Genomic DNA, 288,358 nt, shown 5'->3' with positions numbered 1-288,358 from the left:
ATTCAATACTATGATAATTTTATGATATAGGTATCCCTGTGTCGAATCAAAAGGCTATTATTTTTGATGAATTATTGGAAGAACCTCGTGAAGTTCATACTCTTCATGATACTAGTAGTGGTAACTTTTTAACATAATCATTTTATATTATTTAGTAATAGCTGATAAAACTTCATTACTAATAATTATTTTTAGTATTATAATTAGGGCTCAGAATTTATTGCACTAAAAAGTACTAAATATGCATGCACTTATGCAATTAAAAAAGTACAAATATGCTCTAAAAATATGCACTTATATTTAATTACTTTACACAAAATTTTTATTTGCACAAATATTTTTTTAAATTTGTAAATAAAAAAAAAGCAGTTATAAAAATAATATTTATTTTCATTTTTTAATCATAATTTAAACAAAAAAAAAAAATAAAAAAAATCGCTTTTATAATGAAAAATGTTCCTTGAATTAAAAATGCACTTCTGTTGAGTTATATTTATATAATGTATTTATATATTATAATATATACATTATATTTTTTTTATTAATATTATTAATTATATTAACCAATAGGGGATAAACATTATTGTTTTTAATGTCAAATGGAAATTTGAAAAATAGATACAAGAATAATCTAGTAAGGTCTCTCAATATGAATGTATTTATTTTTTTTTATCTACAAATTTACATATGGAATCTCCATAAATTATAAAATATGCTCTAAAAAATTTTAAAATTAAGAAATATGCTCTAAAATCTAAAAATCACCAATAACCAATATAATATTATACAATTTTATTTCATGAACTAATGCTTAATTAATTAATTGTTAAACCATGTACAAGTACTTATTATATATTTATGTTTTATTAATATTCTATTATTCAGGAGATATTGAATTCCAAAGTTATGTTAATAAAAATATGGCTTTTCTGAAAATAGAATTGAAACAAATTCAAAGCAGTCAACTAGTTATTTTAGAACGTTTAGACGCAATACAGTTACAACTAGAAGATCAGCCTCGAGTCTATGATAAAAATATTTCAATTAATAAGTTGAATGATTGTTCATTACCAATTGATAATATCACAGATTTACAAACTTTTGAAGACAAAATTGCTGGTGATGGCGAATTTAAAACATGTTTGGTAATATTTATAATTTGTATTAATTAGGAAATTGAAAATATGGTACGTTATTCCAAAAACCAAAAACAAATTATTTTTAGGTTAAGGAGCTTACATATATAGGTGGGAAGCATGTCAAGGCAATGGTAAGACGAATAATGGCAAAATTGTGCACCGATGAACTACTGCAACACTATTCCTACAATGGAAAAAAAGGAAAAATTCCATTTTGTTCATTGAGTATTTGTTCTGTTATATTTGGTAAGATTATAATTCAATGTTTATGTATGTAAAATATTTACAATAATAGTGCCTATATTAAAATATTATATATTATTTATAATATATAATATTATTTATAATTATTACTAGAATAACCATATGCATTTTTTATCCAAATATTTTTGGTATTTTATACACTTTATTCAATATAAGAAGTGATCTAGGTGTGACTATAATTTTTATTGTGACGATCAGTTTATACTCTATATATACAGGGATATATACTGATTCCCCTACATATAATTCAACCTTAAGTAGCCAAGCCATATACTTCTCTTTATACTTTGTGTACAAGTTAGCCGCCAGGGTCTTTTCTTATGTTGAATAGAGTAATATGCATTTCTAAATTTATAATCCATAATTTAATGCTAGTTAGCGACTATTGTCTTCTTCACTATATAATCATATTATAATATAGCATACATACTATTACTATAATATTTAATAATATATTAGATAGTCAATAAATATTTTTTATTTTGATAAATAAATTAAAGTAAACCCAATAACTACTATAATATAATATACTAGCTATAATGTATGAAAATATATTAAAATACATTTTAAAGGAAGAATGTGTCTTATATTATGAAATGATTTTGTCTAACCTAATTAACGCATTTTTTTTTTATATATAGATTGCAAATATTTAAAAAAAGTTCTATTTAGTTATGATTAAAATCTTATATAATAAATTATATTTTTTGTACAAAAAAATGTAGATTTATGATTGAATGAATTCTTTTTTATCACAATTTATGCATATTGTGTATTCATTGTAATATGGATTATATACAACATATGTATTTTAGATTGACTAGTTCAGTTAAATAATATCTTATTAAAAATTCATTAAATACATTCTAATTTTATTAAACATTAAATCATTAATCAGATATTTTATTTATGAACCGTGCAGATAATACATAAGATTGTATTAATATATAAAAAACGCAACTTATTTATTGAAGATTTAAATATAGTTGTTAAAATTTTTTTAATTTTACCAAATTGTTATGTAGTTGACAAAAACAAGCTTTTATTTACTCGCCCTTATCCACATAACATGTACATATTTGTCCGATAATATATGATAATATGATATTATTTTACAATTTCAGAGGCTGTAAAAAAGCAAGCAAAATTTAAAAATGTATGCCAAGATGAAATTGAGGAAACCATAAAATATGTTTTGGTTCAAGCTCCATTTACTATCAAAAGATTACTACAAAAGACAAATACAAAATCCACTAAATAATTTTTTTATAGTATCAATCAAGTTGATTTTGCTAATTGTTATATAATAAACAAATTGAATTTAAATAATGTGTTCTAATTAATTCAAGATCTATGATAACCCTATCATATAATATAATTGTAATTTGTAAATTGTAAATTTCATAATTATTATAATAAGATGAAAGTATATCTTTTTTCATTTATAATTGCAGCATTAGCATTATGTTGCTTAAGGTGTAAGCCCATAAGTTTAATACCTAATATATAATATAGTATTATTAATATTTTAATATAATAAATATGTATTACTAAATACTAATAAAATTAAATTAACATGAATCACAATAATATTTATATCTTTCCATGTATCTACCATATTCAATATAACCATCCAATTTATAATCTGCAGTACAGCAAGCATTGCAACTGCAATGAGGTAGGGTTAATTAAATAGGTATAATATAAATCAATAATTAACCTACCATCAAGGTCAATTCAACATTTATAAAAATAAACAAATACATAAATTATTAACATTTAATCAACATTGATCTTTAAAATTTATAAAAGGTTTTTTTTTAAATTAAATATCAACATTTTTTTTCTGTTCAATTAATGTTTATACTGTGTTTCACTAACCTAAAAAAGTATATACTAAATCAATTTTTCATATTTATTAAAGGAACTTGATTAACTTTAAATGTTAAATAAACATTTAATGAATATATTTGTGCTGTGTGGGTATATTAACATGTTGTCGAATTTGAGGCGGCGTTTGTGCAGCGCGGGCCTGTGTTTTATGAGCACGTCTAAATTCATTAATGTTTCTTGCATTACGTGTACGCCGTCCAATGTCTGTTCTTCTCATAGGAGGCATGATTCAAGCATAAAAATTGTCTCCAAAAACAAAATTCGTTTTTGATTGAAAAAATTCATAAATAACATAAAACGATAGAAGTATATATGTACCATTCCTGGCACAGTCCTTAAATCCATCAGTAAAAGATCACAAAGAAAACAATGTGCAAAAAGATCAGACAATTGAAATGCAATAATTATTAAAATATTTTTCGCAAAACTTATAATATAAATAATTAAAAATTGAAATGCAATATTTCCCCAAAAATAATTTTCACAAAACGTATGAAATTAATAATTAAAAATTGAATTGCAATAATTATTAAAATATTTTTTACTTTTTTTTTACAAAACTTATGATATTAATAATTAAAATTGAAATGCAATAATTATTAAAAAGAAATTGAATACCTTAGTTAAAGGAATTGAAATGTATAATAAAACAATGGATACAACTATCAAAGATTTTAATAAATTACAAGAAAATGAAATGCAAAATGAAATAGAAAAATCAATATTAAATAATAAAATATTTGTTAAGCTTTGTAAATATGAATATTATATTACTAATAATAAAAATATTAAAATCATGAAATATAATCTAAATGCAATTCCTATTAAAGGAAATATTACAATCGTCGATAATGGACACAATATTTCTGGAAATGGAAAGCCTTATGCTTCTAAAATACTAGAATCACCAACTTGGCTCGAAATTTGTAAGATAGCCAATGATATGATAATTACAACAGGTACTTTTTTATTCAAATATCTTCATGATATTTGTGTTTTTCAAGATTTAGGAAATATTAAAATTTGTTGTCTTGGCATGGGAGGTACAGATTCCGATCACAAATTCCTTAGAATATAACTAAATAATCATCATTTTTTTAATAGAAATATTTCTATAAAAAAAAAATCTTAATATATTATATTTAAATAAATTTTTTATAATTGTCAATAAATTCTAAACATAAATGTCCACATATAGGAGGATCATTATAGTTTTGAAACTTGTCATTGTTATACCACAGATTATCATCACCTAAATAATTTAAAATTTCAGGAGGAGGAGTACTCGAAAATGAATCAAAATATATTTTATAATTTTTTATTTTTTTCCATGCAACCCAATGAGAACCATTTTGAGTAGAATTATTTAAATTAAATATCCCACATTCATTTAACCAAGGTTTTTCAGGTAATTCATTTATCATGAAACAACCTCTAAAATTATTTATATTATTTCCAAATTTTATTATATCAAAATTACTTAACGGTTCGATATTTATATTTTTTACTTTACTCCAAAAAGTTGTATAACAACCTGGATAATTTTTAATGTTTTTTCTAAATATTGATATATCGAAATAAATCATTTTTTCGATTTTTTTTTATTTGTCTTCAATCCAGAACCTTTATTTTTTTCCATTTCTTTATTGTGTCGAATTATTTCCTCTTCTATTTTTTTCTTATGTTTACTATCTTTATAACTATCATACAATGCAATTAAAGCTGGAGTAGCTACTGCTGCAGCTTCTAGAAAAGGTAAAATTAATGGTAAAAATCCACCTTTAATTTGCTTCGGTGTAATCTCCAACCTTACTCCAGAATTTTTTTTCTTGGCATTTTTTAATTTATCTATTTGATTTTGATCTAAATAATATTTATTTTCTCCTTTATATATTTTATCACTAGCAATATGAATTGTTGCATTAGAATTTTTTTTATGAGCTTCAGCCAACTTTTTTTTATGGTTTTCAGTTAATTTAAAATGCATTTTATTATACAAAATATTTATTTAAAAATATTAAATTTTATTCAAATATTAAATTCATTCCTAAATATCTTTTTGTTTTCATTACATTTGCAGTTGTCAAAGCAGCAATTTTTTCATTCAAAGAACTATCAGAAGCATAACATTTTTCCATTGCTTTTTGTTGTAAATTTTTATCAGCGATATGTCTTGTTTTAGTATTGTTCGTCGTGTAATTTAATTTGAATAATAATGTGTAAACTAACAGGAATTTAACACTAATAATAATCAACAAATTTGGAGTGGTAATAATATTAAGTGGACTGTATTATAATGATATATCACACGACATAACAAACATGGATAATATTTACAAATAATAATAATAGTAATAATGATCACATATGAAACATAGGGATGTAGGCGCCCACCTACTATATAATATAAAAGCGACTAACCACTCGTCAACCGAGAATAATAATTAATTAATAATACGAATGCCGTAAATACTAAATTTATAATAACATAATAAGTGCCTCAGAGGCCAAGATACAAAATGTTGATATAATATCAATCAAAACAATACAATATTAATAAGTGATAATGTGATAATATAAAGAAATTAATCGAGGAGCGTCTAAACACAGAACTGAACCGTGACCGTTTTGCGCATGCGCTAGTGACATTTCATAAATTGAAATCTCTTATCTGTTATCAGGTTATTACAACCATCTTATCTTATATCTATGATTACAACTTTAAAAAAATAAAAATCGTTTAATTATATTCAAATAATATTGCAATTTTGAATTTACTTGTATTAAATATACCATAATGTTGGTCTATTTGCATACATTTGTTTGAAATATAGTCTAAAGTCTTTAGTTTCAGGATCATTCATCAGTTTTATTTCATCAGATTATTTTTCATTACACTGCCTGTGAACAAGACTTATATTATGATGTATAATATTGTTAAATTTGTATCAGGTAATAATATGTTATAAACTTATATTATTATATATTTTTAATTATTAAGTTTTTATGTTTTATAGGAAAAAATTGAAACTAAATGTAATGAACCCAAACTAACAATTCTTTATAAAGATGGAAGATTGTATGCTTTAAAGAAACAGAAAAGTAAATAGTAAATTGTCATATTATTTTCTAAATTAATAATAATGGTAAAAATATTAAAAATTATTTCTCTATAACAAGATATAGAGTAAATGTATAGTGTTAATATAATGTCCCTAAAAAGTATAAAATGGTTTTAATTATAATGTAATACATAAAAAATAATTGAGTATACAAATTTAACAATATTATACATCATAATATAAGTCTTGTTCACAGGCAGTGTAATGAAAAATAATCTGATGAAATAAAACTGATGAATGATCCTGAAACTAAAGACTTTAGACTATATTTCAAACAAATGTATGCAAATAGACCAACATTATGGTATATTTAATACAAGTAAATTCAAAATTGCAATATTATTTGAATATAATTAAACGATTTTTATTTTTTAAAAGTTGTAATCATAGATATAAGATAAGATGGTTGTAATAACCTGATAACAGATAAGAGATTTCAATTTATGAAATGTCACTAGCGCATGCGCAAAACGGTCACGGTTCAGTTCTGTGTTTAGACGCTCCTATTAATCGCGCATCAATTATGATACTGCGTTACCGTTATCTGGTTATCTGGTTACTGCCGACCGCTCGACTGTCTAGTGTCCATACTCCATGATATTATGTCCATATGACCAAATGCGTATGTATATATATATATATATATATATGGAGACCGCACCGACGTCTGCTCGCCTCGCTGAGGTCCCGCGACCTACACGCTAATGGCTGCCCGAATCTCCGACGTACTTGTAGGTAAATGATCGAATCGTGCCCGCGCACGATCACCACTAACCCGCTCGTTGTTCTTAACGTGCACCCGCGTGCACTAGAAATCCGAACGATTAATATTATACAACAAAACAGAGAACCGCTCGTTACAATCACGGATTTAAATAGATGCCGCAAACAACCGAACTCGAACTTAATAACGAGTTTTATTTACCATTAAACGGCGACGCGGCGCGTAACTAGCACAAAAATCATAAACCGCGACAACAACGACACCAATCATATAATGGCCGGCGCGATTTACTTGTACGGCGAGAGACTTAACATAGATCAGACTCGCGAACTGTCTAGTACGATACTGATTCTGATAGACGGCAGACTAGTCGCTAATACTCGCGCCTCCGAGGCGGTAGGCCTTTGTTGTCTGCGATGACAGCCGGTTTTGCATGGTACGGCGGCGGGGGGTGGGGTTTTCTTCTCGAACATTCTTTGCCTTATCGGCGAAGACCCATGACAAAAATAAATATTGTCGCCGCTAGAGTCGGTACCGAACAAGTATCTTTATGATCTTTATAAAAATAATCATGTTCTCTTGCATATTCGTCTAACTTGTTAATCGGGGGAATATTTTCATCTAAATTTGTAAATGGTCCTAGATAATTATATCCAGGCCAATGTATCGGAGGTAATTTTGAACAATTTAAAAAATCATTAAAAAACCCTGAACCTTTTATAATATCCTTTGGTAAATGTGAAATATACGACATTAAATATTCAACACCTTTTTTGGGATTATCAATCAGTGTTTCCATGTTTTGTTTAAACAAATGAACAATACCAAGTTTTTCATTATGAAAACCATAATTTCTCGCTATTTCTTCAGCTAATATAAAATATAGTCTGTCAATTATTTTTATTATATTATCGATATAAATAAATTCAATAGGATTATTTGTATATTTTATTAAACCTTCTCCTATTGGTTTTGTTATTAACCTTTTATTTTCATTCATTTCTTTCCAAATATTGCTAATCATTGATACATATTTTGCGCCACCTTTTGATTTAGCTCTTCCTGTTGATTTATCATTGTTTTGATATATAGAATCTGTTTCAATTAATATTTCTTTATATATTTTAAAGTAATCATCTGTATAATATTCCGGATTGGTAACATCTAAATGAGTTAATAATCTCCACAAACCTATAGTTCCTTTATGTTTTTTCCCATTTAAAAATATATCATCATTTTCAAATGTTACTATACATTTCCCGATGATATGATCTTTAAAATCATTTTTAGAATCTTTTATATAATATATTCCAAAACAGTTATTGGGTTCTACTGTTGGTAGATATTTTGTTGCAATAGGACCTAATTTTATAATATTTACAGGCATTGGAGAATTAGCTATTGATTTTTTACGAGAATTTTTTGGAGTTTCGAAAGTCTCTTCTGTACTCATTAATCGTTGTAATTCTGGATTTTTAGGTTTATAAGGTGGTATTATCATTTTTTGAATATCATTATCAGTTTTAATAGCAACCTCTTTAACATCATTAACAGATGATTCAACATTTGATAAGGCTTTTAATATTGGTTCATAATGTTTTACTTTTTCTTCTGATGTATATTTATCGTTTAAAACTGTTTTTCTATAGTTATTTTGTACATTTTTTTTAAGATTAATTATTTTTTGGATTTCTTTTGGTGTATATTCAACGTGTCCCTGAATAGGGGACGTGTTAGTATTGTCACCTTCATCTTCATCTTCATCTTTTTTTATAAAATTTTAAATTTTAAAATCTGATTTTTTAAAAGTTTTTTGTAAATTTTGTCTTAGATGAATTAATTGTTTCATTTTTTCCGTTTCGTTTTCTAAGTTATTTCCGACCTTGGAATTGTTTACATTATATTTTAAAGGATCACCGCCAAGTCGCTTAATAGTATTCATTAGTACTACTGTAGCTTTCCGATCACTTAATTTTGCAACATCAAGACTAACAGCCAAATTGCTGTCAAGAAGTTTCTTTCTACCTCCTTTTTTTTTTCTGGTGATTTATTAATTAACGAGTCATCAACAGTAGAAGTATTGCTGTCAGATAAATCACTATCATCTTCACTTGAACATGAAGATAGCAAAATGTGAGACTGTCCAATTTGTGATTTAATTATTTCGTCTTCTTTATTCCGTCTTTTTTTAATATTATCGTTTTTCTTCTTAATCTCAGCTTCCTTTTTTGTGAGATGTCTATCAATAATTCCAATTTTACCAGGTCGTCCTTCTTTCGTTGTAAAAGTAAAAATTCTTTATCCTCCAGAATACGAATTGTATTTAAGGCATCAGCATGGGCTAAAATTACAGTATAGGGGGTATGATAAAAGTGGAATAACTCACCTTCTAGATGTCGGACCTCGACGATGGCGGTACCCAATAGTCCGTCTCAACGAACTGCATGCGTCCAGCCACCGCGCGCGAACATTCAACTTGTCGATTGTCGACAATTGGGCTGTAGGCTGGTGGGTGGGGGTGACGCGATTCCCCGTGAACGGGGGGTCCTAGGTAGGCACTCGGTACGTCGAAAGATGCGGGGGGGTGTGGGTGATTTTTATCAGGTCGACTCAACACCAACACCGACCCGATCTCGCACTTTTTAAACAGAAAATCGTGATCTGCGTAACACGGTAGCAGATGCGCGTGTGTATCGTGAAAAATTGAGTTTTCTCGGTGAAAACTCAACCAAATTAGACGCGGTTTGCACCAGTCGACGTAGGACGAACTAGCACGTCGATTTGAACTGGGCGCGCTAAAAACCGTGACGTATTACCGGAGAAAAGAGAAAAAGACTCGGGAGCGACGCACGGGCACGTCTATTCGCCACGACAGCCACCGCTGAACTAAACTAACCTAACCTTTTTTGGAGCACAAATGTGAGGCCGAGAGGACCCGGAAAGAACCAGCGACGGGAGTAACCTAGTTAAGATTAATTAATGTAGGTGAAGCAAAATGAATAGGGCTAGAACCCCCATAATATGTAATAATAAAGTATATATTGTAAAGGCTGGTTGGGGGGGAATGTCCCCCGGACTACCAATTTACCTAATTCGCTAATGTAAAGTTTACTCTTGTGTTTTCTTTAATAAAGGATAGGGGCCTGGAGGAAATAATGCTAATGCAGTTCCCTCCTGGTTTCCTTTAAAAAAAAAAAAAAAAAAACCTAACCTAACCTAACCTAACGATATTTCTACTGACACGATCAATTTTGCTTTAAAACAACTCGAAAAGTTTCAACCCAGAGATGATTTTAAAGAATTATTGAGCCCAAATATATTTAGCAAATATTTAGAATATAAGCCATATATTCCTTAAAAATATAAGTAGTATAGATGTACCATTCCTGGCACACTTTTATTTTATCAATAAAAGATCACAAAGAAAACAATGTGTAAAAAGATCAGACAATTGAAATGCAATAATTATTAAAATATTTTTTATTTTTTTTTTTTTTTACTTATGATATTAATAATTAAAAATTGAATTGCAATAATTATTAAAATATTTTTTATTTTTTTTACAAAACTTATGATATTAATAATTAAAATTGAATTGCAATAATTATTAAAAAGAAATTGAATACCTTAGTTAAAGGAATTGAAATGTATAATAAAACAATGGATACAACTATCAAAGATTTTAATAAATTACAAGAAAATGAAATGCAAAATGAAATAGAAAAATCAATATTAAATAATAAAATATTTGCTAAGCTTTGTAAATATGAATATTATATTACTAATAATAAAAATATTAAAATCATGAAATATAATCTAAATGCAATTCCTATTAAAGGAAATATTACAATCGTCGATAATGGACACAATATTTCTGGAAATGGAAAGCCTTATGCTTCTAAAATACTAGAATCACCAACTTGGCTCGAAATTTGTAAGATAGCCAATGATATGATAATTACAACAGGTACTTTTTTATTCAAATATCTTCATGATATTTGTGTTTTTCAAGATTTAGGAAATATTAAAATTTGTTGTCTTGGCATGGGAGGTACAGATTCCGATCACAAATTGCTTAGAATATAACTAAATAATCATCATTTTTTAATAGAAATATTTCTATTAAAAATATCTTAATAAATTATATTTAAATAAATTTTTTATAATTGTCAATAAATTCTAAACATAAATGTCCACATATAGGTGGATCATCATAGTTTTGAAACTTGTCATTGTTATACCACAGATTATCATCACCTAAATAATTTAAAATTTCAGGAGGAGGAGTACTCGAAAATGAATCAAAATATATTTTATAATTTTTTATTTTTTTCCATGCAACCCAATGAGAACCATTTTGAGTAGAATTATTTAAATTAAATATCCCACATTCATTTAACCAAGGTTTTTCAGGTAATTCATTTATCATGAAACAACCTCTAAAATTTTTTATATTATTTCCAAATTTTATTATATCAAAATTACTTAACGGTTCGATATTTATATTTTTAACTTTACTCCAAAAAGTTGTATAACAACCTGGATAATTTTTAATGTTTTTTCTAAATGTTGATATATCAAAATTAATCATTTTTTCGATTTTTTTTTTTTATTTGTCTTCAATCCAGAACCTTTATTTTTTTCCATTTCTTTATTGTGACGAATTATTTCCTCTTCTATTTTTTTCTTATGTTTAGTATCTTTATAACTATCATACAATGCAATTAAAGCTGGAGTAGCTACTGCTGCAGCTTCTAGAAAAGGTAAAATTAATGGTAAAAATCCACCTTTAATTTGCTTCGGTGTAATCTCCAACCTTACTCCAGAATTTTTTTTCTTGGCATTTTTTAATTTATCTATTTGATTTTGATCTAAATAATATTTATTTTCTCCTTTATATATTTTATCACTAGCAATATGAATTGTTGCATTAGAATTTTTTTTATGAGCTTCAGCCAATTTTTTTTTATGGTTTTCAGTTAATTTAAAATGCATTTTATTATACAAAATATTAAATTTTATTCAAATATTAAATTCATTCCTAAATATCTTTTTGTTTTCATTACATTTGCAGTTGTCAAAGCAGCAATTTTTTCATTCAAAGAACTATCAGAAGCATAAAATCTTTCCATTGCTTTTTGTTGTAAATTTTTATCAGCGATATGTCTTGTTTTAGTATCTTTATGATCTTTATAAAAATAATCATGTTCTCTTGCATATTCGTCTAACTTGTTAATCGGGGGAATATTTTTATCTAAATTTGTAAATGGTCCTAGATAATTATATCCAGGCTAATGTATCGGAGGTAATTTTGAACAATTTAAAAAATCATTAAAAAACCCTGAACCTTTTATAATATCCTTTGGTAAATGTGAAATATACGACATTAAGTATTCTACACCTTTAACGGGAATATCAATTATCTTTTCTATTTTTTGAATACAAAAATTAAGAATTTCAAGTTTTTCATCATGATAAGTGTTTTTTCCCGATCTTTCTGCAGATGATATAACATGTAGTCTGTCAATTAATTGTTTAATATTATATTCTAACTTATTTGTTGTTTCTTTTGGTAAATTTAACAAAGATTGTAGTAAATATTCAACACCTTTTTTGGGAGTATCAATCAGTGTTTCCATGTTTCGTTTAAACAAATGAACAATACCAAGTTTTTCATTATGAAAACCATAATTTCCCGCTATTTCTTCTGCTAATATAAAATATAGTCTGTCAATTATTTTTATTATATTATCGATATAAATAAATTCAATAGGATTATTTGTATATTTTATTAAACCTTCTCCTTTGGGTAAACTTTGTGATTCTTTCAGTGTTGGTGATTTATCTTTTTTTGATGTTTTTGGTTTACTTTCTTTAGTTTTTGTTGATGTTAGTTTAATTTTTTCCCAAATAGGTTTAATCATTTCATTATATTTAGCACTTCCACTTGATTTAGGTTTTCCTGTGTTAATATCATTATTTTGGCATATTGAATCTGTTTCAATTAATATTTTTTCATAATTTTCAAAATCTTCTTTTGTATAAAATTCTGGTTTTGTAACATCTGTATGAGTTAATAATCTCCACATACCTGGTGTTAGTATATGTTTTTTTCCATTTAAAATTATATCATCAAAGTCAAATATTATAGGGTATTTTCCGATCATGAATTCATCAGTTTTACTTATATGATTTATCGACGGTTACAGGGAAAAAGGGCGTAAACGACATTTTGGCCGAAAATGAGTTAATATAATTTTGGCGTAAACGCCATGATTCTTTATCGATAGAGCCAACGATTGTATCGATACGATTTTTTTACGAATAACTATCGATGTTTAAATATTTAGCGTAACCGCCATTCAATATTAGGTGTGAAGTTGTTATCGGGCGTAAACGACTTTTATTAGGTGTAAACGACTTCTATTAGGCGTAAACGACTTTTATTAGGCGTAAACGACTATTAAATAATTTAATATGATGTTGTAAACGACATTTTGTTGCTAACATCAGAATAATGGTATTTATGCTAATTTATGATAACGAATAATAATTGATACGCATTACGTATTTGCGAGCTGCTTACAGTTGCTACACGTTCCACTCATTCAAGATCCTTGATTTCAAGTAAGTTTTATGTAATAAATACTATTACATAAATGCAAGTATCATAATGGTCATCTTTAAATTTACTATCAGTCTTTATGGTGTGTTATATTGTCTTACGCCTAGGTATAATATTTTAAAATTATGTTTCCCATTATTAGTAGGTAGGAATGTCTTACATGATAAGTTTTGTTGTCCAGTCCACGACTGTGTCTAAATGTCACCGTAGTAGTTAAGCAATAGTACAAATATTATAGTAATTGATTAGTTAATAGTTATAGTTTAATTAACTGTTTGTACCTTTTATAAAGTTTATTTAAAAATGGGTTCAAGAATAAAAAAAATGATGAATGCTATAAATAATTCGTCTAGCACTATTGAAAATAACTTTCCATCAAAACAAAACGACAACTTTGATCGTGCTAATTTTTTTAATGGTCTAGTTTATAAAGATATTATGGCAGTTGAAAATAAAGAGTTAAACGTTTATAAAAAATCTGAAGTTCCCGTTACCAAAAATAATATTACTGCTAAAAATACATTATTATCTGATAAGTCACCGACATTATGTCCGTCAGAGTGTACTAGAGATACAACAGATTGGTTACCACCAGGTATGGTGTTGAATAAAAATACTTCATTTACTGTTTCTGATGTTAGTGATAATATTATAACTAATTGTCAAAAACCTAGTTGTTCACGAGAACTTTTCAAAATTCCATCTATAGAATCCGATAAAAAAACTTCAAGTTGTGATTTAGAATGCAATGATGTTGTTATTGTTGATGAACTAACACAGATAGGAAAAAGTGGTTTGAAAAAGCCAAAAATTATTAATAAAAAAATAAAGGAAAAACACAACCGTGTCCATGGTAATGGTAAGAAAGTTCAAAATAACCCTTGCGCTAATTCAAAATGTCCTAACAAGTGTACGAATAAAATAACCGAAGAAGAGAGACAAATTATTTTTTCCAATTTTTGGGGATTAGGTAATTATGAAAGACAACGGGATTATTTATTATCATCTACCAAAGAAATTGCTATTAAAAGGAAAAGAGTTGAAGGTACTAGTCGCCGTAATGTAACTAGAGAATATTATTTATCGTGCAATAGTGAACCAAAGCGGGTATGTCAACAGTTTTTGTTAAAAACTTTGGATATGACACAAAAATGTTTAACTTATACACTTTCAAAGCGATCCCCTTCAGGAACTTCGAAAAAAGATGGTCGTGGTTCAAGACGTCCAAAAAATAAAACGTCTGATGATGTTATGGCAAATTTTGATAAATTTATACAGCAGCTCCCAGCGGTACCATCACACTATTGCCGAGCCTCAACGACTAAAAAATATTTACCGTCAGAGTTAGGAAATTGCTCTAGATTATATAAGCTTTACATTGATTTTTGTAAACAAAGTAACGGTACTATCATAAAAAAAACACTTTTCTATCAGCTGTTTAAAGAAAAATATAATATCGGTTTTCATGTCCCTAAAAAGGATAAATGTACTTGGTGTTGTAAAATTGAAAATATTATTATGAGCCGACAACTAAATGAATCCGAAGATACAAAAAATCAACTTCATTTATACGAAAAAGAAGAATGTAATTCTATGTTTTTGTTTGATCAACAGATTTCAAAGTGTAAAGGGAATTTTTTGTGCTCGAATTTTGATTTACAAAAAGTATTGAGTAGCCCATCAGGTCAAAATATGAATTTGTACTATAGTAGGAAGTTTAGTTCTTATAACTGCACCATTTACGAGTCGGGAACGCAAAATGCTTATGCTTATTTATGGGGAGAAATAAACGGAAAAAGGGGATGTAATGAAATTGTGACATGTATACACAACTATTTAACCGATATAGATATCAAAAAAATATATGAATACGTAGCTTTATATTGTGACTCGTGCACCGGCCAAAACAAAAATCGTGCTATGTTAGCTATGATTTCAAAATCACTCAAAAGTCAATTCACGTACATTAAAGAGATAAAAGTCGTTTTTCTATTGCCGGGTCATACTTACATGCCGGTAGATTCAGTGCATGCATCAATCGAACGTTTTGTTAGGGACAAAACTGTTTGGGCATCAAGTGAATGGGCTACACTTATTAGAAACGCACGTATAAATCCTAAGCCTATAGAGGTAAAACAACTTGCTTATTAAGATTTTTATAATTGGAAATATGAAGCTGATAATAGTAATATACTCCCAAAAGTTTTAAAAGATATCGATGGTAATATCATTCAAATTTCAAAAGTTCGTTAATTTGCTTTTTCACGTTTGAATTTGGATAGTGAAGATGATAATTTTCATTCCATAAATATCCATGCATATTTTTCATATAATCCTGATTGTGAACCAAAAACATTAAAACTTAAAGGCGGTCAGAACAAGAAAGAATCTCGGTCCACTACAGAAGTCATTGCAAAAAAGTTGTATAAAGAAACCATTGCAATCTCGAAAGAAAAATATAATGATCTTATTAAATTATGTACATCTGGAATTATTCCTAATGAGTTTCACGAGGAGTATCTGCAAATGAGAAATAGTACAAAAATCCAAGACTGTTTACAAGAAACTGACGAGGAAGATGAAACTGACAGTTTAAAATAAGACTGATAAATTATCAAATTTTATTTACTCATTTCATCATTAAGTATTATAACTTAGTTGGTTACTATTATAATTATATCGATTTGTTTTTAAAAAAGTTGTTTTATTTTATTTTAAGGAAGATTTTACTGTTTTTTTTATGTAATAATTAAATACGTCATGTTATTTAATTTTATTTCGAATACTTTTTACTAAAAAAAGTTGTTTTATTTTATTTTAAGGAAGATTTTACTGTTTTTTTTATGTAATAATTAAATACGTCACGTTATTTAATTTTATTTCGAATACTTTTTACTAAAAAGATATGTTTTATTTTATTTTAAGAAAGATTTTACTGTTTTTTTTTTATGTAATAATTAAATACGTAATGTTATTTAATTTTATTTTGAATACTTTTTACTAAAAAGAAATGTTTTATTTTATTAAAAGAAGTATTGTACTGTTTTTTTATAATGTGATAATGATATTATACGTTATTTAATTTTATTTTGAGTACTTTTTATTGAATTATTAATATTAAATCATATGTTCACGAGTTTAGGCGTAACCAACAATGACCAGGTAAGTTGAGAAACAATGGGCGTAAGCGCCATATTATCGTTTATAAGGTAATTTTTACCGTAATTAGCGGTAAATTTCATAGTTGTAAGTAAAATACATTAGAAACATAATCAATTAATAGATTGATACAAGAATTATACTTGTAAGTGATATTTAGATAGAATAGGACAGAAAAATGTATTGTATTTTTATTTTGGCTTTCCTGTAAAATTACGAAAATGTCGTTTACGCCCTTTTTCCCTGTAGCAGTCGATATTCCAAATGGATTAACACCTTTAGCTTCATTTGGTAAAGTTGGTAAATATTTTTGCGCATTTTCACCTAATATAATTATATTTTTAGGCATAGGAGATTTATTTGTTGTTATTCGTGGAGAACTTTTAGGTGTTTTCATATTATCTTGATCTTCTGTTAATCGTAATAATTCTGGATTACGAGGTTTATAAGGAGTAGGTATTATCATCTTTTGAATATCATTATCGGTTTTAATAGCAACCTCTTTAACATCATTAACAGATGATTCAACATTTGATAAGGCTTTTAATATTGGTTCATAATGTTTTACTTTTTCTTCTGATGTATATTTATCGTTTAAAACTGTTTTTCTATAGTTATTTTGTAAAATTTTTATAAGATTAATTATTTTTTGGATATTTTTTGGTGTATATTCAACGTGTCCCTGAATAGGGGACGTGTTAGTATTGTCACCTTCATCTTCATCTTCATCTTTTTTTATAAAATTTTAAATTTTAAAATCTGATTTTTTAAAAGTTTTTTGTAAATTTTGTCTTAGATGAATTAATTGTTTCATTTTTTCCGTTTCGTTTTCTAAGTTATTTCCGACCTTGGAATTGTTTACATTATATTTTAAAGGATCACCGCCAAGTCGCTTAATAGTATTCATTAGTACTACTGTAGCTTTCCGATCACTTAATTTTGCAACATCAAGACTAACAGCCAAATTGCTGTCAAGAAGTTTCTTTCTACCTCCTTTTTTTTTTCTGGTGATTTATTAATTAACGAGTCATCAACAGTAGAAGTATTGCTGTCAGATAAATCACTATCATCTTCACTTGAACATGAAGATAGCAAAATGTGAGACTGTCCAATTTGTGATTTAATTATTTCGTCTTCTTTATTCCGTCTTTTTTTAATATTATCGTTTTTCTTCTTAATCTCAGCTTCCTTTTTTGTGAGATGTCTATCAATAATTCCAATTTTACCAGGTCGTCCTTCTTTCGTTGTAAAAGTAAAAATTCTTTATCCTCCAGAATACGAATTGTATTTAAGGCATCAGCATGGGCTAAAATTACAGTATAGGGGGTATGATAAAAGTGGAATAACTCACCTTCTAGATGTCGGACCTCGACGATGGCGGTACCCAATAGTCCGTCTCAACGAACTGCATGCGTCCAGCCACCGCGCGCGAACATTCAACTTGTCGATTGTCGACAATTGGGCTGTAGGCTGGTGGGTGGGGGTGACGCGATTCCCCGTGAACGGGGGGTCCTAGGTAGGCACTCGGTACGTCGAAAGATGCGGGGGGGTGTGGGTGATTTTTATCAGGTCGACTCAACACCAACACCGACCCGATCTCGCACTTTTTAAACAGAAAATCGTGATCTGCGTAACACGGTAGCAGATGCGCGTGTGTATCGTGAAAAATTGAGTTTTCTCGGTGAAAACTCAACCAAATTAGACGCGGTTTGCACCAGTCGACGTAGGACGAACTAGCACGTCGATTTGAACTGGGCGCGCTAAAAACCGTGACGTATTACCGGAGAAAAGAGAAAAAGACTCGGGAGCGACGCACGGGCACGTCTATTCGCCACGACAGCCACCGCTGAACTAAACTAACCTAACCTTTTTTGGAGCACAAATGTGAGGCCGAGAGGACCCGGAAAGAACCAGCGACGGGAGTAACCTAGTTAAGATTAATTAATGTAGGTGAAGCAAAATGAATAGGGCTAGAACCCCCATAATATGTAATAATAAAGTATATATTGTAAAGGCTGGTTGGGGGGGAATGTCCCCCGGACTACCAATTTACCTAATTCGCTAATGTAAAGTTTACTCTTGTGTTTTCTTTAATAAAGGATAGGGGCCTGGAGGAAATAATGCTAATGCAGTTCCCTCCTGGTTTCCTTTAAAAAAAAAAAAAAAAACCTAACCTAACCTAACCTAACGATATTTCTACTGACACGATCAATTTTGCTTTAAAACAACTATTCAAATTCAATCCTATGTATAAAGTTTTATTGTTAAATGATTTAAAAACAATTTCTCAAGAAAAAAAAAATATTTTTAATTTTAAATCATGGCAATGTATTGAAGAAAGAAATATATCAGGAAAAACTATAAAACTCGATTTAACAACTCAATATCGAAGTCTTAATAGTCCTTTCTTTGCCGGTGTGGTATTTCAAACAAACAAGTTAAATACTCAAGAACATGATCCTTGTGAATTTGATCATTGTAATGTGAAAAATTTTAGGTTTGAAATAAATGGAAGACGTTATCCTGAAGAAACTCAAGATCTAGATTTTAAGAATGAAAAATATTGTGAAGCTTATGATAGTTTGATGGATTATAAAAAAACTTTTCATAAAACTCATCAAGAACTTCCTTGGATGTATAATGATCCAAACGATTTTAAAACATTTAGAACAATATATCTTGTAAACATGACTAGACAACCAACAAATATTTCTGCAACTAAACAAAATATTATTTTACATGTGGATTTCAATGAAGATTTACCTAAAAAGTACAATTTGCTATGCATTTTTCGTCAGAAATGATGAATTTTTATTTGATATTGAAAAAAGAACAATTGAAGAATCTTTTACTGATTAAATTAGATAATAGATTCACACTTCTTTTAAGAGAATTATTTTCATGTCTTTCTGACAACAATAATAGTACTCCACCTCTTTCTGGAATAAATTTTTGTGTTTTGAATAGAAATATTTCTATTGAAAAATAATTTTAATATATTTTGTTTTTCTTCAATTACATCAAGATAAACAATAAAATCATCACCAAAATTAACAATATCACCATTTTGATCAAGAATATATATATTTATCTTTTGAATTGTTCTTACATTTACTTGTCTGTACATTATTGGATTACATCTTATAAAAAGATTATTTGAATCATAATAAAAAAACAAACAAAAGCTCCTCTTCGATAATTTTTTCATCAATAGATGAAACATACTTTTCAATTATGTTGCAATGTACTTCTAATAATTGTTATTTATATTATTATCTAATTTTTCAGAATCTCCTACATGTTAATATAAAAAATTATTATCAATCCCTAAACTTAATTTTAAATTTTCGTCTATCAAACAAGTATTTTTTGAAGTTAATTTAATAAAATTATTATCATTTTGTAATTTGATATTTAAAGGTAATAAACTATTCAATTGATCAATTGAATAGTTACCTTCAATTTCAGTTTTATATATTTTGTCAGATTTTTTTATTTGGCTAAATATAACACCGTTTATTTTTTTTTAAAAACATTGGTTTGTTTGATCCTGTTATTTTATATTCAATACCAGGAGCTAATTTCCATCAACCAGGCCATACCTTATTTATAGGGATTAAATATCCCATATGATCAAAACCTAAACAATTTGATAAATATTCATCAAAACTTAGACCCATTGAGGCTGTAATATTTAAAAAATCATCAATTAATTCAAGACTTATTTTAGGAAAATCATAACCATTCATTAAATTTTCAATTTCATTTATTGTGTATATTCCTATTGGAATTTCAATCTTCGGTATTTCACCATTTCTACCTAATCGAATTGTACATTCTTGATCTATATTTATATATTTTTCTTCAGAAGTAGGATAATATATTAAAGTATTACCAACTATTGAAAAATCAAATTCTAAATTTTTTTTAAATTTTTCATCGAATTTATAATAACAAGGAGATTCAATTTGAATTTTTTTATTATTATAAGATAAAAATACCGGTTCAATTAATTAATTTAAATATTAAATACTATATACCTTTTTTTATATATATTTCTCTATGTTCAATTTCTATTTTACAATCTGATTCAATATTAATCAAATTTAAACTTTTTAAATACATTGATTCGAGACCTATTTTAAATTTATTATTATCATTGAATTCTGGTTGTGGTAAATGAATATAACCATTTTTTTTTACTTTTATAAATACCATTTATAAAAGTTTATATATTTTTTTTTTCTAATTTATTCAAAATCAATCAAATGCATTGATTTTCCTTTGTTTAATTTTTTCATTCCTTTATAAATAAGATTAAATTTTGTTTTCGAATTTTTATATAAAGATATATTTTCATCTGTCATTTCATCATTATCTAAATATCTATTTGGTAAAAATACTCTAATTTAATTATCTAATACAACAGTTATTGTTTTACCATGCTCTGTATCAAAATGTTCGAAAAAAGTCACCTCATATTTTTTTCCTTGTTCTAATGTATCTAATTTTACAAAATCATATTGAGTGTTGCCGCATTTATTTAAAGATGCTTTACAATTTTCCATTTCTATTATTTATTATACTAAAAATAACAATGTTTAAACATCGAAACATTAAAACATACATTTAAGCATAACAACATAACTACGTAAATCAATTAATTATGTTCACGTCGACGTTTAGTGTTTTTACGTTGTCGTTGTTGATTTTCACGTTCACGTTCACATTCACGTTGTTCTATTATCTTTTTTGTCACATTGTGGAAATTTATAAGCATATTCTTAAGTTTCTTGATTTCTTGTTCATATTCTTCACACTGTTTTTTACGTAGTTCGATTTGAGATAATACCAGGTCAAATACATTATATTCATTATAATCACTATTTCTATCACTATCACTATCATATTTACTATTTTCACGTAGACATTGTTGATTTTCATGTTTACATTCGATGATCAAATTAGTAGAACTATCACTATAACTTTTAACTTTTTCATTTCCCATTTCTATTATTTATTATAATAAAAATAAAAATTTTTAAACATCGAAACGTTAAAACATATTATATTAAAGCATAACAACATAACTACGTTGAATAAATACGTATAACTGTATAAGTATAAGCTGAATAATTACGTATAATAATAATAATAATAATATATAATATATCAACGTTTGTGTAGCTAGACTGATTAGTTTTTTAACATCCGGTATTGCATATCTTATCATATATACATATATATGTATATTATGAGGTTTTTATTTATCGTATTATTTAAATAGTGTTTAAATATCATTTATACATGTCCAAGTGTTGTAGCCTGGTCAGTTAATGCGATTGTTTTAAATGTATTCTTAGTAAGATCGTAATTAGTGGGGAATGTGTGGCGCCGCATATTCTCCTGCTAATTTAATCATGCTTTGAAGACGTTTACAGTAAATTGGATAGGTGTAGGCGCCCACCTATCTAGTTCTACTGAAAAACTGTAGTTGACGATCAACAACACTTGGATAATTTCTCCCTCCCACGATAGCTTTACAGATATCTGTAAAAGAGTTCCGGCCTCCTTTTTTCATAACGGGTATCTGTAAAGCTGAGAATGATTTTACCGATTTTTTGCATTTTTTTTTCCAGATTTTTTTTTCAATTGAAAATATTTGATATTATTATTATTATTATTACTATCATTAAATATTTTAAAGTCTGATAATTCATTTAATATTTGATATTATCAAGTCGGAACAGCACATACATGTTTTATATACTTATCTACACTACATATTAAAAGTTTACCCTCCACTTTATGTTTTTGATTTAAGTATAACTCCGATGCTATTTATGTTAGAATGTTCATGTTTTGATTAAACATTTTTAATTTTAATTCTCTTTAAGTCCCCCTCATAATCTGATAGTCTAAAACCATTTCCAAAGATTTTTGAAAAAAATGTTTGTAATATAAAATGAGCTATGAATTATTACAAACTATACATTGCCTTAAATGTAAAAAAAGAACAAACAATTTTAATCCTATTAAAATTCAAACAGTTAATGGTCGATGGAGAATTTCAACAAAATGTTTGGATTGTAAAACAAATAAAATTAAATTTACAATATCACCTGAAATTGAACAACCCATCACCAATAAATCTATAAATCAAAATATTTCAAATAATACAGACAAATTTTTATTAGCTAAAGAACTTCATAAACCAGCCAGATTAAGATTTCCTAAAAGAAGGATTATCACTAAAGGTATTGATGATTTATGGGCTGCTGATTTAGTTATAATGAGAAATTATTCAAATGAAAATGATGGTTATTGTTATATAATTACTGTTATAGATACTTTTTCAAAATTTGCATGGGTATTTCCACTCAAAAATAAAGATGGTATTAATGTTTCAAAAGCATTTGAAAAAATAATAAAACAAGCTAAATCACAAAAACATCAACCACCAAAATTACTACACGTTGATAAAGGCTTGGAGTTTGTAAATAAACATTTTAAACAAACTTTGGAAAAATATAATATTCATATGTATCATACACAAAACGAAGAAAAATCTGCAATTATTGAGCGTTTTAATAGAACATTAAACGGAAAAATGAGAATATATTTTGAAGTTCAAAATTCTAAAAAATGGATTAAAATTTTACAAACATTATTAGATGAACATAATTTCAATGATATACATAGAGCTATTGGTATGAAACCTTGTGAAGTAAATAAATCTAACGAAAACAATGTTCTACACAAATTATTTTCTACAAAAAACAAAACTAAATCAAAAATTTAATTTAATGTAGGTGATAGAGTAAGAATAAAAGCTTTTAAAAAAACATTTGTTAATAAATATAGCAATAATTGGATAAGAGAAATATTTATAGTTAATGAAATTTTAAACACAAATCCTATAACATATAAAATTATAGATTTAAACAATGAAGAGATTGAAGGGAGTTTTTATAACGAAGAAATGCAAAAAACAAAATTTTAAATGATATTTTTAATAGAAATTATTCTGTTAAAAATTTGAATGCAAAAAATAATAACATGGAATATAATAAAGAATGGATGGATTAAATAAAATTGTACCCATAGTTAAAGAAATTGATAACAATAATAAAATGAATATCAAAAATTGTGATAAATGTAACTTAACAGTTGATAGCAAAAATTGGGCTGCTCATTTGAAATCTATTCGTCATCAAAAAAATGATATAGATCAAACAATTGTACCTTTAGATATAATAAAACATACAAAGGTATACCAATTAATCAAGAAAAACAAACAAATATAATTATTTGAAATTAATGAAAAATTATATAAAAAAATATATGAAAAAATTGTCAAAAAAAGATAATTTATATGTTGAATTTTGTGCTTTTGAATATCATGATAATACTGAATCAATTAAATATAATCTACATACAATTCCAATTTATGGAAATATTTTCATTATTGATCAAAAAGATGATAATACTAGAAATCCTTATATTTCTAAACGATAACATTCACCAAGTTGGTTAGAACTTTGTAGAATAGCCAACGATATGATAATTACAACAGGTGATTATAGACATCGTTTTCTAGAAGATGTTAAGGTTGTTCAAGATTTAGGAAATATGAAAATGTGCAAATTTATTATGGGATCTTAATATTAAAATTATATTAAATTAAATAAATCGACTATATGTTTCACATTGTTTTTAAATGACATGAGTTAAAAGAAGTGATATCTATAATACAACAGACGAGAGGTGGGATAGTAAGTAGGTCAACTCTTATCAGATTTTAAAAGTGTATTTTTAATAGAATAATTTCTATTAAAAAATTGATTGTAAAAAAAAAATATATATATAATATGATAAAGAATGAACCGTTTAAATAAAAATGAACCTTTAGTTAAAGGAAATGTTAACTATAATAAAATGGAGAACAAAAAAACATATCCTAACAAAACTTGTGATAAATGTAACTTAACAGTTACTTACAAAAATTGGTCTAGACATTTGAAATCTGTTCGTCATCAAACAAATGATGTAGATCAAACAATTAAACCTAAATTTAATAAAATGTACAAAAAAATGTCAACAAAACCAATAAGAACAAAAAAAGAAAGAATACCAAAACCTCAACAACCAATAAGATTAAAAAAAGAAAGAATACCAAAACCACATAAGGTTTTCAATTTTAGTGCAAAAATGTTTGAAAAGAAAGATAATCGACCTATTCGACCTATTCTAAAAATTGAAGAAACTGCATTTAAAAGTAGATTACAAACTTATGTTATTGAAAATAACATGGGTATTGGTGACGCGTGTATTATATTATTATCATTATTATTGCGTTTATCTGTATTAAAGATTATCTGAATCGACGTCCAATTTTTTTATACCTTTAGCGTTTATTGTGTGTTCAACCGTGTATCAGTGTACATATACTTGTCACTGTGTCGGTCGCAGCAGAATAAAATAAATAATACAATAAAATAAAATCTGTTAATCACATTTACCAATACCTACAGTCCACTAAGAAATAGACGTTAACATTGGTCCATCGAAACCGGATGCAATTAGTATAACTCACAATTTAAAGTAAAATAGTAATTTTTTTGATTATTAATTAATAGTTATAGCATTCCGTAAAAAAGTTAAATGCGAGTGATAATTGGTCGTGTATGTGCAGCAAATATTATATATTCAAGTGGGGCGAAAAAGAAAAAAGAAAAAAAATCAAACAAGAAGACGGCGAGGGCGTGAGTTTCAAGGTGGTAAGTAGTATCAGTTCTAAGTTACTTATTTCGTTCCTATAAATAAATCCTATTAGCGGGTTTTTCTCCCAGGTATTTAAGTCAAAGGGGAAATGGTCGTAGATAATATAGCTCGGTACCTATAGATAATAAAATAATTAGCTTTCGCATAGGTACGATACCACACAAACACATATTTACTCACAAAAACACAGCTGTCTATCTTGATCGGCGATCCCGTCCACTTTAGGCATCAAGCTGTCACACACACACTGACAAGTATACACACTCAAAAAAGCGTAACTCTGCAATAATATGTCAGATTTAATGTCACTAAAAGCCCGCAAAGGGAAATTAAAGGGACAATTAACTAGGTTAAATATATATCTAAATAAAGAAGGAGTGGACCCATTAGAAGTTAAATGTAGAAGTAAAAAGGTCGATGAATTATGGTTGGAATTTGATCAGGTGCAATCGGAAATAGAGTCGTTTGAGGACGAAACGGAGGATTACCGCATAGAATTCGAGGAGTTATATTTTAGTGCTATGGCTCTAGGCGAGAATATAATGCAGCGTGTAAGCACAAAAAAGGATAATGGTGATCAAAAATCAGCTTCTATAGGCCATAATACAGCACACGCAATTAATTGTAGCGCTAATTCTTGTTGCACCGGTGCAACCGCGGAAATGAAATTATCACCGATAGATATACCAAAATGTTCGGGTGCATATGAGGAATGGTCAGCTTTCCACGATATTTATATAGCAATGGTACATAATAACTCACGTATAGACGATATACAGCGATTTTTTCATTTGCGCTCGTGTCTAAAATGTGAGGCAGCACAGGTTATAATGTATATAGAAACAACGGCTGCAAATTATAACATAGCATGGAATAGCGTGGAAGCTCGATATAATAATAAAAAAGTATTAGTACAATCGCACACAAAAGAGTTGTTCGATATACCGGCGATAAATGAAGAAGCTATGCAATTAAGAAAATTAATAGATCAGTTGAACGGTCATATGAGCGTGTTAGAAACATTAGGTGAGAAACCTAAGGAGTGGGGCTCAATATTATTACACCTTATAGCAACTAAATTGGATTCTAGTACACTTAAAGCGTGGGACACGGTATCCCCTAAAAATGAAATACCCAAAGTACAAGTGTTACTTGAATTTTTAGAAAAGAGATTCAAAATAATGGAAGCAGTGGAGACCTCTTCGAATATAAATATTCGTAATGACGAAAAAATAAAAAATAATATGATTAACGGTAAGAAAAACAAAAATAACCACAAATCGATAGCGTTTCCGGCATATGGTGGGATGAAATGTTTTAATTGCCAATTAGCGCATTCAATATATAAATGTCCGTCTTTTCTAGCTTTACCCATTCCCGATCGAATAAAAAGGGTGAGTGAGCTTAAGTTATGCATGATATGTATGCGGACTCATATCGGAAAGAAATGTGATGGAAAAAAATGTTTTCAATGTCATAAGGCGCATAACACATTATTACATTTAAAAATAAATAAGACGGAAAGTAATGTCACTTCGGAGCAATATGAAGAAAATAATGAGGAAAGTCCCACAGCAAGTAATGTAAGTGTGTCGGCACACGCATCGGCGATAAGCTATGGACAGGTGCTCCTATCAACCGCAATAATTAATGTATATAATACTGATGGCAAGCCGGTAAAGTGCAGAGTGTTGTTGGACTCTGGCTCGCAGAACAATTTTATCACAGAGCATATGGCACAAATGTTAAAATTGCGATGCAAAAGAGTTGATTATGATATAGCGGGAATCGGGCACACATTGCATAGGTAAAATCCGAGATTACGGTAATGGTGAGTTCTTGTAGTACAGATTTCAAAGCTAATATATCATGTTTGATAATACCTTGTATAACAAACAATATTCCAATAAAAGCGATAAATACTGAGTCCATAAAGATACCGAATAATATAATACTAGCTGATAAAGCCTACAACAAACCACAACGTATAGATATGTTGATGGGTGTAGAATTGTTTTTTGATTTATTGGATAAGGGTCAAATTAAATTAAATGAAAATGGACCTACATTGAAAGAAACAAAGTTTGGTTGGATTGTGGCAGGCCCGGTCAATAATAAATCAAATTTAAAAGAGGCACAAAATATTTCTTTAAGCACGTATCAAATAAATGATAATTTAGAAGAAAAAATTGCAAAGTTTTGGAAAGTAGAAAACGTAGATAAAAATACTCATTACACTTTGGAAGAAAAAACTTGTTACGATCAATTTATTAAAACAGTGCGACGCGACGAATCTGGCAGATTCGTAGTACAATTGCCGTTCCGCGAAGAAATTAGTAATAAATTAGGTAATTCTTATCAAAGCGCGTTCCGGAGATTTCTGTCGACCGAAAAACGATTAGCACTAAATACAAAATTAGGTAAAGATTATCAGCAATTTATTGATGAATATCTATATCTCGGTCATATGGAACTGCTGTGCAGTGCGGGGGAAAGGTCGGTCAATGAACCCGGCTATTTTCTACCGCATCACGCCGTAATAAACGAAAATAGTAGTACCACTCGCCTGCGCGTAGTATTCGACGGATCTAGTAAAACTGATACAGGCATTAGCTTAAACAATGTACTATTAAAAGGGCCTACAATACAAGACGATTTAGTTAATATTTTGGCTAGGTTTCGTACACACAAATATGCGATATCCGCGGACATGTCAAAAATGTACCGTCAAATTTGGGTTACACCGGAACATCGCAAATATCAAAAAATATTTTGGTGGGAAAATAAAGAACAACCTATGCAAATATTTCAGTTAAATACGGTCACTTATGGCACTATCTCGGCATCGTTCTTAGCTACCGCGTGCTTGTATAAATTAGCAGAATATGAGTATAGTAATTTTTCAGAAGCGTGTACTGCTACAAAAAAATGATTTTTATATGGACGATTATCTAGGTGGAGCAAATACGAAAGAGATGGCCGTACAATTGCGTAATGACTTGCGAACAGTGCTACAATCAGGTGGTTTTAACTTACGAAAATGGACTGCAAACGATTCGGAGTTATTGAAAAATTTAAACCAAGAAAATAATGATGCTATGTCGGTATTAGAATTAGAGGACAATATGGCGAAAATTCTCGGGGTCCTGTGGCATCCTAGTAAGGACAAATTTAAATATAAAGTGCAGGACACAAAGACAGATAAATCAACAACCAAAAGAAACATATTGGCGCAAATAGCCTCATTATTCGACCCACTAGGTTTGGTGGGGCCGATAGTAATAAAAGCAAAAATTTTAATGCAAGAGATGTGGAGATTGAAAATTGATTGGGATAAACCGGTACCAGCAAAAATGCACGACGAGTGGACAAAATATTTACATGAGTTAGCAAACTTGCGTGAATTGAATATACAACGTTTTATAGGTACGGAAGATAATTGTAATATAGAGGTTCATGGTTTCGCTGACGCCAGTCTAGCCGCCTATGGCACATATATATACATACGCACGACAGATAATAGTGGCGTTTGCACGTCGCATTTATTGTATGCAAAATCTAAAGTTTCGCCTTTAAAAGTTATATCGCTACCGTGATTGGAACTATGCGCGGCCATAATTTTAGTAAGGCTGTACAACAAAGTAATACCGAAATTAGGTATAAAAATACAAAGTCGTTATTTTTGGTCGGATTCTTCAATCGTCATAGCTTGGATAACTTCACCCACTACGCGTTGGCAGACATTTGTTGCGCACAGAGTGGGTGAAATTCACGATCTTAGTTCAGTAAATGAATGGCACCATGTTGGAACAAAGGACAATCCTGCGGATATTATTTCGCGAGGATGCAGTGCAAAAGAAATCATAAATAGTTCGATATGGTGGCACGGACCAAGCTGGTTAACTAACGATCATAAAAGTTGGCCAAAGACTGTTTGCGAGTTAAGATATACCGAAATACCGGAAGATAAGGGTACACAGAAAACTGCTGCATTTGTAGCGCAACCGGTAATAAACGAACAAATATTAAGCAAGTATCCATCGTGGAAAAGATTATTACGTATTTTTTGTTATTGTTTGCGTTTTATAAAAATTTGAATAAAAAAAATGAAGGTGGTTGGTCCAATATTATTCGACGAATTAAAAGAAGCTAAAATAATTATAATTAAAATAACTCAAGCGTCCTATTGGTCTAGTGAAATAAAGGATTTAAATAAAAATGGCAGTTTAACGGTAAAAAGTAAATTACATAATTTACAACCATTTTTGGAAGACGGAATTATACGAGTTGGCGGTCGCATAAAAAATGCCAGGCATTTGGACATAACACAGCGACGCCCTATTTTAATACCAAAGGATAGTACAATGGCAAAATTAATATTGCGCAACGAACACGAATTACTTTTACACGCGGGCCCACAAGCGATGTTGGCGAACAGTCGATTAAAGTACTGGATAATTGGAGGCCGAAACATCGCTCGGCATGTATTTCACCAATGTGTAAAATGTTTTAGACTTCGACCAACAATAGTTGAACCTATAATGGCAGATTTAGCAACCGAACGATTGGAGCCAAATCGACCATTTAGAAAGTGTGGGGTCGACTACGCCGGTCCTATTTCTATAAAAACAAGTTTAAGAAGAAATGCGGCTGTGCTAAAAGGTTATATATGTGTATTTGTATGCTTTAGTACCCGGGCTGTCCATATCGAGTTAGTTGCTGATTTGACTACTGAAGCCTTTTTAAATGCCTTAAAACGGTTTATCGGACGCCGCGGTGTATGTTCCGATATATTTAGCGACAATGCTACCAATTTTGTGGGGGCTAACAATAGGTTACTGGAACTAAAAAAAATGTTTCATTCTGAAGAGCATTTAACCAAAATGTACGATGCTTTATCAACGGAGGGTATAAGGTGGCATTTCATACCCCCTCTCCCCTCATTTTGGCGGGTTGTGGGAAGCTTCTATTAAATCTATTAAAAATCATTTATACCGAGTTTTAGGTACGACTAATCTAACTTATGACGAATTGAATACTATCCTAATTAGAATAGAGGCTGTCCTTAATTCTAGACCTTTGACTCCCTGTTCCTCTGATCCTACTGATACTACACCATTAACGCCTGCTCATTTTTTAATTGGTGAGCCAACCTGTTCTCTACCCGAACCAGATTTAACTGGTGTACCGGACAATCGCTTAAAACGTTGGCAGCGAGTATCTCAGTTAACTCAAACACTATGGCAGCGCTGGAATAAAGAGTATTTGTCGCAGCTCCAAACAAGGCGAAAGTGGCTGGAAAACAAGGGTCCTAAGTTAAAAGTCGGTACTGTAGTGTTGGTGAAAGAAGACGATACCCTCCCGATGTCTTTGTCCATGGGTCGAGTTGTTCGTGTCCAGGCTGGGGACGACGGTGTCATTCGGGTAGCTACTATATTAGTAAAAGGTAAAGAAGTATCTAGAGCAGTTCGTAAGCTTTGTCCTCTTGCCCATAAAAAAAAAAAATGAATAAATATTTTTTGTAATATAATGTTATGATATCTAATTACCTATTATATCAAATTCTAGTAATTTATTTATATTTAATAATTTTCTAACTTATATTTAGATTATTTATGTATTATATGTTATTTATCAATTTATTGTAAACTTTTTGTTGAAAAATTATTTATATGTATTTGTTCTTATTATGTATGAATATTTTAATTTTTCAAGGAGGTCGGCATGGTGAAGCGTGTATTATATTATTATCATTATTATTGCGTTTATCTGTATTAAAGATTATCTGAATCGACGTCCAATTGTATTATACCTTTAGAGTTTAGTGTGTGTTCAACCATGTATCAGTGTACATATACTTGTCACCGTGTCGGTCGCAGCAGAATAAAAAAAATAATACAATAAAATAAAATCTGTTAATCACATTTACCAATACCTACAGTCCACTAAGAAATAGACGTTAACAGGTACTAAAGATCCACAAGTGTTTTTAAATCGTTTAGATAACCCAGCAATAGGACGCATTAAACGTGAATTAAAAAAGAAAGATTTAAAAGTAAATATTATGATGTTAGCTATATATAAGAAAGGTAAATCTGAAGAAGATATGATATATAAAGAATGTAATTTTAAAACACAAAATTAAATTTTAACAAAAAATTCTAACTTAAATGAGTTTTATACAAATGTAAAAATTACAATTGTAAATGAAATAGAAGATTTTGTAATGAAAGAATCTCAATGGAGACTTGATCAAATTTTAAGTTTGGGAATAAATATAAATAAATATGTTCCTTTTAAAGGTTCTTCATATATTCCATTACCTGAAGATATTCAAAATAAACACGCTGTTATAAATGTTCAAAATGAAGATGATAAATGTTTTCTTTGGTCAATACTCTCTGCTTTACACCTTGCTGAACAAAATGCACAAAGAGTTACAAAATATAAAAAATGGGAAAATGAATTTAATGAAGAATTAAAAGGTATTTCTTTTCCAGTAAAAACTACAGACGTTCCAAAATTTGTTAAAAGAACAAAATATATGTCTATTAATATTTACTATCTAGAAGAACAAGGACAATATATAATTTTACCACTAGAAATAACTAAAATTGAAAAAACTAATCATATAGATTTGTTGTATTTAAGAGAGGATAATGAGAATAAAGGTCATTATTGTTGGATTAAGGATTTATGGAAACTTGTTGGGAGTCAAATTACAAAAGATGGTCATAAAAGAAAGTTATGTAAAATGTGTTTAAATAGTTTTGATACAGAAAATAAGTTAAATGAACATAAACATTATTGTGGTGATAATAAAGCTGCTAAAATGAATCTACCAGAACCTTTTAATAAAACTTTAGAATTTGAGAAGTATAATCATTCTTTTAGAATCTCTTCTGAGGTTATTGTTGACTATGAATGTACACTCGTACCAATATACACTTGTCAACCAAATGATAAAGAGTCTTTTACAAAATTTTATCAGAAACATATACCTAATAATTTTTGTTACTATATTAAATATAGTAATGGTGATTATAAAGCTCCTGTAGTATATTCTGGTCCAAATGTAGCTCAAGAATTTTTAAGATGTATGTATGATGAAGAAATAGCTATTTCAGAAATATATGATAAAATAGTTCCTATGGAATTAATGACTGCAAACCAAAAAATAATTTTAATAATTCTAATAAATGTCATATATGTGAAAGATTATTAAGTGAATTACCTCCAAGATAAGAGAAAAAATTAAAAATCTTTCACAATGCTATTGAATATTATAAAGAATATAATGATGATGAAAATATTAAAAAATATCAAGATCTAAGGAAAAAAGAAATAAAAAATAAAAACATTAATATGAGAAAAGTTTGTGATCATGATCATTTGACAGGAAAATATAGAGGGGCGGCTCATTCTATATGTAATCTTACTTATCAAAATACTAAATTTATCCCAATTGTATGTCATAATCTTTCAGGTTATGATGCTCATCTATTTATAAAAGAATTTGGGAATGATGACAATGATATAAAATTAATTCCAAATAATGAGGAAAAATATATTTCGTTTTCAAAAATTATAAAACGTACACAAGTTATCAAAGGTGAAGAAACAATATTAATAACAGAATTAAGATTTATTGATTCATTTAAATTTTTACCAAGTTCTTTAGATAAACTAGCAAATAATCTTGAAAAATATCAATTTAAAGAACTTAGTAAATATTTTCCTAAAAAATTTTTAAATTTAATATTTAGGAAGTTATCTTATCCTTATGAGTATATGGATTCTGAAGAAAAATTTAATGAAACATGTTTACCACCTATAGAAATTTTTTATAGTTCTCTCACTGATAAAAATATAACCAAAGAGGAATATGAAAACTCACAAAAAATTTGGAAAGTATTTAATATACAATATCTTCGTGAATTCACCAGATTATATAATAAGATCGATGTTTTACTATTAACAGATATAATAGAACATTTTAGAGACATTTCTTTAAAAAATTATAAATTAGATCCCCTGTGGTATTTATAACACCAGGATTTGCGTGGGATAACATGTTAAGAATGACAAAAATAAAACTAGATTTATTAACAGATATCGATCAAATATTGATGTTTGAATCCGGAATAAAAGGGGGCTTATCTCAATGTAGTCAAAGATATTCTAAAGCAAATAATAAATATATGGGAAAAAAATTTAATACTCTTAAGGAATCAATATTCTTACAATACTTGGATGCAAATAATCTTTATGGATGGGCAATGAGTAAATATTTACCTACTGGAGATTTCAAATTGATTGATAATCTGAATAATTTTGATGTAATGAATATTTCTGATAGTCACCTAAAGGTTATATTTTAGAAGTTGATTTAGCTTTTCCTAAAGAACTTCATGATCTACATTCAGATTTCCCTTTAGCGCCAGAAAGACATTTTGATGGTGAACAACTCCCAAAATTATTAACAACTTTGTATGATAAGACAAAATATATAATACATTATGAAACGTTAAAATTATATATTAAATTAGGTTTAAATATAGAGAAAATTCATAGAGTGTTAGAATTTAGTCAATCTCCATGGTTAAAAGTTTATATTGATTTCAATACTAATCTTAGATCAAAAGCTAAGAATGAGTTTGAAAAAGAATATTTCAAATTAATGAACAATAGTGTTTATGGACGTACCATGATGAATGTTAGAAATCATGTTGATATAAGATTATGTTCTAATGTGTCAAAACTAGACAAATTAATTGTGAGACCAAATTTTGATAGAAGGACAATTTTTACAGAAAATTTAGCTGCAATCCATATGAAAAGAACACAAATAACTTTCAAACAACCAATTTATATAGGAATGTGTGTTTTAGATTTATCTAAATTATTAATGTATGATTTTTATTATAATATACTAAAGAAAAAATATGGAAATAGAGTTAGATTGTTATATACTGATACAGACTCATTAATAATAGAAATAAAAACAGATGATTTCTATCAGGATATGAAAATTAATTTAGATCATTTTGATACATCTGATTATCCAAAAGATAATATGTATGATCTACCTTTAATTAACAAAAAAGTTTTAGGTAAGTTTAAAGAAGAGTTGAATGGAAAAATTATTACAGAATTTATAGGTTTAAGATCTAAATTATATTCACATACAATTTTAGATAGTGAAAAAGAAAATAAAAAAGCTAAAGGTGTTAAACAAAATGTAGTGGAAAATAAAATATGTTTTAATGACTTTAAGAATTGTTTATTTGATAAAACCCCAAAATATGTTAAACAAAATTTATTTAGAACAAAGAAACATGGTATTTTTACTGTAGAACAAAATAAAAAAGCTTTAAGTGCTTATGATGATAAAAGATTTGTTTTGGGAAATGGTATTTGATTGAAAATATAATATAATAAAATATTTTGCGATTATATATTGCATTTCAATTTTTAATTATTAATATTATAAGTTTTGCGAAAAATATTTTAATAATTATTGCATTTCTATTTTTTGACGCTCACCTTATTCGGGTGAGCGTTATGGGTATTTATGATATTTTTATGTAATTGAATGATAGTTTTATTTTGCATTTGTATTTCAATTTATTTTTTTTCAAAATTTTTCGATTTCATTTCGTTATTTCATTTCTAATGTTATTCTGAACTTATATCAATTATTTAATTTATGATATTTTACTGAAGGAATATTAGTTATGATATTTCTGATGTTGTTAACATATTACTAAATTTTTTTTTGGGGAATATTGCAATTCAATTTTCAATTATTTATATCATAAGTTCTATGAAAAATATTTTAATTATTATTGTATTTCAATTTTAATTATTAATAAGTAGTATTGTGAAAAATATTTTGCGATTGTATATTGCATTTCAATTGTCTGATCTTTTTGCACATTGTTTTCTTTGTGATCTTTTACTGATGGATTTAAGGAATGTGCCAGGAATGGTACATATATACTACTAACGATAATGTTTTAAAATAAAATGAATAATGTGCCAACTATTATTATTATTATTATTATTTTACTCTAAAGTTCTATGTAAGTGTCTATAATAAAAAATGTATATCAACCAGAACATAAAAATTTTTTTTTCGATTTTTATCGATATTAATCGATTTCAAGCCCTGCTATTTTCGATATTTGTATTATTATTTATATTATATTTTTATTTTTATTTTTATCTGCTAGAGGGCGCCACCGGTGTAACTAAGTTTTTGTCTCTAAATCTCTAACTCACAAGAGTTAGGTCCATAATTTATGCTATAAACCTGCTCCCCGACATTCTTTATCATTTAAAAAAAAATTGAGCCAAATCGGCTCAGCCGTTCTCAACTGATGCAATTTCGAATTTTTTGTCTCCATTTTTATATATATAGATTTTTCGTACAGATTTTTCTCCTACTCTATAGCTGAATGCAATTGTGCCAAATGTATCTCCAGTAGCCAAAAATCTAAAAACCATAACTAATATTAGTATAAAAATAATAACTATTGTGTTTTATTAGAAAATAATATTAGTAATGGTTCTTAAAAAATGTGTGTTATGATAGTTTTAGGAATTCTTCAATTATAAATTATCACAAAATACATATTATTATTATTGTTAATTTTTTAGGTGAATCATGCAAAAACAAGTGGAAATCACTAAGAGAAAGCTATAGAAAAGCAATGAACGCCAGGAAAACAAAAAGTGGACAGTCAGCAAAAAAATAAAACCGTGGCATCCTGAAAGTCAGATGGAGTTTGTTAAGTCATATCTATTTTCAGAAAGTGAAGAAGAAATGAGTAATTTTCCTGGACTTAGTCAATCACCTCCAACAACTGCAAGTAAAGATTCAAATTCTAGAACTAGTGGATTATTCGAAATAGAAGAAAATTAAGAACAACTGGATAATCAAAAATCAAATGAACTTGAAGATAATGAAATAATTAACAATGAATTTGTGAATAATCAAAACAACAAATCTTCATTTTCAGTTGGTAAAAAAAGCATTAGTGAAAAAAAAAAATCAGTATAACTAGAAATCCTGGAACAGCAGCAGAAATACTACATGAGTATATGAATATGAAAATGTCAGCTTCTTCTAATCCTCGAGCATCCGGAAACCAACTAACAAAATACTTTCAAAGTATAGAAGAGACTGTCCGCACTCTTCCATCGCTCATACAAATAAGATTAAAATCAAAAATTCCCCAGTTAGTTCATAATGCCGAAATAGAAGCTATAATTACATCAACGCCAACCAATTCTCCTTCAACATTTGTATTCGTTCAACAGCCCAACACTGTTCAACAACAGCGCAACACTTTTAAACAACAGCCTGACCCTATTCATAAAGAGGATGTCACACTGGTCATTTTCAGCGGTAAAAACACGTCTACGAAAAACAAACGAAACGGCATTAAAAATTGTTTTTAGAGTAAAAATACTTATTATGAAATGTATAGAGAACAATATTTAGGAGGGAACTTCATCGGTGTTTTTCGAAATATTAGGTAGTAAAAAAGTTACAGTTTTTTTAAATAATGTAAAAAAAAAGGTTTTTGTGCCTTCAATATCGAGCTTTGTATTTGTATTAATACAAAACGCCGATGAGGTTCCCTCTGAAATATTGTTCTTTATAAAATTTATTATAGGTAATTTTACTCTAAAACCACTTTTTAATTGCTTTTCGTTTGTTTTTCGACAGCATGTTTACGTCGTTAGATTTGATATTTCATTGTCATAATGTGCTGCCACCTACATGCCGCGGCCGTTGTGACAGTCTCAAATTCCCCACTACGCCAAAAAGTAACTGTCTCGTACGGTCGCCGGTAATCGGCGACGACACTGCGGCTAACGCTTCTGAGAATGGATTATGAAACTTTTAACTTTATAATAGTTTTAGGTATATGAATTATTGACATTTTATTATAGAAATAACAATAATGAATAAATACAATTATTATAATCAGGCAATCCACAATCATAGGCGGAAATGGGGGGGGGGGTCTTGGGGGACTAAGCTCCCCCCCCCCAAAATGTTGTCGTGTTTCATGTGAAAATATTTCATATAATATATTAACTAATTGTACAGTAGCAGCTGTATTATATTTATATGTCTGATCGTTTTAACAAAATTGCAATACCTAATATTGAAAAACATATTTCAAAACTCCATCATTGATAAATTTGCAAAAAAAAATCAATTGTGTTAACATAATTTGAATACATTTTATTCTTTTAATAGTCTTTTTTTGTTGTATTTATGTGTACTTATAGGCTGTTTAAATGTATTATGATCCAATTCAACAATTTATGCGACACAATGAGTTTTTTGTTTTTCGATTTCTATCATATTATTTGAATATTGTTTTTTTTTTAAATTAATTTACCCCCCCCCCTGAAATTCAATGGATTTCCGCCTATGTCGACAATCATAGACACGGTATTCCATCAGTGACCGGATAAGTGATAACTTATTTATTAAAATACCAAAAAACCAGAGAAGAATTAAACATAAGCCACGACATTGGAGAAAGTCTAGGTCCAAATCCTGAAAACGAAACAAAAACAATACATTTCTTCAAACAATCACAAATATTAAAGTTATTATAAGTTACCAACAACAATTTTGACATGTACATAATTATAAGACACAAAATGTCCAAAAATTTAGATATTTATTTTGTATATTAAAATTAACAATTTTTTTTTCTATTCCTTTCTAATTATATAAATTAATCCAACGCTAATGGCCCATAGTTGTCGAAGCGGAAATTCTTTGTAAATTTCAGGACCAATAAAAAAAAAGCGGGTAAGTGGATGTCGCTCTGCTGTACATTAGGTGGTGGGGTGGACCTCTGACTAGGGTAGGTTAGATTTGAATGCAATGATAGGTATCATTGTATACGAAAAACGATTCTGAACGGAGATGATTTGTCAGTCTAGAATATATAATATATTATAGATTAATAAAAATTTTCAAATGTTAGATTTAAAAAGAAAATTTTGTATAAATTTCTAGCTTAAAATAATTTGCGAATTTTCGTGATTTTTACGTATGTTGTCAAAATTAAAATTTGAATGCATGTAAAAAAAAATTGTGCCTATATATTTCTTTTATTTTTCAACTGCTATTGTAAAAATATATTATGAGCCTTGTATTAAATTCTCAAATCTTAGAATTAAAAAGAAAAACTTTTATGAATTTCTATCTAAGATAATTTGAACATTGCCGTAATTTTTATGTATTTAGTCAACATTTGAACTGTAAATGCTTATAAAAAAAATGTATGACTATATATTTCTTTTATTTTTCAACTGCTATTGTAAAAATATGTTAGGAGCCTTGTATTAAATTTTCAAATCTTAGATATAAAAGGAAAATACTTTATGAATTTCTAGTTTAAAATAATTTGCGAATTTTCGTGATTTTTATGTATTTTGTCAAAATTTGAATTTTAAATGCTTATAAAAAAAATAATAAAAATTAAATAAATATTTCTCTGCATAATAGTATAATATTCGTACATGGTATAAATTATTGTAATGGTATATTGCTGTAATGTAAAAAACTTGAATCGATGTTTAAATTAATTGAAACGATTATTATTATAATATGACCATTATGATTTATGACTATGCAAAATAAAAATGAGTTAATAACTAAAAAATTTATAACTTATAAATATTAAATATACACACCGTAATTCTTAAAATTAGTGATTACGAATTAGGACAGCGGAAGTAACTATATGAGACTACTAATAGCTGTATTTCCAGAAATACGTATAAAATTAAAAATAAATATTCAAGTATAATTATTACTATAAATATTGTAATACTTGAATTATTGTAAAGTGAACTATGAAAAATAACCATTTATTCTGGATGATTCAACGTGATCACATCAGTTTTGAACACTTTTATCATTTTCTTTTTACAATTTTTTGGCTCTACTTTGTTCATTATGGCAAATAAAAAAAATGTGCGAAATCGTAAACGATCGACTAAAAGAATGGTCACTAAGACACTTTCACTAAGACGATCTAAAAAACCAAGGTAAGTGCCCTAAATTACATATTATTTATTTTAAAAATTAAAAACATTTTATTACCAATATAAATTTAATTTTATAAGCTTAGTCTCCCGGTCTAAAAGGATAAAAATTGTTTTGTTATATACATATTATATAATATATACGTACCTACATATTATGAGTTTCGACTATACCTCGTCATAGAGAAGGTCATTTGTAAAATGTCGATAAAAAAAATTATACCACCTCAACAATCTTGAACATATAAAACAAAGAAATTATTGAAATTAAAAAACGTGTTAGGAGTTCATATTTTAACACATCAATCAAAGTAACCTATGATTCAATTATAAGATCCACTCGACATCTACTATACAGCAGAGCAATATTATACTTACTTTTCTTTTTAAATTAATGAAACTATAGTGGTGTTGTTGAGGACAGAGATCCTGAAGAATCTTCAGTTCAAATTCGATTCAACAATGTTGATCAAAATTCGAGGTAATAACATTATTTTAGAACCTATAAATTGGTGTGCGTTAATATAACATTAAAAACAGTTAAATCTAACTATAATACATTTTATATTATTCATAATTTTGACACGATATAATTTTACCTATTGAATTACGAATAAGTATTACGATATTTAGTTTTATTATTTATAAATTTTGTCAAAATTTGAACTTTAAATGCTTAATTAGAAAAAAAATTCGAACTTTTAACATTTCATGCATTTTAACTACAAAATAGCGTAATAACAGTTATATGCAACAGTTCAAAAATAAAAATAAAATTATCTAAGATTATACTTTATGTTCAACAATTATTTGATAAAATATACTGACGAATTTACTACAGTTTCAGTACTTGTGTAGTTGTGTTCTTGATTGCTTTTCGTATTTTTTTACACTTTTACTTTAAATTGATTAAAATTTAATTGTATTTTAATAATTTAACATCATACCTATTTTTGAATTTTTTTATTACTCATGTTTTAATTTTAACCATATATTATATTATTTATTGATTAGAAATTAAAAACGAATTTCAACAAACAATTCTAAACGAAGATTTTATCATATTTCGTAAAAATTTCAACGTTTTACGCTTATAAAAGAAAATTGTGACTTACAATACTACCTACTTACCTACTTTTGTTATGGCGATAAGTACAACTTATGAGAAACCATGCATTAAATTTTTAAAAATTTTAAGGCCAGCCAAATTTTTAATATATGTGATATATGTGATGTTTTCAACACAAGTGACATTATATCAAATAAACTATTCAAATATCCTACAATTTTTATCCCAACTCAACACCCCTGAGACCCTCCACCATGAAAATTATTTTGTGACCTAATAATGATTTGAAATGACCAGCAAAAATGTTGGCATAAACAATAAAAAAGTTGAAATGACGGCACTGCAATTAAATCGATATTATACAATAAAATAAAAATCATAAATTTAACAAATCAATATATTATTTTAAGTTTAAATCAGAAAAAAATAAGTATTGACAAGTGAAATTGAAATTAACATCAAAATATTTAATTTAGAAATAATATACAATCGAATCCTATTGAAAAACCATCAGCTGAAACGCCTGAAACTAAAGTCATGGAACACAGCTTATTTATAGAATTCAAAAATTCTAGTTCTGATGTCACAATGTTAGAGTAAGCCCCTATTTGTAATTTACAAGGTTATATTTTACAACGATGGTTAATTTTTTGGTCTATCATCACTGACCCCTATTTTTTTACATGAAATTCAATTTACATTTTTCGTTCCGATGGGGGAACACCTATATTTTAGATGTAATCCAACGTCAAGCATTTTGCAACCTATGATATCGGATGATATTCAAACGAGTGATACCGAAGTATCTAAGCAAACTGTAGTTAGCCATGTACAATATGATGCTGTGTAAGTAAATACATGTAAACTACAAATTTTAATTTTAGACTCTGAACTAGTCAATAAATTAGTAGAAAATCAGATATAGTTTGTATAGTGGGGTGGGTGGGGGGCAAGGGCGTATTTAATGGAGGGCGAAGGGGGCATTCATTGATTTAATTAAAACAATTTTCGTTTGATAAAGATCGTAAATCGTAATGATATCATACTTAATAACAGGGTTGGCTTTGCTGCATATTCACAGGCATATTGCAGTTATACCAGTTGATGACATAATCGACAAATTTTCTAAAATGAAGAAAAGGAAAATTGAATTTGTTATTTGAGAATTTCAGTATTTGACTGCCTACCAACCTTATGTTGGTATATATTTGCTATATATATATATATATATATATATATCAAATAAATATTTAATAATTAAATTTGTGCTCATATTTTTATTTATTTACGCGAAAAAAGAAAAATTAGTTTCGCCCTCCGTGGTGTCGTCTCAAATACGCCCTTGGGGGGGGGGGGGGGGGTCAAAAGTAAAAGCTACTGAAGTCAAAAATTGAAGCATTATTTTAATTAGTTATCGTGTACACAGACACAAAAAATAAAAACACATCATTGTAAAATCAATACATCCATCAACTCCGTTCAGAATCTAAAATTTGGGAAAACAAAATAAAAAACAAAATACTGGAATACTTGAAATTTTCACTGTTTAATTATAATATTTATTTTATTTTGGTTCATTAAATATACCTTAGTTATACTTCTACGCCAGCAAATAAATGTAACATAATGGTGAATAAAAATAATTTAGTGTGGCACACTGATACATCTTTTAATGACAACATCAGCCAAAATATTTCGCGGGTTAACCAAGAACCATTTGGTAATGAAGGAAATAATACCGCAGATATTGCGTCGTATAAATTACATTGTGAAAGTATAGACAAAGACTCGTTGTACGTACAATATTTCAATTTTTAAGACTAAATTTTAATTTTAAACTAAAAATTTCATAATAAAATAATTAATATAGATGCACGACAAGTGTATTGACTGGTAGGAGAATTGTGGATATTGGTTACATTTTTGAACAAATTAAACTAACAAATAAACACGAAGGTGGATTTGACTGCACATTCAATGACATGGAGTTTATTGAGGAAAAACGATATGGATTTTTTTCGAAATATATTAATATATAAATATATATTTTTAAGTGTAAAATGTGCAATTGCTATGTACTGACGTCCCGCTGAGACATCTAAACACGCATATACACGTAGATATGTATAAGTGACCCTGGGGCGTATGATTTCGCCAACCAATTCTATTGTGTAGGACCTCAATAGTTATATCGAAGGCCAAACTTCTAGCCTTTCCAAAATATTACCATAATTGGAATTAAATATACGAAATATTAAATATGAAATCGTGGTTTTGGCAGGCGTATCTAGAGATATGATTAATGTCGTCGGGTTATTGAGATTACGTATCGCGAATAACCAGGATGTGGCCGACCGGTCGCATGGGCGTGGGAAGCTGCGATATTAAAATAATACACGCGTACGCTTTTGCACGACTCGACCATGGACACATACGTATCTTATCGATAGGAGAGGAAATGCAGAGAGTAGGACTATCTGGACTATATAGGAGAGCCCCGATTAGACCCAATTCAGACGTGAGCCACCAGAGTCAGAACAAGCACCTTCACGCCAGACACCAGTCCAATTTAATTATTTGGACTTAGAATATTTTGCAACCAAATCATTTTGTGCAGTAAAAGTGTTTTATTTACATAGTAATCAAATAAATATCTAATAAATTAATCACAAATTAAGTTGTTATACTTATTACACCCAAACCATCTACCTCAACACCAGTCGTTTGTCCTCCTGTATGCTGGGACGCTACACAATATTCAACAAATCATTAGTTCAGAAGACAATAATAATGATTCTTATATGTCGATAAATCAAGCTGTAGTAAATGGAACAATATCAATTGGTACGATTTTTTTTATAATATTATATTTTATTAATTTAAGATACATTCTTATATTTAAAATATTCCTATATAATATGATAGTGTTTAATTTAATTTGATATTTACGTTTTTTTTATGTGATAACTGATAGGTATTGGTTACCGACAGTTGTCTGAGTTTGTCGCTGCATTAGAAATACCCTGTATTGCGAGTACTACTTATTCGAAAGTACACGAAAAATTAAGTGATAGTGTCCACAATACGGCTTGGGATGAAATACGAAAGGCTGGAGAAGAAGAAAGGGAATTAGCGATACAAGCTGGAGATGTTGATGAGGATGGTGTACCATTTTGTACAGTAGTTTCGGATGGTCAGTGGTCAAAGCGTAGCTATAAGACAATTATGATGCGCTGTCTGGAGTGGTATAAATAAAACTTTATTAGAACATTTATATTTTATTCTTATTTTTATTTCTGTATATAAATGATCATAATTTTCAAGTAATATACAATGTTTTTAGGCAACTATAATTGGATTTAAAACTAAAAAAATTCTATTTGTTGGAATTCGAAATCGTTTTTGCATAATTTGTCATCGTGCTGAATCAAAAAAAGAAAATAAACCACCTCATAACTGTTTTTTAAACTGGAATAAGTCAGCAACATCTATAGAAGCTGACGGAGTGGCTGAGGGTTTTATGCGAAGCGTAGAGCTACATAACTTAAAATTCAATCGATTAATTGGTAAAATTTATTTTCTGTTATACATAATGAAATAATATAATATTCCTATAATTTATTTATGATATAATTTAATAGGCGACGGTGATAGTAGCGTTAGTAAAAGGTTGAACGAAATATTACCCTATGGACCAAATATGTTAGTGGAAAAGATTGAATGCCGCAATCATTTATTGCGGAATTATATGCAAAAATTGTCAATTATAAGTAAGAAATCTTCATTTCCAATGCTTTTAAGAAAATTTGTGCAAACACACACAATGCGATTTAGAACTGCAGTTATTAGAGCTATAGCTCACCGTAAAAATGAATGTACATCTACAACACAAAAAATTGAAGGTAAAGGGTGTACTTACCTATGCGTTTTAAAAGTTATGGGTTTAATAAAATTATAATATTATATTTAATGTGTACGTAATAAACGCTATTATTCCATGATATTTTAGATTTAGCTAAAGATTTGCAAAATGGGCCATTTCACGTTCTTGGGCAACATTACAATTAATGTGATAAATATTTTTGTGATGATAAAAAAAATTGCGGAGAAAATTGGGTTCCACAAGCAATAGAAAGTGGCATGTTAATGGAAATTAATAATGCGGCCAATCGATTAGTTTTTAATTCTAAAAGCTTAATCATAGATGTTGACAACAACATCTGTGAACAATTTAATAGTGTGATAAACAAATACATCGGTGGCAAAAGAATAAATTTATCTCAACGTAACGCCTATAATACTAGAGTAGAAGCAGCAGTAATTTCTTTTAACTCAAATCAGTATTTACGTGCTATAACTAAAAAGGTTATAAATAAAAGTCCAGGTATTATATATATATTATAAATATTTATTTAAATTTTCAACATTTTAGTTTAAATAATTTAATTTTAGGAAAATTTGGTAAAACATTTTTGAAAAGAGTCAATAGGGTAAGATTAAATAATCAAAGAAGGCGCAGATTGTTTCAAGGGAAATCAAAAAGAAAATCTAAATTTATTGGACCGGATGAACATTATGGTTTAGCAGATTTGCTACAAGACGATATAACTACGGAAGAACTTGATGTAAAAAAAAAAACAGTTTATTGATAAATTAATGAAAGCTGATAGAGGTATTTACAAATTTCGTATTCCAAATTAAAAATGTATGTTGTTTTTCAAATATATATATATATATATGTGTGTGTAATTTTTTTATGTTGTTTTATTGCGATTTGTAATTATGTATAAGATTATTTTCAAAAAAGTAAAAAATTTTCGAAATTATGATTACCTTGTATTTTATATATTTATTTGGCTACAAAATTCTACCAATGAATTATGTAATTGAATTTTAGAAATGTTGGAGAAAGTAACAAGATCTCAGGCAAAATCTCAAGTTTGGCATACTGAAAGAAAACATCGTCTAACAGCCTCAAAGTTTGGAAAAATATGTAAGATGAGGCCTAATACTTCGTGTAAGAATACAGTGCATGAATTATTATACGGAAACATGAACTGTAAAATAAAGGCAGTTGTATATGGAAGAGTTATGGAGCCATTCGCTAAATTACAATTTGAAAAAAAATTTGGATTTAATATCGACCCAGCTGGTCTGTTCGTGGATGATAAAATACCTTATTTGGCAGCAAGTCCAGGTAAGAATTATAACAATATTTAAAAAAAAAAAAAGGCTGTAACCAAACAATAGTGTTAATAAAATAATATACCATTCATACAGAGCTTACTATAAATAAACCTTTTATAATAAGTGTATTTTTTACTTTGTACATCAATTATCCATCATTCATCAATATAGACATGTAGTTAAATTATGGGTACGAGCGGATATTTAAAAGGCCGAGTATAGCGTGGTAGTACAATAGAAAATAGAAATAGGTCGTTGGCCTAAATACGCTACTGTCGTCAACTACTCTGACGCATAATACTCAACACGACGGTCTTTAGAATAATAATGTGCCTCTCCCGTGACTACGACGCGAGGAGCCGAGGACCCCGTCACGGAGTCAATGGGCGTGGTTACGGCCTGCCGCGACGGCGGCGATATGGCCACAGATTAAATGAAACCAGATAGTGCACTTCGGAATATAACAATAGATTTCCAAACAACAGGATCTGATTGGTTACTGCGCGATGCAGTAGGTCCAAAAAGGAGTAACAAAAATATTGTAATACAATAATTTACAAAAAATATTGTTCACAGATAAAAAGACACAATTTTATTCCAATTAATTAATTTGTTTATTTATTAAAATTACACAACATACAAACATTTACAAGTAGATGAAAAAAAACTACAGTTAAATTATATTTAAAACAAAATTCTAACATAATTATTCTATTTTTATTGTGCTGTAGTGTCCACTAGTTTTCAGTCGTTTGGCTCCAAATTGTATAAACCACAGAAATGTGCAAAATTATATCTAGATAATTATTCAAATACATTTTTATTTGAATAATTTGAAAATATTATTATTGGAATAATAATGTTTTCAGATTACTCAAATTCATTTTTATTCTAATAAATATCTAGATACAATTTCATTGGAATGACGCCCTACTCTGGTAGATCATTGTTCCATATTGATCCATGTTGATCCATATTGATACATATTAACAAATACAAAATAACAGTTATTAATAATTAATAATTATAAATGTTTTAATGTTGCTAATTTTCTATTTTTCCTTATTTTTTCAGAAGCCATCTCTCTATTTAAAAATTTTAATGATGAATAAATCCTAAATCTTATGAATAAATTTAAAAGATAGTCTTTATTAAAATGTTCACACGGGTGAGAATAGTAAATTTATAGCATACTAAGTTTCAATTTTTCACCTACTTTATTCTCAGCTGCTAATACAGGGAAACGATTAATAAACACTGTTTCTAAACTATTTATATAATTATAAAATTCTGAATGTGGCATTGATAGGTTTCCAAAAGTGGATTTTTCAGAATTTTCATAAGCTTTAAAATAAGAAAATAAAAAGGATGGTTCTAAATTTTTTTGAAATTTGGCATAATTTAAGCAAATATCGCAAATATGTGTTTCCAAACATTTTTTAATCAAATAGCCACAAATATAAGTTAGTATATTTTGATCAGGCAATTCTAAATCCCGATAATCAACAGATGTTACCGGTATTGAAGATTTAAATTTAAATGGAGTTTTATCTGGAAACATAATATTTTGAACCTCAGAATTGGTAGGGTCTTGAATATTAGATAGAATGTCATCAAAATCTTGCAGGCAATTAGCATTGTTGGAATGTTTAAAATAATTCATGAAAAATATATTTTTAAATGAATAATAGAATTGTACTGGAGTTGGATTGAAATTATTTCCTTGTCTCTGCCTAAACGTGCAAAACAAGTACTCAAGACAATTTTGTTTGATCCTGTTCGTAAATAAAACATAATTTTGCCTAGTATTTACAGAAGATAAGGATTGCCACAATAAATTTAAGCTAGCAATAGAAACTAACCATCCTCTTATAAACTTCATTCTATTAGTTACATCTATATTATTTTTGTCTAAAACTATTAAAGAATTAAACATTTTTTTCATTAATAATAGGTGTGATTTTTGAAGCTGAGAATTGATAAATGGTCTATTATAATCTTTTGAATTCGGCCTTTTATAAGAATTAAAAATGTCAAATAATTTATCAATATTTTCTATAAATTCAATTGTAGGCCTAGAATTAAAAGGAAGTTTATCTAAGGCTAAATATGTTTTCATGCCGGCTGCCACTGTGGCACTAAACAATTGTGCCGCCAAATATACACGCATCTTCTGAAATGCATTAGGATAGACATGTGAGTTAGTTAATTTGGGAGCTAATCTTAAATTGCTTTCACTATCTTCCTTGTAAAACGACACAACATATTTTTTGTCAATAATATTGTCATCTACTTTAAATTTATGTTGTAAAAACATATTTCTAGTAGCCTTGAGAATGTGTGGTGGATCAAAAATATAAAAAATCTTTTTGTTATTGATTTCAAAATACGGACGAGAAGGAGAAATATTAAGATGATTGCTTAAGCCTATAAAATTTGATCCCATGTCCGTAATGAAGGCTTTAACATCCAATGGTGTACTTTGTAGTTTTATTAGTGTTGTAAAAATTATGTCTTGTAAATCATACCCGGTACAAGTACTTGAAACTAAATAATACGCTAAAGGCAACTTCCAATTCACATTAATACCCCTGAGCATTAATACTAATGCAAACTTCGCAGGTTCATAAGTCTTGCGATAGTTTGTTATGTTGAATCCCATAATTTCATCTTTTTTTATCAAATAGTATAAATGACTTTTTATAGACATTTCGTCTGCACAAAGTATGCACTGTACTGCTTCAGAAGAATAATTTTTGGTTTTAAAGTTTATAAAGGAAAATAGGAAATCATTAAGACCTGGTTGAATTTCAAATTTTGAGGTAGATCGCTTAAGTGTACTTATACTAGGCAACGATAAAGTTGATTTTTTAAAGTTATACACTCTGGGGCCTAAAAAATAAATTGTTAAAGCAAATTGTTTTAGAGATTTTGAATACCTGTAACCTTTTTTTCCCTAAATTTACACATTAAATGAGACCTGACAATTAAGAGTAATGTAGGAGATAAAAATGTTTCGCATTGTTTTAAGAAAATATCTGTGGAATCATTATCTGCTAATACATTACTTAGAGTTGCAACAGTTTTTTCCAAATTCTTAATTTTTTCCTTTGCTTCTTTCAATTCCGATCTTAACAAAATTTTCCTGGGTGTAGAATATGATAAATGATCTGGAGTCTGAGAAGAAGAGTCAGATGTATTAATTAAAGATGAGCCTAAAAAAAAAAAAAAAATACAAATTAATAACATATTTATGAAAGAAAAATTATTGACTAAATAACCTAGAACGAGGAGCTTACATCAGCTCTGTTCTTAGAAATCTTTAATTCATTATCATATCAACTCACTTGTACTAGGACATGAAATTGGGCTTGAGCATGCCATTGGTGTTGATAGATAATTTGATTCATTCATTGTTGAATCACTCTCGGATTCTCTTTTCGCAAGAATTTCATCTAAAATTAGTGAGAGCTAAATTAATACATTAATAAGTAATAAGTTCCTATTTTAGCCAAATATTATACAGTGAGCTATCTAAACTATATATGTTTTAAATGATAATATTGAATTGAGGTCCAAGATACATCTAATGATATCTCACCACTGAATAATGTTGGAACTGCAAAATCAGTCAGCCTGTTTTTTTTGTAAACATTAAGGAACATTTTGTCTTCAAAATGTTCACTACATATTCTCAGGTTCTGAACAAATGCATTTTTATCAACATATTCGGGCAAACATTTCTTAATCCACTCGGAACGTCTAAAAAATAAAATAATTAGTAAGTTAAGTTAAAATTAAAATATACAATATAATGCTATTTACCTTTCTGTATTTTTTGGCATAGTAAAATAACTAACACCAACAGAGGTTCTCGACTTATTGTTGCAGTATTTTACTGCGCATGATGAGCCATTTCCCTTTTTTGTTTCCATCATAAAATAGTTATGAAAAGTTAACAAAAATTTTGAAATTTGAAAGTACTTTTAAAAATGTAAAATTTAAATTTTAAGCACGTGACCAAACACATAAACTAGAACATACACGCGCCAAGTCACATAAACAAAACATTATCATGAAATATGTTTGATAACATATAGCGTACAGTATGACCAGTTTTATGAAATATGGTAAATTTATTTTTTCCTTTCCTAGCCAGACTGATTTGAGAAGTACAAAAATTTGTTTACATATTACCGACTTTCATGAGTGCACTATCTGGTTTCATTTAATCTGTGATATGGCGATCAACGCCATCTCTGGAGCGTTGCATGCGTACAGGTTTTGGTGTGACATCCTCTTAACTATACCACATAGTATCTGCCAATTTACCTTTTCATTCACAGTCAGAGATGGTTTATCCCACTATCCCACGTATACTGACCTTTCTTAACAACCAAACATCAAATATCTAAAAAAAAACTCAATATACATATATCTTTTTTCTATAATATATAATTAACAAGCCAAGGTAGGCTATATAAGTCAAGCATATAAACCAAGTTAGGTTTTTAAATGTTTTAGTATTAATATTATTTATAAAATACTGAGTGGATCAATAACTAAGATAGTTTACTACTAATATTAATTGAAATTAATGAGACTGCTTGTCATTATAAAAGTTACTATATATATATAAGTTTTTTTTTAATAATATAAGCATTTAATTGTATTCTAACTTTTGATAACTTTTTGAGTTTAGTTGTTAATGTTATATATAATTATATTATAAATATAATTAAATTTGTTTTATATGATAAACCAAGTAGGGTTTTTATATGTTTTTGTATTAATATTATTTATAAAATACTGAGTGGATCAATAACTAAGATAGTTTACTACTAATATTAATTGAAATTAATGAGACTGCTTGTCATTATAAAAGTTACTATATATATATAAGTTTTTTTTTAATAATATAAGCATTTAATTGTATTCTAACTTTTGATAACTTTTTGAGTTTAGTTGTTAATTTTATATATATTTTTATTATAAATATAATTAAATTTGTTTTATATGTACCTTAAACATATGAAAATCTTTCCTCAGGAGGTATTGCCTTTTGAAATGTTGTATCCTTCTTTTCAATGTCTTTCTTGATAAAATCAAGAAGTTCATAAAATTTCTCAAATCTCAGGAGTCATTCTAAAATATTTCAAAAATTTTTTTTGGTCTCTCAAAAGATCCGGAAATAAATGGTGATGTTCGCCAAATTTATTTATTTTTGTGTTAATTCGTGCACCCTCATGTTGTGTTTTCGCTTATATTGTTCTTCTTCTTCTATTTCAACAATTGTAGCCAGAAACAACATTTCTTCTTCAGAATCACTTATATTACCAATGTTTATAATACTATTATAATTAATGTTATATAGACAATAATAAATAATAATTATAATAATGTTCTATAACTATAATTATATTCTATAATAGTTAAGAATCTAAGACTACACAGGAAAAATATTCACTTAGGTACTAACCAACTGAGCTTTGACATTTAGAAAATAAATATACCTAATGATAAAAGTTGTTAAAACTTTGACAGGGAGTCAAAACCTGTTAAAATATTTCTGATATCATGTTCAAAACTGGGAAAAATGTTAGGTGGTAACCATGTTTTATTATCCTAGTTCAAACCCATTTTGATACCCTGGATAAAACTAATTATACATGACGTACCGATATCGCGCAGCACCGCGATGCAATGGACGAACGTCACTCAATCGCATCGCGCCGCGCCGCGCCGACCGACCGACCGACCTAGTGACGCTCAGCTTAATAATAATAGCATTGATTATAAATACTATAGATTGCTCACTGGCCGGTTTTTCGGTGGCATACAATATTAATCCCGGTAGATGGCGATAAGAACAAACAACATTTATAAATTCGTATTTTATTGCAGCTACGGGTATTATGGCTAAGTGCGGTGCGGTGTAAACCAGTTTTTAGAACAATATTATTGATTATTAACGACGGTCGCAGTCGCAGGCCACAGCCAAATATAATAATAATATTATTCACTGCCAAGTGCCATCGCGACGCTTGAAGAAATTACAATATTATTATTATTATTATTAAATACCTAATAATATTATAATATGTATAGTTTAATTTTAGTTTTTATAATTCCAATGCCTAGCTGATGTCAATATTTCAAATATATAAAATAATTTAGATATAACTTGCAGTGGCTCCGAAGTGTTTAAAGTATATATTACGACATAGTACATCAAGCCCCCCCCCCATATCATCTTCCCCTAACAATTAGATCCAATCAAAGCACCTACGTAATGCAATGTTTAATAATTTATTTTTACGTTTCAACGTTCAATCAATTACCAAGATTAAGTCTAGACTGACTAAATTCATTGATCTCATTGTTCGTTGTATTGGGTCCTTACATAAATAATTGGTTTTACGAGTGATGATTTCAAAAATAGGATTATGATGTGTTATATAATCAATGAAATCTAAAATAGCTTTAAATAACTTCACGTGAAATACTTGTTATTTTTAACTAGTTACCTATACAATTTCTAATAAAAATGGATCTATTTGACATTTTGGTTACATACGTGGTACGACTAACATTCTATTCTAATCAAAATATTTGTCAATTTATTGACAAATTTAAGTATCGACTTTTTAATATTGTCAATTTTTAATTTGCATGCCTATATTTTATTTGGTTACCATTCTTATCAATATTTTGTTGTTTTTACCGATATATTAACATGTCTGGTGGTGATAGATGTATGTTTTTAAATTGTAAAAACACTCGGAAAACGAGTAAAACGGTTTTCCATTCAATTCCATCAGCTAATCGTGAAATATCAAGAGAGTGGATAATTAATTCAGGTAACCAATTTTTAATTTTCATTAAACTAAAATATAGCTTAAAGTATAATATGCTGTACTTATTTATATTAAAAGTATAATATCTCTTTATAAATTGATGCATTAAAATGATTTAAGGAAACATATGCTTAGCTAGTTTAAGCCCGAAAGCTTTGAAAAAAAAATATATTTGTTCGGATCATTTCCAAAGGCATATGTTTATGAATGCTAACGATCCAAAATCACGTCTTATTCCAAAAGCTGTTCCGATTAAATACTCAGGTAGGTACCTAACTAGATTGGAAAAATAATTAAAATATTGAAAAATCAGAATATTTTTAATTAAAATATAATAAAAAACATTTTTAGAATTAAACATTGATGATAGTTTAAATCAAAGTCACGGAATCGATGATAATTTATTGAAATCAATCGAAAACAGATCAGTCGAACAAGAGCCAATTATACTCGTCGACGGCAAGTACATATTTATAAAATAATGTATGTATAAAAAAAAACAATGTAATTATACTGGTTTATTTTTTTTTTTAAATAATTAGAACACGATAAAGTAAATGAAACGTCAAATACAACTCCAACTAAGTATAATAGAAACACGAATACAATCAAAGGTATGTAATAATGAAATATACCTAAAATTGTACCTATAATAATACAAAATTTTAAATTGCCAGTTGCTATATAATTTATACATGTAGTCATGTAGTCATTGTACTCGTATAACTATGTAACTTATTAGTATTCCTAAAAAGTTGTTCAAAATTGGAAAAAAAAATAGGAAACATACATTTTTTGTGAACATTTGAAGTAAAAATTTTTACAACATATTTACTCGCTTTATAATTGAATAATTTTCTTATTTTGTTGTAATTAAAAAATTTTATCAAGTATAGGAATTAATTAAATAAATATTTGGTGTAAATTTCAAGTTATTTATACAATTATTCGTTTTTATTTAACAACAAAATAAGAATATCGGTACAACAGAAATTGAATGAATATCCAATATAATTGTAATTCAATTGCTCATAAAAATTTAATTTGACTTTTCCGTAAAAATTTTTATTTGATACAAGTAGACAAACTCATGAAGAATCATGTATAGAATTTTCAAACCTTAGATTTAAAAAAAAAAAATTATGAATTTCTAACTCAAAATAAATTGCAAATTTTCGTGATTTTTACGTATTTTGTCAAAATTCGAACTTTCAATGCTTATTAAAAAAAATTGTGACTGTATTTTTAATATTTTTTAACTACTATTGCAACAATATATAGAATTCTAGTATCAAATTTTGAAGCTTTTTTACCCAATGAATAAAATTTGATTGTCATTTATAAAAAAATAAACTAAAAAGATTGAAAATTTCAAATGTCTATAAATAGCTACAAAGCGTTACCCACTTACCCGTTTGTTTCAATGTTGAAGATCTGATAACTATAAATAATTTTAATATTTTTAATAATATATTTCAATATATTTATCATCAAATGGATTTCGTGATTATATGACTGTTGTTAAATTTCTAACTTCAAACGCTTATAAAAATGATCTGTTAACTTTTACTTATCGGGCGTAGTATTTCCATATTTTTGAATAGCTAGAAGATCAACTTATAATTCTCAGTTGCTCAGATAATTTTCTGTTTTGTACAGATGACGTCTCAAATATACCTATTCATTCACCAGCTACAACATTGAAAATATTAACTCCAAAAAAAAAGTACAGTTCTAGTTTATCTAGTCCTAGGTTTTCTATATTTGACCGAAGTCCTCAGACACCATCTGTGTCACCAAAAACTAAAAAATGGATATCACAATTGATTGATTTACCTACTCCTCCAAAAAAGTTCAAAAACGATAAAAGTACTACATCAGATTACCATACACTCACACAAAATAAATTATTACATTTGAGAAGATTACTAAAAAAAAAACGTGCTATTATTAATTCATTAAAACAATCAAATAAAAAAATAAAAAATAAAAAGATTAATGTAAGCCAGTTTTTTGAAAAGGCAAACTTTCCATCAAGAAACTCCAAAGCTCTAGTCTCAATGCAACTACTTCATAGAAAACGAAAATCGTGGTCAGTGGCGGAAAAAAATATGGCACTTTCACTGTATTACAAGTCTCCGTCTGCTTATATGTATATGAGAAAAAATGGCATAATCTTACCAGGTGGAAGTACAGTTCGAAGATGGTTAAACTCAATTAATTATACGACTGGGTTTTCGGAAAAATATATAAAACAACTAAAACTAAAACTATCCGATATGACATATTCTGAAAAAAAATGTGTAATTTTACTTGACGAAATATCGATTATGAAATGTATCGAGTATAATTCAGTTTTAGATGAAATAGAAGGGTATGAAGATTTAGGAAGATTAGGAAGAACCGATAAATTTGGCTCACATGCTTTGGTGTTTATGTTACGTGGTCTTTATACTAATTGGAAATTTCCTTTAGCATATTTTTTCACGGGTAGTGGCGTAAAAGGAAACGATTTAATGATTATTGTTAACGATTGTGTAAAAACAATTTTAGATATTGGTTTACAACCAACATCTATCGTTTGTGACCAAGGAACACAAAATCGACGTATGTTTGCATTGCTTGGAGGTACTGAAGAAAACCCGTCAGCTATAATATGCGATAAAAAGTTACATTTAATCTATGATATGCCACATTTATTAAAAAGCGTGCGTAATAATTTGTTATTAGGAAACATTAAAGTTGGAGATAAAATTATTTCATTTGGTGATATTCAAAAAACTTATGAGATTGACAAAAAAAATACAGTTCGAAGCTATGTGTAAAATAGCTCCAACACACTTGTCTCCAAATCCGTTTCAAAAAATGTCCTGTAAATTAGCCGTACAATTTTTAAGCAAATCAGTTTCAGCAGCAATTAAAACATGCGTATCGACTGGGGAACTTGAGTCAAATACTGCAATTAATACAGCTGAATTTATTGATATAGTTAATGATATGTTCGATTCATGTAATAGTAAACATTTATTTGAACCAAATCCAAATAGAAAGCCAATGTGTGAAAAAAATTCAACTGTTTTTAAAAACTTAGAAACAGCTCGGTCCATTTTTAAAAAAACAGAGAAGATATGTAACAAAACAAAAAAAAATAGTACACCTCCTTGTTTCACAGGAATTGTTTGGACTATAACTGCGTTGCTCGAACTTTATAGTTCTGAAAAATTGGATATGACTAATCATCAACCGGAAAAAGGATTCTTTTTACTAACAAATCGGCTAACTCAAGATGCTTTGGAAAACTTTTTTTCAATAATGCGTCAGAAAAATGGGTATGTAAATAATCATTTCAATAATTTCAGACATTTCACAATGTCACATTTTTAATTTATTTTATTCTAAATATGAATTTTAACCATTCAAAAAAAATTTCTTATATCTTACTCGTATTTCATGACAAACCCAATTTTTCGTCTAATTGTATGATTTTAATTTAATAAAAAGTTTAAAAAGTGCACTATTTTTCCACATTTTACCTACATTTTGTACGCCCACATTTCAATTTAAACTGTTCAGTAGGTACATATTTTAGGCTGAGTTTTTTAATCATTGATTATATAGTCAATGGTATTATCTATATTTTTATATTTTTACAGATACAATAAAAATCCTACAGCCCGAACCTTTCGTTGCTGTTTTGGACATATCTGTTCATTCAGTTTAATGAAATGTTCTACGACATGTAGCAACTGTGAGCCGGATACCGATGAGTTTATCAACGTCGATGTTTTAAAAGATATTGAAGTAAATATTCCAATTGAAATAGTTAAACCACATGAAGACGCGGAAAGTGAAACTACAGATATAGATTCCGATTCTACAGATTCTTCATCTGCAAGTCAAAATAAATCTCAGATAAATAAATCTCTTTTAGAAACTTGTTCAGAAGTTTATTTTTCCGGATACTTGGCAAAAAAATGTTTAATCAAATTTATGTGCACAGATTGCCAATCACATTTAATAAGACCAAATCATGAATTGAACAACGAACAACAGCTTTTAGTTATGTACAAGACGTACGACCACGTTGGGCAAATGCAGGGTCTCAAAGCACCATCTGTAAAACTTTTAAATATTTCAAAAATGTGTTTCAATATTTTTTCAACAAAATACACAAACATTAAAACTGAAAAAAATGTCTTAGGCAAACTAAAAGAAAAAGCACTTCAAAAAATCAATAATTGGTATCCCGATTTACAAGACTCAACATGCTACGCTCATTATTTGTATGTAATTGAACTACTTTTTCGAACACTGATTTTCAAACAATGTAAGAGGGAGAATTGTAATATACATTTAAAAAAACATGCCCAAAATGTTGCAAAATTACGCATTTTTCAAAATAAGTAACAATCAAATAATTTGTTATTTGTGTGATGTATAATATTATAAAATGTTATCAATTAATCATTATTTATTAAAGTCAAGTTTTTATGTTTTTTTTTTTATCCTAGAAGAACTTTTATTTGGATTATTAATTATAATATTATAATTAATATTTATTTCACCAATTATTAATTAATTATATTATTTTGTTTATACAGATAATCAGTGGATATTTTATTATTTTAAACTTTTTATTTGTCACCTTTATCACCTAGCTAGTGTTTAAAAATGAATACAGTTAAAATATAAACTGTCAATTAAAGTTAATTTTGATTACCTATTATACTATATCATTGTATTACTAATATAAAGCTGGGTGAGTTAACGATTTTTTTAACTCAATTAATTTAAGTTAAATATTTTTTACTCAATTAAGTTTAAAGTTAAGTTAATTATAAAAAAAATCATTGAAAAGGTTTTAAAATCACTTGTATAGTAGGTAATATATTCATATCTATGAATATAGATGCATTTATTAATATTATATTATTATCTATATAATTGTTTTCCAACAATATTTTCTAATATTCTACGAATTTTAAATCGACGAACCGTTATAGGTAGACTAAAATATATTTTAGAAAACATGAAAATTCAAAATTAACTTGGTTGGTACCTAAAATTAAAAATTAGAAGTTGATTTTAAGTTAACGGAGATATAAATGAGTTAGGTTAAAGTTAAGTTAATCAAAACAGTGAACTAGTAAGTTAAGTTAATAGGTAAAAATGAATTTAATTTTTAACTTTTTAACTCGTTAATGCCCAGCCTTGAGTAAACCAGTAAACCATTGACAACCTAACGGATCTCGAGTACAGTACACGAATGTCGAACTATACTCTACGTCTACGCCCTACAGTACTACTGTCTACTGTAATGACGTGTAAATTGAATATAAAGGTTATATGGGGAGCCGATTATAAACTGATGCGCCTCTCCTGAATACGCTACGCAGTTTGCCTACAATCGGCCAAATAACGTGACTACTAGCGTTTACAGCGTTATCCGATCTAACTATCCACGCGTCCGCAGCGCCTTGTAGCGGCACCCGATTATTACCGCGCCACCGAAAAACCGGCCAGTGAGCAATCTATAGTATTTATAATCAATGATAATAGTAATACAATTCTTACATGAATTGTTAACAGTTAAAAAAGGACTTCTAAATTTTTTTTTGAAACATACATTTTTTGTAAATGGCTATAAACACATTAATTTTAGATTGAAAGCTGATTTCTGTAAATAATAAGAAACTTTTGGTGTTTACATAATTTAAGGTAAAATTATACTTAAGTATTTTTTTTTTATTAGAGAAAATAAATTATAAATATAAGCAAAAATTATTTGTTGTACAATATATTATACAATATTACGTATAAGTTACTATGTATTTATAATATATGTATTTACATTAAGAAGACGTCACACCCGCATGTGTTGTCTCCGTCTTACAAATGTATAACATAGCAAAATCTGTTTAGCGCGAGACAACTGTTCTCCCTCAATATTTATAATTGAATTTTCAAAATTTCACAACGCATAGGTAAGAACTTTATCTGTGTCATAGCGTCAATATTTTTTTGATAACATATATATAATTAAAGTTATAAGCTTAAGAAAATTTATTTATTTTTATTTTTTCATTAAATTACTTAAAATTTGTGGTATCAAAAAAATAACGACGCTATGACACAGATAAAGTTATTACCTATGCGTTGTGAAATTTTGAAAATTATATTATAAATATTGAGGGAGAACAGTTGTCCCGCGCTAAACAGATTTTGCTATGTTAAACACTTGTAAGACGGAAACAACACATGCGGGTATAGCGTAGTGATGGGCTCTATCGAATAGTTTATACTATCGAATGACAGATTTCTTCACTATGAATTATTAAAATAAGGAAAAAATGACATCTGGAAACGTTTTTGAATCATATTATAATAATCTAAACTAATTTGGTATAAAAATTTTTTTATTTGAATGGTAAGGTTCAAGAGGTAACTTTTTCAAACAGTAACCTATTTTTGAAATATGATTCGGACACCGCTTAATTTTTAATGAATTTTGATGGGTCGTTTACATTAATGTCATAATAATTGATGGAACTATCGACATTTGAATATTAGTGTAAATTTATAAAATTCCATAGTGGATAGTACTAAAAGTGTTACCTTTGTTCAATCTTAGGAACATTTCTACTTTACTGGGCACCCTTTTTTTTTGCAATTTTTTTGGTGGACTTAGTCATTTTTTGGCTGAAAAAAACGTTAGTGTAATCAGAATTTGGCGCACGAAGTTAGTTTCGTAGTTATAACTAATTGAAGTTTTAACATAATATAATAGCCCTTAAATACCTAAAATGCCAAAAGCCTAATAGTGTTCGATGATGGCGCAATGGTAACATCGCATTTTTATTAGCATGGTATCGAGAGATCGATACCCGTTCCACCGGAATTTTTTTTGCACTTTTAAAAAAAAAAAACTAAACTAAGATCTTACAATTTTAATGATATTTATTATTAACATATTTTCTTTTTTGAAAACGGAACTAACAGTTAAATAACAAAATTATCAAGTATAGTGGCTCCCTTCGCCTACCGGCTCCGGTCGCCAAACTCTCGTTAGATGGGGGCTCGGCCCCCAAACCCCCCGGGGCTAAAACAGCTAACCTAACCGGGAGGGGGTTGGCGACCCCTACGGGGTCGCGGAGGGAGGGTATTCCTGCCATTCAGGCAGACGGGTAACTTAACTTAACAGCCCTTGATCTTAACTTAACCTAACCAGTCACCAGATTCAACCGACTGTCAAAGTAACATATTAAGTATTACTATACAGTGGCTACCTCCGCATGACATTAAACTTTAATGTATATAGTAGACATTCGTTTGGAAGAATAAAACTTTTCGTGTTGAAATACATGTTTCAATTTTTCAAAAAAAAATCGCTTGCGTGCTAAAATTCAAGTATACCAGAAAAAAAAATGCATTTCGCATGAACCGGAAGTCCAAGCTTGGTCACTCGTTCGCTCGGACATTTAAATCAAAAATATCCCTCGATTTGCTGTGAAATACCACCTCAAGTAGATTACACGATTAAATAAAATCGTGAACAATGTATAATCCGCTCCGCAAATTGAAAATATATCCCTCGACTTGTTGTGTAAAATCACCTAAGGTAAACTTCAAATTTCACCACTATTTTTTTTTTTAAGTAGGTACGTTTACTTCCAACACAACGTGTTTGAAATGGAAAATATCGTGTATTAATTTTATCTTAACGACATCTATTAAGATTGATAGTAATATATTTTGAGCAAAAACAACTTAGATAAGATTACAAAAGTTAAATGATGTTTAAATGATGGTTAAAGACTGAACAGTGTCGTACTTACTGTGTACCATTGATAGCGTTTCTTTATAAATTGTATAAATTTAATATTTTACTATAGTACTGCAGTAATTATTAGTCATAATGAGTATCCCATACTTAAATTTATACGACTTAAAAGAATTGTCTATACGCAATGACGGATTAGGATTAATAGAAATGCTACAACGTGTCGGTGCATTACACACTGAACCGAAATGCGTAAGAGGTCACAAAATGAAATTAACACGCGATGAAGCATCCCTCGACAAATATAAGTGGAAATGAAGGGAAAAACAAAATAAAAAAAATAAAAGTTGTAACTATAGGTAAATATTAAAACTAAATTAAACTACTAAATTATAATTACTACTGTTAAAACTAAACTAAATTAAAATAAATACAAAATAATTATAATACAATTTATAGCATGTCGTTGAGAAAAAACAAGTTTTTTGGAAAGTCACACCTGTCGTTGTTAGACATTTGTGACTTCGTAAATTTATGGGTGATGACTCATCACCGATGAGTTAGTAGTATGAAATAGCCGATTCTGAAACCTGAGCCAACTGAGCCTCAACCCTCAACCCTCAACCCTGAACCAACTGAGCCAACCGAGCCTCATCCCGCACCCGCCACTGCCACCGCCGCCGCCACCACCGCCTTCCGCATCCCGCTGCCACCGCAACCCGCCACCACCGCCACCACCACCATCGCCACCGCCACCACCGCCTCCCGCATCCCGCTGCCACCGCCGCTATACCATTATAATTGAAAAATGCCCCCACCTATTATAGAGACTCCTGGCTGAAAGAGCCGTTTAGTCCGTCTGCTGCGTTACACCGTTGTGCACGTATTTTTTCTTTCCAAGTCTTTAACATTTTTAGTGAGTTTTTATTTTCAAAAATAATTTTAATCATGGCTAGTTCAATTGGAAACATGGCTGCAGTGTACAAGAATAATTTTACTTATGTACCTCCATCACCACCGACCGAACTTATCGAATCTACATATTACACACTGGATTTTGCGAACCGTAAGTTTGTGCATATCGGTATTGACCCGAACGAAAAATTCCAGGTCGTTGTGCATTTTTTAACCCCATCGCGGCATGTCAAAATAACACCAGATTTTCTAAAACGTATATTTACACTGATGGGTAATATGCTGTCATTCGTATTGGAGCAGACACTAACATATAAGCGCACGTTATTTTTGGAAACCGAACTTTATAAAATATCCAGTATGGTGTATGGCGGAGAAAATGTGATAGTGATAAAATCAAAAACTCAGGACGGATGCAGAGTACTGTTGAATCGGAAGGACCTTATACAACTTCAGTATTTGGAATAGTGCATATTTGAAACGATTACACGAAAATCAATTATGACACAACCAGCTGTCTTAAAACAATTCGAAATGTTTTTAAACTATATCAATGTTGAATTCACCAAAGTTGATTCACCACCGAAAAATCATGAAGAAATTGTCACATTTATCAAAAATCTACGCGACGAAAGTGTAATTTCAAAATTTCCAAAAAATTGTGTAAATTTCATCAGTCAACTTAAGATGTATGTTTCATCTCAATTAGCCGAACATTGGACGTAACGATGGAGCGGGGAAATGTCGCCAGAGGTAAATCTATATATTATATCACTTTTAAAAATATTTAATGTATAATTATTATTTTATAGTTATTCACCGAATCCGAAATGAGGCTCATATCACCATTGTCGCCGCCTCAATACTCGAGTATGTCTCCAATGTATGATGACAATGATTTCGACCCTTTGCAGGCACAGCTAATTTATAACTTATATAAATATATATTGAAATAATTTAAGTGTTTTAATTTTATAGGCAGCTGACGAGGATCGTGGTATAGATGATTTTTTAAGGCAAATCAACCTTACACAGGCGACATGGGCACCAACAAAGTCATTGGTAACATTTAATTTTCAAAATAAATAAATATATATATATATTAACAAATTATTATTTGTGTAGCCTATTGATGATCCTTGCAGCTTACCACCGGTGATCATAGATAATCATTCTAAAGAACATGATTCGGACAATTTTAAGCAGCACCCCCTATGGTACAATAACCATATAAAATCTCCGACGACGAGCCTCGCAGTTGATGAGAACGACGGTCCGACGTCTTTCAACCACTCGCCATCTCTTCTCGGCTTCACGGGTCAAAAGTTGACAAAAAAAAATCAACCAAGCGGAGCGCAAAACGCAAGCTGTTTGAATAATTATTGTTTAAATAATTTTTGTGTAAAATAAAAACAAGCGTGGTACTTAAACAAGTTTTTTTATTTACTAGATTAAGTTTTTACAATTTATATTTAAAAACAAGGTATAAAATTTTTCCAAGGTATAAAAATAATTATAAGATATTTACAAGGTTTATAATTTTCTAACATCTCCACTAAACGGATTGTAAGTTATAATCTGGTCATGTAGTATTAAAGAATAAGCTGCAGTTTTTTCTGGAATAACTGTGTCCGTTTCAAAGTCTATTCGTAGGTCCACGGTCGATGATTTCACGTTATCATTTTGGTACGACAATTCAACAACGACGATTGGCACATAGTTTTGAAAAATATGTTTTGATAACAATGGTTCGCAATAATCTCTTTCGTAATACGATTTTTGAAAGTCTGTATAAGCTTTGTAGAGTATGCTAGTGGTATTATTTTTAAAATCAGCTCGAAAGTCTTCATATGGATACACCTCGGAATTTAAGTGCACCTTAAGATTTTTTAGTTGACAGTGATGAAACCGCCCAGCGTCGGTTTCGATATAGTTTTTTCTACTTGTTTGTAATCCAAACAAAACAAACCTTGGTTTTTCCAGTAAGCTGCTAGACTTAACAGTCCACGAATGAGATGTGTTTCTAGGGAGCACCGGATATTCGCATAGATCCCAGGTCCTGAACGCGCACGACTGTGTTTTATGAGAATCTAATACTTTCAATAACTTTAATTTTTCTTTATCACTGACTTTGATAATAGGCATCTTCCAAGTCACCTTAGTCAGTTCAATTGTAATTTTTTTATTTTTATCGACGGCAGCGGTTGCGCCTTCGCCCACAACATGTATCGCATCAAGGTCGGTAGATGCGCGATTTAAAATCAGTTTCTGATTGCAATTGAGTAATATTTTTTTGTAATCTTCACAAAATCCGAAAACAGTTTTAGAGGAATACACCCGGAAAATATATTATTGGTCATAAAATTGTTGTTATCTTCACTATCCATTGCCGAGTCCCAAGCCACGTACTCTAGCGCATTCAAATCGTTTGGAGTGTACGAGCAGTATACTTTCAAACATGATGACACTCCAGGTGATTTCAATTTTTATATTTCTATTCCGTTTATTTCATATCGCATCTCGGAGAATAAAAATGCCAATCCGTTATTTGAAAAACGAACTTCCCCCGCTGCATCTGCCGGTTTGTTAACTTTACCCTCGATGAAAATATAACTCTCGCACGGCAAAGTGTAAGAATCCATGTCTTGAACATTAATTCTAATTTTCTCATTGTATGATAGAGCTGAGCTTGAATACGGCGTGAACGAATGGTAACTCTTTTGAGCTATTTTACAATCGTCGACATAGTCGGCCGTCACGTCTAAATATGACTCATCCATCATTGTAAAGAACGAAGAAAATTTAAATTATTTTTCGTGAGCTTGATATTTTTCGGCTTAGATGTTGATTTCTTAATGGTGGGTGGTATACTGACAGGTTTTTTGATTGTAGCTCTTTTTATATTAAATTTGAGTGCCATATCCACGGGTTATTTGTAAACGAACAGTAACCGCCTAGATTAATCAGACAATCGTTCTGATATTTTAGGGCGATATTCACTTTAGTTATTGAAGTCGTATTGAGACTGTAAAAAAACTGGATGCCTAGGTACCTCAACGATTTTATATCCCGCAGGTACAGTAGGATAAAGCTCGTGTATGATTTGGCTCGGTTCTCCGTCACAGAATGAGCCGGTGATTAAATTCACTCTACTTTTATACAGTTTATTTTCATTATGTTGACAATATTTTCAGATTCGTGAGTAGTGTATAGCACATTTCTAAAACCTAACAATTTCGCTATGCTATTCTCAACCTCTAAATCGACTTCATGACTACACGATATACTACACTTTAATGTTCTGCTGTTTGCTTTTAACTCAAAAAATCTGACATAGCCAGGCATCATGTTTTGTATAACAGACTCTAACTGATCCAACTCATAAGTGCCTGTAGGTATAATAACGTTATCGTTATTATTGATTATATTACGAAATCCGATAGTATTGCAACCAGGTTCTATGTTTGGTATAGAATTATTTGTCTGTAAACTCAAAAGACATATCTGGGCAGTATTTTCTACTTCCAACGGTGGAAAGATCTCACACGACAACTCGCTCGAGTTTCCGTTTAACGTTAATGTGAACATGATAAACGGACAAGTGTCCGCAGTTTGTAGTATTATATTTCTGCTCTCTGCTGTAATTGAAATGTATGTCGCATCCGTGAAAATATTGTTGTACTTCAATTGGAGGTGGTAAATTCCCAAAGCTATCAAAGTATTTGACTTTTTTTCCGATTTTTTTATACGCTACCCCCCAATGCGTTCCTGTACCACTTTCAGCGTCCAAGTTAACAATCGCCGATTCTTGACGTTTAGGGCGTTTAGACAACTTATCTCTGGTAAACACTCCGATGAAATGAGGTATTTTCATTAAGCGAGCGATTTTTATAAGTTCGAAATCGTACAACGCTCTTCTGGGTAACGTGGCTATTAGTTTTTTGATTTTCTATATTTTTTTTGCTTTTGGACCACTTTTATGCGGTGTTTCTATTTTATACGAGTTGCCTTTATACCCAGGTAGCAAAATAACAATATTATAACATTATAATAAAATTACAAACGTACCCACCGTGCAAGAAACTGTTACAAATATTACAGGAATATACATTTTTAGTTCCAATATTAACATAAGAATGGTACATTCACTGAAAGTGTTTGTTATGTTCCAGAAAAACATGAGTTCTATACATTTTAAGTTCCAATGTAAACATTACAATGAAACATTCCCCGCAGACCTACATTTATGGTTTTATAAAAATGTTATAAAATATATGTATAATGGTTCCCAATATGTCACGGGAATATTTCAGAAAAACACAAGTTCCAGGCGATCCGATAACGATGGGTAATTTTTAATCGTATTATATCTAAAAATAAATATTAGTAAACCCGTAATTCGTGGAATACAGCGGCTATCAGCGACTGGCGGGCGGCATCGTCATATTTTGTCATTGCACGCTGTCGCATAATCCGCGGTCCCGCCATTCTGACTCTTGCAGTCCTGCTTTTTCGCTGTCTCCAGTTCTCCACCATCGTTATACCTAATTACTTAATATTTGTTTAATATTTTATTACGTTAAACTGTGGTTATAGTCTTAACTGGTGAGAATAAAACTGTTAACGACGACGTCGATTTGTTTGATTGTTTTATATAAAGTGTTTTGAATCGTCATTACTTAAAGTTATTAGTTATTACGATTAAATAATCGCATAAACAATTACATTTTCGAATACTATGGCCGATGTGAATAAAAAGGTAAGGCCTCTTTCATATTTCATTATTATTTATAAGCTACCTATCACCTATGTCTATTATAACTACGGCATGTTCAAATGGTTGGCTGGCACTCCACTGATGAGTAATTTTTACCTAGAGGGCTAGAGCTTACGCCTACGTTACGCCATGTTATCGAGTTTTTTGCTTTACATTATTTTATTGTCAATCATAACTTATTATAATGAAATTCCAGAATTGGCCTATGAAATGGGTCGTAGCAAAATTCATAGACACTAAAGACTATAGTGTTCTTCCCATAAATTGGCTGGTGGAAAATAATACAGAAAAGTTGATCACTAGCACTATCAAATTTTGTAAATGGCCACCAATAAGATCTGTGACTAGCGATGATCTGAAGAAAGCTGTGAAACCGAAAAATTCTTGGACACGGTATGAAATTAAGATACTTGGCGGTAACAAAACTTACGGTAAGAATAAAAACCATATTTAATTTACAGTATTTTAATAAGTAAACAAAGTAAAAATATAAACTAATTAGTGCAATGTTTAACTACTAGAAAACTTTGGTAAAGCATGGCATTTTTGAGTAGTGACATCTGATAATGAAGAACAACCAGTAGCAAAAAAAAGATGCACTACTCCAGAGATTGACAGTACAGATGATGAAGGTATGGTGAATAATAGCATTTTATTTTTTTAAATGTTGCATATTATTATTATTTACATTGATTCTGAAAAAAACTATACAAAAAGCATTTCAATAGGTATCTAATAATTAATATTTAATTTAAATTTTTGTATTTAGATAATGGTTTTGTTATTGCTCCAGCTGTATCAAATAGTTTATTGATTGGTTCGCACGATATGGCTGCTTTTATAGACTGTGCACCGCAATTATCTACAACTCCGATATATACAGGTATGTCAATAATGACAAATCAACATTCGGCAGAAACGTCCATTTTAGAACAGGTAATTAATTAATAAATATAAACAAATTATGCCTAATTTATGTAACAAAATATGTTATTACTTATTATTGTAAAATGTTATTTATTATTATAAACAGATTCCTAATTTTGAAGGATATCAAAATGATTTTAGCACCTCACAACAGTCACAACCCTTAATATCTTCAAATGATGCCAACACAAGTTCAAGAACATATTATGAAGGTAAAACAAAAATCAATTATAATTTATAACTATATAAGTGATTATTTGATAAACTAGTAACTAATAATTATTACTAACTTTTTATCATTAAATACCTAGGGTGGTTTTAAACTTCAAACTCGCATATATTTTACTCTTTTCATTATACATATCCAATTTTTTTGGTAAAAGTTTACCCATATACTGCATATTATCCATTATTCATATACCTTAAATATTTTATTTTACCTAAGTTGTATTTATGGTGCTACAACTTGGACCAGTTAACTAACATTTCTCAAAAACCATAGTTTAAATTCTTTTTGCAACTTCAGACTTAAAAAATATTGAAAAAAAATATAGTACTGTATATTTGTATGAATGTACTTAATTAAAACATACTCTAAAAATATTTTCCAGGTTTTTTGGACTTTAAGTACATTAAGTAAATTTTATTTAAAAATTTTGGGTGGACATCAATAAAAAAATAGATTTCTGTTCATCTTGATTGCAGACTATGCATAGACCATAGTATTAGAACTGAGTAATAGTGTATTTTAATAATTATGTACCTATGTTATAATTTGTGGGTCACTATACAAAAAAGTTTGAGAAAATTACTCTATGCTAAATTGCTATCACCAAAATAGGAAAATACCCTGATATAAATAAATAATTTTAATTGGTATTGTATAACAGAAAATCAGCAAAGTATTTTAAAAAAGATTCTGGATGAGATAATAACTATTCGCTTAATGAACGAACGTATGCTGAATCAAATTAGTAGCTTAAGAACTGAAGTAGCAACACAAACTTCTCAAATGGTACCAGTTTTGTCAAACATTCCAGATAAACAATTCATAGATCAGTTTCCCTTTACTTCCAAAGTGAGCGTTTTGGAATGTGAAAATAAATTAAATTCAGATAGCGATATGAATGAAAAATTTGTAAGTAGAAAAAAAGTAGAAAAATCAGATAATCTTATTTTTTATTTATTTCTGTTTTTCTTGTATTCATAACTTATATTTCATAGCAAAAGATGCTTTGCTCTGTCGGTGGTGTTGATGCAAAAAATAATATCAGGAGAATTCTCTCCAAGCTATTTACTAATAAATTGGCAATTGAATGTTCGTGGACCGGAAGAGCTTTTGAGAAAGACGTAACAAAGTTCAGAATTCAGGAGTTAACAATTATTGCTATAATGAAAAGTGTGTAGTGTTATTTTTGTGCTATAGAATTGTGTACTGAAAAAACATTTTTTTAATAGGTGTAATCAAAAATCAATATTTCCAATATTCAGATTCTAACTTTGAATTAGATGTCCAGTGTTGGTTTAGAACCGCAAAAACTAGATTTGACAGAGAAAAACAATCTGAACATTTACAATAATAATAGTTTCAACCTAACTTTAAATTGTATCAACCTGTAAAAATTGACATTTTGTAGTTTTTCCAACCAAGTAGTTCGGAAGTTTAATATTTTATTTTATACACAATAAAATGAGTTGTTTTATTATAATTTGTTGCATTACCAATCTCTACATTTTTTTATGATTCATTTTATTTTTGTTTTGAATAAATACTGATATTCAATTTTTTCTTTAGGGTCTATAACATCTTGTAGAAGAGTTAAAAATATTGGATCCATATCTAATAGACAATTTAAAAGGCGACTTAAGAATGAACTTGAAGTAAGAAATAATTATGATAAAATTCTTAAATCCATTGTAACCCTATTGAATTTTCAAATATTTTTGTTCGAAAGTTAATAATTTGATCTAAAACGTGAAATTTTTCTTTAGATTTTTAATCAAACATTTGATTCAATAGAAGTAATAAAACCTTCCATTGAGCACAACAATGTAATGCCAACCAATGCAGGAATAAGTTTGGAACCATTATTAAATCAACATTTACAAGAAGAAATTATGTTACCTATAATGTCAAGTGCATGTTATAATGTTAGTATTGATAAAGTTTATTTTTTCTACATATTATTAATAAATTTGACTATATTGTTTTAGGATATTTCAAAAAAAGTTCACCCAATTTTTGAAAGAGAAAATGTTACTAATGAAGATTCAAATCAAGACTTAATAAAAAGACTTCGTAAGTGGGCAGTACATTTTAATGTATCTCATGGAAGTGCCAACGAAATATTATCCATTCTACGTAGTATTGGTTTGAAGGTTCCAAAGGATATTAGAACTATTATACATGATGGACATAAGGCTAATCATCCTATCACTGAAATCCAAAATGGTTCATATCTAGATATAGGTATATTAAATATAATTAAACCACATTTAGTTAAACAGATAAAACATATTCCTAATAACATAACAATTAAATTAAGTTTTAATATTAATGGCCTACCCCTAGCAAAAAGTTCAAAAACTCAGTTTTGGCCTATTTTAATATCATTTATTAATTTACCTATTTTTGTAAAAAAGATTTTTCCCGTTGGTATTTACCATAGTTATAAAAGCAAACCTGGGAATGTAAATGAATTTTTTAGACCATTTATAATTGAGCTACAAAACTTATTAACTTGTGGTATTAAAATTGAAAATAAACAAATAAACTTTGAAATTGTTCATATTGTGGCTGACGCGCCAGCGAAATCGTTCTTATTAAATGCTAAGAACCATAATGGGTATTTTTCTTGTAATTCATGTGAAGTAGAAGGAGATTATATAGAAAAAAGAGTATGTTTTTTAAGTTTATCTGCTCCGTTACGTAGTTATGATTCATTTAGGTCTAAATCTAATCCCGAGTATCATAAAGTTGGTGTTAGTCCTTTAATAGAACTTCCTATAGATGTGACAAGCACAGTTGTCCTCGATTACATGCATTGTGTTTGTCAAGGGGTAATGAAACGCCTTCTTGAGTTTTGGATACGAGGGAAAAAACCAGTTAGAATTATAGAAGAAAAAAAAATCTAATATTTCTCAATCTTTATTCAATTTAAGAAAGTTAGTACCTTCTGAATTTGCTCGCCTGCCAAGATCCCTTGACGATCTTGAATATTGGAAAGCTACAGAATTTCGAGAAATTCTTCTGTATACAGGGGTTATTGTATTGAAGTCGAATTTAAAAAAAGAATTTTATGAACACTTTCTTCTATTAGTTGTATCGATTCGAATATTATGCTCAAATCATATTAGTAATGAAAATAATAATTCAGCATTAAAGCTTTTAAGACAATTTGTTGAAAACTATTCATCTCTTTATGGTCCCCAATTTATTAACTATAATGTCCACAGTTTAATCCACTTACCATATTTTGCACATTTGCATGGATCTTTGGATAATTATAGTTCATTTAAATATGAAAACTATCTTCAGATACTAAAGAAATGTATGAAGTGTTGTAGATACCCACTATCAGAAATTCAAAATAAAATAACTGCATCTGAAAGAGAAGAACTGATTGTAGTTTCAACTTATGATGAGGATAATTTAATTAAATCTTTTAAGATAAATGAAAATATTTCAAATTTTGGGACTATTTGTTATAACCAAATTACATTAAATTCTAATAATTATGTTCTTAGCTGTAATAATCCGAAGGATAAATGTATTATCTTAGATGATGGTAGTATTGCAATAATACAAAATATATTTAAACCAAATTCAAAAATTGATAATACTATACAATTAGCTGTTGTAAAAATATTAACCATAAATGATTTATTTATAAAGCCAGTGCCCAGTAGACATGTTGGCATTTATTTAATTAATACCAATCATATATAAAATCCTTATAATATTGTATTAAACACTGTAAAATATAAATGTTTTTTCTCTCAGCTTGTTAATAATCAAGCTGTTGTGATTTCATTATGTCACAATGTTTAAAATAGTTTGTAGTTGTACAATATAAATATGTATATATATTTAATTGTATTTCAGCAAGTAAATATATTATATGTAAATTAAATGAATTAAGTGTAAAAATGTATAATATTATTTACCCAACTATTTTTGTGTGGAGTTATTAAGTTATTGAGTTATAAACGACTAATAGATAATGTAATACAGTGATATACATTATTATATAGTTTTTACTATATTGTTTGAGGTGCCAATTCAATTATAATATTAATAGTTATTGGTTAGATATTATTGTAGCTGGTATATAAATATATCAATTATACACCAGCTTGTTTATGAATATAAACATACATAAATTTCCCATGTATTTTGTTATGTATTATTGATTATTGAACAGTTTAGGATAAATAAATTCAATACATTTTCAAATTTTTTAACTAAGAATTCTTTTAATTTCAGGTATTTCTTATTACCTTTTTATACATTTTTTTAAACATAATAGAAAATATAACATAATTATTGCCTTTATATAGTAGATTACAATTTTTAATAAAACATACACATACATCATTTTTTTTTCCTAAACGCTGCTCCGGCTAAATATATTTTTATTGGCATTTCGATATCCGAATTTGACATGTCTTGAAAACTTCTGGTTTTTCTTTTTGCTTCTAAAAAAATTCAATACAGATTATTATTTTAATAAACTGATTTGAACATCATATTATGCTATCAGTGAAGTGGATATTGAACAGGGGATTTTAAGTAGGTGTATAAATATTGTGAACCTACTTAGAAGTATAGGTTATATAACAGAAGTGCACAGAAGTGCAAAGAAGTATTAGAAGTAATGGTGTATAAAAAAAAAGAACCATTTATGTGCAAAAACCACTTATTATGCACAAATTAAGCCTCATTTGGTAGGTAGGAGTGTATTCCCACACAGCAATCAGAATATGACAATATTTACAAAATATTCTCTCATGATCACGAAGAAAATATTTCGTAATATTATATTTTTTAAATGTATTTAAAAAAACCATTTGCGTAATTTATATTTTTTTATTGAAGATTCATATTTTAAAAATATTTTAAAATGATCATTCTGAAAATATATTTATAAGATACTTTTTATATTTTTATAGAATATTAAGTTAAAAATATTTTCTAACTTAAGTTTAAATATATTTTAAAAATATTTTCAAATTTGATAACCGTAAATATTACTTACCTATAATAATAATAATTTATTATAAGTAAATGAAGTGTTTGTGTTTATATTATAATAGGTAAATAAGGTATAATATAATTATATTTATATTAAAATCATGGGTGTACTCACAGGGAGGGTTCTTGGTGTTTAAACCCCCCCCCCCCATCATAATTGACCGTATTTATAATATATTAAATATCATAAATCATAATAATTAGGATGCGTATCTGCCACTATACCGCCCAGAGCCCCCTACATATATATTGTTCTAGAAGTCATCATCCAAACTCCACCCACATTGGAAAATTTCTGACAATGCCACCGCGTAAAATATAATACCTAGTTCATATTAATATACTGGCATATCTATCTGGGAAGACTTAAATAAGTTGATAGTAAAATAAATTATATAATAAAGAAAATATAATTATTATTTCAATTTAAATTCTTATCGGTATAATTATCATTATGTAGTAGACTAAAAAAAGTAAACATGTTTGAATTTTTGATTCTGAGCAGAAAGAGATGAATAATATGCATGATAATGTAGGCTAATCTAGGTTTTATGTGTACAGGATTTCTAAAAAAATATACTTCAATATAGGTACTTGTGTTCAGATGAATATTTGCGTTTTCTTTATTATTATTGTTTTGACTGGTTTTATGCTATTCATAAACAATTTATATTTTTAGTAATAATATATTATACATATATATTTATTATAATTTTCAATATAAAAATAATAAAATAGTAAACTATCGTCAACGTTTTAGCAAAGCAGTTAATATTATTTTATCTAAAAGTTTGACAATTCACTCCAATATTATAACTATAACATTATAATATAGGTATATACTATAATTAGGGCCCGGAATTATATGCACTAAAAATGTGCAAAATATGCATGCATTTATGCACTGATTTTCATTCAAATATGAACTTAAAATATGCAAAAATATGTAAACAAAAATGCATGTTAATTAAATTTATTTAGTTTAAAAATGTATATAATTCAATAAATAATTATGTAATATGGAACAAAAAAATGCATTAAATGCCTAGTTGAAATAATTTAACTGTATCTAAATAAAAAATGGTCCATCAGTCCATTATTACTATATAGTTTTTCATTATCGAGATCATTATCGACAATAAATCGTAGTGGTACCTAAATTAAACTTTATTTAGTTATAGTGAAGTATAGCGTTAGTATATGTAATTGTAAATTGTAATGATTTTTTTCTCTCCACATTCGCGGGATTTACATATAGGACATAGTGTTAAGTACCTATTAGTATTAATATAACTTAATATTCTTTTTTTTTGTAAATATGCATTTTATTTAAGAAAAATGCTAAAATATGCATACAAATTTAAAATGGTCTAAATATGCAAAAATATGCAACATTTAATTTTGCACATCAACACATTAGTTTAAGATTCAAATTTGTAGCTTATCTAGCTACTTTTTGGACTGTTAAAAAAAAATATGCAAATGCATATATAAATCCGGGCCTTAACTATAATACTATAATATGTCTATTGTCTATATATGAATTATATTGAATCTAGTAAATGAACATTTGCTATATAATGTCGACGTTTGTACGAAAAAGTAGACTAGAGAGAGTGAAAGTTTGACAAAAATGAATATTATCATCATATTATTTTACCCTGGAGGAAGCAAAGTAACCACAATAATAGACAATAGTCAATAATAAACGACGGTATTCATCATATTAATATAATATTATAATGTACATGGCTAGATATATTTTATATTAAATATATTTAACCATGATAAAGTATTTTATATTATATCGTAAATCATAAGAAGTTTATAATAATAAATTCTATAATATAGGTACTTTAAAATATCATACAATTTACATAGAGAATATGTAAAATATAAAACTATAATAAAATTTATTTATTATGTAGACCGACAAATTAAATGGAAATACCTATTATATATAATATCCTCAAAAAATCTACTTCGGAGAAGTAAAAAAGGCTTTCTGTGCGTAAGTTGAAGAGATTGGGAGAAAAGATAGAACTTTGGTGTTAATAAAGATGTGAAATCAATCTCAAAGTTCTGTGCCAAAAAGGGCCACGGTTGAAAAAATAGAATTTGGAGCTTATTAAAGAAGTGAAATCAATACCCAAATTATGTGCCTCAACTTGAAAAAATATCTTATTCAAAAAAATGTCAAGATGTTCAACTGTACAAACATTGAAAAAAAATATTAGCACAGATGAACGGCGTGAATTACAGATAATCAACTAAAGTTCTAGTCAGACAATTAAACTCGTAAACAACTAAACAAGTCAACATTATTATTGTACGCCGTTCTGTGCTAATATTTTTTTCAATGTTTGTACAGTTGAACATCTTGACATTTTTTTGAATAAGATATTTTTTCAAGTTGAGGCACATAATTTGGGTATTGATTTCACTTCTTTAATAAGCTCCAAATTCTATTTTTTCAACCATGGCCCTTTTTGGCACAGAACTTTGAGATTGATTTCACATCTTTATTAACACCAAAGTTCTATCTTTTCTCCCAATCTCTTCAACTTACGCACAGAAAGCCTTTTTTACTTCTCCGAAGTAGATTTTTTGAGGATTTCAATTATTTTTTCGAAGTACGTTTTACTTTGATATCTCGGGACAATTTAATTATTTTGTAATATATAATACGAGTGAGAGGTCCGAGCGCCGAGACGAAACTTAATGTATAATAGTCACGTTATCGGTCGGTGTGCTGTTACTTATGCACAGAATATAATATTTTTTTAAATTAATAATGCAATTATTTAATAATAATAATTATTATTCCCATATAGCAAATGTGATGTATTGATATATATTTGATATTCAGTTTATATAATTTTTTGTACATTCGATAGTTAATATACATACAATATCGTAAAGATAACTGAAAATCAATGTACGTGTTTATATATCGGTATGATAACTTCACAATATCAAGATTCTGATATCAAAAACATGATTTTCACGCAATGTGAATTAGATATTTTTTTCACGATATTTGCTGTACATGTTATAATTAATATTTACTTGATATCTAAAAATGTTTATCTTAAATCACATATGTAAGGTGTATCTATTAAATATCAGAAATAAGATATCAAATATCTGATTTATGGACAATATTCGTTGGATATTTTATTAATGATACTTACAGAATATATTGTCCCAGATATTCATAAGGTAAGGAAGACCGGGTACAATTGTAACATTTCCCATACTATTATTTATTTATAGGAAAATTTAAACTTTCTAGCATTGATTTTGCACTAAAATGATTCAGTAACTTGTAATCTTAAGAAATATGTGTAAATTGAACATTAACTTCCATAAGTGAATCTGTAAAATCTGATCTAAAAAAAAAAAAAAGATGTAACAATTGTACCCGGTTCTGGGTCAAATGTAACAGTAGTAGGGGACAAATGTAACACAATTAACACATACATAATATATTAATCAAAATTAGTTTTTTAATAGTTTAAGCCTTTATAACTAAATATAAATATTTAAAAAACAGTGGTAGAACATACCTAATATAATAATAAACAACAAATTATAACATTTTTATAGTTTGAGCCTTTATAACTAAATATTAATATTAAAAAACAGTGGTAGAACATACCTAATATAATAATAAACAACAAGTTATAACATTTTTATAGTTTGAGCCTTTATAACTAAATATTAATATTAAAAAACAGTGGTAGAACATACCTTATATAATAATAAACAACAAGTTATAACATTTTTATAGTTTGAGCCTTTATAACTAAATATAAAAATTTAAAAATAGTAGTAAAACATACTTTAGTAATAAAATTAAAATAATGAAATATTATAACTCTTAAAATAACTAATTAAAACAATATCAGTCTCAATGTTACAACATTAATAGTTAAATATCATCAGCCTCACAATTATCACAAATATAAAATACAGTAAAGTCATTTTTAGTACAAGCTTCGTGAGACCAAAGTTTGCACTTATGACATTGAATCCATGACTCTCCACTTTTACTTTTTGAATAGAGTTCTGAGCAAATCATACAAAAAGCATCATCATCTTCATCACTTTCATCAACTATCTTATTTTTCTTTTTTTTTGTGGCTTTGGATGTTTGTTTAATTTTTCTAGCCTCTGTATACAATAGTTTGCGTTTAGCAATTTTATTTTTTTTGTTAGCATTTTGTTCAATTTCATTTTTTTCTGGTGTGTCTGTTAGTATTTTAGTTGTTCCTTTTTTTCTCCCACCCTTTCTTGCCATTTTTTGTGCTAATTGAGATTTAGGATAAGGTCTAATACTTTCAGGTGATATAGTTATTGGTTCTTGACTTAATGTTTCAGTTATTATGTTTGTTATAACTGTTTCTGTGTTAATAGGTGTTTCATTAGGTTGCATATTATCTGTACTATTTAAAACAATGTTTGTAACAGTTGATGGCGCATATTCATCGTCATTAAACACATTTCTATTGAATGGCCATACACCAGACACAGAAAAACCATTAATAATATTTTTTGGTGTAGCTGCGTTTACAAGGGCATTAGTAGTAACAGAGGGTAAATCATATATAGTAAATCTTTTCCCAGGGTTGCTCTTCATCCAAGAATCCATTTCTTGGTTAATTAATTTTTTGAATGGACCAAACACTGACCTGTCTAAAGGTTGAAGTTTGTGGGAGCAGTGAGGGGGGAATGAAAGCAACACAATACCATTTTCTCTACAATAATCAATTACTGGTAGATATAAATGTGATTCGTGGTTATCTAGAAGTATCAGCACCTTTTTTTCTGGTGTGGGTCTTACATGGTTGACAAAATGTTGCATAAATTCTAAGAATTGGTCTCCTTGCATCCACCCTGATTTATTTGATGTGCCTATACACCCTGGTGGTCCTCCTCTAATAAAATGATGTTTATAATTCACTCTCGGAAAAATAAACATAGGTGGTATAGTATTGCCTAGAGCACTTACTGCTAAGCACATTGTAACCAATGTTCCACGTTCGGATGATGTTATTGCTCCTACTTGTTTTTTTCCTTTTTGTGCTACTATTTTACCAGGGTTTTGCACAGTAGTTATCCCAGTTTCATCTAAGTTATATATCTGATGTGCTTCCAACTTATATTTGATAAGAACTGAATCATATTTATCCATAAATTTTTTAACATTTACTGGGTTGAAGTTCATTGCCCTAGCTAAACTTGTAGCCTCTGGTTTTCTTATGGATAATGTATTGTTGCGTTTTAAAAAACTAGAAAACCAATCATCACCTGCAAATTCATGTTTGGTCCAACTAGGTGGTATTTTTAAATCTAATTTTAATGCAAATTCATAAGCGAGTTTTTTCACATCTTTGGTGCTCAAACCAAAGTACATGTCAGCACAATTTTTTAGATAATTTGTTAACATGACCTCTTGTAAATTGTTAAATACTCGGGTGTGAGGGTGATAACCACATTCAGGTAGAGGACCACCAGAATCACGGTGAGCTTTCAATTTTTTTATGTAGCGATTTAAACTTACATGACAAATTTCAAATTGATTTGCAACTGATCTTTCAGATTTATTTTCGTTTATACAGATTTCTGCAGCTCTCTTTAAGGTTTCACTATCAGTGCCTCTATTTGTTGTTCTTTGTCTTATTCGTGGCATGGCTATTACCTATAACAAAGAATAATGAATAACTTATTCTTACAAATATAAATTTAATAAACAATAATAAAATGTTACATTTGTCCCCGTTTAACTGTTACAATTGTCCCCAATCAACATTTATGTAAGAAAGTAAATATAAAAATAAATACTTACTACGCACAGACCAGACAAGACAATCAAGTTAAAGAACACTTCTTTCCATATATAAATATAACAGTAACTAAAAATTATAAATAAATAACAACGTTTAAATAATAAAATACCACAAAATATTTTATTTACAATCTGATTTGATAAACGTATTTTATTATTTTTCTGATAAGGACAATATGATATCGGTGTATTGATAAAGGGGAACTAGTTGCTATTATAGTGGGACAACTATCGTATTTTCGCCATATTTTTAAATCGAACCTAGAAGAGAAAATCAACAATGTTACAATTGACCCGTGTTACATTTGTACCCGGTCTCCCCGGAGACCGGGTACAATTGTAACATTTCCCATACTATTATTTATTTATAGGAAAATTTAAACTTTCTAGCATTGATTTTGCACTAAAATGATTCAGTAACTTGTAATCTTAAGAAATATGTGTAAATTGAACATTAACTTCCATAAGTGAATCTGTAAAATCTGATCTAAAAAAAAAAAAAAGATGTAACAATTGTACCCGGTTCTGGGTCAAATGTAACAGTAGTAGGGGACAAATGTAACACAATTAACACATACATAATATATTAATCAAAATTAGTTTTTTAATAGTTTAAGCCTTTATAACTAAATATAAATATTTAAAAAACAGTGGTAGAACATACCTAATATAATAATAAACAACAAATTATAACATTTTTATAGTTTGAGCCTTTATAACTAAATATTAATATTAAAAAACAGTGGTAGAACATACCTAATATAATAATAAACAACAAGTTATAACATTTTTATAGTTTGAGCCTTTATAACTAAATATTAATATTAAAAAACAGTGGTAGAACATACCTTATATAATAATAAACAACAAGTTATAACATTTTTATAGTTTGAGCCTTTATAACTAAATATAAAAATTTAAAAATAGTAGTAAAACATACTTTAGTAATAAAATTAAAATAATGAAATATTATAACTCTTAAAATAACTAATTAAAACAATATCAGTCTCAATGTTACAACATTAATAGTTAAATATCATCAGCCTCACAATTATCACAAATATAAAATACAGTAAAGTCATTTTTAGTACAAGCTTCGTGAGACCAAAGTTTGCACTTATGACATTGAATCCATGACTCTCCACTTTTACTTTTTGAATAGAGTTCTGAGCAAATCATACAAAAAGCATCATCATCTTCATCACTTTCATCAACTATCTTATTTTTCTTTTTTTTTGTGGCTTTGGATGTTTGTTTAATTTTTCTAGCCTCTGTATACAATAGTTTGCGTTTAGCAATTTTATTTTTTTTGTTAGCATTTTGTTCAATTTCATTTTTTTCTGGTGTGTCTGTTAGTATTTTAGTTGTTCCTTTTTTTCTCCCACCCTTTCTTGCCATTTTTTGTGCTAATTGAGATTTAGGATAAGGTCTAATACTTTCAGGTGATATAGTTATTGGTTCTTGACTTAATGTTTCAGTTATTATGTTTGTTATAACTGTTTCTGTGTTAATAGGTGTTTCATTAGGTTGCATATTATCTGTACTATTTAAAACAATGTTTGTAACAGTTGATGGCGCATATTCATCGTCATTAAACACATTTCTATTGAATGGCCATACACCAGACACAGAAAAACCATTAATAATATTTTTTGGTGTAGCTGCGTTTACAAGGGCATTAGTAGTAACAGAGGGTAAATCATATATAGTAAATCTTTTCCCAGGGTTGCTCTTCATCCAAGAATCCATTTCTTGGTTAATTAATTTTTTGAATGGACCAAACACTGACCTGTCTAAAGGTTGAAGTTTGTGGGAGCAGTGAGGGGGGAATGAAAGCAACACAATACCATTTTCTCTACAATAATCAATTACTGGTAGATATAAATGTGATTCGTGGTTATCTAGAAGTATCAGCACCTTTTTTTCTGGTGTGGGTCTTACATGGTTGACAAAATGTTGCATAAATTCTAAGAATTGGTCTCCTTGCATCCACCCTGATTTATTTGATGTGCCTATACACCCTGGTGGTCCTCCTCTAATAAAATGATGTTTATAATTCACTCTCGGAAAAATAAACATAGGTGGTATAGTATTGCCTAGAGCACTTACTGCTAAGCACATTGTAACCAATGTTCCACGTTCGGATGATGTTATTGCTCCTACTTGTTTTTTTCCTTTTTGTGCTACTATTTTACCAGGGTTTTGCACAGTAGTTATCCCAGTTTCATCTAAGTTATATATCTGATGTGCTTCCAACTTATATTTGATAAGAACTGAATCATATTTATCCATAAATTTTTTAACATTTACTGGGTTGAAGTTCATTGCCCTAGCTAAACTTGTAGCCTCTGGTTTTCTTATGGATAATGTATTGTTGCGTTTTAAAAAACTAGAAAACCAATCATCACCTGCAAATTCATGTTTGGTCCAACTAGGTGGTATTTTTAAATCTAATTTTAATGCAAATTCATAAGCGAGTTTTTTCACATCTTTGGTGCTCAAACCAAAGTACATGTCAGCACAATTTTTTAGATAATTTGTTAACATGACCTCTTGTAAATTGTTAAATACTCGGGTGTGAGGGTGATAACCACATTCAGGTAGAGGACCACCAGAATCACGGTGAGCTTTCAATTTTTTTATGTAGCGATTTAAACTTACATGACAAATTTCAAATTGATTTGCAACTGATCTTTCAGATTTATTTTCGTTTATACAGATTTCTGCAGCTCTCTTTAAGGTTTCACTATCAGTGCCTCTATTTGTTGTTCTTTGTCTTATTCGTGGCATGGCTATTACCTATAACAAAGAATAATGAATAACTTATTCTTACAAATATAAATTTAATAAACAATAATAAAATGTTACATTTGTCCCCGTTTAACTGTTACAATTGTCCCCAATCAACATTTATGTAAGAAAGTAAATATAAAAATAAATACTTACTACGCACAGACCAGACAAGACAATCAAGTTAAAGAACACTTCTTTCCATATATAAATATAACAGTAACTAAAAATTATAAATAAATAACAACGTTTAAATAATAAAATACCACAAAATATTTTATTTACAATCTGATTTGATAAACGTATTTTATTATTTTTCTGATAAGGACAATATGATATCGGCGTATTGATAAAGGGGAACTAGTTGCTATTATAGTGGGACAACTATCGTATTTTCGCCATATTTTTAAATCGAACCTAGAAGAGAAAATCAACAATGTTACAATTGACCCGTGTTACATTTGTACCCGGTCTCCCCTATCTAAAAAAGCTTATCTTGAATATATTATAATAATATAATATAATAATAATTATATTCAATATTGATATAATTATATATATTATTATATAATATTATATAATATTGGTATTATATAATATATTATTATTTATATTGGTACTTCTTGAATTTTATTATTTTATTAATATTTAATAATTATTATATAGGTACTTCAATTTATTATATAGACAAGATGTTTCAGGCAGATCTTTTAGGCATGATCATATCCTAATATGTTTTGTATTACTAAATTATGCATATTATACTATAATATTATGCATGCATTTATATTTTATAGTAATGCAAGTTTTAATTTTTGGAATTTTTAAATACTTTATTATAGATTTTTTGTTTTACTTATAAGGAAGATCCTAAAAGAACTTCTGTTATTTTTCTAATATAGTCCCTCCCCTTTTCACTTCTAATTATTTAGTAAATAATTATTGTGGGAATTTTTATGTATATAAATCAAAATTTGAATAACTATAAGTTCTATAAGTTATGGGATTATAATATATCTATGGAAATAGGTAAAATAGATATAATTATTATAACTTATAAGGGCTTATATGATTTTAAAATGTAACTATAATTACAATTGATCTATCAATATCAATATCAACATTGAATGTGTATAATAAGCTTATAATATAATAATTCAAAAGTATATTCTAATAAAACGTTAAGATCTTGTAAATATTAATTAATATAAAAATATACATATTCAAATTAAATGTTTGATTACATACGATACTTCTTTAAAAAAAACTTTAAAACTAATAATTTCAGTATTTGTTTTGTATTGAGAAGTTATACACATAATATAATATGTTTAAACCTTTCTTCAATTGTTTTAATTATAAAATTTATTTGAATACTTGTGTTAAGTTTTAATACCTCCATTAAGATTTAGATCTAATTAAATGTTGGAACGTATTGTTCAAAATATATCTACCTTATTATGATATATTAATATATTATTATTAATCATCCTATACTATATTCTAATTTTGTTGAATATTTCTGTTACTTTTAAATGCAACTACTCATTTTAACTTTTAATGGATGGTGTTACGTTATGGTTCACTATGGTTGGATACTTGGATAGCCAACAGAGTATAGACATTATAAACTAGTAACTAATAATTTTAGTCTAATACCATGGTATTAATATGGGTAATAAGAACATTTATTGTTTCTAGTATCATCATTCTAATTTCTAATTCATTTGTATTAGCTGGTAATTAGGAAATTGTATCAATATCTAATATTTCAAAACGCGCGCTTTATTTTGCGAAACCATCACAGAAACCCACCACCATGGAGCGTGCGTATTAGCGCTCGCCGCAACGTCGATCAACGGTGATGTCGCTTGATATATATATATATCTTAATTCACTCCTCGTTATCACTTTATCAGTCGCCTGTATACAGTGAACAATGAAAACCTCGTTTTTGTATTACGCCACAATATTATAATTTAAAAGTTATAACCTCACTACAGTCTACAGTTAATTATTTTTTCCGCCAAAACGGCTGGACGTTGGTGCGAAGTGTGAACACTGAAATTGTCTTGTGCATTGTGCTTGTGCTATTCCTAGAGCTATTCCTTAGTTTATTGAACCAAGTCGCACACTCAGACGTTGTTGATTTTATGCTGTGTTGCTGTGATTTCAAGTTTCAAAGTGTTGAACAAAATGTAAGTATAATATTAGGTATTTCTATATTGGTGCAGGTATTACACTTATAATATATTATTTAATGTTCATAGCTATTATAGCTTTAAATAGGTTGTAGGTACCTATATTATATTAGTCATTGCTTTTAACTTTCATTTTTTTTATAATTTTGATATATTTTAACAATAGTTGAGTATCTTATTTACAATATTATAAAATATAATAGTCTGGTATTATATTATTATTAGTTATTAAGTTTTAGTTGCATAACACCCAACTATTAAGTATGTTTCGTAAAAAAGGCTTAAGTAAGTCTGCCAAACGCAGACGATTGTTAGAAGCAAATAATTTTATTGAACATTTATCTGTTGATACTTATTTAGACATATCACCAAATAATAATATTAACAATACTATTTCATCTCTAGTTTCATCTGAGCTAAATAAAAAAGAGGTTAATACTGTTTTATTTAAAACCTCTACTAGTTCATCTGTTGGTAATAGTTTTGATCAATGCTTTAATGATGATGGCTGTGTTGGTTTAGAATGTGAAATAAAGTCACATAGTGAAGTTGAAAGTTCCGAGGAAAGTGATGATAATAGTGTGCTCGCAATTAATGATGAAAGTACTCCAAAGCGAATCACAAATGATTTAATTGAATGGGCAACTAATCACAATATACCTAATAATGCATTGGATAATTTGTTAAAAGTTTTAAAATCTCATAAATGTTTTGAAGATTTTCCCTCAACAAGTAGAACATTTTATAAAATACATTCTGGAGTTTTGTATGATAAACCTATTCAAGTAAAACCCGTTGCACCTGGTATTTACTATCATTTTGGAGTAGCTAGTAGCATTAACAAATATATAGACAAACATTTTTCTTATGAAACCATTAAATTAGTCATAGGAGTTGATGGTTTGCCATTAACAAAAAGCTCTGGTAGTTGTTTTTGGCCTATACTAGGTTACATACGACAAAATATTGAAACTGTATTTCTCATTGGAATATATTGGGGGTACAATAAACCAGTTGATGGCAATTTATTCATTAAAGATTTTGTTGATGAAATTAGTAGCTTAATAATCAATGGAATTTATGTAGACATTATTATTGAGAACACTTTGAAAACAGTTCATAAAAAAGTTAGCATTGACAGTTTTTGTTGTGATGCACCAGCAAAGGCGTTTTTATTGAAAACAAAATCTCATACAGGATTTTTCTCATGTACCAGATGTACAGTGCAGGGAAAATATGTATTACGACGGGTTTGCTTTCCTGACTTAAAATGCTCAAAAAGAACTCATGTAGATTTTGTGAATAAAGTTCAAAGACAATATCATAGCACTGATGGTAATATAACAGAAATATTAAATATTCCTGGTATTGATGTTGTCCAACAATTTTCTTTGGACTACATGCATGCTGTATGCCTTGGTACAATGAAAAAAATGCTTATGTTATGGAAAGGTGATAATATTGGCCGAGGAGATGCAAATAAACAGAAATTAAGTCCTGGATTAATTAAAAAAATGTCTGAACGTCTCTTGTCATTAAAAAATGATATTCCTCTTGACCTTGTGAGAAAACCAAGATCATTAGATGAACTTCCAAGGTGGAAGGCCACTGAATTTAGGCTTTTTTTATTATATGTTGGTCCTGTTATTATTCATTCTATCGTGTCAAAGCAAATATTCCAAAATTTTTTATTTCTAAATGTAGCCATGACAATATTTCTAAGTCCAAATTACAATCACCTAGCCACATATGCTAAGTCATTTATGTTTGACTTTGTCAAAAATTTCGGAATATTATACGGTGATCATTTTATATCACATAATATCCATGGGTTAATTCATTTGTATGATGATTATCAGAATTATGGTATGCTGGATAATATTAGTTGTTTTAAATTCGAAAATTACATGAGCCATTTAAAAAAAATGGTTCGTAAAAGTGACAAGCCTCTTCAGCAAGTTGTTAGAAGGTATGAAGAGCGTTCTAAATATATTCCACCCACAGACTCTTCTGCAAATATAAAAGAAACAGTCCAATTTAAAAAGTTGCATAATGAAGGGCCCTTAAACACACATACTTCTTCTCCTCAATATAAAATTGTTGTGTTAGACAAAATTAAAATTAATGTGGACTCTAATGCTGACTCTTATGTTGGTTTAAAATTAAACGGAACTTTATGTATTGTTAAAGTTGTTAATGTATGCTATTGCCAGGAGCTAAAAAAACAAGTTTTATTAGGTAAGAAAATTGAAAGAATGGAAAGCTTTTTTACTAAACCTTTAAAGAGTGAAAAATTAGGAATTTTTAAAGTAAATAATTTTTCCAAACAACTTAGTGTTTGGAATATTGATGATGTGATTACCAAATATATGATTTTAAAAGCTCATGATTTAAATTGCATGATAGCTTATCCAATTATTCATTTTAATAGGTAATTAAGTTTTACTTATAATTTTAATTTAAAAAAAACTTAGTTATATTTTGACAATTCTTAATGATAAAACTAATTTTAATTTTATATACCTCCTATCAATATAGTTTAGCCTATAATATGTACATATTTTATAAAAAAAATCCTTATTATCTATTTTAATATAGGTACCTGCAATGCTTTACATACGATTTTTAAATAGATGGCTACCAGTTTTTTTTTTTCAGGAACGCCTAAATAAGGAGGGAATGATTTCAATTTCTTATCCTAAAATTTTTAAATACCTACCTAAATACCTATTATTATATTTTATATTGTTCTTTTTACATTATTACACTTCAACAGTTAGTGCACTAATAATAATTGTAATGATAACATTAAATAATTATAACAATAAAATAATTTATTTTAATTATAAACTGCTTCTACCCGCTTCACAGCATAAAACATGTGGTCAATTGTTCATTTTGATGCCGATAACTCTGTTGAACCTATTCCAACATATTGGTTGAATAAAGATAAATCTAAATTTGCCTGGCCAAACAATGACTCAAGTGCTGACAGATTAAGAAATAATAGAGCGAAGCCAAATGCATTCGATTTTTCTTATTTCAGCTGCCGAGTACTGGCTAATAATATTGGTAAGTATTTTATATGTATCCTTTTATTGTTCTGAATTTTGAATATTTTAACTTATTTTATTTTATCTATATAATAAATTTACATTGGCCTTCAAGTCTACAATTCATCAATTTTATTCTATTTGTATAATTCATCTTTTTAAACTCAAAAAACTTGTAAATATTACCTATATAGTTCTAATTATTGTATGTTTAAACATTTAAGGTTCATTAGCCAACGCTGTAAAAAAAGTGAAACTAGCTATGTATACTTCAGATTTGTCAGATGTAGAAGATAAAAAAACAAAATCAGATAACCATATATGTGAAAAAAAAAGAAAAGTTTTTAGTTTATCAAACAATTCATCTAAACAACAAAGTAAAAAACATTTTACTTTACCTCTCATGGAGATTCTTTTAGTTTTTAAAGATGATCTGTGTTTAACTAAAAGTAACAATACCTTAAATTTAAAACTATCTATAATAAAGTGAATAAGCCACTTTTATTCAAAATTAGTTATTATTTTCAGTTTAAAAATTTAATTTTTAGCTTAATGTTCAATTAGTCACAATTTAACCACAAATCAACAATTACAGTCAAGAGAAAGTGAAAAATAAACCTAAAATAACTTAATCACAATCTTAATAATATTAACATATATTAGTATATCTAAAGTAATATATTATATTATTCAGTGTACTACCTAGCTATTACTATTGTTTTTCATACCATATTAACACCTGATTAATATTCAATTAAATATAATTTTCTTCAAATTTAAGTTCTTCAAACACCAAATTAATTTTAATATATTGTGGGTGCTTATAATCACATTCCTTTATAGTTTTAAATCTATAATGACACATTGTGCTGTGTTCTTTCTTCATACATGTTTATTTGTTTGCATAGATTTCAAGAAAGTAAAAAACGATGATGCACTGAAAAAAGTAGACATAGACATCACAAATAATAAGTTGTCTAATGATTCTGACGAAAGCTCAGAAAAATGTAAGTCTATTTTAATTAATACATTATAATATAATAATGTGTACATTTGATTGTTTTTCAGCTTTATTTGATGATAGTGATACTGACAAAAATTATGAATTACCTACAGCTACAGCTGAATGTTTCAAAAAAAGTATACTTAATTATGGTAAGAGTAAGAATAAGACTTAAGTTATGTCCCTAAAATTTATGTTGAAAAAATGTATATTTAGAATCTGAAAATGATGAGCAAAATGATGATACTATTTTCGTTGCAGCTAAATCAACTGCAGTTTTAAACAAGCATCTTGGTATGTATATAAATATATTATTTATTGAAACTTAAGTATCGCGTTAATATTTCCAGTTACGTATTTTTTTATTAGATGAGTATAAAAAAAGTCCAACATTGAATATGAATATTACGCCTATTTCCAAAAAACATGCTACAGCAAACAGAATTGTTTTTCATGAAAGTATACAAATTTAAGATATTTATTCTATTATAATAAAACTAATAATAATCTATACCTACCTTATCTATATGATTTTTAAGTTAATTCTTTGTCTTCCTATGCACTTAAAGATACAGAAAATGATAGTGCCCCTTCAACAAGTTACCATACAAATATTCAAAATGCTCAAGTTTCATGCTTAACCAATGATGCAACAAATACACCAAGTATATCTCCTTTAATAAACGACAATGAACAACATTTGAGTAAGCAAAATATTTTTTATACTTACTATAATTCTATAATTTAGTATACTTATTATATCTACCTATATTAATAATATTATAATTAGGTAGGTATTACTTATTAAATTTAGTATCTTTAAAACTATAATATCATTGTAGTTTTGAATTATTCTAGGCACTTATGTTTAAATAGTGATTTTACAGATTTTCAGAAACTCATTTTGAAATATTTGGCTTCTTTAAAAGTTGAAATTTCTAATATTTCTGACACTCAACAAGAAATTATTAAGATGGTTAGTGATATCCAAAACAGAACTTCAACTCAAGAAGATGATTCATGGGCACATGAGATCGATTATTTTATTTCTAGTTGGCCAATATCTGACCAAGAGGGTCTTAATGATATGGAAAACAAAATTAAAAGCGATTCCAATTTTCGAAAACAAGTTGTAAGGTTTTATTTATAAATTATTGTTTATTTTTATTTGTTTATTTTATTTGTTATTACTTATAGGTAAGTGAACTCGCAAGGATTGGAGGGAAGTCGCTACAAAATTTGATATATAAGATGTTAAAAAAAGTTTTTGATGACACTATTTTACTTCAATTTACATATTATGGCTTAAGAAAGAAGGACAATTTTTCTTTATTGGCTATAAATAAAGTAATAATTGGTAAGTTTAATATTTGTAAATTTTTGTATTATGTTAACTCTGAATTGGTGTGAATATATTAATTTATATTACATCTTGATTAGAAAAATAATTATAATAATATGTATATTAAACATGTCCTAGTAGTTAAAAACATAAAGAATAACTTTTTCTTAATATTTCAGTCAGTACAACAAATTTTTCAAAAAAAGTTAAGATAATATATTTTGTTCATTCATTCAGGTATAACATGACAATACTGATTAAAATATTAATCATCAAGTTAAACAATTTTAGTAAAATTATATTATTCTTAATTATTTTAATTAGGTATGTGGAAATATTATCTTTTATGGTGTTTTTTGTAAGATTAAAATTTTAACTACTGTTACTTATGATAGCTAAATGTTAGACAAAAAAAAATTAATGATGATAGAGATAATATAGGTAAATTTATAATTATTAATTATTGTATATTTTTCTTTTGGCTGAATTAAATCAATATTATATTTACTTTTATTAAATTATTATAAAATTATAAACTATTTTATGTAAATACTAAATAACGTAATAATGTATATAACTAAACCTACTATTTTTTTTTTGTTTTCTTAAGTTTTCAATCTGTATATAACTGAAATAATAATACCTATTACCTAGTAATAGTTACCTATATATAAAACGTTTATTTAACTAATATATACCACAATATTCATTCCTTCTTTTTATAATAATGCAAACACAATATGTTTATTCTCTAATATAATTTCAACTAAATATTTATTAACTTTTAATCTAATTTTTTCCTGATTAATTTAAAAAGTGCATCAGAACCTAATACCTCTACTAAATAACAAATAAATAGGTTCCTATATATTTATATTATATTTATTAATTTCTTATTAATAACAGTGAGAAAATGTCTATTTTAATAATGTTTATATTTCAATGTATTAAATTAAGTTAAGAATTGTTATATGTTTATAGAAGCAGTATTAAAATCAAAATTCAAGAGTCATTCCAATGATGAAATCATAACAGCGATTAGCAAATGGTTAACTGGAGCAAAAGGAAGATTATCCAAAAAAGAAAATGAATAATATTTAAATTTTTTAATAATATAATATTCTTATTAATTGTAAATGAAATATTATAACAATAATAATAAAAAGAAGAATATCAATTAAAATGAAATTAATAAACTTTATTGCATTTTATCATTCTATTTATAATGTCATCACTATACCTAAATATTATGATGTATATAAACAAATTAATATTTAATAATAATAATATGAAAATTACTAATTATTTTTTATATACTATAAATAACCAACACGGTATATTGTTTAGATATTTAAACATATGTAATATTGAGATATCCATGAGATATTATTAAATCATTAATAACATATTAATTAGATATCACCTATTTGATATATTTTAGATATTGATTTTTGGTTCATAAGAAATCTATTGGATATTCTATAGATAATTAAAAATTTTCTATAGAGCTATTTCAGATATCAAACATATATGTAAATTAAAATTACAATATTGCTTAGATAACTGTCAGATAAACTATTGCTATCTGGGTTATAGTATTAAAATAGTGTGGCGGTCCTGGACGGATCCCACAAAGGTGAGCGTGATGGTGTTAACAAAAAAAAAAATTAAACACACGTTGTATTGGTCGTAAATTGGTTGCGTTGTATTATTCTTTTTTTACAAAACAGAAACTATTACGACAAGCAGAGATTAAATTCGAAATAACGAAAAAAAAACACAATGTGTGGTTTTGGTGAGGAGCGTGCGACACGGCGAGGACGGTTGGTGCGTGGTGTGCGTGTCACTCTTAGCGCGGTCGTAGAACTGACTTGCTACAACACGGTTCGCGGTACCGGCGGTCGACATCTCCAGGCGCGCTTATCGCGTGTCGGTGTCGACCGCCGTCGATTGGCGGTTGACAGAGAGAATAGACGGCGCGGATTTCCGCGCACAGGCCGTTTGAATTCAAACGGCTATTACGCGGGACCGCGTCAATAGTTATAATAGGTACATATAATAGCTCCCTATAACATAAGGAGTTGCACCGCACGTAGCTGTTGTTTTGTATAACAATAAACCGCGTAAAATAATGTACAATGCAGGAGACGACGAGACCACGGTAGTATGTTGAATGTTCCGCGGCGTTCGCAGAGTGAATAGCTGTTGTTGTGTATGAGGTTCGCGGTACGGTAGCGGTACCAAATACTATAGATAAGAATACGTGACAGTCAGTGTTATAATACTTGCGACATATCCCCCTAAAATCGTGGTGGTTGCCTATATGAAAACTCCTTGGGCGTAGTCAACCTATGATAAAGAAAAACTGTTATATTTTAATTTTTAGTTTGATGGTACCAACCATGAACATATAATACAAACTACAAATTAATATTTAATATTATCTGTTGTAGTATTTCTACTGGAAACTTAATGTCGAAGAAAAATTAGTAGGTAATTATAAAAAAAAAAATAATATAATAAACATAATAAGTTTGCTATAAATTGATAATAGTTTTTTAACTTAAAAGGAAAATTATATAAATAGAAATATTATTATTTACATATGTACTATTTTTTTTAATTTTTTGTTTTTAACATCTTTGTAATAATTATTTTCTTTTTTAATGAAAGAGTTAATAGTGACATTTAAAATTTTATCGACTAACAAATATTGACATTCTAAACATATGTCCAGTGTCTTAAACAAAAATTTATTTATTAAATTGATCATTCTCAATTTTATATTTACCCTACTACTTGAAATTAATTTGTAAATATTATTGTTAAAAAGGCAGATAACTTTTTGGACATAAACTAGTGTTGGTTGAAGTGGATACAACAATTTAGCACCTTCATACTGTTTCATTGAAATATGAATATATGCCAAATTCACTTCTGGTTCCTTGGTTGCAAGCTTTTGAAGACATTCATTGTGATTCAATTTTGAAACACTCCACCCAGCAACATATGCTACAGCATTTTCTTCGTGGATATTTTGTGTGATGAATGTTTTGTTCATATCACTAAGAATATCATCGTCTTCAGGGTTCCATTTTGGAGAAATTTTCAAGTGTTGTAACTTAAGGTGAAGTTTTGGTTTATGTTTAAGTAATTCATCACATTTAGTTAAAAACGTATTGCTATCTATTTCACAGTTTGCTTCTTTTGATGGATCTAATAACTGATTTGCCATACAAATGCGTACTGCTGAGAAGAATTTTGTAGAGTCAGGAGTTGTATTATTTCCTCCCTTAGCTCGAACTACTGAAAACCAACTTTCAATACAATCTTGGGTTAAATTGCGACTAAGAAGAAACTCAAAATCAAAATTCAATTTCAAATCTTCAAATAAATATCTCAAACATGATATGTTTGCAATCCAACCTGTGATACATGGTGGTTGCTTACCCGTTCTATTTTGTACATGTATTTTTGTCAATACTTCGCAAGCTTCATTCAAAAGTTGCCAATGACTAGAGTTTTCAGTTAATGGTTTTCTGTATATCTTTGATTCTTTGAAAGAAATAGAGTTAAATGTATCAAATAAGTTATCCATAAGTTGAATAAAGTTTGCAGTATTAATGGCTTTAGAAGGTAGCATATTATGGGCAATTAATGTCATCATCCCTGAACTAACTGAGTGACTTAAAATTTGAGAGGCCAGACATACTCGCATGGGTGAAAATGGTGGCAATTGTATATGGATATCCTTAATTTTAGGAGCAAGTCTTGGAGATTTGTTTTTGTCTAAATTGTAAAATTGTACAATATCATCCCAGGAGTAACACTTGTTTTCATAAATCAAATTATATTTTTTTAAATTGTTTCGAACTGATTTTAGTAGGTGTGGTGTGTCATACATAAAATAAATGTTATCTTCATTATGAGTTATAAAAGGAAATTCGCTTGTCACATTCAAGATTTTACGAAGTTGTTGATTATTAGTACCTTGATCACAAACCACAATTTTAGGAATCAATCCAATGGATTTTAGTTTAAATATAGCATTCATTAGCACTGATTTTAGTTGCATTCCTGAAGTAGCTCCACATGAAAAGTAATATCCAATGACTTGCTTCCAAGAAGATTTAATGCCTTTTATCATAAATACTAGTGCTTGATTACATTTTTTAGTCATTTTTAAATCAATTTCTGGACCATAGTCTTCAAACCCATATAGACACACTATAGTTCTGTGAGTTGTATGACACTAATTGTTTTAACGACATTTCATCAAAAACAATTGAGATGACTTTTTCGGATTTTGGCTGAGACTCAAATTTCTTTTCTAATATTTGTAGAATATTGTTGTTAATACCACAAGAAACATCTAACATCTGCAACCATCTTCTAAAACTTCTAACTGAAGGTAAACATAAATATTTGCTCATGAAATTGTAGGCTTTTGGTGAATTATAATATAAGGCCAAAGCAAAGCATTTTTCATTATCTTTATATCGTCGTCCTAGTTTTTTAAATCTATTTAATCTTATTTGTATTTTAAATAAAATATTATTCTGGATAGAAGAATATGCGAGTTCGTAACTTCTCAGTTTTTTCAATTTATCTTTATACATTTTTTTTAGTTTCAACAATTGTGAGTTTTTAGTTGAAACTTTTTTTTGATAGGCTCTAATAGTTGTCTTCAAAATGTCTGTTTTATTCTTACATGATTCCAAACTGTGATCCTTCATTAATGGTTGACCTAAAAAATATATTACAAATTCTTTAAAGTGTAAAATCAAATACTATAGTTAGTATTTGGTAAAATTATTGTTATTGTAATTATAAATAGTTACAGTCCATGTCACCAAATACTAAGGTATGTGGTATTTTAAACAACTTTTTGGTCTTTGAATGTTTGTGCACTGGAATCTTAAAACACTGACCTAGAAGTCAAAATTAATAATCATGTAAAATTTATTCTTTGTAGATTACAATTGTTTCAAATACTGGTATCAAACGATGGGAGTGATGTAAGTGATTCATCCATTTTATTTTCTTATGGTCCAGATTCTAAGTTCAAAACTATAGAGGTTTGACCATTTTCAGAATTATGTACAGATGATGTTTCTGAGGCGTAACTTAAATCTAGAAGGAATAAACAGATACACTAATTGTGGTAAATATATCAGATTACAAAAAATATTTTCTTTGTATTATATGTATTATAAATGTAGGTACCACTGTAGATTTTCGACTTAATTGGACTCCAACCAGGTTTTCTGGTTTCCATTTGGTCTGATACCTCATTAGCTGGTAATGAGTCTTTGTGTAATATTCTGGAAGTAGATAAGTTTTTACTCTAATTCAAGATTAGGAACAGTCCCATTTTTTTTTTCAATTGTATTTAAGTACATATTGTTTAAAAGAAAGAACTTGCTTAGATTGGTTCTTAACTCTATAGTATATAAATTGTACTTAGGAAAATAAAAATATATAGAATGTGTATAAATTATGTTTGGAAATATATCATTAAATACATTGAATTTAATATCAATTGTTTATTTTATATTATTTTGAATACTTAAATATTTTGCTTGGTTTTAAGAACACTAAATATAAGGTTATTGTGGTTTGAATTTTAAATTTAAATGTACCTAGGTACATCTAAATATAAAATATTATTTATAAAATGATGGGTTATGTATATATTTCTATATTAGTTATAGTGTTGTAATTATGTGAAAATATAAAAAGGAAATGTACCTACAAAACATGTAATAACAAGCAATATGTTAGTATTTAAAATACTTAACCATGGAGACATATATTTTGTATAATATGCTATAATGCTATATTTTTTAAATATTATATATAAATAACTACTTTACCTCTTAGTATCTGTCCAAATAATATAGTCTTCTCTTTTAAAGTGTTCTGAGCAAATTCTATAATTTTTTTGGATTTTTTGTAATCCAAATGTTTACTTACAGTTAATTAATTAAAATAAAATTAATTACAGTTTGGTTCTTACATCGATTAATCCATAATTTACAGCTATATAGTCAACATTTTTAAAAATACATGTTTAAATAAATTTAGGGGATCTAGTTTTGTTCAACTTTGAACTTAAAATGTCTACAAAATAAAACTGTGCTTAAATATTTTTCAGATTTTTTGGTTTAAGGTATGAATTATTGATTTCATATTTAATACCATCTATTTAGTTACCCACTTTTAACCTTCTGTACAATAGAATAACATCCACATACCCTCTTTTTTAAATATTATATTTTAACACTTCTATGTTAGAAATAGGTAGAATTGATTTGTAAATTTTTTTTTACTACAATACTTACAATTTTTCATTTGCTGGAAATTTATGGAACGTTAATTCGGGATTTTTTTTACTGCTTTTATTGCAGTTCCAGTATGAACAAGTTACGTGAGAAGGCATATTATATAAGGAAATACACAAATAAACATAAAGTCATGAAATATGATTGTATAAAGAACAAGAAGCATATATTTGGCATTTAAACAAATCATTGTTATCATTGTTCAAAAATATCTTATATTATAAAAACATAATACAGACACATATATATAGTATTTATTAATAACTTTAACAACTTTGGTATTGGTCGATAATCTATTTTTAGTTTTTATACATGTTTGAATCATAAAAAAAAATTAGGTACCAACTTAATGTCTTTTCTCTATGGTCTATACTCTATAGTATTTGATTCAACGCCGTAAAATGTTTTAGATAGGCAACCTATACGTTTTTGGGGGGACAAAATGTGTCGCGATTTCTTATCGAGCTGTCCCGTATTCTTATCTATAGTATTTGGCGGTACTGCGCGTGGCGGTTGCTACGGCGTTGGAAGGGGAAGTTTGGCCGGCCGCATCTCGCCGTACGACGGAACGAAAGAAAAGACCCACAAAACTACAGTTTTTAGCTCTGTCTCTCTCGCACTCCGCATTCAACCAACGCGTGCGAGTGAGAGGTCCGAGCGCCGAGACGAAACTTAATGTATAATAGTCACGCTATCGGTCGGTGTTACTTATGCACAGAAAGGAGTCTCTAGCAAGACTCTTCGATCTATTGATATTTGATAATAGTCGCCGTTCAACACGATATTATTAGCTACAATGTCTTGCGCCACGCTGCAGCTACCCGCATCGTCCAACAGGCAACTACAGCCGAATGGATTTACCCACGTTTTATTATTCGCGTATATCATTCATTGTTTGTGACCGTGACTTTAATACCAGAACTCAATTTACCAGATAATATGATATTATTTATTATATTATTATATTGTATTTTAATTTTATAACCAAAAATTCGATTGACGACTGTATGTATTTGCGCTCTGCAGTCTGCACGCATTAATCTTCGACTGTGTGTCCGTGTGAGTGTGTGACCGTGCTGCGCGCCTGTTCACTGTTGAAGACTTAAATAGTAGTATTGAATGTTTTTTATTGTGTCATTTGTTCAGTCAATTTAGTGCGTATCATTCGTATTATTATATAATATATTCTAATACTTCAAGTACCTTCCTAACTTTGCTATATAATTATACCTACCACCCATACGTCATACGACTTCTTCAATAATTTAAGGTAAGTTAATTGTTTATAGTATATTTAGCTTAAAATGGATGTTAAAATATAGTTACTAGAAAGTAGCAAGAAAAGTAAAAAACTAGTAGCATAGCTAAGTAATATACTTAAGAATGTTAAGATGGTGAAGTGAAATATTTTAATAATTTATTAAAAATTAATACAGTTGACAAATTAGGTAGGTATAGTGGTATATGACTAAAAATATTATTTTAAACTTTAATTGAAGTAAAAATAATATCAATTTAAACTTAATATAGGCATGTTATAGAATACACAAAATCAAAATTAATATTATGAAGTACTAAAAATATGTATACTTAAGTACTAAATATCACAGGTAAAGTGTATTATCTGTGTACTACACCTACCCATGATATTCAATACATAGGTATGTACTATCCCACACAGCACATTAATATTTTCTATGTCTTAAAAATATTTTGCTTTAAATAACATACATCTTATAAATGTTTTGAGATCATCAAATTATATTTCACCAATATCATAAAAATATTTTTTGGCCACCTTTTAAGTCCTACAAAACATTTACAAGTTATTTTTAAAATATCTTGGTATATCTTATAAATATCTTTTTTAAATATCTGAAATATATCTACTAAAATATATTTTTATGATATTTTGATAATTTCAAAATATATTTTCTATATATATTTAATATATCTTACAAATATTATGATATATTATAATGACGTGATTTAGAGGAATATTATATATATATATATAGCGGTTGAAAATATTCTATATTCTATATAATATACCAAATTACCAACATTAATACAGTAAATATATTGGCATAAAGTATTGTCTAAACTATTAGTAAGCCCTATAGATATAATAAAATAATAACACCTGATATTTATTATATATTTTATTTAATAGCAATATTCTTTTATGATCATCACTGTATATTTTAATAAAAAATTGCATACATTCATATATATAACACCAATGTGACTACTGTATATATTATATAATATAATCTTTTGACATTATAAATGCACAAAGAGGAGGGATAATAATATAATAATTAATAGAATGATGTAATAATATTTACATAATATAACACTTTAAAAACTTAATTGTTAAATAGCAAAGTTAAACATTTAAAAAAACCCTTAATATATAGATAGCATTATTAATCTTTTCTTTTTTGTTTTCCACGGACAGTAGCATTAGCCAAGTAAGGCTTTAATGGCTTTATTATGTCAATGTCAGTACAATTTTTATAATTTTTAAGACTTCTAACAGCAGCTAAATAAACATAAAATAATACATAATATTTAATATAATCTTGTAACTCATTATATTTTAATGCTTAACAAATAATATGGAACATGTGTTCAATACTGAAAATACTGTTTTTCCTTTTTGCCCAACATAAGAAAATTGTGCCAATAAGTCGTTGTGAAATAATTTTGCTAAAATCTCCCTAGTCATCGCTCCAATTGTTGGTTTCTCCAATCTTCTCAAATAACTGATCTAAATTAATTTTGAACACTTGTATTTAAAAATTTATTTATGTTTACAATAAAGTGAGACATCATAAAATGTCAATTTACACACACACAGTCATATATATATATTCAATATTGACATAATATCATATTTCAATAAATTCTTTAATAATAAATAAATATCTTTTATTTTTACCAATTTAAGTTTATAGCCATCATCCAACAACTTTTGCTCAAAGTCATTCAACTCATCAAAAGAAGTAAGAGGGAAATTCCAAGTTTCTTCAATACTATTAGAATGTAAAATATTACCACTACTATTAGGTTGATAATCATTACTGCAGAGCATCATATTAGTTTGTCTTTCCTCAATCCTATCAATTTTTGCTGTCATATCTTTTAGTTCATACTTGATATTGGTAACAGTACGTATAAGAGATTTCAGCATTTCTAAAAATGAACAAAACAGTTAATTATGAATACAAATATATACATATTACATATATGTATATACAATCAAAAATGTATCCACCCTATTTTAGTTCCACCCATTATTACTACTCATTAATTATAAACAAATAAATTAATAATAAAGCCAAATATTTTTGATTACCATTAGTGGAACTATCACTGGTAACATTATTATCTTTAAAATTTGAGTTGGTTAACTTCTCTTTTTTTTGTAGACTGGATTCTTCAAAGTTATCTGTAACAATAAATATTAAAAATAACAAAAACAATTTCTAACATTAGTATAAGACATCTGTTATATTTAAATAATATTATAGTGTTGTTATTAATTATAATTACATTCAGGTGTTTCATTGTCACTGCTTATATTACATTTGAATAAGTCATCATGTCTTTTCCTGCCTGCAGGAGTAGATGTTTTATCAATATTTTGATGTGCTGCATTGGAATTCTTTTTGTAGTTAAAATCTGGATCATTATCAACTGGGCCTACAATTTAAAAATTTTGTTCAATTGAATTTTAATCAAAATAAGATTATATGTGGGTATTCACTTAAATATATCTAATTTGCTTAAGTAATTTCTGATATAAAGAATAAATGTTAATTACCTACATTACAAAAATGAATGTTATACATTTAGGTATAATTATTTATATTATTTATATAATTATTAAACTAGACTATAACATTAAGACAAACTAAATATAAAAAGTTTATATAATTATACATACTCAAAAATAAATCTGGAGAATGTTTTCTTAAAAACGGCTCATAAGTTATATCAGCATCTGAATCATCATTATTGTCATCACTACTGCTACTATTGATTTCTACAATATAAATTGTCCAACATTATTAAATTTATAAAATTAATATTCAACTAGGTATCAAAATTAATTATCTTTATCAATCTTTTCACCATCATGTTTATTTTCAGTTTGTTCAATACTTTCGATATGATTAACAATAATTTCTGGAATATAAAATAAACCATAACAGATATAATTTATCAAACAGCAATGTTAAATATTAAATCACGTGCCTTTCTTAAATACATTATACATATTATGTTAAAATGTACAATCTAAAATATACATTTCAATATATTATTTACCTTTGCTATTACATTCTTTAATTTGTGTAGTGTTGTTTTTGTTTGATTCTGAAAAGATGTTCTTTGCGCTTAGGTTACCATTATCATTGTTAATATCATTATTTCCTATCAAAAATTTCAATAATTTGTAGTATTATAATAAATTAATAAAATAATTTTAAATAAACAGATATTACTTTTTTTTTTATAATCATCATATTTAGGCGGAGAATTAATAAGGGTTGACTGGTCATTATTATATTTTCCATATACAGATTTACAATTTTCGACTCGCTTTTTAATAAGTTTTTTATTACAACTTTGATTTTCAGATTTCAATCTTTTTATACATTTTTTTTTACTAGAACTTTCTACATTTGACAGCTCAGAAGTGTCTTCTGCCCGTTTCAATTTCTTATATGCTTCATTTAAATTAGCTAAAACATATTTTAAAATAAAAAATAAATAATTTAAATTGTAATGAATTCATAACGATACTCACTTATATCTCTTGCTAATAGTCGTGCTTCATAATAATCAAACTCAATGGAGTTAGGTGCTAAACGGCGCTCTACAGCTAATCGAGATTTAATTTTACAATGTTTATTTGGCCATGCACATAATGAATTTTTAAACCAAAAGTTTGGTATGCATTCAATAGTATTTTCATTTGTGAAACAAACTATTGACCACCTGATTGAAATATCTAAATCAAATAAACAAATTTAATTTCAACACAGATTATTTAAATATACTTTAGTATATATACATAAAACACAAATATAATATTCAAACTATTAATTAAGTGTTTAATATCAGTCCAAATAATGTACCCATCCAAACACAATTATGTCATAAACAATTTTACAAATATAACACCCTATGAATATTACATAAGATAGGTAAGAATGAGTTGAGTTATCTATAACCCATGTATTATTATTATAGCACTATATTAGATAAAACATTTAACTAAACTGGTAGGTATTCTTTAATAATTTTTATATTAGTTTATACCTGCATTTGTTGTTTGGATTATAAAGATGATGTGTTTTAATATTTTGCAATGTGCATTATAGGAATAGCTACTTTTTGTTTGTCCAATGTTTCAAGCAGCATCATTTTGTTTTTAATATCTTTTATAAAAACGGTATATAAAGTATTAGATAAATGTTCAACTTTGTATATATTTAATATTGTCGAACAAATAGGCTGTTCATAGTAAGGGCTTTTTGTTAAAAATTTTTTCCCCACTAAAACTGTTGTGTTTGTATTTTTGGTATGTGCAATATTTACAACTTCTATAATGTCGTTGCTATTAGTTAATACAAAACGATCTGCAACATTGGTTATTTGAATAGTTATATTTAATTTTCTTAAATAAATAGTACTATATTGAGGTCCAATTAAATCATCTAGTAGTGGTCCATTCAAGTGCACTTTTTTAAAATGTATTTCTTCAGGAGAATTAATTATTTTATTAACTTCACTAAGATTAAATTCTTCATGGAATCTTTTAATTAATTATTGAAGTGGCATTTCGTGTTTTCTAAGTTTTTTTTTCAAAGTTTTCATAAAATTTTCAAATGGGAATGCACTAATGTTATCTAAAGGACCGAACCGTTCATAATCATCTGCAATGTGAATAAGCCCATGAACATTATGAGAAACAAGATGTTTTCCATAAATTATTTCGAATTGTTTGACAAAATAAATCATAAGTTCACGAGCATAGTCTATGTAATCATTCATATTCATACTCAATAAAATAACCATCGCTATATTGAAGATCATAAAATGGTTGAAACAGTGCTTTTTCAAAAATGGTTTAAATACAATTTGGCCTGTGTAAACCATTATTTGGCGAAGCTCAGTCGCCTTAAATCTAGGCAATTCGCTTAAAGCTCGTGGCTTACGAGCGAATTCACATGGTATATGAGGACGTAATGACAATAATAATGATGATATTTGTTTTGTTGTCAAACTTGGTAAGCGAACATTAACAGATCCTTTCTCAATCCATAATTGCATTAACTTTTTCATTACACCTAAACAGGTTAAATGCATATAATCTAGTCCAATAGAATATACAAGGTCTAATTGAGGTATTTCTGATAAGATAGAAATAGCATTCCCAACATGATGTTCTTCATGTTTTTTCTTTATATAATCGTCATGGGATCTTTTCACTGATGAGTTGGATGTTAAAGGAAAACAGGTCCGATTTTTTAAGTATTCACCTTCTTCGAGGCATCTAGTACATGAATCAAAACCAGCATGACCTTTTACTTTCAAAATAAAAGACTTAGCAGGGGAATCCATAGAAAATCCATCTATTTCGACTTTTACTGTAATTCCTTTGGTATCAGTTATACCATTAATTATTAAATGTTTTGCTTCTAAAACAAACTGTTCAAGGTATTTATTTGAGTCACAAGGTTTTTCATGGCCCCAATATATTCCAATTGGAAAAACAGAATCAGAATATGGACGAATGTAACCTAAAATTGGCCACAATTGGCTGGAGCTACTTTTCGAAATAGGCAATCCATCAATTCCAACAACTATCTTTAGTACATCAACATTACAAATAGAATATTTCAAAAAATGTTTCTGAATGGCTGAAGTCAATCCAAAATGAAAATATAAACCAGGATCTATAGTGACCAAGTTATTAGTTTCTTTAAATTTTCTAGTATTCAGTATTTTTCTGGAATCTTTTGGAAGTGTTTCTAAACCAGGTACTTGTCTTAAAATAGGTAGCAAGCCATTTAATGCACTATGTGGAATATTGAATGTTATAGCCCAATTAGCAAGATTAGTTTTTACATTATCACATAAAAAAATGTTGTTTATATCATCTTGTGTTTCATCGACTATGTTCTCAGTTTGTGAAGACTAAAAAGTATAATATGTAAAGTATTTATATAAGACCTTAATGTTAAATCAATTATTTATTTTTTAATTTTGCTCACTTCTAAAGAATTTTTGGAAGTTCCATTGTTAAAATGGTCATTAAAAAATAAATCTGAATATGGAATAGAATCATTTAAATTGGGACTTAAATCAGTATTGGAACCTTCTTTTTCAATAGGAATATTGGTATCATTTGAATTACAGTCAAGTAAAAAATCAATTTCTTCTTTTACCCTTCGGCGCTTTGTTCTTTTGCTTATCATAGCTATACATTTATAAATATATACAATATTATGAAGTACCTATGTAACTATAATTACTAGATATTATAATAAGAGTCTAGGTATGTAAATAATAAGTATTTTACTTATTTTATATAATTGAAAATTAGAGTAAAACTAGTGATATGATAGAGGTACTAATGCCAAATTACCTAAATGCCTAATACTATTCATAGCGCATTTATTATATAGCTAATATGGAATTATATAATAACCATACCTACCTACTTATAATTTAAAATTGTTATACCTTATCAATAATTCAAAATTTTTATACCTAATCAATAATTCAAAATTTATTTTTATATTGTTAATAATTTACCTCTTCTCATAATAATATAATAATGCTATAGGAACTCAACAAATATTATATTGCAGCATTATAGGTAAGTACTTAAAAGATAGTATTAAGACTTAACACCTAATTAATAACATAGATAGGTCACATCACATGTGTATTAGTACAAACTACTAAAACTTTTAGTTGTAAATAATAATAGCAGGAAGGTACCACCATCTACACCATCTTTTTAAGCTAACAAATTATACATATTTGATGCTAAAGAAAGATATTTAAACATTTAAAACATAGAATAATATTATTGTAACTTATTGTAAGCAAGTAAGTGCTATTAAATTACTATAATTATATTATATTAATGTTAATAAGTGAACAATACTATAGTTATATATGAAAAATATAAAATATGTATGTAGGTATGATAATTAATTATAACTATTGTAATATAAATTATAATATTACCTACCTTTTCGTGGTTGATGATGCGAATAAAATATAATATATTATTCAAGTATGCGACTATTATGTCTGAACGTCAAGTCACTCAGTCGTCTGGCGACAGGGCACAGGAATGAACTGAATGAAGTCTGCAGAGTATATCAAAAAATACAGTGAAAACAAAATCTTCGTGCTTACTTGACTACTATATTGAGCACATGGAAAATTTAAAATGCTTGACGCTAAGTCACAAATCACGTAAATCGTTCATTGACGAAAGTCAAAACAAATATGAAATAATAAGTAATGAATTAAGGTTATGTGAATAAACAATATTATATTATATCGGTAAAAATGCGCGCAATAGTATAACTATGATAGAAATAACTATAGGTTGGCAACTCCGGCCGTAGGAGCCAGGCACCGATATGGACAGACCCCGACCAGGCTGGATCCAACAGAACGCAACCCGGAGTAGAGCCCGCTGAGGGCCGGAGGGATCAGGGCTCTTGAAACCCGCAAACCTGGCAGCAGGTATAAAATGCAAGGAGTAAACCTCAAATCACAATATGAAAGTCCAGATACCGATTATTGTTACCGCCTCAGTGGATTCGGGTGCCACAGAGGCCGTTGGTGCCGGTTCCCCGACCTGGCCAGCACTTTCGTTACCAGGCAAGGGTTATGAAGTGGAAGCCCCACATTATGACGCGCCTTTGGGCAAGAAAAATAATAACCCTCTTACTGACACACCTAATGGTACTATCGACCTCCAGATGGAAATAATATCGACGGAATATCTGACGAATCCACTACGACTCAGAGGCGGAGGTGATGACAATAACCCTCCGTCCTCCTTGACACAGCCCATCATTAAACGTAAAAATACGGAACGTAGCCCTGAATCGGTCAGACTTCAAGACCACTTTCGTGAAATTGATACCTCAATCAGCACCACTAGATCTATCCTGGATGAGATGGTGACTGTAGGCAAGGTAGGTCGTAAATGGAACGACATGGTATCGCACCATTTAGACGAGATCCTAATCTCGTTTAGAAAAATAGCGGAGGAAAGTGCAAAAGCCATAGGGCAGGTCGACGCAAGACGTGAGGACCTACGGGAAGCCTTAGATAAAAATGGCGAGCTGTATCAGGATATTGGACCCCACAAAGAAAAAATTAGAACATTAGAAAATGAAATCGCCCGGCTAAATAAAGCCATGACAGTTAGTACGAACATTGAAACTGAATCGGCCATGGTCATAGGATCCCCGACTTCTCCTTCAGAGTCGCGTACCTATGCAACCACAGCCAATGGTCCTAAAATTAAAACAAAGCCCCAGAGAGGTAAATCGGACTATCCCGCGTTAGTTACGCCCGTTGTTACATACCATCCAAATACAGCTAAGACAACTGAAAGTACGCCCAACAATAAAGCCAAAGTACTTAAAAATAATAATAGCAAAGCTAAACCATCAAGTACTCGCAAAAAAGAAATTAAAGACATGGCACGTAAGGCTATCACCACGCCACGTTTCGTTACGACGAATGGAGTGCCGTGGTTAGACCTAAAAAAATCAATCGAGCAGAAAATAAAGGCTCCTAAACTGCACTCCGTGAAGAGCAGAACTGGCATGATCCTCTTCCCTGGCAACGAAGAGACAAAAAGAGCTCTAGACAGAACGTCTAACCTGAAAGAGGTGAAGCCACTTGTACCCAGAATAATAGCAAGGGGCGTCGAAAATGCTCTAGACCCAACAGAGATCCCTTGGGCAATTGTAAATCAAAATGAGGAGTTAGGGCTCTCCGACCAGGACATAGGTAATATAAGTCCAATTTACAAGCTAGGCCCACGTGATGAGCACGCAACAAACTGGGTGTTGGAAGTCCGCCCTCCGACTCTACAAAAACTAGAGGGCAAAAATGCATATATCGGCATGATGAGATGCAAACTAATGTTATGGGACAGAAGCCCTCAATGCTTCAAATGCCAAAGATATGGACACACTTCGGTCAAGTGTATAAAGGAAACGCCTACTTGCAAATACTGCGCTGGTTCGCACGACAGCCGTGAGTGCGGAGACCGAGCTAATATTAAGTGTGTCAACTGCGGACTAGCACACCACGCCTCGAGCTCGAAGTGCAAAACGAGAGAGCAGGTACGAATTAGTCTCCTTAGGCGAACGGATTTCGGCCCGCAATGACCGTACCCGTGAAAATTGTACAGCACAATGTCAATAGACAAAGAATAGCAAGCTTACAGCTTAGAGACTTCTGCATCGAAAACTCGGCAGATGTGGTGCTGGTACAAGAGCCAGCAACAATATCATCTATGGCTTCGAGAACTTTCGACAGATTAGGTGCGGCGACAAAGCCGGTGCGGCCATTATAATAATAAATACCAAGATACAGATAATCGAACTTACAACTATGTCCAGTCAATATATATCAGTGGTCAAGCTGAGTCGTGGCAGAGACTCTGAAGCGATAACAGTGGTTTCGGCTTATTTTAAATATAACATGCCGACCACCTACTTCATTGAGAAGTTGCGAGCGGTCCTTACACAAGAACCTCGCACGATTATCGGAGCCGACGTCAACGGCCACTCCGCTCTGTGGTACTGCCCAAAAAATAACAATAGAGGCCTTTTGGTTGAAGAACTAATAGAGGATTTTGACCTCACGGTGGCAAACAGGCCGAGCAACATTCCAACATACGATCGAGAAGGTATGGGCTCTTCAAATATTGACTTGACATTGCTTACGTCACAGACAAAGAACCTAATCAGCGACTGGACGGTTCGCGACGTCACCGACAGTGACCATAATGTAATAACGTTTAACATTAAACTTCGCGGCAGCGTCGCACGCGTTTCTACAAACCATCGGTTTAATACAAGAAAGGCAGACTGGGATGCCTTTACACGTAACCTATGGGCACTAAAAACTACAATAGATAGTTCAAAGATCGATTTGTATTCCAACACTATCATAAACGCAATACAGGAGGCTGCGAGGATAGCTATCCCGCTTTGCAGGCGTTCAGACCGCCAAATTGGCAAACAACCCTGGTGGACTAATGAGCTTACTGTCCTCCGAAAAGAGCTCGCCAGAAAGAGGCGCATGGGATTACACCGCACTAACAGACAGGAGTACTCTGCAGCTCGCAACAATATAAGAGTGGCAAAGATGGCCGCATGGCGCGATTTCTCCGGCCAAATAAATAGTAACCCTTGGGGCAAGGCCTTTAGCTGGGCTAAGCGAGGATCAAAGCCGAAAGTGGTGCCCTCGTCTATGGTCCGCCAAGACGGATCCCTCACCCGCACAATAGGAGAAACTGCTGACCTGCTCCTAAGCACCTTCTTCCCTAGCGAAACGGAGCCAAGAGAACTCCAACGCGAAGGCCCGTTAAATAGCTACCTAGGTGAGTTAGACTTTAGTAGAGTCAAGTCGGCCATTTGGCGGATGAGCCCATCAAAAGCACCTGGCTCGGATGGCATAAACCCGGCCATTTTGAGGAAAGCATGGCCTATAGTAGGCAAGGACATAGCAGATCTGTTCGGAAAATGCATAAGCGAAGCTGTGTTCCCAAGCGCGTGGCGCAACGCTAGACTGGTAGTGATACCAAAGCCCGGGAAGAAAGACATGACAGATCCCAAATCATATAGGCCGATCAGCCTACTGCCGTCGCTTGGCAAGGCTTTGGAAACAATTATAATACAAGACCTGGAAAGAGAGACCAAGTTGAACGACTTTGAAAACCAGCACGGTTTCGTACCCGGCAGGTCAACAATAACGGCCATGAGGCAAATCCATGAATGGGCGGATGCCACTAGCTGCAGATTTGTTTTCGGTGTGTTTCTAGATATCACGGGAGCGTTTGATAACGTAAGATGGGCACCAATATTCGACAGACTTGAGGAAATGGGGGCCTCCCTCAGAACAATAAGTCTGGTCCATAGCTATCTTGAAGATAGAAAAGTCAACTATGACCTTGAAGGAGCCAGCTACAATAAAACTTTGGAGCGAGGATGCCCGCAGGGCTCACAACTTGGTCCCACATTATGGAAGGTCGCCATGACTGGTATAGGCAAAATTAAAACAGATCGTACAGCTTCTATCATAATGTATGCGGACGACATTGCCCTGTTGGTCGGCGCTGCCAGGCCACCAACAGCCTTTAAAAGAATTGAGGGCTACTTGGAAGAACTCAAGACGTGGGCTGCCAAATATGCGTTGAAGTTCTCCCCTAGTAAAAGCCAAATAATGTCTATAAAGGGTGGCTTAAAACCCTCATACTTAGTTAAATTCGGCACCGGCGTTGATGACCAGATTATAGCAGCCAGTGAAACCGTCAAGTACTTAGGGGTAGTACTGGACCCCAGGCAAAGCTACTGGGAACACATAGCATCCCTCAAAGAGAAAAACAAAGACTTATATAAACGCCTTAGACGCATGACCTCCGCCAATTGGGGCATGGGTAGGCTGGCAGCTATGAAAATATACAGAGCGGTGTTCCTCCCACGCATAACTTATGCCGCGGAAATATGGAAAGAAGCTTGTTACCTGAAAAAATCAATAAAGGCACTGGGTAGTATGCAGCGAGAACCCATGATCGCCATAACAAGCGCTTATAGGACGTCATCTACGAATTGCCTTACGGCAGTAGCGGGCGCACTCCCGCTGGACCTAGAGATAAGGACGCAAATCAGCAAGCAGGAACTAAGAAAAGGCCAGATCTCCCATGAGGAACACGAGATTGTTAAAAACGGCCTCATACGTGAATGGCAAGCGCGTTATGACTCCGAAGACAAAGGAGAATGGACTAAAGTCATGATCCCAGACTTGAACCGGAGATACCAATTGCCAATGACGCTTGATCATTATACAACGCAATTCCTTACGGGACATGGGGATTTTAATGGGAAGCTCCATCAATTCAAACTAGTCCAGAGCCCAAACTGCGCTGCGGCAATGGCTCAGAAACAGTCAGACACGTGTTGTTATTCTGCAAAAGGAATGTAGATCACAGAAAAAGACTTATAAAAGCTCTGCGCGGCGAAGGGGAAGCATGGCCACCAAGGAACGGTGCCTTCCTTCATTCAAAAAGAACTTACGAAGCCCTGCGAAAATTTAGCAAAAACAGTCTATGCAATAGAAGCGATAGATAGGATCTAATGGGTCAGGACGCTGCCACACCAGCATGGTGATTGGCTTAGACTTGGGGTGACCCGGGTGAGTACGCACGGTGTAAGTGGCACAAGCGGCGGGTCACGATCGAGCGCGTCCTGACCCGGGGCGTACTCACGCGTCAAAGGACGACGAGGAGTCTGGCCCTGTGGCTGGGGCCGAAGACAGAATACCGCCACAGTATTCCCTGCTTGTCGTAAAAGGCGACTAAAAGGGACTGGCCAGCCGGGGCCGACGCCTGGAGCGTGGACGCACCGAAACCTACGGGGATTAGGGCGTCGTGGAGGTTCTGACCGCGACCTCAAGAAGAGCGGGTCGCTCTCTTCGGGGAGGCCTCTGGGAGGCGGACACACCGAAACCCTCGGGGATTAGGGTGTTGAGAGGTTCTGACCGTGACCTCATGAAGAACAGGTCGCTCTCTTCGGAGAGGCCTCAGGGAGGCGTAGTTTTAAGACCACAGGCTACCGAGCCTCAAACTTGGGGGTCGCGGCCACCGCGTCGGCAGCGAGCGCTGCCCGGTAAGGGCCCACCGTGAGCCCGCGGTACACGGCCCAAATCTCGGGAGGGTCACAGCTGAGGCATCACGCCGACGAAGCTCGGCCCGCGCATCTCACCATTGATGTGCTCTCCTAACGGGAGCGAGAATGGTACTTCGGGATGCGAGGGAGCCCCACGGCGTTGAGTGATTGACGCCGTGCCCTCGCACGACGGTCGTGCAGCGGCTATGGTCGTTGCGCGGTCGGCGGCGGTTTGGTTTCGGAGTGGCTGTAGCGGGAGCTACTATGTGGTTACAAGACCGACGCTTGGGGAAGGCTGCCGAGTGAGTACTCTCCTTAGCGCCCACCCAGCTTACCGGTGGAGCTATATGCACCGGAGGTTGCCCGTAACCAAAAACGGGAAGCGATGAGGATAGCTCGCGACCCGACCAGGGTGGCGAAGGGCACGTGCACGCCTTAGTCGAACGGTACGGGCGCACTCTCTCCCGACTTCGGTGGGAACGAGCGTGCGCCCGGTGCTCGTGGTCCTTAGACGACGCGCGGCCGACGGGCGGATGGCTTTGCCGACGTGCGCCGGCCGTGAACCTCCACCGCTCTCGACTAGCGCACAGCGCTAATGTGAGGTCGGTGGTTGTAGCCGCAAGGCATCAAACCCGGGAGTCCTCGTGTCATGATGATCATCTTCCTGTAGTGCATACTGACCTATGTTCAAAAATTAAATGTAAATTAAGTGAATGGGCAGTTAATTATAATATTCCTCATAATGCAGTAAATGGTCTGTTGCCTATTTTCAAGAGTATCCCTGGCCTTGCAGAAATGCCAAAAGATGCCAGAACAATATTAAAAACTAGTGTCATCAATTCTACTGAAAGTATACATACTGTTGATCCAGGGTTTTATCATCATTTTGGCTTAGGTTTGGCTATACAACAACATTTTAGGTATACTTCAATAAATAATATTGAAGTCATTAAAGTGGTGATTGGTATTGACGGATTACCCTTAGCAAAAAGTAGTAGTAGTCAATTATGGTCAATTATTCTAGGTTATATACGCCCACTAAAAAATAAAGTTTTTCCCATTGGCGTTTATTGGGGCTATGAAAAACCTAAAGATTCTAATGAATTTCTTAGAGAATTTGTTAATGAAATCATCGAATTGACCAATGATGGTATAACTATTGATGGTACTATTAAACAAGTTGAAATAGACGGTTTTAGCTTAGATGCTCCAGCAAAAAGCTTTATTTTAAAGATAAAGGGACATTCTGGATTTGATTCTTGTACTCGCTGTACTATAGAAGGGGAGTACTTAAAAAACAGAACTTGTTTTCCTTATTCTTCTACCACGATAAAACGTTCCCATAGTGATTATATTAACAGAAACCATGAAGAACATCATGTGGGAAATTCTATTTCTATATTGAAAAAATTGCCTATTAATATAATTAGCTCATTCGGTCTCGATTACATGCACTTGACCTGTCTTGGTGTTATGCGCAAATTAATACATTTATGGGTTGACAAAGGTCCTTTAAATGTAAGATTGCCAAGCTCAGTATCAAAGAAATTATCATTATCACTTTTGTCACTAAGTGACTATGTACCTTGTGAATTTTCCCGAAAACCAAGAGGATTAAATGATTTAAATCGATTTAAAGCTACCGAATTTCGACAAATATTAATTTATACGGGTCAAGTTGTTTTCAAAAATATTTTAAATAATGATTGCTATAAACATTTTATGGCATTAATTATAGCTATGAATATTTTATTAAATAGCAATATGGCCAACTATGTAATATATGCTCAAAATGTATTAAACTACTTTGTTCAAACTTTTGAAACTTTATATGGACGACACTTTATGTCTTTCAATATTCATGGATTAGTTCATATTAGTGATGACTATAAACGATTTGGACCATTAGATAACATTGCAGCTTTCCCTTTTGAAAATTTTTTAAAAAGTTTTAAAAAAATGATACGTAAACACGACAAGCCACTTCAACAAATTATAAGGCGATGTAATGAAAGAAATTTTATCGAGAGAAAAATACTTGAACAAAATTTGATAAACTGTGAACAATTAAAACATAAACACACTGATGGACCACTTTTAGAAAATCTCATAGGAGTTCAATATAGAAAGTTATACTTCAAAAATATTAAAATTAAGGTTGGAGACAATGCTAACTCATTTATATTAAATGATTCTAATGATATCATCAAAGTTGTAAATATAATAAGTCTAAACAAAACAAATGAGATTTTTATAATTGGAAAAGTATTTGAAGTGAAAAAAGCGTTTTATGAAAAACCTATTCCATCAACCTTATTAAACATTTATGTAGACAATAACCTGTCAGTAACTCATAAATACTGGTCTTATAATTGTATTAAAAACAAAATTATGTTACTGGAATTAAATGAACAAAAAATAGCCATTCCAGTTATTCATGATATTGATGGACAGTAATGAGAAATATTATTGTAAGGTGAATAAATTTATTGCAAAACTATTTAGTACTTTATGAATTAAGATTTGTTTAATACTTTTAGATTAATTGTAGAGTTTAATTTTATTGTAACTGGTAAAATGTGTTTTTAATTATACTAAACATTTAATAATCAACTAAAACTTATAATAATATTACCTTACCCTAATAACACATAATTTTTTTGACAATTGATTAGGTACTTAATTGATTAATATATTGAATAATAGGTCTAATTATTAGACGATATTGTCTCAAATGTAGGTACAATAGGTACATTCCTTTGTTAAACATTTAAATTCTTTTATTTTAAACACTAAGCATATACCTATATAGTATATTACTTGTTAATAAATTTTTAAATGTAAATTTATATTTTTCAGATTTGTAAACATTGTAAATTTTAAGTTATTATGTGGATTATTGTTTGCTTTGAAGAGGAAAACTGCGTTGAAGTAGTGCCTGATTATTGGTACAAAAATGGTCATTGTGCTTGGCCGAAAAAAAGCATAAAAAATTATAAGAAATACATTGATCGCCGTATTAAACCTAACGAAATAGATTTTGATTATTTCAAAGCAAGGGCTATGTCCCGTAATATCGGTAAAGTCTATACTAATTATTTACATAGTTTCACTTTTTAATGTTAATATTATTATTATTATAGTTAATTTACATGATGCACGCTCCAAACTTAAAATTGCTGAAGAAACTTCAGAATTATCAACTTTTGAAAATGAAAAATCTACTCGAAGTGAACGGCATCGTCTACCTGAATATTCTTATAACATTAAAAAAACAAAGTTGCCAAATAATAGCAGAAATCATAATGATTCTTCTGGAATAATTGAAGATCCTCCTCTACTTGACATTAGTGATGATAGTAATACATTTTATATTTTAATTTGCTTCTTAAATGTTTGATCCATTATTGATAGTTAGATAGAAAAGTTTGTGAATTAATATGTGTCATAATTATGTGAATAATATTTTTAATTATTTTGTTCTTCTAAAGATTTGTTATTTCAATTTTATAATTTATAGTGATACATTGTAATGAAGAAAACGTTGCAAGTGACTATGATGATAGTGATGCAGACAAAAGTTATATTCCTGATAATAATCAAAAAAATCTTTATTCAGGTATAAAATCAAATGTATAAATATACTTTACCTTAATTAATTTATATACAAAACTATATTATTTGTTTTTATTATTCTTCAATGAATTGGAAATGGGCTTATTATTATAAAACACATTTCTTAGAGGGGTAAATGTTCATCTCAATTGTTTTCATTAACAATTTATTTTAAATCATCAAAATCTGTGAGTGTGCATTATTAGTTATTTTTCTGTTATACTCAATAATAAATATCCTTTGTAATTAAGGTGGTTATAGAATTAATTGATTGTCACAATTATACAACTTTAACTTGGACTACCTATATAATTTACAGTTTTTTTTAGTGCCGGATATATAGAGGAACAGTAATGTGTGGATCACACCCTCATGGAGTTTTTGATTATTAGGAGAAGGCATTGGTTGAACCCTATAAACAGAGTAGAAGGGGGGTTTTCTTACCTTTGAATTTAAAATTCCCCCCTCCCCAAGACTGATATAACTGCCACTGATTCTATTAGTATATTGCTTATATTATTATTATATATAGTAAATAAAAAGAGTTTTAATTGAAATAATCTTAAATATATGTATGTATATTTTTTAAATATAGGTGATATAGATGATGATATTATATTAAATTCTCCATCAGGGAAATGGAATGTTACTAAAATGGATAACACTAAGATAACTGCTGGAACCAGTAAAAAAAGACTTGATTTTATAAATACACCTACATCTAGTACATCTACGCCTACTTTAAATAAACCATCATACTATTCACCTAGTATGAGAAAACTAAAAAAAGGTAAGGAATAATTATTATAGTAATCTATTTAAGTGTTTATAAATAAGATTTATGTTATTCTTATCATTTTAAGCTTCATCTAACTCACCATCAGACATTGGAATTATTACAAATGAAATAAAACAAAATGAAAACAACAAATCAGTATTGTTTTCTCCTAAAAAAAATTACAACAAATTTAAAAGTGATGGAAACTTTAAATCTCATTTTCCTTCTATAAAAAGTAACTATACCTGCCTACTCCTTTTAATTTTAAATATAATATCAAATATAAAACATATTATTTATTTTTTGGTACCTATATATAAGTAATAATCCAACTTTAGTGACAAACTTCCTTTTAGAATTATCTACATATAATTTAATATATTTGTTACACTATAATAGTTACTATTGTGAATTAAATGTTTTTAATTTTAAAGGTGGTGATAACAGTGTGAATATGAATTCAAATTCTCAAACAGGAAACAACTATTCGACACTTATAGGTAAATATTTAGTCATCTATTTTTCATCACAATATTCCATTATAATTCCTGTATCCTAATATGTTAATATTTTTATTATATTATTTCTAAGATTGTATTTATTATTTATCATATTATGTTATATTACTTTTATTTTCCAGATGTTGTAAATCAACTGGTACGATCAACAGGAGATCTTAAATATGAAATAAGAGAACTGAGTAAAAAAATTGATTCTTCAGAAAAAACTATAATGGATATTGTAGAGAATTTTCAGTCTGTTCCGCATTCACACAGCGTAGATAATAATTTTATAGAAGAGGTATATAACTTTCCATTAACAACAATCGAGGAATTAAACTTTTTTGAAGAAAAACTTTCTTCCGATAATATATTTTGTAAAAAAATGGTAAACAATTTATAGTATTAAATATTAAATAATTAATAAAATAGAAATAAAAATATTTTTTATAATTGTATGCAAAACAGGTCATTTTTGTCAACTAGGTAGTTAATGTTAGTTACTTTGGTATTTCTAACTTAGGTAATTAGAAGTTGGTTTGTTGAAAATAGTATAGTAACTTGAGGTAGAGTAGAAAAGATACTATCTAACTAGTTATTTATTTTCCAGCTTTGTTTTTAGTTCCATCAATTTTTATTTCAATACTTATATGTTTTAATAATTTTTCTATGGGTTTTAACCAATAGAATATAAAATATATACTTAATGCTGAGATGAAAAACATTTTCTTAAATCATAAGTTGACTAATGATTTCTTAAAAATATCCATATTAAATGTTAATGAACTATAATAAATTAATAGACATTTTTTACAATAAATTTAACATGTGAAGTTCTTAATGCACATAAAAGCAATTTAATAAATAATATTGGTACCTATAATATATTTACTTTATAATATTGTTATTTATACAGATCAGTGAATTGGCAAGATTAGAAAGATCAACTATTTCAGAAACAACAAGACAAATCATGTCTAAAATCTTTCATGATAACTTACTTGCACAGTTCTCGTACCAAGGCCAAAAGAAAAAACGAGTGTTCTCTATACTGAAAACATGCTCTATTATATTTAGTAAGAATTTCAATGTCTGGTTATGTTAATAACTGAACTAATTATAATTAATTAATTTTAGGTGCAGTAAGAAGTATTAGAAAATATAACAATTGTTCGGAAATAGATGTATTAAAGCCAATGAAAGTGTACATGGCTAATGCTAAAAGCCGAGAAGATGGAAAACAAAAGAAAAACTTCGATAATCAGACACTACAATCATCTCCATTATTATGTAATGATTAAAAATTAAATAATTTTATTTGTCTTATGTACAAACAAACTAAATAAAAAATTTAATTGCATAACAGATTTTATGTATTACAATGATTAATAGTGTATATATTTCATATTATAGCAATAAAGATGAAAAATTATTTAAAATATTTTGGACTAAATTTATTTATCATATACTAACCTAACTAATTGGTCATAAATCATATATAAAATAAAAGTATTAGTAAAATATGTATGACATGTACTAGTATTTACTTATTCCTGTTATAGGTGAAGAAAAAAATGTATTTAAAATGGTGCATTTATTTAATTATGACTATAAAAATGTATATTATATTATATTTATATTAAATATATTTTTAAAATATTGATCATATTATAATATGATATTTTTAAAATATTTTGCAAGAATATATTTTTTCATCTTTACAATGATATATTTTCAAAATATCATCAAAATGTCTCGCAAATGATTATAAAAATATTTCAGAAATATCAAACCAGCGGCCAAAATATATTTTGTACATATTGTGAATATATTTTATTATGTTCTAAATACCATCTAAAGTTGTTTTAAAAATATTTGTAGTTTATGAATGATATTTTAAAAATAAGTAGAATTTATATTATTGCTATGTGGGTTATATTTTACTCCCCAACATTGATAACAAAAACTTTTTATTTTTATTAAGGTTATGGGTTATATATTTATTATTTATAATTCAAAGTTATATAGCTACACGCTTTGGTAAAAATATAAGTTTATTTGGGATCAGCCCACATTAAAAAGTAAATTACAAACAACTAATTATAGTTACAGTTAATATTTGAAATACTTTTCTAACAGTAATCAATTATTTAAAGATGTATATTGTATAATATATCAGATAATAGGTTTATTATTCAATGGTACCCAATACATATTGTATTCTATTGTTTATATAGGTAGTTATTAAAAATACCTACACATATGGGCATTAACTCATTAAAAAGTTTAATTTTTTCATCAACTTATGAACTTAACTAGTTTAATTGACAGTTTAAATAACTTATCATTTAACAGTTAGTTTCAAAATAGTCCATTAAGTTTAAAAAAAATTAAATTTGATGATTTCATATGTAAATTAATAATATTAAAGTTAAAATTAAGGTAATCCAATACTATATAGTACGAACATTTTCTTGAAAAAATAATTTCATATATTGATATATTATAGTAGATTAGATATTAACCTTAAATGAAATTTTATATAAAAAAAATTAATATTTGTTAAATTATTAATTGAGAGATTGTGTATATAGTTTAAAAATTTGGTTATCTCGTAAAGTAAAATAAGTACGTAGATTAAACATTATGATAAAATTGTTTATAAATTAGAAATAATAGTTACTCTTTATGTAATCCACATAGTAGTTTAAAAAAAAGTAGATTAACCTTTTTTAAACACAGTTAATTTCATTTTTTTTTCATACAATTTTAACTTATTGAGTCAAATTTAAGATTTATTAATTTTTAACTACTAACTTATCAATTTTGATTTCTCTTAACATACCTAACTTGAGTAAATTATTTTTATTATTGCTTGCCTACCAACCTTTGGAAATATATAATAAAATACCTCTAATAATAAGTTCTTATTTTTTAAAAATATTACCAAATATAATAGCACATGAAGCTAATGAAGAAAATATCTTTTTTTTCTTCTGTCCAACATAACTAAATATTTTCAAAAATTCATCATCGAAAACTGTTCTTAACATTTGTCTTATTGTTGATGTCAATGATTTTTTCACCAATCTTTTGAGACCATTAACCTGGAATAATAAAATTAATATAGCTGATTTATTATTATTTTTTATTTGAAAACAAATTAAAGGGAAATCATACATTTTTATTTTTTTTTATTTTTTTTAAATTGCCTTTTATTAAAAAAAAAAAAACAAAAAAAAATACAACATTTTAAATAAGAAATATTCAGAGTTATTATCAAACTTATCATTTAAAAAACTATTTTTAAATAGTACTTACAACATTTAATCTAAAAGACTTGTTTAATAATTTTTCTTCAAAATTATTTAGTTCGTCCTCGTTATGTAGTGAAAGTAACAAACAATAATCATTATCATCATTAATGTTTGAATTTTCATGACAACTACTGGGAAATACTACCCATATTTATAATAGTTTCAGTTAAAATGTTGTCTATTCGTGTTTGATTATGCCCAATGTTCTCAACATCATATTTAATTTTCATGACTACACTCAATATTTTTTTCAATGTTTCTATATCAACATAGATAAACAATGAAATGATTTTTCAAGAAAACTATAAGAATAAAAGATATTAATATAATAATTATTACCATCAGAAATTGATTCACGTTGAGAAGCATTAAAAGTTGGTTTGTTTTTATCTATAGCACCATGAAATGAAGATGTCCCTGTAGAAATAACAGTTATTACATAAAAAGTAAAATAATATTCATGCACAATAAATAAATATGTATTAATATTAAAATAGTTACAGTACAATATTATAGATAGTAAAATGAATGAATTTATGTTTAATATAGTTGACATTAATATTCCAAATAATTAAATATGATAACTAATCAATTTATAATAAAACAGACTAATTTGAATATGTTTTAAAAACATTTTAGAAACTAATTAATTTTGAAACTGTTTCGAATGCAAGTACATTTATTGTTTTTTCCTTACCGGAATCAAGCATCCTGTAACTTTTACTTATAGGTTGGTTTACTTCAATGATTTCATATTGATTAGAATCCACCGGAGTGACTTTAAATGGAGATGCAGTTGTGTATACAACAGTTGACCTTTGCATTGTTCCTGATAAAAAGTATAAATACTATATTATATTGTATATACTATAAAGTATATATTAGGAAATAATCTATTATTGATTACCATAAGTATTAGATGAATCTTTTAAATCAGTTAAAGAGTTAAAAATATCTGGTGAATCAGGAATATCATTCTGGTTACTATTTTTTAAACCACAAAAATCATCTGAAAAATCTTTAAAAAAAATATAAAACATATTATTTTATAATAAGGCATATCATATAATGTGTATACAGTATTAACTATTATTATTATTAATAAGATATTATTGTTATTAATAAGATATTATTATAGAATTAACTTATGTTATTAACTTTTATTATTATTATTATTAATATATAATTATTATAACATAATTATTAGTATTTGCACTATCTCAATTCTCATGTCAAAATTATATTTGAGCTTTAATTAAAATAAAATCATTATTATTTTTAGAACAATACCCTGACTAGATGAAGTTGCATCAAATAATCTTCTTTTAACTGGAATTGTGAACTCATCATTTTACAATTTTTTAATGTTTCATAGTCATTAGCAGATTTTGATAAATTACCTATAGATAAATGTTTATAATTTATACTTAGATTTAGTTAGTATTTATACTATCTTCATTCTTATGGCATAATTATAATTAAATTTCTGTTAAAAAGCAGTCAAAATTTTTTTTAGAACAATACCTGGACTAGGAAAAGTTGTATTAAATAAGCTTCTTTTAACTGGAATTTGTGAACTCATAATTTTACAACTGTTTAATGTCTCATAGTCATTATCAGATTTTGATGAATTACCTATATATAGAAGTTTATAATTAATAGTTAATTTAGTAACACTAAAATTGTATAGTTTTAAATTTACCTTCGTTTAACGATTGATTAAAAATCGGAGGATCTTGAACCAATACTTTTTTTCTTCTAATCTTAGTCTGAATTTCATCATTAGTTGAAAGATCAGATGTTTTCTCAGCTTTTTTTACTTTTGACTTGGCTTCGAAATAACTAGCTATAGAAAAATCAATTGATAACTGCTCTAAAAAAATATATTATACTATCCATTAAATGGGTAAATAACTTGTAATTACCAATGCCTTTTTTTAACGTTCTAGAAGGAAAATAATCAAAACCATATTTATTAAGGATTGTTCTAGATTGTATATGTTTTTTTATATTATTTTTTGGCCAACCACAAATGTCTTTTTTTACCCAATGGCTAGGAACAGCTTCAACCGCATATTCATTAATGAAATGCACCACTGTCCACATTTTTATCTACTGAAAAATAGAAAAATTTGATTATTTTTCTTTAATAACTTTTTCAAAATGATAATGCTCTTAATTTTTTTTTTATAATTATATCATATAGGTATATAAATAAACTTATGATATTTTAACCCTTATATAATTTAACATACTAATAAGAGTTAAGAATGTTAAAATAAAACATTTTAAAATCTGAAAGTTGTCACAAAATTCTTGAAAGAAAATTAAAATTGATTTGAATAGTGAATACTTATTACAACATGTTTTTGTAAATTTATTAAGGAACGCAATAATATATAGCTCCTCACAATTTGTTTTCTGTCTCTGATCCACGTGCAATATTATGTATAAAAAATTCAATTTTGTGTGTTGTTGGCTTTGATGTTAGAGTTAATTATTATTATTATTATCAAAATTAAAGGTGTATACTATCTAGGGAATATCATAGGCTATTATTGATATTTTTATTTAGAAGTTTGTTATTAACTTATAGGTTAACTATGTAAAATATTAATATGTCGAATGCCCCAAAATTTGTATTAAAAAATAAAATATGTACCTAACAATTAAAATATATGATGTACCTTAGATAATATTTTTAAGTTTGATAATATGACCTATTGTCAATTCACTATAATATTAAAGCTAAAAACATACCAAAATGTTTTATGTTACTTATTGTCTATTGATCAGAGAGAGAAAACAAATTATGTGCTAACACGCTGACGCGGCCTCGGCGATGACAGAGTTGAAGGCCGGTCGAGGGTATGTAAAAACAAATAACCACTTGTCGTTTACTTGATCACTGTGGCTGGGCCACGTTTATTGTAGCAACAAGGATTTAAGAATTCTTTTACAAAGAAAAAAATAGAGACAGCGTGTGTCGGCGTGTGCGTATCGGCGCACAGGTGTCGGCGTATCCGAATCGACGTGTGTGTTTCGAAGGTCGGTGAACGAGAGAGATACCGGCGACGGCCGGTCCGCGTCCGGCGCGACTTCTCTTCCCGTCCCGCCTAGTGCCTTTGCGGCGTGGCGGGAGAGTCGACTGTCGCGCGGTCGTACCCCGTGGTGGCTGTTGACAAGAGCGTAGGCAGGTCGCTGCGGCACCTGTACTTTGTACTGGTTGCCGTTGCGGGCCGTGTCATACTCCCCCGCCAAACCGCCAACCGGGGTACGGTTGTACCGGCAGCGCCGGTGTACCCTTGTGAGCAGGTCGGCTTGCCCTACCTCTTGCGCGTGCTTGAGGTAGGCTTGCCTTCCCCGTTCGTTTTACGGTCGGTTGGGGGACCCGGCCGGAGTGAAGAACGACTTGTTGTCGTACTGTATCTCCGGCAGCTCCTCCAGCGACAGGCCCGGTGCGGCCAGCCAAGCGTCCACGACGGCTGAATCCGCCGTGGGCGCTGGTCAGGCTGCACCTGGCTGGTGGACGTTTCCGGCTCCTTGGGGTTCTGTCCCTTGGTCACCGGTGGGTCCACCTCCATCGCCGTTGGTGGTGTGGGTTGTGACGTTGGCGAGCCGTGGTTGCTGGCTCGCGTTGCGTTCCCTTGCCTGTCTCTTTTCCTTCAGCTTCTGGAACTTCCGCTTGTTCCTCGCCTGCTGTGCCTCCGTTTTTACCTTTACCACCGATGTCGAAGCTACCCCTGACGGCCCGGGCGACGGTGCTGGTTCCCTGGGTGGCAGGGGTACGGGTCTGGTCGGCCGTGATCGCAGCGGTCGCGCTGATGTAGTTGGCGGCATCCGTGTGGACCTTGGTTGTTGCTTAAGGTCCGCTGAATGTCCGCCGTCCGATCGTCCCAGCCCCGACGGTAGATGGCCGCCCGCACCGAGTCCTGTAACAGGTGGTGTGTGGTCATTCTGTTGACCTGAGCGGCTGTTGTTGGCTGGCCCGCGGCCACTAGCCCGAGCTGTGCTATGAGGTCGGCCACCTGCTGCCACTTCTCCCCGTTTTGTCCGCTTATGTTGTCTGTAAATACATCGTTGCCGTACAGGAAAGGAGTAATAGGTGGGGGGGGGGGGGTACAAAAAAAAAATAACAATTTATGCAATCAGTTGGTGTGGTTGTGGTGACGCAAGCGGAACAATAATATATTTTAATTTTGTCCCGTGGGTGCGCGTTTTAAGCAAGACACATGTATTTTCCGTGGTGGCTGCTGGTCGGTCAGGAAAACTCCTTTTCCGACTTGCTTCGCCAGCCCTACCGGTCCCCACCATTTCGGTGCGAACCCGGCATGAAAATTGCAATGTGCCTTTGATAGGTGGTGAGCTTTGTAGTATACTACGTCGCCCTTGCTGAACTTTACCGGTGTCCCGGTGTTCGCGCTTGGTTGTATCCCTACCTTTTTGCTTAAAACCTGTTGCTCCCGCACTACCCTCTCTTCCTGTGCTTTTCCGATACCGACCGGTGTTGAACTTTACAGCGCCCAATCTCCGGGTCTTTTGCATTCCCTGCCGAGAACGAGGACCGCGGGTGGGTAGCATGTCTGTTCATTACACCTGTTCCGTATAGAAAATAGGATTGCGGGTAGTCTTGTGTCCCGAGATTTGTGGTTGCCGTCTACAAGTTGTGCGTGCAAACCTTTTTTCAAACCTTGATTTCGGCGTTCGACTGGGTTGGCCCTCGGATGGTAAATTGGAGTTGTCCAACCCTGTGTTCCCCAACGTTCTAACGCGTTTAACATCTCGTTCGACACGAATTGGGGGCCGTTGTCACTGAGACACACGCGCGGGTAACCGAAACGTGAGAAGAACTCGCGTTCTAACGTTTCGATTATTGTCTTAGAGGTTGCTGTGCCTAGGGGGTAAGCCTCGGTCCACCTACTAAAACAGTCAGTTGCTACTAGTATATACGATTTTCCCTTACCGGAACGTGAGTATGGGCCCATTAAATCGATACTAATAACTTCCCAAGGTTGTCGGGGGGTTCTAGGTTGCATTGGGTCATTAGGACGTGTGTTGAGTGGTTTTGTGCACGCGCATACGTGGCACGCACCGACATATAACCTTACGTCGTTCTTTTGACCTTTCCAATAGTACCGTTGCCGAACCGCCCGGTACGTCTCTTTCCAACCGGGGTGGTTGGATAAGACGTGATCGTGACACCTCCAAATTACGTGTTGTGCTTTGGATTTCGGTATCACGATGAGTGCGTTAGGGCCGACGTTTACACGTAAGAGCCTGTCGGAAAAGACATAAGTGGCGTTCCTTGTGTTACGTGCTGGCCCGTCTAGCTTGAGACCGCCGATGACGTCGCATATCGTGGTGTCATCGGACTGCCACTGTTCTAACGTCGTTGCGGTGAGGGGGGTGTTGTCTCTGTCGTAGTTTTCGAACATAGATAAGATACGATCGGCCTCGAGGTCAACATTTGTCGTCGGAGTTGTTGGTGCTCCGACCAATTTTTCTTAGAGTTGCTCCTCGTCTACGGGTGGCCCGGTAGCCGGGTCGCGGGATAACAAGTCTGGTGCTTCGTTATGTATTCCCGGGACGTGTACTGTACTAAAATCTAAATTAGCTAGTTGTAGTGACCAACGTGTTAATTTAGAATTTTTGTCCTTGGCCCTATGTAACCACGTCAGCGCCGAGTTGTCGGTAAGGAGTTCAAATCGCCGGGTCTCTAGGTAGGGACGAAATTTATCGGTCGCCCATATTACAGCCAAGCACTCGCGTTCGACCGCGGCATACCTTGTTTGTGTCTCGTTAAACTTTTTGCTCGCGTAGGACACTATGCGTCTTTCCTCAGGTCTGTCACCACTTTGGAAAAGAATTGCACCCGCGCCTATCTCGCTTGCATCGGTTTGTAGACAGAACGGTTTGCTATAATCGGGCGGAGATAATTTTGGTGATGTGACTAGCGCGTTTTTTATTAGTTATTTCAACTTATATGCACAAAATAATAATTAAGTTACTTGTAGACTCATGGCCTAGTGGGCTAAGGCGTTGAGTTTAGAGTTTAAATTTAGGGTAAGTAAGTATGTTAATACTATACCCAGTGTCATAGTCAACTAGTCCACGAGTTTACATTTTTTTTTTTCAATGAGTTAGCTGCATTTTATACATTATTATCGAAATTAAAAAATTATGCTAATAAATGTGGAACCGAAAAAAACAATAATCATTTTACTGTATGCGCATGGTCAAATCAAAATTGTGATTGTGGACCTGACACATGTTTATGCATTGTTATCAATTATTTGTTTTCTGATTTGAAAAAAAATATTGATCAATAAACAAAAATCATAAATTAAATAATCATTTTTAACTTTCATAATGTAATGAAACTGTTTTTCGATACTCTGTTTGCACATTGTGGTATATATTTGAATTTTTCTAGAAGATCCACTAGAGTGAAATCCAAATCAAAATATTATCATCTTGAATTCAATAATTAAATCAATACTAGTCACACCATGTGTGCCATAATAGTCAAATTGATCTTCAGCATACATCAGAAAAATAAAAAAATAAATTTATATTGGATAAATATCGAAGGGTTGACCAATAAATTTGTGATGTATCAAACTGTTTTCAATAACGCATGTATAATTATTAAGTATGATATTTTATATTTGACACCTGAATGTATTAGATGTGATTTTATCAGTACATATATCAAAGATTATAATTTCAAAATGATTGACCTGAAAAATGAAGAGAAGTCATTTTTACTTGAATTACAACAAATACAAATTTTCAGACATTATATTTAAGCCTGCTGTAACCAATCAATAAAAACAAAACAATCATAAAATACCACCAAGCTTGTTACTTAATAATTTGTTTATACCTTCATAATAATCATTATTTATATGTATCACATTTTGTTAAATAATCTTAAATGTATGCTGGATAAAATAAACAAAATATGTTTCCATAACATTAGTTGAAAGCTTTCTAAAATATAATTGTATACAAATATTTTAATCGTTTGGTAATAAATAAAAATGTATAAATGTAAGTGTGTTCCATCTAGTAAAAACTAAAATAATATAAACATATTATTGCTATTATTTATAAGATTCAATTTGTTTTTCGCTGTTACTCATAAACTTATCCATTAATAAATCCTGCCATTATTGTATTGTCTGCTTTATTTTTTTCATTCAGAGTAGTTTTTGCGTTAAACGTTGTGGTTTTCCATCTAAAACAAATTAATGGTTGCATGTTATAAATGCATATATTTTCATATTAGCATACATAGGTATTTTATCAAATATACTACTAAATGACACAATTGTTGAGCAGTTAAATATTTTACATACTGGGAGAATATTATTAGTATCAACAACGAAACATCATTATATATGTTCACGAAATTGTTTGGTTATAAGCGTTAACATAGTACTATGTACTTAATTTTTTCCTTATATTCATTTAAATGATACCCCCCACAGTAAATACTAATATATTTTGTTTATACAAAATAATAAAAGTTACCTGTCTTTTGTGTCTACTTTTTTCATATCCGAAGTTTTGTATTTTTGAACAACCAAATAATCACTTCCTGTATTTATGGGGGGTATATTTTGATGCAAAAATTTTCACCATCTGATTTTTTATGCGTATACAGTTATCATTGCGCACAGTTGATATACCATTATACACTTGTTCCAGTTTTAATAAATGTGTCTGAAACTATAAAAAAAAACAATATTATTTGATAAATATTTTATTAAAAAGTTCAATATTTTACTTTCTGTTTTTTTGGTTTAGCTATTATGATGGTTTCGGGTTTTTTAGAACTTTGCATTTGTGTATTTTTTCGATGATTATAAAGTTCCTAAATTTATATTATTAATGTTTTTAACATATTATGGATATGTAATGTATGGAAATTAAAAATATTTATGATTATAGTTATAACGGTGTACATACATTGATTTCTTCATCATCTGAATTTTGATCACTTGTGTTAGACATTATTAATTTCTGTTTTTTTGATTTAGCTTTTATGGCGATTTTGGGTTTTTTAGTATTCTGCATTTGTGCATTTTTTTGAGATGAATAATATTCCTGAATTCAAATTATTAAGTTTTTAACTTATTGTTGATAAATGGTGATAAATTAAAACATATTAATTATATAATATTAATTTACTTACATTGATTTCTTCATCAGTGGAATTTTGTACGCTCATGTCTGACATTATTGCAATGCGCTCGTACTGTTTAAAGTTAACTGATGAAATTCACATTCGGTCTCTTTATTTTATATTTTTACTAATTTATTCAACGCCAATGATTATAAATAAAATAATTTGCACACGTTTTATTTGCTTTAACATATATGGTATTGCTTATATAGTTAAAAATCGATTGATGTGAAAATCTATTAAGTTTTGGCAACCATCATTTATACGTTTTATCTATTTTATACGTTTTTGATTATAAATAAAATTTGCACACATTTTATATTTTACATTATCATATAAGGTGCTGTTTGCAAATATAATCTATTTTAAATTTAACATAGCCACGGTATATCTGTTATAAATTGGTTGCATTCAAGTACCTACTGTTTAAAGTTAACTGATGAAATTCACATTCGGTCTCTTTATTTTTACTAATTTATTCGACGCCAATGATGATAAATAAAATAATTTGCACACGTTTTATTTGCTTTAACATATGTGGTATTGTTTATATAGTTAAAAATCGATTGATGTGAAAAGCTATTAAGATTTGGCAACCATCATTTTATACGTTTTTGATTATAAATAAAATTTGCACACATTTTATATTTTACATTATCATATAAGGTGCTGTTTGCAAATATAATCTATTTTAAATTAACATAGCCACGGTATATCTGCTATAAATTGGTTGCTTTCCATGTTACTTAAATAGTTCAATAGTGTGTTCATATTGGATCAGTTATACAGGTTATACTCAACAAGTTGGTAAACAAGATCGACGTATACAGTGAGCAGTATATTCGTGTTATGAATATTTCATTGTGTGTTAATTAATTTACTAAATTTAAATTTTAAAAATTATAATCATTGTATTCATTTTTAAACAGAGGTGATACCTGATGTCAACCCTTGTAATGTAATAAGCCATATACCACCGATCACAATACGGCACATCGCAAAATATCCATTTGCTCATAGTGAGCGCGAAGTTTATGAATATTTTCGTCAGTGGCATTCAGCTTTTGTCGTGAGGGAAGTTCGATATTCATTTGATTATAATATCGGTGATATATTTTGTTCGTTTGAATGTGCTAATCATTTCAATCGAATATATTTTAGTTCAGATCTTATAAATTTACATTTCGATGCAATCCATATTATGTTCAAGGATATAAATGTGTTACAAACATATTGCCAAAGACGTAGGTGCATAGTATGTCAAAAATACACCACTGTTTGTGACAACCGTAATTTATATGCTGAACCCGATGAGGATTATGTAATACAAGTGTTCCCAATAACCAATTTCACCGACGATCTACTTCAATCAACAGTACATACATAAGTAATTTAATATATTTTATTTTAGTATAGTTTTATATTAATTGTTAAGAATGTTAAAATATAATCGTATTAAAAAAATTAACCGATTAAACACAACGGGAATGAATTTAGTAGAAGTTGAGAAATTTAAAAATAATCGATCAAAAACTTTTTATTTTAAAAATAACGAAAACCTTATTGACTTATTATCATTTTTAAATTCTACTTCTTCTTCATTAAAATCTAAACTGAAAGATCTATGTTCCTCATCTACCTATAAATTTAATTTATTTGTGGACTTAGTATATGAAAATTTGATTACGGGGGAAGTACGGGATGTTGCTTTTAAAACAAAAAATGTTTTATGTTGTTTTACTTCAAATTTTTCCACCCTTTTTAAAAACATGTTTGATAAATTATTAAACGAACAGGAATCATTTTTGCTGAAGGGTTCTTCTTGGAGACAAATTAGCTTAGATGGTCTCCAATTAAGAACAAATAAAGTGAATTTATTGGGTGGTTCATCATTCATAAAATTACCAAAATCAATTTATGACAAAAAGGCAATAATAAATGTTGTGAATTATGATAATAAATGTTTTAAATATGCGATTTTATCAAAATTTAATGAAAAAAAAAAATAAAAATAATTTTAGTATTAAATATTTTAATTTTTTAGAAAAAAAAAGTGGACTTAATTTTAATTGTATAGATTACCCTACACCAATCAATCAACTAAAAAAATTTGAAAAAATTAATAACATATCTGTTAATGTTTATAGTTGTAATGTTAAATGCCAAATTTACCCACTTCATATAAATAATAACGAAAAATCAGATCATTACGATTTGTTTTTTTCTCAAATGCATCAACAACACATTATTGTTATATAAGTAATTTCTCCCGACTGATCAGATCACAAAGGACTAAACACGAAAGAAAAATATTAATTTGCAAGCGATGTTTTACGACTTTTAGTAATAATCCAAATAAAAATAAGCCATGGGGGCCGCATGGTCTTGATAGTCATAAAGTAATTTGTCAAAAACACAAACTTTGTAAGCCCGTTATGATCGATCCACACGATGATGAATTTATATATTATAATAAATATAATAGAGCTGATCGAATTCCTATAGTAATGTATGCTGATTTTGAATGTTTTTTAAAACCAATTAATAAGATTATTACAAGCAATACTAAAATCACACATTATCATAAACCCATGAGTTATGGGTTTTACGTTAAAATCGATTACAGTATCGTCCAGGAAGAATTAGTAAAAAAATTTAAAATTCCTAGAAATCCGATAATTTATAGAGGTAAAAATCCATCAAAGCATTTTATGTCAACAATAATTGATATTACTACTAAAATTTATTATCTTTATAATACTAATAAATCAATGAATAAATTAACAAAAAAAGGAAGAAAGTCAATATATTAATTCATCAAAATGTGCACTTTGTTCGAAATTATTTAATAATGAAACCGTATTAAAAGTAAGAGACCACTCACATCTTACCGGCAAATATTTAAGGGCTTTATGCTTAAATTGTAATTTTTTGGCACAAAAACCATCATTTGTACCAGTATATTTCCATAATTTAGCGTATGACGGTCATTTTATTGTACGTACCTTAGATTGTAATGATAATGACATACGCATTATTCCAAACTCGGGTGAAAAATATTTGTCATTTAGTAAACAAATTTTGGATAAATTTTATGTAAAATTTGTAGACACTTTTATGTTCATGTCAGAATCACTCTCTAATTTAGCTACTAATTTGGCTGAAGATAAAACAAGATTCCGTGAAATTATTCATCACTTTCCGTTAAAAAACATTGATTTAGTTATTCGGAAAGGTGTATTTCCGTACGAGTATGTAAACTGTAAATCGAAATTTAAAGACACAGCATTACCACCCAGGATTAAATTTTATAATTCGTTAACAGATGACTATATTTCTAAAAAAGATTATATGCATGCATGCAATGTTTGGGAAAAGTTTAATATAAAAACACTAGGGGAGTATAGTGATTTATATTTATTAACTGACATATTGATTCTGGCTGATGTATTTGAAAATTTTAGAGATATTTGTTTGAAAACTTTTAATTTAGACGCCTCTTATTATTTGACAGCACCTGGTTTTGCATTTGACGCAATGTTATATTATACTGGTGTAAAACTTGAAAGGTTAAAAGATTATTCAATGCTTCTTATGATAGAGAATGGAATAAGAGGGGGGGGGGTATGTCAATCTGTAAGACGTTATGCCAGAGCTAATCTACCCGATGTTGATGGAATTAATTACAACGAAAAAAAACCACATGTTTATTTAGCGTATTTCGATTGTGTTAATCTTTATGGCAAATCAATGCTTGCAAGTTTACCATACAAAAATTTTGAGTGGTATAATGATTTGACATTAGACGTTACTACAATAGATGATGATGCATCTATTGGATATATACTGGACGTGGATGTTGTTTACCCCGAACAATTGCATACCAAGCATAGGGATTTACTTTTTTTACCCCACAATAGTTTCCCACCAAATTCTAAGATTAATAAACTGCTGACAACTTTAAATAATAAGACAAATTATGTCGTTCATTATAGATTATTAAAGCAGGCGATTCAAATAATGGTTTAAAAGTCGTAAAAGTTCATAAAATAATTAAGTTTAATCAATCAAAATGGTTAGCCCCCTATGTTAATAAATGTACCAGTATGAGGGTCTTGGCAAAAAACAAGTTTGAATATGAATTTTGGAAATTACTCGTGAATAGTGTTTATGGAAAATGTATGGAAAATCCGCGTAAAAGATTGAATATAAAGTTAGTAAGCGATGATCGAAAAGCTCATAGATTAATGAGAAAACCTAATTTCTTAGATAGGACTATATATTCCAATGAGCTAATGTCTTTACATTTTCAAAAAGAAAAGATTAAATTTGATAAACCAATATACGTTGGATTTTCTATTTTAGACATTTCGAAAACATATATTTATAATTTTCATTATAACGTAATGAAAAATAAATACGGGGAAAAAATATCACTGTTATATACTGACACCGATTCATTAATATATCGAATTGAAACAAATAATTTTTTTAATGATTTAAAATTTGATCTATTGAGTTACTTTGATACTTCTAATTTTCCCACTAATCACTTTTGTTATAGTGATAAACATAAGAACACCCCCGGTTTGTTTAAAGATGAACTAAAGGGTGAGATAATGACACAATTTGTAACGCTAAGACCTAAATTATATGCTTATACAGTAAGTGGTGTTGAACACGAAAAGGCAAAAGGTGTAAAAAAGTATGTAAGAGACAAGTATATTACAGTCAGTCATTATTTAGATATTTTAACAAAGTTCCGGATGCAAAATTCTAAACAATTGTATGCACAAAATGATGAATCATGTCAAATTAGTGCGTATTGTGATATAACTCAATACAGTCAACCAAACATAATGTGTATTCAAAAACAGTGAGAAAAATAGTATTGAGCGCAAATGATGATAAACGTGTTATATTAAAAGATGGTATTTGTACACTACCATATGGTCATTATAAATTAAACTAATTTAAAAAATATATGTAAATCACAGGACTCACAAGATAAAAATGAACTTCATAATTATTGATTTCGAATTTACTATGATTGAGAAAACCACATTAGTTCTTGTATCAGGTACAATCACAAATCAACATAAAAAATCAACAACTATTAAACTCAAAGGTCAACCATTACTATTAAGAAAAGAATCACAATATATTGAATTACCAAGGGAAAATATAAACACAATAATAAGAGCAATCAAAAGAATATTCAAAAACAAACCAGAGAAAAAAGATGACCTTTTAAACGAACTAAATGTTAGCTTCTTAACCAAAACATAGTAATTTAACAAAATAATTCATATTAAATTATTCCAAATTTCAAAATAAAAAACCCACAATAATCACATGGAATGGAAATACAGACAAAGAAATTTTAAAAAGACTCGGAATATATATTACAATATTAAACATGACTATATAGTTATGATTTATATAATGATGGTAATTTTTATTTACAAATAATAAATACAGTTAACAATAAAACACTATTACAAAAATATATAGACAAAATAAGAAAAATAGGTAGACTCACCAATTTGGAAGAAACTCATAATATAATTTGTAAAGAGAACCATAACAAAACATATTTACATGACCCAGTTTTAGATGTTAATCTAACAAAATGCATTTTTAATTATCTCAATAATATATCACCAATACAAAATCTAATTTAAAAAAAAAATTATTATAAAGTGAAATTAATTACGTGAGCTATTGAAACCTAATCATATAACAAATTGATTAATTTTTATATTATAATATACCTATTAATAAAAATAAATTAATGATAATCATTATTTAAAAATTTAGTATTTCTAAACGCAACATAATATTTTATTGTTTGAATTAATCTGTAGTTGATAAGTTGAGTATTAAACATTTTATAAATTGTAAAAATTGAAAAAATATTTGATGATTTGGTTACAAACCTTTTGTAAAATTATGTTTATATTTTAAAACCTTGTCATTAACATTACCTACCATTTATGTATGATTTTTTTATTTTTTATTTTTATATTACATCTAATTTTACGATAAATTGTAAGTATTATGATTGGCAATATTGTAATATTGACTAATTATTTTAAAATTGAATTATATCAGTTTAAATAACCTAATGGTGTGTAATGTTTATAATTTGATTTTTTATTGTTAATATTACATACAAACCCATTTATGTTTTTATACAACAATAATATATTAAATATTGTTGCATTTTATAGTTTATCATTTTAATTTGAAATTGTGTGTTATAAAATTATTTTTATTTATTGTACATAATTATTTGTATTTCAAGTATTTAGTTTTATAAACCTAATTGGTGATTATCTTGTGTTAGTACATTTTCCATGTTTACAGTGCATTTATTTACTCTGGGGTAATAACACAATGATTAAGATGGAGTGTCACCTCAGGATCACTGATTTACTGTATTACACATTATACTGTGTGATTACACACATGCACCTATTTATTAAACACACAAAAATACTTAGTGTATATACACCAAATTTTTACACTACCTATAGTCAAAATTATTTTTCATCAAATCTTACTATATAAAACTGAAATAATATTTCATGAAAATATTATACACTAATAATTATAGATTTTTTTTTTATTGTTAAAAAATTAGTTCTGAATTATAATTACACAAGTTTTCTTACTTCTCTAGTAAAAGGTACATATTCTACAATACGATCATGAATTAATAAACAATAAGCAGTTACACCTGTAAGCGATTCAGATGCTTCAATTTCTAATTGAACATCTACTGCTGAGGCTGTGGCTGAATCGTTCTGCTTCGAAGTATCAATGACTATAATTGGAGCATTTGCAAGAAAAGTAGATGGACTCAATATAGGGTTCCGTATACTTTTTTCATAATACGATTCTTGAAACGATGTATACATATCACATAATAAGGTGAAATTATTTTTTGAAAAATCAAAATTCAAATTATCATACGGATATGCTATAGAATTAAGATATACTCTAACGTTTGTTAAATTACAATGGTCAAATATACTACAATCTTTTGTAATAGTATTTTTACGTCCTTTTTGTAATCCGATTATTATAAATCGCGGTTTTTCTAATTTCGAGGCAGTTTTCAAATTCCATACAACTTTTTTGGTGGTTCCTAATTCAGGATATTCAAAAGTTTCAAAAGATCTAAAAGGAATAAACAGACTTTTTCTTTTTCTACAAGTTTCAATAATTTCAACCTTTCTCCATCGTAAACAGTGATATGCGGAACCTTCCATACTATTTTGTTTAAAGTAACTTTGGATGTAGCAGCAGTTATACCATTTTTTAAACTTAATGCATTTAAATCGCTATGACTTCGCGTTAATATTAATTCCAATCTAGAATTCACCAATATTTTTTTATAGTCTTCAAACAAACCTAACCAATATTTCAATGGAATGAAAGCACTAAATTCGCCTTTGTCATTTTCCGATTGCGTTGCGTTTTTAAAATTCCAGCCAGCATTTTCATAGCAATTGTAGTTGTCTGGCGTACCGGATAGGTAACCTTTCAACAAGCTAGTGATTCCAAGTACACGTGTGCTATCTACTTCTATCCCATTGATTTCCAATCGTATTTGCTCAAAGAGGTAAGAGTAACCGTTATTAGTAAGTTTCACTTTGGTAGCATCATCAATTAGCCCTTCCAAAAAAATAAAGCTTTCGTGTAGATATGGATAGACATCCGTTTGCTGTATTGATATACGTATTTCATCATTATTATTAAATGATGTTGTATACGGTGTGTATGAATGATATTCAATTTTCGTAATTTTAGAATCCAACTCATACTGTGAAGTTATATCCAAAATATCACTTTCAGGCATTCTGCTTTAATTGATAACCCAGAACTTGCAAAATTTTTTTATTCTTCACCGTTAATTTTTTAATTTTATTTGATGTTGCTGGCAGCACTTTATTCTTATGACTAGTTGCACTGATCCGAAGTAGTGGGTTCATATTGAATTTTAATCCCATCTCAAGAACCGTAACGTTTAATATGTAACACAATTGTCAATGTCTCACCAAAATTGTTAATCGGCTTATGATCTTGATCAACTAACTGAACGGTTATCGTATCAATATTTGTTTTATTCAATTTGTAATATATTAAATTTGGCGGTGACAGTACTACTTTCGATCCTAGCGTTTCACTAGGGAAAAACTCATAAATCGAATGACTTGGAAGATGGTTGTTGAATGATCCTTGAGCTATATTACACATTACTTTTATAGAATTAATTGTGTTTAAATTCATAGGTTTTTCCGATCTATGAGTAGATAAGAGTCTTTCATAATCTGGCTTATATTCTTGATTTTCAAAACCCAATACAGGTGCTATGCTATGTGCAATCTCAAAGTGTAGTATTCCATTACATTTTATATTTGATCTGAAATCGTTAGGATCAACCGAAATGTCACATGTTAACTGAGTTTTGAATTGTTCATTATAAATATTTATTTGTTCCTTAACGCGATGCTTAATATCTTTAATTTCATAACATCCCTCTTCCAGTTTAATATAACACCACATACGATCATTATTATTATTATGATCACCTACTTCTATAACAAATTTATTATTATCTTTGTTGATATTCGGGAATGAATTAAATGTCTGCAAACATAACAAAGCAATTTCTGAGTCTTCGTAAAGGTTTATAGACGGAAAATAATTTGCAGATAATATGGTTTTGTCCCCGATTAAACTTAAAGTGACTGACTCGTACATCCTAATATCTGAGATATAAATTTAATAATGAAACTCGTGGCGTTTAATATGCAGAACAACTGTCAATGTCTCATTAAAGTTATCGATCGGATTATGATCTTGATCAACTAACTGAACGGTTATCGTATCAATATTTGTTTTATTCAATTTGTAATATATTAAATTTGCCGGTGACTGAACTACTTTCGATCCAGTTCTTCCACTAGGGAAAAACTCATAAATCGAATGACTTTGAAGATGGTTATTGAATAATCCTTGAGCTATATTACACATTACTTTTATAGAATTAATTGTGTTTAAATTAGCAGCTTTTCTCGAGCGAAGATCTTCATGTAATGGTCCATAGGTTCTCTTTTCAAATCCAAAAACAGATGCTAAACTGTTTGGAACATTTAACTTTAGGTATTCCATTACATTTAATGTATGTTCTAAAATCGACGTGATCAATAGATATGTTGAATGTTAGCTGTGTTCTCCATTCATTATTGAAGTGATATAACTCTTTCTTAATTTTGTTGTTAATATCTTCAATTTCATAACATCCTTCTTCCAAAATACATATAAACGTTTTTTGTTTATGTGTATGATTTAATGACGGAATTACATCTATCTCCAGTCGGTTATTAGTTGAATTTTTATTTGGAAATAAATTTCGTGTTTTCAAATATAACAAAGCTATTTCCGAATCCTTGTAAACATTAAGAGGTGGGAAATAATTCGTGGATAATAAAGTTGTGTTTCCAGTCAAACTTAATGTGACAGATTCATGCATAATAAAAATTCAAGACATAAATGTCCACAGTTGAATGAATTGAAATCTTGATAGTTAGAATAATTATATACTATTTTATACTCTTTAAAATAGTGTTGTAATTCAATTGGTGGAGGTAAATCACCAAAGCTATCAAAATATACTACTTTATCTTTATTTTTATGAAACGCTACCTAATGACTTCCATTACCTGAAGATATATCTAAGTTTAAAATACCACATTCATTTACATACGGTTTTTTAGGTAAGTTATCACGTGAAAACACTCCACGGAAATGATTGATTTTCAACTTGGTTATACATTTTATAATATCTTCTGACGAAAGCGGCCTGTTAGGTAGCGTATTTAACAGTTTTTTTTCCATACCTTGTTTTTGTTTAAATTTAGACCACTACCTTTTTTTCTTTTTTCTTTTTGAATTGCATTATACACACTAGCACCTCCAGACATTAAGCTACCAAGTGCTGACAATCCCGCAAATATAGGTATTAAGGGAATTACACCTCCTGACTGTTTTGGTGCTAAAATCAGTCTTTTACCACCATTCTTTTTCTTTAAATTTCATTTTTTCTTTGCTGCTAGTATACTATTTTTTTTTTATACTACGATTCCGTTTACAACCCATACCTATTTTTCTTTTAGCTTTCATTGTATTTGCTACTGCGTACGCTACAAATTTCTCTTTTCTAGGAGTATTTTTAAATAAATATCTCTCCCAAGCACGATTTTCTAACACTTTATCAGCTTTGTGTCTATCGTCTAAATTTTTACTCTTTACATACACAATGTCGTGATCACGACAAGCAGAATCCAATGAGTTTATTCCTTTATCACCGCGATCTAGTCTCTTTTTTAATTTTGTACCAGGACCACAATACTGATAGCCTGGAACAAGGGTTTTAAACGGAAGACTATTTATAAGGGAGTTTACAAATCCTTTCCCAGTCTTAACTGATTTACACTTGTGTGTTGAACGCGTCATTTATAACTGATTATAAATTGGAAATTCTAGAGTATTTATAAGAAAAAGAAAAAAAAAAAAAAAAATGGATTTGGTTGATCAGAAAGATAAATTGGATGTTATAAATGTTGATGTTCAGTCGGTAAAAAAGCCGTCCAGGCACGATTCGTTATTACCTGACACTATACGTGCTATACTAGTTGGACCCAGCGGTTCAGGAAAAACAAATATAATGTATAATCTGATCACTCATATAAACGGCTTAAAAGGTGCAATTTTTTTCATATTTACTAACGCTGATAAGGTTATAAAACCAAACTTAACTAAGACAAATTCTATCATAATTTTTGATGATGTAATATGCGGTCCGCAATCTGTAGTCAGAGAATATTTTAGCATGAGCAGAGTATCATTCAGGTGCTAGCTCTGTATTTTATTTAGCACAAACGTATTCTAAAATATCAAAACAGCTAGTAAGAGATAACACGAATTTTTTAATAATACTGAAACAAGATGATACAAACTTACGACATATATTCAACGATCATTCGTCTACAGATATGGATTTCTCAAAATTTCGTAAAATTTTACATTTATGTTGGAATCATAGTGATTATGGGTTTATGGTTATCGATAAAACTCGAGAAATGAATGAAGGAAGGTATAGATGTGGTTTTCATACGTTCATTAAAATAAAATAATTTTATGTGCTTATACTTTCATATAAATATACCGTCACACATTTATTATCTGCATAGTGTTATTGGTAGTCATACAGGTATATTACATTTATTATTTGCAATGAACAAAGAAAAAGTTTTGTTGGAAAATTTAATAACATCAAAAAAAAATATTAAACGAAAAATAATGGAAATGAAACGTGGTGTTATAGATTCTGAAAACTATTTCCGTGAAGCATTTAAGCCGATAATTGAACCATTGAGTACACATACAAAACAAAATTTAATATGCAACACACAGTCAACTGAACTAGAAAATAAATCAGAAACATCATGCGATAAAAATAACGATTCATATAAAATAGGAAAACATTCCGTAACTTTTAGTCACGGTAAATTACTGTTACTTAATAAATATTATCAATTTACGCCAGGACTACAGTCTTTATTATGTGAAAAGGAACCAAAAAATACAACTATAGAAGATATAGAATCTTATTACAATATTTTGAAAACTTCTGGAGTTCATTTAAAAGCAGATGGGAAACCTAGAACCTCAAGGTATCATAAATGGATGAATGTTGTAAAACCACTGTATGATCGAATGAAAATGGAGGAAAAACAGATTAACGAAGAACTAGCTAAAATTAATGAGACTACAACTCCATGAATCAACTTAAAATCATTTAATAATACTTTATCTTCTACTCCTTTAGGGTTATTTAATGCTAAACGTAGAAAAATAACACAAGGAAATAAATCATTTGATTTTAATCAATCCGCAAACAGTCTTTCACCTACAGATTGCATGTCTACAGATATGATTAATTTTACTTCATCACCTGATCCTAAATCAGGTAGTGGTTTATATAAAGATGTATTACCTCAAACACAATTAGTTTATTATGACGATCCGAATGAGCTAGTAACTAGATTAAATCTTTTGTCTTCATCACAAAGTGTTGGTAATACTGGTGTCAATAATGAAATTATATCTATTTTAGAAGAACTACGTGAGAGAAATATTATAGTATAATGTCTACCTTCGAGAGTATAGCTAATGAACTACATCGACCAGCAAGAAAAATATTTCCTAGACGTTGTGTGGTAACACGGTTTATTGATGACCTCTGGCAGGCTGATTTAATGGATATGCAATCTCATTCTAAAAAAAATCATGGATTTAGATATATTCTAGTTGTTATAGACACGTATTCAAAATATATTTGGGTTGAGTCACTAAAAAATAAGTCCGGTGAAGAATGCACAAAAGCCATGTCTAATATATTGAAAAAAGCTAATCCAAAATTGTTGCAGACAGATAATGGCACAGAATTTTATAATACACAATTTCAAGATTTGATGAAAAAATATAAAATTAAACATTTCAGTTCATACAGTGTTATCAAGTGTTTGATTTGTGAACGCGTGATACAAACTCTTAAAAATAATATATATAGACATTTTACTGTAACAGGCACATGGAATTGGTATAATACAATATCAAAAATTATACAAAACTATAATAATACAAAACATAGAACAATCAAATGTACCCCAAATGAAGCTAGGATGGATGCAAACAAAATTAAATTTAATACACATATAATTGATAAAACCTTATATAAATCAAAATTTAAAGTTAATGATAAAGTCAGAATATCAAAGTATAAACACATGTTTAGTAAAGGATATACACCAAATAGGACAACAGAAATATTTACAGTTTCAAAAGTTTTACAGACAAATCCAGTAACCTATCAACTAAAAGATGGATCAGACAATATAATCATAGGTGGATTTTACGAACAAGAAATTAAGTTAACCGATTATCCAGACACCTTCCTAGTTGAACGTATTATAAAAAAAGTTGGGAATAAAATGTTGGTCAAATGGTTGGGTTTTGATTCGAGTCAAAATTCGTGGATATCATCATCGGATATTTTAAAATAAAGATATTTTATATGTAATACTTTTTATAATAATAAAAAAACACAGGTAGATTATTGTATTCAACGATTTTTATTAAAAACCAATAATTATACTGATAGATCTTGTTATATCATATCAGACATTGTGTTAAAATGAAATTGTAATATTTCATGTAAAAACGATGTGTCATCGTTTTGAAGATGCGAATAATAGTTAAAGTCATAGTTTTGAATATATTGGTTGGTAAATTCATTCCTCTGGCAAGTGATAGGAAGACCACGGACATCGTTTTTAATCAGTTCGTAAGCTGTGGTAAATGTGGCCTGGTAACTAAGCAAACGCTTCTGTTTTTCTGCAATATACAAATCGATCAAATTTTGTATTTGCTTAAGACGGGCGAAGTCAATGTTCGTCAAACTAATGTAATTGTCGTTTATATGCAACGTAATTATACTATGCTTAGCATTGATTGAATATGAAAAGTTATCAGTTATTTTTACACGTTTACATCTAGTATGTAAATTATTAATAATTGAATTGTAATTAGATTCAGACATTAGTGTAAACAATTCTTCTAAACTTAATGTAATAATTTTCTTTGAAAGTTTACATTCCAATTGCAAAATAATTGAAATCTGATTATTAACTAATAACCCAACTGTAATATTTTTCTTGCTAAACGCACGGATGTCAAAAGTAGACTTACAAACAATTATCGGTGAACTCATAGTTAAAAATATTTTTAATACTATAAATACCAATGTATAGTGAAATATAAGCGCTAGAAGTCATACGTTGAACTGAGAGTTTTTTCTTTTGTAAACATATTATAAACTAAACCCTTAGATAAAAATGCAAAAATATGTGTAAAAATTGTTTATTACGTCATACATTATATATTATTATAAACGTGATTTAACAAATGGTATCGTGCGAATCGGTTCCACAATTACAAATAACTTCGATTTTACAATAATTACTTAACACTTTTTGTACATACTGATTTCCCTTCATTAATAATACAAATAAACATTTTGGCGAAAAGCGAGTATGTTCTATGAAACAATCGTCAAAAATTTCAAAACTATGTAGAATTATCCCACACCAGTGACATTGGACTACATCATCGAGGTTTAGATAATGGAAGCCACACTGGGCCAATTTGTATTTGTTCTGACCCGTATTCGATGGAAATGTTTTGAACGTTCTTAACCTTGATGAAAATTTAGTGAATTCTGGATAAGCTGGTGTTGAGTTGAATCGAATTTGGTCAACCAATGATTGGATATCGTTAGTACATTTTTGGAAATTCATTTTTAAAAATTATTAACTTTAAAAAATAAATTTAAAGAAATTACTAGAAAATTGGGACTACAAAACACAACTTGTTCAAACAGTTAAATGTCAGTAACTGAATATAAAAAAAAAAACAAACAAAACACATACAGTGTAACCAACATTTAAAAAAATTGTAATACCCTGAAAGTGTTGACTGTGCACGAACAAATATAAGTTATCATGAAAAATTAATTAATACACATTTTCTCCTGGTGCACAACAGTCTGTTCACAATCGATAAAAACAAAAAGCGCTAACTAGTGGTCAATGAAAAGTTACGGATAACCGTTTTGAAATCTCCCTGTACATGAAAAAAACTGGGATAGTAAGCACCCAAAATTCTGGATGATCAAGGGGGAAAGTCGTGGATAACCGTTTTGAAATCTCCCTGTACATGAAAAAAACTGGGATAACTGGGATAGTAAGCACTCACAATTCTGGACGATCAAGGGGGAAAGTCGTGGATAACCGTTTTCAAATCTCCCTGTAAATGAAAAAACTGGGATAGAACCTACATTTACTACCTACTAGCTGTACAGCTGATTGCGGCATCGTCGGTACGGTCCAAATATAACGTAATTAGGTCAACGTACTCGGCGGCGGCGGTGAAACCCGTTTGTTTCGTACGCGCGCGGCGGCTGCTTAAGTAAAGACGGTGGCGCACGGCGGCGGTCGACAACGGTGGTGTGCGGCGGCGGCTGATGACAGCGGCACGCGGTGGCGGCTTACGACGACGACAGCGATACCGGTTTTTATGCTGTACCCGTACGCTGCGCTGTTATCTGCGGTAGTGTCACGGGACGAAGGGCAAGTGTTCGGAGGGGTTGTGTTATATAATGCTATACTGCTCTAATCTTATAACTACTTCCCACAGCCGGTTCACGGTTATTCGCGGTCGCCACGGGATTCCCCTTACGTACTAGAATAGTTCTTACGTAATTCTAACTCGGGAATCCTAGCTAACTAGAAAACACAGACCTGGCTAAAATCACTTAATACTAATATAATAAGCACTTTTCCGAGGTATGTGTCAGCATGAACAAAAACTCTTACCTTTACGTTGACTTGAGGTTATTCCTCTGCGGGGAGCCAATTTGACGCGGCCTCGGCGATGACAGAGTTGAAGGCCGGTCGAGGGTATGTAAAAACAAATAACCACTTGTCGTTTACTTGATCACTGTGGCTGGGCCACGTTTATTGTAGCAACAAGGATTTAAGAATTCTTTTACAAAGAAAAAAAATAGAGACAGCGTGTGTCGGCGTGTGCGTATCGGCGCACAGGTGTCGGCGTATCCGAATCGACGTGTGTGTTTCGAAGGTCGGTGAACGAGAGAGATACCGGCGACGGCCGGTCCGCGTCCGGCGCGACTTCTCTTCCCGTCCCGCCTAGTGCCTTTGCGGCGTGGCGGGAGAGTCGACTGTCGCGCGGTCGTACCCCGTGGTGGCTGTTGACAAGAGCGTAGGCAGGTCGCTGCAGCACCTGTACTTTGTACTGGTTGCCGTTGCGGGCCGTGTCAATGCTCGCAACTAATACACCAAAATACAATATAGGTAACTGTAGTTTGAAAAAATAACTTAAAAATGTTTAAATAAATTTAGAGATAGGCAATTTGATCATTTACACAATTGACATAATTAACTAGATATATTAGAGGGTATTTAAATAATTTTTATTTGTGATAAATTACTATAATTACTTGTATAATTTGTATTTGGCATACATTGACCAAAAAAAAAATCCTCTTAGAAGTTTTGAAAGAGAAGTATTATAATTTTAGCATAATTTAATGACAAACTGTCCGCATAATATTTAAAATATATAGGTTCCTATCTGGCATAGATACAATTGTTCTTAATTGATATATATTAAATAGTTGATACAAATAAAACAGATATTTACAAAACAATTAACAATCTACATTTTAAATATTTTTTTTTTTTATATACTAACTTAAATTTCTCAACTATAATGAATGTAATAAAGGGATAGCAATGCAATATTTATTGCATGATAATATCATAACTTTATTTTGAATATCATTGATAGTCCACATACATAAATTAGTTGATAATTGTTTAACGATATATATTCCAAAGCAAGATGATCTTATAGGTTTATCATAAAATAATTCCTTAGTTTCAAATTTTCTGCCAATCAAAACAACTGCACCAGTATTATGTGAGTGAGCAATATTAATTAATTTTATAACTTCATTAGTTTTAGAAATAAAATAAGAATCAGCATCTATTTTACATTTAATTTTAAATTTATCCAAAATTAAAGAACTGAATTGTGGATTAACGCTGCCACTTAATAAAGGTCCATCGTTATGTGGTCCTAATAATAAGCCATTTTCATCACTTTGGACAGTTTCATTTTTATTTAGACTAAAGTTTCCATTTTCATTATATCTTATTACTACTTGTTCTAAAGGCTTATTAGGCTGCCTCAGCATACTTTTTAGAACTTTCATATAGTTTTCAAATGGAAACGCACTGCAATTATCAAGAGGCCCATACTGTTTAAAATCATCTACCAAATGAATTAATCCATGAATGTTGGAAGATACAAGATACTGTCCATAAATTTGTTCAAATGTTTCAACAAAGTAATTTAACAAATCATCAGCATATTGTATAAATGATCTACGATTAAGAGACAATAGTATAATCATTGCTATATTGAGGGCCATAAAGTTTTTTAAACAATCATTAGACACAATGTTTTTCAATATAATAGGACCAACATACAACAAAAATGAACGGAATTCAGTAGCTTTCCAGCGTGCCACTTCAACTAGAGATCTAGGTTTCCGAGAAAATTCACATGGAGATTTAGATTTGAAACTTAAAGATAAATTGGTTAAATGTTTAACTTTTGAAGATGGTAAACGAACACTTAATGGTCCTTTGATCCACAATAGTAAGAGTTTTTTCATTACACCAAGAGTTACCAAATGCATGTAGTCAAGGGAGAAAGAGGATTCAACATTCACACCAGATATTTCTACAATCCTTGAAATAGTAGTATATGATGAATGGTGATTTATATCAGTTTGATGAACATAATTATTATGTGTTCGTTTGGCTTCTCGATTGGAAATATCACAATAAGGAAAACATAGCCGATTCTCTTTATACTCTCCTTCAATTTCACATCTTGTGCAAGAAGAGAAACCATTATGACCTTTTATTTTCAAAATGAAGGTCTTCGCTGGAGTGTCACAACAAAAAACATCTAATAATATTTTATAAATACTATTATTAATCAATAGACCATTTTCAACTAAATGCTTTGCTTCGTCTACAAAATCTTTTAAAAAATCATTGCTATCATTTGGCTTTTCAGTACCAAAATATAGTCCAATTGGAAAAACAACATTACATTTTGACCTCGCATAAGCTAAAATGGGCCAAAATTGATTGGAATTACTTTTAGAAATAGGCAATCCATCGATACCAATAACAAGATTTATTTCTTTTGAAGGTTTATCAATGAGAATTAAAGTTGAAAAGTATCTATTAATTCCATTTTCAATTCCAAAATGGTAATATTTACCAGGATCAACAATTCGCATTTTACATAACTCTACTGGTTTTGTGTGTAAAATAGTTCGAGCATCTTTAGGCAAAGTAAAAAAACATTTATGTTTTCTTAAAATTAATAGGAAACTATTTAAAGCAGTATGTGGAATTTTGTTTTGTATTGACCAATCAGCTAATTCAAAACAAAAAGATTTATCTGTATCAAAATATATAAAATCATCACAATCAGTTGAAATATTTATGTTTAACAGATCATTAGCATTTTCAGTATGTAAATTACGATTTTGAGTCTTATTGATATTATCTGTTACACTATCATCTGATATAAAATCATTATTATTCGGGCTATTATTTGTTTCAACTATACTATTTTCTGTAGTTTGGGATAAATTATTAGGAGAGTTATCAATACTATCTATAAATTCATCAATAAAAAAAGAATTATCTTCTACGAATTATCTTCTACAGAATTATAATGGGCTTCTAATTCTTCATTAATTCGCCTTTTTTTTGATCGATAACTTAATGGAAATGATTTTTTCATACTTGAACTAGGTATAAACCTATATTACCTATATTAAACATAATTTTGTTTTTTCAATATAATATATGTACCCTCGTGTGTACCTGACCTATTGGAAATCTACAACATGTGATGCTTAATTGTCAAAACCTCAAAGGTTTTTACAATTTACATTTGTGATTTGCTACGATTGTAAATGATCAGCATTGAGCACTGTAGTTAAGATTTTGAGTGCACATCGACACGGCATATTATCAAAAATATGTGCGTTCAGAATGGACATATTTACTAGATTTACAGATTACTTTTAAGTATTTGCTCATTACCAGTTATCAGATCCAAAGCACATACCTACTAACTAAGGCACACCCATAAAATAAAATAGTTTTGAAACTACTTAGGTATATGTGAGTCAGAATTACCTAGCTCTTAACTTTGATAGTTAAAACGACAAATTCACAAATATGTTTTTGATTTAATTCTGACTCATAACATTAGAAACAACAGTATAGATTTAATAGACAATTTCACATGGGTACAATATTAAGTTTAAATGCATAAGGCGAATGTAGCCTACATGAAGTCATGATAACGAAAGCATGTGCGTGAATGTAGTAAGATTTTATAGGCAGCTAGTCTATGCCCAATGGAATCTGATAAGTATTATTAGGTACCCCGTGACTCGTGTTATACTTAATTTATATTATATTAATTCAGTAATTTACTTACCTATATTGTTGCCGAAAATAAGTAAACTGGCCGGTGGGATCAGTACACTTTCCCGACATTCAATTGCCAGACACCTCAATTTCCCGACTCCATTTGCCCGACAATATATTCAAAAATATATTATTATTATTATATTATATATTATTAGGTATATATTCAAAAATTCATACATTTGTCCGACAGGCGGCAATATCAAGTTATATTATACATAAATGTGTGTCAAAAATTATTCAAAATTATACATATAACAAATAATAATTAATAATAATACATTTGTCCGACAGTCGACAATATCAAGTTATATTATACATAAATGTGTGTCAAAAATTATTCAAAATTATATAACTAATCCTACAGTCTAAAACCTACTGTCTATCTATCGCCTATCTATTTGGGAAAGAATAATATCTTATCGCAAATCACGAACTATGATCATAGTTCGTGTCGCAAATAGTAGTTCATACAAGTCTACTCGCTGTCTGTCTATCACCTATCGGTTAATTGGGAAAAAAATCTTATCGTAAATAGCAGTTTAGTATATCGACCACATTATTACTTTATGTAGTTTTACTTACCTACTTTAATACTTTAACGCAGAACAATATTATTGTCTGTTTAAAAAGCTATAATAATAAAAAAAAAGGTACCACCTATAATAATATTACGTACTTACAGTAAAAAAATGCAAAATGTAATGTCAAGCAAATGTATTGTCGGGCAAATGTGTTGTCGGGCAAATACATTGTCGGGTAAAAGTAGTATCGGGAAAATGGTGTCGGGTATTTGAGTGTCGGGCAAACATATCAGACCCCTGGCCGGTAACTGGCGCGACTCTAGCAGTAATTTTAAATTAATAAATATAATGTGAGACAAACCGAAGTTTCCACAACACAATTGACACACACAAGTTTAAGAGTAATAACAAATAACAATAACCAATACAATGAGCACTGAGCAGTGAAAATGTAAAATGGTCATTATACGATATACTCCATGTCTACATTTAAGAAAACACGTAAGACGTAATGCTTTTGTGACCGATTGGAGATTACGTTGGGCGGCACGCATTCCGCGCGGACCAGCAAGCGTGGCGGTGGTATAAAATAATATGCTGATAACAATAAACACATAGTTATTTATAGAATTACACGTAGTACATACGAATTACGGTATACCGTCTACGAATATCGGAATGCTATATAATTAGAATTTTGAGTACACTGTATTGTACACTATAGTAAACCAGTTCACGTGTGCACAAGTGCCCAACTGACTTTTGTTTGTTACTGGGCAGCAGACTGATCTTTGTCCAGTAACAGTGATGTATACTGAAGTGATGGAAGGCAAAGCGGATCTATATTATAATATAATAATATGTAGCCACGTATGCTTATATGTATATAATACGTGTATAATACAATTTTTATTTATTTTTAAATAAATACATATTGGTACACCATACACGTACGGACAAGTGCGCATACTTAAGCTGCAATAAATATTTTTACTACACACCTTCGTATGATTTATACGTGACATGGATTATCCACCAAACACGCGTAGCTACAAAAATAGTCGTATATAATAATTTCTAAATTCTAATATGAATACATTTTTGTATTTATCTCCTATTCTAGAAAATATATCAAGTCCATTAATAAAATAACATAAACAATTATAGTAGTGGTATCTGGTATGTATTATGTAGTGTAAAAAATTTAAGTAGAAAATTTACGTAACCACCACTAGTCTATATAGATTTAAAAAGAGTAGGTCAGCGCTGGTCGTTACTCAGACTGGTAGTGTATTATTACATTTCGATTTAAATGCAATAATATATACTACTAATATTAATTTCATAATTTCATAATAATAATAATAATATAATAATATTTTATTTTTACTACTATAATAATATAATATATGTAACGTAAATAAAACAATAGTATATTATTTTAATTATATTATTTTAGAAGTAATGAATTAATAATATTTCAGTATTATTATCATTACATTTTTGCTACCTGGGTATGGTGTGAGATATAGTCCTTTTCCCAAATGAGATGGTGTGTTTCTATTAAATTCATTAGCCATTTTCACAACGTTGGCCACACCACCAGTCAAGGTTCCTAGAGCTGACAACCCTGCGAAAATCGGTATGAGTGGCAGCACACCGCCTTTTTTCGGAATATTTATTGTTCGTGGAACTTTGGTCTTCTTAATTTTGAATGTTCTTCGCGCGACGGCTACACATTTTTTACTTAATTTCATCAAGTTTTTTTCACCGACATTTTTCTTGATAACATTTTTAGCTGCTTTGATCGCTGCTTTGTATCCACAACCACCACCTACTTTACGTTTTGCTTTCATGGCGGTAGTTACGCCACAAGCTACAGCTTTTTCTTTTAGACTGGAATCTCTCGACTTGAATCTATCCCAGGCTCGCTGCTCTAATATATAATCAGCTTTGTTACGATCTGTGATAGAGTTACTCTGTTCGTACGCAATATCGTGATCCCTACAAGCAGAGTCCAGTGGGTTTATACCTTTATCGCCTCGAGCTAATCGTTTTTTTAAATTTGTACCAGGCCCACAGTATTGATATCCTAAATTAAAAAAAAATAGTTAGAAAATATAATATTATCATGTTTAGAAAAAAAATAAAAATACCAGGCACATGCAGCTCGATTGGTAATTTATTTATAAGCGTGTTGATAAGCCCACCGCCCTTATTCTTGGTGCTTCTTCGAGCGAGTGACATTGGGTACTGATTACGTTCTCGTCGTTACTCAGTTATTTATAATGAAGTTCATCAAACAAGGAATAAAACTCACAGTTGAAAACGTGGATCCTCCTACATCGTTTAAGAAACAGAGACATGGATCGCTTCTACCTAATACGATACGTGCGCTTATCGTGGGCCCTTCTGGCTGTGGTAAAACTAATTTAATATTTACGTTATTAACGCATATAAACGGAATAATATTTCACAATGTATACATATATTCAAAAACATTGGATCAACCTAAATATAAAATGCTAAGTGATATATTATCGGGCACTGATGTTGGATTATTTACGTTCTATGAAAACGAACAAGTTATTGAACCTGAGAAAGCTTTACCAAACTCTGTGTTTATTTTCAACGATATTATTACTGAAAACCAAAAGATTGCGAGAACTTACTTCTCCAGAGGTCGTCATAATTTAGTCGATGTTTTCTATCTGGCTCAGAGTTATTCAAAAGTGCCAAAACAAATTTTGCGCGATAATGCTAATTTTATTGTATTATTCAAACAAGATGAGACTAATTTAAAGCATGTATACAATGAGCATTGCTCTGGCGATATGTCATACTCGGAGTTTAAAGACTTTTGCACTTCGTGTTGGCGTATGGGGAGATTTGAGTTTATCGTCATAAACAAAGACTGTGAACACGACAATGGACGATATCGTCATGGATTCGACACATTCGTCGTTATATAAAATGTTGTTACTTTGGAAATGCTTCATTCACAGTCATGGCTGCCAGTGGTGATGTACTCGGAGAACTGGTTAAAGCCAAAGAAAATATTAAACGCAAGTATACAGCATTAAAACAAGGAAAAGCAGAAATTCATTCATTAGTATCGGAAACATTAAGTCCGATTATCGAACCATTGAAACAACGTTTCGATCCATCAACATTTCAAGCTCCATCCGTTAATGAAGACAGCATAGAACATAGTGTTGGGGATTCATTCAAAATAAACGACTGGTATAAGTCTTACGATATAGACAAAACGTATGGGCCTAAAATACAATCAAATGGAAGTGTACACTTGGGTAAAAAAGAAATTAAACTCGTTGATAATACGTTAACTATCGATGATGTATTGTACCCACTAACACAAGGACTTGGTAATTTAATATTTTCAAAAAACCTAAGCTGTATACCAAAAACGATTTAAAAACATATAAATCAATATTAACTCAAACGTCAGCTCATCTTAAAGCAGACGGAACAAAAATTAAAAGAGGTGGAAATAAATACACGGATTTAATCCAAAATCTGTTTCCATCGGGCGCTGGACTGTCAGTCAAATTACAAAAACATAATTTAGTATACTGGAACGATCCTAACGAGCTAGTCGATAGATTGAAATTACTGTTGGCGTCAAAAGCATCTGGTAATACAGGAGTTTTTAACGAAATAATCTCGATTTTCGAAGAATTGCGTGAAGCAGGGATAATAAAACGTATTCCAAATGTCTAAACGTGAAATCTCAGTCGAATTACACAAACCAGCTATAAAAATTATACAAGGCGTAGGGTTAATGTTTATGGCAAAAACGATCTATGGCAAGCCGACTTGGTCGAAATGATACCATATTCGAAAAAAAATAAAGGGTGCTAGTATATTTTATGTGTGATAGACTGTTTTACGAAATATGCTTGGGCAATAGCGTTAAAATCCAAAACTGCTAAAGAAGTTTCCAGTGCAATGTCTAAAATACTGGTCAAACGCTCACCAAAATTATTACAGCTCGATAATGGTAAAGAATTTTACAATTCAACATTCGATGCCTTGATGAAGAAGCACAACATACACAAGTATTCTACGAATAGTACTATGAAAGCGTGTATTGTAGAACGTTTCAACCGAACATTGAAAGAAAAAATGTTTAGAGAGTTTACGGCACGAGGTTCACACGAATGGATTTCTATTTTACCTTCATTGATTAACGAGTACAACAACTCAAAACACAGGACCATAAGCATGACACCAGTGCAAGCTGATGCAGATCCAACGATAGTCAAAATTAAACAAAGAAAAATTATTGATGGACAAATTAAATTTAATTTTGGTGATAACGTTCGTGTGAGCATATATAAAGGTGTATTAAGGCTATTTGCCTAGCTGGTCTACAGAAATATTTAAAATTGCTAAAATTAATGAAACATTACCTACCACTTATCAATTGCAAGATTATACTGGAAAACCAATTGCTGGCTGCTTTTATTCAGAAGAAATATTGAAAACAAACTATCCAAATGACTATTTAGTAGAGAAAATTATACGTAAGAAGGGGGACAAAATTTTTGTGAAATGGCTAGGGTTCGATAATACGCACAATAGTTGGATAAATACAAGTGACATGAGGAAATAGTGTCAGTCTAGCTACAGACATGAACGTGTTTGGTAGTTCTCAGTCTAGTGAAACAAATAAATTTTTAGTAAATCTTGAACAAATTATTAAATCGTATTCTAATAAACTCGATAAAATTGAGCATTTACTTGAAGAAAATCATAAATCTATTCTAATTCAAGAGGAACAAACAGAAAAGTTAGAATTAACGTGCATAGAGATTACAGAGCATACGACAAGATGCGAAATATCATTACAAAATATCAAAAAAACTATAGTTGAGATTAAAAAAATAATACCAGCTATACTGAGCCGCCTTAACACTATAGAAACTTATTATAAAGACAAGCCATAATGTCTTCAGCCATTTTGGACATGCAATGCGTTCTTGGCTTGAACAATAACTACATGATTAAAGAAATGTCTATAGTAGTCACAGAAACTTGGGCGACCCAACACTGGATTTTTAAACATTCAAAATCGATGGAGGACAACAAAAGTCGTAAAACTAACAAGTGGCTGGAACGTAATTATCATCAACTATCTATAGAATACGGTGACATAGAGTATGAAGAAGTCGGTAGAATATTGAATTCATTAAAATTCAGATGCATTTACGTCAAAGGCGAACAGAAAAAACAAGTTCTAATGGAGTATATACCAAACGTCGCACTCGTCAACATTGAAGACTTCGACTGCCCTCGTTTGGATCAAATACGTGATGACGAAACTTTACATTGCTGTATTTTTCATATGGGTTTTAATCCAAAACAATGTACATTTTACAAAGTATTTGGTATAAGGAAATGGTTTATAAATAATTCTTAAAAATTTAATTGTAAATAAACAATTTTTTTTTTTGTCATGTAATAAACATATATTATATTTTAACTTTGTGTTTTTTATACATGGTTACAAAAAGGTTAGAATATTTATATTTTACACAAATATATTCATTAATCAGTATTTACAAAAATCAATATGTACGGGTTAGGTTAGATGTATAAAACGCTCTCATTAAATCTTTATCTTGTTCACTCCATTTCACTCTTTCAGCATCCACCTCAGAGTCGAGTTCCGGCCGAACGTCATCTTCCCTATAAAATTAAAAATATTATAAGATAAATTAAAATATACAATTGTATTAGCTTACTCTATAGAGTAGTGGCCGTGAGCCAAGGTATGTATTTTATCGTCCAATACCACTCTCTTATCATCAAAACTGTTGTATGTTAATTTATTTGATTTAATTTTCTTGATTTGGTGTTTGAATGATCGAATGGATAAATTTTGATGGTAGAAATCGAAGTCAGTTTCACCGAATAAACACTTTTTATGATTTTCAAATGTCATGTAATTTTTAATAACATGACCTCGGATGCCTTTCGCTTTGATTTTTTCTTCATCATCCAAAATGTATGCATAGGACTTTGCTCGAAGGGCTATAAATTCTCTCATAATGTGCCCATCTGTTTCATCAGAAAATAACTCGGGAATCTTCTTTCTCTCAGCAATGTAACACGGATGGTCCTGAGGTAGATTAGACGTGTCCATTCGATCGAGCAAGTTAGAATTATTCACCAGATCATTGTAAAAATCATTGGTCTGAATGTAGTATACCAGTGAATCTACGATAACATTATTATTACTAATGATATATCACTATTTTTTTATTTACCGGTGTCAGTGTACATCAGCTCGATTTTATCGCCATAGTGTTTTTTCATAACGTTATAGTGACAGTCGTACATAAGGGTCTTTGAAATATCTAGCACAGCAAAACCTGTAATCAATTGAAACATTAAAATCTAACAATATACGTCAATTTAAAGTGAATATTTACCAATATAAATAGGTTTACAAAAATTAATGATTTTATTTTCTAACGTAACCGCATGTATGTTTTAGTTGTATGTAGTGCTCACCCGTAGAGATTATTACCTAAAATAAAATTTTAATAATACAAAAAAAAAAAAATAAAATATATATACTTACAATCCTGATATATCAGCCACGATTTTCTTTTATCTACTTTATAATCAGGTGTTTTTTCATGGTTTGCCTTAGCGTATCTCACACTAGCTTGATTCAATCCACCTCTGATTCCTATGAGCATAAATAATTAAATTTTCTTCGTTCTTTACAATGATGGATGAGTCATATTTAGACGTGACGGCCGACTATGTCGACGATTGTAAAATAACTCAAAAGAGTTACCATTCGTTCACGCCGTATTCAAGCTCAGCTCTATCATACAATGAGAAAATTAGAATTAATGTTCAAGACATGGATTCTTACACTTTGCCGTGCGAGAGTTATATTTTCATCGAGGGTAAAGTTAACAAACCGGCAGATGCAGCGGGGGAAGTTTGTTTTTCAAATAACGGATTGGCATTTTTATTCTCCGAGATGCGATATGAAATAAACGGAATAGAAATATAAAAATTGAAATCACCTGGAGTGTCATCATGTTTGAAAGTATACTGCTCGTACACTCCAAACGATTTGAATGCGCTAGAGTACGTGGCTTGGGACTCGGCAATGGATAGTGAAGATAACAAAAATTTTATGACCAATAATATATTTTCAGGGTGTATTCCTCTAAAACTGTTTTCGGATTTTGTGAAGATTACAAAAAAATATTACTCAATTGCAATCAGAAACTGATTTTAAATCGCGCATCTACCGACCTTGATGCGATACATGTTGTGGGCGAAGGCGCAACCGCTGCCGTCGATAAAAATAAAAAAATTACAATTGAACTGACTAAGGTGACTTGGAAGATGCCTATTATCAAAGTCAGTGATAAAGAAAAATTAAAGTTATTGAAAGTATTAGATTCTCATAAAACACAGTCGTGCGCGTTCAGGACCTGGGATCTATGCGAATATCCGGTGCTCCCTAGAAACACATCTCATTCGTGGACTGTTAAGTCTAGCAGCTTACTGGAAAAACCAAGGTTTGTTTTGTTTGGATTACAAACAAGTAGAAAAAACTATATCGAAACCGACGCTGGGCGGTTTAATCACTGTCAACTAAAAAATCTTAAGGTGCACTTAAATTCCGAGGTGTATCCATATGAAGACTTTCGAGCTGATTTTAAAAATAATACCACTAGCATACTCTACAAAGCTTATACAGACTTTCAAAAATCGTATTACGAAAGAGATTATTGCGAACCATTGTTATCAAAACATATTTTTCAAAACTATGTGCCAATCGTCGTTGTTGATTTGTCGTACCAGAATGATAACGTGAAATCATCGACCGTGGACCTACGAATAGACTTTGAAACGGACACAGTTATTCCAGAAAAAACTGCAGCTTATTGTTTAATACTACATGACCAGATTATAACTTACAATCCGTTTAGTGGAGATGTTAGAAAATTATAAACCTTGTAAATATCTTATAATTATTTTTATACCTTGTAAATATTATTTTCTAATAATAAAAAAACTTATTTTAAGTATCACGCTTATTTTATTTTCATATAAATTATGTTTTATGAACAAATATTAAAATAGTCGCCGCTTAACATTGCGCACTGGTGCTGGGTGTTCGGCGAATGGTAATTGATATGGCGGTGGCGTAATGACTTGAGATGGTGATTGCGCCCTGAAAAAATCTGGTCCATCGTTTACGTCGAACGACTGCTCAACCCCGTCTGGCACTTCAATATTATCTATTAGCTGAAAAAAAAAATTACAATTAAATAATGTTTTTATTTAAAAAAATATGATTATATAAATTACATCTAACGGTCTAAGAGTAGCGTATGTAAGCGGGTCATCGTGCATGCCGAATATATTGGAAATGCTTGGTGACATTGGGGAATCTATTTCTCCATTCTGCGACTAAAATAAAAATAAATAAAATGGTATTAAATATTTTAATATAATATATTAAATTTATGAATTACCTCGTGTGTCGACCGATTTATCAAAGATGCTGCTAGTTGTTTAGCTGCGAACATTTGTATTTGACCGGTTAAGCTTGGGAAAGATTTGTCCATTCGTTCGTCTAGCGCGTTCTTAACGTATACTATCATCTCTTCTAAATTTTTCAGTGGCGATTTAAGGAGATTGCATTTTTCACATAGGTATGTCGCAAACTCATCAGTCTGTTCTATAACTAATTGAGCAGTGTATACACATTTTCCCCGCAATACATCATGCTGGATATTTTATAAAATTCTGTCTCAAGAAATATCGTGCGCTTGTATTTCTGCGGTACATCTAATATGTATGACAAGATATGCCCCATCATAGAAAATATACGCCGGAGAAAATCAGGCAATATTTTAACGTGACGTGATGAAGTTAATATATTTACGACTTCGTAATTTTCGCTCGGATCAATACCGATATGCACAAATTTACGGTTCGCAAAATTCAGTGTGTAGCATGTAGTTTCGATGAGGTCAGCCGGTGGTGATGGTGGAACATATGTGAAATTCTTCTTGTACACTGCAGCCATGTTTCTAATTGAACCAGCCATGATTAAAATTATTTTTGAAAATAAAAACTCACTAAAAATTTTAAAGACTTGGAAAGAAAAAATACGTGCACAACGGTGTAACGCAGCAGACGGACTAAACGGCTCTTTCAGTCAGGAATCTCTATAATAGATGGGGGCATTTTTCAATTATAATGGTATAGCGGCGGTGGTGTTGGTGGCGGTGGCGGGTTGCGGTAGCAGCGGGATGTGGGAGGCGGTGGCGGGTGCGGGTGCGGGATGAGGCTCAGTTGGCTCAGGGTTGAGGGTTGAGGCTCAATTGGCTCAGTTGGCTCAGGTTCAGAATCGGCTATTTCATACTACTTGAGTTGTTCATTCCCAGTACTCCAACTACAATTGCGGCTGGCGAATCAAACAATCGTGGACTGGGCATCATTTTGTCGCGAAGTCGTTTACGATTATATGATTGTTAGGAAAGTAATGATTGGTGGTCATGGACATACCGTTGAAATTGACGAGTCAAAATTTGGTAGACGTAAACACCATCGAGGTCACCGTGTCGAGGAACAATGGGTGTTTGGGGGCTATGAAAGGGAAACAGGAAATTGTTTTATGATTCTCGTTGAAAATCGTACCGCCGACACGTTATTAAAAATAATTAAAGATTGGGTAAAGCCTGAAACTACAATTATATCGGACTGTTGGAAGGTATTTCTATAATACTGAACTTGTAAATACAGATAAACTTCTAATCACCTAATTTTAGGCTTACAACACTTTGAACAACCAAGGCTATGTTCATCTAACGGTGAATCACAGCCTTCATTTCAAGGATCCTGATACAGGAGTTCATTCCAATGCTATAGAAAGCTCATGGAGACACGCTAAAGCTTCTATTTCTCAATATTGTAGAAAGAAAGAGTTTTACGCAGGTTAGCAGGTTACCTAGCCAAACACATGTTCCAAAAAAAATGTCGGACCTTTAAATTCGATGCCACAGCTGAATTTTTTAAACAAGCAGGGATTTTATACAGTAACATCAATGAATATGACGACAGCGAGAACGATGTCAACAACGACGGCAACAACGACAGTGACGATGATAACGCTCCGGGATATACTTTTTTTAAATTAATTATGGATTTTAAATCTTTAGACAATAAAAAAAGACATTACACATAATACGTAACAATTATAATATAATATAATTCACTATTGTCGAAAAAAATGAAAAAAAAAAATGCAAAAAATTTGGTACGAATGAGGGAGCATTGAACCTGTTGACCGCGATGTTCTCGGTAGTGCCGCGTTAGCCATTGCACCACGGAATATGTTTATATCGCAATTAAATGTGGACTATTTAACCAAAGTTATCAAACTTTAATGGGCTATAACTTCCAAACTAATGATCTGCGCAAATTTTCGTTTGCACCATCGTTTTAACCGTTCAAAACACATATAATCAAAAAAAAAATTTAGGGTGCCCGGTAAAGTAGAAATATACCCAATCTTAATAACCTGGGTTTTGTTTAGTATTCAATTATCAATTTATTAAAGTTTTACACAGTACCTACTGACTACTACCAAGTCAGTAGGTAGTGCAAAACATATATCTGTATTATCGTTATTCATTATTATTCTAATTATTATAATTATAACCAAAAACATCACAGGTTAGTTTTATTTTTGAGGTTCAAATTGCTAAATTCATAAGGTATATTTTTCCTTAAATAGGCTCAGTATAATATGTTACCAAAAAAAATAGTATGCATTTAATATCTATCCACAATTATTTAGTCATATAATGATATGATAATACATAAATTAAAACAAACTTCATTATTTACTTTTTAATGAATAGCTGACATTACATGCAATTGAAAAGATATAAATTTACATATGTTGTATATGGCATGTGTCAATTAATAATAGGTTTAGTACTTCTCTTAGCTAAATATTTAAATTACGTAATATTAGGCCAATGAAGCAAATGAGCTGAGGCAGCTCATTGTAAAATAATATTTAAGGACGTAAGCACCACAGTAGGGGGACAGTACGGGTTTCGAGTGAGAGGCGAGATATTGGTAAGCGGTTGATAGAGGCCCGTATATTTTTTTGTGTGTTTGTGTTATGTTTTAATAAAGTTATTCAAATAGTATTATTTGTTCATCAATTATTTCGTGTACCATAGAGAGATAGGTATACTACAGACAGGTATACTACAGTGGCGCCCAACGTCATTCGTGACCCACGACCCGAATTTCTTTTGAACATTTGTGTTTTTGTGTTTTTCTTTGTTTTTGTGTTTATTAAATACAAGTCATTTTTGTGTGTTTTACTTTTACACATATCGCGTTTTGAACTTTTTCATCAGATTCATCTCCCAACGGCAAGAAGTCAACGACCAATTGGATCTACAATTTTGATGTTTCACACACTGGAGGTAAATATTTGTGTTTGATTATAATTGATATATACGAATACTTCGTTGATCAATATATTTTTTTTTCTCTTATTATTATTAGCGTTAGTTAATTATATTTTAAATTTAGTGAAGGTAGTAATTATTTAATTAGTTTTTATAATTTAATATAATTAATCTAGTAGTATAAATTGGCTGTATAAACACTTCAAATAATTTTTTCTTACAATATATTTAATAAACTTTTACTAATTAAATTTTTCGGGATTTCAAAAATGTTATAATTTAAGTATTTAATTTTAGTTGAAAGTAATTAATTATAGTTAACACATTTTATGTGTGTTCAATTTTAAAGGTAACAGGAAATATTTCGATCGTGTGACCTTGAATTTGATTCGGGGTTTTTATACTGCATATAGGACTTATAAATACATATTTTTTTAATAAATTCAAATTTTTAATTTTTTTTTATCAGCACATGCGCTGTAAAATAAAAATTTCTTAAATAGCAACCACTACTTTGGAGACCGGATTTCGATTTCTTTATTTTTTCTGAACAACTTTGATATTTACAGTTTGTTGATATCTTCAAAATTGCCATTTTTATGACGGTCGGAAGTTTTAAAATAGTTAATTCGTAAATATCGCATTTTTCAACGGTCTATCTTAATTTATAGGTATTTATAGGTATTATTATAACAGTTTATTTTTATTATAACTACAAGGTGTATTTATTATTACATCGAATTTAAAAAAAATATCATTACAATTTATTCGATAATTTATTATTCAATGAACTGTTCAAAGTTATTGCCATTATTTTCAACGCATGCTTCCATTCGTCGCAGCACTTCTCTTTGTGTAGCTGTTATTATTTGGTCTTCGGTGAGTTCACTACACGCAATGATTATTTTGTTTTTCAAATCTTCAAGATTAATAGGCGGATTAGCATAAACTACTGTTTTTAAATGTCCCCATAAAAAATAGTCTAATGGTGTTATATCAGGAGATCTAGGAGGCCATTGTACTGGACCATATGTCCCCATCCATTTATGGCCAAATGTTTGGTTAAGGTATTCTCGAACAATTATTGCATTATGGGCGGGTGCCCCATCTTGTTGGAAAAATAAATTCATACGGGTATCTAAGTTGAATTCATCCAAAAATGTTGGTAGTGTGTTTGACAAAAAGTCTAGGTATCTCCTTCCTGTCAGAGTACCGTTGTAAAAGTAAGGACCTAGTAATCTACCACAAAAAAGCCCACACCAGACATTCGTTCCCCACACATGATGAAAGTTTGAATCATTTGTCCAATGAGGATTAGTATCCGACCAATAGCGGTTATTTTGTTTGTTAATCACACCATTATTAGTGAATTTTGACTCATCAGTCCAACAAACATAATTTAAAAATAGTGGTTCTTCTTGAATTTTTACCATTAACCGCGCAATAAATGTAAGTCTTCTATCGGAATCACCGGGTATTAAATGTTGTATTATGTTAGGTCGATATGCGTGAAATTTATGTTTTTTTAAAATTGAATGTGCTTTCCCCACAGAGACACCGACTTCTCTAGCCAAATTTCTAACAGAAGAACGAGGATTTATTTGAATGTATGCTAATACCTGTAATTCTTCATTTTCATTAGGTTCATGAACTCGCGGTCTCCTATTGCGGCGGTGGTTTGCAATAGCTGGAAGTTCTCCGTTTTCTCTAAGATTTATTACTATACGTAAAAAATAATTGTGTGGTGGATGATATCTCTCGGGATATCGTTCAGCATAAAGTGCCGCTGCGTTACGCGAATTTTGATGACATTCTCCAAAAATTAATACCATATCGGTTTTTTCGGAATAGTTTGCCATTGTACAGAAAATAATGTGTCACGCGTGACTTACGAAAAACGTTTGACTATTCACATTTCACAATCAATTTTAGAATGCTATCAAAATATCTTATTCACACAGGTTAATAGTATAACTTTCATTATAATACTATTAAAAACAAATTAAGATAATAGTAGTAGATAATTTAGTAGTTTTAATAAAAATAAACTGTTATAATAATACCTATAAATACCTATAAATTAAGATAGACCGTTGAAAAATGTGATATTTACGAATTAACTATTTTAAAACTTCCGACCGTCATAAAAATGGCAATTTTGAAGATATCAACAAACTGTAAATATCAAAGTTGTTCAGAAAAAATAAAGAAATCGAAATCCGGTCTCCAAAGTAGTGGTTGCTATTTAAGAAATTTTTATTTTACAGCGCATGTGCTGATAAAAAAAAATTAAAAATTTGAATTTATTAAAAAAATATGTATTTATAAGTCCTATATGCAGTATAAAAACCCCGAATCAAATTCAAGGTCACACGATCGAAATATTTCCTGTTACCTTTAAAATTGAACACACGGTATAACTAAGTATAGATTTAGAATTATTTAAACTAATTTTTCAAATTTATAGTTTAATGAGTCAACTTAAAGACCCTAGATCGGATCTTTCTATTACGATAAATACAGCAACAGATATATATACTCTTAAAAAACCTTTTATTGTGAAAATAAAAATCTAAAATCTACTGGAACTACTACTGAATTAAGAGCTAGACTAAGTAGATACTTAAGAGGAGCTATAACTTTGGAAGACGTGGATGATTCATTAGACGTTGAAAAACGTAATATAATTCTTAATAATTCAATCACTAATAAAATTGATTTAAAAAATTTATTAAAAGACGCTGAGCTATCCGATTCAAGTCCCGATCAAAAAGACAGCAATAAAAATCCACCAGCTACTTACCCAACATCGTTAGCATTATACGACAACTTAAACAATAGTTTAAATTCATTTTCAAATAGAGTCGGAAAAATCTTAGAAAATTCAAATACTTCTGGTAGTAACTCTCAAGATCAAAGCACCCAATTATATCAAAATACCTTCATACACTTAGAGGATTCTATTACTTCTCCCGAAAAATCAAAACACATATATCAGGAAATAGTGCTCAACAAAGATAACTCAATAACAAATAATCAAGCTAATCCTAATTTAAACACCAATTCTATTCTACCCCCACCAATTGCACCGAGCAAAAGGAGAATGAATGAAAAAACTCTTATGATTAAACCTGATAATTTCACCGGGACTGAGGACGTTAGGAAATTTTTTAAGCAATATAATAAGATTAGCGACATTAATGAATGGAATGAAAACGATAAACTAAAATACTTTTCAATTTTTTTAAAAGGCACAGCCAGTACTTTTTTAGAAAATCTTGAAGACCAAAAAAGAAATTGGTCATGGAAAGAATTAGAAGAAATTTTTTTAAATGAATTTCAACCCATAGGACATGACACTATATTGCAAATCAAACTGGAAAAACGTAGGCAAGGGGAAAATGAATCTACAACAAGTTTCTTAGCTGAAATAGAAAGTTTATGTAGGCAGGTAAATAAGCACATGAGCGAAAAAGATATTTGTGGATATATTTTAAAAGGTTTAAAGGATAAAATTTTACAATCAATTTCAATGCAAGACAATAATAGCTTAAAAAACTTAAAAGGAAATTTAAAAAAATTTGAACTGATGCAGTTAAGGATAAAAAAAAAAAAGATGATATGAGTGAATACACAGAAATTCTAAATGAACAAGTATTACAATTAAACCTTAAAACAAAAGATATAGAAATAGAGAATAATGAATTGAGAAGGTAAATAAAGGACAGTTTCTCTAGAGATCGAGAAAATAAAATAAATATAAACAAATTAAGTGACGAAATACAAAAAATAAACTTATTAAGAAAAAAATCGGTGTATTTTGATAACAATAAACAAAAAAATAATAATCGTGATTATAATGAAAACAGAGGACGAAGTTACAATAGGGAAAGAGACTTCTACAATGATAAACGCGAGTACCGAAATAACAGTCCATACCCATATAGGAGGAATGATAGCGAAGAGAGAAGTTAAAATAAAAGAGATAATAGTCCTTACCCCTCTAGTTTGTATAATAGATATTCTAGAGAAAATAGCAAAGATAACAATTACAATAGAGATAGATCACACTCAAGAGAAAGTAAGAACAATTATGATAGTTCTAGGGAAAGTAGTAGAGACAGAAGTTATGACAGAGATTTTGTAACGTATAAACATAGAGATGATAAAGATAGGGAAAAAAGAGGAAATTATAAACAGTGTAGTAAAAACAACGATGAAGGAAAAAGATACACAAGAAACCGACAATACAGCAGAGAGAATAGTCGAGAAAGAGTACCAGGAAAATATAGAGAAGACCGCTATGCGAAAGAATCCGAGAGAGTTACTTGCTACAGGTGTAACGAGCGAGGACACTACGCGGACAATTGTAAAATGCCAAAAAACGATTAGGGTCCGAGTTAGAAAAAAAATCGGATCAGCTAACTCGGATAGACACTTATGAACTAAATAATATAATTTATAATAAAATAAAGGGAATAGAGAAAAATAATCATATACATTTTATTAAAAAATGGTACGACCACAAATTAAATAAAACTATTATTAATCAAAACCTAGATAGCGGAAATAATAGCGAAACAGAAATTGAAAACATGTATTTAAAAAATAACCCAGAACTCGAGTCAGAATTTCAAAACTTCTTACTCAGCAATAATTCGAATGCTACTCGAGCGTGTGACTATTTAGAAGTAACCGGAGATATTTTTTCACTAGACAACACTTGGGCAATAGGCCACAGCGTCAGCAAATGTCTCACTATGTCCCGGGGAATAGCGTTAAAATTTAAAAATAAATTTAATAATGTAAAACAGTTAATTAATGAAAATAAAAATACTAACGAAATTGCTAACCTAAAAACAGACGATCAATGGTTATTATATCTGATCATAAAAGACAATTATAATGACAAACCTAAATATTCTAATATTTTCAAAACTCTAGAAAATACAAAACAATTTTGTATAGAAAATAAAATAAAAAAATTAGCGTTTCCTAAAATATGTTCAGGCTTAGACAATAAAAAATGGGGTATCATTTCTAATATGATCAAATTTATATTTCAAAATACTTTAATAAAAATTAAAATAATATCACTACCCGAAGAAAAAGATGACAACCTTTTACAAAACAATGAAAATATATATCCTATCAATGACAACCAAAATGACGGTTCAACAATTGAAATAAATAAAATTAAAGATAGATATCTAAATAACTCTAATAACACTATTAACAATGAATCAAAAAATATTAATGAACATGACTGTACCCATGTAGACAAACATTACAATACAAGAGTATTATCAATAATAGTAGAACACGAAGGTATTGAAAAATATGCAATAATTGACACCGGATCTAATATTTCTTGCATAGATATATCTTTAATTAATGATATGGAACTCGTTAAAAATGAAGAAGATATTGTTATAACAGGAGCAGATAATACCAAATTAGAACAATTAGGCAAAATAAAATTAATGGTAAAAATAAATGGAAACCCGTACTCTATTAATGCGTACGTAATCAAAGGACTGAACTGTAAAATACTACTGGGAAACGATTTCAACATAAAAAATAACTTAATCATCAATTTTAAAGATAAAAATTTAGGATTAAAAACGATGTCTTAATACCTATGGATAAACTATGGTACAATTATAACACACAAAGCAATAAAAACAATATAGGAACAAAATATAATATAACTAGCATAAACTATGACAAACGAAAATATATAGGAAAAATTGTATCAAACTGCAATATAAATATTCCGCCAAAAAATAAAATAAATATTAAAAACTTCGACATAAACACTAATATAATAGACACAAGTTACGTAATAGAACCAATTGAACGATTAAGCAAAAATAAGCTTCTAACATTAGAATCACGCATTGTTAATAATGAAGACGGTATAACTCTTTACAATTTTTCAAATCTTTACAGTAATATTCCCGCAGGAATGACAATAGCAAGTATCGTAAAAACAAATACGCCAAAAATAAAAAAAGAATTAACAGAAAATAATATAAAAACAATGTATACCACTATGCAAAAACATTATGAGTATGACAACGAAAATATTAATGAAGTCACCGATAAACAAGGAAACGTAATCAACATTTCTCAAGAATTAAATTAAAAACAACGTAAAGAAGCCTTAAAACTAATCAATAACTATAAACACTTATTCACTTCAGACCCACTAGATATAAATTGTGCTAACATAGAACCATGCGAAATTAAATTAAAGTCAGATAAACCTATATTTCAGCCACCATTTAGAGTCACAAAGAGAAAAATTAAAAATATTAATTGACCAAATGATAGACACGGACATTATTGAACCAAGTAGAAGTAGTTACGCTGCACCTGTTTTCTTAATTCCGAAAAAGGAAAAGGGGGAATACCGATTCTTGGTAGACTACAGAAAATTGAACAACGAAACTGTAGCTGACAAGCACCCAATACCACGATCACAGGACCTTTTTAGAAGTTTAGAAGGAGCCAAATACTACTCTACTATCGATATGGCCCAGGGTTATTTTCAAATACCAATAAAACAAGAGGACCAAGATAAGACTGGATTTATTACAGATTTTGGACTATTTAATTTTAAAAGGATACCGCAAGGCTTCAAAAATTCAGCTCCAATCTTTCAAAGAATCATTAACAACGTGTTTAGCGACTACTTGTATAAAACCATGATAGCGTATCTTGATGATATATGTTGTTTTGGAAACAGTTTTGAAGAAGCAATAATTAGATTAGAACAAATTTTTATTAGACTAGAAGAAACCGGCTTAAAGTTAAAAACAAATAAATGCACTTTTTTAAAATCAGAAATTGAATTACTTGGCCACACAGTCTCTAACGTTGGACTAAAACCTCTCGGAAAGAACACAGAAGCAATTGTAAAATTTCCAATACCAAAAAAAATTAAAGATGTACGAGCCTTTGTTGGGCTTACTAGTTATTACAGAAAATACATTAAAGATTTCGCAAAAATTGCAAGTCCTTTAACTAATTTGACAAAAAAGGAAAATAAATTTATTTGGGGAGACGAACAAGAAATATCCTTTGAGACTTTAAAAAAGGCGATAACAACCGCACCGGTTATGGCACATTTCAAAGACTGTTACCCTGTTTTTGTTACCACAGACGCCTCATTAGAGGGACTATCTGGAATACTCGAACAGGAAGATGAAAACGGAAAAAGACACCCGATTAGTTACGCGTCTAGGAAATTGAAAGGAGGTGAAAAAAATTTCACCACTACGGAATTAGAAATGTCGGCTGTTGTATTTGCAACTAATTACTTTAGAGAATACCTTATAGGAAGGAAAATAACAGTCTTCAGTGACCACTCAAGTCTACAATTCTATAAAACAATGAAGAATCCATCTTCCAGGATAACTAAATTTATTTTTAAATTATTAGAATTTGACCTAGAAATAAAACATCGCCCTGGCTCATGGAACACGGCGGCAGATTGTCTTTCACGTTACCCCGTTTATACAACAAAAATAACAGATATATTATATGAGAACGATAAAGACAAAATTAATGCCAACTCTACAAATTTCGAAATTAATTCCGACGATATAAAACCTGATACATTAAAAACACAACAGTCAGAAGACGAATTTTGCAACGGTATAATTTTATCATTACTGGGAGATAAAAAAAATAAATATTATAAAAAATCTAGAAAATATTTAATAAAACGGGAACTACTATATTTTAAAAATTGTTCACCTCACGGAGTAAATAACCTGTTAGTAATATCAAAAAACTTGACTAACACTATTATAAAATCATACCACGAATCAGTTTTAAGCGGACACTTCGGAATTACAAAAACCTTAGCTAACTTAAAACAAAAGTATTATTGGCCCACAATAATAAAAGACACCACAAATTTTATAAAAACATGCATTTCTTGTCAAATGATTAAAAATCCAATAGGCAAAGGCCACGGTTTACTACAACCAATACCCTTATTTTCAGGGAAGCCAATGCAAAGACGAACATTCGATTATTTAGGACCATTACCCACTTCTAGGGGGAAAAAATACCTCATTGTTGCTACCTGTAATGCCACAAAAATGGCTTTCGCAAAGGCAGTTACAAATGCAAACGGAGCAGCAACAATAAGTTTCCTAATGGATTTAATAACATCTTACGGAATACCTAAATATTTTTGTAGCGATAAGGGCACTCATTTCAAAAATAAAGAGGTAGACTATGCCTGTAAAAAATTAGGTATTACACAAATTTTCTCTAGTGCGTATCATCCACAGACACAAGGAATGACCGAACTTATGAACAAAATCATCTGTAATAGTTTATCACATTATGTAAACGAAAATCAAAAAGACTGGTCATTATATTATAAAATGATCATTTTTGCTTATAATACTAGCCCAAGTTCGAGATTAAAAGTAAGCCCATTTTATTTACTCCACGGTATAGAAGCTAACCAACCTATAGATAATAAATTAACTACAGAAGACGAGTTGTTTGACTTTACTAAAGCACTAAAGCAACTTCAAAAAATTAGAGACACTATTCCAAAAATTGTCGAAAAAGAACAAGCTGTTCAGAAAAAACAATATGATATTAGTCACAAAAATATTAATTTCAAATCGGGACAAAAAGTCTTAATAAAATTCGATTTCAACGAAAAAGATAAATCAAAGAAATTAGCTAATAAATATAGAGGCCCTTTTACTATTATTGAAAAAATATCTGACGTAAATTACAAAGTAGATTTAATTCTAAAAGGAAAAAAACCATAGATATCATACATGTGCAAAGAATAAAACCTTTTCATGAAACAAAAATATCAAACACAGGGAAAAATAACATACCTTAATCAAACCTAACACTAGGCAAGTTAATAATTAAAAAAAAAAAAGTTAATTTTACACAACACAAGCTAGCCTTCATTTTTGTTTTTTTTTAACAAACCAAAAACTAAATTGTAGACAATAGTGTTTATAATTAAAACCTTATACAGCATTGTAATATGGTAACTATTTCATTAATATAAATTTTAGTTATAAGTACTATAAGTAACCAGTATAAGTTTTAAACAATAATTAATACCTAAAAATAATACTTATTAATTATAATAATATTTTCTGAAGTACTCGGGTATAGTTATAATATATATGGGTGATAATTTAGCGTACAGAGCGATAGAAAATTATTTTATAATCATGTTTAATTCAGTCTTTGGTTCTAGATGTTTTTTTTAAAATCCTCACAGTCGTTGCGGTACTCATCAATGCTAGCGCAGAAGAAGATATAGCTGTAATTGTATCTCCCGGAGCCTTTTTTTTTACGAGGTACCAGAGGCCATTTTATATGACAAAAGCATTCCTCTAATCTACACACAAAAATTGCCCTGTATCCTGTACCTGTATTGCAAATATACCCTGCTATTATCAAGATAGACATGTTAACCATGCCCCCTCCTATTCCACAAAGATAATTATACAAGTTAAACATATACAAAATAATTAATACACTCTTTACACTTTAACAAAACAAACTTGATTGAATAAAAATCACAATGTAAGACCAACTACAAAATATGTTCGAACATCATAATATTACAATAAAATATAAACGATATAATCTCTAATACTTACTCAAAAAAAAAAAAATAATAATAATAATAATCCATTTCACGCGACTAAAATCAATATAAATTAATAATCCAAGAAGCTATACTAATATGGTTTCAGTTATAAAATCAATTTCACAAAAATGTAAACAGCGAGATGTTAAAAAAAAAAAAATGTAAAACCAATTTAACACGAAATCGGCATCAAAACAAAGGCATACACGACGGTCAACCAACACTTCACCAAGACTACTAAATATTAACATTCGCAGCTACAAGAGAATTCAATCTACACAATACAACGAAGGAGACGAATGAAATAGTAAACTCAGCAGTAACATCCACACTTTTGTAATTTTTTATTACGCCGTCTAGCGATCTCTTCTAATTTTTCCTCATCACCCTGCATCCTTTCATAAAAAAATTAATAATAATACATATATATATATATAATATACACCTACCTTATAATGTTGAAAACCGCTCGATAGACAAAACCAAATAATCATTGTGTGAACACCACAACCAAGAAGATGAAAAAGAGAGATACAACAATTAAAATTATAATATTAAATATAACAAATCTCTGATAACAATCAACATAAAGCAATCACATATTATATAAATGGACAAAAAAATCGAATTCTGGTCACAACAGTTATAGGAGGTTTTGAAATATTATAAATTTTACCCTATCCCAAAAATTTTCCTCTCAAAAAATATATATATATGTTATTCCTATTTACCTTTCCACACTCTAAACACTAAATAATACAACTAGTAATTTTTTTAAATTTAATATTATAATTGTATACATTACATTGCATAGTTTTAAATTTAAAATATGAGGACATATTTTTTTTTATAACATAAGGGAGTGTTGTATATGGCATGTGCCAATTAATAATAGGTTTAGTACTTCTCTTAGCTAAATATTTAAATTACGTAATATTAGGCCAATGAAGCAAATGAGCTGAGGCAGCTCATTGTAAAATAATATTTAAGGACGTAAGCACCACAGTAGGGGGACAGTACGGGTTTCGAGTGAGAGGCGAGATATTGGTAAGCGGTTGATAGAGGCCCGTATATTTTTTTGTGTGTTTGTGTTATGTTTTAATAAAGTTATTCAAATAGTATTATTTGTTCATCAATTATTTCGTGTACCATAGAGAGATAGGTATACTACACATATTTTTACTTAAAAAAATTAAGGTATCCAAATTATCGGGTAATAATCTGTTGCGTCGTGCACATAAAATCTGACCAGCCTTTGAAAAAATTCGTTCAGATGGTACTGATGTTTCTGGAATAATTGCATATTTTTCAGAAATTTTACCAAGTGGATATAGCACAGACTTGTGTTGATTCCAGAATGTAAAAACATTACACTTTAAGTCTTAATGAGGAATATTTAAGTATTGCCTCATCAAAGCAGTAGCACTGCTTGTTACAGTACTTTGAGATTGTATACTAGTAACCTTGGACTGTAGGAATTCCCAAACATTATCCACTTGTTCGTGAATAATTTCTTCATTAACAACTGCTTATTCTGAAACAAAAAAAATATTTTAAAGAAAGACCTTAAACCCAAAATGTATTAAGTGTATTATGTATTTACCATTAGCAGCATTTGGTGTATCTAATAGATCAGCTATTTCTGAAATTACATACTTTTCAGCCTCATTAGCATTATCTTCTACTCCAAATGCAACTTTTTTGAACCTTGGATCCAACAGGATAGCTCTTGAAAATTTCGGTGTTAATGTTTGTTTTTCAAAACCATCAAAACGTTTTGTTGTATTGCTAATCAAATTCGTTTTTAAAGCTTGATCGATTGGTGTTCTTGGAATTTTTGTAACCAACGAACCTTGTAAACCTATAAATGATGATTTACTTTTAAGTTATGTACTTATAAAAATATTCAATTGAATAAATTAAACTTATAATCAAGCTTTCCTTAGAATTTTAAAATTATTTTTTATATATTAGCAAACTATTTTTAGTGTGATTAGTTTTATATTTTTTATTTGTTAGAAGACAAACTATATATCCATTGAACGATTGTTAAATAATTATGTAATAAAATATATGGTGCAATGTATTGAAATAATTACCTCTTATCAATGGTATCACTTTAGAAATTGTTGGGTATTGCTCTGCAGAAAGTTCTACCGTTAAGCAATTGAAGGGTCTCAACAAAGGTATTATGTCCTCAACTATATTCCATTCATCATGGTCAAGGAAAGTTGGAGCTTCTGTTAAGGAAATTATTGTAATTGTTAGAGGTTCTTTCAGTTGTACAAGTCTTTCCAACATAAATAAAGTACTGTTCCAACGCGTACGGACGTCTTGCTTTGACACGGCGATGCTGGTGTTGAGGTGGTGAAGCGTCGGCCGGTCAGGTGTGGTAAGGTAATAGTGGTGTGGTGAGGGAACACCCAAGAACTTAAGAGGACGCTACACCCGCATGTATTGTCTCCGTCTTACAAGTGCGTAACATTGCAAAAACTGTTTCGCGCGGGAAAGAACCGAGAAGGCTACAGCTATAACTAAGAAACGAAATTTTCACCACATAATAAGGAGAACATTTACTGTGCAACGTTGTTTTCAATTTTTCGATATCACAAATAGAAAAAAAGTTCTTATTGTTTCAAAATGCATTATTTTTGCATTTTTCAAAATCGAATAACTTTTTTTTCAGTTCTAATATCAAAAAAATAAAAACAACGTTGCACAGTCGAAATTCCCTTTTATGTGTGGTGAGAATTTCGTTTTTTAGTTATGAATGTAGCCTTCTCGGTTCTTTCCCGCGCGAAACAGTTTTTGCAATGTTACGTACTTGTAAGACGGAGACAACACATGCGGGTGTAGCGTCCTCTTAACACTGACGGTACGTCAAAAATGAAATAACACTAAGTGTCGTTGTCAGCGCGCACGAGTCGGTGTCTCGTATTGATCGTCCGTTTTTCGGTTGTCGGTACGACGGTCGGTGAACGAGTTCACGATCGGCGGCGGCCGGTACTCGTCCGGCGCGACTTGTCTTCCCGTCCCGCCTAGCCTTTGCGGCGTGGAGGGAGAGTTGACGGTGCCGCGTCGTTGTCACCCGTGGTGGTGGTTGATTAAGTCGTAGACCGGTCGCAACGGTACCTGTACTTTGTACTGGCTGCCGCTGCGTACCGTATCAGCTTTACTTTTAATAGTTTATTTATACCCAGCTGTTTCTGTTTTTCTATTAATAGTCTATTACCAACTTCACTTCGTTTGAAGAAAGCTACAATATTGCGACATTTCTTCAAAATATTTTTTAATCCTCCTGTTTCATCTGTATCATCCTGTTCATCCTCCTCTGAAATGTCTAGTGACTGCTGCACAATTAAATTTAACCTGTGAGCTGTGCATGGAACCTGTGGAATATCCATTAACCTTACGGCTAATTTGATATTCGCAGCACCGTCCGTTACTATTGCAACTACTTTATTCAAAATATTCCACTCCGTCAGTTCTTTTGACATTACTTGCGATAGATGAACACCAGTATGATTAGACTCTAATTTTTTGGTACACAGAACTACAGTCTTTAGCTCTCTCAAATTTGTGTCAACAAAGTGAGCGGTTAATGTCATAAATGAATCTGTGTTCATGGAAGTCCAAATATCGGTTGTGATTGCAATATGACTTGCTGCATTTAATAAAATTTGCACATTTCCTTTTACCTTCTCCATTATTTGAGGTATAATTGTCCTACCGAGGGTTCTTCTGCTCGGTATTTCATATCTAAAATAAGTTATAATATGTATCTAGTTAAATATTTTCATAATAAACAACAGTTAAAGCATAACAAGTTATTTGATTTTAGATGCAGTATTATTATAATATATTTTATAATGTGTAAAATCTATGATTATCACCTGGAATCTAAAAGCTTTATCATACGACGAAAGCCTGAGTTTTCTACAATTGACAAAGGTTGTAGGTCCTCGGCAATCATACGAACAATCGCTTCATGAAAATCTTTCAATTGATGTTCTGACACAGTTCCAAATCTAAAAACATATTTGAAATGTTTAATTTGAGGATTAAGACTATAAATTTAAATAATTAAGAAAATATTAAAATGTAGTATGATACTGTTATCCTTTTAACTTCCTGATTAAAAGTTTCCTTCCAGAGGTATCACTAAAAGTTAAAATGTGTCCAAACCAGTTGGATAATAAATATATCTAAAAATTAAAAAATAATGAATCAAATAACTTTTTCTAAATACAAGCCTTGAAAATACTCAATAAAAATATAAAATATAAGTAAAGTAAAACTGTTTTTAATAGAAAATTTTCAAGACATAAATTAATAAAATAATAATTAAAAACATGTTAAAATATATTATGATACTTATATCCTTTTAATTAAAAGTTTCCTTCCAGAGGCATAACTTAAAATGTTTCCAAACCAGTTGGATAACGATTAAATCTGAAAATTAAAATTAAAAATCATCAAATATTTTTCAATACAATAAGCAAACTATATGAAAATATTACCGGTTGGACAAAACCATTTGTTTTTGTCTTGTCACTATAGGCCCGGTGGTTACTATCTCTGCCCTAGGAATCACAGCACTTGTATTTACTTCCGATGTTCCTATTCAAAATTCAGTTTATAACTTGTTTATTATAATAATTGTTAAACAAAAACTATCATATATTTTATTATCTGATCAAATTCAATGAACTTTTAGTTACCAGGTGTATTTTCATCTTCTTCACGTTCTTCATTTACATGCATGCGATCCCAGTTTAAGACGGTAAAATGTTTTCTGTTTAAATGGTCTAATAAATTTGATGTACTGTTAGCTCGTTTGTAGGAGGTTTTGCACAATGTGCAAACCGCTACATTCGGCTTATTGGGGTCCATATTAAAATATTTCCAAACGATGGATGCATTTTTTTTTTTGGAAACGGCATTTTTAATAATTACTAATGATTACGTGGTTTGTAACGAAAGCAGAAAGAGCAATTACTAAGTAAAGCGCATGAATTTGAAATTTGACTAACGAGTAAACGACACGTCTACAATACTCAATGACAATCAGAGTATCAGACGATTATTGACAAATATTAATAAAATAATTCATACCGCATAACGATAATTAGTTTGATAAACGTATAGCATAGTATGGAACTATCGATGTTTTTATTCGAATGAAAATGTGGGTAGTTTTTATTCGAATTAAAATGTCGATAGTTTTATTTGAATGAAAATGTCGATAGTTTTTATTCGAATGAAAAATGTCGATAATTTCAATCGAATGAAAACTATTCGATAGTTTCAATCGAATGAAAACTATTCGATAGTATTGTAAAACAATCGATTGACTAGATAGTTAGAAACAATCGAATATGTCGATAGTTTTATTCGATAGTGCCCATCACTAGTATAGCGTCTTCTAAAGTGTTAAAATTGTCTTCCACTTAGATTAAAACATATATTTAACAATTTTCACAACATTATAACTATATATTTACACAATATTGCAGCTATATATTCTCACAATATTAAAGCTATATATTTACACAATATTGGAGCTGTATATTTACACAATATTGCAGCTATATATTCTCACAATATTATAGCTATGTATTCTCACAATATTATAGCTATATATTCTCACAATATTAAAGCTATATATTCTCACAATATTATAGCTATATAGGCGAAAGTCTGGAACATACTTACCCTACCTACATAAATATTGTTTAGCAATAATAATATATAGAGTAAATTATAAACTATACACACCACTAACAATAATGACAATAACTAATAATATATTATACTAAACATTCATACCACTGCATTTTTATATGGTTTATCATTAACTAGTTTTTCTTCCATATTGTTTAGATCTTCATCGTTGTCGATAACTCCTAAATCCACATCATTATAGTCATCATTATTAGAGACCATAGCTGACCCTTTTGAATCTAATTTGGCTAAAATTTTTTCCAGTAATGATTCTTGGGCATCAAATCGTTTATGAAAATGTTCTGTATCATATTTTAGGTTGGCCAAAGACCGCCTAACACATTTTCTGAATGCTGAGGAACAATTAATAAAAACAATTTTTCAAACCTGATAACTAATATATAATAAAAATACCTTGATCACTTTCATCTGCAGATTTATTAGCTCTTGCAGACAGTGAAATTATTGGCTGGACTGTGTAATCAATGTTTTTATTTAACTGATCAACAGAACTAGAAGTGTGATGTGTTTTTTTTTTCTTACTTCCTGAACCATAAGAGACGGCAGTTTGCGATGTTGATGGTTCTTGATGGTTAGACCCATTTTCTGGAGACGTGTCATAATAACTATTATTATCTTTAAATAATTGACTGGAAGGAACAGTACTTTCTTTAGTTTTTGTGTTGTATAATTTATCCACATCGGAATCATAATCACTTGATCCTCCTAGAGTTATTTATAAAAACATAACAAATGTAAGGTATAATTTTGTACAACTAATGCAAAAAGGATGAGTAGGTACCACCTTAAAAATATTTGTTTGTGAATAATTAGCCTAATTATTTTCTTTTACATAAAGATAATATAATCATCATAGTATAATAATATAAAAGGCATCATTTTATTATCTCTTTTTAAAAATGCGATTCCACCAAAAGCAACAAAAAATAAAATATATTGTTTTTAATATAATATGTAGGATAATTAATAAGGTCAACAATTAATGAAGGAGAAGAAAGTACGAAATCGTCACTAACTGAAGTTATAGAAGATATAGAATTAGTTCAAAATGAAACGAGTTCCCTTAAAATTAGTGATCAATCGGTAATATAATATATATTATATATTATTTACATCTTAAATTTGGACACATTTATCTATCTCTCTAATTTATTTGATATTTAGCCTTTGAGTATGAATGCTTATGATATTGGCTTATGTCTTAATAAGCAACTTGATGACGAAAACAAATTATTGTTCTTAAAAAATACATGGACACCAATGCATGGATTTATTTTTCCAACTGTCAAACAAGGGAATCAGAATAGATGTTTTCAAAGAGAATGGTTGAACATGTTCAAGTGGCTAGCTTATAGTGATGTAAAAAAAGGCGGCTTTTGTAAATATTGTGTCATTTTTCAACCAAGTGGTGGTGGTCAAGGTTGTCAGGTAATAATAAATTATTATAAAATTAATTATAATAAATTATTGTTAATAATATTGTTAATGATTAATATAATTATTATTATTATTAATTAGTTTATAATAATTATATTAAATTATTACAATTAACATAAAAATTATACACTTTTTTCAGCCATTGAAAGCTTTTGTCACTGAACCGTTCTTAAATTTTAAAAAAGGCATCGAACTATTGAAAAATCATGGTTTGACAAACTACCATAAACTTTGTGCTGAAAAAGGATCTTCATTTATTCAAAATTCTAATGGAGGTGGATCAAAGTTTATAAATAACATTGTTAGTGATAAAACTAAATCGATAATGGAAGCTAATAGAAAACGTTTAACTTCAATTATAAAAACTATAATATTTTGTGGTCATAACAATATATCTCTCAGAGGGCACAGAGACGATGGGATACTTGACTATGAATCAGCAATAACAGGAAAAGAAGGAATTTTTAGAAGTCTTTTATCATTTCGCTTAGACTCTGGTGATAACATTTTGAAGGACCATTTTAAATCGTGTGGTAAAAATTCAACCATGATCAGCAAAACAATACAAAATGAAATAATAAATGTATTGCATCAAGTTATTACTGAGAGCATTGTCAAAAACATTAAAAAAAATGTTTTTTTTTTTCAATTATTTGCGATGAAACAACAGATGTCAGTACTAAAGAACAACTATCATTTTCTGTGAGGTGAGTTTAAATTAATAGTTACGGTAATTTACTCATATTATATATTTATTTTGTACCTTTTTTCTAGGTATGTTGATATGGATAATACACAGATTAAAGAAGAATTCCTGGGATTTCTAGAATTAAGTTCAACTACAGGAATAGCTATAAAAAATGAAATTTTAAAACAATTGGAAAATTTTGGTTTAAATTTAGGACACGTTCGTGGACAAGGATACGACGGAGGTTCTAATATGTCTGGTCGGTTTAATGGTGTCCAAGCTCTAATTCTTGAAGAGCAACCTTTGGCTGTTTATACACATTGTTTTAGTCATGGCCTAAATTTGTGTATATCAAAAGTTTGTGAGCTATCTTCTATTAGAAACATGGTTGGGATTGTAGGCGCAGTTTCAGTTTTTTTATGTACCTCAGCTAAACGCAACAATATTTTGTTAGCAGCCATTGAGAATACTGATGCTGTGTCATTGCCAAAAAAAACAAAATTAAAAGCCATGTGTACAACTCGGTGGGTTGAGCGTCATGACTCAATTATTACTTTTCGGGAACTTTTCCCATATATCGTGAATGCTCTTGATATTATTGAAGAAGATTTTGACCGTGAAATATCAACTAAAGCAGTAAGCTTCAGTTCTTCCATAAAAAGAAGCGATTTCCTTGTCAGTTTAGAAATAGTTGCAAATTTGTTTTCCTACACTAAAGATTTAAGTATTAGACTACAAAGTCCAAAACAAGATTTATCTAGTGCATTCTCACATGTTAAAGAAGTAATTCAAATATTTGAAGCGAAGAGAGATAACTGTGATGAAGAATTTTCTATCTATTTTAAAAATGCATCTGAAGTAGCATCAAAAATTGGAGAAGAAATAAAAATTCCTAGGCTGTGTGGTCGGCAAACAAATAGAAATAATATTAAGACGTCAAATCCTGAAGATTGGTTCAGAATTACTATTTATATTCCCTTTATTGACCATTTTATAACAGAATTAAATTCAAGATTTAATGATAGGTTCAAAGATATTATTCCATTAGAAGGATTGATCCCTGCTAACAATAATAAGTATAAAACAGAAGAGATATTAAAAGCGGCATTAATGTATGATGAAGATATACCAGCTAATTCTCACTTGGAAATACAAGCTGAATTAGAACTCTGGAAGACAAAATGGGCCAACACAGAAAATCCAAAGCCCCAAACTGCGGTTGAAACATTGGTACATTGTAAGGTATTTTACCCAAACATTAAAATATTACTACAAATTTTCGCAACAATTAAAATAACATCAGCGACTGCTGAAAGATCATTTTCTTCCCTAAAAAGATTGAAAAATTACATGAGATCTTCTATGACAGAAGACAGGCTAAATGGGTTAGCAGTGCTGCATATACATAAAGAAATACCCATCGATATCGACGATGTCATAAATATATTTTCTCGACAGAAGCAAAGGCGAATGAAAACTGAAGATTGGTCAAAAGACTAATGCACTTATTATTATCTTTTTTATTATTTTAAAATATATTATAATAAATATACATACGTACTAAAATTATATATTTTGTCTTTGTGTAATACAATTTATAGCCCCCCCCCCCCATTTCATATTTCTAGATCCGCCCCTGGCCAAAGCCATATTATTCTGTGGGAACAACAAATATATGATAAATTACAACTGGAAAGAAGTAAAGTTAATACACTATTAAGAAATAATAAATAAATAAACCGGCATATATTGTCTCAGTCTTACTTACTAGCTAACATAATATAACATAGCAAAAACTGTTTTGCACGAGACAACACATGCAGGTTCTCTTAATTATTAGAATATTAATACTAACCAATTAAAACTGTGTAAGCTTCAGACACTATTAGTCTATTTAATGATTGGTTCGACTTGATGAATACAAATCAGATGTTTGATAACAATACTGCAAGCTATGGACTTGACCTCACAAAACAAACAGAGCTATTGGACAAAATGAATCAATTTGCATTAAACATGAGAATTCATGGAAAAAAGTCAATGCTGCCATTCCAAAAAGGTAAAGGAATATTTTATAACGACATATAGTCGCATATTATATTAAAATAATAAACATGAATTATGTATTGTGATTTCCAATACATCCCTTGTCAATTTATTTGGAGACCTAAAAGAATATGGTGTTACTTACATTACTACTAGGAAACTAAATCAAGATGTAGTAGAAAATTTTTTTAGTTATATTAAAGGAATGGCAGGGTCAGCAAATAATTGCATAACAGCATTAGATTTTATGTATTGGTTTGTATTATACTGAGACAATTATTTAAGTTGACTTCAATTATTAATTAATAATAACTTTTATACCTATAGTTTAGTCTTAAGTGGTATATTTTAGGTAAACACTGCAATGTTGTGTTTACCAAAAATAGAAACACCGAAGATGGAACAGACGACAGTTTTCTTAACATTCAAGAATGTTTAACCGGTGAAGTTATTGAATCTACTGATTTAATTACCAATTCTTCTCATCAATTTCAAGAAATGGATAATGACTTGGCTCAAATTGAATCCATTTTTGGAACAAGCAATGTTCAAATTTCAAACACTAGTATGGATTTGTTAAATCAGTTTGAATCTGAGGTATATACTAAAAATAATAAATACGTTTACAATTTATGTTAAATTTTCAAGATATAGGTACATTATAACAATTATTTACTTTATAGGCCTTATGCATGGATGACAATAATTCTTTCAACGGCCTTGAGAAGGAAGGTTTGCAATATCTTGTAGGATATGTTGCATCTAGATTTGCAAAAAAATATCCTCTAATGGTATCCAAAGAGCAAACCACCAATGATGAAAATTGGATTAGATATCTGTCCAAAGGGGGATTGACATATCCATCCAGCCAATTAATTAAAGTTGCCAACATAATGGAAAATTTATTCATCGATCTTCATGGAAATCACCTATCAAAAGAAGAGGGTATAATGAAGAAATTAACACATTGTTTAATGGAAAAAATTAAACTATCAACACTAGATATACCAGTTGAAGTAGTTCAGTGTCTTGTCCAAACCAGAACATTTATTCGATTAAACAACCTTAATCAAATATTATTAAATACTAAAAATATTAAGAAGAATAAAATTAAGCTTAAAAAATTTACTGAATAAAATATGTATTTAAATAATGAGTTATATATTCTATTATTTTAAATGTAACCACAAAATGTAAAAATTATAACATAATATGTAATAATTATGCACATTATTGCATTTCATATATTATATGTTATTATATGTTATTATATGTCTCTATTTTAATTTAATACATTTTATTTTAGTTTGTTAAAATTTGTTTATTTTATACAAATAAAAAAATCTAACATTTAAACTAAATACAATTGTGTTAGACATGACTTATGGTTGTAACCCATCCAATTATTACAGTATTATCAATAAATTATATAATTATTTAATACATCAAATACTTATGATTAAATGATATGAGTAATTTTTTAATAGTTTTGTTATAATAAATTAAAATAATTAGGGACGAAAACATTTAATTGTAGGGGAACATGGGGCAAAGTGGGGTACCGGGGCAAAGTGGGGACATCGTAATATCTATCTGTTTAATGTATAAATTTGATAATATTTTTAAATTTATAGCTTCCTTGATCATCTGAGATTGTGTGATAAAAGTTTTGAACTTAATTATCGATTATTTTGCGATTAATCGATGAAAAACTGTTCATGTGCCTGTTATCATTTACTTGATAATAAAATTGTATAATTTGTTATTGACATATTAAATTATTTTGTGCTTTGTTTTAGATGATTTTTTTTTATTAAAAAGTGTATATTATGAGCTTTATGATTAGCATACTATATTTGACTTTAGATATTTGAATCGAATTAAATTAAAGGTTCTAGGTAAGTTAATTCATTGGGGCAAAGTGGTTTATACCTGAATAAATTAATCTATTTTCTTAAATGTAAATTATGCGTTTTCAGAATGGTTAGGCTGTTAGGCATTATAAAAGAAAAACCAACCAACATTCCTGGTCTGAAGAATCTATGAAGTCTGCAATATTGGCATACAATAATAAAGAGATGGGATTCAGAAAAGCTTTTTGTTCCTAAAAATATTTTAAGTTTATGTAAAAAAATAAAAAGTTACAATTTATGTTATTATTTTTTATGTTAAGTTATACATTCAAGTTAACTATTGTTTTTTATAAAGAATTTGTTTTGTTTGTCAAATTAATTAAAATATATAGAATTTACATGATTTATTTTTTATGTCCCCACTTTGCCCCATACCTGGGGCAAAGTGGGGTAAAATGTAATTTTTTTTACATCCTTTTCAACTTCAAAAAATAAAAATAAAAATTTTCATAATAAATTTTTAATCAATAACAACAACATAAACATTGTGTAAACAAAATTTGAAAGGAAAAAATTGATTTTTAAGTGAATTACAGGCCTTCAAACATTAGCGTCCCCACTTTGCCCCATGTTCCCCTAATTGTTTGATAAGCAATGCACAAGTTTTCTATTTAAGCCATTGGACGTAGGAAATAGTAATCAGTTATATTTGATGTATACCACGCTTATGTACTATTAATTTTTTTAATAATTCTATAAAGTTTTAAGTTTTTTTTTGCTTATTGAAAATAATATTCTTATTCTATTCTACTTTATTTTTTATTAAAATAATTATCTGGTGTATAATAAAAGACGAGTTATCACTGCCATCTTTTTAAAAGGTAAGAATTAATTATTTGCCCAAACTAGTAACTTAAACTACGCCTATGATCCAACATTTAATATATCATGAATATACCCGCCCATGGACGTAAACAGAGGCTTAGCCCTTCCTGATCCAACTTAAGCTCTCCTTAAGATATTTTAATATATAATATGTTACTTTTGTATAAATATATTCAACAAATAAATTTATATTTAATTTGTGATAGTTTTGAATTCTATTCTTTTTCTTTTTTTTATTACTTATATTGCCTTCCAAAGGTGGGCATTAACTAGTTAATTTATTTTCTAATCAATTTATGAACTTAACTAGTTTAATTTACAGTTGAAATAACTTAGCTTTACTCAGTTAATCCATTAAGTTAAAAACATATTGAAATTTTTCGTTTATACGTAAATATAACTATATTAGTATAAAATATAATAAATATTTAAATATTATGTAATAAACCGTGCAAATAACTTGCCCACAATGACTTTAAATCTAAACCCTATAGATAAAATCAAATTGTGTGTAAGTAGTGGGTAGAAGACAAGTCTTCCACTCTTTTTGTTCTTGAAACTTTTTGGGCTCAGCTAAGCATTTGAAGGCCCTATTTACGTCCATGTACTCGCCATATATATATATTATATATGTTGCGCTGACAAGTCCGTATGAGGGATGTTGTCAGACGCTCGGTCCTCAGAACCCTCGTGAGAAGGACAAATTAAGTATGACAAATAGTAAATGTGAACAACAAGTTAATGTATTGTGAAACAACAATCATTCAGGTGAAATATATAACCTAACAATATACAATATAAAGGAAACGGGGGAGACGCGGGGAACACCGATCTGGCCTGCGCAGCTGCAAGCGAATCCAGAGCTGGGAATGAACTTGAGATGAGCTGCTCTTGAAGTATTAACTGCTAATACACGTGATTACGACCTTGTGTACGCGGAGCTGCTGTTTCTCGCTATTGAGCGAACACTTCGTGGAGCTACGGGAACTGACGACTACAGTCAGATTCTCGTGGAGCAACGGACCTTCGAATACGGATTATGCGTAAGAGCATACGACGGCAAACATGAACAGAGCAAAATTGATCAAATACGAAAAGCGATCGCAAAAATAGCTTAAGCGCCGGAGCGGACGTAGAGCACGTGGGAACACACACAGTATTCAAAAACAACGGCCGAGCAGCACGTAGAAATAAGTAAGAGCACACCTTTTCAAAATAATAATAAAACAAACGGCCGAGCTGCACGGAGATCACGAGCGAACACGCAACAACGCACATACACACACACACCGCAGCACGGCGGCGTCGGCAGACGCGTCGTTACCCGAACCAAGGTGACGAGCGCATCAGGCTGACCAACATTGCGGGTGGCCGAGCGTGGTCACCACTTGCCGCCAAACAGTGGCGGGTTTGAATGAACGAAAAGATCGAACAATATATCCAACACAAAATTATATATTATAATCTAGCTGTATCAAGATGTACTTCTCAACAATTATCACCTTCTCACTCATACAACAAACACTAGGATTCATTGCATATGACTGTAATGGACCTAAAATAAACATAACGGCTTTCAAAAGTCTGAGTGTAGATTTTTGTGACCTCCCAACCGCAATCGATGTCAAACCTATTCAGAGAGTTCAGTTATTACAAAAAACAGACACTTATTCAATACCTTATAAATCATGTTCAATAACAACAAACTTTTTAATAACGCAGTGCTCAGTACTAGAAGATGCTCAAATGGTAGAAGGTGGATACTTTACAGAAATTTCAGAACTAGGCAGCTCACAATGTTCGGAAATTAACCTAAGGTTAGTTTACCGTCTTTCACTTGGCGGCATGATCACAGGATTAAAAATAAACGAAACAAGACTTTTTTCTACTACACTAGCTGGATTCATTGACAGACATGGTAATTGCAAAGGTACAACATTCATATCAGACAAAGGTACGTGGCAAGATGTTATTGTTCAAGCTCACTTTAAAATATTCCTGACCACTGGGATGGCAATAGTAAATAGCAAAGACAATATTCTAATACTCCCAACGGGCACTTCATTCAAGCTAACTGGCCAATATGGCATGGATGCATACAAAGGAGAAGTTATATGGGATTTAAATGTATACGATTGTGATACCCATGAGTTTACAATATTATACGATGGACCTGCATCTATAGTCAAATCGGATAAAAATCAACAAACCTACTTGGTTGAATCTGACCAAATAGCTTTTGCCCTCAAAAGTATAAGACAAACGTATGCTTGTCATATACCAGTAATTCAAACTGAACATTCCCAATTAAATATCTTAACAGACCCTCTATCTTTTAACTTCTTCAAAACAAAAAACATTTCTCCACAAAATACAGACTTAATGGCGTACATTAATACAAAATTTGTTTACATTGAAAACCGTTTTAAATCTTCTATGACAACTTTATATACAGATTTACTACACAAGCAATGTGAGCTAGAGAGAAAAGTATTATTACATAAATTAAGTTTAGCGATTATTAAGTTTACAGTCTTTCAGAATTTGCGTATGCAATGGGTGAAGGTCCTGGTTTTACAGCCATTCAAGCAGGCGAAGTAATATATATAATAATAAAATGTAAAGCAGTCGAGGTGGAAATTGTATACAAAGATGTTTGTTATAATGAACTTCCTGTATTATATAACAACCAATCATATTTCATGGCACCAAAAACCAGGACTTTGCAGAAATATGGTACAGAAATAGATTGCAATCATTTATTACCATCTGCATTTTATCTTGACGGAGATTGGTTTTCAATTACATCAAAAATAAATGAAATAAAAAAACCCCAAACCCTTAAGCCATCAACAGAATGTAATTGGACCTACAAAAGCCCTGAGCATTTGATGATGGCTGGAATTCACACTTACAATACGATGAAGGCCTTTCAACAATATTTAGTATTACCTCAGGAGATAGAGGCCTCACAAAAGAATCTTGCAAGACAAACCATGGGTCTGTCTATAATGGATCAGAGGTTAAATTTAAATAACTTAATTGATGAAAATACAATAAGTAAAATGGTAGATACCAAATTAAAAAAATATGTGGGGTTGGTTCACCGGATTTGGAGAATTTGTCTCCGGTTTATCAAGGATATTTTCCATTTGGAAAATAATATTGACCCGTATTAACACAGGTTTAAACTTCTCCCTATTATATCAGACATTTGGATGGAGCCTGAAACTAGTGGCAGGCATTTTTTCCAGCATCACCCATTACTTAATGCACAATGCACACCACCACTTCCGACAACAACAACAACAAAGTGAAGAAGAAGAAGAAGAAGAAGAAGATCATTAAATATTGATAGACAGCGAGTTCAAAGCATGCGAATGCATAATGCACCGTTTAAACCTAACACTCCACCCTTCTTCACTTACAATCGAATAAAATTATATCCAAATATCCATAAAAATATTTATTAACTTATGTATATTCTATAAGTACATTTTAATTTTTAATTTTTTTGTACATATATAAGTAGTCCAAATATTGTATTTTACAGCGTATATTTTTTATGTAAATGTTAAACTTATTATTATTATTTATTACTACAACATTAAAAACATTTATGGATGGAATGATATTTTAAAAAATATTTAATCAAATTATGTTAGTAATTTATTCAGTTCATCACATTGGTTACATTTTAATTGATTTTTTAAATTATAATTTAATGCTATACCTACTTAATTTAATTATTTCAATAACATTATAATACATTTATTTATTATAAGATTTATAATTTTAAAACTAATTAGCTATGACTTATGAATAATACACAACTTGCAGTTAACTAAATTATCATACATGATAATTATCATACAAATATCTTACCTACCTTTGCTGTCCGATGCTCTCTGTAATACTGTTTTGTTTTAGATAAAAAAAACTGAAATTTACTCCAGGCATGAACGAATATAAAACCCTTAAAGTTAATTGAAAAAAATAAAATAAAGTGCTATACATAGATACACATCACACATTGCTAATTAAATAATTAAAAAAAATTTACAAAAGTTTCTGTGACAATAAGGTATAATACTATAATATAACCTAACCGTGCATTCTACGTCGGACGTCGGTTAGTTCATTAGCAAATGTTAAATATTTTCAGAACATAATAAAAGTGTATACAATTAACATTGGCTATATTTAAGTTTTAAGTTTTAAAACAATAGACATATTAGACACAACTAAATTACGAAAAAAAAAGTAATATTTGACATGTGTTAAAGCTGAAAAATATGTTTGTTTTTATAATATTATAACGTTTGATAAGAGATGGAGAAATGCTTACATCACAGACATGCGTATCACGAGTTGCTGACATACCTCTTTAATTTATCATGGTGCGGGTCACTTCCCTCTGCCACCACACGCGCGACGCGCACCTATCGTTATCGATAACAAATAATAATATACAACGACAACAATTCTGTAGTGTGAATATTGGATTATTAACTGCCGTCTGTTGTATTATTAGTTTACTAGTTTAGTACTTTAAGGGTGAGCTGCATAAACGTTCGTTAGCTAGTTGCAGACAGTTTACAGACTGATAACGCACTAATGGTTCGGTAACTAAAATTGTGTGTTTCATAAACGCCAAATAGTGTTAACAGCCCTGTAAGTTACCGATTGCTGAACCTGTAAACTACAGACCATAGAGTAATATAGAGAGGGCTTTACATATCTCAGCTGCACAAGAAAGTGAAGCGCAAAAGGTGTATGATTGCCAGTTTAAGTGGATAGTACACAAAAATTATTGTACAATATATGGTAAAACGATTCACCTGTAATGCCGTTATCTTTGATACATTTGTTATCTCGTGTGTTGTTTCCCTCTAATATGCCATGTGTTCTTAATTTCATTATTGTTGTTTACTGTTCTATGGTTTAGACGGTTTAGTGTAATATTCATGCCGTATGATCGTTCAGTAATTCAGTTATTACTCTTTACTTTCGTTATTGCGTTTATTTTGCGACTTGCTTTTACTGTTTTTATTTCTTTTTGCTGGTAATTAAAAATGCCTAGTTGTCTAGTTTGTGGAAGAACGAACAATGCCAAAGCTAAATCGGCTAATATAACTTTTCATAGGTATATTATCTTGTGAAATGAAATCTTTATTTTCAATTTTTTTTTTTTAGAAGTGATTATGATAGACTTACTTTGACTATTTATTTCAGATTTCCGCTTAAAGACACTTACAAGAATAAATGGTACAATTTTTTGGGAGAAAATGGCATACTACCTGATAAAGTATGAAAGACAAGTTTAGTTTGTTCAGCACATTTTGACGATTCATATTTTGTAATGGGGAAGGGTAGAAGACTGTTACTTAAACATGCTATTCCAACTAAAATTATAAACAGAATAAAATGTGTAAGTGTGCATTTTGAGTAGATTAAAAAAAACAAAGTAACTCTATGACGGATAGGTATTTAATCTACATTTATTATTTTAGGCAAAACAACAATACTCAGAAACTGTAACCAACTTGCCTGTAATTAAAACTTTTTATACTAGTTCTGCTAGCGATTCAGTTGACAATATTGCTTCTTTAAATGTTGCCAGAACTTTAGTAAAGGTGAGTCATAATTAATGATAATTTACAATACACAATAGAATATAATAAATTACAAAAATATACTACCTAATACTAATAAAACATAAAGCAATTGGGTATGTTTTATAATTTAAATTTCAGATAAATGAAAATTGCTTAAAGTTTTATTAATATTATTTTAAAAAGGTATAAGTAACATTTTCTTCAATTCATACAATTTATATATCAAACTAACAGTCACCATATTTGGTCATTGTTAATATTATATTTCTGTTAAAATGTTTATTTGTTGCTTATCAAGTCTCAACATTGTTTATGTTGTTATTTTTAGTGTCCTTTGAGCAATATAGAGGTAGACGGAGTATCTTTGTTGGAACCAGTTCAATCAAGTTCTACTGAAGAAGAAGGAGTACTACCATTAGACAATTCTTCTGTATCAATGATGAATAGTGAAACAATCACATCAAATAAAAATATCTCGGTAATATTAAAAATTATAATACAATATTGTATATACATTAATCATAAAATTACAATATATTTGTTTATTTATAATTTTTTTTTTAGAATGTACTTGACTCATCCACAATGTCCATAGACACTGAGATAGTTCCAGATGACACTCCACGCAAAATCGCATTGAAAAAAAATCTTCACCAACTATCACATGAAGTCACTATCAAAAATATTAAAATGAAAACCCTTCAGCAAAAAATAAGGCGCCAAAGTAAAAGAATTTCATCTATGAAGAATATAATTTCCGAGCTTCAAAAACAAAATTTAATTGACGAGGAAGCCAGTTATACCCTGTCTGAGTCTTTTGGTAAGCATAAAGATTTGATAACTAATTGGACAAAAAAAAAATTAGGTAAAAAAGTTCCAAAGAAATATAGTGCCACCATTCGTCAATTTGCTTTATCATTACATTTTTTTTCTGCTAAAGCATATTCGTATGTAAGACAGCAGTTTGACACGATTTTACCTCATAGTAGAACTCTTAGTAAATGGTACAGAAATGTCAATGCTGAACCAGGTTTTACTGAAGAGACGTTAAAGATGCTAACACTTAAAGTAAATAATTCACCCCATCCTATTTTATTAGCTTTGTCTATGGATGAAATGGCTATAAGACAACACCTGGAATTTGATGGTACTAAGTATTATGGAAGGGTTGATATGGGAAATTATATGGATAATGATAGTTTAAACACAGCTAAACAATGTTTAGTTTTTATGGCTGTCTCGGTAAATGAGAATTGGAAGTTACCAATTGGTTATTTTGTAGTGGATGCTTTAAAAAGTGCACAAAAAGTTGAACTAGTTCGCCACGCATTAAATGTATTGAACAGCACTGGTGTAAAAGTCTTGAGCTTAACATTTGATGGTTGTTCTAGTAATATTAGTGCAGCTCAACTTTTAGGTTGTAACTACGTTTTGAGTGCATTAGATACATCTTTTTCTTCTGGCTTTGAAAGTAATCCAAAAATTGTAACCCTTTTTGATCCTGCACATATGATCAAATTGGTTCGTAATGCTTTTGGTGAAAAGAAGGTCTTTAGAGATAGTGAAAATAATGAAATAAAATTTGAATATGTCCGACAATTGTGTTATTTGCAAGAGAAGGAAGGATGCCATCTTGCTAATAAACTGCGAAAACAGCATCTTCTTTATTTTAAACAAAAGATGAAAGTAAAACTTGCAACCCAACTACTTAGTCAGTCAGTAGCAGATGCATTGACATTTTGCAAAGATAGCCTCAAACTAAAATAATTTTCTAATGCAGGTGCTACCATACAATTTATCGAACTCTTTAATACTGGCTTTGACATATTAAACTCAAAATCTATCAACTGTGTAGGATTTAAAAAATCACTATGTGAAGAAAACATTCAAGAAGTTAGATTGTTCACAGAAAAAATGACAACATATATTAAAGGTCTTAAAATTCAAGATAGACCAGGAGTTTTTACACCCGTACTTGAATCACAACGAAAAACTGGGTTTCTTGGATTTATAGTCAGTTTAAATAGTATTTTACAGCTATATTCTTTGTTTGTGGAAACTGATGTCTTACAACATATGAAAATTTATAAATTTAGCCAAGATCACCAAGAACTGTTTTTCGGTAGTATAAGGGCCCACGGTGGGCACAACAATAATCCAACAGTGAGGCAGTTTCGTTCAGCATACCGAAAATTAGTTATCAGAACAAATGATATACCAAGTTTTAATACTGGTAATTGTATACCACTTGAAGAGATAGATATTCTTCACTACTCCAGTTCAGATCCAGTTACTGTTTTAAATAACAATTCTTCAGGTTGCAGTTTTGATCCAATTGATGAAGAAAATGAACAAGATATTTCTGCATTAATAATGGACCATGATTATATTGGAAGTCACAGTTCCTACTCTTTTAGTAATTTTTCAAAAGAAATCATTATTTATATTTCAGGATTTGTAGTTCATAAATTGACAAATGTACTGAAATGTGATGTTTGCAAACATGCATTGTGTGCTGCCGAAAAAGAATGTTTTTTAAATTCGTTGATAACATTAAAAAATAAGGGAGGCATTCATGGTGAACTTATTTTTCCAAGCGAAGATGTCATAGATGTTTGTTTCATTACAGAAAACATTTTGAGAACATATGATTATACTTCTAAAGTTGTAAACAAATTACAAGTTCAAACCGATGTCCTTAAATATTTTGTATTTAATTCAAATATATTTAAATCATTAAAAAATCATAGTACTGAAACCAGAAGTCCATTAGCCGACCATACAACACTTTTAATAAAATCTATATCTTCTACTTATATAAATATAAAAATAAATTACAGTTTAAAAAAACACAATGAAACCCCTTCTGTTCGGATGTGGTTTAATAAACTTACTCTTTTTAAAGGACAATAATTTAGTTTTTGTTTATTATTATTGTATAGTTTCTCCGACCATTCATTTAATAATTTATAACTTGTGTATTGTGTATATAGTTTAATAAACTAAATATTTTTAAATGACAATAATTGAATTTATAGTTTATTATTTAAGTTTTACAATTTAGGTATATGATATTAATATAAACACATACAAATGATGTTCATATAATATGTCATTATAAAAATAAATACATAACCAAAAAAGGAACATAATAATTTACTATTACTGTTATTGTATTTTCAGGATTAAATGTTGAGCAGAGATTGGCATATAGCAGTGTGCTACACCACTATGAAAATAACAGAATCAATCGCCTGTCTTGTAAAGTATTTGAGTAAAAGTATTCTATGAAAAAGTTATACTAGGTACTGAAGTGCAATAAATTATTTATTATAGATTAATACATGTGTCAACTGTAAATACAAAATTCTAATTTAAAAAAATATAGCTGTTTTTCTTGATATTAAATAATAATAACTACTATGCCATATTTATAAAATTAGTAAATTTAAGTAAAACTAGAGTGCTGAAATAAAAAATTAATTCAGTTTACTAATGATTAAATTTATCTATAAGGTTAAGGTAAAAAGATAAAACATAAAAAAAAAGTATTTGAAAGTATATTTAAATACTTTTTAAATGTATTCGTATTTATACTTAAATACTTTTTTTCCAAGTGTCCAAATACGTATTTTAAATACTTTTGAATTTAAGTATTTGTATCTGTACTTGAATACTTTTTAAAAGTATCTTTTACAAGACTGTCAATCGTGCACCAAAAGAGCAAAACTATTATAAGCTCTTATATATTATAACTAGGGCCCGATTTTTATGCAAAAATTATTGCTAAATATGCACATATTTATACACTTAAAAATTCAAAAATGTGTAAAAAAAAAAATGCAATGAAGTTACGAAACGTGATTTCATTTTATCGTACACTTTGTGACAACATAATTTTTTTCCACTAGATAGGCAACACTGGCAAACATACACCTTTTCCGCTTCACTTTTTTTTTTCGAACGGCATCTCTATATTACTCTATGCTACAGACCCGATTTTGGTTCGGTAACTTACAGATAGATTAATGATAACCGATATTATCAATATTATTGCTGAAAAGTGAAATTTTTTATGTGTATGAAATGTGTTTCACAAATTTTATCCACAATATTTGTATAATTACTTTTGTTTCTTTTTAAAATATAATAATGGAATCTTCAACGTCATCTTCATCGCTAGATGAAGATGAATTTGTTATGCAAATAGTTCGATTTTTACCTAGACCGCGATTGTTTCGTGATAGATCAAATCCCTTATTGGAATATGAACAAATAGATTTCAAGCAAAGATTCAGGTAAGAATATAAGTTCATATAGTTTTTAAATTATTATTATAAAACCTTTTCTCATCTTTTTTTCCAATCTAGATATTTACATTATTGTCATGATCATTAATATAATTTATATCAAAAATCAAATTGTAATTAAAATTGAACAAATACTAATATCCAATGTAATATATTAGCTCTTCTTAAATTTGCTAGACTTTATATTTTTGCCTTTGTATACCTGCCTATTTGTACTTTATTTATATAATAATACATGTGAAGACTTTTAATTTATCAATATGTGTAATGTGTATTAGATTGCCTAAGTCTATGTTTATGGAGCTACTTGGAATGATTCAGGATAATATTTCCCATGATACAAAACGCAATATGTCATTATCGCCAGTATTGCAGCTCCTTATTGCATTAAGATACTATGCTACAGGCGCTTTTCAGGCAAGGAAAAATATAAAATTAATATTCATGCATAATTAAAACTTATTATGCATTATTATTTACTAAATTGATACATGATATATTTTAGGCAGTTATTGGTGACCATATATATAGTAATATTGGGGAAAAGTTTCGCAACAGGAAGGGTTATTTTTCAATCAACGTTCAGGCAGTTTTTAGTAGTCGCTTGCAGTTTTTTAAATATTGTAGCTCGGTAATTAGTGTTTAATTTAATTACATAGTATCCATCAATATTTTGAATTCACTTAAAATGTTTAATTTTTTTTTTTATATAATCATACAAGATGGCCGGGATCTGTCCACGATTCTACTATATTTGACAGCTCATTGTTAAGAGCTCAAGTTGAAAGTAATGAGTTTAATAACTCCTTACTTGTCGGTGACGGAGGTTATGCATGCCGTAACTATTTAATGACACCCTTGGCCAATCCAATTACTGATGCGGAAGTACGATATCAGGTACCTAAGTTAATAAAATTATTTTTTAATCAGAAAATAACATAGTATTTGTTTTGAGTAAAGAACTTAAATACTTTTAATTGTTTTAGAGAGCTCAAATTGGCACAAGGAATGTGATTGAACGAACATTTGGAGTGTGGAAACGGAGATTTCCGGTGTTATCTGTTGGTATACGGACCCAAGTACAAACTACTCTAGCCACAATTATGGCTACAGCAGTTTTGCATAACATGTTGATAAATGCAAATGACCCTTTACCAATAAATGAAACCCTAATTAATGAAGATGTACTTCAAGAAGTTCCAGTCTTGCTTATTCGACAAACAGGGAATGCTGTGCGAAAAAATTTAATTGAAACGGTTTTCAGATAATATATGTACCTATATATGTTTCAATGTTTCTATGTGCAACATTGGACAAATTAAACAAATTAAAATTGTAACAATATAACTATCGTATAATATAATAATAAATATATAAAATAAAAAGTAGTAAGTATTTTTTTTTAAACATATTAAATTCATATTTTATTTATGAATGTAAATACTTTGGTTTTAATAAACATTTTATACATAATAATAAGTCAACATTACATATAAATATTTATAGAACTTATATTATTAAACAAAAAATAACACCTTTTTACTTAATGATATATAATAAAATAACAAATACTTTGACTACAATTTATTATATTTGACTATTGTTTAATTTTTGTTTTTGTAAAATTAAAATATCTTCTTGAAGTTGCATTTGCTTTACTTTAGAATCCATTTCCATTTTTTTCATTGCAAGATCTGTTTTTAATATTTCTACACTAATTTCAGAAGCATGGAGGTCTAATTTTGCTTTTTTGACTTTTAAATCATGCAACTCTGAATGAAAATTCTTCATTTGCTTGTACTTTATTTAATTTTTTTTTTTGTTAATTCTTCTAAATTTTCACAAATGTTTTTTGGAGATGAACGGTATTGTATAGGTTTCACCTGATTAGGTATTTCAAGAACAGTGGTTTTAATTGATTTTGAACTGTAAGGAGTGGTATCAGTATTTTTATTTGATATTGTACTCTGTGAATTAATTGTCTGATCTAGAGGAATCAAAATATATAATACATAGCTTTCATGAAATTGGTCAAATTTTCGTCTCTATAATGACATGTTACAACATACATTATACAGAATACATAATCAGTGAAATTTTGTTTTTTTAAACTTGTCAAACCCTCATTTATATAATTATGTACTTTCTTACCTTGATGATTTGTTTTTACAATTGAGTTGTTTAAGTCTTCAAAAGATATATCAATTTCCTCACAAAGCATATTATTCTCTAAATAAAATGTCTACGCTTCTCTATTGGCATCAAAATCCAGAACTCTTTTTTTTTCCTTTTTGGTTTATACTTTATAATGAAAACATAACATAAATATTACATACAAATATATTATAATATTATATACAATACACGGATGGTGTCTTAACAGAATTTACACTAAGCAATATATTATTTTCTTGTTTATAATGATAGTAAAATTGAAAATTCTGTTTGTTTTAACGTTACATTGTTAAAATGATCTATTTTACTTTACTAAATAATATTAATACTAAACCAATGTCAAATAGATTAATGCCGAGGTTTTATAAAAAAACAGAAGTTGATTATCAGTAGTAAGTGGGCACGTTGAGCACACTTTTATTTTTTATCAACATTAAAAATCATAAAAAATCATGAAAAAATCATTAAAAAAAAAAAACCGACCTTATATTTTTATGTTAAAAATTACAAAAAATCTAGACTTATCTGTTAAAATTACAAAAAATCTAGACATCTGTTAAAATTACAAAAAATGTAGACTATTTTTAAATGAATCTAAATTTATATTTTACCTATTAAACAATACAAAACTAGTTGATGTATTATTATTATTATTAAAAAATTTTCTCTCTAAATATAAAATATAAATATAACAATGGATCAAAACAAGAACAATAAAATTATTGACCTTTATGAAAAGATAAAAAATAATGAAGGATTATTGCAATCATTAAAAGCAGGGAGAGTATTTTTATGCCCAAGGTGCCAAGATTTTAAGAGCCCTGATGTATTTACTAAAAACCAAAGATGGTGTAAGGTTTGTATGAAAACCTTGGTTAATAATGATTTTAAAATGAATGTGGAAAAAAAAATTTATTTAAGATGTTATAACAATCATTTGCTATCCAAATATCACATAAAGAGGTTAGATAATATATCCAAAGAGAACATTTCACCAAAATTAATTTAAAACATTTTATATAATAAATTAAAATAAAAAATCACATAAAGAGGTCAGATTATATATTCAAAGAGACCATTACTCAAAAATAAATTCATTAAATAATAAATAAAATAAACAAAAAATTTCTTTTATAAATAAAATAAATAAAAATAAACAATGCAGTCACAGAAACATATTATATTCGAAAAAATGAAAGTACCTGAGATTAAGTTAATAGCAAAAAAATACGATATAAAAAATACTTGTAAAATGAAAAAATATTGTTTAATAGAAAATATAAAAAAACAAGTTGCATTAAAAATGTTAGATAAAAATCCCTTCTGTAAGTTAGATAAAAGTTTATTCAAACAAGAAAACAACTCATTAAAAAATATAGATAAAAATCCCTTCTGTAAATTAGATAAATCATTATTTACTGAAGAAAATTATTTTAATAATTCACTAGAAAGAACACCAGAAAATTATGAGTTTATAGATGTAATTCAATCTAATGCACAATTGAATACAAAATTTAGGATACATAAAGCTGACTATAAAATTAGTTTTAAAAAAGCATTAATAAACGATCTAAAACAAAGTAATACAAAATACAAAATTAATTATATAGATAAAGCTTTAAATGAAATGTTAAAGGTTGCTAAAAACAATTCTGTATATGAAAAATATGATAAAATAAATATTGCATTATTTAATCCAAATATAAAAACTCCTATATATACTGGATTGAGATCTGATGATATTTTAACAAATTTAAAATCTATAATTAATGATTTATTAACTTCAAATGAAGAAGTTGATATTACAGAAACCACTTTTCAAGTTGAAGTAGAAAATATAGGAGTAAAAGTAGTAAAAACCAAGAGGATCAAGGGGAGTAGTATAGGGGGCACTTGAGCACACTTTTCCTAAAAATATCACAAGATTGATTTTAATCAGAAAATCATCACAAACAGTAAACTTTATCAGAAACGCTCGCTTAATCAGAAATAGAACACAAACTGTAATTAAACATAAAAATATCAGTAAAATGTAATTAAACATAAAAAGATCAGTAAACTGTAATTAAACATAAAAATATCAGTAAAATGTAATTAAACATAAAAAGATCAGTAAACTGTAATTAAACATAAAAAGATCAGTAAACTGTAATTAAACATAAAAAGATCAGTAAATTGATTAAATCACAAATAGATCACAAAATGAAATAAAATCCTCAAATGCAAAATCTTTCAAAAGAAAATTGAATATGTTATTTAAAAAAAAAATAAAAATAAAAATAAAAATTATAATAAACAATGGCAAACATAAATTCTATAAGAATATTAGAAAATATGAAAGTCTCTGAGCTTAAGTCAATAGCAAAAGAGAATAAACTTAAGGGATATAGTACCCTTAAAAAAATTGATTTTATATCAAAAATTAGGAAAGGTCATACAATTCTTGATTTAAAAATCTCTGAGCTTAAGTCATTAGCAAGAGATTATGATATAAGATCAATTTACAAACTTAATAAAGAAAATGTAATAACAAGTATCATAAATAAAAGAAAGCAACAACCTTTTCGTAAATTTAAAGGAGATATTTTCAAGACTGATAATAGTTCATTAAACAATAATCCGTTTCAGAAGTTAGAAAAAACATTTTTCACCGAAGATAATTATTTTAATAGTTCATTAGAAAAAACACCTGAGGTTTTTGAGTTGATAGATGTAATTCAATTGAATAAACAAGTGCAAAAGAAATTTAAGATACATGAAGCTGAATATAAAATTTGTTTTAGAGAAACTTTAATAAAAGATCTTAAACTAAGTAATACAAAATACAAAATTGATTATACACATAAAGCTCTAGAGGAGATGTTAAACCTTGTCCAAAAAAATTCAAATTACGAAAAAGGTGATCAAATAAATATTATAGTAATGAATCCAAATTTAAATAATACTATATCTACTGGAATGAAATCTGACAATTTTTTATCAAACTTAAAAAAAAAAAATTGGTAACATATTAACTTCAGCTGAAACAATTGATATTACAGAAACTACTTTTCAAGTTCAATTAGTAAAAATACCAAGGGGTTCAAATCGAACTAAAATAATAAATTTATCAGAAAATATAAAAACGAAAAATATTATTATTCAGATTAAGAACAATGATAATTTATGTTGTCCCAGAGCTATTGTTGTTGCATTATCTACTCAAACAAATAATATTTTAGGATATGAATTCGATTCCAATAAAATTAAACAATTGAAGATGGGTAGAAAAATTCAAAAAGATTTAGCATTAGAATTATGTAATATGTTAACAGAATATAACGAAGAAGGTTTTACATTGAATGATATTAAGAATGTGGAACTTGCACTAGATATACAAATAAATGTTATTTGTGCTGAAAATTTAAATACTTTAATTTATAAGGGCGATGATAAAGAAACTAAAATTTATTTGTATAAAAATGGTAATCATTTTGATGTTATTACATCAGCTAAAGGATTCTACATTATTGTGAAAAGTGTGATAAACCATATAAAAATAAAGATAAACATAAATGTGTTAAAGAATACAATGTATGTAAATTATGTACAGATTTTGGTACGAGATTTGAACATTTATGTAGTACGAAAAATAGAATATATTGTGAAAAATGTAATAGATATTGTTTTAATCAAGAATGTTTAGATAATCATAATTATATATGTGAATATGTTTACAAATGTATTGAATGTAATAAAATAGAATTAAGAAATAAGGAACATTTATGTGGATATAGTGAATGTAGAAATTGTAAACAAGATGTGAAAATAAATGAACACCAATGTTATATGCAACCTAGAATATCAAAAGGAGGTAAATGTACTACAACTTACACAGAAAAATATATGTTTTTTGATTATGAAGCTCAACAAGAAACAGGAACTCATATCGCAAATAAAATAATTGCACATGATTTTGATGGAAATAAAATTATGTTTGATACAAACGAAGAATTTTGTAATCATATAATATCAGATGAATATAAGGGTTATACATTCATAGCTCATTACGCAAAAGGATACGATTCACAATTTATATTAAAATACTTGGTTGATAACACTCTAAAACCATTTACAATTTATAGTGGTACAAAACTAATGTTATTAGAAATTAAATGTTTAAATATAAAAATAAAAGACAGTAGTAATTTTATTCAAGCTCCACTTAGTAGTTTTCCCAAAACTTTTGGTCTTAAAGAGTTGAAAAAAGGTTACTTCCCACATTTCTTTAATACAGTGGAAAATAAAGATTATATAGGCGTATTACCTGATAAAGAATATTACGGATACAAGACAATGAAAACAGAGAATAAACAAGAATTTGAAAAATGGTATGATAGTAAAATTAAGGAAAATTATATATTTAATTTTAAAGAAGAATTAGAGTCTTACTGTAATTCTGATGTAGATATTTTACGAAGAAGTTGTTTAGAATTCAGAAAACAGTTTTTGGAAATAGCTAATATTGACCCTTTTCGATATACAACAATAGCAGGTGTTTGTATGGCTATCTATAAATCAAGATATTTATTAGAAGATACTATAGCTGTTTTTGATAAAGAAAAAAATGAAAAATATTCAAAACAATCGATAACGTGGTTAAAACATTTTAATAATAAAAATATCTTACATGCATTAAATGGCGGTGAAAAAAAAATAGCAGGAGCTAAAGTAGACGGATTTGATAATAAATCAAATACAGTTTATCAATATCATGGATGTTTTTGGCACGGTTGTACTAAATGTTATAAAGATAGAGAAACTATAAATAATATAAATCATGCAACAATGGAAGATTTGTATGAAAACACAATTGAAAGAAGTACATCAATAAAAAAAGCAGGTTATAATCTTGTTGAACAATGGGAATGTGATTGGATAAATAGTAATACATACAAAAAAAATGGAAAAAGCTGATATAGCTGAACCTATTAATCCAAGAGACGCTTTCTTTGGAGGTAGAACAAATGCTACAAAATTAAGAGTAAAAAATACAAAAATGCGTTATATTGATGTGTGTAGCTTATATCCAACTGTGAATTATTATGATTATTATCCTGTTGGACATCCTGAAAAAATATTGAAACCAAAAGTATATGATAAAAATTGGTTTGGATTAATTAAAAGGTAAAATTTAAAAAAATCTTTATCACCCTGTACTTCCAGTAAAAATAAAAATGGAAAAAAATGAAAAATTATTATTTCCATTATGTTATAAATGTTCTGTAGATCAAAATCAAAAATGTAATCATTCTCAAAATGAAAGGCAATTTATAGGAACATGGACAACAGACGAAGTTAATAAAGCTTTGGAAAAAGGTTACATTATAACAAAAATTTATGAAGTATGGAATTTTGAAGAAAAAACAACAGATTTATTTAAAGAGTATGTTGATAATTTTATGAAAATAAAATTAGAAAGTTCAAAACATAATTATAGTTCTAATGATGAGTATATAAAAGCAATTTTCGATAAAATGGGTATTTTATTAGATAAAGATAAGTTAGGTGATAATCCTGGTAGACGAGCTGTAGCAAAACTGTGTTTAAATAGTTTATGGGGAAAATTTGGACAAAGACAAAATATGAAAAAAACTGAGTTTGTTACAGACCCACAACAATTCTATAAGATATTATTAGACGATAGATTAGAAAATATAAATATAAAATTATTAAACGACAATATGATACAAATGTCTTATAATTATAAAGATTATTACGTTGAAAATTTTCATAATACAAATATTTTAATAGCTTTATTTACAACCTCTAGTGCGAGATTAAGATTATATGAAATGTTAGATAAATTAGGTAGAGCTGTAGTTTATTTTGATACAGATTCTATTTTCTATATTGATAACGGTTATAATAAAGTTAAAACAGGAACAATGTTGGGAGAATGGACTGATGAATTAGGTGAAAATGTATATATAACAGATTGGGCATCGACAGGTCCTAAAAGTTATTATTATAAAACAAACAATAATAAATTTAAAACGGTTATAAAGGGTTTTACTTTGAATTATCAAAATTTGTTAAAACTTAACGGTGAATCAATGATAAAATTAATTGAACAAAAAAATAAAGATAATAATATAGAATTAGAATATAATCAAATAACACGTGATACACTTACTAAAACTATAGTTAATAAAAAAGTTACAAAAAAATTCTCGTTTGGTTATGATAAAAGAATAATATTACCAGATTATGATACAATACCATACGGTTACAATTAAACGAAATTGTTTATGTTTTTATTTATGAAATCAATGAAAGAAACACCAATAGATTTTAATTACAAAATAAAAATTCAATTAGATTTGTTTAAGATTACGCCTAGTAATAATAAAGAATTAAGAGTTTTCTGTTCAAATTAATAGAAGAGATATTATGTTATTTAATGTCTTATATATAACTATATGATAATTCTAATAATGTTGCATTATTAAAATTGAATTTTATAGAATTTTATTGCAGGTGTTATCTCGTACATTCCGCAGATCTGTTCATTGAATGTCAGACACCATTTAAGTTGTTTTAGCTGAAAAATAAACTTATTATACAATTAGTAAAATTTAAATATTTTTAAAAATTGAATACGAATATTCCCACCCATGTACCGCTCAATACTATTACATAAAGACAATTTTTTTTATATAATTAAATAAATAAATAAACAAATAAAAATGGAAAAACTTAAGACACTTTTAGATATTCCCGGGAGCAACTTAAAATTTGTAAAATTTAGCGAGTTGGAGATCAGAAAAAAATATCACACATCTTCTTTCGAATTTATCAAAACTAAATATGGTGAAAAATTAACTGTTGTTTTAGATAATGAATTTAAACTAGTTCTACCCGATAGACTTTCTAAATTAACAAAAAAAGATGTTCAAGATCTTAATTTGGATAACAATTACTTTTTTATTTATAACGGGATGGAAATATTGACAAATGGTCATAAAAAACATTTGATTACATTTGAAAAATTATTGTAATTTAATTTAATAATGTTAACTTAATTTTAACGATCATAAAATTATTTTTAGAACAATCCTATAATTTCTTTTTTCTTCTAAGTGTTATTATCTGCAATATTAATTTCAAGATATGTTTTTCTTGAAAAATATAATCCTATAATTAATACATTTAATACATAATATTTTCGAATATTACATTGCGGAAGCATAATAATCTTAATAACGTTTACTCCTTAACATATACAGATACTCATTTATAGAGTAGATATATTGAGTAACACTCCAGCACGCCTTTATCTTTTCCATTTTATAGAAAAGTGGCAATAATTCGAAATCGTTATTAGTTGTATTATATACCAGCACGTCTTTAATTTTTCGTTTATAGAATAAAGACAATAATTCGGGTTAATTACATTAACGAAATGCAAACATTCGAAAATTGAGTTTGTATTTAAAAAATTTGATAATACATAGATTATCATCCATGGGATCGTGTTATAGAATACGATTGTTCAAAAAATCATTTTATATTATTTTCAAGACCCAATATACTAATACAAATATATATGTTTTTGACAAATATATTTATATATTTTTGCGTAGATTATATGTTATATTACGAATAATATACATTATAGTAATAATATTTAAAATAAATTTATGTAGAAATAATATGTAGGTCAAACAAACAAACATTTTATTATTATAATTATCTATGTGGTATTTTTACTTATATGAGGATATCCGTAGATATCGTGTGACATAGTAGGAAGTCTATCGAATATTCTAGAACAAATTCATTATTTAATAAATATGATCGACGAGCATAATTAATTCACACTCGCCGGCTGAACTGAAAAGTTGTTGGTCGCATAGCTGGCACTCTCCCTGAAATTTGTCATGCAATAGCGAATTGACGCTAAATCATGACAGACGTAGGGGGGTTCGAGTGTTACATCAAACGACCAACGGACAAATTTGAGTTGTGTGTTGTAATAAGATCCGAACGAAAAATTTACAAGCATAATTTCCATTCCTAAATTTAACAAAAAATTTACAACGTAACAACGTTAGACGTTCGTTCGTTCGTTTGTTCTTTAGATGTTAGTCGTTGTTATTATTATTAATAATCTAAAGGTATTGTTCGAGAGCTGTATAGTATACAATACACACACACACACACCCACACATACACAACGATAAACATTCGATGTTAAATAATATGCAATGATACATACGATGTCATTATATTAACGGAAGCGAACCACACGATAATGTTGTTGGCCACAAGAATATTGTTGGAGACATTTCCGGAACGATAACGTTAAATATTTAATGAGTGTGTATGACCGTGTGATGTGCAAATAATATAAATGTAAAAAAATATTGATAAAATTTTAAATTAACCCATTCATGCCCAAGGTTAAATTTTTTTTAAAATTAACTTTTTTCTAACTTATTTCTACTATTGTTGTTCTTGGGAAACCAAAAAAAATTTAAAAAAATTAAAAAAAAATTTTTTTTACCCATAGTTTGCTTGATAATAGGTGTCCTAAATGTAGGACAGTGGGAAAATAAGGTGTAATATACAAATACAAAACAAAATTATATACTCATATAATTATAATTTATCAACATAATTTAAACATAATATTAATTATTAACCTAACCATGAAAAAATTATATAAAAATTATGTATCTGTAGTTATAATATTAAAAAAAAAAAAATTGTTGGATTTACAAAATGCATGATGAACATTAAGTTATAATTTATAAGAAAATGTCATATTTGGGGTACTATGTCAAGTATTCGAAAGTCATGTGTTAGAAAGTCAAGTGTTATAAATTTAAGTCTCATAAGAGTCATGTGTTATAAAACGGATTTCTCATAAAAATCATGGGTTATAATATAATATTATTAGAGCGGCCAATGACCTATGTTGTCGAGGCCTTGTTCTTTATAATAAAAAAAAAAATATATATATATTATTAGAGTACCTACATGTAGTAGCTAAATGTTATCTTTATTAATTGTTATCGGGTATTTGCATCGTGGTGATGCACAACTATAGTGCAAGAGGCACGAGGACTCCCGGGTTTTGTTGCCTTGCGGCTACAACCGCGGACCTCACGTTAGCGCTGTGCGCTAGTCGAGAGCCGCGGAGGTTCACGGCCGGCGCACGTCGGCGAAGCCATCCGCACGTCGACCGCGCGTCGTCTACAGACCACGAGCACCGGGTGCAAACCCGTTCCCACCGAAGTCGGGAGAGTGCGCCCGTACCGTTGGCTGAGGCGTGCACGTGCACTTCACCACCCTGGTCGGGTCGCGAGCTATCCACATCGCTTCCCGTTTTTGGTTACGGGCAACCTCCGGTACATATAGCTCCACCGGTAAGCTGGGTGGGCGCTAAGGAGTAGTCTCACTCGGCAGCCTTCCCCTAGACCAAGCGTTGGTCTTGTAACCACACAGTAGCTCCAGCTACAACCACTCCGAAACCAAACCGCCGTCGACCGCGGAACGACCGTGGCCGCTACGCGACCGCCGTGCGAGGGCGCGGCGTCAATTGCTCAACGCCGCGGGGCTCCCCCGCATCCCGAAGTACCATTCTCGCTCCCGTTTAGGAAAGCACATCAATGGTGGGATGAGCGGGCCGAGCTTCGTCGGCATGGTGCCTCAGCTGTGGTCCTCCCGAGATTTGGGCCGTGTACCGCGGGCTCACGGTGGTCCCTCACCGGGCAGCGCTCGCTGCCGACGCGGTGGCCGCGACCCCCGAGTTTAAGGCTCGGTAGCCTGAGATGAATGTCTACGCCTCCCAGAGGCCTCTCCGAAGAGAGCGACCCGCTCTTCATGAGGTCGCGGTCAAAACCTCACAACGCCCTAGTCCCCGAAGGTTTCGGTGCGCCCGCCTCCCTGAGGCCTCTCCGAAGAGAGCAACCCGCTCTTCTCGAGGTCGCGGTCAGAACCTCCGCAACGCCCTAGTCCCCGAAGGTTTCGGTGCGCCCGCCTCCCTGAGGCCTCTCCGAAGAGAGCGACCCGCTCTTCTCGAGGTCGCGGTCAGAACCTCTACAACGCCCTAGTCCCCGAAGGTTTCGGTGCGTCCACGCCCCGGGCGTCGGCCCCGACTGGCCAGTCCCTTTTAGTCGGCTTTTACGACAAGCAGGGAATACTGATGCTGTATTCTGGACGGCCCCAGCAACAGGGCCGATCTACACGTCCCTGACGCGTGAGCACGTCCCGGGTCAGGACGCGCTCGAGCGTGGCCCGCCGCTTGTGCTGCTTTCACCATACGTGCTCACCCGGGCCACCCCGAGTCTGAGCACATACACCGCCTGGTGTGGCTGCGTCCTAACCTTCGGAAGTCTATCCGTTTTGTTTGCTTTCTATCTGTCGCTTCTGTTCTTCAATGATTCTACGGCGAAGGTCCTTAGGGCTTCGTAGAGTTTCCTGCTCTTAAGGAATACACCATCTTCTGGGGGCCATGCTTCTCCCTCTTCAGTGAGTGCTTTCATAAGTTTCGATCTCTGGTTTTCAGTTCTTCTGCACCTTAACAGAACGTGTGCCACTGTTTCTGCACCGCCGTTAGCACACTTACAATTCGGACTGCCGACTAGCTTGAATCTGTGCAGCTGTGCCAGGAAGTCACCATGTCCCGTTATAATCTGAGATGTGTAGTGATCCATAACTAGGGGGAGTATGTATCTTTGCTTCACATCCGGGATTATCTTTTTTGTCCAATCGCCTTTAACGGTCGACATATATCTTTCTTGCCATGTATTTAATAGTGCATCGACCCCCTTATCGTAATCCTCGTTTTGGATGTTACCTGATTTTAGTTTTTGTTTTAACGCAAGTCTACGTACTTCCAAATCAAGTGGGAGTACACCCGCCAGCGCTGATAGGCAGTTTGTGGAGGCTGTCCTGTAGCAGCTTGTAATGGCGAGTAGAGGAGCTCTCTGTATGCTACCTAACAGATTAATGCTCTTCTTGAGCAGGCATGCCCCTTCCCAAATTTCCGCGGCAAAAAGACAGCCTCGTAAATTATATTTGCTGCATTGCGGCTCATGCCCCAATTGGCTGACGTTAATCTTCTCAGACGGTTGTACATATCTGTGGATCTATCTTTTAGTGACTGTACATGGTCCCAGTAGCTCTGCCTCGGGTCAAGGATAACGCCTAAGTATTTGGCAGTTTCGCTACTAGTTATCCTTGCCGCCCCTGCACCGGTGCCAAATCTGACTGTGTATCCTGGTTTTAATCTACCTTTCACAGATAATAGTTGTGATTTGCTTGAAGAAAACTCCAAGCCAAAATGTTCTGCCCAGTTTATTAGGCAATCTAGATATTTCTCGATCCTCAAGAATGCGATAGGAGGTCTTGATGCCCCAAAAAGCATGGCAATATCATCCGCATATAATATGATCTTCGTTGTCGCATCTAACTCGAGATTATCGATTGCCGTCATAGCGACCTTCCACAAGGTGGGCCCTAACTGGGAACCTTGGGGACAACCTTTTCGAGTGTTTTCGAATATGTCTTACCTTCGAAGGTGTAATCTACTTTCCTGTCGTCCAAATAACTTTGAATGATCCTTAATGTCCTGAGGGATGCCCCTAGCTCGTCGAGTCTAGAGAGCATCGGGAACCATCCAACGTTGTCAAACGCACCAGTTATGTCTAGGAAAGCGCCAAAGACATACCTACATTTGCTGGCCGTTGTCCATTGATACAATTCCTTGATGGCCGTGATCGTGGATCTACCAGTTACGAAGCCATGTTGCTTATCGTGCTCATCTAGTTTAGTCTCTTCTACTAGATCTTGTATTATTAGAGTTTCTAGAGCCTTGGCCATGGTAGGTAACAGGCTGATTGGCCTGTACGACTTTGCACTTGAAAGGTCTTTCTTCCCTGGTTTCAGTATTACGACAAGTTTTGCTGATTTCCATTGTCGGGGGAATGTAGCCTCTTGTAGGCATTTCCTGAAAAGCCTGGTAATATAACTACCTATGAATGGCCAGGCCTTGCGGAGCATCCCTGCCGTTACACCGTCTGGGCCAGGGGCTTTCTTGGGGTTCATCCGCCAGATTGCCGATCTAACCCTATCATCATCGACTGGTTTCTCATAAGAATGGAGCGGGCCTTCTCTGACAAACATTGCCTTCCGTCTTTCGGAGGGGAAGAAGGAGGACAGTAGCAGGTTTTCCGTCTCGTCCCAAGTGGATGTCTCTGTACCATCAGTGCCTATCATTGTTGCCGGGATCTTTACCAAGCTTGAGACCTTTTTTGCCCATTTAAAGGCCTTGCCCCAAGGCTTTCTGTTTATATCATCAGCAAAAGACCGCCATGCTGCCATCTTGGCGGACCTTATTGTTTTGAGGTAGGTGTTCCTCATTCGGTTGTATCCTGGTTTATCTATGGTGTTATGGCCGAGTCTTCTGGATCGTTCAAGACTCTTTTTAAGGTTTGCAAGTTCCTGGTTCCACCAGGGTTGCTTTCCAAGGGCTTGGCCTTTGGGTCGGTTTTTAGGCATTGAGCAGTCGGCAGCTGTCTGTATGGCCGTAACGAGAGTACTCGCGAAGGAATTTACTGTCGTCTCGTCGATATGAGATCTATTTTGTACGAGTTTTTGTCCATATTTGGTCCAGTCGGCTTTACTTGTGTTGTACCTGTAGCTGGTTTGGTTAGGTCTTTTCGTTTTTGATCTGATGTTATAGATCAGCGTGTTATGGTCGCTGTCAGTTATGTCCATAACTGACTAATCTACAATCTCTCTTGTCAGCTGTGGAGAGCAGATCGTTATGTCAATATTTATACCCTCTCGGGAGTATGTGTTGAGTTTTGAGGGTCGATTTGCGAGTACTAGGTCAAAGTCCTCTATAAGTTCCTCAACTATCTTCCCGCGCTCATTTCGATTGGGGCAGAACCACAATTTTGAGTGCGCATTCACGTCAGCTCCAATGAGTGTGCGTGGTTCACACTGGACTATGAAACGAATTCTTTCTGTGAAACTACTAGTTGGCATGTTATATTTAAAATAGGCTGACACAAGCGTGATGGCGTCTATATCTTTGTCTTGGCTGATTTTTGCTGTTATAATATAATCTCCTGAGTGCTTGCTGATTTCATGCACTTTTAAGCTGTTATTCAGGAGAATAATTGCGGCTCCACAAGTTGTCCCATCATTACTTTGTCTGCACTCTTCAAAACCATACACTTTTCCAGCTTGTGTGAGCGGTTCTTGTAGTAGAACAACGTCGACCTTATTTGCGATGCAATACTCACGCAATTGCAGTGACGCTATTTTGCTCTTATTTAGATTGTGCTGTAGAACTCGGATCATTTCTGACCAAAGTCCGTTCTACGTAGTGAACTCATCATTACTCTGTCCTTTGCCTTGCAGACCCTACTAGTGGCCTTGTGGGGTCCTTTGCAGTTTGCGCATTTTTGGAATTCCGCCTTGCAGACCCGAGAATCGTGTTCTCCTGCACAATTCTTACATTTAGGCTTAGCTTCCTGGCATTTGGAAGCTGTATGGCCAAAACGCTGGCAGTTGTAGCATTGAGTCTGGGCTGTGTGGAGCTTTATGCTGCACCGACTCATGCGTCGGGGGGTGTTTCCAATACCCAATGGACGACATCTCTGTCTCTAGGGCCCGTCTTAAACAGTGCCCTGGTGTTACGAATGTCCTCATCCGTGATGCCAAGCTCGGGGTTCTGTAGCTTTAGGCCATTGGCTACGTAGGCTTCCGTGAGGTCTTTTTCCACATTGTAAAGGATGAGTCTGGGTTGCCTTGGACCCAGCTCCCTGATCTTGTCGGTTGCTCTCAACACCTCCAACGTTACGTCATCATCAGGGATGATAATGAGGTTCCTCTAAGTACATTTACTTTAGGATTGGTCTTCGACAAAACCTCCTTCCAGACGTCCTTCTTGACCTCATCTAACTTATTTGGGTCATCGCAGATAAGTTCGAACCTTGGACCTGACGGTGCCTTGCGGTTTTTAATCATGGCTTCTTTTTTACTCTTTTTGTCCGTCTTGGGGCCCTTACGCCCTTCCGATTTGGATCGGTTTCGTGTCTTAGCAACAGCTTTTAGATTTTCCTGCCTAGATAGTCTGTTGCTTGCAGCTATGAAGCGTATGAACTTTGAGGTTTATCCGTGACGATATCCCGAAGGTTATTCTTTTTAAGATCGACGATTTCTCTTTCGAGTTCCAAGACACGGTTCTTCAGTTCTGTATTTTCATTATTCTTTTCTACTATCTTAGCTGTGCAATCAACAAAGATATCAGCAAGGTTCTGTTTGCTTGCCCTATTTGCACCATTGAGCCGACTATTCTCTAAGCATACGGCTACGAACAGGTCCCGTATGCAGGTCATTCGGTCTGTCATGGCTTCGGCCGAACCAACTGTCAGCTTTTTAGACCTTTCAGCTGTTATAGTCTGCTCCATCCAGCCAGCGTGCTGGCTAAAAGCCTTCATTATTTCCCTGTGGTCAATGTTCTCTTCGATCTTGCCCTTCTTGGCTTTTCGCGATTCATCAGTAGATGGCGAGTCCTGAACTCTCCTTTTAGGGGTCGGGTTCGTGCCAACGTCCGACTCCATATCGCTTTCGGAGCTACGGGCTCCCCCACGTAGTCGAAGTACCTTGCATTTACTGAGCCGTCTGGTGCTTAAGCGCCCGCTTGCGCAATTGGCCATCGCACCACATTTATTGCCGTCTTTGTTTGGCCGGTTTGTGAGGTTTCTACTTCCTCTTAATCTTAGTGCGTCCATATCTTTAATTCCACCTGTCCAATCCGCATCCATTATCGCATAACCTAGTGCATGATGATGACGACCATCGGGACGAGCACTACTCCCGACAGCCGGTTCCTGGGGTCCGATCCTCCCAGTAGGAGGCACCCAAGACGGTTTTAATGTTTTTGTTTGTGTGTTCATAGTTAGTGGGGTTAAGGGGGGGCTGCCCCCTGATAGCCCTACACCCTCTGGCCGACGGCGGGCTAGATCGTCGGTTGCACTTATGTCATGCCTACTGGTTAGTCCGGTCCGGGGTCGGCCTGCCCCGGACGAGGGTTAGTGTGAAAGCCTCTTAGCGACTGAACCGAAGTCCAGCCGGGCGGGGTCACCACGGCAAGGTGGGCTTTCGTCGACCCCGATAGTGCAAGAGGCAGTTAAGAATATAGTTTGTCATTAGTAACTCAGTCTACGAAAACGAATAGTCACTCAGACTACAAAAAGTTATTTTTTAAAGTTTTTGTATAATTTAATGAAAATGGAATTAAGTTTGACCGTCACTCCATCCATTCATGAGAAGCGTGATACATTGGATATTAATGGCTATTTATATATATTCAATAGACAATATCAACGAAAAATTGACGATAATCTAGTATTTTATTGGATTTGTCGATGCGGAGCACGGATACAGACTATCATAAAAAATAATACATTACAAAATATATGTAAACAATTAGAGCAGAACCCTGGGTATGATATAAAAGGATTTCTTAAAGCAATTGCTTCAAATTTAAAATTTTAAACATTTTTACAATTATTCCTTTTTTTAAAATTGTTTAACATTAACATTTTAATTCACACATAATATATAGTAATTCAATTTTTTATATCTACTGTAATTTTTATAATACGTAACTTTTATGACATATGATTTTTATGAGAAATATATTTAAATATTTTATAACATTTGATTTTTATGACACTTAATATTATAATATCTGACCTTATAACACATGACTTTCTAACACTAGACCTAGATTCCATATTTGGTTATAGGTAACTTGTTATTAAATATTAAATTATTATTAATTTATTACACGAAAACAACTAGTTTTATCAGTGTTTATCTTTATTTTGTACTTACCATTTAGTATTTTTGTTTCAATGCATAAGAGCAAATTTTTATGTTTAGATGTATTTTATAACTACAACTGTATGTTAAACTTCATTATTATTTTAGATTCTGAGCGGAGTGAAGAATGTATTGACTTACAATGTTGTGTGGTTTTTAAAATTTTTTTTTTTATTAAAATGATGAAAAAATCGATTTTAAATATTGGTGTAACTCTAAAACTAATTACCGTAGAAACATGAAATTTTCACAGAATGTTTATTCAGTCATTTTCTATACATGATAAAATTTTTAAATTTTTCCAAGTTATTTATAGACATTTGTAATTTTCAATCATTTTTAGTTTTTTTTTTATAAATGACAATAAAATTTTATTCGTTGGGTAAAAAATCTTCAAAATTTGATACAAGACTTCTAATAAATTGTCGCAATAGTAGTTAAAAAAAATTAAAAATATATAGCCACAAATTTTTTTAATAAGCATTGAAAGTTCGAATTTTAACAAAATACTTAAAAATCATGAAAATTTACAATTTATTTTGTGTTAGAAATTTATAAAATTTTTTTTTTAAATCTAAGGTTTGAAAATTCTATACAAGATTCTTCATGGGTTTGTCTACTTTAATCAAATAAAAAATTTCTACTGGAAAGTTAAATTAAATTTTTATGCGCATTTGAATTACAATATTAGATATTCATTCAATTTCTGTTGTACCGATACTTGTAAGACGGAGACAACAAATGCCAGTGTTACGTACTACTAATATTGTATAAAATATCCTAGACTGAAAACTCGTCTCCGATCAGAATCGTTTTTCGTATACAATGATATAATATCATTGAATTCAAATTTAATACCATCCATTACAGTTACCCACTTGTAAACTACTGTACAGAAGAGCGACATCCACTTACTTACCAGCTTTTTAATTATTTACTTTAGAAATATAACACTATAGTGTATCACTTTAACTATACACTTTTAAAATTTAAAATTTAAAATTTTCTAATTTTTATAAAAGTTATAACACCCATTAAGATCAATTGATTTTAAATATTTTATTTTTGTATCTACCTATATTGCGCGGTACTAAAATAATTTATAAGAATAAAAAGAAACAAAAGTCAAAACTGTATTTTTGAAATCAATAAACAATAACGGAAACGGAAAAATTTAAAACGTTTTCCATCCCAGATAAAAATTGAACATATTATAATTTTTTAACTACCTATAAAATGATTTGAAAATTATGAAGAAAGTTGAATTACATTTTCAATTTTTAAATGTTGACCTCCTAACTATTTATCGGGTATATAGATTATTATAGACACAAAAAATAAAAAAATAAATACACTTCATTGTAAAATTAATACACGATCATCGCTCTGCTCAGAATCTAAAATATTAAAAATTAATAATTTAATATTAATTGAAATGAAGTGAAATATGCCTAATAATATTATAGATAATGAAATTAACAATTTTAACATTTTTCCATCATATATATTTTTAGGCTGCAATCGTTGGATACCGTACAAAAAAAGTATTGTATATGGGTGTAAAAAATAAATTTTGCTCAACTTGTGCTAGAATGAAAATTGGAGACAAAGTTAAAATTCACGAGTGCTATAAAAATTGGAAATCGTCTGATGGATCCTCATCAATGGAGGCTGCAGTTATTGTTAACGGATTTAGAGAAAGTGAAAGTATGTATGGGATTAGATACCACAAGTTAATTGCTGACGGCGATAGTAGTGTTTATAAACAAATTTTGGAAGCACGACCTTACAAAAATCGTACCGTTGAAAAAATTGAATGTAAAAATCATTTATTAAGGAATTTTTGTAAGAAAATGAGGGAAATCGCTACAAAAAAACAAGCAGGGAAATTGGAAAATAGAAAATTACTACAAAATAATATTTTAAGATTGCGTAAAGGAATAGTTTCGGCGATACAATATAGAATAAAAAATAAAGATAACGATAATGATTTACGAAATGATATTTTGAACTCAATTGATCACATTTTTGGACAACATAATAAATGCTCGTCTTATTTTTGCAACAAAGAAAATACCATTAATTATTTAGAAAAAATTAAAGCTACAGATTCACTATTTTATTATAATTTAATGCAACCTGTTCGTTATTTGGCCAGACATAGCCGCAGTCTAATGCACAATTTTGACAGTAACGTCGTCGAATCGTTGAACGGTATTATCGCTAAATTAATCGGAGGAAAAAGAGTTAATTTTGCCATGAATAGATCATACCAAGGCCGTGTTTCTGCAGCTACAGTAATTAAAAATACAAAACGCCCGCTTTATTTATTACATAAAGCTTTACTCAAGCGTAGCCCTGGCACAAAATGTCTATCAATGAAGTTGGAATTGAAACGTCAAAATAAACAAAATCGACAAAATGAAGTAAGACATAAAACTTATAGAAAAAAATTAAAATTTCGAAGTGATAACATAGATCCATCGTATGGCGAAAACTCTCAAAAACCAGATATGACAGAAGAACAATACGAAGAAGAAAAAAATAACGTTTTACAATTATTAAAAGAAATGTCAGCTAATCGGAAAATTATTGAAAGAGAAACTATTGAACAATCGGGATCTAAAGAATGGCTTGATTACAGAAGAAATTTTATTACTGCTTCGAATTTTGGACGCATTATTTGCTTACGCAGTGACACATCATGTGATAGTGTAGTTAAAAGTATGCTATATAAATCTGATATAGACTGTAAAGCAATGGAGTATGGGCGTGAACACGAAGAAGAAGCTAGATTGGAATTGGAAAAAGTTTTAGGTGTGCAAATATCAAAATGTGGTTTATTTATAGATTCCAAGGATTATTTTTTAGGAGCAACACCTGATGGTTTAATCGGCGATGATACACTAGTTGAACTCAAATGTCCTTTATCAGCAGCAAATATAACGCCCGAAGAAGGAATATTCCAAAGAAAAATTACACTATGGAAAATCAATAAAAATAAAGATATCATAGGAATAAATACCAACCACAAATATTACTACCAGGTACAGGGACAACTACACGCCACTGGCCGAAGATTTGGTATAATAGCATATTGGACAAATAAAGGTATAAAATATGAAACAATAGAACGCGATGATATATTTTGGGATAACAAAATGTTTCCAAAACTAAAAATGTTTTTCTTCAACTGTCTTCTTCCTGAATTGGTTGATCCCAGACATACCAGAAGTATGTCAATAAGAAACCCTAGTTATATTATGGAAGCAAAAACGAAGAAAGGAAAAAAAGGGGATAAACTACACTAATACTTCTTTGAATTATATACTATTTCACATTGTACATATTTTGTTATAGTTTTATCTAAATAATTTAATACTATTTTATCACAATTATTATTCTATTATGTATTATAAAAATACCTTTATCAAAAATTTAAGATGTGTTTTTATTACAAAATAAATAATAATGTAATAATTTATAATGCTTATAATAAAATTAATAAAGCAGATGTTTATGCTTCGTTTTTTCCCTTTTCAGCCATATTTTTTTTAAATGTACAACCTATATTATGTTCCATATATTTTGATCGTAAGTTTAAAGGTAACCGAGGCTTGGGCGAGACTTGCGGAGTTAAATACTTTATAGTAAAAAAGGGTAGAATCATTTTTTTCCTACTATAACCTACCTAATAAATAATACTATAATTACGTTACACACTGCAGACTATTTGCAACTACTTTTCGTACGAGAAAACATAATTTCCGATAACTATTCGATATGCAATATTGCGATAACGATTACGATTTACGATAATGATTACGTCTATTTGGTGGATGGTGCGGAAGGAAGCGGTACCCGCATTGAGCCACACGCACACTAATATTCATTAACGACTAACACATAGATCCCGGGCGGCGACGAAAAGATTGGAAATTGCCTAAATGTTGCTCCTTAAATATATGGTATAGTGAGGCCCCTTAATTTGATAAATATTGACGTTGGTTTGGAACGGATCGGACAAAGTGGGGGGGCTGACCAAATTTTTTTAAAAAATTGCCAAAAATAGAATATCGATTTGCAAATTCCAAAAATCAATTTGCAATTATTTGCAATTAATTTGCTAAATATTGACGTTGGTTTGGAACGGATCGGACAAAGTGGGGGGGCTGACCAAATTTTTTTAAAAAATTGCCAAAAATAGAATATCGATTTGCAAATTCCAAAAATCAATTTGCAATTAATTTGCTAAATATTGACGTTGGTTTGGAACGGATCGGACAAAGTGGGGGGGGCTGAATGAAGTTAGCCCCCCCAAACGCATTTATTGATTTGTGACTTTGCACTTGATTTGCAATTTGCAATTATTTGCAATTAATTTGCTAAATATTGGCGCTGGTTTGAAGTGAATCGGCCAAAGTGGGGGGGCTAACTTCATGACCATAGAATTAGGTCCGTTTCGCCGCCCCTCCCCCCCTCCCCCCATATAGAAATCTAAAATTTTTTTTGCACTAAAAATTAGCATGGAATTAGCATGAATTGGCAAAATTATTATCTTAATTTGCATGATAATATTAAATAATACATTATCAATAAACTTTGGGGGGGCTGTTGAAACGTTTCACCAGCCCCCTCAAAATCGAAAAATAAAGATTTTCCAAAATTTTCTTTTGCCAATAATTAGCACGCAATTAGCATGAATTTGCACGCAACTCCCGAAATTCGCACGCCTATAGTTACCGAGTAATCGGCCTTTATCTATTTTGACCGTTTCACCAGCCCCCCTCAAAATCGAAAAATAAAGATTTGAGCACGAATTGTAGTTGCAAATTCTGTTTAGGTACTTTTTAAACTTGTGCTGATTATATTATATTAAATTAAAAATGGTGTATGATGTACTTATTTGTCTAAAAACAATTTAAACATTAATTTAAAGTAGTTTGAAGCGTTTTATTTATGTTGTTTGTGAGTCTAATAAATAAAACATAACATATTGTTGTACCGACATTCTTTGAGTATAGTTGTCAACACAGTTACAACTTGAAAATTAAAAAAAAATGTTTTTAGGCAAGTTACGTTTTTAAAAAATAATTTAAAATTATGTAGGTACCTACTTACAAATGTGTGCATACAAATACTTATACCTACCGTGAGTAAAGTGTTGCCTTGGTCATATTACAGTTTGACGTACCTTATATATAATATATATACGTACAAGAAACAATTCTATAGTATATCAAAATATAAAATTTATAAAATTATGGCTATAATATAATATACGAATATAACGTACATTAAAACAGCTGACTACCTACTCCTAAAACTATGTAATAACAGATAAAATAAAAAAAACATTAAATAAGTATTCTATCTTTTTATGTATTTAGCTTTTCAAAAAAAAAAAATTCATTTTTATTTAAACTACATGGTATAAATTAAAATTTCACAAGAAACTGTGGTCGTTTCTTTGACCATCTTGGGTTTTTTTTTAGATCATCATATATTTCCCAGTTATGGAGACCACGTTTACAATATGCAAAATAGTGACCTATTGACGATCTAAGTCGACTTAGTCCTTGACGATAACTACAGACACCCCGAAGCTCATAACTTTTTTCCGAATATTTTAGGACTTCAGGAATGTTTTTTAGTTGAATTTCCAGTTTAGGAAGAGCTTCTGTACTATATTCATTAACATTTTCTCCTAAAAATTAAAATCGAATTTTTAATAATTCATAATAAAAAATAATTTTAATATTTTGCATTACATCTATTTTATTTATTTATACTTTTTAGAAAGGCGGAGCTGGTTAACTAAATAATTTGATTTGTTAAAAATTTCTTTTCTTGTTTTTAATTGTAAAGATTTTAAGTTAAATATTAAAAAGTAACAAGTATGGTTCGTAATGATACTTTTAACATATATGTAAGATTTTTATATAGTTATGTCATATTTATTCAAGTATGTTATGACGTTAGTTCATAAATGAATCATACATTAAAAGTAACAACAAATTTTTTTTAATTTATAATTTTTTTTTTTTTGATTTTAGCATATTACCGTATTATTAAATAATAGTACATTTACAGTTATACTTATATTATACTAATATAAAATTTCACTCTCATAAGGTTGAAATTACTTTAAAAAAAAAGTAACTTGTTATATTACTCAGTAAAAATAGATCAAATTTTAACTATTTAACGCTCCAGCCTTTCTTTTTGTCTATCAAATATTACCTTGCCAGTTAAATATTTCTATAAACAAATGCAGTTTTGATTCTCTAACTGTAGTAGTTTTCTGCCCATTGCAGGGATTATTATGATCTTTTACATATCCACACTTTGAGTCTTCAGTACTTAGCCTTTTGTCTATAAACTGTTGTAAACCATCTAATTTGTTATTATTTGAGTTGTACATTAATATTGCAATATTGGTGTTTGAATTAGTTCACTTCTTTCACAACCTTCAATACTAGGGATCAAAATTTCGGAAAATTTCCGGAAAAATTCGGGAAAATTTCGGAAAAAAAACAGTTTTTTTCCCAGAGCCCCGGAAAATATTGAAAAATTGGAGAATATTCAAATAATTTATTTCCGAAAAAAACCGAAGTTTTTGGAAAATTAAAAAAAAAGTATATTTCGGACAATTTCCGAAAAAAAAACAGTTTTTTTTTCACAGACTCGAAGAAAATATGGAAAATTTAGAGAAAATTAAAATAATTTATTTTACGCTTAAAAATTTAAAATTATTTTAAAGTATATTGAAAGTCCAGTTTTAACATTCAACGACCCATCGGTTAAAGGTATTATACATTTATACTATTATCATTTATCAATACGGCGCGTGACGTAGTGCGTACGATCGGTTATCATAAATTACTGTACTATATTATTGGATATTTGTTGATTGTTCTAAAAATAACATTACCCACATTACCCATTATATGTATTTTAGTATTTATGTCATAATCTTTGAAGTCTGTAATTTTCCAAATAACGTTAGAGTGTTAGACCTTGACCATCATCATTAGAACTAGAAGTTAGAACGTATTTATTATTATTTTTATATTTTTAATATAAACATTAAACAATAAAAAATATACTGAAATACGTAACAATTAGTGACGTAAGATTAAAATTGAAGACATTGGTGGGATGCAGGCAACAGTAAAGTTATCACTTATCATCCATACAATTTGACAATATTGTTATTTGGTAATTGGTAGTTGGTACTATTCGACTGAATAGTAGTATTGCACTATTGTAGTATAATAAATATAATAAAGTATAAACAATAATTATTGACGTCGACCGTCGCGTTGTGTAACTAAAATAAAAATAAATACAACACTGATTTAGATTTGATAAGAAACTTAGAATCAATAGAAACCACGGTCTTAGAAAGTAAAAACAAAAACATCGTTACTTATTAGTGTTATTAGTGTTATTATCTACAACTCAATACTTAATATTTGTTTAATTTTGTTAATGTAAAGTGGTTAAGTCATTACTTTTATTTATTGCTATGCTATTACCGCGGCCTTAGAATATCAATTCTTTATAAAATAGGTAAGTAATAATGTAATATTACTAATATTTATAATGAGGTAATACAGTATTTGACATTTGTGTTTTTTTTACCTATTGATATTTAAATTTTTTTGTGATCGTACTATTTTACTATTTAGTATTTACTATGGTCTGTGCTCACTATTCATAAATACATTATGCTAATGTTGAAACTAGAATTACCTAACCTAATGTATATGATATAGGTACCTATTAATTATAATAAAATTTCAAATTAGTTAATCAATATCTGTTTTCAGGAGGTTTTTCAGTTTCCCTAAACATTTAAAATGAGACCATTGTGTTCAATTTGGGATTTGTTTGACAAACATGAAAATAAATCGGTGAAATGTAAATTTTGTGCATTTGAGTACAAGTTTTCTAATGCCACTAGGATGAAACAACATATTTCTTTTCAATGCAAAAAATGTCCACTAGATATTAAGCAGAAAATATCTGAAAATTTACCTCAGTCTGCTAAGAGAAATAATTTATCAGAATCAGTAAGGTATACAAATGATACGGATACACCTGATGAAGTTCAAATGTTAGAGGCAACAACAACTGTAAGTATTCCTCTAGGTTCATACAATTGATAACAATATAACTAAAACAATTTAATCATTTTTGATTTTATTTGTTAATGTCAAGAACATTTTTTTATTCACACATTTTATACATTTTGATGAGTAATGACTACAATTCAATTAACAAAATTATCAATAATCTCTTAAAAGTTAAAACTGTTAAAAGTGAAAATAATCCAGCAATAGGTGTAAAACTATAAACATTTAGTGTTATAATTAATGGACATTAATTAGTAATTAAAAATAATTTATTAAACACAATTGTTTAACTATTTTCCAATGATAAGTAAATCATTGGTAATTTATTATAATTACTAGAAAGCATATTATTAGGAATACCTTAGTACTTATTAAAATTGTTTTTTTTTTATATTATTTTTTGTAAACAAGGTCAAAGTTAATCTAAAATAGTGAAATGTATTATAATATTATTCTTTATTTACTTTTATTTATGTTTTAGGATAAAAACACAAACCATTCATTTCATATTGTGGCTTCTACATCAAACTTTGATGTAATTCAATCAGAACTTCAAGGACCATCTGTGAAATTTAAGACACAAAAGATAACTTCATTTTTCGATCGAATTACAATAGAAGAACAAAGTGAATTGGAAATAAATATGGCTAAAGCTGTATACCATTCAGGTATGGCTTTATCTGCTTTTGAAACACCATATTGGAAAACTTTTTTCCAGAGTATTAGGCCAAAATTTGTAGTTCCGTCTCCATACAAGCTAAGTAACTCTTTGTTAAATTCTGAGTATAAGAGAGTAATGGATGATGTGAATAATAAAATTAATAAAGCGACATGTCTAGCATTACTTACTGATGGGTGGACAAACATAACAGGAGACGGTGTAATTAATTTTGTTATTACTACACCTGAACCTGTGTTCTATAAGAGCATAATATCAGGCCAAGAAAGAGAGACATCTGAATATATTATAACACAAATTGCAAATGTTCTTGATGAAGTTGGACAAGAAAAATTCTTTCTTATATGTACTGACAATGCAGCAGCAATGAAAGGAGCATGGGCAAAATTAAAGGAAATCGAAAAATATAAACACATATATTCAGTTGGTTGCTTGGCGCATGGTTTAAATTTGTTATTTAAGGACTTATGTGCTATTCCTACTATAAGTAAGCTACTTTTACAAGTTAAACAAATAGTAAATAATTTCAAAAATACTCACATTTTACATAGTACATTTAAAAACATTCAAAAAAAAATCTACGGTAACACTTCAGTAACAACATTAAAGTTACCTAGTAACACTAGATGGGCTGGTGGTATTTTAATGATGGAAAGTGTGAAAAAAAATCAGCAAGCTCTTAAAGAAACAAGTGTAGCAGTTGGATTAGAAAGAACTATAGATAAAGAAGTGAAACAATGTATCCTAGATGATGATTTATTTTGGCCACAAGTAGATTCGATTTTGTCAATTTTGTCACCCAGATCAGTTGGAATTACAACTGCGGAATCAGACGAAACTAGACTTTCTGATGCACATGAAATTTTTACAAAAATTGAGAGTCAATTATTTGAACATTTAGGAATGTGCTGTTTAAATTCTGTTGAGATTAAAACAATTAAAACTGTATTTAAAAGCCGTAAAGCTTTTTGCATATATCCAATACACTGTGCAGCAAATTTAAACCCTTAAATTTTATCAATAAATGATTACAATGAATTAGGTAGGGAAAAGACATGGACACCCTCAGGGGGGAATGCCCTCCCGCTTTTGTGGCCAATGTTTGTATACCTATTACAGAATTTTACCTAACCTAACTTAGCATTTTATATATATAATATACACCTTGCCCCCCCCCCTGTGAAAATTTCTGCGGGCGCCCTTGGGAAAGGATATCGCTCTATTAATATGACGTGTTAATTTAAAACTTTGATATAAAAAATTATAATAATATATATTATACAGGTATTATTTTTACCATATTATATTATATTCTATTAGGTATATTACCTAGGTACGTAATTTCCATTGTTTTAATAATAATCCATGAAATATGAAAAATTATAAAAATAAAAAATATATTGCAATAGAATAATTAACTTTAAAAAAAATGATTTTCACCTATAGTCAAAAAAATATTTTATTCTTATAAACCTAATATATTTTACGAAGTTATTATATAAATAATATGTCGAAAATTCGTTCTAAAATAAAAATAAAAGGTGAAACTATGTACCTAGTAAATTTTCCTTTATTACACACTTTAGATAATACAATAATTATGCTTTATGTATTAAAATAGGTAATTGAATTTATTCAAATACAGTAGGTATTTAATATAACATTATTCAAAGTATTTACAAAAAAATTCTTACTTTTATCACCGTTGACTTCGGTTACTATCCGATCTTTAAAATGAAGAATTGCTTCCACGATTGTCTGAGTTGGGATAACAGCTTTTCGACAAGCCATATTTAGTAAGGTAATCGATAAATATAAAATAAATAAATCTTACTAAAAAATAGTAAAAACAAAATAACCAATACCACAACACAGAAAATAGTTGAAACCAACACGGTTAAAGGTTCCAAACGGAATAATAAAAAAAATTAAAACAAAAGTGCACAACACAAGAGTTATTGAAAATATAATGCTGTATTTTATTTTTAGTGACAATCGGGAAATAATAATACTAGATCGCATAAACATCATAACAATAATAGATTTACCATAATAATAATTGTAATAAATACCAAAATAATTAAATACAATGATAAACCAATAATATGGATTATTATAAAAATAGAATTGTCTGGAATAATAATATAGTATTAAGAGGGCGCACTAGTGAACAAAATATTGCATAATAACATAGTTTTGTACTTCAAATAATACGGCTTATTGAAGCGGTTTACAGCAAAAACACCTATCATAAAAATTGTAGAGGACAACTTTATCTAGAATCTTAAGAAGCTCAATTTTCGATATTTTTATTAATTAGTTTAGTAAATAGTCGATAAAAAGTTTAAAAAAACTTGTTAATATACTATGCGATATTGGGCGATTAGAATAATATATAAAAAATCGGGCTTCTTACGATTCAAGAAAAAATTCTCCTCTACAATTTTTATAATAGGTATTTTTACTGTAAAACCCTTCAATAAGCCATATTACTTGAAGTACGAAACCATGTTTTTCGGAAAAAAAACGATTAATTACACCCGACATGTGCTGCGGTCCGGCGGTCGTAAACGGCGTAAACAGCGGCAGTAGCCTACGGTGTAATACCACCACCCCGCCCGCAATAACGACAGTACCGCACCATAGATCAAAACAGGTTTTCTATCGCAGCCTTGCATAGAATAAAAATACCAAGATAATTTTACTTATTTTAGTTTTCTTCGACATTCGTATTCGCGCGTATCTGAATTTTATATATATAAAAACCAATTTTTCATATTTCAAGTAATGCGGCTTATTGAAGGGGTTTACAGTAAAAATACTTATCATAAAAATTGTAGAGGAGAATTTTATCTAGAATCGTAAGAAGACCGATTTTTGATATCGTACCAATTGTACAATATTGCATGATAAAATAGCTAGCGATTTTTACTTTTTATCCACTAATTTTTAACTAATCAATAAAAATATCTAAAATCCGACTTCTTGCGATTCTAAATAAAACTTTCCTCTACGATTTATATGATAGGTATTTTTACCGTAGACCGCTTCAATAAGACGTATTTCTTGAAGTACTAAACCATGTTTTTATGCCATTTTTTGTTCACTATTATTACGCCCTTTTCATAAAGATAAAAAGATTCATGTGTAAATCCAATAAAAACATTGCTATACAAAATTGCCAAACATTATTTTGGTTAGTAATGTATGTAGATTATAATAAAACAGTTACTACAATTTTTGTTTTCGACTTATTTTGATAAGTCAAAAATCATTATAATGATATCGGAATAATTAGGTATATAATAAAAAAAATCCAAATTAAATTAAATTTTATAACATTTATTGTACATTATAATAATATATTCTACACAAATTATAAATATTCAATTATTACAAAAAAAATGTCATATTTTATGACTATAGCTTATTCATAAGTACCTATTATAATTATTTTAATTTCTTAATATGTAATTATATAATTATTAATTGTATAAATAACTATAAATTATTATACATCGGGATAATTAGGTATAATATAATAACAAAATCGAATTTAAATTAAATGTTATAACATTTATTATACATTATAATAGTCTACACTACAAAAATTACAAATATTTAATTATTACAAATAAAACGTCATATCTTATGAATAAAGCTTACTCATAAGTATCACAATAATTTTAATGACTAAATATGTAATTGTATAATTATTAATTGTACAATTAATTATAAATTATTTTATAAATATTAAAATATGAAATGCATTAAATATCACATTAAAAATATAAAATTACAAATTTCTAAAACTTATAATTAACAAATGCGTTAGTAAATTCTTAAAAAAATAAAATGCAACTACCTGTTATGAATAAATGTATAAAAGATTTAAATTTACATGCATAAAATATTATTTTAAAATATAAAGTAAAATGTATTGTTTTATTTTGGAACAGTGGACACGGGATAATAATCTAAATGTATATTTTCTAAAGCTGACCTATGTTTTTTTTTTTTTTATACACAATTTTATACTGGCGTATGCTATTATAATAATTATATATACAAATTCATACGTCTTATTTAATAATATCGAATTTAGTAATTCATCTTGAGAATTTAATTTAGTCAGGATTCCAAATATCACAATTAACTAATTAACGCAGCATATAATTTACATGTACTTTTATTAAAACAATTAGTCAAGAATATAATAATTAAACATAAGTAGCAAAACCACACAATCACAATACTACTGTAGCTGTACATAGCTCACAGCACACTCTGCTCGCTCACTCACGACTCACTCTACTAAGCCTATTGTCACTCCTAGTAGTGTTGCCAACAACTCGGTCATCCTGAGTTTTACAGCGTCCTCGCTGTGTTATTAAACAAATATAAATTAAAGTACAAGTTAAAAGGATCATGCCATGTAGCAATATAAAACTTTTCAAACATTTTAATACCGAATCAGTATCACATCTGCGCACTGCGTATAATTTCACATATTTGGTTAGATTGTCAACTAATACCAAAATATGATTATTACCTGACGTAGATTTTATGAACGGTCCTATGTGATCAAGATGAATAACTTCAAATGGCCTTTTCCCTGGTGGAATTGGATGAAGTTCACCTTGTTGACGCCCCTTTGGAACCTTAATGAGCATACACTCTGGACAGCTTTTTATATGATATCGAACATACCTGCGCATACGGGCAAAATAATAACGTTCCATTATCTTAGATACCGTCCTATCTATTCCGAAATGACCAGATAAATCATGGCAACGAACCACCAGACTTTTTCGCATTCCATCTGGTACTACCCACAGTTGCCGTGTCTTCTCTTGCACCTTGACAATTCGATATAATATACCTTTACGTAGAACATATCCCTTAATCATGCTGTCCTCAGCCACAGAGCGCTCTTCTGATCTTTTTGTCAAGTTATCGATGATATACCGTAACTTATCATCACTTCTCTGCATGGCCATCACATGCTCCTCTTCGGTCATTGTTAACATTACTTCATAATCTTCAAGTTCTTGCTCTGTATCATTTGGTATGTCCACTGGTGCTCGTGATAACGCATCAGCGTGCGCCATTTTAATTTCTGGTTTATGTCTTACTTCGTATTCATATTCACTCAGTAAATTTGCCCAACGTGCCACTTGTGGATTAACTGTTCTTTTCGTATTTAGATGTACGATGGCTTGACAATCAGTGATAACAATGAATGGAATTCCAATGAGTAAATGACGCAAACGCGTAATACTCCATACTATAGCCATTAAATCTAGTTTACCTGCATGGTAATTTTTCTCCACAGTTGTTGTTTTCTTCGAAACAGCATGAACAAGATGCATTTTCTTATCACTTTCACCTCGCTGCAATAGCATTCCACTCAGACCCACTTGACTAGCATCACAATGAAGTTCTGTGTAAGATGATGGATTAAATAATTGTAAAGCTGGACTACTGGTTATACTATGCTTCAATTTTTCGAAAGCTTGTTTTTGTTCTGTCGTCCATTTGAATGGTTCATCGTTCTTTAAAAGTTCTGACAGTAGTCTGTCGATCTCTGCATAACGTGGTACAAATCTGCGAAAGAATCCGGTTAACCCAAGATAACGTCTTACTTCATGTTCACACACACAAAGTTATATATAAGTTATAACTCACTTTTATTTTACCTTTAACAAATGATCAAAACACTTATACATTTCACAGTATGTTATAATGGACTTTCTTTCGTATAAGTAATTAAGTACACTGTATTCACATGAGATACTACAAGTATCTGATATCGATATTCTGCATAACATAATTCTCACCTCAGCACATTCAAGTAGATTAACAAATATTAAAATTGCATAACTCATCTTATACCTGTTTTGATCTTACTGGCTACTGCTGTTATTGATTTTGCCTATGATTGTGTTAATGGTAATTAGGTAAAACTATGTTTTAATTGGACTGTACACACACACACGCAACTACAATAAGTTGTGTTACAGTTTTACTGTGACTCATAACTAGGGCCCGGATTTTTATGCAAATGCATATTCTTCTACATTTGACGTATAATAATTCTGATTAAATATCTTGACGTTTCGTAAAACGTAGATTATATTGTTAATTTTTTATTTTGCATATTTTTGCATATTTGCATCAAAATGCATAATAATTGCATATTTCGGGGTAATTACATAAAATGTGCATATTTAATAAATACTTGATAAAATATTTTAAATTTTACTCAAAGTTTGATATACATGCTGATTTTGCCCGATCGCCGACGTTCCTGACAAATATAATTCGACCGAATAAAACAAAATATTTTATAAAAGGGAATTCCGTGACAGACGTAGGTATAGACGCATTATAGACGTTATCTTATAGATAAATATATATATATATATATATATATCATAATCTGATTTCTGGGACATGCGATTAAGCTAACATAATATTAAAGTAATATTAGTTACTAGCTGTTGTTCGTCGGTGTAGTGTGTACAGTGTACGGTATATTTTGTTTAAAAAATCTAACTAGTGACTTTTATTTTTATATAATGCCTAAAGTAAATAATGCTTCCCGGTACGTAAATGAATATCCAACCATATTTAAAACAGACGGAAATATTTTATTTTGCAATTTTTGTTGTGTAAATGTGTCATGTAACAGAAAGTTTCAAGTGGTACAACATTTAGAAACTGCAAAACATATATCGAATCGCAGATTGAAAGAAGAAAAGATCACTCAACCTTTCATAAAAAAAAACATTTAATCAGGTCAGAACTAATAATCAAAATACAAATGAGTTTAACAAAGATTTATGTAATTTTATGGTGGCTAACGATATTTCACTTTTTAAATTAAACAATCCACAGTTTAAATTGTTTTTTGAAAAATATCTAAAACTCAAATTACCAGATGAATCTACCCTTCGAAAGAACTATTCACCTTTATGCTATGATGAAGTTTTATGTAAAATTAGGAATGAAATAGGGAACAGTCCAATTTGGGTTTCCATCGATGAGACAATTGATGTACAGGGACGATATGTTGCTAGTGTCATAATTGGGAAATTATCATCTGAAGAATGTACAAAACCAATTGTTTTAACGGTTGAGCAATTACAAAAGGCAAATTTTCAAACAATTTCCCAATTATTTAATGACTCCATGAACATTTTATGGCCCGAAAAAATATTTCATGAAAAAGTATTGTTGTATGTAACAGATGCTGCTCCGTACATGGTTAAATCTGACGAAGCTCTTAAAGTATTTTACCCTAAATTAATTCATGTAACGTGCATGGCTCATGGACTACACAGAGTAGCTGAAGTCATAAGAGAAAAATATCAAAATGTCGATCGATTAATTTCAAATACTAAAAAGATATTTTTAAAAGCACCTTCACGTGTAAATACTTTCAAAGAAATGTATCCCAATTTGAGTTTACCTCCACAACCAATTTTAACTCGTTGGGGTACATGGCTTGAAGCAGCAATTTATTATAGGAAATATTTCAATGAGGTAAAATGTGTTATTAACACTTTAAACCAAAATTAAGCGAAGTGTATTGAAATCTTACGTAGTTTATTTCATAATAAAGAGTTGAAAAATGAGCTTGCCGTTATTACAACACACTTTCAGTGTTTAATAGATACAATAACAAAACTAGAGAAATCGAATGTTACTTTAAGAAATAGTTTATTGCTCATAGAAAATATTAAAATTAAATTCGAAGAAGGAGGGCCAGGAATAGATTTCGCTAGATCTAAATTTAAAAATGTGTTGTCAAAAAATCGTGGATATTTAACATTGAAAAAAATCGATGGTATAATCAACAGCGAGGTAACTGAATGTGATGAAGACGAGGAACTGTCAGTTGAAGATTTATCGAGTTTTAAATATGCACCAATTGTATCTTGTGACGTGGAAAGAAGTTTTTCCAAGTACAAAAGTATGCTTCGAGATAATCGTAGGAGTTTTCAATTCGAAAACTTGAAATCCATATTTATTACTTCATGCTGGTACTCATCCAATAATAATAATTTAATATAAATAGTAATACTTTAATTAATTTATAACACTTTTATACTTACACAATGTCATTAAAAATGTTATTTTGCATTTTTTTATTAATAAACAATTTTTATACATAATATATTGTTAATTTGTAAAAAAAAAATCATTTTGCATATTTTTTGCATATTTATGATATGAATCTGCATATTTTATAGATTTTTATTGCATATAAATCCGGGCCCTACTCATAACTCACTAGGTACCATAGGTATCAATTTATACTTATATGTTTTCTTGCACAGTTGTTTGTCTGTACATACACCACCAGGGCCGTATTTAGGTGTGAGCTACAGCCGCTACAGGATACTGTTGTCCCGGGCGACTAATTGTATTTTGTATAATGATTAATGAGGCGTATTTTTTTTTTTTTAACCTCTTGGTGTCAAATTCTTAAATACGGCCTTGTACATAATCCATTGGTACCTAGATATTTAAATTACATGTTGAGTTCTGCTAAATGGCTTTCTACTGAATTTTTTATGTGTAAGATGTGTATTTGGGATAGTAGGGATTTCATCATTCCACATGCTGTACTCTAATCAATGCTCCTATATCGTTAGATTATTTCAATACTTTATTTGCCGTGTTGATAGAACTAACTGTACGTTGTAATTGCTTAAGTTAACTGAATATTTGAAATTTGTTTATGTAACCTTAACATTATATATCACCATGAATTGCTGTTAACATATTAATAATATATTGTAATATAGTACAGTATAGTATATAGTAGGTACTGATAATTAATTTCAGTATGTTATTGATTTAAAAAATAAAGATAATGTGTACTGTATAATGTAAGTGTGTGAGATTACGGGCTTTTAAGGTCCCAATAAACCACCCATGAGTAAAGGGGAACACTTTACTCATGACCTGTGAGCCGCACCGCGTGATGACCCAAGGGCCAAGTCGGTGGAACTCACAGGCTTTGATACACGCAGTGACGAATGAACGCCAAAGATTCATTTATAAGGGGAGACAAAAAATATAACATAATAAATAGTGATAAAGCACTAATAAATAAAGAAAACATGAGGTTTTAGGGTAATGATGGGGAATATATTTTACATAGTATAATAGTTAATAAATTTATAAATTGGAGGTGGCTCTCGCACACAGAATTACCATGGGGAATATAATAATTTGGTATACAGTTTAGTATATAATTTGGCATACACAGTTTTAGTATATAATTTGGCACGTGACAAACATTAGGAAATATAGATATAGGGACGAAACGAAACCACGGATCGGCCCACGAGGTTCGGCGGAATACTAATATATATATATTGTTCACCGAGTTACCTCGCCAACCATTGGGTTACCGCCCGGCATATCGCTAGGGACGGTAATCGGAATGAGAGGAGCGATAGGACGCATGTCTAACAAATATCGTATATATTATTATAAGGTGACAAGGGTTTTGGGGGGAGTGGTGTGATACATATTACGCGTTGAAGTGATGACTTGAGCTGAGTGGCTGGTTGACGATGTTGGTCAGGTATTAGTGACCGACGGCTGTGATGAGCTGGCCTGTTGACCATCGACACGCACGTGGTCGACATGGCCCATCGGCGTCGGGCACTGGAACGACGGCAGCTTCAACCGACATCGGGCCCGTGGTTTTGCTTAGCCCATCATAACAGGCGTTGACAGCGTTGGACAATAATGAAAAACTCAATAGACTGGTCGTGGACACGAGGTTGCGTAACACGAGAGAACGAGAACCGGCGCGTCTTGACAGAGACGTGGTGTCCAGGAGACGTTGGTGAGAAGAAGAAAAAAAAATGGTGTCGAACGGTGTCCGGTCGCTGGCCGCTGTTGTCGCAAATGATGTCGCAGTGGGAAAAATCAGGGTAGGCGTATTGCGGGACTTTTACAATATATAGATTAATTGAGATAATTGTACTGCGGCGAGCGCACCGACGGACGCGACAGAGGCGCCGACGGCAGCCGATGGCGGCATGCTGTGGTGACTACGGTGAACACTGCTGCAGGCGGGGAGGTCGGGGATCATTTATTACATAACATAGTGGTAATCGCGGGCGCGCTATTAATACTGGGATGGTCACGGACCGACAGGTGTGCTCATTTTATATTGTAGGTAATAGGTGTACCCATTGGTTTCGTATAATAATAGGGCCTAAAATTCTGTGACGTTACAAGTGTAATTCCGGCAATAACGGTAATGCCAGTAATGCCGGTGCATACCAGTCATTGTAGGCAATTGGTGTATATTTCCGTAATTGGCTGGTAAGTTTAGTCAATGTTATATTATTGTCATTTATCGTTATTTTCCAAGGTGGTTATCGATTAGTTAACTTATTAGCTGTTGTCACCGATGTTCAAGATGACTTGTACAAATTATGTGAGTGGTTAAATTTAAAAATGAGAAAATTATAAGAAAAAATTAATTTTTTATTTATACAATATTAGGTACAGAAAATGGTTTCTTAAAGCACAGATACACGAGAACAGAAATCGTACCATGTGACGAAAACTTTCTCGATTTGAAGGAGACTACAAATTCAGCAAAAGAAAAGGAAATTACTCTCGGAGAGGCTGCCGGGCATAGCAGTATTGCTGGGACTCAGGGATATGAAAGGTGTCATTGTAAAACAAAATGCCAAAATAATCGATGTGCTTGTCAAGCAGCTAAAAAATTATGTAATTCAAAATGCCATAGTAGTTTATCTTGTGAAAATAAATAAAATATATTTAGATAATAATAATAATCATGGTTATGTTGATTTAAATTATATAAATAAATAAAAAATAAATAAATAATATATTACCCAAATTAACTATCGATTGTAGGCATTTTAAATATTGCCTAGCCATTGTCAGTATTTCCTTAACTAATTACTAATTAGCCATTGCTAATATTGACTAGTCATTACTGATAATGGCTTATTTCCGACATTGACGGTCACATATACATACAACTTGCAATGGACAATCTTTTAATGTTGTTATATAACGTTTATTACTATTATACACTGTGAAAATTCTACTGCTTAAAACAAAATATAATTGAATATTTATATTGCTTAGTTCATACACATACACACAATAAATAGAGTAATAAGTAATAAGTAATAACTCACTTTTATTTTACATGTACCTTTAACAAATGAACAAAACACTTATATATAATGGATTTTCTTATTTTTCTAATTTAAAATAATTTCGGTGTCAACAATAATATCTCTATCAATATAAAGATTTTTTTTTTTTATTAAGGGGAACCCGCAGCAACATAGGCCATTTGGTGTGGGGTAGAACGGTAGGGGTTATTTTGTATATTTTTGTTAGTAGGATTTTAAGTGGGTGGGGTTGTAACACGTGTTTGTGTATGTGTGGCAAGGATATGTTGCTAAAAATCCCGGGTGGTCACCCATCTGGGAGCTAGCAACTGCGGCCCATACGTACGCTCAGTGCGTTTCCACAGATTGAGCGTACGACCACGCCTCACCAAGCCACATATAAAGTATTGTTTATTTCGAAAACCGTTCCTTTGACATAGTACATCTGAGGTAATTATTATTTCTTCTCATTGCAGAAAATGGCCAAGTGAAACTAGCCAATTGAATCATTTCAAAAAGATTTGGAACAGTTGTCTGTACCTACATACATAACACATCGATACCTAGGTATTTTAACTACAAACAGTTGAGTTCTGCTAAATGGCTTTATACTGAATTCTTTATTTGTAAGATGTGTACTATTATGGATTTCATCATTCCACGTCATGCTGTACTCTTAACAATGCTCCCTATACTTTAGAACTAACTGTACATCGTATATGCTTAAGTTAACTTAATATTATACATCACCATGAATTGCTATTAACATATTAATATCATATTTCTTAACAATAGATTATATGTAATTAATTTCACAATGTTCACAATATAATATACATTATTGGTATTTTTTGTTGTCTTAAACACCATTCATAAGATATAGAATTGAAAAAATAATGTTTAATGTGTACCTAATGTATAATGTTGTTATATAACGTTTATTACTATACCTATAATACACCGTGAAAATTGTTGATTTTATATGTAAGATAAAGTAAGTTATCAGTGGTCAAAAAAGTAGTTCTTCTGTTTTGTTCTACTGCTAAGGTCGCTGACAAATCCCACTTGAGGCGCTGCCTGTACTCCGCGTTTCTTCCATGACATTATTCTACTTTACGCGCTTTTTCTCCCTTATCTCCTAACCTTCCGTTATCGCTTTTCGTGTTTTCGCGCGTGGATATATTACATTGATGATTATTCAAATATACCTTTATTAACTAAAAAGTTATAATACTATATCATAGAAAAAATGATTTTAATAATAATAAAAATATATTAATCGTGTTTTTTCACAACTCAACCGTTATTTTTTATGCGTTACGTACGCTCCTCTGGAATTTATGCTTTGCATTGATTAGCAGGTGAACTGTTTTAATAATACAATAAATGTAACCGTTTGAAACCCATCTTCTAAAAAGACAATACGTACATACGTTATGCTTACTTTAATAAATTGTAATAAATGTTATATTATGCATATAATTATTATTTTTTTTCTTTGTATACTACTACTATATATAATATAACAATTTTTTATATCGACGTTTTAAACCAATCTTCTAAAAACGCAATACATACGTTATGCTTACTTTAATAATAAATTGTAATATTATGAATGATGATTTGTTTTAAAATATAAAATAATATAATTATGTATGCACTATTGTACAATTCAGTCTGTAGTTATTCATTGCTCACTTATAGTAATTATATACAAACATTACACTGTTATGAGAATGCACATCATTTCATTTTTTGATATATATTATTTTAATAATTAAAAGCGTTTTAACTCATAGATAGCAGTTTAAGTAGGAGCTTGGTGTGTCAATTGTTTATGACAATGTTGTTCAGACCCTAAAATTGTGTGTAGTACGAAATTTAAAAGTGTGTTATTCAAATTAAACATTTATAATAATATTCTATAAAAATTTAAAACAACAATATTAATACAGGATATCAGTAAGTTCTTCGACCACAAAGAATAAAAAAAAAACTATGATTTACATACTTAATATAGGTAATTTAAATTTATTTTTATTTATTTACTGATATTATGTATTATTATTTTCATGCATTTTGTATACTAAAAAAAATGAGTTTTTATAAAAAAAATTTTTTTTCAACAAAAATTCTATTTCACAAATTATAGAACCTTTAAATTTGTTAAATAGAGGTTCTACTTTATTTAAATAAAATTATTTATTTATTGTAAATACATATTATTATTAATTGATAGGTACTATGTATAATTTAGATTGGACTGATTTGCAGGGGCGGCACTAGACATTTATTTCTGGGGGGGGGGGGGGGGCAGGATCCGGGCAAAAAAATTTTCGGTGGGGCAAATATATATTTGTAATTTGTATATTATTGCTCTATATTTGGATTTTCCATAATACTTTTATTAATGGGATCGATATTTTGGTATATCAGCTATTAAAGGCATTTATTGTAATCATATAAATCAGACACTAATGTAAAAGAGAGGAGTAGGTAAACAAATAAAAAGTAAAAATTGGAGTGGATTTTGGTTTTATATTATTTCAAACATTACAACATTTACAACATAATTCGTCGATTATTATCGATGGAGGCAGATTTATCTACAACTATATCTAGATTTCAACTTTTGGATATTTTTTATTCAATTTTTAATATAGCAACAGATGTTAGTTTTTCATTGCACATATGGTTTCTTAAATAAGTCTTTATTTGCCTTAGACTTGAAAATGTTCGTTTCACTCCTGCGCTTGAAGGTGTTATTATAATAGAAATTTTGCATATGATAAATGTTTCTGAAAAAGTCATTTTATAGTTGTCTAATAGTTTTGCGAAATCAAGGATAGTCTTTATTTCTTAATTATTTTCTTCTTTTTGTCTTTTTATTAATTTTGGTAAAAGTTTTAATTCTACTTCTAAGCTGTCTGTATCAACACCGTAATGACGTGCAAAAGGTAATGTATTGTCAAAATTTAAAAATGTTGAGTTTTTAGGATTTAATGAACTAATTCCATTCAAAATTGGGCTATTAATTTTGAATCGTCTATTTAATTCATTTACTATTCTATCAATAACAGGATAAAATATCATACATCTTAAATCTTCATTATTTTGTATTTTTCTTGAATCAGATATTGTTTCCGTTAAATAATAAGCAAGATTAGCTGGTAGTTTTTTTGTTCTAACTAATTTTTGAGTTTCTAAATTTTTAATGTTATTATTTTTAGCAGTTAAATTAACTTCTTTTATGAGTATACTGAATTTTTCAATATCATTTCTATATTCATTTAAATGTAAAATCAATGCATAGATCAAGACTAGAGCTAGAACTTAAATCAGAATCAGATTTCTGTAAGATTAGGTTGTAAGGCTTCACAAAATAAGTGTAAACAAAATAGAAATTCAAAATTAATATGGTCTAAAAGTGAACTAGCTTCTAAACTTTTTTCACATTTTGTTTCTAAGCTAACTTTATTAAGTAAAAGCAATATGATTGGTAGTGTTCTTTTAACAGCTATACAAGCAGCTATTTGGCAGATCCAACTTGTTTCCGAAATACTTTTTAGTTCCACACATTTAGATTTTGGGAATTTTGGATTTTGGAAATAACAATACTACCACGAATAGCAACTTCTCCGAAATTATATTATTCCAACATTGTGATAAGCAGTTGTCCCATAATTGATAAATTATAACCATATATAATACTCGATGTGGTGTTTAATTGCTAATCGGGGAAGAGAAATTTCACACAATATTGTGATGGGTAATATAAATATATTATAAATTTTCATTTAGTCTCAAACAGGTAGGGCAAAGGTGGGGCTAAACCAAATTTGGGTAGCGCACTAGCCCCACATTGCCCCCCCCCTTGGCGCCGCCACTGCTGATTTGGGACTATGGGTGTAGTTCGAAAATTTGGATATTTTAGGGACTGATGTTGTTACATACATGCAAGTAATAATAAGTAAACATACAAACACTACAATAAACTCAATTTAAATCTCGTAAAACATACATGTAATATTTATATTATACTAATATATTGTATTACTAAGTTTAATAACTTCAATTCATATTATAATTCTACTATTGTTTGTTAATTTTCTTAACCTATTAGTCCTACGAGTAGATTAGGTAGGTATCGTATAGCGAGATCGAATCCTGCTCCGATGGAATTTGAACCATGCCTAACAGGCCTAAACAGGCAAACTGTTTTTTCTTCAATATTTGTTTACTTTAATAAATTATAAATGTTATGCATATCCTTTGCTCTCAACAATGATGAAATGTAATTATTTACATTACGATCATATATTAATTATATATATTGTTATTGCTACTAAATATTAACGTACCTAAGCAAATATTATATTTATCATATAATATGTAATGTAATGTACAGTTAATATAGGTATATCACACTGTTATGAGAATGCACACCATTTAATTTTTTATATATTATTTTATGATACAACCAGCATTTTAATAAATAAAATTATAAGTAGTTTGAATGCACGGATTGGATAGACATTTTTCATGTGTATTGCAATACATTTAACTCATAGATAAGAGTTAAGTAGGAGCTTGGTGGTGGGTCAATTGTTTATGACAATGTTGTTACATACATGTAAGTAATAATAAGTAAACATAAAAACACTACAATAAACTCAATTTCAATCTCTTAAAACATACATGTGATATTATACATTTATACTGATATATTGTATTACCAAGTTTAATTACTTCAATTAATATTATAATTCTACTACTGTTTGTTAATTTACTTTACTAACCTTTTCGTTGGCTTACATATATTAATATTATTTTTTGCAATATTTCAAACAACTTACAAAACAAGAAAAGATATAATGTGATATATATTATAATAAATTGAATTTAAATTCCTCAAGTGGTGTAACTATGCTTAAAACATTGTATGATTTATCATCATTTTTATGTAGTTGGCATGCAAACATGTATTATAATTTATAAATGATATATATATATATATATATATATATATATATAGGTATCATTTTACTACATTATAACTTTTTTAAATTTTATTGTGTTTAATGTTATATCAAAATTTAAAATATAATAAAATTAATTGATACCTATGTTTAACTAATAAGTACAATTGACAAATTACATTTTTTCTTACTTATTTTATTGCAATACTTTTAGGCTACCCTTACCTAAAATAAGCTGTTCGCGCCCCATCGCTCGCCATGACTTCCAGCTCGGAATGTTGGCGATACTGACAGAGCTGTTGCCGTCATCTGCGCCGCCGCTAGTGGCGCCGCCGTCATTGGTTTTGAAGAGACGCTTCTCTTTTTCGTATAACTGTTGCCGATACATGATATGTATGTTCCTCTGGTGTTATAAAATATTCTGTCTTTATGATCAGCTCAAAAGCACATGTTCGGTGTCAATCTTATTTCTTCAGTTGGTTTTCTTATTAACAAGTACGTTGCAGTTCAAGCTATACCTGTTGTATTTACCGTCAGTTCGACGTGTGATCATCAAGACAGATAGTTTTTCAACATTACCCGTTTGGTAATCCATCTGACAGCTCGTCGTGGGAGCACCACTATTGTTGGCTTCCGTCTACAATTAGCCGTTCACCATCACCGTCAACTCTTGCAGTTCAGCACCAGCATCGACGCCTTTTGCAGCTCCGCATCGACGCCTCTTGCAGCTCCGCATCATCGGCACATATCCTCCCTTATTTTTATTGCTCATTATTATGTAATGTATAGTTTTTGTATTGCAAACATTTCAATTGGTGAGCTATCAATATATTAAATTATGTATGATATAACTAAAAGACTGTATTTGATCTAGTTTGATATCTATTCCGGATAGGTGCGAGTCACGGGTGTCAACTTCATTGCAGGAGCAGTCGTGGCACAACCATAAGCCATTGGTTACACTAAATAAATTCCAATTCCTTAAAACATACAATATGTTGTCTTCAGTATTATTCAATAACCTATAGGCTACACAAGTACGAGCAGTAATTTGTTCGAACTTATGATGACATGTGTATATAATTGTAATATAAGTTAGGTTTGATTATATAGGTATATAAAAAAAAATTTACTAGGAACATCTTGAAGAAAAACACATATATATATAAAAGGAATATCTTTTATATTACTCATTTCATCAATGCAAATGTAACAGAAACACAATAAAAAAAATCTTCATTGTATTAATACTTATTACTAATTTGTGACTAAACCATACTCTGTTAATCATAAGAATTTCTACACGGCATGCACACCAATGTAACTGATTTTCAATTTCATTGTATATGTCTAATATTATGATTGATTTCTATGTATTGCTGTCAACGCACAAAATTGGTTAATTAATTAGAATCATTATTTTTTTTTTTTAAATATAACTAATGAGTATAAGAATTGAAACGTTAAGTACAGCGTTTAATTTATGTATTTTAATATTGTTCAAAATGCCTATCAAATCATCAATGATCATATTTATCATTATTATTATTATTATTCTATTAGGTACTACTTATTAAACCTAAAATTGTAAAATATTGTGATTGATAATATTAAAATAACTTTTAAAACCAAAAACTATAAGCATGTGTACAACACACATATATTATAATATATAATAGCAATAGGATACATTACATTTAATTGATGTTTTATAGGCTACACATATTATATGCATCTAACAACTATGTACTTAATTATCTATAAACAATAATAATGTTGTGATACACCAAACCAGGTGTCTATATAAATAATGTATAGCATTTATTATCAAGTTTATGGAACATTTTAATTTCACTTACTACGCACACGTCGTTCGCAACCAGACACCTACATACCTGGTTGCCTTAATCTTTTTATTCACTTGAGATTCAGCTTTAACATTTTCTCCTACAATAATACAATATCAGACTATCGACGTTAGGAGGTATGCCCAGCACACGTATACATTTTTACAATTATATAAATAAAATTATTACAGTTGAGAACTGAAAGCTAGACACACAATATTGTACTTTACGTTATGCGTTTATTCTTTTTGCACGCACAAAAGAACCGGGCATGCGACGTTACATGTGTTATCGTGTTTTTTTGCAAGGTCTATGTCACAGCCTGAAGGTGGCAACACTGCCCACTAATGAAAAGGCAATGACAGGCCAGTAAGTTTTGCTTAAGTCAGTCGGACAGTCTGACAGTCATGTTCTTGCGGTTCGTTTGTTATTTTAAATATATTGTAATGTGATGAAGATAGCTGATGTTATACATCTGTGTTTAGTGTTTTTTTTTTCATAAATGAGTAAATGAATAAATGATCACTATAAAATAAAAGGACGTTGTATTTAGTAAAATATCATATATATTTCTAACAAATCAGAAGTGGGATCAAATAAATCGAAATTTTTAGTTTTGTCGTGCCCGCAAGTGCTCATCGTCGGAGGTAAAACGTATTTTTTTAACGTTTAATGCATAACATAGTGCGTTGTTGTTGTGTATCGTGACGTGCAAGGTTACGGTGGTTGTTAAAAGTCGAAAATCGAAATCTTGAAACGCACGTTTTAGTGAACATTTTGGTGTTCGTAATGTTGTCGTCGTCGTGGGAACAAGCGAGAAGAGAGGTTACGTACCGTTAACTGTTAACTGGTAAACAGTGTTGCGATACCCGGTAACGTTATCAAAGTATGGTTGTAGCTTATATGCGATAACGCGTTTGTTATTACGCTGGTGAAGAAGCTCATAATGACTGAAAATTTAGATCAAAATCAACCGATAATAGTGCCTAGCTATCCCGAGTTGCATGCTATGGTTCAACGATTGACCGAACAGTTGAGGGTTCTGACCGAAAACCAAAAAGTAGAAACTCCCTTAGTCAGTGGGAACACAAGCGGTGTTGGTAGTACGATTGGTGAGTTTCGAATCGTCCCAGATCTTAACAAGACGGTTAAGGAATTCTGCGGACGAGAAACAGCGTATGGAGCGGAAGACTGGTATGAGTAGTGATGGGTAAATACCCGGTAAATAAATTTAGGGTAAATAACCAGGGTATTTACCCGGTATTTAAAATAAATACCCGGTATTTTGGGTATTTATTTTTAATTGCGTTTTTTCTATTTTATTTCAATGTTAAATAAATTGTAAAACCATTTACCAATATAATGTAACTAAAAAAAATATGTTACTTGTAATTTGTAATTAAATATTAAGATAGATCAGGCTAAAAACTTATGTAGTGTTAACGCTTTAATTATTTAAAATAAAATAAAAACAAATTATAATTTTTATAACATACATTATCATGGTATAAAAGTATAAAACATAACAAAATCAACAAAATTCTCTTAGTAAAAAATAAAAAATGAAATTCTTTGATTAATATTAAGATAGATAGGTAAATAATCTTATTTATCTTAAGTTGTAAGTTGTAACAATTCTTACCTTTTATTTTAGGCGATATTTTATTAAAACATAATGTTTTACCCATATTTAATTAAATACATTTTAAGTGGAAAGTTGACTACATATTTTTTTTCAAAATATCATATTATTAATAAAATAAAGGAAATATTTTTATAACTAAAAAAAATAAAATTTTCATAAGCTTACTGTTGTTATATTATCTAAAAGAAAATATAAAAAAAAATTTTATTAAAAAAACAAAAATATTAATCTATCTATACTATTATATAAAATTGTAAGGGTTTTTCTTAGACCGCGCTAACCGAGAAAACTACTGAACCGATTTGGTTGAAATTTTTTTTGGCTGAAACCCGACACTCCGCTGAAGGTTATAGTAACACTTTTGTCAATAAAAAAAAATTATAAATTTCATACAAAATCAAAAACAGAATCAAAGTAGTGGCGCCCTCTTTCGGCCAAAAAATATACTAAATATTTTTAGTTGTTATGGTTCTATAGGTTGCAGATCCAAAGAGGATGAGGTGTTCTTATATAAAATGGAAACATATGGTAAACTTATTGTATGACATATAGTTACTATTGGTTACTGATTCATAGAAACCGAATACTATGTTTGTTTTTTTTCATATTATTATTATTATTAATGTGCCATAAATCTTTTTGTGAAATAGTTTGTGCTTAGTTTGATAAAATATACTTATTTTTACTTATCATGCCGAGAGCGTCAAGAGCACGCATTGGAAGAATAACTGCCAATGCAACTCGAATATATAACAGAATTCAACAAGATATCACACCAGTACGTTCTCAAACACTTGCACCGGAGCAACGTAATGCTTTGAGTATGAATTTAGCGTTTTATTAACAATCCGAGATTGATTATTTAAATATTAAAGCGCTTCAAATAGGACCAATGACTATATTATGTCCTAAGTGTAATGCAATAAAATGGAAAGATGAAATCCACGGACTTTGCTGCACTGACTGTAAAGTTGTTTTACAACAATTTGAGGATTTTCCTGACTTAATTAAAAGTTTAATTGATAATTCTCACTCTCTATCAAAATATTTCCTTGATAATTCTAGACGGTATAATACTCTGTTTCAAATGACATCGTTTGGTGCAAACAAAATAGCTGAAGGGAACTTCATGCCCACTTTTAAAATTCAGGGTCAAGTGCATCATTTAATAGGTAGTTTATTACCCAAAATTGGAAATTATGCTTAATTTTTACAAATATATTTTATGTCAGAGTTGGATCAAATATCTATTCGAACAAATATGATTCCAAATTTAAAAAGAGGTCTCATTGAATCATTGCAAAAAGTTTTGCGTGAAAATAATCACCTCATACAGAGCTTCAGATCTAATCTAGAGTCGAGATCCTTTGATGAGTTGCAAAACTTTAAGTTAATTATTCATGCTGACAGAGTTCCTCAAGATGAACATAGAGGTCAGTATAATGCACCTGCCATCGATGAAGTAGCCGTATTATTAGTAAATGAAGATAAAGGTCCCAGAGATATAGTTCTGAATGGTTGGGGTGGACACTTGAGTCGAGTTTCAGAATTGAATAGATCTTATGATGCACTACAATATCCGTTAATGTATACTAGAGGTGAAGACGGATATTACATTAATATTACACAAAATCAATGAACAAAAACTGTCTCCTGCATGCAATTTTATTCTTATAGGTTTATGGTTAAAGAAAGAAGCCTAAATCATCTACATTATTACAAAACATTATTCAGCCAATTCGCCGTAGATATGTTTGCAAAAATGATTTCTGAAAGACTACACTTTATTCGCAACCATCAAAAACAACTACGTGCGGATAATTATGTTCACCTCCGAGATGATGTTAACAATGATGCAAATATTAATGCTAATAACGTGGGGCAACAAGTAATTCTTCCCTCCTCTTTTACTGGCTCCCCACGTTACATGCATGAAAAAAATCAGGATGCCATGACTTATGTTCGAAAATTTGGCCGTCCAAATTTATTTATAACTTTCACATACAACCCGGAATGGCCGGAAAAAATGAATTATTTCAAGACCAAGATATATATGTATAATATGTATAAATGGATTTCAATCTGTTTGTTTGTCCTTTATGCATTCATAAATGGCTGGACCGATTACGACGAAATTTGGTGCAGAGATATATTAGATCTATAGGCAGAAGATGGGCTAAGTTAATAAGTGATAGACTCAAACCTGGGAGATGCTCAGACATTTTGAGATTTACGATGGACATTTTTGTTTATTTATAAATTGTCGCTATTAGTGATGATTCCTTATAATTATTATATATTTCTATTATTATTATAACATATATCCCTGAATTATTTTAAATTGCGCACTACATAGTCCGTAAAATATTTTACATTTTAAATTATGCCTCAATAAAAAAAGATCGATCCGTAGTTGTACGCCTCAGCACCAAAGAAAATGGCAATACGAGCTACAGAAACATCGAGCAATTTTTTTTCTGAAAAATAAACCCTGCAAAATGGCTATCTTAAATTTTTTTGGAAATAATTAAATAAAAAATTATGTTTTTTAAATTTTTTACAAAAACATTAAAATAAATTAAAAAATTAAATAATTGTAGTTCTTGACCCTGTGCATCTTATTATAAAACCAGAATTTTTATATCTCCATTATTTCGTGAGATATTTTAATGGGTAAATCCTCACGGGACAACCTATATATATATAAATGGATTCGTCTGTTTATCCTTTATGTATTCAAATTCCAATATTTGGGCCGATTACGAACACAAAATTAATTGGCACAGAGATTTATGAGACTTATTGGCAGAATATAGGATAAGCTAAAAGTGATAGATCCAAATACCATTCAATTAAATATTTGAATTGTCAGAATTTGCTCGATAAAACGAATAAATTTACATAATGATGAATTAAATTGAATACCGTTGTAAGATTATTGCTTATTATATTTTAACCATTATTGATTTACATATTGTATAAAACATACTGCTAGCATAATCACAGGAAACGAATTTAGCACACAGTTTGAGAAATGTGAGAGGTAAGATTTTTATCGGGCTACGAAGTGCACGGGATCAGCTAGTTGAATAATAAAAAAAAATGTATTTATTTAATCCAAATACATACAAAACATAACAAAATAAATTGTTCATTAGCTCCTTGCTAAATATAATACAAACAAAATGTAAAATGCATAATAAAGAAATACAAATTTCTATAACCTGAATAAAAATTAAACATAACAAAATAAAATGTCCATTAGCTCTTTGCTGTTATAATATAAACAAAATATAAAATGCATAACAAAATAATAATTAATAATTATCCTCATCTTCTTTTTCTGAACATGAAACTGAGTTTTCATCACTACTGGTATCATTATATAAAATAGATGTTTCTGAATCTGAATCACAATCACTGTCTGAATCACTTTTTGAGATAATCATATTTTCATCGTTTTTTTCAGAGTTAAAAGAACTCGATGAATTTTGTATTTCTTGTATAACAACAGAAGATTCTTCACAATTATTTGCTTCTGTATTTTTGGAAATTTCACTTTTTTTATTTTTTAGCTTCCAATTGTAAGATAAGTATGTCAATTTCCCAGCTCTCTCTGTAGTTAATCTATTTCTTTTTTTGCTATGTATCCAAGAAAAAGTGCTGAATGTTCGTTCAGTAGCAGCAGAAGTACGAGGAGCAGTTAATATTCTTACTGCAAATTTAGATAATAGCGATATGTGATCTAAGAATTTCCACCACTTTACTGGATCAGTAATCAAAGAATTTTCCCAAATAAATTTTTTAGCAAAATATCCTTGCTTTGATTGATAATCTGAGAGATCATTCATTATATCTATTTTCATTTCAACTCCTAAATTATATATAAATTCTAAAGCATCAACACGTTCATCTGCATTTAATTCTAGTCCTTGTGATTTAGGGTCCAGCAATTCAGCAGCTAAATGAATTTTTCCAAGAATAAAGATTTTTCTTTTTGCAACATTATTAATTATATTCAGTTCCTCAGAAATAGAAAAAAGAGAATTTGTGATTGAAGACGAAAAGCATGCTTCAACTTTTTTCTCCACATCATTTAACAGACTTCTAACTCTATGGATAAGATTATGATTTGATTCTAAGACTGTAATTGCATTTACTATTGGGGTTAATAAATTTATCATTTTTAAAACATTTTCTCAAAATTTAGAATCATCAAGTAATGTCAATTTGATAGGTCTTAATAATGAAATTGGAATAGTGTCATCGACTGCCAAGGCCTGTAAAACACTTTTATTTTTCATCAAACTTTCCAAACAAAATAGAAAGCTCCCCCAACGGGTTTTGACAGGCAATTTCAATTGAACATTAATGCCTTTAATTTTTTGGTGTTTTTTGAAGACAGAAGATAATAATTGTGATCTTTTTATAGAACTAACAATACTAGAGTTTTGTTTCAAGAATTCACTAACTGAATTTACTTTAAAAATATCAGAACATAAGAGATGTAAACCATGGGCTGCACATCCCAGTGGTTGAATCCCTTTACACACATTTTTTACCAGTTCAAATGATTTCTTAACATTAGCAGCATTATCCCCTATAATGACAAAAAATTTTTCCTTACCATATGTTTCAATTATTTCAACAATTTGGTTTTTTAAAAATTCAGCATTATGACGGTTATCTTTGGTGTTCAGAAATTTGACAAACAATGGTTCTGGTTTACAAATAACAAAGTTTATTATGCCATCATTATTTATATTGGTCCATCCATCCAGTTGAATATGTAAATCATTTGCCTCAAGAAGATCATGAGTAATACTACTCTGCATTTCAGCATACACTTTATCCACATAAACTGTAGATATAAATTTTCGACAAGGTAGTTTAAAGGTTGGTCGAATTTGCCTAAAAAAGTCAATCCAAAGTGGGTGCTCAGTCATTGATAATGGAGAACCACTGACGATGATGGCCAAAGCAAGTTTTTCATTCAAACGTACCTATGAAATATAATAACCTCAAAAATAAATTATAAAAAAAAAAGTAAGTACCTAAATTAGGCATAGTTTTATTATTTTTGTTTAAACAGATAATAAATCTATAAAAATGTAATGAATATTAATTAATAATTTATAATATTCAAAACATTTAAACCTTATTTTAATTAATTTATACATACCATTTTAAGCATATCTATAATATATATTATGTACCTATTTGTATAAATAGTTATATTATTATCAATTACAACAAAAGACAATAGACAAAATTTTAATGACAAATGTCAAGAAAACCCTTAAGATGGTATCAAATATGTACTAATAAAACAAAAATGTTTAAAAAAAAAAAACCAAAATGGATCAAAATAAGCAAATACACCTAGGTGTTGTACCCTTGTACCAATATAACATAAAATTATCCCTTTATATACTTTAATTATAACATTAGGTACCTAATTTGACATATAATAAAATACTACTATATTAAATAGGTACTGGGTACAATTGTACGAATTCAATATAAAGACAAACTAGTAAATTAACTTACATTTTCCCCTTTATCCATTCTGTCAAAAAACCTGCTGAAGTTTTCTGAGTGCTGCTGGATTTGTAATTGGGGAACTTCTTTTGATGTTGATTGAACTTGAACTTGGTCATTAATAACATCATATGCATCTACATCCAAAGTTGATATTTGAATTGTGCTCTGCTTAAATTTCTTTTTAGTTTCTTTTGGGCATTGTAGACATTTAAATAAATGTGATTTCATTTTGTTCACGTTTAAATTGTATTCTTTTGAACAAAACTTACACGATTGACGCTTTTCATCAATACCGACTTTTTTAAAATATTTACGGATCGGATCTTGTTTTCTTCCCATAATAATTATATTTTTAAATAAAATAAAACTAAAATTAGAATAAAACTTATTGAAAACGTAAGTATGTGATTTCAATGCATGTTTGGCAGACAAAAACGCAAACAATGAAAACAAAATAACCTTATAACAGTAAACGCGTAATTATTATCAACGGCGACAACTTCATATTAATATTATATCTTATATCGACCTATCATGAATAAATCGTGGTGTTGAGTGTGTTGACTGTTAGCTATTGGCGTACCGCATAATGCCATAGTCTAAGTAGTGTGGATTATTATTATAGATAACTGATAAGTAAGATATTTATAGCACATGCTAGTCGCCGCACACGCACACCAACTTCAGCAGTGTGACGGCCGCCGGTGCGATGAAAAAAAATAAAATAAATACCCGATTTTGGAAAGGTATTTATGTCATGGGTATTTACCCGAAATAAATTTCTTACCCATCGGGTATTTACCCAGTGCCCATCACTAGGTATGAGTCTGTCGACGCGTTGGCGTGGTTAAACAACTGGCCTGTTAACTACAGGTTGTAGTTCATACGCTCGTGTTTGGTCGGAGCGGCCCGAAATTGGTTTTTGGGACGAGAATTCAACGGCTGGGACGATTTCTCGACAAAGTTCAGGTCCACATTCGTGCGAGGATTGCGTACCACCGCCCGATGGAACCAAATGCAGAAACTCGTCCAACTTTAAGAACGAACATATAGTAGATTTCTTCCATGAAAAAACAAGATTGTGTCGCAAGTTGAAATTAACTTTCGACGAAATCAAGGACCACGTATTACAGGGTGTGTATTCTCGTGAACTAGCTCTTTTTGCGTTGAGCAACAAACATGTAAATGAAGACAAGTTGCTCGGTGATCTATTAGAGTGGGAAAGGTTGAACACTCTGCGTGGTGAGTTAAGCAGGAAAGACGAGTTGTTTGAAAAAAAGAGTGGAAAAACCAATTACAATCCTAAAAGATCGGACAAAACCGTGACGACATCCATGACACAAGTTCCGTTATATGTAGCGCCACATCGACGGGAGACTAAAGATACTACAACCAACCCGGATTTACAAGTTCGTGAACAGGTTGAATGCTGGTTCTGCCACAAGACTGGCCACGTTGGACGCGATTGTTTTCAGCGCCGAGAAAAGCTGACGTGTTATGGTTGCAACGGTAAAGGACACATAAAAAGAGACTGTCCTGGAGGAAGCAAGACAGAAGCGAATGTGATAGCGACGAGAATTTCAGTCGACAACCCACATCGGTATTTAAAGGAAGGTACCATATTAGGCGAAGTGGTGAGCCTACTTGTAGATACTGGTTCGCATTATTCATTAATTAAACACAAGAATTGGGTTGGCGATTGAATACGTTGAACAACCGTTGTATGGAGTTGGTAGTGTGACCGTACCTACTACCTCAACCGTTGGAAAAGCTCTTGAGAGCATAACAGTTGATGGTGTCGAAGTCGGTCCAGTAACGCTTTTAGTAGTGCCTGATGATGCGCAGCGCGCGGAGCTCATAGTAGGTAGAGGTTGGTTAGATCTACCCTATGTTACATACTACAAGACCAGCAAAGATTTGATTATAAAAAGAATTGATAGCAACTGTCTCACCACTTCGAAAGGAAATGTGGATGTGGAAAATAACACCGACACCATAATACATGTAACAGAAGTCAATGAACAACTATTCAAGGAGCTGTTAGTAGAGAGACTTCAAGTACATAAGCACCGAAGCAACAGAGTCGGAAAAAATCGAATTATTTGTGTTACTCAATTCCTACAGAGACACATTTGCTGGTCCTTCGGGTAGCTACCCTTTTGTGGGCGCTTACAATCACCATTCCTTTTACTCTATTGCTACTTATCTCACCTCGTATGGTCATCAGCCTGTCCACAGAAATTTTCTTCTGTTAAACCAACCTTAGTCTTACCAGGTTAACTTAGTTTTTCAGTTTACTTATTTTCACTGCTTGTTATCAATTACTTACTTGTATCTACTTTACTGTATTTTTAATCAAATGCTCTTAAGGAGTATATTTATCAAATAAATAAATAATCAATAATATCGTACATATACAATAATAATTGCAGATATTGCTATATATTATTTTTTAGAAGTTTATAAAAAGTTTAAAATACTGTATTGACATTTTATGGATCTGGTTGAATCGCTGCTATGAAAAATCTACTAGTAAATCAAATACAATGTCGCGTCGTCACTGCTCCCTTTGCAACTTTTTTTGTATTTTGAATGGATATTTGTATGTCCTCCATAAGCTTATCGATAATTGCCAACTGTTCACAAGATCTTGATCGGAGTTTCTCTAACTGATCTGTCAGACAGGCTATATCGTTTGCAGCCCGGCACTGGACTGAAGATATGTTACCATTGATCATAGAAAGTTCAGCCGTGAGCTTAGCGTGTCGATCATGCAGACAGTGGTTCTCATCGTCGGCCCTGTCATTTTCGGACCGGAGCCAGTTAAGCTGGTAAAGCAGACCTTTTCCTCTAGCATCTTCACCATCTGCATCTTCCACCCGAGCGTTATGCAGACAATTCGACACAACAACAGACTTGATGTAGCCTGGTTCTGATGAATACCGCTGCCAGTCAAATGTAGGCATTACTTCCTTGATATGAAACACTGAAAGCTGTGCCCGGTTTAATGTCCGGGACTCGAGCTCCACGTACCGGTCACGTATAGACAATTGTTCACGGGCCAACACCATGCTAATCTGCGTCACACGATTGTTAAAGACGCTGTCGATAAAGTACCGAAAGTCCGTTAACACGTCACTAGTGACACGCATTAGCAAATCACCACGGTCACAAGTGTTTACTGCCACGTCCCGAAAGAACTGTTGCATACCGACGTTATCTTCTGCAGTCACCAGGGCCGACTTCAGTATGCAATCGGCATCCGTGTCTTGGACGGGAAACTGGGGGTAGATAATCTGTTCGGATTTCGTTGTATCCTTGGATAAGGCCACCTCACATATTTCATCGTCATTTGAATGCTCGAATTGTAGACAAGTTTTGTTTGCCGGACGTTGTTGTTCTGGGCAACACAATTCAAAGACTTTCGGACGCTCTTTCGTGCAACATGTTTCTTCGGCATCGAATTTCTCTTTAGAACAGTGAACTTCGTTACCGGCTCTCATTGCATTGATTAATGACTGAAGTTGACATAGTTCTTTATTATTTCGTTGCCCAGAGCACGTAAGTTTAGCTAATGTCTGTCTTGCACATTTATACGTGGATGACTCACGCAAAGTTTTGTCATCCGTGCACCGTTCCCATGCCTCAAGTAACAGCTTTTCAAATTGGTTATTATTATTCATTGGTGGTTAATTCTAATAAAATTTTAAAATTAATTTTAACTGCCTGTAGAATTATTCTAAAGTGCTCTGATCATAAAAATATTTGAGATTTGCTTCCATGGTTACTAAAATGAGATTATTTATTTTCAAATAGCCAGTATACGACACTAATGAACATGAGAATTGTATGCATCCATCCATTCGATATTCTATTCAATTCTAACCAACATGAAGGGTAACGCTTGGGAGACATTGGTCCCTAGTGTACGGACTGGAAGTGTATGGCAATAATACGCGCATCCCAGATACTTGATTGTTCAACAATAACACCCATAGTCCGGTCAAAATAGACATTTAACTTCGGAATAATTCGCATAGAGCTGAAAATTGGTACACACCTTAAGTACCTCATCCTAAATAAAATCTCAAAAGTCTCCATCGATCCTATTGCTGCTAATTTTTTTATTCGAGGTCAAAGGTCACAAAAATTGGTTTTTTCATTTATCTCTTAAAATTTAAGTGTTTTCGTAAAAATAGCTTGGACAAAATTTGTAGATCAAGTAATTTTCTAAAAAAATTATCCTTACACTTTTTTACCTAAAAGTAATAATTCATCAGTTATCGTGATTTAAATAATGTATCAATTTTAATTTATCTTCATAATATTATCCATATATTTTTTTGCCATCTTTAAAGTACATTTGTTGCAAAATATTTTTGGTAGTATCCCATAAAGAGGTATTCTACGATTTTATTTTTAATGTTTTTTAAATATTGATAGAAAAAATAATTGACAGTAAATAATTATTAAACTTAAACTAAGTACAATAGGTAATAAGCAAATATATCCGATTTTTAAAATTGTCTTATAAATTATAATAATTAATAATAATCTTTAAATTCTTCTTCGGCAATATTAATTTGTTCCTCTTCACTTTCTTCATCCTCTTGTAGCTGAACTTCGATAGGTCGCTCTGCGAAAGGAGACTGCAGCAGGAGGAATAGTTTGGATTGGCTCCAGGGCTGCATACTAATTGCGTCCCGAAGATAACTACGAAAAAAGGTCTAATCCGAATTGCGGCCCGTGTTTATTTTGGGTACAGACGAGTTGCGGCCCGGGTTTTTTTAATTCAAGATAATTTAATCTTGACTGATAAAATATAATCACCCTATAATGTAGATACCAATAACTAATAAGTACACCTTAGTCGTCGCTTTACTACCGCTAAGAACGTTCCGTCGCTTTATTTATAATGTCGAATGAAATGTTAAGTGAAATGTTAAGTGAAAAAAATCACAGTTTATATGTAATTGATGGATATAAATTTCGTTTCCATAAAAATTTAAAAAATAATGTTGATCGATATTGCTGTACTAAAAAGATTTGTACAGCATATATCCATTTAAATAAGAACAAAATTATTAAACAAGTTTTAAATCATGAAACCCACGAAAAAGATAGTGATGAAACATTGAACAGACAAACTGTAAGTAATCAAGTGAAACGTAAAGCTGTTGATGATATTAATGAGAAGCCAAGTAAAATTATTCATAGCCACCTTACACAAGACGTAGACACTTTGACAACATACTGTAACAATTATAATATGTTACATGATACCTAAATATATATATATGTACTACACGTCTACACACTTAACATTATGTACGATGAACTGCTGACCAATACAATAATATTAACACACACTCATAACTGTAAGACCTATGGTCAATACACACCATGTATGAAGTAAGTTAGTTCACGGTGTACCTTAGACCTCAACACTCAACAAACATCGAACTCCGTATAACTACGATACAGTCAGATAGTTGGATAGAATATAATTTATATAGCTTGTGAGTATTATTATTTGTAAGTGTTTAATCTATAATAAAACTTAATGATAACTGAAACGGAATCCTAGTTATTTAAATATATTTAAGATCCTGTTATATATATATATATATATCTACCCCTGGCTACGGTAATTATATCTAAAGAGTCCTACGACTCTCACTGGATATCTTATATTTAACTGGTCGTTCCCCCGACCACGTTACATATTGGTGGAGGCGCCGAAGCCTGTTATAATTACAGTTGTATTTAAATACAGGGAGTCTGTTTCAGTTTTAATTAATTTATAATTTTAAGTAATTTCTTTTTTACGAGTAAAAATATAATAATAAGTGAGATACAGCTTTGAAAAGAGAATTTTCATGGAATGAATACTGAATATACGTTTTAAGAGAAAATTTTAGTTTTAAGAGAGATAAAAAAAAAAAAGAGTGAAAGAAAAATTTTAATTAATAAGTGAGATTAAGTTTGAATAACGGATTTTGTAGTGATTAATATGGATTATAAGTTTTAAGAGAAATTTTAAGTTTTAAAAAAGATAAACGGATTTAAAAGGAAAATTTTAGTTATAAGTAGAATAAAATTTTAAATAACGGACTTTTAAGTAATTATACTCAACATAAATGTTAAGCTTAAGATAAAAATTTAGATATAAGGGAGAATATATAACAAACGGTGTAAAATATAAATAAATAAATAAATACAAAATTAAGAACTAGATAATCTATTTAGATATAGCATGTTTATAATTAGTAATGGTAGATAAATAAGGGAATGTGGTATTTAAAAAATAACGATAATAATCTAACTATAAATTTAAATACAGAAATATTAAATTGGTTTCTCAGAGCTTTAATTTATTGAAAGCTGATAGGGAAGAATTAATAGAATTCCTCAATAATTTGACATTAGAACAAGTACAGATTTTATTTAATGCTAATAACGCAATTCGAGTAGAACATTTTAGGGGTAACATAAAAAATTTAAACAACAAAAAATTAAATATTTTCGAATCTACCTTATCACAAGACGAATTTGACATATTTTTTAACGGTAAATTAGGACAACTACCTTACATAAAGAAAGATAGACTGCAAACGATTTTACATGAACAATTTGGCATAGTAACAGACGTCCACACTCAGGAACAATTAAGAGATTTAGCACGTAATATCATACGGGAAAATATTAAAGTTAATAACGAATCGTTACAGATACTAACCAATAAACTAGTTGAAAACTTAGGAAATCTAGAGAACAAAGACGATCAAGATAATTTAATTCCCGATGATACAACATCTATTCTATAGACAAAACAATAGATAGTAAAAACTTCAATATAAATCAAACAAATTGCATAGAACCGACTAAATTAAATAATAATTATTCGTATACTCTCGCTGGATTATTATATGTTGGAACAATTAACTATGTTGACGATATAATAAATTACGCAAAAACATTTGATGACCTATTAATAGTACTAGAGAAATTATTACAGCGAATAAGAGAAACAGGATTTAAATTAAAAGCTACAAAGTGTAAATTCGGATATTTTGAACTTAAGATACTCGGGCAAATAGTAAATCAGGACGGAGTTAAACCAAATCCTGATGGTCTAGCTGCAATAAAAAATTTTCCGACCCCCAAAACAATAAAACAAACAAGAAGTTTCTTGGGTTTGTGCAATTTTTTTAGAAAATTTATCCCTCGATTTGCAGAATTAATTTCACCGATAACTGATCTAACTCGGGGACATTATCCCACTAAAAAATCACCCATAAAATGGTCCATATTACATCAAAATGCATTTGAAAATCTAAAAAACAAACTAACCAGTCCACCCCTTCTAAAAAACTTTAACCCGGGGTTACCTATAATAATATGGACAGATGCAAGCAAAATCGGTATAGCAGGAACTTTATTGCAAAAAACAGAAGAAGATAAGCAACTACACCCTGTTTATTTCGTATCCCGGCGGTTAACCACAACAGAAGAAAAATATAGTGCAATAGAACTAGAATTGCTAGCAATAGTATTTACGTTAGAAACATTCCGCACATATGTATATGGTGTCGAAGTAGAAATTTGGACAGACCACGCCCCACTTAGATATCTAGACAGCATTAAAACTCAATCAGTGCGAATTCAACGACTAAAAAGTAAAATAATTGATTTTGACTTCATAATAAAATATCGAAAAGGACTTTTAAATCAAGTGTGTGACGCGATGTCAAGAAACCCGGTATTCGATCCACCCACGTATGAAAAAGACCTGCAAAAGGATAATGACCTAACCATTTGCCACGTTACAGTTATTAATTTACCGATAGAACAACGTAATGACCCAATACTTAATAAAATAATACAAGCATTAGACAACCCGGATATATCGGACCAAGTATGGATAAGAAAATCGAAAAATTACTTTTTAAATCAAGAAAATATTCTTATGTACAATCATACGTCCAAAGGGAACACAGTACAGTTAATAGCGTTACCCAATTGTCGTAAAAACGAAATTTTATGTAACTTTCACGAAAATCCACTCGCGTCCCATCTTGGAGTAGACAAAACATACAAAAAAATCATAGAACGTTATTTCTGGCCAACCATGTATAAAGATATCCGCATATTTGTAACTTCATGTTTAAGTTGCCAAAAACGAAAGGCTGATAAAAGAGCTACATACGGTCATATGTTAACATCACCAAAAATGACAGGAAGGCCCTTCGAGAGGTTCATTATTGACTATATAGGGCCAATCAATCCGCCGAGTAATGGATATTATTACATTCTAGTAGGCACCTGCGCAACTACGAAATATGCCATAGCGAAGGCATATAAACATGCCGACTCAAAATCAACGGTAGCTTTTCTCATAGATGTAATACTACAATTCGGGGTGATAGGGAAGTGCATTCAGATAGAGGGCTTCACTTTACAAATAAATTGGTAAAAGACCTGTTAAAAGCACTAAATATACAAAATACTAATTCCATAGCTTACCGCCCCCAGAGTCAGGGACAAACCGAAAAATTTAATGGTACTTTAATCGATATGATAAGTCATTTTGTACAGGAAAAAACAAATCACTGGAATCAATATTTAAAATATGTACTCTTCGGATACAACACATCGGTCAATGAAACAACAAATCAGTCTCCATTTTATCTATTGCACGGTTATCACCCAAAATCAATTTTCGATTATAATCTTATTAGCACAGATACAGCACCAGAAATTTTAAACGAATTAGAAAAATTAAATAACATAAGAGACGAGTTACCAAAATTACTGGAGGAAAAGTTTCTAAAAAATAAAAAACATTATGATTCACATAAAAAACAAATAAAATTTGTAATAGGGGAAAAAGTCTTAGTTAAGATAGAAAATAAAGGATCGAAATTTGCATATAGATACGGGGGGCCATTCAAAATTATACGACAAATATCAGAGGTTACATATATAGTGGAAATAACCAAGAATGGACAGTTAGTTCATGACTATAAACACGTTAGTCAACTAAAAAAATTTAAAAGTCGAGAAAATAAAGAAATAACATAGGTTAGAAAAACAGTTAAACGCATTATATATATATTTTAAGTTTGATATATTGCATATTAGTATAAATATATATTTTGGGTATATAGTAATTAATATTAGATATATAATATATAACCACAGAATTGTTTAGAATATAAGGAGATCGCACTTGATATATTAATATTTTTTTTTTGTTGTTTGCCAACTGAAATGTAATATCCAAGAATTCACAATACATCATAATGCTAAAGAGGTCACGATTTAGGACTATAAAATATCAAATTAATATTTAATAATATGACTAATATAGTAATATGAACTGTTATATGTAAATGAATGAGAATAATAATAATTAACAAACGTAGGCTCAATATTTACAAAAAATAAACAAAACAAAACACTCTCATAATTTCAAAATATAAAAACCAAAGTCATTTTTCAAAAGACTACTTACCTCCTTTCCATCTACCTAACTTTACCAAAAACTTAAATAAGATAATCATGAAACAAAATGTACCATACGATAACGTAGATACGATTGAAATACCCAGAAAATTCAATGACTTAAAACTTCATGCTAAATCACTTTCAGTTTTAAATAGAGAAATAGAAAATCTTTTAAGAGATAATGCTAAAGAAAAAACAACAAATATTCACTCTACCGGAATTACAGCATTAATAATAATAACAATAGTGGTAATAACATATAAAATAATTAGATACGTAAAAAATAAGGGTAAAAAAAACTAATAGCAAAACCAAGGATAAAGTCAATGTATTATATCACGTGGATAAGCATAAAATACAAAAAGATAACAATATAACAGTTGAAGAAATTGTCGAAACTTAAATATATTACGTGATAATTGATAGACGATAAATTATAGTAAAAATCAGTGCAACTTGGTACCGGTTTATAATTAACTAAATTATGTAATACTTATACATTTATATATGTATATATATATATTAATTTTTTTTTCTCTTAATAATGTTAACATAAAAGTCGAGTTTCAGATATAGCAGATGTCAAACACCAATTTAGCTGGGTTAATCAACCTAAAAGAACCAACAATATTCAAATTATTTATAGATTAAGGTTATTGTATTAAATTATAATTTTTTTTTTTTTTTTTTTTTTTAATGTGCATTTTTGAGTACTATATTTTTATATCATCAGAAATACTTATATTGTCGATTATTGCTATTAAATAGGAATATTATTAAATTATAAAAAAATAATAACAATAAAACATAATCATATTTATAATACGTAAAACCAACACTATTTGTATAAATAAAAAGTATAATTTGCCTCTGGCGGGGTAGAAATACTCACAAGCAATTACTTATAATACACAAATAGTCTACACATGGTTAAAAAGAAATATGGTTCTAGAAAGTTTTGAAAAGCATCCAATTAAAATAAATTGTTAACGGTCATAATTGACAATATAAGAAAGTTAATTAAAGTTATAGAGATTAGAAATTATAAAACCAATTAAATTTGATAATGTATACATATGTAGATTAGGTTTATATGTATAAAAATGTAAAAAAAAAAAAACACGGAAAATCACGAAAAACTTCACCATGTTCAGTCATTTTTTTTTAAATTTTTTTTAAGGGAGGGAGTAATGTAACAATTATAATATGTTACATGATACCTAAATATATATATATGTACTACACGTCTACACACTTAACATTATGTACGATGAACTGCTGACCAATACAATAATATTAACACACACTCATAACTGTAAGACCTATGGTCAATACACACCATGTATGAAGTAAGTTAGTTCACGGTGTACCTTAGACCTCAACACTCAACAAACATCGAACTCCGTATAACTACGATACAGTCAGATAGTTGGATAGAATATAATTTATATAGCTTGTGAGTATTATTATTTGTAAGTGTTTAATCTATAATAAAACTTAATGATAACTGAAACGGAATCCTAGTTATTTAAATATATTTAAGATCCTGTTATATATATATATATATCTACCCCTGGCTACGGTAATTATATCTATAGAGTCCTACGACTCTCACTGGATATCTTATATTTAACTGGTCGTTCCCCCGACCACGTTACAATACGATTTAACATTAATAAGAAAAAATATTCACCATGATCGATCATCTATTACGCCAAAGTTACCTGTAGATTTGAATGAATTACATATCTCTCTAGATAATATGAGTCATTTATTAATTACAAATCGTAACGAACATTTTTTACTTGTAAATGACAACACATCAAACATTTTATTATTTGCTACTGAAACTAATTTGAAATTTTTGAGTAAAGTTGATACAATGTTTGTAGATGGGACCTTTAAAAGTTGTCCGAAATTATTCACACAAATGTTTACAGTTCATGGTTTACAAAATGGTAATTATTTACCACTCTTATTTTTTATAATTCCCAATAAAGAAACTAAAACATATGAAAAGGCGTTTATGCACATCATATCTGAATGTAGCAAACTTAACATAACATTTTCACCAAAAACAGTTTTTGCTGATTTTGAAAAGGCGATTCATTTAGCTCTATTAAAAGTTTGGCCTTCTATTAGTTTAAAAGGATGTCGATTTCACTTAGCCCAAAGTTGGTGGCGAAAAATACAGACAGTTGGGTTAAGTAGTGAGTACAAAAAAGATACCGAAATCGGTAAATATTTAAAATATTTTTTTGGCTTACCATTTTTGAATTCAAACGACGTGAGTGACTGTTTTACAGATTACTTAATGGCTATTCAACCAAGAAATGAAAAAGTAGAAATATTTGTTGATTATATATTAGAAACATACATTTCAAACGAGTCTAATTTCCCTCATTTTTTATGGGCGGAATACTCAGCATCTACTATGCGCACTACTAATAGTTGTGAAGCATTTCATTCGAAATTCAAAGCTTTGTTCTACAGTGCTCATCCTAATATTTTTGTATTCATCGATGTTCTGAAAAATATACAAAAGGATACCTATATAAAATTACGAAGCACTTAAATACTTGCAGAACAAATATCATTGAAAAAGAAACATTTATTAGAAATGCTATGAAACGGTTAGAAGAAAACAAAATTGACAAACTTGAATTTATACAAATACTTTCATACAAGTTTTTACCAGTGCCATAATATCTACGAGTTTTACTAAATTATACTAATTTTTTTTTTAATAATAACAAAACATTAATATCAGATTTTAATGTCAAAAAACATTTTTAACCTTAAAAAATTATATAATATACGTTTTTACCATGTGCTATCATTTTTAAATAAAAACAAAACATCATTTTTAACCTACCTGCAGTATCTACTGATGCTAAAGACAGTCCTAAGTCTGTATAAAAACGTGAAGGAAAATGATTAAATTAATTTTAAATTTCGGGTCGCAATTCGTATACACTCCAAAAAAACTCGGGCCGAAATTCGGAAGAAATTTTTACCGCGGGACGCAACTAGTAGCCACCCGGCTCCAGACCATCATCTTTTAATATCCATCCCCAGTCTTCAGGGTTAAGTTCATTACCTAGCCATACTTGGACTTGATAGTAGACACGGTATAAATGTTGACAAGCAGCGGCAGTTGTTGGAGGAAGACACGATAAATTTACTCTTCTATTACTCCGTGTATTTTTTACAAAACTCAAATATCTTAACCTGTCTATAGAGTCAATTTTTTTTAGAGCTCCATATATAGCAAGAATAAAACGAATTCCATTAATAAGAATTATGTCTGAAGAAAAGCCGGTGTTTTTAAATACTTTTGCGAAATCAATTAGATCATGACTTTTTTCAAATAATTTTAACACTTTTTTTTACTTTTTTGGTAAAATGCTGACGTAGTATCACAGCCAGTTATTGCGTGTAATTATAAGATGTGATCTTTACATTTTGGATATGAATTAAACTTTGTGATGAATACATTTTTGTTGGTGTCTGGGCTTTTTCGGGTTTTAAAAAGTAAATAGTCTTATTCGTTGGAGTTCGTGCAGTTAGTATTATAAGCAAATCGATATCTTCACCTACAAAAATAGTTGTATTTGTGTTGAACTGTTCTAAAGCAGCTTCTATTATTAGAACATCGGCGTCATTATTAGTTTGCTTCATAAAAATATTAGCAGTTGTTAATTTTTCAGACAGCATTGCAATGAAGCGAGACTTGTTATGGGTAATAGCAAGGAATTGCTGTTATTTTGTAGGAACAGTCATAAATTGATCAAAAAGGTCATCAGAACATGAATTTATTTTAGTATTACGGCGATTTTGCTCTACAGCTTTGATGTTATTTTTATAATCAGTATAGCCATCAAATATTATAATTATGTTATAACCAAAATGTCTATGTAAGTAATGTATGTATTTCTGGAAGTTGGCATCGAATGTTTCTTCTCGATCCCATACGACACGATGTAAAATATATCCTCCATCAATGATATAGGTAGTATTTGTGTTATCTATTTCAATATTAACACCTTTAAAACAATCATAAATGGATGATTTTTGTGTTTTATGCATAACAATTGCATCGAAGAGTGATAATGGATAAGGTGCTAATTCATATTCAAAAAATTTTTCAAGTTCATCCACAAATGTCTTAGTAATACTCATGCGTTGAAAAAGTAAAATGGGACCTATTGGTACTTTCTCATTATGAACTTTAACAGTGCTGCTGATTGTTAAAATAGGGAGTACTTTATCAGCACGTTTCAATTTTATATTATTAAACGTCTGACCAATCATTTTATTCATAGATGCAATTCCAACATCACGAGCATTATGACAATTAATTGTAGTTTCACCGATAACTCCATTTGCAATAGACATAATTTTTTTAAAGTCAGGAAAAGGATCGTGTATTAAAAACCATTCAAATAGTTTTTTTTGGGTCATTTATATCTCTTTTTATACGTGAGTCGCTTGCATCTACGTGCTGATCTGTTGTATCCATTTTAACATTTGCAAGTTCTTCCAATCCGTTACATACAGTATTCATTGAATGCATCCCATAAACCCATCTACTTAATACACTTTCTTGCGTACTTCTTCCTTGGGTGACAACTCCATCTGTTTTCATTGATTTCATCATTGTTTGTTCAATAACCATGTCTGTAGAAGTTCCACAACTTAATTTATCAAAACGCCTTACAGTGAAAAATCCTTGTACAAACCTTCTAAAAACACCAGGATCATTTAAATTTTTGAGTTCCAGCATGTCTTGGAGATACAAGTGGGCAGATTTAGCATACGGAAAAGCGTGGAAATATGGTAGCATTTCTTTAACACAATTCAAATGAGATTGACTATCTCCCATGCGTTCAGCTCTTATAAACTCCTTTGCCATCGAAACCATGTGAAAATTCTGTATCCGTAGTCTTGCAGTCGGGCCTCGTTCCTCACATTCCTTCAATTTCTTGTTAAACTGATATAATAGCGCCTCGGCTTTTTCGTCACAATTTTTAATATCATTGTATGATATGGTATTATTTATTACGTCGTCTACAGTTTTTTTAAGACTTGTATCCATATCATCATCAATAACTAGGTTTTTTAAAATAACTGTTGACAAAGTGAGATGATACAACGTATGAGCTCTGACAGCTCTAGCGTAAGCATGACCACCGAGCACTTTATTTAATGAATTAGGTACATAAATTAAAGAAAGCACTTCTTTGATACCACTTCCTTGCAAAATATTACCAATTGATCCGAAAAACGACATTAGCAAATGAAAACCTCCAAGTCGAATCACAATCTTTGATAAATCGGATAAATATTTTGAACAGTTATAAAATTAATAATAAATAGTGATAGAATAGTTGGCGAAATTAAAATACAATTTAGGTATTTAAATTTTAGGCACATAAAATAAATAAATAATTTTATTTAAATAATTTTACTAAATAAATAAAATATACATTGAGGAATAAAAATTAGGGATATACGTCAGAAAATCCGACAGGGAATTTAACGGAAATAAATAACGATAGTACTGCGGACATAGGCGTACAGGTAGGAGAGGCAAGCGGTGCTAGCGTAGTAGCTGCCGAAACAAATATAGTAAAAATCGAGGAGTTAATAATAGTTAAAGTAAATAGATAGGTGTCTATTAAAAAGTTATTAAAAAAAAAAATTAAAAAATTTGTTTGCTATTTTTTCACAGGTTTAGGTATCCCAATACAACCGTTCATTGTTGTTATTGGTCAATTACTAGAACCAAAAGACATTATTGTATATTTCGATGATATAAAATGCAAAGTTTTAACTGTCCAGAGAGCAGTGGATGTAGTTTTTAAATTGTTCCATACATTTAATTTGTTATACCCTGATGAATCTTATATTTTATGGTTGTTTATACAAAATTTTTTTTATAATATTCATATTAAGTCAGATCAATCTCATCCAATTATAAGTCTTATTATTTCAGAACTAAATAAATAAAATATATTTCAAGTTCTGTTTTTACATATTTCTATATCTTTTTTAATCGTTATTATTTTATTCTTGTTTAAAATATGCTCTCATTACTCGTATATATTTTGTATTAATTATTATTTATTACTTATAATACTTAATGCAATATTTTTTTAAACTATTGTGGTAGAAGGCTCCTACATATAATACATATATTTTAATATTTATGTTCCTTATATTAAATATTATTTTGTTACCGTCAAATGGGGTGAATAGAAACAGTTTCAAACTTCTAAAGCTTGTAGCATCTTAAATATTTAACATAGAATAATGAGCAATACTTTAAAATATGGGTCTCTGTGAGTACTTTAATATAGTATCATTGATAACATTTTATATTTAAAGATTGATTTTATATATTTTTTTAAGTGCTTTGTTTCTATTCACCTGCCGAGTGGGGTGAAAAGAAACATATATTGGTTTTTACCAACTTTTTCGATTTAAACTCATGTAAGGTGAATAAAAACAAATAATTAAATTTTTAAAAATATTTATTAGATATTCAACACTTAATTAATTAGTTTGGTAGTTATCACAGTTTCTTTACTGTAGGTAAATACTATAGGTTACAATATAACAATAAGTATGCATTTGATACAATTTAACAATTTAACACAGATACTTTTCTGTTCACTTATCACAGTTTCTTTATTGTAGGTAAATACTGTAGGTTACAATAAACAATTTAAACAATTTAACAAAGATACTTTTCTGATCAGTCTTAGAATTAAAATTAAAAACTAAGAATTAGGTGCAAACAATTTACCTAGTGCCTACACAATTTAACAAATATAAACTTTAATATTTAATTAGGAACATTTATAAAGTCTTAAAGTCCAATTGGAACTTTAATAAACCACGTTTGTAAGCTGTTGGTTTATCTAGCCTACCAACAACTTGATGACACTCAAACTCACACTGATCTTTTACATTAGGAAAACAATAAATGAAACCATTGTCTTCCCTAGTAGATTTTCCTCTGAGAAATGTACCTTTATAAATGTCACCATTTTTCTCAATTACTTGACCAACATAATATTTATAACATATTTTACTAGAAGAAGGTTGTTTAGTATTTATTTGAAAACTAATAACAAACCAATCATCTGTTAAAATTTCAGATTTGCTTTTTATTGGATACACATTTTGAAATATTTTTCCATGCATTTTAACGAATGCAGGTTTTTCAACTGAAGCGACTTCAGAAATACTGCTATTAGTATCACTAAAACTTTTTTCTTTGTCTTCTTCCATATCTTCAACTTCTTTAACTAATTCTGGGTCATCTTCATTTTCAGATGTAATAGTTTCTACGCTCATTCCTGGTTCAACATTTAATTTTGTCCTTTTTCGTCTCTGTTGTTTTTGATCTGACGGTCTCATTAATTCTAAAAACTTTTTTAAGCTTTCATCAATGGCACTTTGAGATGAAGTATCTGCTGTTGAATTTTCAGAATAATTTCTAGAGTCAGGGAGCATATCAAGCACTTGATCTCTGTTTAGTGGAACAATACCACATTTTTTAAATCCAGCCATAACATTTTCACATCCATTTTCATTTATTTTTAAACAAAGTTTTTTTAACAGTCTGGGAAACTTGTCTTTTGGAATAGAAGTGTCTTCTTTACCTTCTCCCATCTTCCAATCTTCAAGGATTTTCCTCCAATGAATTTTCAGAGGTCTGAAAAAGGCCACGTCTAAAGGCTGAGTTAAATGTGTAGAGTTAGTTGGCAAAAAAACAAATTGTATGTTATTTTCATGACATATCTTGATTGACTCTGTTGACAAATGACTTGACAGATTATCACCAATCAATATTTTTTTTCCTGTACCCAATTTATTACAATATGGTAGTGCTATACTCTTGACCCAATCATCAAAACACATGCTGTCAAACCAACCAGATGGACTTCTATTAAATCTGGCACCCTTTGGACCACCTATTCTCCATGAATCATGCATATGCTTTGATTTGTAAACTGTATAAGGAGGAAGTACAGTTCCATTGCCAGAAGCAGCAAACATTATAGAAATTGAGGTTTTGGTACTATTCATTATCCTTTCAGGATATTTACAGCCTCGTTTGGTTAAGATTTTTTTTCTACCTGGATCATCCGTTAAATTTGTTTCATCGTAGTTAATTATATATTCAGGTGAAACTCCCTCTAATGAAATAGCTAGGTTATCAAAATAATTGTTAATAGTTTCTCTTGAAATGGCTGCTCTACAACGCTTTATATTTTGGCACAGACGTAAAGATAAAACGTCTTTATGCCTAGTCACAAAACTAATGGCCCATTCTTTACCAGGCATGTTATTACGGCCAAATTGTTTTACTTTTTTTCCTCGGCGATCTAAGTACCCTTTGACTAAACATCTTAGATCATATTGATCAAGAGGAAATCCCCATTCTGCACTTAGAAGTATACGATCAATTATAATGTTTTCTTCAGACACTGATAAAGCCGTTTGGCCCCCTTGTTTTTTTAAATTAGAATTTTTAACATGACGGTAGAGTACAGAATAATGTATGCCATATATTTCCTGAGCTTCCCGGTATGTTACCTGTTTACTTTTAATTGCCATAATAGCATTTTTGAGATCATTTTGATTTGGTTTCATACACTTTTTGCTTCGAGGATCTGGTTTATAAATTCGTGGCATTTTTACGTTGTTTCTATACACCCCAAAAAAACAATTTTTTAATTATAAATTAATAAAATAAAACTTGTAACAAATAAAAAATGTATACTTACGAATTATTAAATTGTAGAAGTCAACGGACATTTAAAAAAAAAAATAATAATAATCAATCGATTTTATCATACAGAAAAAAATATTTGTATTATCACGTGTTATAACTGATAACAAACTTGTGTCAGAAGATCACCGTGTTATCAATGCATTAGTAAATAATTTTATCTTTATAACAGATTAGGTGTAATATCGTTTACATTCACTTGAGTTTGATAAAGAAAAAAGTGTCCTAAACCAATTTTCCTAAAAACCACAAGACCGAATATAACTTTATCACTTTTTGTTTCTATTCACCACACTGTTTCTATTCACCCCATTTGACGGTAATAGTTAATGATTTTGTATACTTAAGCAACATGATTTGAATCAATTTAAAACTATTATTATTATATTCTTGTTTTAATTAATATTCTCTTATTGCTTGTATATATTTCGTATTAATTATTATTTATTACGTATAGTACTTAATGCAATATTTTTTTAAACTATTGTGGTAGAAGGCTCCTACATATAATACATATATTTTAATATTTATGTTCCTTATATTAAATATTATTTTGTTAATAGTTAATGATTTTGTATACTTAAGCAACATGATTTGAATCAATTTAAAAACTATTATTATTATATTCTTGTTTTAATTAATATTCTCTTATTGCTTGTATATATTTTGTATTAATTATTATTTATTATGTATAATACTTAATGTAATATTTTTTTAAACTATTGTGGTAAAAGGCTCCTACATATAATACATATGTTTTAATATTTATGTTCCTTATATTAAATATTATTTTGTTAAAATAGTTTATAATAATATATTTTATCAATATTATTTGAATAAATTTAAAAGATAATATTTAACTTGTTGATTTTTATTTTGTTAGAACATTTTAATTTTTAATTTGTTTATACAAGTAATAAATGTATTGCTATAAAAAAAATAAAGAAAAGAAAAGAAATATATCGGTTAATCTATTTTTACCAAGTGTATAGGTGATATTAATAACAACAAAAAACTTAGTAGAACATACAAATCAAATTATAATATTAACAGACGATTTAATTTAATTTAATAAATGTCTATGGTTTATTTAACATTATTAATGTTGGTATCAACAAATTTTATTGTTGAATTAATTTTATCAATACATATTATTAACAACATGGTTAATGTAGATTTAACAAAGTATTTGTTATATGAATCAGGAGAATTGTAGTTTTATTCTTATTGTTAATTTAACAATGTTTATGATGTAGGAATGACAATTTCTTTGTCAGCTCAGGAGTAACAAAGATATTGTTAAATTGACCCAAGTTTTCTTTATTTTTACCTACTTATTTTTTTCAGTGTAAGTCGTGTGATATATTAAAACGGTTCAATGAAATCACCTTCGAGATGAGTAGTGAAAAAAGTGTAACCATATCCAAAACAGTTCTATTTAGCCAGGCATTGTGTAATTATTGTAACAAACTAAAATCACAACATCAAACACTCCCTGATATGAAAAATTTTATTGATAAATTATCTGAACAAGTTAACAATAGATTTATTCAAGTAGAAAAACAGATTTTGTTAGCAGAGGCGACCTTTTTGGATCCTCGATTTAAAAAATATAGCTTTCAAAACAACTTTGCTTTCCAAAAAGTAAAAAGGTCAATTTTGAACAAAGGAAAATTAATTTTAAGACAACAACTTATAAAACAAAATAATACATTACATGTACCAGCTTTGTCAGAACCGATTAGTGTTGAAATTAACAATTAAGATTCTATTTGGAATAAATTTGACTCGGAAGTAAGTGAAATAATTCAGTCTCGAGACCCTACAGCTTTAATCATAACTGAAGTTGACAAATACCTCCAGGAGCCATTGATTTCAAGAACTCAAGATTCGCTTAAGTGGTGGAACAAAAATAAAAACATTTATTCGACATTATTTGAAATAATGATACGACGATTATGTTTTCAAACTTCATCAGTCCCAAGTGAGCGTGTATTTTCAAAGAGTGGGCAAATTGTAACAGAAAAACGTAGTAGACTGACTACCTAGCAAAAAAGTAGAACAAATAATTTTTTTAAATTGTAATTTAAAATAAATTTTTTTTTTAATTTACTTATTACCTTATGCAATAGTACATCTTTTTTTTTTTGATAGGCTTTTGTAACAGTATACCTACATTTTGTTTTTTTTAAAGGTTTCTATATGTAATAGGTACACATTTTATTTTTTTTTTAAAGGTTTTTTATAGAAGCACAAATCATTTATTTAATTTTGATTTAAAATAAAATTATAGGTACTTATTGCCTCATGTACACATCTAGTTTTTTTTAAGTTTAATAAGGGTATACTATGTAGTATTTGCTTGTCAAAATAATTATATATGAATCATAACATTCATAATATTCATTTCACAAAAATTTATTGCACAATAATTTGGTTTATAATTAAGAAAGTATATTATATTATTATTATAAGCTTTATGGCTTTATTTAATATTTACTTTTTACTTATAATTCTAAATCTAAAGACCATGCTTATTATTTATTACTGTTGTTAAATTATATTGAAATTCAGATAATTTTTTTTTTTTATAACAACAAAATGATAACATCGATTCGGAGGTCTAATTTCATATGTCTAATCTACTATCTAGTATCATGATTTTAATCACAGTTTAACCACGGCTGGCGAAATATTGAAACGTGTCACGGCGCATTTAACCACCCACCTTCACTTCGCCTATCATCGCCTATAATATAATACCTACATAATAACAACTGATATCAACAATGACAGTTGCTGCTGGACGCTAGTGTTTAATCACTGATAACGGATGATATTAAAACATTATAATATTATGTACCTATTGTATAAAAAAGCCAACAAAAAAAATCCACGGAAAAATAAGCCACGGAAAAAAAAGTCAAATTACAATAATTAAACATATAACAATTAAAATTAAAGTATTAAATTAGGTATTATTTAAAAATTGTTTACACATTATTGGTCAAATATATAAAAAATAATTATATTTAAATATATAAAAAAATAAAATCTAAAGTATTATTCAAAATTTTTAAACATTGGTCATATTGTATACTGTATACATACATATATATATATATATATATATATATATATATATGTATATAAAATGATTAATACACTGGTTATATTAAATTAGGTATTATTACCAAACGCTAAGATCGCCGACAAATCTCACTTGGGGCGCTGCCTGTACTTCGCGTTTCTTCCATGACGACCAATCACAACGCTTCCCGTTCTTTTCCGTTGCCGCCGTTCGCTCTCTCGCGCATCTATTCTCTCATTCTCTCTTTTCGTACTTCGTTGTCGACGGTCGTCGACGACGGTTAAAGTGAATATTTTTTTAAATAATTTGTTCCGTATTATTATTATTATTATTATTATTATTATTACATATATATATATCTAGCGTATGCCATTTATATTAAGATTATTATATTATTATTATTATATCGTTACCCTAACAGTAACATCACGTATCTGCAAATTTTCGATTTTAGTATTTTAAAACGAACCAGAAAAGTTAGTAACGCTACACTAGAAATGGAATTCGATAAAGCTACGTCCCTTATACCAATATGTACGGGTGCTAATAATGTCGCGGAATTTATTAATATGTGTGATATTGTTGTAAAAGCAGTAGATAAGGATAAATTAGACTTGTTAGTTAAAGTAATAAATTCGAAGTTAGCCGGAAATGCTTAAGAAGCATGTAAATACCACGAGACTAGTACATGGAATAGTATAAAGTCAATTTTAAAGGGAGCTTTTGAACATAAGTCATCTGAGAGGACACTGACTTTAGGGTTACACTTTGCGCGTATGAAAGAAAACGGGTGCGTCGCGGAGTACGCGAGTCGAATCGAGGAAATTTATTATAAATTATGTGCAATTGCAACATAGAAATTAAATGAAGCCGAAGCCAAAATCTATAAAAGTCAACTTAAAAATCAGGCATTAATAATTTTTGTTAATGGGTTACCGAAACATTTAAATCTTGCACTAAAAGCTAGGGATCCAAAAACTTTAGAGGATGCTATGCAGGTAGCGAAAGACGAAGAAACCGAATATAACGCTAATTTAGATGTAGAAAAATTACGGAAAAACTTGGAACGACAAGATTTAAACGGGGGAAATGTACTTGAAAATAAGTTTAGGAAACAAGGAAATGATAATAATAGTAACAAACAAAATTTTAATCGCGGAAATAATAGATACAATAATTATCACAACGGGTTTAACGATTCTAATAGGCGAACTAATAATAACGTATATAATAATGCATTTGATAAAAATTTATACGGAACGGATATAATAACGGAAGACAAAACCAGAGCAATTTTAATCAGCGTAATAATAATCAAAACAGGATATCGCCAAATAACGCAGGATGTTATATCTGTGGCGGCACAAATCATTTCGCACGAGACTGTAGGCAGGTAGGTCAAAATCTGAGACCAAACATTAATATGAACAGACAACAAATTCCAAATTTCAATCCGCGTAGAAACAACAATAGTAATAATAACGTGGAAACACTGAGTGTCTGAGTTGCACATATTGCAATAAAAGAGGACACGAAATTTCGAGTTGTTACACAAAACAGCGAAACGATAGGAATAACGCAAATTCGTCGGGAAACGCTCTGATGCCAACCTCGAGTGGGGTGAGATTGGTACATCAAATAATCGATTCAGAACCCTCACAGAGCGATGCTTACGCATTTCAACAGCTATAATTCAAAATAATATAATGTTACAATCACCTAGTTTTAATACAGAAAATGTTCAATTACTTTTAGACACGGGTAGCGATTTAAATTTAATAAAAATAAATAAATTAGCTGGTAACACGATAATAAATGAAAATGAAAAGATTTATCTAAAAGGCATAAACGAAAAAATAGTTCCTACAATTGGACGTACAATAATTAAATTAATAATAGATAAAAACGAATTTAAAACTGACTTTTTTGTAGTAGATAAACAGTTTCCGGTCGATAAAGACGGAATACTGGGACAGAAATTTCTGATAGAAAATAACGCTATGATCGATATCGCAAATAGTATATTAACAATAAAAGATAAAAATTACTTTAACGAAAATAAAATATGTTTCAGAATAAAACCGCGAACGGAAATGGTGGTTTGCATACCGATTGCAGATCCCGATATGGAAAATAAAAATATTTTATTAAATAAACAACAATTATCAGAGGATGTGTATTGCGCAAATATATATAATACGGTTAAAAATGGCAAGATTACAGTTAGTGTATTAAACATATCAGAAGTAACACAGGAAGTGAAAGTAGCTCAGATTAATAAAATATCATATAATGAATACGACGTGGATACAGATAATCACGAAATAAAAAATATAGTTCATGATAATGCACGTGTAGATAAAATAAAAAGTCTTATTAGGAGCGACCATTTAAATACAGAAGAACGCGAAACGATAATAAAAATTTGTGAGCAATATGCCGACATATTTTATTTAGAGAACGATTATTTAACTATGAGAACGGCGGCGGAACACGTAATCAAATTACCTGTTGACCAAGCCCCAGTTCATCGGAAACCATATAGGCTACCGCATGCGCAGTTACCTATAATTGAGGCAGAACTATCGAAAATGGAAGAAAACGATATCATAGAACGGAGTATGAGTCCGTTTAACGCACCACTCTTATTAGTGAAAAAGAAGGCAGACGCGTCAGGGAAGGAAAAGTTTCGAGTAGTTATAGATTTCAGGGCATTAAATAATGTTACCTTAAACGAATTCCACCCTTTACCGAATATCACAGAGATTCTAGACCAACTAGGTCAATGTCAGCTTTTCACTCTACTCGACCTTCGAGCGGGATACCATCAGGTACCTTTAGCAAAAGATTCTAGAGAGCTTACGGCCTTTTCAACAGGTCAAGGTCATTACCATTTTAAGCGATTAGTGATGGGATTGGCGTCAGCACCCAGTACGTTCGCACGTATGATGGCAAACGTTTTATCGGGACTAATTGGAGTAAAGTGTTTAGTTTATTTAGATGACATAATAATATACGCGAAAAACTTAAGTGACCATAACAATAAATTAATTAGCGTATTCGAAAGATTACGTATACATAATCTAAAAATAGAACCAGACAAATGTGAATTTCTAAAACGAGAATGCCTGTTCCTAGGACATATAATTTCGGAACATGGAATTAAACCAGACCCAAAGAAAGTTACTGCAGTTCTAGATTTTCCAATACCAAAGAATGTAAAACAAATAAAAAGTTTTCTAGGACTTAGTGGATATTACCGGAAGTTTATAGAAAATTATAGTTCGATAGCTAGACCGATGACTAGGTTATTAAAGAAAGATGTAAAGTTCGATTGGGACGATGATTGTCAACAAGCGTTTGATAAATTAAAGACATTACTTTGTTCAGAACCAATTTTGCAATACCCAGATTTTACGAAAGAATTTATACTTACGACCGACGCGAGTGGGAAAGCGCTAGGAGCAATATTATTACAAGGAAAGATAGGGAGCGATCTACCTATATCATACGCATCTAGTACGTTGAGTCAGTCGGAAGCGAATTATTCAACAACGGAATTAGAATGTTTAGCAATTATATTTGGGGTTAAACATTTCAGACCATATCTCTACGGTAGAAAGTTCACGATTCTTACAGATCATCGACCATTATCTTGGTTGTTTAACTTAAAAGATCCTTTATCTAAATTAGCAAGGTGGAGAATCGAATTGGAACAATATACATATGAAATTAGGTATAAACCAGGTGTACAAAACGCGAATTTAGACGCGTTAAGTCGGATGTATAATATTAAAGAAATAAAAGATGAAAGTTACGCAAACTTTCTTGAAAAATCGGGAACTATGATAATAACCAATAGAAACGTGAAAGAGGTACACGGTGAACTAATAGAGTCACCAAATGAATACAATATAGTGTCAGAAATAGAAAAGTATTATAATTTTAGGTCAGGAATAAATTACGAACTAAAACAAAGATTCGGAAAGGATAAAACGCTAAAATCGAATAAGGATATTGGGGGCGTTGTAAAATTTAAAACGGACGATAGATATATAATATTTTTGATAACTGTTACGGACGATCCTGAGATGTCCGCACACAATTAAAGAACAAACACTTCCGAACTAATTATTACTTTCTATATTTTAATTTGAAAATAAAACTTACAATAAATTTATGGAATTAATATAATGAGTTAGAAAATGGTCTGACAATAAAATGTTCTGAAGAGAATAACAATGTTCTGTCTTACTATTCTAAAATCCAACTGCCACGGCTTGCTATACGAGCCGTGCCTATAGCCAGCGCTTGCCTGGAATTGCTGTCACAGCAATCCTTCCAGACAGTCGCCGCTGTACAATATTATTATACGCTAGCTATATTATATACTAACTAATATGACCAGGGGTTCTTAACACCCCCCAACTTAAATGGAACTTAGGGACCTAATGGTTACAAATGTTCCGTACAATATGTGTTAACAACTAAATTTTATGCTTATAATATCTACTTATTGATTATTCAATGTTAAAATATTCGGTATATCCGGAGAATACATTCTAATTATTCTATTTCTAAACTTAATAGCTAATCCACTAGCTACAGATATTACAGTTATTATTAAAATATACACAAGTACCATATGAAATTCCATTTGAAATATTATTAAATGGTCTGTTGTCACCTTTTGTAATTTACTTATTTCTACTAACCTTTTGGCAATAGAATTGAAATCGTGTATGATACTTGTGTCTTTTAGGTTCTGAGGAATTATATTTTTAAGACTTTCTGATAATAATACTTCATGTTTTTTATTCTCCGGGATTAAATCTGTATAGATACTTCTATTAGATCTACTTGTCGGAAATATAATGGAATAATCTGTATGGATTTCACAATCCTGGGAGGTAGTCAACCTTCCTACGCCTGAGATCTCTAACGTTACTATTTGTGGGGGTTCCACACACTTGATAGTTACTAAAGTTGGTTGTGTATAAAATAACCATGCATTGGAATCTATTAACTTATCCCAAATGGGTGTTGTTAATGTTACCAATTTTATTTTACAAGTTTCTGGGATTGTCTGATATGCTAAAAGTGCTACTTCACAAAGGTTTGATCTCGAGCGGCGGTGAAATGTTTGACCACCTTTACATAATTTATAGGTTCCTAAATTTACACATGCTTCCCACTGTTTCCCTGTTATAGTGAAAAATTCCTCGTTATCATTGTTAATTACCAAATATTCAACTTCTGGTTCGATTAAAATTACTGTATTGGTAGAATATAGAATTGGTAATGAAATGAGTCGATACACATTAAATACTTTACTTGCAACTAAAGGTATCTCAATAGAGAATATTAAGTACTCGTCTTGCACAAAAATCGTTTTTTCAGAGATTTTGAAAAGGTTTGGCATGGACTCAGGTATTAGTTCTATAGGGAGGCTATTTCCCATGGGTAAGTTGATTTTAATTTCTTTTAATTCTTGTATCAATTTTCTGGGGGTAATTACGCTAGTGTGGATTTTGCCATCTAGTGCTGCATTTATAATGGCAATAAGATTCTGTGTTTCGTAAGCATATTGATTTAGAGTTACCTCAAATAAAAAGGCTTGTTCTAACAGCTTATTTTTGAATTCTAATCTGTTAATATTAACGATACTTTCCTTAGTCAGTCCTTGTAAATACCGTAAGTTATTTTCAAGTTTCTGATGATGCTCTGTGACTTCCTGCAAAGTATGGTTCGCGTCCAATATATTTCTGCTTGTACAACTCTTGTTTTTTCTTTGACTAAATTAATATTTCGAATTTTGTTTTTGGTTAATTCTAAGATTTGGTTAAAAATGAATTCGGTGTCGATTTTCGAGTATACACCATACAAAACGTTGATCAGGCGCTTGAAGGTGCCTCCCAATCCTCGGCGATTTCGAATTTCATTGTTTGAGTTATGCTCTATCGATAACATTGCGTTACGACGATTTATTTGGATTTCATACAAATATGGTCGGGTTGTAGTAGAAAATTGGTGAAGGAATTGATTACAAATGTTTTCTATTTCTGCATTACAAAAGTTTGCTATCATTTGCTTACAAATTGTCTCTATTTCAATATACTGGGTCATCAACTTATCATAATTTGTGGTCAAGATTTTAATGTCCACATACGTTACCAAGTTCCATGCAGTGTAAGAAGTTTTGATCATTCCATGAGATTCGTAATAGAGTCCTTTGTGGTCCGGGAAGGTAGTTATGTTATAATTTTTTTGAGCTTCTGATGTACTATCCCATATCCACATTATCAGGATTATAATTTTCGGAATTGATGTATTTTTCTTGAAAACTCCAAAGAACGCCATAATGAGTTTCCTAGAACAAATTAATTTTCTGGTTTATTTTTTTTTTCATGAAATAACTTCAGTAAATTCTGATGAATGGTCTGGTTTTTCTTGTTACTTTTTTTTATGGTTACATTCTTATTTGTGGGGTTTACATCCAAAATTTCATACGGACCTAACCACTTCGGGGCCAGTTTGTTCTTTGGGGCTTTTTCTTGCAGTAAAACCTTCTGTCCTACTTCAAAACTTTGATGTTTCGCTGTTTTGTCATACTGTTCTTTTGACTTACTCTTTGCTTCCAGCAAATTGCTTCTTGCCAAAGCCTGAGCTTCTTGCATTTGTCTTTTGACTTCATATTGATAGTCATTATAATTGTATTGAGGTTCTGGTTCGTTAGTGAGAGATGTGGGGATTTTTACAGAATTTCCATAAACCAAATGATACGGCTGGAATTTCGTAGCTGAATGAACAGTGGAGTTGTGGCAAAACATCGCATACGGGATTCTTGTATCCCAGTTTAGTTGATCCTTTCCGATAAAGTTTCGTAAATATTCTGCTAGAGAGCGATGACTTCTTTCGAGACTGCCATTGCTCTGAGGGTGATAAGGTGTAGTCGACGTCTGCCGGATTTTGAGGAGTTTACACACCTCTTTAAAAACGTTGCTTAAGAACTCCGTACCACAGTCCGTCACTAGACTTTGCGGTATTCCATGTAAGCATACGAATTTGGTCACAAAATGTTGTGCTACCGTATTTGCTTCATGATTCTCCATGGGGGAAGCCCATGCGAATTTAGTGAGGTCGTCCTGTAACGTTAAAATGAAAGAATTCCCACTATGTGTACGGGGTAATGGTCCGACGACATCTAGGAATATCTTTTCGAAGGCTCTGGTAGCTGTACTGGTAATCACCATAGGCTCTTTTGGTGTTCTTGTTGCTGTTTTATTCTTTTGGCAATCCGGACAATGTCTTATGAATTGTTTGATTTGTTTTCTCATACCCTTCCAATTATGTTCTTCATACAACTTATTGAACGTTCTGGTTAATCCATGATGTCCTCCTAGAGGGTTTTCATGTAATTCTCTTATTTTCTGTATTTTCTGATCTTCTGTTAACTGCTCTCTGGTGTAGACACAGACTTTGATGTTCGAATTCCTAAAGGTATTTCGAAGCATGTTTCGGATAATCTCCCATTGTAGTCCGTCTGATTCACTTCCCATTCTTGGACACGCGAGATTGGTTATTTTTAAATCCATACACAATTCTTTGAGCTTCTGTAAACAAATATAGATTGATTTGTATGTAGACTTTTGCCAGTGACGCTCTTTCGTTATTAAATAGAATATTGTTCGTTGTTCTAACTGAATTACAGCTACTTCCGTAACTGATTTTTGTTCTTGTCGCAATTGGTTCACATGTCCAAACTTCCGTCTCATTTGAAGAGCGATACCTCGAGACATACTGAAATCGGCAGAAACACATTGTGCTATTGATGTAGTAGGTTCTGAATCGAAGATATTTCCTGTTAGCTCAATTACATTGGTAGTAGGTTTAGCTTCGGTATTGAGAAAAAGTTGGTAATCATCTGAAGGTTCTGTATTGCTTAGAGGTTCCGAAGGGTTTGAGATTTCAGGTGATTCTGTGTTTTCAATTCTGTCGAAATCATTTGTAGACGTTGAGCTATCGTCTAGTCTTAAAAGTTCTGACTTAGTTTTGGATCTAGTCGTGACAGTTCTGATTCGACTTAATGCGTCCGCGTTGGTGTTGTTAGCGCCTGGCTTATAATGGATTTCATACTCGTATTCCTCCAATTTCAACCTCCATCGGATTAGTCGGGACCCGGGGTCCTTTACGTTGAAAAGCCAGCTTAACGCTCGATGGTCTGTAATAATGTTGAATTTCTGCCCATATAAGTACGGTCGGTATTGTTTAACTCCCCATACTATTGCACAAAGTTCTTTCTCCGTTGTATTGTAATTTTGCTTTGCTTTGTTAAGAGTACGCGATGCATAAGCTATTGGTGGATCCTTCCCAATTGGTCCTTGAGATAATATGCAGCCAATTGCAAAATTGCTGGCATCGCATGTGAGGTTAAATGGTTGTTCAAAATCAGGGTATTTTAGGAGAGGTTCTTTTGTAAGAATAGCTTTTAATTTGTCAAACGCTTCTTGGCAAAGGTCCGACCAATAAAATGGAACATCCTTTTTCAATAACGACGTAAGCGGTTTTGCAATTTGCCCATAATTTGGAACGAAACGTCGGTAATAACCGGACAGTCCCAAAAATGATTTGATTTCCTTAGCGTTTGTTGGCGTTGGAAATTTTACTACGCAATCAATCTTCTGTGGGTTTGGCCTTACTCCCTTTTCGGTTATGACATGACCTAAATAGTTCACTTCTTTTCGCATGAATGAACACTTGGATGGTTGGAGTTTGAGGTTTGATTCTCTTAATCTGTCGAATACTTCTCTTAATTTCCTTGAATGGTCTTCAAGGTTAAGGGCATAGATTATGATGTCGTCCAAGTAAAAAAATGCTTTGATCCCATTCAATCCCGTTAATACGGAATTCATTAGACGTTGAAATGTGGCTGTAGCCCCTTTCAACCCGAATGGAACTCTTAAAAATTCAAAATGACCTTTGTCCGTAGAGAAGGCGGTTTTATGGCAATGGTCTGGGTGCATTTTGACTTGATGATAACCTTGGGCCAAGTCCAACGTAGTATAGTACTTAGACTTTCCTAATTGGTCCAAGATTTCTGTGATGTTCGGTAAAGGGTAAGCGTCTCCCGTTGATATTTGGTTTAATTTTCTGAAATCTACGCACACGCGATACTTCACTACACCGTTTTCATCGGGCTTCTTTGGAACTACGAGTAATGGTGCATTCCAAGGGCTTTTGCTTGGAGCAATAATTTTGTCCTCTTCAAGTTTCTGAATTTGTCTATCGATTTCTTGTCTGTGCTTAAAAGGCAACCGATATGGACGTACATTAATCGGTTGTGCGGCTCCACTTGTTTTAATTTCATGATAAATCTGGTCGGTGCAAGTTAGTTTATCTCCATCTAATTGGAAGATATTTGAGTATTCCTCGCATATTGGCATAAGAGATTCCCTTTCTTCTTGGTTTAGATGATCCAAATTTAGTTTCTCTCTTAGGGCTTCTAAACGGTTTTTTCCACTGGAAGTTCCTGGGAGGTTCTGAGTTGTATAAACATTAACTTCATCAAACTTATAAATAGATATGGATTTCGTTTGTGCTTGAGTAAGATCAACTGAAGATTCCGTGGGATTAATGACCGCTACTAATATTTGATTCTGGTGCACTTGGTTGACCGTATTGCTACATATGATAGACTCTGCAATCTTTTGAGCTGGGATTAAAAGTGTTTCACCTTCTTGATATTCTGTGACAGGTATAGCGATTAAAGTTTCTGTACGAGCTTGGATTTTCATGTCACTGGTATCTGGTACTATTAACTCGTTAGTTTGATAATTAATGATTGTTTGGTTCCCTATTATGAAGGGTTTTCCTAAAATTCCTTCTTGTGTAATGGGAAACTTAGAATGTACTACTTGAAATTCTGCTTGCATCATACGCTCTCCAATTTGAATACTTATAGTCGTCCGTCCTAAGGTTGGTACTAACTGTTCGTTGATGCCTTTTAAATAGTAAACGGTATCTTCATATACCATTACTTGATCCAAAAGTGAACCAATTTTGATTAGATTAAGATCACTTCCTGAATCCAGTAAAAATTTAGCATTAGGGTTAATTGTCTGAGAGGTTCTGCATGTAAAAGTATTATCTGTTAAATTTGACTTTAATGTAAAGATTCTGGGAATGTTATGGCGGCGCTTTTTATGCTTCCTACCGGGCGTCCGCCGGAAGCGCCCGGTTGATTTTGGTTTTCCGAAGTCTCGGCTTTTGCTGCTTCGTTCCTTTTTTCGGTAACATACTTTAATTTCCGGCATACATCTTTTGTATGTCCCGGTTTTTTACAGTACTGGCACGTGATCGTGTTCACTGTGGCTTTTGAGGTTCCGTGTGGTGTGCTCGAATTTTTTGATTGATTTGTATTATTACTTTTGTTCGATCTACAATCGCGGGCCCAATGTCCTGGTTTGCCGCAAATGTTGCATGAACCAGTCACCTTTTTTGTTGTCGTCGAGTTCCCTTTATAAAGTTTCTTCGCTTCTTCAGATGACATCCTAATCCGCTCTTCCTCTCTGGCGGCTTGTATGGCCTTATCTAGAGTAAGAGGGTTTCTGGCCTTGATGTAGTCTTTCAGGTTCCCCAAGCCTTCCATAAAGACTTGAATTACCTGTCTCTTAATAGAAATTTCCATCGCCTGAGCAATTTCTGGCGAAAAATCTGCAGTTTCCTGTTCGATGATAAGGTTTTGTAGAGCTTCTACTCTCATCGAGTAGGTCAGATTATCTTCACCATTTTTTTGTTTGATGGCGTACAATTCTAAAAATAAATGCTGTGTGGTTCGCTGGGGTTCAAGACTGGTTTTAAGTGTTTCCCGTAATTCTTCCCATGCCTCGAATGTTTTGAACTTTGTTACCTGCCTTGCTTTCCCTGTTAATCTAGTTTGGATTGCCTGAAGTAATCGTGGAATTGCCGATTCCACTACACATGACACGACAAATTCGCATTTTTCAAGGAAAATTTCTAAATTTTCTGTATCTTTTCCATCAAATGATTTGGGTAGTAGCCTTATTGCATCTTGAAGTCCTATTTGATTATTTGATATCGAATCTTCTTGTCTCGAACTGGCACTACCTCTTGTCCTCATGATCTCCTGAATCTTGAGATCAATTAGTTTGCTTAAATCTGGATTATTTGAAATGTCTGAAATCAACTGCGGTCCAGGTGCACCACTCACGGTTGGTTGGTTTTGGTCCTCCATAATTTTCAATGGCTTTTGTTTTAAAAATAACTTAATTCCTTGGTCGGTCGGTTCAACTGTGTCGTCTGCAGACCAGTCTAAAAGTTTTTCTTGATTGGTCCGTTGAGTTTTTATTTTAATATGTTGTGGATCTCGAGAATTTTCTGAATTTTCTGTTTAAGTGGTATCTTGGGCGACGTGAATTAAACTTTTATCTATTTCACTAATTTCTTCATTAACTTTAGCTAACAGATTATCTGTTGCTGCAGTCAAATCCGCTTCCCTAATTAATAAATGGTCGACGGAAAGTTCGTGTACTTGACGCTCGGAATCGGAATTGTCGGGATTTGAGCACCTTACAGGCAAACTCACCCTTGGTGTAGGGGTAGGGGTGTCAGAAATGGACGTATCTGCCCCCTTGGTGGTTGAATCCTTCCCCGAATTTGTGCTCATTAAAATGGGCTTGAAACCTTCATAAAAGGTTTACTCTAATAACGCAAAGAGAGAGAAGAAAATAAAAAGAAATAAGTATAATAAAACACTGAGAAACATGTGTTCACAAAAAAAAATTTCTTCCCTACCATAGGTTTACGTAATATACAGTATATACTAACTATCCTATGTTTGTAAAAAAAAAAAATATTTAATTATAAACAGAGCTAATAACTTATTGCTAAATACTCACGACCACCACAATTTTTTTTTTTGAAATGCAATGAAATGAAATGTTCGATGTCCGACTGCGTATGGTTCTGAATGCTCTGATAACGGCGTCGAATTGATCTCGGAACAATAACACGTCGAATTTCCTCTTCGACACCTTAACTGCTCCGGAACGATGTTCTACGCCCCGAAACTGCTGGCGCGGGGACCAATAACTAATTTTTTAATTATTGGGTTTCACTTCGGTGATTAGATTACGTAAATATATCGTAATATTTTGATGTTCTGTCGTTACGGCGGCGCTATCGTGTTTATAAACAACGACGTCGGTGCACGGCGGCTCTGATAAACGTATTATCGTAGTAACTGTGTTGTTGTCAGTTTTCAAACGTCGGCGGCGACGACACTGATGTCACCACTACGACGGCGGCGGCAGAACGTACGCCAGGGTCACTTCCACGGCGGCTGCCCGTCGTCAATATATATATATCTTTTTTTTTTTAGACGTATGTACGTAATACGCCACAACGGGAATTTGCTGATCGCGCGTTTACGGGGACACGTTCACACGCTATAGTATGCATATATATATACACACCATATAGATGTATATACTATATATGTCAATGTACGCCTCCTTATAAAATATTATAAAATTATAATATCTTATATTATTAAATGTTACCTTACGCGATTTGTGTATAATGTTCTGTTTTCAGATGGCTCCACTTTTCTGATTGTTCGTTTTACTTTTCTTCCAATATACTTCTGAAAGTCTAGTCCGATTATTGTCTGTAGTAACGAGATACTGGTAATCGGCGTATCCCACCGCTGCCACCAAAATGTTACGGACGATCCTGAGATGTCCGCACACAATTAAAGAACAAACACTTCCGAATTAATTATTACTTTCTATATTTTAATTTGAAAAGAAAACTTACAATAAATTTATGGAATTAATATAATGAGTTAGAAAATGGTCTGACAATAAAATGTTCTGAAGAGAATAACAATGTTCTGTCTTACTATTCTAAAATCCAACTGCCACGGCTTGCTATACGAGCCGTGCCTATAGCCAGCGCTTGCCTGGAATTGCTGTCACAGCAATCCTTCCAGACAGTCGCCGCTGTACAATATTATTATACGCTAGCTATATTATATACTAACTAATATGACCAGGGGTTCTTAACATAACAAAAAGTAAACAAAAGCAATTAGCGACGTATGAAAATATGCATCTCGCATTATTGAATTTAAAATATTTCTGCGAAAAACATTCATTAACTAAGTTAGCTATGAACCAGTTAGGGCGGAAAGACGGTTTAGATTGGGCAAAAGTTCGATCTATGATACGATATGTATTTCGTAACACAAACATCGAGATAATAATCTGTACTAAATTAGAATACAGTAAGGAGGAAAAATTAGTTATTTTTAAACAATTTCACGATTCTTTACTAGGAGGTCACGCAGGAATACATAGAACACATAAAAAAATTAAACGGCAATTTAACTGGCCAAATTTAAAACAGGAAGTAAAAGATTACATAAAAGGTTGTGCTTCATGTCAGGCGAATAAAACTACTAACAAACATCATAGAAGTCCCATGGTAATCACTACGACAAGTTCTAAACCATTCGAAAAATTATTTATGGACATTGTAGGACCATTAATAGAAACTGAGTCAGGTTTCAAGTACATACTTACTTTTCAAGACGATTTGACAAAATATTCGTTGGGAGTCCCGTTACACGACCACACGGCGAATACGGTAACGAAAGAATTTGTTACTAAGTTCGTATGTGTGCATGGAATACCTCAAACGATTTTAACAGATCAGGGCACTGATTTTCTTAGCAAAATCTTTTCCGAAGTATGTAAATTACTAAAGATTAACAAAATAAATACAAGTCCTTATCATCCACAAACCAACGGTAGTTTAGGAAGGTCACATAGAACTTTAGCCGAATATCTAAGACATTACGTAGATAAAGATTTAAATAATTGGGATCAGTTACTGCCTTACGCGCTATTCGTATATAACTCGACAGAATACACCGCAACTAATTACCAACCGTATGCGTTGTTATATGGAAGAGATTTAGATATACCAGTAAAATTAAAATGTAATCCAGAACCTAGATATAATTATGACGATTATGTATTCGATCTAAAACAGAAAATGCAAGAGTCACATAAAATCGCGAGAGAAAGATTAATACAAAAGAAAATAAAATCTAAAAATCATTATGATAAAAAGGTTCACAGTGAGGACTTAAGGATAAAAGATCTAATATTACTTAAAGATAAAACTCAAAAGAATAAATTAAGTGCGTTATGGAAAGGACCATATGAAATTCTAGAAGTGCTAGATAGTGAAAACGTGGTAATAGCGCGAGGTAGACAGCAGGTCACCGTGCATAAGAACGATGTAAAAAAATACTATGAGACCATAGTATAAAGTAAATGAAAAAAAAAAAAAAAAAAAAAAATGTAAACTATGGTTATGGGAAAATATTATTATAAGTATTATAGGACAATTATGTTAATCAAATAAATAAACAATTAATGGAATATACATGTACTACTAACACAATCTTTATTATTATATAAGTACAAACGAAAAAAAAAATATATTATTAATATAACTATTAACCAAAAATATATCATATTATATAAAACATTAATATTATTGTAACCTAATCATTGTAAATGCGATAAGCATATAGATATATATACATTATAATCATTGCATGTAAAACTATGAAATTGTAAGAAATTGTAAAACATATGACATTTGAAGTTGTACACAAGCCAAAACTTGTAAATGTAAAAATATGTGAAGTAACTGTTACAATGCTATTTAAAGATTTCTGTCTTGGGGACAGAAACCTTTTTTTTTTAGGGGGGAGGTGCTATGTACTAATGTACTAATTAGGAAGTGTGCTTATATTTGTATTGTACGAGTACCTATATAATATTATAACAGTATCAGTGTGTATTTTAATTTTAGAATCAACCACCAATTACATATTAGCAATAGTTACCAAAATTAAATTATTTCATAATATCTAAAATATTCCTGGAAATTATTGCGCTGATTGCCGATACAGACAAATATAATTTTAGTTTACCGTGGAGGGGGAAATCGTATTCGATGTCGCAACAACCGTAGGTAGCAGCACATTACAGCCAAAAATATTTAATAAAATTGAAATCTTAACGTGAAAACTGTTTGGCGCGGGAAAGAACCGAGAAGGCTACAGTTATAACTAAGAAATGACATTTTTACCACATAAATAGGAGACATTTTTCTGTGAAACGTCGTTTTTATTTTTTCGATATCGGAACTACAAAAAAAGTTATTCAAGTTTGAAAACACAAAAATAATAGATTTTGAAACAATAAGAACTTTTTTCGTTTAAGTTATATCAAAAAAATAAAAATGATATATCACTATTTCACAGATAATGTTCTCAACTATATTGTGTATCAATTTGGAATCTTAACTATCACTACAACCTGAGTGGTTCTATCCCGCGTGAAACGGTTTTTACGGACGAATTTATACATGTGTAGCGTCCTCTTAAGAAGGAACCTGTAGCGGCCGTTGCGCAGGGGCTTAGTGGAGGGGGGTGTTTCCTCTCCACGACCCAATAAAAATGGTCACCACCCAGGTTTCTTCTTAATGTGAATGGAGTATAGATATAACGTTTCATAAGAAACGATTTCAAATTGAAACAGATATAAAATAGTCTTAACTAAAAAATGTTAGCATTTATTTTATAATTTATATTTGCATAATAAGTAAGTTAATATGGTTATATTATATACTTATAGCATAGAACTCCCGAAAACTCCATTTCAATACAAAGTCATCCACCTAAAATAACTAAATAACTTAATATTACCTTGAATCGTGATCAGACTGTGTTCGAAAAAAATATTTTTTTTTTTAAATTTGGCCAACATTTTTGAGTATATCTGCTTATCAGGGGAGCTAAGCTTCCCTAGCCTCTCCGGATATCCACCAATGACTTGGATGTAGGCCGTACAACCTGTAATAATCTTATTTATCATTTTTAGAGTCGGGTCGTAACGTCACTCACCGACTCACCACTCTGTGTTAACCATTACTGTATTTTTAAATTATATAAGGTGTAAAATAAACAATCATATTATCTAAATATATCAAGTATTCGTTTCTACGTTGATACATATTTATATATATATCGATGTCAGTTGGGACGCAACACTAATATTATATTGCTACAATATTGATTATTTTAGAATTAAATCATTTTTTTATTTGAAGTTTTTGAATATCAATATTTTATTGTATTATCATCGCCAAACAGCAAATTAACAGGTTAATTAGAATAATGTGCCAATGATTTCCATGGAACTAGTACTGCATCACCCAAAAGCAAATGCTGGATCTGAGTATGTAATGACATTGGTAGATTGCTACGTTAAAGAGCATAGTAAGAACGTCCAACTTAGAACGGCGCCAAATCATAGTGGCAATCTTTTTACTATTAGAAAGCGGAATTATCTGCCTCCATTATTAACCCAACCTTTGCCCGTGAAATTTTTTATGGACAAAAAATACGATGAATATTATCATTATGTGACTTCAGAACGAGCAGGAAAATTAGCTAAGGGAGTCACAGAACTTTTGTTTAAGGATGCCGCGTTATGCGGATGCAGTGATCATGATGAATGTTTGTCTTACTTAGAAGTAATGTCCGTATTAGAGGCCGGAGCGTGGATGGCATTTGAACAATTACACCACGGATTTCAAGAAGATTTTCAATCGTTTCTGGTTCTTAAAAACTGTGGTAATAAAGTCGCCAAAAATTCACCTGGGCGATGGTGGAATCCGTTTAGTTGGCAGTTGCCCAATAGAACGACTGTGCAGGCTAAACATTGCAATCGAAAAAATAAAAAGCTGACCATAATACCAAAACGAATGCAAGTAAAGTACTTAAAGATGCATTAAATGCTTGTGCATTGTAATAACATAGAAAATTTTGACATGTTTAAAGATAAAAACTATCCAGAAAAGTACCTAGATTATCACGGGTATATTAGTAAAGTGTTATATTATGTGTGTTTTAAAAATAATTTTTATTATACCTATAATATAATTAAAAATATATTTTCAAAATTGGGAAGATGGGTTCGAAGTTTGATTAAGCGGCAAAATTTTCTAGGCATTTTTAGTTTTGGTACATTGTAATAAATTATCCATGTTACCTGAAACCTATTTCTTTTTATGTTAATCTATTTAGTTAAATCTCAATCAAATACAAGAATTTAAGGTTCTAGCAGTTAAATGGAAATAATATACACCTAAATTTGAAATATTTTTTTGACATGAAACTACTCTATGTATTAACTTATAAGGATATTTTTAAAAATTGTATTGTCTTTATAAACCTTTATTGTAACTGTTAGGGTGTATAAATTGACTATATTGGTAAAAACAATTATGATAGGTGTTTCAGGTTTCTGTGTAAAATCGTATCAATAAAAAACAATACGATTTCAATGAATTTCAAAATGTCGGTTTTCGGCCTACTATTTAAACATATAACAAAACATAATTGTAGAGGGCACAAAAGGTGCTGGCCAGCTAATGGGAATGCCTACAATTACAGCTAAAAACAATAAATAACTAATAATAATACACATTTATATATGTATATAATTATACAGGGTGTTTCACGATGAATTGACAATTGCAATAACATTTGATCTATTTAACATTTTTGACTTTTTTTTTTTTTTAATTGTAAATTATCGTCTGCGCTACATTTCAAATACTTTTCAATTTTTTTTTAAACATTTAGTATGTAGAATTAAAAATTAAAAAATTTGTTATTTGATAGTTAAAAAAATCAAGATAGCTATTTTGTAGATCCGATTTTTAGAAAAATGTTGGTGCTCAAAAATTTTACTAAGGTTGAATCAATAATTTTTAAACAATTTTTAAAGTTTGTTTAAATTCAAATGATTTCTTATTTATCAGTGTTACAGCGATTATTGATTTTGAATTATTTTTTTCCAAGAAATAATGTAATTTGTTATCACGAATAATAAAAAATTATGATACTAAACAGTAATACAATATTAGGTACAAATGGTACATTACTACATTGTACAATTAACAGTATTAACACAATATAACGTACGTATGCGAACACGTGATTCATATTTCGAATATTTCGATTTTTGTCAAGAAAATTTTTGGTGTTAACGAAGTTATGTGTTTAGTAAAATGTGTGCGTAATAAGTAGTAACTAATAATATAATATCAATGTCAATTATAATTATACAACAACAATATTATGATCATTGAATATTATTCAAAAATGACTGACCTCCATATGTGCTGAACTTCAATATTACTGTAATAATTTTGACAGTTATTCATCCAGCAAATAAATTATATGTATTACCTACTCAAGTAAAGTAATCTTCAAAATGAAAACCTTACTGATAATTCGAGAGAACATGAAACCATTTTGAATGCATTGTATGCCAAGCAATTTAATGAGTGTTTATACATTAATGATTAAGAGTGACAAGGTTGCATAATTCACAAGTGGCCTAAACTTAAAGTTAATGTTTTTCAAAAATATCTCATTAAAATTTTAAAGAATACCAAATACCTAGACAATGAAGTATTATAATAAAATTAATTTAGTTAAATTAGTTATTATTAAACCAAGAGTGATAACAAATATTGTATACTAATGTCAACAAAAATTAGCTCCAGTATGTAAGTATAGATTACTTAATTATTCATACATTAATAATACTAAATAATCTAACAATATACATATTATATAGATATAATTTACAGGTATACTATTTTTTTTTTTTACATATTATTAATAAAAATTAAATTGTATTTTAATTTCATAGGTAGGTAGTTTCATAAACTATTGATTTGGTCCATTCCAGTAATAATAGTTATGGTCAGTGAATAATATGTTTTCATCAACTATCTTGTACCTGTGAATTGGATTTTTAGAGATAATAGTAAAATACCATGTTGTTAACTGTAAGTTGAACCATCCAACTTGTAACCTAGTACTTATTTTTAATATTATTAAGTTTTAATACAGTTTCAGAACTTTGGTCATAATACAGAATATGATTGATACTAATTGATACATTTTCATTGAATTAACCAATGTGTTCCAATTATCACATGTATGAATATTTAATATTTAAATATTTACGTATTCTATTTTCACAATGTGCTTATTTTAGTGCAAATTAATTGATATTGCACTAAATACAAATAATACCTACAATCAACATTCTAAAATGTAAGTTAATTAAATAAATTTTAATATTTAATAATAATAGGTTTTAATTATTTTTCAGTATATCAATTTTAATATTTTAAATAACTATGATGTGATTATTCAAATTCAAATTCAAAAATCAATATGTCATCATCATTGAAAATATTTGTATGTACTGAAAATTTTGTAAAATTAATTTATAGTTATAGTTTTAGTTAATTTTATAGCTTTTTTTTTTTTAATTATATTATGTTAATGTACCTTGTGCTGTATTGATTAAGTTATTCTAATCAAAATAGTTGAAGGGATGAATGTTGGTATTAAACTTAATTTATAACAAATTAATATTTTATGAAAAAAAAAAGAAGTATTGTAATGGCTAATTAAAAAAAAAAAAAAAGTATTTAGCTAGGTATTTTTAATATTTATCTAGATTGTAGGTTTCAATTTGCCCTATTATTAATAATACTTGTGAATAAAGTACCTACCTTTTATGTTACAAAATATTTCGCTTAATATTCAAAATTAAAATTAATAAATTATTTTAAAATGCATATTATATAATAATTTATTACTTATAAATATTTTAACATTCTATCTTCTATACTTAAAAAAAAAATACCTCATTCATCCCTGTTATTTGTGTATTCTATTTTAGTTTAAATAATATATTATGTACTTTATAGTCCTTATATTTTGTGAGTTATGGCTTTATTTATTTGATTTCTAAGTGAATTTTTAATTTACACTAATACTCTGCTTATGCAATCCGTTAAGTAAATTCTAATATTTGTTTAGTTTTTTGAATAAATATAGTCAAATACTTGCAAAAAATACAGAACTATATGTATGTATATATTACTTACTAAAATATATACATACTAAATTATATACTACCTACCTTAGATATCAGATATGTTTATTAATCAGTGCACCTAAATTAAATAAAATACTTTTTAGAATATTTATTTATTATAATAGAGTTTATTCTTAATTTTGTGGCCAGCATTTTGGAGTTTGGTAGGATATCGCTCCTCCTTTTTTCCGGTCATTCATAGGACACCGTGGATTGTTCTATAATATACATATATAATAATACATATTTTATCAAACAAATAGTTTATTAAAATCAGGTAATTTGTTGTATACCTTATCATGGCCTTGCCAATAAACAAATCTAGACTTTGCCTTTCTAACAAGGTACTGATCTTCCAACGATTGTTCCTTCATATTTAGGGATAGTAAGATCTCCATAAATGAAGAGTGTTTTGGACACCACCATTCTTTACACTCCTATCATCAACATTACCATATTTTTTTTAGGTTAAATATTATTTTACTGTGTTCAATTATTAATAACATGTTTGTTAAAATGTATATAATATTTACCAATAATTAGTTTTATATTATAATGAGAAATTAAAATAATTGTACCATAGTATTATTAGTATTAGTTATTTTGTATAGGTAATGTATACATAATATGTTGTATTGGATTATAAATATAAATTTAAATTTTTAAATAATTTAAAAATGAAATTATTTTATACAAATAATAATGTATGATCAAAAAATAAAATTATGATTATTGAATATACCTGTCTTAAAACATCCATTTCTGTAATTGATTCTTGGAATGCAAATTTGAAAAATTCCAATTCCGTCATCTTTTCGTTTTGGTTATTTTTTTTGTACTCTGTGTACAATGTACCAACATCTTCAAGTACATCAATTTTTGAAAAATCCATTTTTTAAATGTATGTATTTCAAAATTAAATATTGAAGAGGTAAAATTGTTCAACCAACGTGTTAATATAAACCCTGAAGATAGAACTGATGAGAGTAATGAATGTAATCTGAATTAAGCCTTCTCACATTAAAGGTAAAATGTTTGGTGTCGCAGATAAGATAAATACCTATTTGGTTTTTACTATGATGTGCTATTTTTAAAAGTATAATATACTAAGTGTACTATTCAGCTGTATGATAGGTCTATCTGACAATTAGCAGCTTTCTGTGGTAGTAAGCAATACAATTGTTATAAGCTTTGCAGTGTTTTTTTGATTATTTTTTTTTATTTGAATCATGCCTACTATTTATAACAACAACGAGTATGCTGATATGTTGGCAGTTTTTAATGAAGTAGGAAGGAGTTCATTAAAAGCATCTCGTTTATACTTACTACGATATCCTCAGAGAAGACAGCCATCAAGAGCTACTTATAAGAACGTAGATAAATGTTTACGCGAGAAAGGTAATATTAAGCATTTATTAATTTTTAAATGCTTGAGTATAAAATATATGTATAGGTATTTTATCACACAAATTTAATCATGCTTAGTAGGAAATTGTACTAAGAATCATAAAAAGCTTTCAATTAGATTTAATTTATTAACCAACCTAAATTTCATATTACATTTATTACCTAGGACCTAGGTACCAAAGTATCATATTTGTTGATACAAAAATAACAAAACAAAATCAAAAATTGTTTTAAAGTTAATATTCTCTAAAATAATTATATATAAATAATAACACATATTCATTAGTATTTTTTATAAATTTTAGTTTTATTTATTTTAAGATGGTGTAAAGAAAAGTTATAATGGCATAAAAACTTTGACTTAAAAAAATAAATAACAAAATATATCTAATAAAATATAACAAAATCTTTGCCTTAGAGTAGTATTAAAACATTAATTTAATTTACTCAGTAACACAGTATACAATATCTCGTAAAAATAATATAAAAATTAACATTAAATGTAGTTATAAAATAATTAAGAATTAACAATATTACTACTTATCATATAGGTACTTTTCCGACCGGTGTAAAAAAAGGAAAATCTTGTTCTGCGTTGGATGAAAATCACCAAGTTAGTGTTTTAGCTGCGTTTGAACTTCAACCACATGCATCTATTAGAATGATAGCTAGTCAAACGGATATTAGTTGTTCTTCGGTCTACCGTATCTTACATCAAAATTCTTACCATCCTTATAAAATCCATTATGTGCAGGGGTTAAAATCTACAGACCCAAATAGAAGATTAGATTTTATATCAAAAATGTCAGTGTTGCATGAAGATGATGAAAACATTTTTTCAAAAATTTTGTGGACTGATGAAAGTTGTTTCAACAATAATGGCATTGTAAACCGTCACAATTCACACTATTGGAGTAAAAATAATCCACATTGGACACGTGAAACAAATGCACAAATTAGATGGTCAATCAATGTTTGGTGTGGAATTTTTAATAATCAGTTAATCGGACCATATTTTTATGACGGTACATTAACTGGCCTTCGGTACCTGGATTTTCTGGTCAATATTTTGCCTAATTTGATGGCTGATGTACCAGATGAAGTTTGTGAAAATATGTGGTTTCAGCAGGATGGTGCTCCACCTCACAACGCCAATGTAGTTAAGGATCATTTGAACCAGCAGTATCCATCACAATGGCTAGGTACAAATGGTCCAATCAAATGGCCTCCACGATCTCCTGACCTGACTCCGTTGGACTTTTTCTTGTGGGGTTACTTAAAAGACAAGGTGTTCGAACAACAATCGACATCCTTGATAGACTTAAAAGAACGTATAACTACAGCATGCCGTACAGTAACAACGACTATGTTGAAATCTGTCACGGATTCAATCATACACAGATATGAAAAATGTTTAGAGAACGATGGAGGGCATTTTGAAAACTTATTGTAGTTAATAGTTATTGTTATTTTGTTATTGTTTAATAAATTAAATACTTAATACTACATAGTACATACGCGGTTGTACCTTATGAGTGTTTACTGTTGACAGTCTGTTCGTGTTGAACCACAAATATTTAATCACAATATTTTGTCTATTGATAACAATGTACATTATCTAAGTGTTGAATATTTTGGAACGTTTGATTACGGTAACATATCAATATTCTACTACGAGGTAGTGATATCATTGTCTAGATAGGAGATACCACGGACTAAGATATCTTAGTCCACGCGTGATACGTTGAATTTTTTTCATGGAAAACTTAAGATATTTGATACCTAAGTTGGATCCAGAAAATCGTCAAGTAATAATACAAAATTGTGCTAACTTCAAAAAATCGTAGAAAATAATCGGCTGAACATTTTGAATTTTTTTTTTTTTTGAACATATTTTTAAAATCATATCTACAAAATGGCTATTTTGATTTTTTCAAATACCAAATAGAAAATTTTTTAATTTTTAAAATTTTCTTACAAAATGTTAAAAAAAAATCAAAAAAATTTTTAAATGTAGCGCATACGACAATTTTGACAATTAAAAAAAAAAAAGTCAAAAATGTTAAATAAATCAAATGTTATTGCAATTGTCAATTCATCGTGAAACACCCTTATATATATATTAAAATAGTATAAAATGAAAAAATCAAATTTTTATATTTGCAATTACCTATATATGATATTGTTTTTTGTAATAAATAATAAATATAATATATTATACAAATAGTGTGGATAAAATGAAAATTGTATTAATAATAATAGCTTACTAATAGGTGCAAAGCCAGGATTTTACTAAAACGCGTAAATTTAGACGCGTCTAAGTGGATAGCCGATTTACATAATTATAATATTTATTATTTTATTAACTTTTTCATATTATTTTGTTGGTATTTATTATAAGCATATGGATATTTTCTATAATTGTATACAGATTATCACATTTAATATGCCACTTATCATTATAACTATATTATTTATTATGAATTTTTTATTTCTATCATTTTATACTATTTTACATTATTTTTATTATTTGTATATTTACCTTCCCTATTTTACAGGCTAATGGGCTATATATTGTAATCGTGTGTAAACATGTGAGGGCAATTGGTACATTTTGTTGAGGGCAACTGGTACATTTGGTCGAGGGCAACTGGTATATTTTAAAAATCCCGATAACAGCAGTGGGGGGCAACTGGTCAACACTCATAATATGTTACATGATACCTAAGTATATGTATATGTACTACACACCTTTGAGCTTTTGATCCCCTAACTTCAGGATCATTGAAGCAGTACTTTTTATGTATTGTGTTACAGTAAACATTTTAATTTTTGGTAAACTTATAGATGTACCTTTGACATAATCTTTACTGACACTTTGAGACATCATCGTTATTCATTTATATGTATATTTATAAAAAAAAAGTACTATAATATTTACATTGATATTAGTATTTACTTTTTGCTGAAAGTGATACTGTCAATAGAATTATTAGAATTTGTATCGAATTATTCGGTTTTACGTTAGAAAAGTTATTATAGTACATTCATAATATTATACTAGCGCATTGACTCCATGCGGCATGATGGCATCGTGACGTCACACACTAACTGAAAATACTACGCCTTCTCAAACAGAGAAATGTATGTTTGGCTGGCTATTAGTCATACAAATCGAAATATACAAGTATCGTAGATACGTATCTTAGATACAATTGTATCTTGTATCTTGTATCGCGATACATTTTTAGTCAATGCATCTGGTATTTCATAAAATAATTTATGATGCGATACAAGATACACTACAATTCTGGTTTTATTATCAAAATTATAATTAATAAGAAATAATAATAATAATAATAATAATAATAATCAATGATCCAGAAATTAATATTTTTATTTTATATTGTAGGTTGTTAGAAATATTTTTTCAACCCAGTATCGATAAATTATAAAATATATTGTATGTATCTGTGACACACGCACATTGAATAGGACTTTACGTCTGTACTTTATTACTTTATTAGGTATCCATCATTTTGTATAATGGTGTATTTAATAGTTACTACGTTATAGCGTACCTTTCACGATAAAGTATGTAATGAATACGATTGATTTGTTTTATTTTGTTTTATTACTAATATATTATTATTACTGAATAAGTGTCAGTTTTAATTATTTTATTTGTCATTCTAGTTAATGAAGTAAGTCTCCATAATTTTTAAAAATCTAGTAACTAATTTTATTTAAATGTATCGACTATCGAGTATCGAATATCTAGTATCGCGATATTCCAAAGCCAAGTATCGAGTATCTAGTATCGCGATACTTCAAAGCCAAGTATCTAGTATCTTGTATCGCGATACTCCAAAGCAAAGTATCTTGTATCTAGTATCTCAATACTCCTTTTTGAGTATCTTGCCAACTCTGATTACGTACGATCAACTGCTGACTAATACAACTAATATTAACACACACTCATAATATTGTAAGAGGCCTATCACCAATACACACCATGTATGAAGTAAGTTAGTTCGCAACCTTAAACCTCAACGCTCAATAAATATCAAACTCCGTTTAACTACGATACAGTCAAATAGTTGGATAGAATACAATTTATATAGTTTGTCGCGGACGTTATCGCAACGGCCGCGGCTGCTTTATTCTCGTCCGCGATAACGCGACGGGACTGGGTCGTGTGACGACCGGTCCGGCCGGCAAGGACAGTTGGCTTAGAACAACGGTCGCCGGACGTTAACAATATCATTGCTATGGACTAGCGTCCCGCATTGTCTAGTTCACGGTCAACTAGGTACCAGCCGAACCAAGATAGGGTAGGATGCGACCAACTTTGTAATTATAAGAGAGA

At 30.1% G+C, this 288,358-nt stretch overlaps 20 protein-coding genes, 1 long non-coding RNA gene and 11 pseudogenes across 21 annotated transcripts in view; 20 read left to right on the top strand and 12 right to left on the bottom strand.

The window, feature by feature from the left end:
* The window catches only part of LOC149054672 (uncharacterized), a 5,982-nt gene extending 3,318 nt beyond the window's left edge, over positions 1–2,664 (top strand). The window contains exons 8-11 of the mRNA XM_089230175.1: positions 31–120; positions 886–1,145; positions 1,226–1,385; positions 2,528–2,664. Of these exons, the coding sequence (XP_089086301.1) occupies positions 31–120; positions 886–1,145; positions 1,226–1,385; positions 2,528–2,664 (647 nt within the window). The remainder of the gene's footprint in view (positions 1–30; positions 121–885; positions 1,146–1,225; positions 1,386–2,527) is intronic.
* A 23,336-nt stretch (positions 2,665–26,000) lies between these two features.
* On the top strand, positions 26,001–27,521 carry LOC149054671 (uncharacterized). Its single transcript, XM_089230173.1, has 2 exons — positions 26,001–26,928; positions 27,076–27,521. Exons 1-2 carry the CDS (start codon positions 26,001–26,003, stop codon positions 27,519–27,521), a joined length of 1,374 nt encoding a protein of 457 aa, XP_089086299.1.
* Positions 27,522–27,538: 17 nt separating this feature from the next.
* Positions 27,539–28,642, top strand: LOC149054670 (uncharacterized). The gene has a single exon (XM_089230172.1). The coding sequence runs from the start codon at positions 27,539–27,541 to the stop codon at positions 28,640–28,642; it is 1,104 nt and encodes a 367-aa protein (XP_089086298.1).
* A 672-nt stretch (positions 28,643–29,314) lies between these two features.
* On the top strand, positions 29,315–36,637 carry LOC149054669 (uncharacterized). Its single transcript, XM_089230171.1, has 8 exons — positions 29,315–29,351; positions 29,419–29,717; positions 29,823–30,618; positions 30,716–31,180; positions 31,677–31,765; positions 34,070–34,169; positions 34,692–34,823; positions 36,525–36,637. Exons 1-8 carry the CDS (start codon positions 29,315–29,317, stop codon positions 36,635–36,637), a joined length of 2,031 nt encoding a protein of 676 aa, XP_089086297.1.
* A 3,072-nt stretch (positions 36,638–39,709) lies between these two features.
* LOC149054668 (uncharacterized) lies at positions 39,710–47,166 on the top strand (annotated as a pseudogene).
* A 1,810-nt stretch (positions 47,167–48,976) lies between these two features.
* LOC149054667 (uncharacterized) lies at positions 48,977–49,992 on the bottom strand. The gene is made up of 4 exons (XM_089230170.1): positions 49,880–49,992; positions 49,656–49,816; positions 49,402–49,509; positions 48,977–49,269 (listed from the first exon to the last, which is right to left on the bottom strand). The coding sequence occupies exons 1-4, from the start codon at positions 49,990–49,992 to the stop codon at positions 48,977–48,979; spliced, it is 675 nt and encodes a 224-aa protein (XP_089086296.1).
* A 6,094-nt stretch (positions 49,993–56,086) lies between these two features.
* Positions 56,087–57,385, top strand: LOC149054666 (uncharacterized). The gene is made up of 2 exons (XM_089230221.1): positions 56,087–56,240; positions 56,565–57,385. Exons 1-2 carry the CDS (start codon positions 56,140–56,142, stop codon positions 57,316–57,318), a joined length of 855 nt encoding a protein of 284 aa, XP_089086347.1. The 5' UTR covers positions 56,087–56,139; the 3' UTR covers positions 57,319–57,385.
* A 3,766-nt stretch (positions 57,386–61,151) lies between these two features.
* On the top strand, positions 61,152–155,065 carry LOC149054653 (uncharacterized). Its single transcript, XM_089230223.1, has 2 exons — positions 61,152–61,232; positions 154,709–155,065. Exons 1-2 carry the CDS (start codon positions 61,152–61,154, stop codon positions 155,063–155,065), a joined length of 438 nt encoding a protein of 145 aa, XP_089086349.1.
* LOC107171077 (uncharacterized) lies at positions 61,640–62,985 on the top strand (annotated as a pseudogene).
* Positions 66,345–71,361, top strand: LOC149054665 (uncharacterized; annotated as a pseudogene).
* Positions 75,845–78,546, bottom strand: LOC149054664 (uncharacterized). The gene is made up of 2 exons (XM_089230218.1): positions 78,416–78,546; positions 75,845–78,268 (listed from the first exon to the last, which is right to left on the bottom strand). Exon 2 carries the CDS (start codon positions 78,257–78,259, stop codon positions 76,499–76,501), a length of 1,761 nt encoding a protein of 586 aa, XP_089086344.1. The 5' UTR covers positions 78,260–78,268; positions 78,416–78,546; the 3' UTR covers positions 75,845–76,498.
* LOC107172793 (uncharacterized) lies at positions 78,801–81,517 on the bottom strand. The gene is made up of 2 exons (XM_089230219.1): positions 81,362–81,517; positions 78,801–81,214 (listed from the first exon to the last, which is right to left on the bottom strand). The coding sequence occupies exon 2, from the start codon at positions 81,203–81,205 to the stop codon at positions 79,445–79,447; it is 1,761 nt and encodes a 586-aa protein (XP_089086345.1). The 5' UTR covers positions 81,206–81,214; positions 81,362–81,517; the 3' UTR covers positions 78,801–79,444.
* On the top strand, positions 82,728–89,967 carry LOC149054662 (uncharacterized). Its single transcript, XM_089230220.1, has 11 exons — positions 82,728–83,403; positions 86,278–86,478; positions 86,684–86,836; positions 87,368–87,466; positions 87,528–87,614; positions 87,679–87,756; positions 87,832–87,921; positions 88,032–88,166; positions 88,350–88,599; positions 88,665–88,819; positions 89,786–89,967. Exons 2-11 carry the CDS (start codon positions 86,286–86,288, stop codon positions 89,896–89,898), a joined length of 1,353 nt encoding a protein of 450 aa, XP_089086346.1. The 5' UTR covers positions 82,728–83,403; positions 86,278–86,285; the 3' UTR covers positions 89,899–89,967.
* LOC149054663 (uncharacterized) lies at positions 83,397–85,841 on the top strand. The gene has a single exon (XM_089230021.1). The coding sequence runs from the start codon at positions 83,670–83,672 to the stop codon at positions 85,839–85,841; it is 2,172 nt and encodes a 723-aa protein (XP_089086147.1). The 5' UTR covers positions 83,397–83,669.
* LOC107172684 (uncharacterized) lies at positions 97,562–100,299 on the bottom strand. Its single transcript, XM_089230020.1, has 10 exons — positions 100,296–100,299; positions 99,965–100,168; positions 99,660–99,899; positions 99,484–99,588; positions 99,289–99,342; positions 99,101–99,199; positions 98,707–98,856; positions 98,510–98,602; positions 98,093–98,346; positions 97,562–97,921 (listed from the first exon to the last, which is right to left on the bottom strand). The coding sequence occupies exons 1-10, from the start codon at positions 100,297–100,299 to the stop codon at positions 97,751–97,753; spliced, it is 1,374 nt and encodes a 457-aa protein (XP_089086146.1). The 3' UTR covers positions 97,562–97,750.
* Positions 100,516–102,641, bottom strand: LOC149054661 (uncharacterized; annotated as a pseudogene).
* On the top strand, positions 108,986–111,560 carry LOC149054660 (uncharacterized). Its single transcript, XM_089230019.1, has 2 exons — positions 108,986–109,116; positions 109,814–111,560. Exons 1-2 carry the CDS (start codon positions 108,986–108,988, stop codon positions 111,558–111,560), a joined length of 1,878 nt encoding a protein of 625 aa, XP_089086145.1.
* On the bottom strand, positions 120,821–121,627 carry LOC149054659 (uncharacterized; annotated as a pseudogene).
* On the bottom strand, positions 124,263–125,575 carry LOC107164671 (uncharacterized; annotated as a pseudogene).
* LOC149054658 (uncharacterized) lies at positions 129,611–130,393 on the top strand (annotated as a pseudogene).
* LOC149054657 (uncharacterized) lies at positions 136,096–136,661 on the top strand (annotated as a pseudogene).
* LOC149054656 (uncharacterized) lies at positions 141,925–147,519 on the bottom strand. Its single transcript, XM_089230018.1, has 3 exons — positions 147,429–147,519; positions 146,783–147,364; positions 141,925–143,921 (listed from the first exon to the last, which is right to left on the bottom strand). The coding sequence occupies exons 1-3, from the start codon at positions 147,517–147,519 to the stop codon at positions 141,925–141,927; spliced, it is 2,670 nt and encodes an 889-aa protein (XP_089086144.1).
* On the bottom strand, positions 151,037–151,638 carry LOC149054655 (uncharacterized). The gene is made up of 2 exons (XM_089230222.1): positions 151,566–151,638; positions 151,037–151,515 (listed from the first exon to the last, which is right to left on the bottom strand). Exons 1-2 carry the CDS (start codon positions 151,636–151,638, stop codon positions 151,037–151,039), a joined length of 552 nt encoding a protein of 183 aa, XP_089086348.1.
* On the bottom strand, positions 153,406–154,387 carry LOC149054654 (uncharacterized; annotated as a pseudogene).
* Positions 155,066–167,564: 12,499 nt separating the features above from the next.
* LOC149054652 (E3 SUMO-protein ligase ZBED1-like) lies at positions 167,565–169,832 on the bottom strand (annotated as a pseudogene).
* Positions 169,833–173,346: 3,514 nt separating this feature from the next.
* On the top strand, positions 173,347–175,798 carry LOC149054651 (52 kDa repressor of the inhibitor of the protein kinase-like). The gene is made up of 6 exons (XM_089230169.1): positions 173,347–173,601; positions 173,750–174,143; positions 174,281–174,317; positions 174,385–174,443; positions 174,513–175,535; positions 175,602–175,798. Exons 1-6 carry the CDS (start codon positions 173,347–173,349, stop codon positions 175,796–175,798), a joined length of 1,965 nt encoding a protein of 654 aa, XP_089086295.1.
* A 2,088-nt stretch (positions 175,799–177,886) lies between these two features.
* LOC149054650 (uncharacterized) lies at positions 177,887–178,595 on the top strand. Its single transcript, XR_016192263.1, has 2 exons — positions 177,887–178,242; positions 178,324–178,595. It is a non-coding gene; the product is annotated as an uncharacterized LOC149054650 (long non-coding RNA).
* A 1,966-nt stretch (positions 178,596–180,561) lies between these two features.
* LOC149054649 (uncharacterized) lies at positions 180,562–182,430 on the top strand (annotated as a pseudogene).
* A 26,269-nt stretch (positions 182,431–208,699) lies between these two features.
* On the top strand, positions 208,700–210,387 carry LOC149054648 (uncharacterized). The gene has a single exon (XM_089230167.1). The coding sequence runs from the start codon at positions 208,741–208,743 to the stop codon at positions 210,385–210,387; it is 1,647 nt and encodes a 548-aa protein (XP_089086293.1). The 5' UTR covers positions 208,700–208,740.
* Positions 210,388–214,941: 4,554 nt separating this feature from the next.
* Positions 214,942–216,907, top strand: LOC149054647 (uncharacterized). The gene is made up of 2 exons (XM_089230166.1): positions 214,942–215,217; positions 215,699–216,907. The coding sequence occupies exons 1-2, from the start codon at positions 214,942–214,944 to the stop codon at positions 216,905–216,907; spliced, it is 1,485 nt and encodes a 494-aa protein (XP_089086292.1).
* Positions 216,908–257,474: 40,567 nt separating this feature from the next.
* On the bottom strand, positions 257,475–259,476 carry LOC149054646 (uncharacterized). Its single transcript, XM_089230164.1, has 2 exons — positions 259,412–259,476; positions 257,475–259,332 (listed from the first exon to the last, which is right to left on the bottom strand). Exon 2 carries the CDS (start codon positions 259,317–259,319, stop codon positions 257,475–257,477), a length of 1,845 nt encoding a protein of 614 aa, XP_089086290.1. The 5' UTR covers positions 259,320–259,332; positions 259,412–259,476.
* A 19,318-nt stretch (positions 259,477–278,794) lies between these two features.
* Positions 278,795–279,406, top strand: LOC149054645 (uncharacterized). Its single transcript, XM_089230163.1, has 2 exons — positions 278,795–278,912; positions 278,994–279,406. Exons 1-2 carry the CDS (start codon positions 278,795–278,797, stop codon positions 279,404–279,406), a joined length of 531 nt encoding a protein of 176 aa, XP_089086289.1.
* The last annotated feature ends 8,952 nt before the right edge of the window (positions 279,407–288,358 follow it).

The sequence above is a fragment of the Diuraphis noxia genome, unplaced genomic scaffold (genome assembly GCF_037042655.1).
Source record: "Diuraphis noxia isolate RWA-SAM2 unplaced genomic scaffold, SU_Dnox_SAM2 contig0006, whole genome shotgun sequence".
In the NCBI taxonomy this organism is placed as follows: Eukaryota; Metazoa; Arthropoda; class Insecta; order Hemiptera; family Aphididae; genus Diuraphis; species Diuraphis noxia.
The sequence above is the reverse complement of the archived record's forward strand: the minus strand, read 5'-3'. Positions and strand labels throughout refer to the sequence as shown.

Excerpts from the sequence above, each read along its gene's own strand:
- LOC149054647 (XM_089230166.1), top strand. The coding sequence starts at position 214,942 with ATGAGACCATTGTGTTCAATTTGGGATTTGTTTGACAAACATGAAAAT. Across the intron at positions 215,218-215,698 it reads TGTTAGAGGCAACAACAACT|GATAAAAACACAAACCATTC; the intron begins GTAAGTATTCCT and ends TTTATGTTTTAG.
- LOC107172684 (XM_089230020.1), bottom strand. Across the intron at positions 99,589-99,659 it reads TGATGATTATAAAAAAAAAA|GAAATAATGATATTAACAAT; the intron begins GTAATATCTGTT and ends AATTTTTGATAG. Across the intron at positions 98,603-98,706 it reads TGACAATGAAACACCTGAAT|ATAACTTTGAAGAATCCAGT; the intron begins GTAATTATAATT and ends TTATTGTTACAG.
- LOC149054670 (XM_089230172.1), top strand. The coding sequence starts at position 27,539 with ATGGTGAGTTCTTGTAGTACAGATTTCAAAGCTAATATATCATGTTTG.
- LOC149054662 (XM_089230220.1), top strand. The coding sequence starts at position 86,286 with ATGTGGTCAATTGTTCATTTTGATGCCGATAACTCTGTTGAACCTATT. Across the intron at positions 87,467-87,527 it reads TGACGAAAGCTCAGAAAAAT|CTTTATTTGATGATAGTGAT; the intron begins GTAAGTCTATTT and ends ATTGTTTTTCAG. Across the intron at positions 88,600-88,664 it reads TTTCGAAAACAAGTTGTAAG|TGAACTCGCAAGGATTGGAG; the intron begins GTTTTATTTATA and ends CTTATAGGTAAG.
- LOC149054671 (XM_089230173.1), top strand. The coding sequence starts at position 26,001 with ATGTCAGATTTAATGTCACTAAAAGCCCGCAAAGGGAAATTAAAGGGA. Across the intron at positions 26,929-27,075 it reads CTCTTCGAATATAAATATTC|CTTTACCCATTCCCGATCGA; the intron begins GTAATGACGAAA and ends CGTCTTTTCTAG.
- LOC149054660 (XM_089230019.1), top strand. The coding sequence starts at position 108,986 with ATGAAGAACAGGTCGCTCTCTTCGGAGAGGCCTCAGGGAGGCGTAGTT. Across the intron at positions 109,117-109,813 it reads CTGCCCGGTAAGGGCCCACC|TGAATGGGCAGTTAATTATA; the intron begins GTGAGCCCGCGG and ends ATGTAAATTAAG.
- LOC149054667 (XM_089230170.1), bottom strand. The coding sequence starts at position 49,992 with ATGATGGAAACAAAAAAGGGAAATGGCTCATCATGCGCAGTAAAATAC. Across the intron at positions 49,817-49,879 it reads ATGCCAAAAAATACAGAAAG|ACGTTCCGAGTGGATTAAGA; the intron begins GTAAATAGCATT and ends TTTATTTTTTAG. Across the intron at positions 49,510-49,655 it reads AGTTCCAACATTATTCAGTG|ATGAAATTCTTGCGAAAAGA; the intron begins GTGAGATATCAT and ends CACTAATTTTAG.
- LOC149054656 (XM_089230018.1), bottom strand. The coding sequence starts at position 147,519 with ATGTCACTCGCTCGAAGAAGCACCAAGAATAAGGGCGGTGGGCTTATC. Across the intron at positions 147,365-147,428 it reads AATCGAGCTGCATGTGCCTG|GATATCAATACTGTGGGCCT; the intron begins GTATTTTTATTT and ends TTTTTAATTTAG. Across the intron at positions 143,922-146,782 it reads ATATCTCACACCATACCCAG|ATAGTATTGATAACTCTCCT; the intron begins GTAGCAAAAATG and ends ATGAATTTATAG.
- LOC149054646 (XM_089230164.1), bottom strand. The coding sequence starts at position 259,319 with ATGCCACGAATTTATAAACCAGATCCTCGAAGCAAAAAGTGTATGAAA.
- LOC149054651 (XM_089230169.1), top strand. The coding sequence starts at position 173,347 with ATGAATGCTTATGATATTGGCTTATGTCTTAATAAGCAACTTGATGAC. Across the intron at positions 174,318-174,384 it reads CAACTATCATTTTCTGTGAG|GTATGTTGATATGGATAATA; the intron begins GTGAGTTTAAAT and ends CCTTTTTTCTAG. Across the intron at positions 174,444-174,512 it reads CCTGGGATTTCTAGAATTAA|GACACGTTCGTGGACAAGGA; the intron begins GTTCAACTACAG and ends GTTTAAATTTAG.
- LOC149054669 (XM_089230171.1), top strand. The coding sequence starts at position 29,315 with ATGCGCGGCCATAATTTTAGTAAGGCTGTACAACAAA. Across the intron at positions 29,718-29,822 it reads CTGCATTTGTAGCGCAACCG|GTGGTTGGTCCAATATTATT; the intron begins GTAATAAACGAA and ends AAAAAAATGAAG. Across the intron at positions 34,170-34,691 it reads GCCAGAAAGACATTTTGATG|ACTCATTAATAATAGAAATA; the intron begins GTGAACAACTCC and ends ATACTGATACAG.
- LOC149054653 (XM_089230223.1), top strand. The coding sequence starts at position 61,152 with ATGTCGTTGAGAAAAAACAAGTTTTTTGGAAAGTCACACCTGTCGTTG. Across the intron at positions 61,233-154,708 it reads ACTTCGTAAATTTATGGGTG|TTGAGTTGTTCATTCCCAGT; the intron begins ATGACTCATCAC and ends ATTTCATACTAC.
- LOC149054648 (XM_089230167.1), top strand. The coding sequence starts at position 208,741 with ATGGAGGCTGCAGTTATTGTTAACGGATTTAGAGAAAGTGAAAGTATG.
- LOC149054655 (XM_089230222.1), bottom strand. The coding sequence starts at position 151,638 with ATGTACGACTGTCACTATAACGTTATGAAAAAACACTATGGCGATAAA. Across the intron at positions 151,516-151,565 it reads GCTGATGTACACTGACACCG|ATTCACTGGTATACTACATT; the intron begins GTAAATAAAAAA and ends ATGTTATCGTAG.
- LOC149054664 (XM_089230218.1), bottom strand. The coding sequence starts at position 78,259 with ATGCCACGAATAAGACAAAGAACAACAAATAGAGGCACTGATAGTGAA.
- LOC149054645 (XM_089230163.1), top strand. The coding sequence starts at position 278,795 with ATGATTTCCATGGAACTAGTACTGCATCACCCAAAAGCAAATGCTGGA. Across the intron at positions 278,913-278,993 it reads GAACGTCCAACTTAGAACGG|AATTTTTTATGGACAAAAAA; the intron begins CGCCAAATCATA and ends CTTTGCCCGTGA.
- LOC149054663 (XM_089230021.1), top strand. The coding sequence starts at position 83,670 with ATGTTTCGTAAAAAAGGCTTAAGTAAGTCTGCCAAACGCAGACGATTG.
- LOC149054666 (XM_089230221.1), top strand. The coding sequence starts at position 56,140 with ATGACTAATCATCAACCGGAAAAAGGATTCTTTTTACTAACAAATCGG. Across the intron at positions 56,241-56,564 it reads ATAATGCGTCAGAAAAATGG|ATACAATAAAAATCCTACAG; the intron begins GTATGTAAATAA and ends ATATTTTTACAG.
- LOC107172793 (XM_089230219.1), bottom strand. The coding sequence starts at position 81,205 with ATGCCACGAATAAGACAAAGAACAACAAATAGAGGCACTGATAGTGAA.